Below are 288,358 nucleotides of genomic sequence, written 5' to 3'. Positions count from 1 at the left end.
TACACATGCACCAAAATTAATTTACTTTATTAACATTTAAAAATTGTCATAAAAGTTTTAAGAGTGATAAAATTGTTATAAAAAATTTAAGGGTGATATCATATGGTTAAGCAATAGTAACCACAGTCAAAACCAAGTGGGAAATGGGCAAAAGATTAATCAGATGCTTTCTCAAAAAAAAAGGTACAAACATCCAATAGGCACATTAAAATCACTACTAGATAGTGAGGAAATAAAGACCAGAGAAAACAAAATTTCTAGATATTTACAAAGATGGCCAGAGTGAAACAAAGGAAAATTAAAGTGTTGGTGGAGATGCAAAAAGATCCACATTTTTGCTGGTGAGAATTAAAATGATATATAGTCATGGTAGAAAGTAATTCTTTTGTTGTTTTGAAAAATTAATCACAGTTATGATAAGATCCCAGTCCTGGGATAACACAAAAGATTAAAAATCAGAGTCTCAAAAAATACAGAGTACCCCTTCATCCATAACAGCCTTCTTCATAATAACCTAAGTGTGGCAGTGGTCCAAGTGTTCCTTTATTGATGAGTAAATTATGCATTGTACAAATGGAATACATGTAAGCATTATGTACATGCATTAAAATATTATTTATCCTATAAGAGAAGGGAATCCTGCAACACTCAACAATATGTCTAAATCTTGAGGACACTAAGAACAGTTCAGTCACAGTATGTGCAGCTGTAGGGTTCTATGTATGGGAGAGAGCCAGAATGTTCTAATTCAGAGAGTGGAAAAGTACAATGGTAGTTTCTAGGGCCTGGCAGTGGGGGACTGGGACTTAGGGTTTGACTGGGACAGAGTTTCAACCTTGCAAAATGAACAGAGCTCCAGAGGTGGATGGAGATGATGGTTGCACAATACATGGCTCAACACAACTGTGCGCGCTTGAACTCTTAAACATGCGGCATTTTCCTTTCCAAGACTGAAAAGGAAAAGCTGATAACTCCACAGCTTCTATGCTAAGCTTGGACATTAGTATCTGGCTTTCAAGGCTGGGAGACATAATTCCTCTCCATCCTTTGGAGGTCTAGTTATATCACCGGGAGCACTTCAAAGACACATGGCAGAATCAATCAGTAGGCTTTTAACTGATAGTGTCTGTGTTTTGCTCCTCAGTAATGTAGGTATTTCCCCACTACATGTAAATAAATACACATTGAAAGAATACAGGGGAGTATTTGTTAGTGGTTTTTTTTTTTTTTTAAAGTGGCAAAACTCACAGTGAAAATGGTGTAAGGAGGGCACTGAGCTCAATGGCAGGGTACTTCCCCTAGCGGATGTGATGCCCTTGGTACAATGCCCAGCACTGAATAGAAAGCAGAACTGTTAGGTGAGTGAGTTGAAACAACAACGGATGTTTGACCTTCAGGCTCAGCTGTATGCTCCTGGTCCAACTGGAACTGGGTTAGGAGTCTATCGCTCGCCTTTTTGCAGTTGCAACTTTTGGAAGGCCAATCTTTGCACTTAGCAGATAAAGCATCTAAAACACAGTACATTGTTCCCAATAGCTCCAGAATAACTTAGATGACTGACTTTTTTTTTTTTTTTTTAGCCTGGTTTGGGCCATATGCTCATTCCTGAAGCCGTAAGGTAAAACTTTTAGATTACCTAGGTTCAAGTTTATTTGGAGACTTTGAGCCAGAGACTTCTCCCCTCAAACTTCCTGGTGGATTAATTAGAAACCAGTGTGGTGAGCAAGAAAAAGGGTTGAGACAAAGGAAGAGGAGAGAGGGAGGGACATCTCAGAACTTGCTCCTCCAAAGAAAGTGCAGAGCTCTCTCACAACTGGAAACATTGAGCAGACCAAAGCTTCATCTGACACTCTCCCCCTACACAACCAGTCTGGCCTACTTACAAGATGTTTCTGCCTATCACGTAGCCACGTCAGATAGAGATTCAAGTGTATCTTGCCCTGTGTAAAGAGAAACTATCCAGCTTCCTGTACCCAGAGTGTTTCTAACTGTAAGAACCAAATCTTCCCATGGTCTTTAGTTATCTTAGCCAGGTCTTAAGTATCCGTTCCCACATCTGTGGGTGAAGGACATTTTTTTTTTTTTTTTTTGGTCTCTACTTAAAGCATCTAGTGTCTTGTGTCAAAGATCAGTAAAACCATTTGGAAGTGTAAGAGATGGAGCCAAAATGCAAAGCTTAGCAGTGACTATCATAGCAGTACATAAATATTATGTGTGAATAGTAAGGAATCTGACCTAACAATGGAGTAGGGTCTTGCTAGATTTGCTGTTTGACCCCTATTCTGGTCTCTGAGAGCATTTCCCGTCACAGATTCCCCTACTTGCCTGGTCTTGAAAGGATCATTGCTGTTTACCCCTCTGGGGACAGCACCATTTCAGCAACTCCCTTCCTGTAGATATGAGCTCAATGGCTTGGGGACTGTCCTGAGGGTTGGAAAATCACACATTTCTTTGGGACCATGCTCAGAGTTTCTCACGCAATGCAAATGTCTTAACTTCCATTCTGTAGGTAGCTTTTTACTGTTCATTTTAGGTCTCTAAAAACAAGAAACAAATAAGGGCTTACCTGACACCAAAGCTTCATTTTATAAAAGTACATATATCATAGTGTATCATAGAGAGCTACTATGAAACAAACATCTGCCTTCTTGCTCTAGTATCCCTTGTCCTCTGGTCTTGAGATGGTTGATAAACCTCCAGCTATCACATCTGTGTTTCAGGCAGAAGAATGGGGAAAGGAGGAAAAAAGCATATTTCTTCCCTCTAACGACATTTCACAGAAGATCTGTCAATACTATTGCCTATATTTTATGGAGCAGAAAATAGAAACATCAGCATGATTCAAACTAAGCAAGTTAAACTTTGGAATGTGACATAATTTTTTCTTCCAAATGACAATATGAATAAACACTAACTGGGTTTCTGTTAGTCAAAAAAAAAAAAGAGAGAGAGAGAGAGAGAAAAGAGCTATTGAGAAAAACAAAGTTTAAGTGTGCGTGAATTTCTGTGCATGCTCTCTCTCTCTCTCTCTCTCTCTCTCTCTCTCTCTCACACACACACACACACACACACACACACACATACACACACACACAAAGTCATATTCCACTCTCCTAGGTGGTCAAAGTAGAGGTGCTAGAAGTCATGTCCTTGGATTGCCACCATATCTAACCAGCAACGGGCCTTAAAGGAAAAGTTGACCTGGTTTCTCACTTACAGAATTCTATTGGTTGTTGTATATTGTTCATTACAAACTTCCATTACAGCAGGGAAAGATAGGTGTTGCAATATATGAGCCCTCCTTTTGGCTTTCTTTTGTTGTTAACACCAGGTTTTGCTCTGTAGCCTGGACTGACACCCAGGAACTTTCCATCTCAACCTTTTGAATGCTGAGATTACAGGCATTTGCCAACACAGCAATCATTATGACACCTTGTTTGTTTGTTTGTTTGTTTGTTTGTTTGTTTGTTTCAGGGCCTAGGCAACTGTTCATAGCCATTAAGTTTTCTTCCCCTGAAAGCTTCACAATGTGCTTCTAACTCATTAGAAATTGTTGAGAATTGCATAAGGGGCCCTTCAGCCCAGATGTGCTTTCTTACCCCTGCCTTTCACATCTGCTCATTTCAGCCACAGTTTTCCCCCTTTGGGGTAGGTGATGAGTAAAGCTGCAAGGTGTGAACAACAGGCCTGCCTGTCCTAAAGTAAATGAAAACTCTGCTGCTCTTGACATAGTAGGCCTTCATCCTTCAGTTTGCAGCCACAAGCTGGACCTCTAGGCATTCTAAGTATGTCCTGGGCAAAAAGAATGAAGCAAGAAAAGGATTCCAAGATAAGTCAACTCCATTTGGCCACTTTAAAAACATATCTTGGGGCTAGAGAGATGGCCCCATAGTTAAGAGCACATTCTGCTCTTGCAGAGGACCTGGGTTCAGATTCGAGAACCATGTAATGGGGCCATACCTTACACTGCCTTGAGTTCCAGGAGATCTGATAATCTCTCTGACTTTCTTGGGCACCAGGCACAAATGTGGTACAGACACAAGCAGGTAAAAACATTCACACATATAGAATAAAATAAACCTATTTTTAAGAAAAATATTAGGCTATGGAAGAAGCTTACTTAGTAGAACACTTCCACGTGTTTAACCACAGATTTCATCCTCAGCACATCCATCCATAACGCAGGCATGGTGGTGTGTGATTGTACTCCTAAGACCTGGGAAACAGAATCAAGAAGTTTCAAAGTTATCCATGGGTATGCAGCAAGTTTGAGGTTAGTCAAAGCTGTGTGAAATCACAACTCAAAGAAACAAAAGACAAAACAAAAAAATTTCCCAGCAAGATTTGGGGGCATATATCTTTAATTCAAGTATCCAACATTGGGAAAGTGATGATGGAAAATCATGAATTTGGAGTCAGTCTGGCATACGTAATAAAACTCTTGTCAAAAACCAAGGGACAGAAGATAGGAATCCGCTGTTAAGAGTACTTGCTGTTCTTCCAGAGGACCTGGGTCCTAGGCCCAGCATCCATATAGTGGCTCATGACCACCTTTAATGCCACTTCTAGAGGAACTGATGTCTTTTCTGGCCTCCTTAGGTACCAGACATGCATGGTTTACAAACATATGTGTAGGCAAAACAGTAAGATATGTAAAATAATAAAATAGTAGTGAAATACTTAAAATAAAACTGTTATTGAAAAATACTTCAGTAAAAACAAGCAAACAAAGAACCACATTTCCCAGGTTCTCCAACCAGTGAGTAACACGGGCAGCTAGAATTTACCATTTCTGGGAACCAACATTGACTCACAGCTCTTTGCTTCTCAATGCCAAAGAGAAAGCATAGCATTAGCCTCTCCCAATAATAACTTTCGCTCTGGACTGGTCTGTCATATCCAAAAAAATATTGTGACCTATTGTGATATTTTTTGCATAAGTTTTGACCATGTGAATATTTACAATGTAAATCAAGTATTTTTTTAATTAATTAATTAATTTATTTATTCTTTAATATTCTCTACAGTCCAGACTTTATCTCCCTCCTGGTCCACCCTCTTACTATTCCACATCCCACACCTCCACCCACTACAACCTCTACCTCCATCTCCAAGAGGATGTCTCTACCCTATCCCCACCCCACCAGACCTCCCCACTCCCTGGGGCCCCAAGTCTCTTGAGGGTTAGGTGCATCTTCTTTCACTGAGTCCAGACCCAGAAGACCTCTGCTGTATATTTGTTGGGGGTCTCATATCAGCTGGTTGGTGGTTAAGTGTTTGAGAGATCCCTGGGTTCCAGGTTAGTAGAGACTGCTGGTCTTCCTACAGGGTCACCCTCCTCTCCAGTTTCTTCCAGCTTTTCCCTAATTCAACCACAGTGGTCAGCAGCTTCTGTGCACTGGTTGAGTGTAAATATCTGCATCTGACTCAGCTGCAAGTTAGGCCTTTCAGAGAGCAGTCATGCTAGGTCCCTTTTTGTGAATGGTCCATAGCCTCAGTAATAGTGTCAGGCCTTGGGTCCTACCCTTGAGCTGGATCCCAGTTTGGGCCTGTCCCTGGACTTCTTTTCCTCAGTCCCTTCTCCATTTTTGTTACTGAAGTTCTTTCAGACAGGAACAACTCTGAGTCAGAGTTTTTGACTGTGGGATGGCAACCCTATCCCTCCAGTAAGTCAAGTCTTTAAAGGCAATATTTTGATAGCTCATCAATAGCATTTATTTTGTTTTATTCACTTTATATCCTGCTCACTACCCCCTCCCAGTCACCCCTTCCCACAACCATTTCCTCATCCCCCCCTCCCATTAACCTCTGAGAGGGTGTGCCCCCCCAGGCTATTTTCCCAACCTGGGACATTAAGTCTCTGTGGGGATAGGCACATCTTCTCCCACTAAGATAAAACTGCTGAGGTCAGCTATAAGAACATATCTCATATACCGGCAACAATTTCAGGATAGTCCCCACTCCAGTTGTTTGGAACCCTCATGAAGACCAAGCTGCACATCTGCTACATGTGTGTGGGGAGGCCTAGGTCCAGCCTGTATATGCTCTTTGGTTGGTGGTTCAGTCTCTGAGAGCTCTAAGGGTCCAGGTTAGTTGACTCTGTTGGTCTTCCAGTGGAGTTCCTATGCCCCTACTCTTCCATAAGAATCCCAGAGCTCCATCCACTGTTTGGCTCTGAGTGTCTGCATCCATCTGAGTCATCTGCTAGGTAGAGCCTCTCAGAGGATAGCTATGCTAGACTCCTGTCTAAAAACATAACAGAGTATCATTGATAGTGTCAGGGGTTGGTGCTTGCCCATGGGATGGGCCTCAACTTGGACCAGTTATCAGTTGACCATTCCCTCAGTCTTTGTTCCATCCCCTGGCCCTACCTTTCTTGTATACAGAATAAATTTGGGTCAAAGTTTTGTGGGTGGGTTGGTGTCCCTATTGCTCCACTGGGTTACTGCCTGGCTATGGGAGGTGGTCTCTTCAGGTTCCATATCTCCAAGGTTGTGAGTCACAGCTAAGATCACCTGCATTGAATCTTGGATGTCCCCTTATCCCTGGTCTGTGTCCAGTCCTGGAGATACCTACCCCCACATTCCCACCCCCATCCGTTGCAGATTTCCATTCATTCCCATGGCCATCTGGCCATCTCACCTGGCCCATTCGACACCTGACCCCTGAACGACCCCCAACATATTCCCCTTCCCTTCCCCTCTCCCACCCAATTCCCTCCATCCATATGTTAAAGGCAATTATTTAAGAGCTGCTGCTGCTAACTTTTTGCCATGATTCTCCGTGAATGAATGCATCCTAAGGTTGGTTTCCTTAAAAGCACGTGCCATGTTTGGTTTACCTGGATGCTCCTATTTCCTTTTCCACTTCTCTGACATCTACTACCAGAAACCAAGGGAATACTCATGCAGTGTTCTTGAACTAAATAAACATCTCCTTAAACTTCTCTTCAGCCTAAGTGACAGACGTGGCACCTAGAATCTAGTTAGTCTCCTAAGGTTGACCTCAAATTTATTACCAGTGGGGGTTGACTAAGGCACTGACTCCAGTACTTTACTTTCCCAGCAGCTATAAGTCCTTCTTAAAGCTTGCCAGAAGCTTTGCCCCTCTGTGTGCTCTAAGGGTAACTATACCCCTCCCCTTCTCTAAGATTCCAGAGAGTCACATGCTGGGAAGATAGAATTTTCCTAACATTCTAGTGACCCCCAAACGTAAAATTGTTTTTGTTGCTACTTAACTGTAATTTTGCTGCTGTTATAAATTAATGGAAGTATCTGATGTGTAGAATATCTGCTATGAGACCCCTGAGAAAAGATTGTTCAATGCTCCCAAAGGGGTCACAAGCCACAGGTTGAGAACCACTGCTCTAATTCAAGTGATTACAATCAAGTTCTAACTCTGGTTCTTATTCTATATTCTAATTTCATTGGAACTGGCTGGGATTCCTTCACTTTGTAGAAAGCAGTATACTTCTGGAAGTTCTACATAAAGTGTTCCATAGTTTTCTCCCTCTATCTCTCTCAAACTTAGCTTGGTCTTACTCAGGTTTTAGGTGCCATCATAAAGTTTGCTTTCTCAGGAGGAACTCTGATGATCTTCCAAAGTGGGCCAGTGTCCCTAAAAAATTAGGTACTCCTGTTATTGAATTCCATGCTGTTATCATGATTAGGTCGAATCACAATTACTTCCTTCACATTGTTTCTCTTTGGATAAAATACAACCGTAGGATAGTCTTTTGCTATGAGATTGTGTCCCCTAGTAACATCAGAAGCTGTACCCATGAAGTCTCACCAACAAGACCATGAAGACTGAACAAAGATGGTGCCAATGACCATAAAGTACTGGACTGAAAAAAGCTTGCAAATTGTCAACCCTACACAAATAGGCAAGTGAAGAAGGCTGGGAACACAAGAGCTGTTCTTCCTCAGAGAAGAACATACCAATTACTTGTTCAGTGCCAGACAGTCCACCCTGAAAACATGCATACAGGTAACATTATATGGAGTTAACAAGTTATATTTAGGAATGTGTGTATATGGAAATATATCCATGCATTGCTGAAATGAAGGCAATTATGTTGAAGGACAGGCTTGGGGTGTTTGGGAGAGTTTGAAGGGGAAATATAATATAATTAAATTATAGTCTCAAAACTAAGCAAATTTCAACTTTCATGCCTATGCTGCATATTCCCTGTTCTCAGTGGCCAGCATCAAATAATGAACACATGCTGAAAAGGGAGCTAAGTGACACAAGAAGCTCATGCTACAGAGTCAGCCATGCCTTTATACAACAGCTCTTATGGTTGGCCCCTTTGGAAAGCATGTGAGCCCTTCCTCTTGTTTTGCCCTGAGCTAAAAAACAAACAAAAAACTACTATCATTAGAAGGCTCATTTAAACATAGACCATCTCCAACAAAAGGCAGGGAAGGGAACAGTTTCTGGGGCGATAGAAGGCTGCCACAAGGTTGAAGAGACCACGTCATTGATGATCCCAAGTTGAGATCAATAACACACACCCCCTCCAAAGTACTTAGAGAAAATATAAAGGCTGGGACATGGCTTATGTGATCCCATACGCAGGCCTAACTATCCTACGCAGGCCTAACCGTCCATGTCCTCTTCACATCCTGTAACAGAAGGACCACTTTCTCAGTTAAGATATCAGAGTTTGTCTAAAGACAAGAACAAACATAACCAGAGCATGGGCGGCAGAACTAGAGTAATGAGGCGAGACATTTAAAAGGAGCACAAAAAGCATAAAATCTAGACTTTGCTTTCTTGACATTATCCCGGAATTGTTATGACATGCTAGATAGGCAGAGAAGACAGTTATAAACATATAAATCTTGTGAAATTAAATGGCAGAAAAAGTGCTGCCATGGTGCTTTGACAAGGAGTTCAGACTCTCCAAAAGCAGGTCTCACAAGTGGCTAATGTATGACATCAACATTATTTCTTCTAAAATATAGAAATTACTTCTTGTTAATGTTGGGTGATATTCTGCTTCTTCCTGTTTGTGGTCACTTAGATTATCTTGTGAATTATGGAGAATTTCCTCAGGTGTGCATCAGTGAAACTCCTCCCACATGTGACCATGTTCTCTACCCTTCTTGTGTTCATAAACTTAAATGGTGTGAAGGTGAGAGACTCTACAAATGTCTGCACTGTACATACAGTGTGGATGGACCCACATACTCATTTTTTCCCAAGTTGAAAAATATATATATCAACTTATTCTTGGATTTGAAAAAAAATGTGGAAGGATCTGGAGAGACGCTTCAGCAGTTAAGAGCATTCGCTGCCCTTAGAGGACCCGGGTTAAGTTCCCAGCGCTCACATGGAGGCTCACAACCATCTGAAATTTAAGGTCTTGGGAATCTTATCTGCTCTTCAGACCTCTTAGGGCACCAAGCTTGCGCATAGCATATTGCATATAAACATGCCTGCAGACGAACATTAGCTCTAATAATAAATAAATAAATTTAAAACTGTGAGAAAAATTCCTGAACTCAATTCAATAATTATGAAAGAATGAAAGCCCACACTTGGAAGGCAAGGATAAGAAAATACATCTCTTAATACTCTTATGTTCTCGATTTGTTTATGACTTGAATCTTATGCTGTTTCCCAATATGTATGCTGGAAATCAGCAGCAGCTATTTTCTAATTGCCCAACAACTACATCAGAATGCAGTCCATCTCAGCTTAATCAATGGAACTACAACACAGCTCAAATCTCATGCTCCTCATCCCCTACTCAGTCCTGGGCCTGGGCATGGGACCCAGGCCAGCGCAAATGGGCACAGTAGTAATTTCAAAGGTAAGCTGATTACACAAACTGCACCAATGTACGGCAAGCCTGAGATTTCTGGTGAAATTATCAGAAAAGAAGTGGTCCTGTTTTTCTATAGGAATCATTAAGGCAGGAGACTGTAAGTCTGGTAATCTTGGCCATCCTATGGGAACAGGCTACATAATAATGAAAGGAATATGAAGGAAACCAGAGGATACATGCCAATGCCTTAGTGCTAATTAATTTCTATTACCTGCCCAGTATTTTCTGTTATCTGGACATCCTATTCAATCACACCTTTTGTCATTGTCTTCTAATTGATTTATTCATTTAGCAAATATTTGTATAACTGCTCAATATTTAGGGATCTACTGAGGGACTACTGAGGTTGGGGGAATGGTCCCAGAATTAGCATTTTAAAAGAGAACTTGGGAACTGGAGAGGTGACTCAGTGGTTAAGAGTACTTCCTGTTCCTGCAGAGAACCCTATAAGACTTTGCTTCCTTGGGGTGACCTGGTGACTCACAACCTTTGGGTACCTTATTTCTTCGGTGATCCTTTGCCCTCTTCAGGACCCAAAGGCACTGCATGAATGTGGCACACTTCCATACAAGTAGGCAAAATATGTAATAGCAAGAAAAATATGAAAAATAACAGGAAATCTTTGACCTGCAAGATGACTTTCTGTACATTTCTGTTGAAGTAAGTTTGATTCCTAGAATTGTCTTAAAGGTAGAGAGAGAGAACTGACTCTACAATGTTATCTTCTGAACTACACAAACAGACATACACAGACACACATAGAGGGTAGAAGGAGGGGAGAGGGATGGAAATGGACACAGAGAAAGATAGAGACAGACACAAAGAGAATAAAGTTCTTTAAGAAGAAGAGGAAATCTTGGGATAATTTCAAGGGTCCACAGCGGGTATAAAAATATAGCAGAAGAAAAAGATATAAAAGTCTTTGTAGGAACCTAATTTTAAAACCTATTTTAGAAATTCAATGATAGTAGGAACAGTCAAAGGGCACGAATGAGAAAACACATCTTACATAGCTCTAAGCAAACTGCCCTTGGTCTATTTCTATAGACCATTTACTTTTATTTGTCCTGTTAGAAGACATCACAGAACCCATTCAAATGCATCTATAGATTTTTAGGGTCTATGACAGTTGAAAATTGTTTATCATTGTAATCCATTTCCTCCTTTGGGTTTCAGTACTGCTGTGTCATGCTTAATGAGAAGCAACGTGAGAGTATCCTTGTGGCAAGCCTTTCAAACTCCAGTAAGACAGAAAGGAAGCAGGGTTCCAGTCTCCCTTGCTTTATGACTGTTTAGAGTTTTTGATCTACTTATGTAGTGATTATATATATATATATATATATATATATATATATATATATATATAATTACTTGAAGGTCTTAACAGCAAGTCTAACACAGTCTCACAGAACAAAAGTTGTCCTTGAACACTGAACATTAAAGAGGAGTCAAGGAACCAAGGGTTTTAGGACATTGAATTAGAAGAAAACAGTAAGAGGAATTCAATTTGCAACAAGCGCCCTTTTTAAGTTGCTGAAAAACATTTTAGGGTTAAGCTACATGAATCGGTACTTCCTATGTGATAAGTACATTCAATTGAGTTAGTAGGCATTTAGATACTTAAGAACTACCTGCCTGTGGAATATGATCAAAGAGTCAACAGGAACCATTGATTACCACTCAATGGCTGTCAATCCAATTGTGGGGACTTTTTTTCTTTGTGGTACTATGGATTGGACCCAGGGATCTGTGCACACTAAGCAAACTCTTCATCAAGGACTACACCTACAACCCATATGTTACTTCTTTCATGTCTCAGAGAGATATAGATTTTCATTTGGTCTCTGGTCTTCTGGACTATTTTCTTAGCATTAACTTGATTCTCCCATTTCGAGCTTAGGTTTTCCAGTCTCCCATTCACAAAACAGGAGGAGGGAGACTGGGTGATAGTTCACTCACCTATTTGCTCAGAAGCAAGGCTAGAGAAGAAATATACTTGCTATGAAGACTGTGGTGTTTCTCTACTATTCCATTAAACTTCAGCCCCAAGGATTGCTTTATACAATGATGCTGGATTCAGAAGAGGCTAATTCATCATGCACTCACTCTTGCTCCATCCATCAGTTGTAAATTGTAGTCTGGGCTATTAGTTCTTGGGATGCCAAGATGAGTTGGGGGCACCGTTTATTCTAATGTGTCCACAGGGTGCTGGGCTAGAGTGCAGAAAAGACTTGGGCTTTTTCCTAGCTTCTCTGTCATTCATCCTCTCAAAGGGCCAGATTTCACTATGATGGAAACAAAAGAACCACTTTTTCCAAGAAGACCTTTAATGTGTTTATAAGCAGTCTGCTGCTGTATGTGTCACTGGTGGCGGCATTTTAAGGAGAGAAAAAACATTGAAGTAGTGTTGATGACAGTAATTTTATTTACTTTCTCCCCCTTGTTTGGCTTTAAAATATGAATCGAATACATTCTCTAAGTACAAGAAAATGATAATAATGCTCTTGAGAGCAAATTTTACCACTATGGTAACTGTAAAAACACATTGATAATAGATTTTAAAACCAATTTTAGGGGTATATTGGGATTGTGTTTTAGTGCTGTGACTAAAACTCTGGGAAAAAGCTAATCAAAATGCAGTTGTCAGCAGTTTTGTATGGCAAGATATGAACAGATCAAAGGATGGGTCAAAGCATTCTGGCTTTAGCTGATGGCCATACATTGAGGTTTAGGAATGGCTGGGTACTTGAGAAAGCGACAAAGACCCAAGCGATAATCTCTGACAGGCACACTAAACAGGAAGACGCATGTCAAAGAAAAACCATGGAAAGCAAAAGGACCAGGATTAAGAACAGGCAAGATCTCAGTCTGTAGGATTTCTCCAGTCACAGAAGAGGCAGGAAGAGATGGTCACTGAATTCTTACTGTCATATGGAGGCTCAAATAGTACTCGCTACTGGGGCACTACTTCTCAGTTAGGGATTTTGGCTTCTTGGGAGATAGTGTGGCTGTGTCTGAACACGTTTTTAGTTGGTACTAGTACAGGAATGTGAGTGGTATGGATTGAATAGAAGCCAGGCAGGTACTCTATCTCATACAATGTACAGGGCAGCTCTCTAAACAAGGAATAATATGGACCAAGAAGTGCATAGTGCCAAATTTGAGAGCCCCTTCTCTGATGAGTCAGTTTATCAATCTGCAGTGTTTCCTTATTTCGTGTTTCACATGGGCCATTTATGTTTCATAGGCAACAGCCACTGTTCCTTCTGGAGCCTGCTGCCACATCAAAATTACAATACCATTGGGAGGTATTGTTTCCAGGCCGTGTGGACTGACTCAAGCTGGCCCTCTCAGTGTTCTTCATGATAGTATCACTAAGGTGTGTATGTGTGTGTGTCTTGTGAAGTTTCATCCATGGTTTTTGAGATGACCTATCCAAAAAGTTGTTCTTTTCTGAGACAAAGTTGGATATCATCAATATTCATGTTCTCCAAAAAACATAGTGCCTAACTTTTCAGAGAAATGAAACTCAACTTCCAAATTTCATTTTACAAGCCATACTTCCTACATACTCTTTCCTTGACAATCTCTGTTGAAAGCATAGATTCTGGTGGATTTTCCCCGTGAATTTATTTATTTAATGTATATAGGTGTTTTGTCTGCAAGTCTGCCTTTATATGACTCACACGCCTTGTGCCCTTGGAGATCAGGAAAGGGCATTGGATCTTCTGGAAGTACAGTTACAGAAAGTTGTGAGCTGCAGTATGAGTGCTGGGAATTGAACTGAGGTCCCCTAGAAGAGCCACCAGTGCTCTTAACCACTGAAAACATCTCCAGATTCAAGTCCTGTGTATCTTCATTTCTCCTCTCTCCTCTGCTTTTGTAATTATCTGAGGGCTAAACTGCTGACATCCAGAAGGATCATTGGCTGTTGCCTATGAAACATAAATGGCCCATGTGAACAAATGTCACAGTTCAGCTGTGAAAATTTAGCTTCTTCTATGATTTGAAAGTTTATGTTCCTCAATGTAGCAGCATCATACGGTGGGGACCTCTAGAAAGTGATTTGGCTCCACCCTTATGGAGAGCATTAGTGTCCTTATAAAAATCCATCTACCACATAAGCACAAAGTATCTATCTCCTTTCCATTCCAACAAACAAGGACACAGGGAGAAGGTGCACATACAGCAAGCACTTGAAGGGTACCAAATATTCCAGCATCTTTTTTTCTGGAATTCCATCTTTCTAAACTGTAGCAGATATTTTTGTTTGCAAATTAACCATTACGCAGTCTATTGATGGAGCAGTAAGACACAGACTCTCCTGTGGTAAACCACAGGACATGAAGCATTTCAATTAAGGGATCCTGGTGTTAGGCAATGCTGAAGATTGAATCTAGTGCTCCGTGAATACTAAACAATCATTCTACCAATTGGGCTATATCCTAAGCCCCAGCCTATGAGAGTTAATATGATGCAGAGAGAAGAAACCAGAATTCAGGTATACACACTCCTTTCGATCACAACACATGAATCCAAATCCCATGTGTCTGTCAGTTGCAAGTTGACAGGCATGAATGCTAATCATGTCATTAATTCATGTCAGAACCCAATCAAAAGATTCAAGCAGTCACCTGGGTAATGAGACAAAAACTAGCATCTGAGTTGGATTAGTTAGCTTATCCAACAGATTCATTCCAACCTCAGACAACATGCCAGCTTGAGAATTTCCCTGTAGACTTGGTTTGCAGATGTCAGTAGGGAAGCTCTGCAGAAACTATGGTAGGCAACTGTGCATGCTATTTCTAGTGATGCGTGAGACATTTTTCTATTAGGCTCAGCAAGGGGATGGGTCAATGTCAGGGATCACCAAGGCTTAGGCGTGCATTCCTGCTTGCTTTGAACCTTAGTGGTGAGGCTATTTGGCAGTTCTAAGTTGGTTGTTTTTTATGATAGATCCGTCAGAGAAAGATAAGATAGTCTAGTTTTATGCCTTCAAATATTTGCTGAATATTAGTATGTGCCAGACCCTGAGATCAGGATGGTTTATGTTGGGAGTAAAAAGGATATAAACAAAACATAATCCCTGGTTTCCAGGAGTTTACACAAGACAGTGGGGGCCACTAGGGATTTGAAGTAGAAAGTGCTAAGAATGCATCTTATTCCTCCCTTATCTTCCCGCTATTACTACATCTTCTGGGAATCTTCTTTACTGAGATTCCCTCAAACATTAAATGTCCCTCTACTGTTCTCACACGACGTGGTTGACATGCTCCTGGCACAGCATGATCAGAGCATTTAGTCTCCATCACAAGAAAACATTTCTAAAGAGAAGAAATGCCTTCTTGTTGTATTCTCAAGGCCCACTGCAGCGCCTGGAACCTACAGAATGCTCAGTATATGATAACTTACTTTTTAAATGAGGGGATTTATGAAGTATGGAGAAGAAAAGAAAGGCAAATTGTCTCAACTGAGAGCTCTGGGAATGCTTGCATCAAGGAGATAGCACAGATTGAAACTTAGCTATGCATGGTACTGCATACATACAGTTTTCAGCACTCAGAAGGCAGAGGCAGGAGGATCAGAACTTCAAGATCAGCCTGGCTTACATGGTGATCATATCTAAAAAAAATATAGTACTGAAAGCACATATTTGGTTTTTAAAAATATAGGTATGACTTGGACATCAGCAATATCTCAGAGACCAGAAAAATGAGGTCAGAATGTGCTTTTCAAATAACTGTTCGAACTTTTACACAGCTAAAGGGTTGAGCAATTGACTAACATGGGTGAGGCCTTGGGTTTGATTACCAATGCTACAAACAAAAAGGAATTTGAAAAATTATACTTTGAAAGAGCTACTGCCTCACTTGTGGAGTAATTAGTATTAAGTTTATTGGTCCATCATATACACTTTGAAACCAGTACAAAATATGCCTGTAAAGGTATTTTTGAAGCATAAGCTTTTGCTGCATGAGCAATGTAAGTGGGTGGCAGCATACTCTGTAAGCAGAGGCAAGCAGATCCTTGCGCATCTAAGTCCAGATTGTTCTTCACAATCAATTCTAGGCCAGCCAGAAATACGTAGTAAAGCTTTGCATTAAAATAAAAAGAAGAAAGAAAGAAAGAAAAAGAAACAAAAAACAAACAAACAAAAAGACAAAGAAACAAACAAATGGAAAAGAGTGGTCCCTAATTCCTTTCCCATGTGTAAGGAGAAATAACTCTTGTAAACAAAGCATAGAAAACATAATGAATGTAGAAAACATTGCTTGGGAGGCTAAGAGCTAAGTGGAATCTATTGCTATAGCATAAGAAAGGAGGGAAAGGTGTATGAAAAGATATTTAAGACAGGTAAGATGGCTCAGAGAGCAAAAGTACTTGACATCAGGCCTGGCAACTTGAATTTGACCACTGAGCACCACATAATCAGAATCAACTTCTGAAAGGTGTCTTCTGACCTACACACACACACACACACACTCACATACAGCATGGCATGCTCACATTCATGAGCACAACAAATAAACAAAATTATATTTTAAAATGCATGTAGGGGAATCTTGAGTCTCTTGCTACATACTAAGACATATTCATGTATGTGGGGAAATTCCATGTGGTGAGAAATAGAAAACCACAACAGTATCGTGAGAAGAAAATCCTACAGAGGTCACATAGTGATAAAAGCATCCCATCCACACGGAGCAGACAGAATTTGCTGGAGATGCAGGAAATTCAGCAGAGAACTAAGAAAGAGGACATTTTTGTGGCAGAAGAACCCTGGGAAATTCTATAACAAAAATAAATAAATAAAAGGCAGACAATGCCTTGCAATTAATGGCTAGGTTATAACCCCTTTCCTGTTGAATCCTAATGTTCAGGAAGGAAGATAACTGAAGTCCAGACACTTGAAAAGGTACAAACTACCTTAGAGTGAGTAAACATGCAAAGTACTAGGAAAATGGATGGCAAATTAGGAGAAAAGTCAGACAATGAAAATAGAGCAAGAAATGACAGCTGGTCCCTTAACCCACAATGACTTGGTACTGTCAATGTGCTCAGAAAAAATATAGGAGCATAAGGAAGGAAGAAATGACAAATAGATACAAAAATACAAGTTCAAGTTCTTAAAAATAGGGTCCGGAGAGATGGGTTGACACTTGTGTTTCTTTCAAAGGATCTGGGTTTAGTTTCCAACATTCGCATCTGCTCATAATCATTACTGTGATTCCAGTTCCAGGGAATCTATTGACCTCTTTTGACCTCTGAAGGCACTACATGCACAGGGTGCAAGTCAGCATGTAGTTCTTAAAACTGAAAAATACAAACTCTGATGTGAAAAGTAATGTGAAATAGAAGCAAGCTGTTCAGAGTCTTGTGTTCTGACAGCTCACTAGGTACTGCAGAAGAAAAGGCTTGTGCTTTGACAACATAGCAAGGGTATCCATGATGAAAAATAATAATAATTAATAATAATAATAATTGATGATGATGATGCCAGTAAAACAAAGAATATAGATCCATAATGACAAGGTCAAGGCATCTAACACATGTAAATGAAAGTCTCAACAAGAAGCAGCAAGAAAAATTAGAAAATGTATTTTAAGACAATTCCAGCCATTTATAAAAAATATATTTGAAAGAATTTTCACCCAAAGAACTTTGGATGGCTGAGAAGCATCTTAAAAAATGCTCAACTTCATTAGTCATTAGGGAAATGCAAATCAAAACAACCCTGAGATTTCACCTTACACCAGTCAGAATGGCTAAGATTAAAAATTCAGGAGACAGCAGGTGTTGGAGAGGGTGTGGAGAAAGAGGAACACTCCTCCACTGCTGGTGGGGTTGCAAGATGGTACAACCACTTTGGAAATCAGTCTGGCGGTTCCTCAGAAAACTGGACACCTCACTTCCAGAAGATCCTGCTATACCACTCCTGGGCATATACCCAGAGTATTCCCCACCATGTAATAAGGATACATGCTCTACTATGTTCATAGCAGCCCTATTTATAATTGCCAGATGCTGGAAAGAACCCAGGTATCCCTCAACAGAAGAGTGGATGCAAAAAATGTGGTATATCTACACAATGGAGTACTATTCAGCCATTAGAAACAATGAATTCATGAAATTCTTAGGCAAATGGATGGAGCTGGAGAACATCATACTAAGTGAGGTAACCCAGACTCAAAAGATGAATCATGGTATGCACTCACTAATAAGTGGATATTAACCTAGAAAACTGGGATACCCAAAACATAATCCACACATCAAATGATGTACAAGAAGAATGGAGGAGTGGCCCCTTGTTCTGGAAAGACTCAGTGTAGCAGTATAGGGCAAAACCAGAACAGGGAAGTGGGAAGGGGTGGAGGGGAGAACAGGGGGAGGGAAGGGGGCTTATGGGACTTTCGGGGAGTGGGGGGCCAGAAAAGGGGAAATCATTTGAAATGTAAATAAAAAATATATCGAATAAAAATATTTTAAAATTATATATATATATATATATTTGAAGAAAATTATAAACCCACACATCCAAGAATCCCAGTAAGCCAACATGGGGCAAACATTATGCAAACAGCATAAAGACACACCATATAAAAATTACTGAAAATCCATAATTAAAGTATTGTGAAGTAAACCCACCAGATACCACCACACAGACACTCTTAAGACCAAAAAGAAAATCTTTATTGCTGGCCAGTCACTGCACAGGGATCTTGCCCTGAGCCTTACAGCCCTTTGTCTGTTATGGACAAAATCACGTCTTGGTAGTCACGCTCCAGGTGACAAGAAGCAGAACTACCAAAGCCAAAAAGCAAGCTTAGTTCATTTAACGATTTTCCTGGAACTGTGGACTAGATTTTAATGGGTTAGGTCTTTGTTCTCATTTTGGGGTCTACATACTGGGTTTTAAGGTCACACTAGCACCTCTAACCTGATATCAGTTGCGCTAAGGTCTAGGGGCTTGTTACAAAAGGGGGAAATTTCAGTATTATCTGGGAGAGGATAAGGGGAGAAATACATACTGCATAGAAGATCAAAGATGAGAATGACTACAAACTTCTCAACATAAACAGTCCAAGCCAGAAGGCGACTAGCTTTAAGTTTCCAAAAAAATTTTCAAGAAGAAGAGAAAAATAAAGACTATTTCCTAACGAACCAAAAGTAAGACATTTCTTTCTTGTGGGAAGATTCAAAAGAGTTTTAAAGGAAACCCTTCTACCTAAAGAAGAGTGACAACAGGTAGAAATTCAAATCAAAACAACCCTGAGATTTCACCTTACACCAGTCAGAATGACTAAGATTAAAAATTCAGGAGACAGCAGGTGTTGGTGAGGATGTGAAGAAAGAGGAACACTCCTCCACTGCTGGTGGGGTTGCAAATTGGTACAACCACTATGGAAATTAGTCTGGCAGTTCCTCAGAAAACTGGGCACTTCACTTCCAGAAGATCCTGCTATACCACTCCTGGGCATATACCCAGAGGATTCCCCAGCATGTAATAAGGATACATGCTCCACTATGTTCATAGCAGCCCTATTTATAATTGCTAGAAGCTGGAAAGAACCCAGGTATCCCTCAACAGAAGAGTGGATGCAAAAAATGTGGCATATATATATATACACAATGGAGTACTATTCAGCCATTAGAAACAATGAATTCATGAAATTCTTAGGAAAATGGATGGAGCTGGAGAACATCATACTAAGTGAGATAACCCAGACTCAAAAGGTGAATCATGGTATGCACTCACTAATAAGTGGATATTAACCTAGAAAGCTGGAATACCCAAAACATAATCCACATATCAAATGATGTACAAGAAGAACGGAGGAATGGCCCCTTGTTCTGGAAAGACTCAGTGTAGCAATATAGGGCAAAACCAGAACAGGGAAGTGGGAAGGGATGGGTGGCAGAACAGGGGGAGGGAAGGGGGCTGATGGGACTTTTGGGGAGTGGGGGGTCTAGAAAAGGGGAAATAATTTGAAATGTATATAAAAATATATTGAATAAAAAAAGAAAAAAAAAGAAATTCAAATTTCAATGAGAGAATGAAATGGTCCACAATAGTAAATATTTGGGTAGAAATTTAAAGTTTTCCTCCTTTTTTTTTTTTTTTTTTTAGAAAAGACAATTGACTTTTAACCCTAAATAGGAACTATGTATTATGTGTTTTATAAAAATGCAAATGCAAACTGTCTGCTGGTCATAGTGTAAATGATAAGAGGGGGAAACAGGCTTATAGCACTAAGGCCCTTGTAGATGTATCAAAGTATTATGTGAAAGATACATAGAGTAAACCACACTGCAACCCTAAAATGAAAATTAAACAGGTATAAGTAAACTGTGTGGAACCCAGGATCAGATCCCTGAACAGATCAGGGCTCAGTGGTGTTTAGGCTTGTGGAGTTAGAGTAACTTCACCACCCAGTCTCTTTAGAGTCCCCATGGATGACAATTTTCCTGGCAATATTAAATCTTTAGCAAGTCTTTAATGCAGCATTCTATAAAAGGTGAGTCTTCATTAGAAATCAAATGAAAAATAAACTTGCATCAATCCCTGGCACCAGAAGACCTCCCAATATTTATTTACCCAGCCTAGACCTCTCCCCTTCCTTTTTAGATTCATGGACTCCGAGCTTTCTATTTGACCTTCAGACTTTAAAAAGTTCCAAGCTCAGCTTTTTATCAAACAAGAGGTAGCATACACGGTTTCTCTCTTGGGTGTTCCAACTAGACTGGAACGATGATTACAAAAGCCCAGGAATCTATTAAAAACAAATCCCCTCGCCCTTGGGAGGAAGTAGGAGAGAGGCTGAGCGCTGAAGGCCAGCCTCAACTATGTAGCAAGTTTAAAACCGGCATGAGCTACTCCCATAGACCTTGCCTCGGAAAAACAAATATGAAGAATAAAGGACCATTGAATTGTCCATCTACAGAGATGGCCTTTGTGGGCCGTGCCTGGATTTTTCACTTAGTATGGTAAAAGGTTTCTCCATGTCGGGCCACTTACCAATACTGGATTGCTCTCTACAGTGCCACATCCTCAATTCTATATAGACACATTTTCCTTCAACCATTTGGAAGCTACTGGACATTTTGGTTATTTCTGACTTTTGGCTATATGGATAATATTTAAGGAAGAGAAAAAGCAGGGCCCACTTTAGGTTAATCTGTATCATATGAAGTTACAGCTTTTAGGCTGTACTTAGCCTGGAATTGATCCACTTCATAAAGTATAAGCAACAAGAAAGAATGACAATTCATCTTGTTGTATACAAATAAATAACTACCACCTGCCAGTGCTCTAGTGGCCAAAAACTAATCTTTTACTGTATGTCAGTAAAAGACAACAACGCTTGCTTATATATTAAATCCCATCAGAAATACCAGACACAAGAGTTTATCAATAACACTAGATCCTACTTCCTTATCTGCTACTATAAGGGAAAGAAAAAATTGACTGAGTCACTTGACATGACTCTTATCCAGGAAAATTGCCACAGTGAAGAACTTTGGAGTCTGTTCCTAGGTTTTAGCTTGAGAATAGTTTTTTTTTTTCTGCCTGTGACATTCAGTCCACTTCAAACTCACATTTGAGATAGCCTGCCATTAAGGAAAGCCATAATATTTTTTCAATCTACATTGGAAAAGTTTGTGTGTCTGAAGAGCTAGCTGTCAGCTGACAGACAGTTCACAACTGTTCTTCTAGAGACTTGTCAGCCTTTTCAACATTTTCCTAGGCATTCTGCACACACACACACACACACACACACACACACACGCACGCACGCACGCACACACACACACACACACGCACACGCACACGCATGCACACGCACACAATTGTGAAGTGTGATCTACAGGTAAGATTGGAATGAAAGACCCTGATTGTCAATGGTTACCTACCAAGTGAAATTAGGATTGCTGTCAATGAAACTGGTTTCTCGTAGTCAATGAATTCTGCACTCCTAGAGAAACAGATGCATTTATCTGGGTTTCTGACACGGCATGTTCTTGTCAGAGTAAAATCCAGCCGCCAAGGTGCTATCTTTTTTTTTAAACTATTTTCCTAGCTGAGTCATCTTTGCTCACTTCCCTACAGTCACATTGACTCCTTTTTGTTTTCCAAGCTTGCTTGTTTCTACCCCAGGACTTTTACATTTGTTACTTCCTGTCCTCAGAAACAAAAAAGCATTTCCTCAAATGTCCTCTTAACTAGTGTGTGTGTGTGTGTGTGTGTGTGTGTGTGTGTGTGTGTTTCAATATTATGGCTTTTCTTGATGTCAGAATTGATTGAATAACAATACACTTACAAAACATGGCAGTCTCAGTGACAGCAGCTTTTATCCAATATTAAATTATAAATATAAACTCTCAGATCCTACTTTGCATGTCACATAGTACATTTATCTTTCTGCCTGCCTGCCTGCCCGCCTGTTGCTTCAAAGAGGCCTGAGAATCCCAAGCCAGGGAATCTGATAAGGGTAAGAATGTCTCTTTTGATAAGATAAGATCCTGTGAAGAAGCTGTAGAGGCAGCGGCAGCTATGTCACAGGTTGTGAAACAAAGCTCCAGAGTCCAGCTGCAGAGGTAAGAGGGCGGGGCCACGTCCAGGCAGGAACCGGGAAGGCAGGTGGTCAGCAGCTTCAGACAGGCGAATACATTAACTGGCAGATCACAGTTGATTAGGCCGCAGCAGTAGTGGCAATCAAGATGAGCGGGACCCCCGGGGGACACTCCACAAAGCTGAGCGGAACCCTGGGGAGGGGACATTCCAACATTCTCTACCTATCAGTCCTTAACACACAGATGCACCAGGTGCTTGAATGACAGGATGATGGGTGCCATTACTATCATAGGAATTGAGGTCCGCCTCTTTACAATGTCCAATCGACGGAGTTGCCTTTTCCTTGGTCTAGTATGTCCAGTAAGTTCTTGGGCCTGTTTTTATAAATAAACCCTTTATTTGGACCTACAGTCTCAATGTGCCCTGATAAATTTATAGTATGGTATCACTTCTACTCCCAGGAATAAGTCAGTTGCCACTCTGCATCGGCAGTGACAGACAGATGTGGCTATGCAGGTGAATTTGAGGTCATCCTGGGCCACATAGCACAAGTGCTTACCTACAGAAAGTCCTAATAGTAAACTAGCAAGAAGATAGTACTTAGCATCTTCACAACTATACTACCCAAGGTGCTCTGCCCAAGAAGGCTCTGTCAGAAAGCAGCAGGTTTTTACATATTTTTCTCTAAGTAAATTTGGCAAATACTAATCATTAAAGGTACTATTATTGACACGGAAGGAAGTGGTGGCATTGTATAGTAGTTCTCTACAGCTGTATGGATAATGCTAAACTCAAATGCCACATCTTTCCACACACTAATGGAATGTATCCATTTATACTAGTTTTCTTTCTGGTACTGCGATTAAAAACAAGGACCAAGAGCAAATTGGGTAGGAAAGAGTTTATTTTCACTTATATGACCAACTTTCTATCCATCACCAAAAGGAAGTCAGAACAGGAAATTACGCAAGAACTGGAAAACAGAAGCCATGGCGAAATGATGCATGCTGTTATGAGGGCGGACTCGAGCTTAATTGGTTTTCTTATACAGTTCTGGATCCCCAGCCTCGGGATGCTACCTCTCATAGTGGCCCAGGACCCTCTTTATCAATTAACAATCAAGAAAATGCCCCACGGAATTAAGTGCCTACTACCAATCTGATCAAGGTCACTCACCAATTGATAGTCTCTCAGAAAACTCTGAGCTGTGTCAACTTGACATCTGAAACTTAAATAAAAGACCATTCCATCATTTTAGAGCAGGGAAAATTGAGACTTGGGAATTAGAAAAAGCTTGTTCAAGGTCACACAATAAAATGATACAGAGTTTAGGCTGGTGAGACCATTGGGTAAAAGTCCTTGTAACCCACATGATAGAAGGTAAGAACTGCTTCAAGCAAAAATCTAAGAATATTTGGTGACTAGAGAGGTAGCTTAGCTAAGAACACTGTCTTTTCTTTGAAAAGACCCACGTTTAATTCTCTAAAACAGAGCATAACAAATTCTAGATCAATATCAATATCCTAAATATATAGCATCCAGTATAAAATTATTAATGTGAAAATGGTGAGAGAATATTCTCCACAAAGGAGAATGATACACTTCATATAAACGGTCTTGGAAATGACTAGGAATAGAGGATGGCTTTTAGACAGGTATTCTAAAAACTGAGAGAAAATCATGACCGTGAAGAGGAGAAGGACCAGGCCTTGTCGGTGCATGCCTTTAAGCCCAACACTCAAGAAGCACAAGCAAGCAGATGTTCAAGGCCGGCCTGGACTACAGAGTGAGTTACAGGATAGCCAGGGCTACAGCGAGAAACTTTGCCTTGAAAAACAAAATAAAAAAAAAAAAAAAAAGAGGAGGAGGAAAAAGTGAAGAGATGAGGAGATAAAACAGAGTGGTATAAGCTAAGCAAGGAGGGAAAGTAGGAATCTCGGGCTCCCCTTGCCCTTCACGAACACACTGATGCAGTGCTAATCCACACAAGAGTTCTGCTTACTCGAAATCCAGAAAGTAAATGAAAGCCCCCCTCCCCCCCTGCCCCCGGAGCCCAGGTGACTGCAAAACCAGCCTCAGTGGAGCCCTCACACTGAAATCACCGTCCCTGGAAGAAGACACAACATCTGGTAGGCCTGGTAGGCTCACAGTGAGCCATTCTTAGTCTCTGGCCCTTTACTTAGTAAAGGACCCAAGAAGATACTAGTTTTGAATAGGGGCCCTGAAGATTGGAAATAACCACAAACTATCTGCACTGCTGCTCTGTCAGCTACTATACCCCTTGGGTCCTTATGATTCAGCAGATTTCATGAAACTTGGATTGTCAGTGACAGATATGGATATTGTTTGGAGCCCCTGGTCCCCATAGGTAAGCCATAATACAGTCATATGTCCACACTCAGAGATGAATGCAGGTCTCAGCCATCTGCAGAAATGCTTCTTTGTACAGTGAACAGTGGTTACTGCAAAGACTCACAGCTGGTCAAAGTGTAGAGAGTGGATTTCTGTGGAAAGAGAAGCCAGGAGGGAGCAGGTTTGCTCGGCCTCGAACATGGCTGGCCACGCTGCTTGGGCACTGGCGTGCTCTTAACAAGGTGAAGGGCTCTTGGGCTGTTCGTCTGATCAGCCCATGCTTTTAAAGAGCCTCTTTATTTGGAGGCCTCTTTCATTAGCATAAGGTCATACTCACTTCCTATACAAGTTTCTCAGCTGACAAGAGCTCTCCAAACCTTCTGGAAGGCCCTTAGGACAAAGAGCTGTGGGATGCAGAGTCCAAGTACTCTGAAGGCCATGAGTGAGGAGAGGAGAAACAATGTGACTGAACGGGGCTTTGACTCAGCAAACAGTCTTCTGGCCTTGGTTGTGGATCCAGGGACTATATGCAGTAGAAATAAGTGCTGGCCTATTTTTTCAGTTCAACTCTATCTCTTGTCTGAAGGGTCAAGAATAATGGAGGCAAATGAGACAGATGTGAAGAGGCCGCTTCCCAGGGCCTCAAGTGCAGTGGAGAGGTTCACTGAAAATGCAACTCTGGCAGATTGCAAGCATTTCGAAGGCTCTGCGAGCCTGATACTTAAGTCTGCCTAGTAACAGAGTCTTCTCTGTGCCTTTTCATTGACTCTCACAATAGTAACAATTCTTGAATTTCCCATTTCTCAGCTGCTCCATCTCCATTTTTGAACCCCTCCCCCAGGGCTGTTTCATCTTGAAACCATGGTTACCCAGCAGCCTCTGTCATTTTCTCATATTAGCAATTTTCTTACACTCTCCTATACCTTTCCCCTTCCTCTAATATTCTATTCTCAAAACTAATGGCTCAGATATGACGTTCTGAGTGTCTAAATTTTTATGTGCCTTTGGTAAAGTTACTGGTCCTTTCTTTGCCTCAGTTTCCCGACATATAAATGATCATTTTGGACTCTGAATTCTCTTCAGGCTCTGATGACACATGAATCTATAAGACCATCCTGAAAATAAGGAAAATGGATCAACTTGGCTTAGGGACAACAGAGAAAATCAATTTTCATTAAATATAAAACCAGCGAGAGCAAGATTGCTCAGTGGGTAACATCACTGAGGTAACATCACTGAGGTAATACCAGTCAAGCTGGTGACCTGAGTTTGATTCTTGGAATCCACATGGTAGAAAGACAGAGTGGGCCCTGCAAATTGTCCTCAGACCTCCCCGTGTACACCATGGCATATGCGTCCCTCCCACCAAATAAAAAATAATAGTAAATTTAAAAAGAATGTAAATAAAACCTTACAACAGTCTAAAATCAAAATAACAAATTGAAGTGCCCTTGGCTTTGCAGGCAAGCTCTCATCACGACTAACAATGTTCTCAGATACTGCCACCTAGTGGCCATTCGTATTCACTGGCGGGGCAACTGAGAGTCTGAGGAGTGGCCAGCCTTCTACAGAAACTTGGCCCAACAAAAGGATAAAATATCAAATTTCTGCAGGGTAGGCGCATCCTCTCTCTGACCCGGGGGAGAGGGGGCGCTCCACCCTCTCAGGGAAGGAGAAGGGGGATTGGGGAAGAGACTGCATAAGGGGAGGACTGAGAGGAGGGGGCGGTGATCAGGATGTAAAATGAATGAATGAGTAAACAAACAAATTTTCCATCAAGGAAAAAAAAGTCAAAAATTGCACTTCGGAAAAATGAAAATTCCTCTTGACAGAAAGCTCGATGTAGAAACTTTTTTTTAAAAAAAAAGAAAATTGAAGCCAACGGCAAGGCTAAAGTAAATAACACAATGACCTAAGCTTCTCGTGATGATAATGAAACCTTTCACTAAAAAACGGGGGAAGGTTCTTGAGAGATGGCTCCGCCTCCAGCAGTCCTCGGCTTCTGAAAGTCCTGAGTTCAACTTCCAGCAACCACACAGTGCTAAAAAGGGATCCAGTGCCCTCTTCTGGTATGCAGGAGCACAAGCATACAAAGCCAAGAAAAAAAAAAAAAGATCAGGCTTGATCAGTACATCCAACACAGTTTTAGAACAGGGGTTCTTAACCTGTGGGTCGCCACCCCTTTGAGATTGAATGACCTTTTACAGGGGTTGCATATTAGATATCCTGCATATCAGATACTTACATTACAATTTATAGCAGTAGCAAAATTACAATTATGAGGTAACAACAAAAGTAATTTTATGGTGGGGCATGAGCACAGCACGAAGATCTGTAGAAAAGGATCTATGGTATTAGGAAGTTAGAGACCTACTGCTTAGAGGGTGGTGATGGAAGAAGCTACTGGTGTGGATCCTAGATTTTTTAATTTATTTTGGTCTCAACTTCTTTCATGCTTTCCTCTAATCAGCGTGTTCCTCCTCCTATTACATCACTATATCTAATTTCCGTGAAACAAAAAAAAAATGAAATTCAGAGGAGGGAGAAAGAGAAAGAAAGGGAAAAGGCATAACAACCACCCTTCTCAGGATTGCTAAATAAATATTAAGAACAATGAGGATCAAGCCTATCTTTTGAAAGGAGTAATAGTGATGTGATGTCCCCAGGCTCCTGAACGTAGCTATATAAATGTATTCATGGGAAAGGTCTTCCACAACCTTTTTTTTACTCCCAAGCATCAGGCTAACATTCTCCATGAGCTGTATGAAGTTTTCATAATAAAACTTTCTAAAGCAGGCCTCTCTCTCCTTAACCCGTCTTTCTTTTTTTTTCTTTTTTCTTTTTTTACTTTTTTTAATTAATATTTTTATTTTCTATATTCTTTGTTTACATTCCAAATGATTTCCCCTTTCCCGGATCCCCCCTCCCCATATGTCCCATAAACCTTCTTCTCTCCATCCATTCTCCTATTACCTCCCTCCTTTTCTTCTCTGTCCTTATATTCCCCTCCAATGCTAGATCGATCCTTTCCAGGATCAGGACCCTCTCCATACTTCTTCATGGGAATCATTTGTTATGTGATTTGTGCCTTGGGTATTCAGAGCTTCTGAACTAATTAATATCCACTTATCCGAGATTGCATTCCATGTGCATTCTTTTGTGTCTGGGTTACCTCACTTAGGATGATATTTTCCAGATCAAACCATTTGCCTAAAAATTTTGTGAATTCATTGTTTCTAATTGCTGAGTAGTATTCCATTGTGTAAATATACCACATTTTCTGTATCCAATCCTCCTTTGAGGGACATCTGGGTTCTTTCCAGCTTTTGGCTATTATAAAAAAAAAGCTGCTATGAACATAATGGAGCATGTGTCTTTGTTGCATGCCGTGGAATCCTCTGGGTATATGCCCAGGAGAGGTATAGCAGGGTTCTCTGGAAGTCTCATGTCCAGTTTTCTGAGGAACCGCCAGACAGATTTCCAAAGTGGTTGTAACAGCTTGCAATCCCACCAGCAGTGGAGGAGTGTTCCTCTTTCTCCACATCCTCGCCAACACCTGCTGTCTCCTGAGTTTTTGACCTTAGCCATTCTGACTGGTATAAGGTGAAATCTCAGGGTTGTTTTGATTTGCATTTCCCTAATGACTAATGATGTTGAGTACTTCTTAAGGTGCTTCCCAGCAATCCGAATTTCTTCAGGTGAGAATTCTTTGTTTAGATATGTACCCCCATTTTTTAATAGGGTTATTTGGTTCCCTGGGGTCCAACTTCTTGAGTTCTTTGTATATATTGGATATTAGCCCTCTATCAGATGTAGGGTTGGTGAATATCCTTTCCCAATTTGATGGTTGCCGTTTTGTCCGTTTAACAGTGTCCTATGCCTTACAGAAACTTTGTAATTTTATGAGGTCCCATTTGTCAATTCTTGATCTTAAAGCATAAGCTATTGGTGATCTGTTCAGGAACTTTTCCCCTCTGCCCATGTCCTCAAGGGTCTTCCCCAGTTTCTTTTCTATTAGTTTCAGTGTGTCTAGTTTTACATGGAGGTCCTTGATCCACTTGGAGTGAAGTTTAGTACACGGAGATAAGAATGGATCAATTCGCATTCTTCGGCATGCTGACCTCCAATTGAACCAGCACCATTTGTTGAAAAGTCTATCTTTTTTCCACTGGATGTTTTTGGCCCCTTTGACAAAGATCAAGTGAGCATTGGTGTGTGGATTCATTTCTGAATCTTCAATTCTATTCCATTGGTCCACTTGTCTGTCACTGTGCCAATACCATGCAGTTTTTAATACTATTGTTCTGTAGTATTGCTTGAAGTCAGGGATACTGATTCCCCCAGAATTTCTTTTGCTGTTGAGAATAGTTTTAGTTATCCTGGGTTTTTTGTTATTCCAGATGAATTTGAGAATGGCTTTTTCTAACTCTGTGAAGAACTGAGTTGGGATTTTGATGGTGATTGCATTGAATCTGTAGATTGCTTTTGGAAAGATGGCCATTTTAACTATATTAATCCTGCCGATCCATGAGCATGGCAGATTTTTCCATTTTCTGAGGTCTTCTTCGATTTCCTTCTTCAGAGATCTGAAGTTCTTGTCATATAGATCTTTTATTTGCTTGGTTTGAGTCACACCAAGATACTTTATATTGTTTGTGGCTATTGTGAAGGGTGTCATTTCCCTAACTTCTTTCTCAGCCTGCTCATCCTTTGAGTATAGGAAGGCAACTGATTTGCTTGAGTTGATTTTATAACCAGCCACTTTGCTGAAGTTGTTTATCAACTGTAGGAGTTCTCTGGTGGAGGTTTTCGGGTCACTTAAGTAGACTATCATGTCATCTGCAAATAGTGATAATTTCACTTCTTCCTTTCCAATTTGTATCCCCTTGACCTCCTTATGTTGTCTAATTGCTCTAGCTAGAACTTCAAGTACTACATTGAAAAGATATGGAGAGAGAGGACAGCCTTGTCTAGTCCCTGATTTTAGTGGGATTGCTTCAAGTTTCTCTCCATTTAGTTTGATGTTGGCTACCGGTTTGCTGTATATTGCTTTAATGATGTTTAGGTATGGGCCTTGAATTCCTGTTCTTTCCAAGACTTATAGCATGAAAGGATGCTGAATTTTGTCAAATGCTTTTTCTTCATCTAATGAGATGATCATATGGTTTTTTTTCTTTGAGTTTGTTAATGTAGTGGATAGCATTGATGGATTTCCTTATATTGAACCATCCCTGCATCCCTGGGATGAAGCCTACTTGATCATGGTGGATGATCATTTTGATGTGTTCTTGGATTCGGTTGGCAAGAATTTTATTAAGTATTTTTGCATCATTATTCATAAGAGAAATTGGCCTGAAGTTCTCTTTCTTTGTTGGATCTTTGTGTGGTTTTGGTATCATCGTAATTGTGGCTTCATAGAACAAGTTGGGTAGAGTTCCTTCTGTTTCTATTTTGTGGAATAGTTTGAAGAGTATTGGTGTTAGGTCTTCTATGAAGGTCTGATAGAATTCTGCACTGAAGTCATCTGGTCCCGTGCTTTTTTTGGTTGGGAGATTTTCTATGACCCTTTTTATTTCTTCAGGTGTTATGGGACTGTTTAGTTGATCTATTTGATCCTAATTTAGTTTTGGTGTCGGATATCTGTCTAGGAAACTGTCCACTTCCTCCAGATTCTCCAGTTGTGTTGAGTATAAGCTTTTGTAGTAGGATCTAATGATCTTTTGAATTTCCTCAGTTTCTGTTGTTATATCTCCCTTTTCATTTCTAAGTTTGTTAATCTGGATACTGTCTCTGTGCCCTTTGGTTAATCTGGCTAAGGGTTTATCTATCTTGTTGATTTTCTCAAAGAACCAGCTCCTGGTTTTTGTTGATTCTTTGTATGGTTCTCTTTGTTTCTACTTGATTGATTTCGGCCCTGAGTTTGAAGATTTCCTGCCTTCCACTCCTCCTGGGTGAAATAGCTTCTTTTTGTTCCAGGGCTTTCAGGTGTGTCATTAAGATGGTAATGTATGCTCTCTCCATTTTCTTTTTGGAGGCACTCAGGGCTATGAGTTTTCCTCTTAGCACTGCTTTCATTGTGTCCCATAGATTTGGGTATGTTGTGTCTTCATTTTCATTAAGTTCTAAAAAGTCTTTAATTTCTTTCTTTATTTCTTCCTTGATCAAGGTATCATTGAGTAGAATATTGTTCAGTTTCAACGTGTATGTGGGTTTTCTGCTGGTTTTGTTGCTATTGAAGACCACTTTTACTCCATAGTGATCTGATGTAACCCATCTTTCTTTATTATCACATAAGGTTATACATATGTAGTTAGTTATACAAGGTGAAAGTTAAATATGTATTTATGTAACGGTGAATATTGTGTTATTCTTGAAAGAATCCAACGAGATCAACAAAGCAACTTAGTCACCATCTCAAACATTTGCCATCTCCTGCATGGAGAATAGTTACTATCAGATCTCCCAGCGGCATTGAAGAACACATTATTTCACTATTAAATATATTCACTACACTATGCAACAACTCTGAAAATAAGCATATTCCTCCCACTTTACTGAGATTCTGTTTCCTGATGAGTCCATCCTCAGCCCCTGCTAACCACACTTCCAGCTATCTATTTTTACTAGATGTAATAATAGAATTCTCTCTAATTGTATCCACATCATTGCAGATGACAGAACATTTTCTGAATGGCTGAATAGTATCCCCTTGTGTAAAATTAACACATTTTCTTTATCCATTCATTTGTTGTTGGACACTTGGGTTTTTTCCACTTTTTGGCTCAGGTAACCAGTGCTAAAATAAACTCGAGGGCAGATGTCTCTTTCCTCAGACTGATTTCATTTCCTTTGGATATATAACCAGTTACAGGATTACTGAGACCTGGTAACTGTAACACATTGGTTCTATATGTAATATTTTTTGAAGAGCATCTATGCCATTTTCATTCATGACTGTACTTAGAAACATTTCCCTCAATTGCATGCAAAGAGTAGTATTTGTCACAGCATCAGCAACACTTCTTATCTCTTGCCTTTTTGATAATAGCCATCGTAAGGGGTGTGAGGTGAGATAGTCCTGATGTTTTCATTTGCAGTCCCTAGTAACTAAGGGTGTCAAGCATTTTCCTCTTGTGTGTGTTAGCTATTATATGTCTTCTTTTCAGAAACATCTATTTCATATCTTTGCCCTTCTCTTAGTCAGATTGTTTACTTCCTGTAGAATTATTTGGATGTTTAATAATTGTTAGATGTCAGACTTGTAAACACTCTTCTGGCTATAGCTTGTCTCTTCACTGTTGCTTCTTTGTTGTACAGAAACTTCACAGTTTGATATAATCCCATTTAACTATTCTTTGCATACTGAAGCAACCTTCAAAAATGAAGGTGAAATATAGATGATATTTTAGAATAAAGACTAAGCATCCCTTGCTAGTAGTACTGCAGGATAAGAAATAGTAAAGGATCTTATTAAGGAGGAAGGAAATGATGGCTGACTGACAGCCACAGGAATATCAGTGAGCACCAGAAAGAGCAGCTTAAGATAAAAGACCTCACACATATATTTTTCTAATTTCTTCTCTCCCTTCCAAAAGACATAAGATTTATAAAGTAATAATTGAAGCATATAAGCAATAGAACAATAAAATCACAATGAATTGGAATAGAGTGAGGAACTGGAGCTCTATTCCAGAAAATATTTTTCCAGAATTAAATTATATTAATCAGAAGTAGACTTGCTGGGTTAAAATGATAATTATACTTCCTAAAGGGAATAGTCAGAAACTAAAATACATGGTTAAAACCAATAGGCAATCTACACTAGTACACTTAAAATTAAACATAGGAAAGGTCATTAGGAAAGAAAGGAGAAATATAAAACTGACAAAATGAATCAAAACAAACATCAATAAGGCAAATATAACTTTGACCATAGGACTAATTACATCAACTGGAAATGATGTGAGCAGGATGTCTCCAGAGTGGAGATATGTCAGAGTGGATGCAGTGCCAGAAACCTCTGGATGCTGGCAACAGAAAAATGTGTTAGAGTGAAAGACAGATGATGCTAAAGAAAAAAATGGTGACAGAAGATATACCAAGCAAAGAGCGAACATCCAAGAACTGAAGCAATGGTATCCGCACAAAACAGACTTCAAACCAGAACATACTACTCCAGCAAAAGAAAGGCATTTAATAATGACAGGATAATTAGCAGGAATTAGATGTATGCATGACTAACAACAGTGTCAAAATTCAAGAATCAAAAGTGACAGATTTAAAAAGAGAAATAGACAATGTATAAACAGTAGCTAGAGATTGTAATACACTATTCTTAATAATCATTAAAAACCAGGCAGAAAATTACCAATAACATAGACAAGTTGAAAAATAGCATCACATGGCCTCCTCCCTAACAATCAATGGATACATTCTGTAGTATAAAGAGTATAAACTGTATTCTTGGCTATGAAGTGCTTTAGTGAATTCAAAACAACGGAACCTCTACGAAGTATGCTCAGTAAACCAAATGCAATAAAGACTGGCAGTATGGGTGCACAAAGTACCTGCCACCAAGCCTGATGACCTGAGTTACCTTGTCAAGATGCACATCTTGTTCTCTGACTTCCATGAGCACTCTGAGCACCTGGCTCATCCCCTATCATATATGCACACACAGTAAAAGGGTGCCACAGGAATATTTCATTTGCGTATTTATCCATTTATTCACTTCACATCTCTGTCACAGCCCCCCTCCTCCTCTCCTCAAAAGTGACATAGTATTTAAAAATTTTAAAAACTGGATACATCTCCAAATATTAGAAAATTAAACTGTATACTCATATATAACTTGTAAGCCAAAGAAAGAAGCATGAGAGTGTGCAGTCCAAAGGATGCTCCAATTCCTTAACATCCAAAGGGCAGCCCAATGAGTTTAACCTGGAGTGGCACAAGGAATCATTTCCTTTACTGTTGGCAGAAGAAAGAAATGATTTTCTGTGGTGTTACCCCCACATCAAAGCTCATGCTGGCTGGCATCCAGGGTCCATCACTATGACAAGTACCTGTTCAACATTTCAAACCCTGTGCTGGCTAACATCCTAGCCCTTTTCATCTGTTCCTCTACCCTAAATTCCCCCCAGCTTCAGTTCATCGTTCTCCTTATAACCTTGCTACTCCTAATATGTCGGAGCTCTCTCCCTCTCTCCCAGCCTCTGCCCTCACTTTATTTTCTCTACGCTCTCCCCTACTGTTCTCTTCTCCCTCTCTCGCAGATAGCCCAGGCTAGCTTCAGCCAGCTGGCCATGTTCACTGTACTTTGTTCCCTGCTCTGAACTCTTCCAGAGCCTCTGTCTATTCTCTTTCATGTGTACCATAAAAGCCTTCCTATTGACTGGAAGATGGAGTGGTCATGTCCTCAGTGAAACTAGACTTTTTGTGGAACTAAAAGTTGATGAAAATGTAACCTCTCTTTTTCACCTTCAATTCTTTTCAGCTCTCCCTAGCTATGGTATTACAGATGCATACCACTTGGCCCTACATTTTAGGGACCGAATTTAGGTCCACCTACTAGCTTAGCAAGTAAGCAAACATGTGTGTGTGTGTGTGTGTATGTGTGAGCGCGCACGCACGCGCGCACGCGCGCGTGTAGGTCTGTACGCGCATGCACGCACCTGTGAATGAAGTTGTCCAAACTCAGACTTTAAGCATTCAAAACTCTGACATAAGCAAGTATTTTTAAAATAAAATGCTCAAACTCAGGTATATTGATACAGTAACAAAGTGCACTCATAGGCTGACTCAACACAGCTGAGAGACTCTTTCTATGCATACTGATGTCACTAAACAAATGCCACTCTATTGTAAATATTTATGGTTTTTCTAATTACACAGATTAGTTTAACTGTGGTTGAGACTTTGTACTTGTATAGTCTTCATCTATAAAGGCTAGGTAGCCTTAGCTTTATCTAATACTGTGATGGTTTGCGGAAAATATGGAACAAATTATAACCTACAGTAAATGAAACTGCAATTCTAGAACTAACTTGTTACTCTATAAAGGAATTCTGACTCAGAAAAATTACAAAGAAACCCCTACCTGATTTTCCTGCTTGCTGATTACCTGTCCTGTGGATTTTTTTCTTTTAAATCACATTTGTTTGTTTGGTGTGTGTGTGTGTGAGTGTGTGTGTGTGCATGTACTGCACTATATATGTGGAAGTCAAAAGACAAACTGCAGAAATCAGTTCCCTCCTCCCACTTTTTGGGTCCAAGATCAAATCCAAGTCATGAGGCTGGCAGTGAAAACCTTTATTCACCAGACCCATCTCACTGGTGCTGTCTTAGAGATTTTCCATTGTCAACCTTTACAACCAAGTTAACCAATTTTTGACACACAATTTATCAAACACACACACACATACACACACACACACATCTGTTCTTTTTTTTTTAATTTTTTTTATTCGATATAATTTATTTACATTTCAAATGATTTCCCCTTTTCTAGCCCCCCCCACTCCCCGAAAGTCCCGTAAGCCCCCTTCTCTTCCCCTGTCCTCCCTCCCACCCCTTCCCAGTTCCCCGTTGTGTTTTTGCCGAATACTGTTTCACTGAGTCTTTCCAGAACCAGGGACCGCTCCTCCTTTCTTCTTGTATCTCATTTGATGTGTGGATTATGTTTTGGGTATTCCAGTTTTCTAGGTTAATAACCACTTATTAGTGAGTGCATACCATGATTCACCTTTTGAGTCTGGGTTACCTCACTTAGTTCTTAAACACATCTGTTCTTAAAAGAACTCTTACACTACACTCAGCAGGTGGATAAACAGTTCAAGGGAAAATGTGAAATCCGTCTATTTCACAACTTTTGTCCAGAGACTTCTCCCATGAGTGTCTCATCATCTCTCCCTTTTTAAATTTAAAGCAGGCACACCATTGGCCAGTAAGGCCTAATTTGACAATATATACTTTGGATTTAATGTACACAGTCAGTGGACTGTAACATAGAGGCTGGCAGCAGGTTCTGACTTTTGTGTCCCTTTAGTGGCAGAACAGCTTTATCTTCTTCTGTTTTACCACCAGACCAGATGCACTGAGAAACTACTATCACGGGCTGGGTGTGGTTCTCATTAGAAACCAAACAGCTCCAAGAAGATAGAGGAGTTTTGAGGAGCAATAATTTATCAGCAAATACATGCCTGAGGCAAACGCAGCAAGTTTTGCCACTTCCAAGTTTGAGCTGCTTTGCCTCAACTTGAGGGCCTTTCCAATGACCAGGCTTCTCAGCAGCACACAGCAAGGAAGTGAGGCAACATGCTTTGCAGGCCCCACCCACATCTGCAGACAAGATGGGCGCAAAAAGTCGAGCTTGTGCTGTGATAATTAGAGAAAATCTAGAAAACAAGGGAAAGCTGTTCTTTCTTAAAGGATCTGTGGAGAGAGAAAGTAAAGGAAGGAAGAAAGGAAAGTCATGTCAATGGAGTGTTTGTTTTTCATCTTCTAAACATCATTTATTTATTTACCGCTTCAGAGCGAAGACGAGTAAGTTTCATAGACGACACTAATCAACTCTGGTTACTCCAAATGGCTGGTGTGTTCTCTCTGTGCATACTAAGTGTCAAATACTCTGCCAGCACCAGATGTTTCTAGGAGTGGCTAGCTCCAAAGCTCACTTGACATCATCCTGTGGCATTCCTTTCGCTGATGTTTAACAGAGGACTCAAAGTCTGACTCACACCTTGGCCAGAGACCACATTGATTGGGGCGGCCTGTGAGGGATCACGTGTGCCCCTCCTTAATTGACGCCAGCTTTATGCACTGACAGTTGCCAATAGGAGAAAAAAAGTTCTCCTGTCTGGGATTCGGCTCCTTCTATGATTTTGGAGACAGAGGATACCCCAAATGGAGAGCAGGAAAAAATTGGCCTGACACTTCAGAGAAGCACAAATACACTGTGTGACTGACCTGGAAGTTGATACCCTGTCCCAGACCACTGAATTAATGACAAAACCTAGTGTTGGTCTCTTTTGACTGGGCTTAGAAACAGCAAGCCTTCAGCTGTTACCCGAGCATCTGGACTTTGGACTACACTTGTGTACAAGGTTATAAGGCATGCAGTAAGCCTGAAAACTAGACTCATACTTGTAGTGTGAGTGAGCTGAGTCTTATCAGCTGTGTGGAAATGTTTGGACTATCCCCCTCTTGTACTTTGTACTCTGTGTGTTCCCAAAGTTCATTCTCTACTGATGGGATCAGTACCACGTGGGCAGAAGAAAATAGTAGGGACATTTGGAGAAGAATGGGATAGTCATTTGCAGCTGCAAGCAGGAGCTCCAACACTTCACACAGGACAGAGATTTTCAGTTGGCTCTCGGAAAGTGAGTATTACCCATGGTGAGGGCTTGATGTATCTGTGAAGTGAAGGCACAGGGTAGAAACTGCGAAGCCCATTCAGGGAACAGTACACACAATTCCATTTGGCAGCCCTTCTGTGTCTTTGCCCCGTGGAGGACGGTTAGGAGCTGGGGCTAAGGTGTAATGCAAGAACACCATTTATGAAAATGGATGTGTCAAAGAGACAAGATGGAGACTGGGTTCAGCAGAAATGAGGGTGAGGGCAGGCAGGCACACAGGTGAGAATCGGGAGCTGAATGAACCAGCCTGTGGAAATGGTGTGGAAGAGCAGAAAAGAGAACGGCAGAACTGATTCCTGAGCTCTTCAGCTGGGACTGGAGAGATAATACGACAGTCCCAGATGAAATACGCATAGGAGGAGAGGTGAAGGAGAAACAATTGAATTGGAGGTATTTTTGTATATTCAGGAGGAGATGCATAGGCAGAGCCACACACCATTAGAGTTGAGAGAGAGGTTGCGACCAGAGATAGGAAATTTGCAGTCGGCAAGCTACAGATGCTGGCTGAAAGCCTTGCAGTCTCCTCCTGACCCCAGCATAATATTCCCTGCTGTGCTCACCATGCCTCCCAGCTCTGCAGGTTCTGAAACTCCCTTGGGTTCAGACATTGCAATTGAGAGGCTGTCAGAAAAGGAAGGCAGTTTGGGAGGCAAATCTCACAGGGAGATCTTGAGATAGCTAAGAAATTAGGGCATCTTTGGATCTGGCATGCCTCCTGTCAATGTGGAGAGGGCCTCTTATTTAATGTGTGCAATCTGATAGGTCAGTTACAAATAGAGGACTCAAGACCTTGCACGCAAATTGTCTATCAAATACCATCAAGAGTCCTGGGTCAGCTCTCCTCAGTCAGTTACACATGCTCTCGACATATATATGTTCAGTGCATGCAAGCTAATTCCAGTATTAGCCTAAGCAAAACTGTAATTGGTAACACCTGCTGCTGGTGCTGCTGCCGCCGCAGGAAAAACTATAATATATTCCCCCAAACAAATCCAAATGAACTTTCTCCCAGCACTTTCAATTATTTATACTACTCTTCCCTCCCAGTAACTGAGATGATGGAGTTGGCTGTATGTATAAGATAGAGATATACACCCTCGATGTGACAATGCAAGCATTGCGCCATTCTTCATCTTCTCGGGTGATATGCCATCAACTACTTCCAAAACACACTCAGAAGTTATCATATCTGCAAATTTATGTTTTCCCCAGGCCTGTTGAAGTAGGATTTGTGTCAAAGCGGCACAAATAAGCAGATAATATCAGGAGTAAATATGTCTCCAACATTTGCAGCACAATGGGCCATGTGAAGTAATATGTAATCTGAATTCATTCTGATGTAAACTTCAAGGTGACAGCATGTATTTGTATGTGACAGTTTCTGAGTGAAACCAGAACTTGGAAGAGTAGGTGGTGCCGGCTACAGTGCTTGACAGTTATCAGCCCCAGAACGGGCAGGCGCAGAGCAGGAGGAAGCCACCTGTCCGAATGTTTACTTGTGAATCATCCGAAGTGCTTCTCTGCCTGCTTTGGGATTTCTGAAATGTGAGGATGTGGGTCTGAAGCCTTTTGTTAACAACTGAAGAGATGGGGGAATATAGTTACATAAGATTGGTGCGGTAGCATTCTGTCCTCCAAGCACAGTGGCCCTTACCATCCGCAGCAGAGCCAGTGTGACTACTCGCAAGGGGCACCCAAGATCAGGCTCCTATATCCCCTCAGCAGAGACAAAAGGGAGGGAGAGCTATGAGGGTTAATAGACTCTCTTTTGAGAATCTAAGTACTCCTTCCTCCACCTTTCTTTGAAATTTGTATCTGTATTTGTGCCTAAGCTGCATCTGGCCTTATGGACCAGAAAGATTCTAGAGTATATAGGGGTGAAAGGTTAACTGAAGGGAAACTCCAGTTGTGTGGTTGTGGGAAACATGCTGGGGTGAGGCTTTTCATTAGTTGTAGCTGCTTTGGGGGTCACTCATACTCCTGTAAATAACCCACTACCTGTGCTCGTTAATTAGGTCCAAAAATTTCATTGTTTCACCAAGTCAGATTTCAGTGGGATCGTTGCTTTGGTTGGTCATTGGTACCTTATCTGGGTCAAGTAGATGTTTGTTTATATCTCCCAAGGAAAATGTCATGCAATAATGGGTGATTTGTTCCAGAACGCCCAGAAGATAACAAAATGTGCAGATGGTCAGATCTCTCATAGAACGTTTTCATATATACCCTATATACATCCTCTTATATACTTTAAGTCATCTCTAGGTTATAGTAACTATTGTCATGTAAACTATTGCCATGCTTACACATTTGTTGTATTCTGTTGTTTAGAGAAAAACATCATGGTGAATCCGGCTGCAACCGAACCCATACTTTTGATTTTTAACTAGATAAATCTATGAGTGTGGAATCCAAAGATTCAGAGATTCATTCATCTCTGAGATGGCCAACTCTCTTTCCCTTTCCATGTACTCTTGGGATCTCTCCCCTCTATATGAACACGCTGAACTACATAGCAAGACGCTAGCTCAAAAATGGCCCTCTGTATCAGTAGTAATTAAGGAAATGCATATAAATACTACATTGAGATGATGGCTCATATACAAATGCAGCTAGCACAAGAAAAATATAAATGACAGGATGTAAAAAAAAGGGATCCTTTATGCACTGTTAGGTGGAACACAGATTAATCTCACCACTTCAGGAAATAGAATGGGGATGTCCTTGAAATACTAAAAATAGAACTCATATGATGCAGCAATCCTACTTCCTGTCACAGACTCAAAGGAAATGAAATCAAGATACAAAAAAGATGCTCATGTTTATTGTGGCACTGTTAACAATAGACAAAAGCTAGACCATCCTAGGTTCCTCTGAACAGATGAGTGGGTAACGAAATTAATCCATATATATTGAATAGGGTATGACTGAAGAATAAAAAATAGTAAATCTTTTCCTTTACAAGCATGTTGATGAAACTGGTGGATGCCATGTTAAGTGGGATTGAAAGGATAAAAAATAATACAGCCTAACTCCAGCCTTCTAAAGAGCCCCAAACCCTTCATATTCCAGAGCTTGCTCTTTGTGCTTTTTGTTAGAAACTAGGTAAAAGGTTACAGTCCAGAGCCCGCCCTTTAAGAGCTAGACAAAAAGGCCTTGAATAGGTGATCCTGGCCCCACAAGGTAACTGGAAATGAGCTAAGCTTATCTTGCTTCTATAAACTGCTTACGCCATTACCCCTATCCAGGAGTTCATGCAGCTATAGACTCCAATAGGAAACTAATTGCTCCACTGAGCGCGGGCTTCGATAATTTAAACTGATTGGTCTAAAAATTATAGAGTGGTACAAATTGATTGGTCCGCACTGCATGGGCTCTTGATGCTAAGGAATAATTGGTTTGTGATTTGCAGGCTTAGTTGTAAACTTATAAAAGCTGTCGCAATTCTGCTCTTGGGATCCACAGTCCTCTAGCCCTGCATGGTGTACGGCTGTGGAACCCAGAATTCTGGAATAAAAGAAATCCTCATGCTATTGCATCGAGACTCTTTTTTGCGAGTGATTTGGATGTCGCTTTCCAAGCCGTGGGGTGCTGGGGCGCCCTGGGTTTTTTGGGGTCTTACAGGATAAGTCAGACACAGAAAGGCAACTATCATGCTTCTTGTCTCTGTGGAACTAAAATAAAATTTGAACTTGATTATGAAAAAGTGGAAAGGATGGAAAGGATGCTGGGGTAGAGGAATGGGGGTAGAGAGATGGAGGGATATTACCAAAACATGTTGTATGCACTATGAAAATATCACATGAGTTCCCTTTAATCTGTATAATTAACATATATCAATATTAATAAGCCATGATAATATTGTTTACATACTTCTTTGAACTTTTCCCTCATTTTCTGTGAGTCCTTCTGTTTTGACACTTGGATGTGTCCTCTCATTTAGGAATCCACTCTTCCAGAATCTATAATCTTCCACCAAACCTGTATATTGAGTGTTTAAATTGCTTCAATTCTAACATTTGAATTTGATAATTATAGAATCCAATTACAGAGGTAAAGTTCCCCCTTTTTGTATAGTTCATCCATGTTTCCTCTATTATTGAAATTTTAATTAGACATTTCTTTTTGATGGCATATATACTCAATATATCTTATATTTATATAACCTTTCTCCCTGCATGCCTTAATTTTTCAACCACATGGCCTTGTCTCTTGTAATTCCTCAAAAGTTCTGAATGAAACTTACCACTAGGATCACCCTGATACCCAAATCAGATGACACAACAAAACCGTGTCTAAATAATTATGAAGATTCTAAGTGATTTTATTATTGCTTAGATGAAAATGACAGGATTTCCTTCTTCTCTAAGGTTGAAAAATAGTTCATTGTATGTCTGTTTATGACAATTTTTCTCTTAAAGAACACTTAGGTGATTCCTTATATTGGCAACATGGGAATACAGAAATCTTGTCAGTATACTGCTTTGATTTCTTGAGTTCTGTTTTAAACATTTACTTACTTCCTTAACTTATTCACTTCTTTTTGTATGGAGTGGAATGGGGCATGTGTTCTAGAGAATAGATATGGAGATCAGAGGACAATGTTCAGAAGTTGGCTCTCTTATTCTTCCTTGAATGTTCTGAGGATGAAGCTCAGCTCCAGGCTTGGTGTGGACTGCCTGCATTCTTGTAGAACCAAGGATCTCCATCCCAGGGGTGGCACCACACAATGGACTGGGAACTCTCCCTTCAGTCACTAATTAAGAAATGCCCTCCAGACTTGTGTACAGCCCAATCTTATGGAAACATTTTCTCAATTGTGGTTTCTTCCTTTCAGATGGCTGTAGCTTTGGCAAGTTGATATAAAACTAGCCAGTACAACTATAATCATCTCATTTTAGCATAATTGCTACTTTAAGGTCACTGTCTCTAGATACAGTCATGTTCTGAGAATAATAGGGGCTGGAACTTCAATGTAAGAAAAAGAATTTTTTTGAGGAAGAGGGAGTATGGGTGCAATCCAGAGTCTCCCACAGAAAGTTCAGAGACTTTTGAAAAGACTCTTAGGTATCCATCACCAGGAAAAGCAAACTGGAAATATTTTTGCCTCTTTTGTTTTTGCATGTATTTAATTATGTTTGCACACATATATGTAGGAATGGTATAGTATCTGTGTGGAGGTCAAAAAACAACTCTTGGGGAGTTACTTTCTCTCTTTCCATTGTCTGGGTTCCAAAGACTGGACTCAGGTTGTCAGGCTTTGGTTCAACTGTCTGTGCCCTCTGATTCATCTTGCCAGCCCATGCTGTAACTCTAACTGGCTGAGTTTCCTCCTCAATCTGACTTCAAAGAGCTCCCCTCCAAAAATTGCCTGTTCCCATATATTAGAAAGCCAAATGACACAAGGTAGAGACTTTTATTTTTCTTTAACTGTCCATTCTTTTATTTCCTTGAACAATATGAGGAGTCCCTTGGATTCCTCATGGAAGCTGACTCTTCAGAACACAAACACCATTTCCCAACATCCTTCGCAGCTTGAAGCTATGTGTAGTCATGTGGATAACGTGATTCTGATAGCTGGAACTTACAACTTACTTCCTTCTTGCTTCTGCCCTTCCTAGAGGCTAATGTACTATGTAGTATGATGTGTCATCTCCATTATATGGGGCAAGGACTGGACTTTTAGAGGATGCTGTAACCACAAGATACAAGGTATAGGTCTTTTTTAAAGATGTTACATACTCTCCATTTGATTTGTTGCTCAAGAAACAGAGAAACTTCTATGCTGGGGTAGGCCAACTTAAATCCCTAGATCTGGACCTGGGTAGTAGCTGATTTAGTTAGTCTGACAGTTCGTTTATACTCACACCAAGGTGACAGGGCAACTTTCCCATGCTGCCCAGGCAAGAGGCAGGGCCCCGCCCCTGAATGTTGTAGTTGGTGAAGAGTGGGCCAGCTCATTAGCTCTCATGCTCTTGGGATAGGTCAGCTCTGCACAGCCCTTTGACATCAGCATGGCCCCAGGTGGCAGCCCAGACCAGGAACATCTGCATGGCCTTTGATAGTAACGTGGGCCATGGACATGATGCAGACCCTTACCCCCACCACTGCTGCAGGACCATGGACCCAGACATGGCCCTTGGCAGCTGCCTGGGGCAGGACCTCACCATGGCCTCAGATGGCATCACAGACTATTCACATCTGACTGACTTTCCAGTTCTGCCTCTCTTCACTGTGCACACATCCTTCTGTTTCTATTCCTCTTCCATCTCTCCACCACTTACTTGCTCATCTTAGTGGTGTCCAGGGCCTCTTGGTATCTTCCAGGCGGTGCCAGTCAGAGTCATCTAGAGTGTGCTATGTTCCACCTCACCACACTGGTCATCAGCCACAACGTGGGCGGTGGGAAAAACACCCTATGCTCTTAACTGCTGAGCCATCTCTTTAGTCCTTCAGTTCATTTATTTTTATTTTTATTTTTTAAATAGTCTCTTGAACATCTACTACCCTTCCCTCTCTACCTCATGACTACTGAGACTGTAGGAAGGTCCCTACATGCCTAGAGTACTAGGGTTGGAAACCAGGGCTTTCTGTATATTAGGTAGGCACTATATCAATTGAACTATAGCCCTGGACAGTACTATGTTTGCGTTGCCAAGGCTGGCCCTAACAATGGGGACATTCCAAGAGTGATCCTTTGAAGAACTATGAAGCAAAGTCCACATCATTTATCTCTCTGCCTTACCCAGATGAGCTCCTCCCAGTATTCCCACAGTGAGGAAGCTTCCCAGGCTGCTCCTAGCTTGGCAGGACTTCTTAAGGTGCTGATTTGGACATTGGTCTGGATGGCATCCAGCCCAGCAGATGTCTGGTTGGGGCAATTAGAGAAGATCTGATGGGACTGACACCAGGCACATGTTTTGCTTCCCTCCTGGGAAGGCTGATAAACTGTGTAGAGTGTTACCCTCCTACTGTGGAGGTCTTTGCAATGGCCACACCCTGTGTTTGGGTTAGTGTATCTTATGTCCTGAGGACCAGCAGTGCCAAGACTCAGTTCTGGGAATCTTATCAAATGAGCATGTTGGGAACCAAAACGTGATTTCCCTCTCTCTGTCTGCCTCATCTCGTATTTCCTGGTGACCCTTTCTACGTTGGCCTTTATTTTGTTCATAGAAAGAAGAATGATAGAGGTCAGGACAGGTTGGTGGTGGGCTTTTGAAAGAGCAGAAATGGAGGCCAGGCATGCAGGTGTGCACCTAATACTTAGGAGGAAAATAGAGGCCAGGAGATCATTGTGAGTTTGAGACCTGAACTACGTAGCATGAGCCTGTCTCCAAATTAAAAAATATAATGAATGAGTAAATAGACAAACCAGAGAGGAAAAGCAGGAGGAGGAGGAAGAGGAGGAGGAGGAGCAACAGCAAAGTGTATGCAGCAGGAGTTTGTTAGGCAACTGCTTGTGCCCAGAATAGAGTGACCCACAAAAATCCTGTGAATTACACCACATAGTCCTTAATCATTTTTCCATTGTTGGATACATATACACAATGAACTTTTATTTTAGCCATAAGGAATGAAGTTATGTCATTTCTAAGAAAATGAATGTAATCAGAGCCAATATATTAAGTGAATTAATCCAATTGCAGAAAGATGAATACTGTATGTTTTTCTTTTCATACCTGTGACTCCTAGACTATACATAATATATATTATATATGTACATATTATGTATGTATCTATGGCATGAAAGTTGGAGAAAGTTGCCTAGGGAGAAGCCTTGGTCACAGCCAGAGGAAGAATTTTTTTTAAGATTTCCCATCTGACAACTTGTCAGTCTACCTCGCAGGAAAAATCCAAGACAATGATGTGTCAATGATATGTTGAGATGAGATCTTGAGCAGACTGATTATTTATGCACGTTTGGCCTGCTATTTAAACCTGAATCTCATGTCAGGACTCTGAAGATAGACTTTAGGACAGCTTGTCCCTTTGTTTATTCCTCTTCTTCATAAGATCACACTGAGTAGATCTCTTCTTTCTGATTTTAACTAGTATTTATCTCAATGTAAAAATAGTTTTATATCAATTTATTGTATTATATATATATGTGTGTGTGTGTGTGTGTGTGTGTGTGTGTGTGTGTATGTGTGTGTACTATTCCTTCACCTGTATGTATATGATATTAATCATCATTTAGGAAATTGTTCTCAGAGGCTAAAAAGAGATCTTGTAACCCATGAAACTAGAGTTATGCATGGCTCTGAATCACCATATAGGCACCAGGAATAAGACCTAGGTCTTCTACAAGAGCAATATATGTATGACTCCTAAACTCTGATTCATCTCACTAACCCCTCCTACCTGTCTGCTTTTAATCTTTGTGGTGTGTGTGTGTGTGTGTGTGTGTGTGTGTGTGTATGTGTGTGATAGCACTCATGTGCCATGGTATGTGTGGAGGACAGCCATAGGTATCAGTCCTCACCTTCCTCCTTGAAATAGCCTCTCTTGTTATGCCCCATTATATGTACCATTATATGCACTAGGTTTGCCGGCCCTTGAGCTCCCAGGGATATTGCTATCTCTACCTTTCTCAATTCACAGTAGGAGTGCAGTGATAACACTCGTATGCATCTATATTTACTTTAGCTCTGGATATTTGAACTCCATTGAGTGGCAACTAGTTTCCTCACTGAGTCATTTTCCAGCTGCCCCTTACATGTCTCTGTTAATGGGAAGGTTGGGAATGGGTAGCTGTGTTGGCTACTTTTATATTAGCTTGGAATAAGATAGAACCATCTTGGAAGAGGGAAATGCCTTCAGCAGACTGTGCGCAAGTCTGTGGCACATTTTCTTGAAAGATGACTAATTTCACTGGACGTAGTACCACCCCTGTGATGATGTCCTGGGTGCTATAATAAAAGCAGGTTGAGCAAGGCATGACGAGCAATCCAGTAAACAACAATCTTCCATGGCCTCAATATCAGCTACTGCCTCCAAGCTCCTTCCTTGAGTCCTTGCCCTAACTTCCCTCAGTGACAGAATATGAGGTAAAATAAACCCTTTCCCTCACCAAGTTGCTTTTGATCATGGTGTTTGATCACAGCAATAGAAACCTTAACTAAGGCAATAGCCAAGCCTATCCTGTTGGGAATGTTTGTTTATACTTACCCTTAAAAACTCCACTCATGTGCAGTGGTAACAAAGCTAGGGTCTCTCAAGTCAGTCCCAGATCCTAGTGGTTGCCCCATCTTTATCCACACATTAGCTAGATGAACATGCCTCTCAGGATTCAAACAAGACAATCCTTTTTGAAAGTCCTTTATGAATGAAATACCTCTTTTTGTTTTGGTTCCTCAACTGGGATGTACATGAGAGTTTTCCAAAGTGCCTTGCATCCAGCCATCTATGCAACTGAACTTTGTCCTGATCATGATTTGAGCTAATACTTGTATATTCATGTTCAGAATTACTCCTTGCTCAGAATTATCCCACTCCACAATCTTGTTTTAAAACTTTGAAAGTTATACTCCAGAAATTCAAATAACCCTATTAAAAATGGGATACAGAGCTAAACAAAGAATTATCAACTGAGGAATACCGAATGGCCAAGAAGCGTCTAAAGGAATGTTCAGCATCCTTAGTCATCAGGCAAAAGCAAATCAAACCAACCCTGAGATTCCACCTCACACCAGTCAGAACGGCTAAGATCAAAACCTCAGGTGACAGCAGCTGCTGGTGAGGATGTGGAGAAAAAGGAACACTCATCCATTGCTGGTGGGGTTGCAAGCTTGGTACAAGCACTCTGGAAATCAGTCTGGCGGTTCCTCAGAAAATTGGACATAGTATTACCTGAGGACCCAGCTATACCACTCCTGGCTATATACCTAGAAGATTCTCCAACATATAACAAGGACACATGCTCCACTATGTTCATAGAAGCCTTATTTTAAGAGTCAGAAACTGGAAGGAACCCACTGATAAGTGGATATTAGCCCCAAAGCTCAGAATACCCAAGATACAATTCACAGTCCACATGAAGCTCAAGAAGAAGGAAGACAAAAGTGTGGATGCTTCAGTCCTTCTTAGAAAGGAGAACAAAATACTCACAGGAAGAAATATGGAGACAAAGTTTAGAGCAGACACTGAAGGAAAGGCCACCCAGGGATCCATCTTGTATACAGTCACCAAACACAGACACTATTGCAGATGCCAAGAAGTGCTTGTTAACAGGAGTCTGATATAGCTATCTCCTGAGAGGCTCTGCTAGTACCTGACAAATACAGAGGGGTATGCTCGCAGGCAACCATTGCACTGAGCACCGGACCCCCAAAGGAGGAGTTAGAGAAAGGACTGAAGGAGCTGAAGGGGTTTGCAGCCCCATAGGAAGAACAATAATATCAACCTACCAGATCCCCCAGAGCTCCCAGGGACTAAGCTACCAACAAAGGAGTACACATGGAGAGACCCATGACTCTGGCTGCATATGTAGCAGAGGATGGCCTTGTTGGGCATGAATGGGAGGAGAGGCCCTTGGTCCTGTGAAGGCTTGATGCCCCAGTGTAGGGGAATTCAAGGGTGGGGAGGTGGGAGGGGTGGGTGGGGATGTGGGAGGGGTGGGTGGGGAATAGAAGCAGGGGGAGGGGGAACATGATAGGGGTTTTGGGGGGACCAGGAAAGGGGTGTAAATAAAGAAATGTAAATAAACTATCCAATAAAAATAACTGTAAAACTTTGTAAAGCCACTATGGAAATCTGTATGGAGCTTCCTCAAAAAATGAAAAATGGACTATCATATGACCCAGCTTTATCACTCCTGGGCATATACCCAAAGGACTCTAAATCTGTCAACAAAGATACGTACAATCCCATATTTATTGTTTCACATTTTTCACAATAGCCAAGGTGTGGATCAGATTAGATATCAGAAGGTGAGTGGATAAAGAAAATATGTTCCACAAATATGAAGAAAAATGAAACCAGAATATCCTAATAGAACAGAAAATTATTGCAATAAGTGAGGAATACCAGTTTCAGAAGAAAAAATGAGATGTTTTCTCTCATTTATTTGCTACAATGTATTCTTATTTATGTGTACATATGTAAAGGTATGTGTATAGGTCATAGAATGGAAGTCTATGCCTATGAAGAGAAGAATAGAGGTATTAAATGGTGGGTGGGGGGGACAAATAAAGATAAAAGGTTACATGTGACCTGAAAGCTATTAGTATAATGAGGAAAGGAAACTAACAAGAGGAAGGCAGGGTGATTGGGAGAGTGAAAAAAAAATGTTCAACAATAAATAACAAAGTAAGCCTCGGAGTATCACACCCAAACCTTTTATTTTGTATAAAAAAATAAAAACCTTAAAATAAAGTTCAAAAAAGAAGAAATCTTTAATCAATTTAAATTGTCCAAAACAAATACAACTATAGATTTTTATCTCCCAGGATTATTCATCAGATAGACAAACTGTTAACTACCTAGAATCTCAACACAAAGAGCTCTTGATACTCTTTCTTCTCCAGTTACTGCTGAAGGAAACCACTTGATGTCTAGAAGCATGCAAGTTCAGAAAATGGGGTGAAAAGTTGTCTTACATTTTATCTTATGTTAAGCTACTATCTTAGTTTGCTTTCCATAGCTATGGTAAACGCCATAATCAAAAGCAATCTGGAAAGGAAAGGGTTTATTTCAGCTTATATCTTGCAATCCATCATGAAGGAAAAATCAGTACAAGAACTCACAGCAGGAACCTAGAGGTAAGAAATAAAACAAAGGCCAGAGGGAAATGGGATTTACTGACTTGTTTCCATGGCTTGCTCTGCCTGCTTTTTTAAATACCACTCAGAAACAGCTTCCCAGGAGTGGGACCATCTACAGTGGGATGGGCCCTTCCCAACCAATTAATAAAAAGAAAATGGCTCCTCAAACTTGCCAACATGAAATGGAAATTTCTGATTTCTTTGGAGACTCAGTTGTGTCATGTCATATTTTTCTAGAAACTGTCTTATGAGAGGATGCTTTTTGCTGAAGCAGACATGTGGGAGGATGTTTTGCTGAGAACAGACATGTGGTGTTTTTCTGGAAGCAGCCTGGAAAAAAGGTCATGTGATGTTTTGCTAGAGCAGATATTTGAAATAACACATGATGTTTGGAAAAGGTATAAATATAACCCAACAGAGAGTAGACAACAACGGTTTGTGGTATTGGTTCACCTTGCCACTCTTTGCTGGTTATCATTTGTTGTGACTTCACAGAGAAAAATGCTACTGAAGAACTTCTGGTGGTGTTCTGGTGGCTTCTGGCCAAAGACTTGGGCCAATTGGCAGAGCTTCATGGTTTCTTTTGTGAATGGTGTTTGCAAATGAGTTGAGCTACCACTGCTGATTCCTATGAACTGAACTGCTAATATCCTGACAATGCAGATTGGATTTGCTACAACAAACTGTTTCTAAACAGGTCCAAATCCTCCTTTGCCCTATTAGCCTTTCCTTTTCACTATTTCTGGTGGGTGATGAGCTACAAGGGAGCTTAAGGCACTTAAGTACCTTTATTAAAAGTAGGTTTTAAAATATATAAGCTTATACCTACAGGACAATTGTATGGAGGCATTTTCTCAATTGAAATGTACTCTTCCCAGATGGCTCTAGCTTGTATGTAGTTGACCAAAAAAAAAAAAATTAACCATCACTGCCACCATTGACTATTTTTCTAAGTAGTTCTGGTGTGTATGTGTGTGTGTGTGTGTGTGTGTGTGTGTGTGTGTGTGTGTGTGTGTGTGTTATAGTGTGCAGGTGCATATTCCCATGCATAAAGACTAGTGGGGGATGTCAGAGCACTTCCTCTATTACACTCTACCTTATTCCCTGAAAACAGTCTCTCACTAAAGCTAGAGCTATGCTGGCAGCCAGCAAGGTGCAGTGATCCTTCTAACACCTTCTACCTCCCAAAGTGATGAGATTATAGACATGCATGCAACCACACCTCGCTTTTTAACATAAGTTCTAGCTCAGGTCTTCTTGCTTGTAGTGCAAGTACCTTTCCCCCACTGAGCCATCTCCTCTGCCAATAGTCCTTGTTTTTTTACAAAAGTAATAGATGTTACATTGCAATATTATGTCACTTTTTCTAACGAACAAATCTCCTGTTCTTCCTCTGTCCACATATATGCCACATTTAACTTTTAATTTTTTTCTCATGGCAAATTGTTTGATGTCAGATAATTGACAAATTCCTTGCTGTCTCTGTAACCAGTGGACCATGTTTCTTCTGACAAAAGCAATAGTCAGTCAAAATCAGCTTGGTAAAGTTTTCTTTCTTTACCCCTTGTCTGAGGATGCATCTTGACTTCCATTAATCCAGAGCAGTCGTCCCAGAGATGATTTCAATCATCTCCTTCATGATGACAACTTGGCAGGTGTGGTTGACCATCAACATCAATTTGATAATCATATCAGAAACACTCTTGCCTGGCATTGTTCACAGACATCATCCTGGCAGAATGCTCACTGCGGCAGATTCCTTCAGGTAGCAGTAGATATCATTGTTCAGATTGTATTTCTGGTAATTCTGCAGCACATCAGCATCCATGTCATCATAAATGTTCACACTCTCAGCAGTTGCAGTGGTATTGATTGATAAATGGGCTTCTTTCTCTTCCATCTCATAGAGATAACAGACTTGAACTGCTTAAAAATTATAAAACCTTCATCAAACACATATCCAGAATTTAACAATCCAAGGACAATGACTGATGAGTCTCTGAAAGTAGGGGCTTTTGTCCCCACATCTTTGAATGATACCCAATACTGGTCAGAATAAGTCCTGTAAAATATGCCCCTAATTTTTTCAACAATCTAACAAGCATAACTTCTTTTCCAGAAACTGTGGGGGTAGCCACCGAAAATTGGATAGTACCACAAAGCCCTGGATCTGAGGACATATTAATAAAGAATTGTGTATTTCTTCTTATGCTTATGTTCCTTACTATCAACCTACTTTATCATACAGAATCAAGGAACTTGTTTCATACACTTCAGCCAACTCCATCTCCCATTCAGCATGAATATACTTCTCAGCTAGCACAGTCATCACAGACTTGGTAATTTTATGAATGTTTCTGATGCACTTCAGTCTCCTGATAATATCTTTCTAAGTTCCAATGTTTCAAACTTAGATCTGTTGCAGTTGTAAGGCACAGGGCAACAATCCTGCAATGCTCCCTATGAGAACATGGTGGAAACTTAAAGGTCAGGCAAAAGGGCCTCATTACACATGCGCAGAAGTTCCCAGCTCATTGACCCTCTTAGCTTGTGTACCTAACTTTTAATTTTTAATTGTTTCCATGTTTCTAAATAACACACACAGTTATTGTTTCATTCGTTAACATTGGCCTATTGCCATCTTATGGTAGAAGATGAGGATTTATTCTACTTACAACCTCATCCATACAACATTCGAGTTATACCACAATGCAAAGCTATCATCTTGAGATAATGGAAACACATTCACCACTGACCCAAGGAGGTATGCTATGATTACATTTCCCTTAGTGTTCAATGACATTTTTCAACGAATTTGAAGTTATGTAATTCTTTTTCTTCCTTTGTATACTGTGACCAATCTAATATCTTTTAATCATCTTGCCTCCAGCAACATATGATCACTCGGTTCCTAAGCCCTTCTGACCCAATAATGATTGGTGCCCACAAGCATAATACTAAAATAGAGTGTGAACAGTGCTTTTTAAGCAGTTAATTTTCTATGGCTGCCACAGCAGAGTACTATCATATGAACTTTGAATCTTCTTATACAACACATGTTTTTACAGGTTTATTTCTTTTTATATTATGCATATGAGTGTTTTCCTTGCATGTGTATATGTGCATCACCTGTATACAGTACCTGTAGAGACCAGAATAAAACATAGATCTCATGGAATGAGCCTTAGAGAGAGTTGTGAGCCATCATGTGGGTGCTAAGGACCAAACCTAGCTCCTCTGTAAGAATGGTTAGAGCTCTAAACTACTGAATCATCTCTTCAGGTCCAGAAAATCCATTTATCATCTCACTGTTCTGTAGGTGTGAAATCAATCTGGAAACAGTGTGGCTTTGATGGTTTCTATGCTTTGAGTGTCACAATGTCTATGATATGATAACTGCATTTATTTCTGGGGCTCGGGGATGGATTTGCTTTCATGCCTGTTCAGTTGTTCAAGAAATTCACTCGCTTACCTTTATAGGACAGAGGTCTTCATTTCCTCACTGGTTGCTAGCCGGAGGGCAATCTTTGCTCCTGAAGTCCGCCCTCATTCCTTCTCACAATTTTTATATCACCTCTCCCTCCAGCAAAAGGGGGTGTAATGGCTGGGACTTGCTCTCACATTTCACGGCTGACATTTCTTTTTTATTTTCCTCTTTTTTTCTCTACAGCCAAGAAAAATTCTCTGATTCCAGTTGGCCTGCTCATATTGCTCATGATCAGCCTGCCTGTCTTGAGGTCTATAAACTGTTGAATTTTCGAAAGTCCTCCTTGCTACCCAGCAGCACGTTTACAGAATTCAAAGACTATGGCCAGAATATCTTTAGTGGATATTTTGTCTCCAAAAGATGCATCCCAGAAAAATCTAGAAGGATGGGAAAACATGAAATTCTGGACAGTTCACAATGATGATGGTGTGTATGAAAATTAGTTTGGAGTGGTAGGCATTGGACCAGGTAATAATGGATGCTCACTATTTCAACTTTCCCATTTTTCTGGCTTTACTTGTTCCTTTTGGGTTCCTTTGGGTACACTATAGTAGAATGTTGCGTCACAGCCTTGTCATAAGCTGGTTATTAAGTAAGTGTCCTTCCAATCTGATTCCTTCTGTTAAGTCCTCTTCTCCAACATGGCCTGTTTTGCTGCCAGGCTTCAGCCTTTCCCTTTACAGTTATCTCACTGCTCATTGTACTGGAAAGGAAGAATCTTTGCAACTAGAGGGTTTGCCATCTGGATTGCCATATGTAATCCCATAAATCCTACTCTAATTGTCCCACAGCACTGCTTTATTTATGTTGTTATGCTGTTCAATGGATCCTATTGCCTTTCCTTTGACTATGGAACTCAAGTCAAATGTGTATGGACATGTACACACACACACACACACACCTCCATGTGCATATGGAAGTCAGAGGAAGGCATCATTCAATGAGCCATCTCCACACAAACACCTCAAATCACATTATTTTCCCGCTCTCCCTCTTCTCTCTATTTCATTTTTCTTCCTCCTCCTCCTCTTCCTCCTCCTTCTATTTTGAGAAAGGGTCTCACTATATAGCTTTGCCTGACCTGGAACTCACTAAGTAGACCAGGCTGACCTCAAACTCACAGAGATTATTGCCTCCTAAGTGAGGGGATTAAAGGCTTAGGGGCTACCACACCCAGTAACAAATCAAATTCTTAAGTTCATGCCAAAAAGACCAAGTGTAAATCCAACAGACCATGACAACCTTCTCTCATACTCTGCCCTAGGCAACTGTGTCTCTTCTTTGCCTTTCTGCCTATCTTCTGTTTTGTTTCCTTCCTCCTTTGTCAATAAAAATGCCCATTCTCTTTCATTTCGTAGGTTCAAACTGTCAAGCTTTCAGTCACAGGCTTCCTCGGGATCCCAAATCATTACATTTCTTTGTTCCATTCTATGTTATTTTAAAAAAAAAGTAGAAAATCTTTCCTATTCATAAGGCAAAGTCTTTCTGTGTGCCCAGGTTTTCTGTGTGTCACCATTCTCCTGTCATAGCCTCCTCAGTGGTGGACTTACTGTTGCATGCCTCCACAGCAGGCCTTTGTCCCATTTTTTCTTTCCATAGCTTAAAATACAGGTCTTTAATACAATTAACTTCAACTTCCTCCTCTCCCTCATCTTCCCCTTTTTTTCCTCCTCCTCTTTCTTCCTTTATAAGTGACAGAAAGTGATATCTTTATCAGTCTCTTTGTTATTATCTCATATATTACATATGTCTCTCCCACTCACCTCCCTCCACCTCTCCTCAGAAAAGAGTAGACCTGCCAGATACATCACCTAAACACACCATAACAAGGTACAGTAAAATCAGGTATGTATTCTCACATCAAGGACAAGGCAACCAGCAGGAGGAAAGGGTCCCAGAAACAAGCAAAAGGGTCAGAGACAGTCCCCACTCCCACTGCTAGGATTCCCACAAGAATACCAAGGTACACATTCATAACATTTATGCAGAGGACATAGGTCAGACACCTATAGGCTCCCTGATCTCTGGGGGCCATGTTCTCCTGATGTGTCTTTGATCCCTGAGGGTCAGATCCTTCCTCTGCCTCCTCCCCAGGACTCCCAGGGCTCTGTCTTATGTTTGGCTGTGGTACTCTGTATCTGCTCCACTCTGTTGGTAGATGATTCTGTTGGTCTCTCTGATGATTATTATGTTGGGCTTTGATCCCAGCATACATGGCAAACAAGACAAACTACAAACCTGACATTTTGTGACTGGGTTGGTGTTCCATTTTTCTCCACTTGAGGCCTTGTCTGGTTACAGAATATGGCCAGTTCAGGATCCATTTTTCCCATTGCTTGTGTTACTCTAGTACATTCCACTGGGTTTCCACCTCACACCTGAAAGGCCTCCCAATTCATCATATCTCACAGTATTTTCTCCATTCCTCCCCACTACACCTGGTCCCTCCTGTTCCCTGGGACACAGTAACTTCTATCTACTTCTCTTGCCACCATGACCTCTTTTTTAGTTTATTAACAGCTCCACTTTTATCTTTACACCTGCATTATACGTTATTTGAAGACAGACCACATGTCCTACTACATATTTGATACGGTTTTCGACTTCTATCCACGTGTCAAATATTCAATTTCTGAAGGAGAGAAATATAAAAGATGCATGTATATTTCTGTTCCACCCACAAATCAGTAATCTGAGCTGAAAATAAAGCATGGAGAACTCTCCTGTGCCATCATTTTGGTGCAGGGTTTTAAAATATTAATCTGTGGCTTGTAAATTTTTACCAATCCCTTCATATATATATATGAATGAATATATCTACTTATCCTAACTTTTTCTAGATTTTCCCCCAGGCCAAAGTTTTGTCACTTGACCAAACATACAGATGTTCTGAGCAGTGGTGTTGTTACATTGAACTCTTGCATACTTTTCACAGGACAATGGGAGAAGAAACCCATCCTTTGACAAATCTGCCAAACTCTTCCCTACAACATTTTACAAATAAGAAACTGAATTTATTTCATAGCTCATTTTGTTGAAAGAGTTTAGGTCCAAATCATGGTCTCTTTAAGGTTCTAACTAGAGGGCTTTGGAGACTCTAAAACCTGAGTCTTTCTTTGATTCTAAGCAGAAAACTATTACTGGAAATGCTGACAGTTGATAAGTTTGAGACGTATGGTCCTATTCTATTTCTCCAAAGTGAGAATGGTAGTTTTAGAAGAAAATTGATAGTGTAAGTAAATCTAACACTTGAAAGAATTTAATTAAATTCCCTCATCTTTAGTGTAAACACCGGACAGAGTCTATCCTTCTGGTAAAGACAGGTAATGGAATTCCCCCATGGCAAATGGCTGTTGCACTGGACCAACTACTGTGGAAAAGGCAGGAGTGATGTCCATGCAAGATAGCCTGTAGTCAACAACAGATAAAGACTCTCCAATTCTGAGTGGGAAATTTATCACAACAGGACACTAACATGTCAGCCTCTTAGGTGGGCTGAGCATCCATCCCTATAATCTGGAACACAGTAGACCATAAGCTCCACAGTGAAAGGGAAAGGCCTCGGCCTCCCTAGACTAGCAAACAATGTCAGTATGGAAAGTACAGAATTTACTTTCAAAACATATCCCAACAATACTAACATTTAGTGGTCTAGCTACTGATTCAGGGCTCTAAAAGCCTGGTTGGTAAATTGAATATTCTTCCTAACACCATTTTTTCTAACAACTAAAGTTCACACTGAAATCTTTACCAATAGACAATAAATGGCACAGTCCTTGAAATCCAGTTGCAACATTTAGCATCATGGCTTTCTTTCTTTTTTTTTTTTTAATCTTTTCTGCCTTTATTTGTTTTTTTTTAAATTTTATTCGATGTATTTTTTATTTACATTTCAAATGATTTCCCCTTTTCTGGTTCCCCACTCCCCGAAAGTCACATAAGCCCCCTTCCCTCCCCCTGTTCTCCCACCCATCCCTTCCCACTTCCCTGTTCTGGTTTTGTCTTATACTGCTACACTGGATCTTTCCAGAACTAGGGGCCACTCCTCCGTTCTTCTTGTACCTCATTTGAAGTATGGATTATGTTTTGCATATTCCAGTTTTCCAAGCTAATACATGGCTTTCACATAGAAAATATTTGTAAACAGTTTTAGAAACCCAAGTGTAAGGGACAGCATTTCCAACTGAGAATGGATTGAAATGGATGGGATTTTATGAAGCAGGTGGCAAGGCAGAAGGAAAGGTGCTTTGCATCTAGACAAAGATATGACGAGGAGGAGAATGATCCCATCACATACTCTGCACCTCTTCCTGAGAAGACTAGGCTAATTCCATGACAGGCTTCACATCAGCAGTTAAGGAGACTAGGCCAAAATCTGTTTCCAAGAACTGAGCAATCCCAAGCAACCATAGGACTCAGAAGCTTCCCCACCACCTGGCCCAAGGCAAGGGCAATGGGTCAGCAGTAGTTTCCAGACTTCCTCAGCTACTTCCTCAGCAAGTTACCAGACCACTCCAGCAAGTTTTCATCCCTCACACGCAGTAATGGACTGTCCATAGAGATGGACTAAAAAGATTAACATAGAGGATACCTGCCCCAGAATTCCCTAATGTGCTTTAAATCAGGCCTCCAAGCTCACTTGGGTGTCTCTCTATCTTGTAATGGGAGACCTCATCATGCTCGACTTATGCAGAATAAAAAACTCTTTGCAATTATATACTATTTGAGTTCGGAATATCATTCTTTGGCAACTGCCCTTCCCACAATTCATGCCTGTAATACCACATGCAGCTATGTAACGTTGGCTGCATCCTCTAACTTCATTGCTTCTGTGTTATATCTATGACCTTCCCTCTGTTGGAAATAACCATTACCTCCTTGCTTCCTGTTAGACGTAGAGTCTTCCCTGTCTCTCACTACTGTTGTGATTCCTATGAACTTTTGAAGGGAAGGTCTTGGATTGAAAGCACATTGAGACAGTTTGTTATGGGATATGGAGTTTAATAAAAGAGTTTTCGACTTTCTGTCTGGTAACTGTTTGAAACAGGACTGGCCAGAAGTGTACAAGGCACAGGAACAGAGGAGCAGCTGGGACAGGGTCCTTCTAGTCGTCACCTGCACCCTGGAGCTAAGGCTGTTCCACAGCCCTCTGTGCAGATGTTCTGCCAAGAGAGAACTTACCTCATAGGAGTGCTCTCACTCCTGGACTCAGAGGTGAGATCTCCACATTCTCTCCAGAAACTATCTGAGGCAGGACCAGAGAAGAGTGCACATGGCACAGGAACAGTGAAGAAGCTGGAACAGGATCCTTTCAGTCTCCATCTGCACCCGGGAGCTCGGGCTTTTCCACAGCCCTCTCTACACAAGTCCTGACAGAAGAGAGCTGGTCTCCCAGTAGTGCTGACACAGGCTTACAGGACCACAGGAGGGACAAAGCTCTACCTAGAGACAGAAAGACCAACTAACACCAGAGATAACCAGTTGGCAAAAGGCAAACACAAGAACCTTACCAACAGAAACCAAAACTAATTGACATCATCAGAACCCAGTTCTCCCACCACAGCAAGCCTTAGATACACCAACACATAGGAAAAGCAAGATTTGGATTTAAAATCACGTCTCATGATGCTGACAGAGGACTTTAAGAAGGACATGAATAATTCCCTTAAAGAAACATGGAAGAACACAGGTAAACAGGTAGAAGACCTTAAAGAGGAAACACAAAATTCCCTGAATTACAGGAAAAGACAACCAAACATGTAAAGGAGTTGAACAAAACCATCCAGGATCTAAAAATGGAAGTAAAGAAAAATAAAGAAATCACAAAAGGAGGCAACTCTGGAGACAGAAAACCTAGGAAAGAGACCAGGAGTCATAGATGCAAGCATCAACAACAGAGTACAAAAGATAGAAGAGAGAATCTCAGGTGCAGAAGATACCATAGAAAACATTGAAACAACAGTCAAAAAATGTAAAATGCAAAAAGCTCCTAACCCTAAACATCCAGGAAATCCAGGACATAATGAGAAGACCAAACCTAAGGATTATAGGTATAGAAGAGAGTGAAGATTTCCCACTTAAAGGGCCAGTAAATATCTTCAACAAAATTATAGAAGTAAACATTCCTAATTTAAAGAAAGAGATGCCCATGGACATACAAGAAGCCTACATAACTCTGAATAGATTGGACCAGAAAAGAAATTCCTCTCTTCACATAATAATCATAATAATCAAAACACCAAATGCACAAAACAAAGCAAGTGAAAGATCTGTATGACAAGAACTTCAAGGCTCTGAAGAAAGAAATCAAAGAAGATCTCAGAAGATGAAAATAGCTCCAATACTCATAGATTGGCAAGATTAATATAATAAAATGGCCATCCTGCCAAAAGCAAACTACAGATTCAATGCAATCCCCATCAAAATTCCAACTTAATTCTTCATATATTTAGAAAGAGCAATTTGCAAATTCAATTGATCTGAAATAACAAAACCCCAGGATAGTGAAAATTATCTTCAACAATAAAAGAACCTGACCTCAAGCTGTACTACAGAGCAATAGTAATAAAAACTGCATGGTATTGGTAGTGACAAGCAAATAGATCAATGGAATAGAATTGAAGACCAAGAAATAAAGCCACACACCTATGGTCACTTGATCTTTGACAACTGAGCTGAAACCATCCAGTGGAAAAAAGATAACCTTTGCTATGTTGGTTAGCATGCAGAAGAATTCAAATCAACCCATTCTTATCTGCAGTAGGTAGCCTTGGGCTTGTATTTTGATGCTAATTCCACTTCTGGGAGGGGCTGCAGACAAGAAGTTGCCTTGTGAACCTTCTCCCTATCTTAGCTTTTCAAGTAAAGGCTAGAGCCAATGATTGAGCAGGAGGAAGTGGGAGGAGCTGAAGAGTTTGGGGGAGGAGAAAAGGATCAATAGGAAGGGGGAGGAGCAACGGAGGAGCCACAGAGAGGATGGGGAAAAGCTCTTGCTCTGGAAAAACCACAAATTATATGGGATAACATAGATGGGAATAGAGTAGTGTAGTAGGAGATCTGTCCAATTTAGGCATATAGTTTGTATTGTTATTGATTGAGTTGAGATTTCTTTTACCTGGTAATTGGGTTGGGAAAATATAGCAACACTTATCTCCTTGTGCAAAGCTCAAGTCCAAGTGGATCAAGAACCTCCACATAAAACCAGACACACTGAAACTAATAGAAAAGAAAGTGGGGAAGAGCCTCAAGCACATGGGCACAGGGGAAAAATTCCTGAACAGAACACCAATAGCTTATGCTCTAAGATCAAGATTTGACAAATGGAACCCTCATAAAATTACAAATCTTCTTTAAGGCAAAGGACTCTGTCAATAGGACAAAATGGCAACCAACAGATTGGGAAAAGATCTTTAGCAATCCTAGATCCAATAAAGGGCTAATATCCAATATATACAAGGAACTCAAGTTTAATTCCATAGAACCAAATAACCCTATTAAAAATGGGGTACAGAACTAAACAGAGAATTCTCAACTGAAGAATATCGAATGGCTAAGAAGCACCTAAAGAAATGTTCAACATCTTTAGTCATCAGGGAAATGCAAATCAAAACAAACTTGAGATTCCATCTCACACCAGTCAGAATGGCTAAGATCAAAACTCAGGTGACAGCAGATGCTGGCAAGGATGTGGAGAAAGAGGAACACTTCTCCATTGTTTGTGGGATTGCAAGCCGGTAAAACTACTCTGGAAATCATTTTGGCAGTTCCTCAGAAAACTGGAGCTAGTATTACCTGAGGACCCAGCTATACCACTCCTGGGCATATACACAGAAGATGTTCCAACATGTAATAAGGACACATGCCCCACTATGTTCATAGCAGCATTATTTATAATAGCCAGAAGCTGGAAAGAACCCAGATGTCCCTCAACAGAGGAATGGATACAGAAAATATTGTACATTTATACAATGGAGTACTACTCAACTATTAAAAACAACAGATTCATGAAATTCACAGGCAAATGGATGGAACTAGAAATTATCATCCTAAGTGAGGTAACCCAGTCACAAAAGAACACACATGGTATACACTCACTGATAAGTGGATATTAGCCCAACAGCTTGGAATACCCAAGATAGAATTCACAGACTACATGAAGCTCAAGAATAAGGAAGACCAAAGTGTGGGTGCTTTGGTCCTTCTTAGGAGGGGGATCAAAATACCCATGGGAGGAGATACAAAGTGTTGATTAGAGACTCTAGGAAAGGCCATCCAGAGACTGACCCACCTGGGGATCCATCCCATATAGTTACCAAACCCAGATACTATTGTGGATGCCAACAAGTGCTTGCTGACAGGAGCCTGATATAGCTGTCTCTGCTAGTGCCTGACAAATACAAAAGGGGATGCTTGCAGCCTACCATTGGACTGAGCATTGGGTCTCCAATGGAGGAGTTAGAGAAAGGCCTGAAGGTGCTGAGAGGTTTTGTAATCCCATAGGAAAAACAACAATATCAACCAACCGGTACCCCCTAGAGCTCGCAGGGACTAAACCCCCAACCAAAGAGTATACATGAATGGACCCATGGCTCCAGCCACATATGTAGCAGAGGATGGCCTTGGACATCAAACAGAGGAGAGGCCCTTGGTCCTGGAAAGAGTCATTGCCCCAGTGTAGGGGAATGCCAGGACAGGGAAGAGGGAGTGGGTGAGTTTGTGACCAGGGTGAGGGGGGATGGGATAGGGGGTTTTCAGAGGAGAATATCTAATAAATAAATCTAATAAATAAATAAATAAGAATAAAAACAAGAGTTTTCAGTGTCGTGGAGAGATAGACAATAACATGTTAAAGGCCTTTAGACTCTCCACTGAAAACCATCTAGCGTCCATAATTACAACTTGTACTTTGGGATCACATTCATATATGTTTGTTTCTCCTCCAGAGAGACATTTTCCTGATAGCAGAAACACATTTTATTTCCTTATTTATCTCTATCTCTTAGCTCAGGGAACGACACATAATGGTTGTCCCATAAATCTTCACTAAGTGAAAGAAATAATTCAGTATCTTTAGTTCAAGGTTCAAAATGAGTGTGATAAAAATCTGTGTTCCTGAAAGTGATTGCTTTATAATTCTATTTCAGCCCAATAGCTGCAAACTTGATTTGCCTTTTGAAACAGTATGCTTGCCTCTGTTTTCCCTACCATGACCCATGATTCTTTCTTTCCATCCTTCTTAGAAAGTTTTGCTTTGGTAGTAGTGCCACTTGTATTTAAACCTAGTACCTGGGAGGTGGAGGCAGGTGAATCTCTGAATTTCAGGACAGCCTGGTCTACAAGTTGCAGAACAGTCAGGACTATACAGAGGAATCTTGTCTCAAAACAAAAACAAAAGCAAACAAGAAGTAAAAGGAGAGAAAGGAAGGAAGGAAGGAAGGAAGGAAGGAAGGAAGGAAGGAAGGAAGGAAGACCAGTTTCTTAAATGAAAACTTCTGACTCATTTTATTTAGTATTGTGGAGAGAGGCATGCCTGTCACATGCTTGTAGAGGTCAGATGATAACCAGTCTCATGATTTTCTACTTCACAGTTCTTATTTATATGTATTCTATCCTTTCTCTGCTGATTAACTGTTTCTCTCTGTGTTTGTCTCTCTGTCTCTCTCTGTCTCTCTGTCTCTGTCTCTCTGTGTGTGTGTCTGTGTTTGTGTCTGTGTGATGTTGTGTTATGTGGGTGGTATGTGCTTCTGCAAATTCAGGCACAAGAGCATGTAGAGACCAAAGTAGACTTGAGATGTCTCTCCTTGATCACCCTCTGCTTTACTTTTTGAGACTAGTTCTTTTCATTAACTTGTAACTTATGATTTTGCTAGACTGGCTGGGGCTGGCCAAGGAGCTTCAGGGATGTATCTACCTCCCCTAAACCCCTCCTATCTGGCATTATAGGTATGTGATTCTTTCTTGGCTTTTTATATTGGGCATTTTGTGTGAGTCCTATTGCGTGGATTCTGAGGATTTGAACTTGGCTTCTTGTGCTTGATGGAGCAGGCACTTTGGCCAACTGAACCACCCACCTCCCTATCCCCATGACTACCCTTTTCTTAAGGACAGGTAAATGGCAAGCATGAGTTTTCTTTGTGTGCATTATACACAGTAGGCAATCAATAAGCATATAATGAGTTAATACCTTGTGTATGGCTCTTTACAACTGCTAAAGCATCTTCAGTGTGACAAGAAAACCCAGTGTTATTTCTTCTGTCCATTCTGTTCTTTAGTTAAAGAAAACAAATAATCAGAAAGCTGAAGGCTTAGCTTATTATCAAACAATGGGCAAGAAACAGGGCTGAATGCTCTGGGGGGGGGGGCCCTGCTTCTAATGCTGAGAGTGTTTACTTCTTCCCTTTGTTTCTCTTTCGTTGGCCAATCAGCTTCTCCCTGCAGGGAGCTCCTTCTTGAAGAAAGTCCCCACTGGGGTCATTGATATAAACCACCTCATGGAATGCTTCAGACAAGGAGCAGTAACAGCTGCCTGACTTGATTAGCCAAAGGAAATTCTTCTGAGCCGGGCCTTCAGTAAAGTGTGGGTGACTCCTTTCTGCTTTTCTGAGTTAACATAGAGAGTAAGCTCTCTCTGGAGTCAGCTCAGAGCCCAGATCAAATTACACACATCTGAATCCATGTCGCCTACATGTTAGTCAATCACATAATCGCTGGGGAAAAAAATCCTGGGCATTTTGGAGCATATATTGTGCTTCTTCAATGTCCATTCAAATACATTACCACATTCAGATCATCCATCAGTGCCCCCAAGGGCAGCAAGAGGCAATTTTATTCCCAGGTGCCAGAAGGAAAACATGTTTGGAGTGATTAAACACATTACCCAGGGTTAGATAGTTACCATTTTCTTGGCTGTGATTGTTTTTTTTTTTATTTTTTGAAGCCTGGAGCCTAAGTAGTCCAGACTTAAAAGAACAAAGAACATTTATTAGTAGTCAAGATGAATATGTACTGTGGGTCAAGAAGACTTGACGCTTAATAAATCACATCAACCATGCAACAAAGAGGGAAACCCTTCCATAGACAACTGACAAAGGAAGTTGTATGCTTCATTTATTTGGTCAATACATAAAACTCATTTTTTATCACATTAGTCTCTGGCAGGCTCCTATGACAGGCATGTTACACTCTAGTCAGTTAAAAAGGCACTATAACCCTGAAAATGAGTAAGTCTATTGTACCAATGATGCATTGTTAACCACTGAGCAAGAACTACTCACATATACCACAAAGAAGTTCACTTTAGCAGCTTGTGTTTTTTTTTTTTTTCAAATATCGAGGAAGATTTTGATGTTCATTGACACAGCATTTAATTTTCCTGGATCTTGGTTTCAACACTAAGCAGGATACATGCTATCAACTTCTCAGAGTGGCTATGGGTGTTAATCTTGTACAATATGTAAATAAACATCTGAAAGGAGGGGAAATTGAATATTGCTTTCAAATACTGTCGTGCTGAAATAAAACATGTTCCATGCTCCCAAACCATAACAATGAGGATAAATCGGCTATAATTCAAAACTCTTTCAGGTCTCACTATGTAGCTGAAATAGGCCTGAACTCTATATCACAGGCTTTCTTCAAATTTGTGAATCTCCTGCTTCAGCCTCCTAAGTGCTAGTCTGATTGATGTATGCCAACATTCACAACTTGATAATGCTTATTAACCAAGTAATTCAAATTCAACAATACTGTAAGTCATAAATAATGCCAAATAAGTACTGTTGCCTTCCCAAGACCCTTGGGAGATGCTGTATTTAGACTTGTCATACTTAAAAACATCTCCAGAAATAGAATTTCTTTTTAGAACCAATTACAAAACCCTCAAAAAACAATCTTATGTCTTAATGATCATACTTCAGTTTTAATTCAAAATTTATGGACCAGCCCAACCACTCATTTGTTTCACTAGGCTTTAAATGTATTACCAAACACCTAGTCTACTCTGATATAAAGCCAGTCCAAATAAATACATCTGAGCCAGGCCATGGAAGTAAGAATGATCTGTTTCTTACTTCAAAGACTACACACATGGCTGGGTTATTGAATAGAAATTGTTAAGTCAATATACTATGTTTTAAACATTTTATTTTTATTAATGCTTTTAGTATATGAGATTATAATTTTCAATATGGCATTTCTATGCTTATATCATTATATTTTGTCCTATTTTAGGGTTTTTTGCTTATGTATGTATTTGGTGTGCAAGATAGATGTACATACGTGTATGTGTGTGAAGGTCAGAGATTGACATTGCGTGTTGTCTTCAATTATATGCCACTTTATTTTTTGAGACAAGGGCTCTCCCTGAACCCAGAACTGTCCAGTCCCAGCTATTATAGCTAGCTAGTTTGTCCTAGGGATTCCTTGTCTATCCTTCTGTGGTGGGGGGAGATTATAGGTAGCTGCTAAGCCTTTTTAATTTTTACGTGGGTTCTATGGATCTAAATTCTGGCTTTCCCACTTCTATAACTAGCATTTTCTTTTTTAATTTTTTAAATATGTTTTATTTTTCTCTTTTTCTTCTTATTGATCATTCCATTCATTTACATCTCAAATGATATCCCGCTTCCCAGTTACCCCCTCCACCAACCCTGTTTTCCATGATATCCACTTCCTGGTTACCCCTCCACCAACCCCCAATCCCACTTCTGCCCCCCTTCCCTTTGCCTGTATGAGAGTGCTCCCCCACTCATCCACACCATCTACATTCTCCTGCTCTACCGCTCCAGCATCCCCCTATCTAGGGCATCCAATCTCCCCAGGACCAAGGGCATCCCTCCAGTTGCTATCAGGCAAAGTCATCTGCTGCTACATATGTATCAGGAGCCTGGATCCCTCCAGGTACACTCCTTGGTTAGTGCTCTAGACTCTGGGAGAACTGGGTGGTCAGGCCAGCCAATGTTGTTCTTCCAATGGAAGTACAATCTCTTCCACTCCTCCAGTCCTTCTGCCAGCTCCCCCTCCACTTTAATCTGATGGTTGGCTCCAAGCATCTGCATCTGCATTGGTCGGTTGCTGGCTAGAAGCTGGAACCACCACACTAGGTTCCTGTCTGCAAGCACCTCTTGACCAAGGCCACAGTGTTGGGTTTGGTGTCTGCACAATGAAGTATCCCCAGGTGAGGCAGTCCCTGGTTGGCAATGTATTTGTATTTTATTCTTATTCATTCCACTCCCCCAATGTGCTCCCCCAACCTCCCTAATCCAGTTCCTCCAGACAAGTACTTGTGCCTTCTGCTAGTTTCGTTTACTTTGTACTACCCCTTCCCTCTTCAGTTAAGATCTCTTCCTCCCCTCTTTTGTTACTGTTATTATACTGTAATGACCTCTATGCACATGAACAGATACACAAGCACACAGATGTATTAATATACATAGATTAAAGTGAAATCTAGATTTTGCAGGTATAAGAGACAACATTGTATTTCTAATTTCAATCTGGCTTATTTCACTTAATATAATAATCTCTAGTGCTATCTTTCCTGTAAATGTCATGCTTTCATTTTTCTTCGTAGCTGGATATAGCTCAATTGTGTATATGTACAATGTTCTATTCATCCATTCATCTGTCGATGGACAACTAGGCTGGTTCCATTTCCTGGCTCTTGTGAATACTGCTGCAATAAACATGTACCAGTGAGGTGTGCTGACATAGTCCTTCAGGTAAATATGTGACGATATTTTCAGGGATGATTTTTAAGGAACCCCCACAGTGGCTGTGCTAGTTAACATTTCCTTGCTCTTTACTTGGTCTTTTGTCCTCATTTGTCTTTTGATGACAGATATTCTGATTGTGGTGAGATGAAATCTCAAAGGAGTTTAAATGTACATTCACCTAATGGTGAAAGATGTTGAATACTTTTTCATATATTTATTGAATATTTTCATTATTTTGATAATTGTCTATTCAGCTCAGTGCCCCATTTGCTGATGAAATGATTTTGGTTTGTCATCAAAACTTTGTAGCTCTTTGTATATTATTAATATTCCATGTCTAATATATAATTGGCAATGGTTTTTCCCATTCTGTAAACTATCTCTTCATTCTGCTGATCTATTTACCTTTTTTTTGTGAGGAACCGTTTTTATTTTTACGGGATTGCATTGGTAATTCCTGGTATCAGTTCTCGAGATGCAGTCCCATTGAAGGAGTCCTTGCTTATTCCTAGATCTTGAATCTTTACCTTCATTTTCCTCCAGCAGGTTCAGAGTTGCAGATCTTACCTTAATATCATTGACCCATTGTGGAGTGATTTTTTTTCCACAGATGGAGAACTATCAATCTAGTTTCCCTCACATCATTTGTGGAAGAAATGATCTTTAATATATGTTTTTGGGCATTTTTGTTAAAAATACAATATTCATTGAAAGTCATTTGTTTTAGTCCACTGATATGTATATGTGATTTTGTTACTATGGATCCAGAGTATAATTGGAGGTCAAGTATTACAATGCCTCAGGTTGCTTTGACTATTTAGGAATCTTTTCTTTTGTTTTGTTTTTTGTTTTGTTTTGTTTTGCTTCCATATGAATTTTAGAACTACCTTCTCTAATTTTATGAAGGATGCCTTTATGGAGATATAATGAATTTGTAATTTCTTTCAGTAACAGCAATTTTTCAATATTAATTGCTTTATTAGCATGAAAGATCCCTTTCATTTTCTACTGTTTTCTTCAATTTTATGAATATTTAAAATTTTTCATTGTAGATGTACGTTCATTTCACTTCTTTGGGATTCTTTTTAAGTATCTTATTTTTTAACTGATGCTAGATCAGGAACTGACAAGTGGAACCTCGGAAAATTGCAAAGTTTCTGTAAGGCAGAGGACACTGTTAATAGAACAAAACGGCAACCAACAGATTGGGAAATACCAATCCTAATCCAATAAAGGGTTAATATCTAATATATACAAAGGACTCAAGAAGTTAAACTTCAGAGAACCAAATAACCCTATTAAAAATGGAGTACAGAGCTAAACAAAAAATTCTCAACTGAGGACTATCGGAATATGGCTGAGAAGCACCTAATCTTTAGTCATAGGGAAATGCAAATCAAAACAAACCTGATATTCCACCTCATACCAGTCAGAATGGCTAAGATCAAAAATCAAGTGACAGCAGATACTGGCTAGGATGTGGAGAAAGAGGAACACTCCTCTACTGCTGGTGGGATTGCAAGGTGTTAAAACCACTCTGAAAATCACTTTGTAGGTTCCTCAGAAAATTGGTACTACCATAGTACTAAATGAGGACCTAGCTATACCACTCCCGGACATATACCCAGAAGATGTTCAAACATGTAATAAGGACGCATGCTCCACTATGTTCATAGCAGCCTTATTTATAATAGCCAGAAGCTGGAAATAACTCAGGTGTTCCTCAACAGAGGAATGGATACAGAAAATGTTATATATTTATACAATGGAATATTACTCAGTTATTAAAAACATTGACTTCAAGAAATTCTTAGGCAAATGGGTGGAACTAGAAAATATCATCCTGAGTGAGGTAAATCAGTCACAAAAGAACACACATACTGTGTACTCATAATAAGTGGATATTAGTCCAAAAGCTCTGAATACTCAAGATATAATTTACAGACCACATGAAGTTCAAGAAGAAGGAAGACAAAAGTGTGGGTGCTTTGGCCCTTCTTAGAAGGGGTACAAAATGCCCATTGGAGGAAATAGAGACAAAGTGTGGAGCAGAGTCTGAGGGAAAGACCATCCAGAGACTGCCCCACCTGCAGATCCATCCCATATACAGTTACCAAACCCAGACACTATTGTGGATGACAACTAGTGCTAGCTGACAGGAGCCTGATATAGCTGTCTCCTGAGAGGCTCTGCCAGTGCCTGACAAATACAGAGGTGGGTGCTCTCAGCCAACCAATGGTCTAAGCACAGGTCCCCAATTGAGAAGCTAGATAAAGGACCAAGGAGGTGAAGGAGTTTGCAGCCCCATAGGAGGAACAACAATATGAACTACCCAGTACCCCCAGAGCTCCCAGGAACTTAGCCACCAACCAAAGAGTACACATGGAGGACCCATGGCTCCAGCTACATAGGTAGCAGAGGATGGCCTGGTCAAACATCAATCAATGAGAGGAGAGACCCTTGGACCTGTGAAGGCTCGATGCCCCAGTGTAGGGGAATGCTAGGTCAAGGAAGCAGGAGTTGGTGGGTTGGTGAGCAGTGGGAGGAGGGATGGGATAGGGAGTTGTTGGAGGGGAAACATTGAAAGGGAATAACATTTGAAATGTACAAAAAGAAAATAACCTACTAAAAAAGATTTTCTTTACTCATTTTTCCCTAATGAATTTGTTATTGATACATAGCAAGGCTACTAATTTTGTGAGTCAGTTTTGTATCCTGCTAGTAGGCTGATGGTATATATCATCAGGTTTAAGAGATGCGCAGTGTGGAGACACCACAATTTCTTACTTTGGATTTGGGTCCCTTTTGTTTTGTTTTTCCTTTAGTAAAGAATTTAAGCACTATATTGAATACTATTGTAGATAAGTTGCACAATTGTCCCATTCTAAGTTTTAGATAACATTCTTTCAGTTTATCCACATTTAATATAATGTTGCCTATGAGTTTAGAATATATGCCTTTATTTTGTCGACATAGGTTCCCTTCTAATTCTACGTTCTTCCACCATGAAGGGATGTTTAACTTTGTCAAAGTCTTTGTCTATGTCTATTGAGATGATTCCATGGTTTCTGTGTTTAATTTTCTTTGTGATTTCGGTTACATTGATTGCTTTGTGTATTTTAAACCAACCTTGCATATCTGAGGTGACAAAAAAACTTAGTCATGGTGCATGAGATGCATGAGTTCTTGAACTCAATTTGCATGTATTTTATTGAGAATTTTTTTCTGTTATGTTCTTCTGAGAAATTAATCTATATTTTTTCTTGTGTCCTTATCTGGTTTAGGAATTGTAGAATAAATTTATTGGTATTTCTTCTCTTTCTACTTTGAGGAATAGTAAGAGGAATTTTGGTGTTAGCCCTTCCTTGAAGGTTTTGTAGAATCAAGGGAGTATGTCTAATCCTGACATTTATGTGTGGGGGAAAACAGACATTTACTATTGTTTCAATCTCATTGCTTATTACAGATCTGTATAAGTTACCTTAATTTCATTTCAGAAGTCTTACACATCTAAGAATTTATTCACTTTTATTCAGGTTTTAAAATAGACGTTTTCAAAATATTTTCTAATGATCCACTTGATTTCGCTGGAATCTATTATGACAAAATCCTCTTTTTCATCTCTCTATTTATTAATTTGGGCCTTCTCTTTTTTGCTTAGCCTGTCTAGGAGTTTTTCAGTCTTGTTTAAAAGAATTAGTTTTGTCTTGATTGACTCTATGTGTTGTTCTATCAATCTCTAATTCACAAAATTATGCTCTGATTTTTATTATTTCTTGCTGTATACTGTTTGGGGGGGTTAAATTTTTTCTTCTAAGTTTTTGAGGTATATCATTAGGATATGTAATTGAGATAGCTTGGGTTTTTAATGCAAACTGTTATAGGTATAAATTTTCCTCTTAAAATTGGGTTAGTTCTATTCAAAAGAGTCTGGTAAGTTGTAGTCTCATTTTCATTTGAGTCTAGGAACTTTTGAAACACCCTTACTATATTTTTCAATGACCAATCTGTCAAGACCATAATGGTCATTCTCTATATATTTGTGTAGTTTCTATCTTTTTTTTTCAACAGTTTGAATGTCTTTATCTCAATTTAATGCTTATGTTGAAAGTTAATTCCAAAGCAATGGTGTTTGGAGGAGGAGCCAAATAGGAGGTGATAATGTTTTGAATGCTCAACCACCCTATTATTATTTTGCTATAATACTATGCCTTACCTATATCACTTCAAAGGCATGTAGAAATATCTGTTTGGTATATTCTAAAAGAATTGCTCCTTCAAAGAGTGTGTAATATAATCATGATAGAAATTGTCAAATATGCTTAGAAACTCACAGTTTTGTGTCTCACTATCAAAGTCTGATCATGTTCATTTCCTAATACCCTTGTCACTGAAGCATATTGTTAAACCTTTGTTCCTTGAAAATCTGATGTTAGAAAAGGTTCTTCAGTGTGGTTTTGATCTATATCTTTCTCATTACATAGTGAAGTCAAACACCTTTTGTCCTGTTTCAAGTACATCTCCATTTTCATCAAATGGTTATTTTTAAAAGGGAAGTCAGGATACATTGTAGGAGTCAGTTTTTCCCTTCTACCATGTGGATTCAGGGTCTAGAACTCATGTCATGCTCAGTAAGCAACATCTTTATCTCTGAGTCATATCACTAGCTCTCAATTTCTTTTCAGTGAGGAAGTATACAAAACCTTTCTCTAATGTATTATATGTGAGTTGGGTCTGCAAGTAGGAATGAATACATGAGTACATGTCTCCTTCTACCCACTCTGTATGTGTCTGTGTGTGTGTGAGGGGGGGGGAATTACGTTACTATCAAATTTACAGAAATAGAAAGACTATAAAGGAATACAATGTGCAATAAATTGTTTGCCAATAAATAACTTAGGTGAGACATTCTAATTTCTAGAAAGACATGAACTACCAAAACTGACTCAAGGAAAAGAATAAGTAACCTCAAGAGATCTAAAGACGAAAAGAGTTTGACTTATTTAAAAGCAAAAAAGGAAACTAGTCACAAAGAAAAATGTTGAGCCAAGTGGCTTCAATTATTAATTCTACCAAATACTTAAAGATAGGTTAGTAATATGTCTTCACAAACTATTCAAAACTAGAGTAGGAAGGAAATCTCATGATGCAGTCTATATTACTTGTTTGCCTTTATACTTAAAAGGTAAAGTAACATATAAAGGCAGAACTATCAGAATTACACCAGACTTCTCACCAGAAACTATGAAAGCCAGAAGATCCTGGGCAGATGTCATACAGCCCCTAAGGGAACACAAATGCCAACCCAGGCTGCCTTTATATGTTACTTGCCCTTTTCCCCTTACTGCTTTTAATATTCTTTCTTTGTTTAGTGCATTTGGCATTTTAATTATTATGTGACCAGAGAAATTTCTTTTCTGGCCAAATCTGTTCGGAGTTCTGTACACTTCTTGTAGGCTTCTTCATGGGCATCTCTTTTTTTTTTCTTTTTTTTTTATTCGATATAATTTTTTATTTACATTTCAAATGATTTCCCCTTTTCTAGCCCCCCACTCCCCGAAAGTCCCATAAGCCCCCTTCCCTTCCCCTGTCCTCCCACCCACCCCTTCCCACTTCCCCGTTCTGGTTTCGCCGAATACTGCTTCACTGAGTCTTTCCAGAACAAGGGGCCACTCCTCCTTTCTTCTTCTACCTCATTTGATATGTGGATTATGTTTTGGGTATTCCAGTTTTCTAGGTTAATATCCACTTATTAGTGAGTGCATACCATGATTCACCTTTTGAGACTGGGTTACCTCACTTAGTATGATGTTCTCTAGCTCCATCCATTTGCCTAAGAATTTCATGAATTCATTGTTTCTAATGGCTGAATAGTACTCCATTGTGTAGATATACCACATTTTTTTGCATCCACTCTTCTGTTGAGGGATACCTGGGTTCTTTCCAGCATCTTGCAATTATAAATAGGGCTGCTATGAACATAGTAGAGCATGTATCCTTATTACATGGTGGGGAATCCTCTGGGTATATGCCCAGGAGTGGTATAGCAGGATCTTCTGGAAGTGAGGTGCCCAGTTTTCGGAGGAACCGCCAGACTGCTTTCCAGAGTGGTTGTACCAATTTGCAACCCCACCAGCAGTGGAGGAGTGTTCCTCTTTCTCCACACCCTCTCCAACATCTGCTGTCTCCTGAATTTTTAATCTTAGCCATTCTGACTGGTATAAGATGAAATCTCAGGGTTGTTTTGATTTGCATTTCCCTAGTGACTAGTGAAGTTGAGCATTTTTTAAGATGCTTCTCCGCCATCCGAAGTTCTTCAGGTGAGAATTCTTTGTTTAAGTCTGTACCCCATTTTAATAGGGTTGTTTGGTTTTCTGGAGTCTAACTTCTTGAGTTCTTTATATATATTGGATATTAGCCCTCTATCTGATGTAGGATTGGTGAAGATCTTTTCCCAATTTGTTGGTTGCCGATTTGTCCTCTTGATGGTGTCCTTTGCCTTACAGAAACTTTGTAATTTTATGAGGTCCCATTTGTCAATTCTTGATCTTAGAGCATACACTATTGGTATTCTGTTCAGAAACTTTCTCCCTGTACCGATGTCCTCAAGATTCTGAAGAAAGAAATGGAAGAAGACTTCAAAAAATGGGAAAACCTCCCATGCTCATGGATCGATAGAATCAATATAGTTAAAATGGCCATTTTGCCAAAAGCAATATACAGATTCAATGCAATACCCATCAAAATCCCAACTCAATTCTTCACAGAGTTAGAAAGAGCACCTATCAAATTCATCCGGAAAAACAAAAAACCCAGGATAGCTAAAACTATTCTCAGCAACAAAAGAAAGTCTGGGGGAATCAGTATCCCTGACCTCAAGCAATACTACAGAGCAATAGTGTTTAAAACTGCATGGTATTGGTAGAGTGACAGGCAGGAGGATCAATGGAACAGGATTGAAGATCCAGAAATGAACCCACATACCTATGGCCACTTGATCCTCGACAAAGAGGCTGAAAACATCCAATGGAAAAAAGATAGCCTTTTCAACAAATGGTGCTGGTTCAACTGGAGGTCAGCATGCAGAAAAATGCGAATTGATCCATCCTTGTCTCCTTGTACTAAGCTCAAATCCAAATGGATCAAGGACCTCCAAATAAAGCCAGACACTCTGAAGCTAATAGAAAAGAAACTGGCAAGACCAGTTTCTAATAGCAAAAGTTCTAAATAGTAAAATAGTTCTAAAACTAATAGCAAGACCCCTGAGGGCATCTCTTTCTTTAGGTTAGGGAAGTTTTCTTCTATAATTTTGTTGAAGACATTTACTGGCCCTTTAAGTTGGAAATCTTCACTCTCTCCTATACCTATAATCCTTAGGTTTGGTCTTCTCATTTTGTCCTGGATTTCCTGAATGTTTTGGGTTAGGTAATTTTTTCATTTTTCATTTTCTTTGACTATTGTTTCAATGCTTTCTCTGGTATCTTCTGCATCTGAGATTCTCTCTTCTATCTCTTATATTCTGTTGTTGATGCTTGTGTCCATGACTCCTGACTTCTTTTCTAGGTTTTCTATGTCCAGAGTTGTTTCCCTTTGTGATTTCTTTATTGTTTCTACCTCCATTTTTATATCCTGGATGGTTTTGTTCAATTTCTTCATCTGTTTTGTTGTGTTTTCCTGTAGCTCTTTAATGGCTTCTCCCTGTTTACTCTTGTTCTCCTGTATTTCAGAGAGTTATTTATGTCCTTCTTGAAGCCCTCTATCAGCATCATGAGCTGTGATTTTAAATCCAAATCTTACTTTTCTGGTGTGTTGGGGTATATCCAGGACTTGCCATTTGGGAGAATTGGGTTCGGATGGTGCCATGTTGCCTTAATTTCTGTTAGTAACGTTCCTATGTTTGCCTTTTGCCATCTGTTTTTCTATGGTGTTAGTTGGTCCTCCTGTCTCTGGCTGGTGCTTGGCCCTCTTCTGGTCCTGCAAGCCTGTCTCAGCACCCCTGGGTGACTGACTCTCCCCGGCACAGAGTGCTATGGCACTGCTCAATTCCTGGGTGCAGGTGGAGTCCGGACTGACTGTCCCAGCTGCCCTGCTGCTCCTGTTCCTACCTGCTCAATCCCTGGAGAGAAGATGGCAGTGGCCTCACCTCCAAAGTCAGGAGTCAAATAACTCCCTGCAGAGCTGTTCTCTCCTGGCAGGATTGGTGGACTGTCACAAAAATAAATCTTATTTTTGTTTTTGCTTGTTTGTATGTTTGGTTTTGTGTTGTTTTTTCAAAACAGGGTTTTGCAGTGTCGCCCTGACTATCCTGGAACTCTCTTTATATACAAGGCCAGCCTGAAACTCAGAAATCCACCTGTCTCTGTTTCCCAAGTGCTAAGATTAAAAGGTATGTGCCAGCGTGCCAGGCTTATTTTTGAGTTTAAATACGTTTTGAATACAGGAAATCGTAATTTTCCATATATGTATTTAGATTTAAGTAATCAATTTCCAGTATGGAATAACAAATAAAAAGCCCAGTTCTATCAATGGGATATATTGTTTGGAGTTGTTGGCACGTGAGATCTCAGAAATCCACAGACACTACATGCTATTGCCATTGCCCTTGCTTACCTTCCAAAACTTGACAGTAATACTCTACTGCTAAGACCCCCACATACTTGAGTCTTAGAAGATGAAGAAAACAAGCTAGTATTAACTTGGAAATTTCATCCCTACCATAAAGTGCTAGGCAAGCTACTGAGGAGAAAAAAATATCAACCATAGCCACATGTGAAGCCTGCAGCATACCTCAGTGCACGTTGTGCACCAATACAATAGCAATAGTGGCACGAATACCATAGGAGTAAACAAAATCTTTCCCAATAGACTTGAGTCCAGATCCAGAAGGTAATACCAGGACCTTGTACCATTATTGGTCCAACAACCTATGGCTAGATAGATAATTAGGCTCTAGAAGAGAACCTACTACTATTGTATGCCAAATGGAAACAGAGTTATGCCAACTCCCACTGACTTATCATTACACCCATAGATCAATGAATCTCTCAGTTCTCCTTGGTGAAGGTTCTATTTTCAGTAGAGGGTGGTTAACATGGGGAAGGTTGGTGGATGTCAGAAAAGTTGGGATGTCGTGAATGTGATCAATATATATCACACAAAACTATTAAAGAACTAAATTAGTATGTCAACTTGAGAAAATGAATATGAAATAGTAATATTTCCAGATTTTAAAATTTAGTAATCTGTAATAGTCAAGATAATACATTTTACATTGCTTAGGATTATTTATAACATATTGCTGTGGTGGTAAACAATGAATATTTGTTAAACTATAGCAAACAGTTTTATACCTCTTATGTGTTATATAAAATATTAGATTTTAAACAAATTAACCTTTTTTAAAACATCTCTTAAACATTCTCATTTATTTTAATATGCTAATGTTTACTTTTTCATATTTAATATTTTTATGTTCTTAGCTTTTCCTTGTTCTTTGTAGTCAGGGTTATATTAGGCACAATATGCATAATGTATCTTCTCATGTTTTTGATCTCAATAATATGTTACTTAAAATTGGTCATTATCACTTTCGTGAGTTTAGGATATGAAAGCCTAAAAATGCAAAAGCAGAAAGATTGTTTGGAAGGTAGAAAAGGTCAGAATATTTAGAAAACAGACCTTATCGGCCTGAGGAAATGGCTTAGTGGGTTTTTAAGGTGCTCGGCACTCAAGAATGAGAACTTGAGTTCAGATCCACTGCACCCCTCATACAGCCTGGGCACAGCAGCACACATTTTTAATCCCAACACATGGGGGCAGGACTGAGATGCATACATACTTGGAGATCCTAGACTACGCTATCTAGGCCAATTGCCTAACTGTAGGCTCAGTGAGAGAGCCTGTATCAAAACACAAGATTTAAAAATGCACCAAATATCAACCTCTGGCCTCCACACACGTGTACACTTGAATGTGTTGAATTTTGACAAAGCACAGTAGAAAGCCAACAGAAAGATCCACATGCGGGTTCACAACCATCTGTAATGGGATCTGAGGCCCTCTTTTGGTGTCCATGAAGACAGCTACAGTGTGCTCCTACACATAAAATAAATCAATCAATAAACAGAATAGGCTTTCTTCATGAAAGCTTAAAGAAAGATTGGAGACATCCAAGCCATTTAGGGGGGACTATTGTAATTTCTTCTTTTTTATTACCCATTTTCTTTATTTACATTTCAAATGTTATCTCCTTTCCTGGTTTCCCCTCCAAAAATACCCTATCCCATACCCTCCTCCCTGTGCTCACCAATCTACCCACTCCAGCTTCCCTGTCCTGGCATTCCCCAATGCCATGGCATCAAGCCTTCTCGGGACCAAGGGCCTCTCCTCCCTTTGATGTCCAATAAGGCCATCCTCTGCTGCATATGCAGCTGAAGCCATGGATACATCCTTGTGTACTCTTTAGTTGGTGGTTTAGTCCCTGGGAGCTCTGAGGGTACTGGTTGATTCATTTTGTTGTTCTTCCTATGGGGCTGCAAACTCCTTCAGCTCCTAGAATCCTTTCTCTAGTCCCTCCATTGGGTACCCTGTGCTCAGTCCAATGGTTGGCTGAGAGTGTCCACCTCTGTGTTTGTCAGGCACTGGCAGAGACTCTCAGGAGACAGCTATAGCAGGCTCCTGTCAGCAAGTGCTGGGTGAATGTTACAGAAGCGTTTTTGGAAATATATATATATACACTATGGCACACATACAATGAGAAGAATTGAGAAATAGAGAGGAAATGATTTGCAAGACTTAATAGTCCTTTATTATGGGGACTGAGGATGAAGACAGCCTTGAAGGTGCTATCCTAAATTTTATTTTCATTTTTTTAACATGTACTCTTTTTTTTAATTGACTATAATCTTCATTACATTTCAAATGGCAAAACCTTTCCCGGTCCCCCCCCCCCCACTCCACTGAAAAGCCCCAATCCCTCCTCCTACTCCCTGCCTCTAAGCATATACCCCTCCACCCAATGCACTCCCACCTCCACCCCCACTCGATTTTCCTTTGTTGAGACATCTATTGAGCCTTCACCTGAACAAGGACCACTCCTCCCACTGATGTCCAACAAGGCGTCTGGGTGGCCAACATTGTTGTTATTCCCATGGGGATGTAGACCCCTTCAGCTCCTCTGGACCACCCTCCAGCTCCTCCATTGGGGACCCCATGCCCAGACCAATGGTTGGCTGCTAGCATCTGCCTCTGCATGTGTAAGGCTCTGGCAGGGAACCTCCGGAGACAACCATGGCATGATCCTTTTGGTATAGACTTCTCGTTGTCGTCTATAATAGTGTCAGGGTGACTGTTTATAGGATGAGTCCCCAGGTACGGAAGTCTCTGGGTGGCCTTTACTTCAGTCTCTACTCCACACTTTGTCACCTTTATTGCTCCTGGGAATATTTTGTTCCCTTTCTCAGAGAAACTAAAGCACCCTCTTTTCAGTCCTCCTTCTTGAGCTTCCTGTGTTCTGTGAATTGTAACTTGTTTATTTTGAGCTTTTGGGCTAGCATCCACTTAGCAATGAGTGCATACTATGTGTGTTCTTTTGTTATTAGGTTGCCTTGCTCAGGATGACACTTTCTAGTTCCATCCATTTGCCTAAGAATTTCATGAATTCATTGTTTTTAAATCAGTTTGGCGATTCCTCAGAAAATTAGATATAGTACTACCTGAGGACCTTGGGCATATACCCAGAGGACTCCCCGGCATGCAATAAGGACACATGCTCCACTATGTTCACAGCTGACTTATTTATAATAGCCAGAAACTGGAAAGAACCCAGATGCCCTTCAACAGAGAAATGGATACAGAAACTGTGGTATATATACACAATGAAGTACTAAGTTCTATTTTCAATACATGGAAGGGAACATAAAAATGGAATGGTGAAGACTGTGGACAGTAAAAGAAAAATCTAAATATATAAGTATTCAGAATGAGTATCTCTTTTGTGAAATACTTGGAACCAGAAGTACTTCAGACTGCTGAGTATCTTTGGACTTTGGGATATTTATACAGCTATAGTAAGACATCTGGGAGGCAGTGTCCAACTCCAGACAGGAAATTTATTTGTTTCATATACATCTTCTACATAGAACCTGAAGGGAAATTCATATATTTTTAGTGTACCTGCATTTTGACGACAACTCTAGCATGGGGCCAGGTATTGACTCTTCCATTTGTGGTATGCTGACACTGAAAAGGGTCTGGCTTGTGAGTGTTTCAGAATTTCAATATGCTCAACTTGTAGCAAGTTTGAGGCATCCTTGGGTTCAACAAAGACAAGTGGTTCTCAAAGCAGTCTTCTTTATTTTATTCATGTTGTCCATGTTGGAAGAAATTGTAGCAGTTAATCCACACAAGCACTATAATTAGTGTGAATATTATATGACCGAGTATAAGATAATCAGATGTTTATGCTCTAGACTCTTCATAAATGAGATCATATGTAATTTAAAATTCCTTAAGCCATAGCAACCTCCCTAAGATACCTATACCGAAAGACAGCAATCCAACCTTATTCACATCGATATCATTCTTGCCACAAGCAAGTATGCTGTGTCTGTGTTACAAAATCCAAGAAATGTATTATATTTTTATTGTTGTAAGTACTTTGAAAAATATAGAAAATAAAACTAAAAAACAAAAACAAAAGTAGGTATTTTTATTTTAATCTTCTGCTGACACCTAGTGCCAGATTTCTGCATATTCGTCTAAATGCCCCACACAAAGGTGGGCAACTATAAGGCTTTTAAAGTTGCCATTAATATGAAATTAAAACAATGATGGACTAGTGAGATGGCTCAGCGGTTAAGAGCACTGACTCTTCTTCCTGAGGTCCTGAGTTCAAATCCCAGCAACCACACGGTGGCTCACAACCATCCACAATGAGATCCGACGCCCTCTTCTGGTGTGTGTGAAGACAGCTACAGTGTACTTACATAACACAATAGATAAATCTTTGTGCCAGACCAAGTGGGGCTGGAGTGAGCAGTGGTCCTGAGTTCAATTCCCAGCATCCACACGATGTTTCACAACCATCTGTACAGCTACAGTATACTCATATACATAAAATAAATAAATAAATCTTTAAAAAAAATAATAACAAAAACAAAAACCCCACAATGATATATTTTATTGACTAATCCTGTCTGGAGCTGGCTACATGGCTGCGAGGGATAAAGGCATTTGGTTGTCCAGCCTAATGACTTGAGGTCCATCCTCCATGTAAAACTTAAATGGGGTAGTGAACATCTGTACTCTTAGAATTCTTAAATCAGGATGGCAGAGGCAGAGGAGAATCCATCAAAAGCTCATTAGTCAGCTAGCCTGGAGTACACAGCACAGTACCAACAGCAAGAGAGGCCTTGTATCAAGACCAAGATTTATGGAGACCTAATTTCTTGATGTTGTCCTCCACACAAGTGCTATGCTGTGCATGCACCCACACAACACACATATACCACCCCCCCACACACACACCATTTTTAAACAGCCTTACTATTATACTCCCATACCTTTATGTCAGTTTTCTAATATCATTCCTCATCTTAAATACAATAAAAGCAATTAGACATACATCTTTTTTTTCATTTTTTTGGGGGGGTTGGTGTTTTGTTTTTTTGGGTTTTTTGGTTTTTTGGATTTGGTTTTTTCGAGACAGGGTTTCTCTGTATAGCCCTGGCTATCCTGGAACTCACTCTGTAGACCAGGCTGGCCTCGAACTCAGAAATCCACCTGCCTCTGCCTCCCAGAGTGCTGGGATTACAGGCATGTGCCACCACCGCCTGGCTGACATACATCTTTTTGAATCTCCAAGAATTCAAACTTCAGAATAATTTCTATTCTTAGTTTGGTTACCTGCTATGGACATTCTTCTGAGTTCATAGAGTCCTAAATTACAATTACATCATGCAAGTTTTGAAGCAGTTAAAGGTTAAAATCTCCTTGAAAGTTATGTTATCTGGTACTGGAGTCCACACCACTTCTACAACCATAATTTTCAACCTTTGAAGAACCCTCAAACTCATAGTAAGTGCTTGTACTAAACAACAACAATTTAGTCTTCCATGTAATTATCATAAATCTAGACTAACAAGGAAGAAGGATTATGTAGATGGGGGAGGGGCAGACAACTTCTAAAGAATGAGGCTCATCTGTATATACAATATGGAAATAGTGTTTGAAAGATGTAGTAATTAAACCACATAGTCAGTAGAAACATTCAAGAGGATTATATTTGTAATTGGTAATCTTATAGTCATAGAGGCAAAAAGAGAAATTAATACTCTAAGGTAGTAGTTCTTCACCTTCCTAATGTTGCGACATTATTACAGTTCCTCATGTTGTGGTGACCCCCCCCCACCATAACATTATTTTCATTGCTTCTTCATGACTGTAATTTTACTACTGTTATCAATCGTAATGTAAATATTTTTGGAGATAGAGGCTTGCCAATGGGGTCACAGACCACAGGTTGAGAACCAGTGCTCTAAGGTTCATAAAATGAGTGTGCCAGGTCTTGGCTCCACCTTAACTGCTTGTTCTGTTTCCTCATCTCTAACATGGAGACAATGATAATATTAATTGCCTTGTGATGCTGCTGAAGGGACCAAAATGTTCCACAAAACTTTACATGGCTAGAGCCCAATAAACCTAACTACCATTTGCAACAATAGTATTGAAAATAATGAAGCCCATCCCTGCTTCCACCCATTTGCCCTACAGGCAAATGCTGTCGCTGTAGTAAGAGGAGGTTTTTTTTTTTGGGTTTTTTTTTTTTTTTTTTTTTTTTGGTTTTTTTTTTTCTGGAAAAGCTCCAAAGACCTTTGGAAGGTAAATGTAACCATTACCAGCATCTTAGCACAAGGTGCCACAGACCCAAGGTCAAGTGTCCTGTGGCAGGGTCCTGGTGGCAAGTTCCCTGAAGGGCGTAAGAAATCCTTCCAAATAACTAACCTTGCTCAGGGTCACAAAAATAGAATAAGAAAATACAAATTATTTGTTATTGTTTCACTCGAACTTCGGTCTTGTTCTCCACTGAAGCAGAACCGTGGAATGAGGTGGGGAATGAATATAGTGTGGGTTCTAGGTTCTGAGTTGCAATGCAGGCTCCACCCAGGACAAATTCAACTTTATACATGCAAAGTGCTTTGAGCACTCCTTGGTTCACAAAGTTGGGAGTTCTGGGAGTATATACCTCTTAGGGACACGACAAGAATTAAATAAAATCTGTGTCAATCACTTTACCAAATGCCTAGTATCTCATCTGTAATCAAGAGATGATTTTCATTATATCACTAAATCATGCTACTTGCTGCCACATCCAATCTGGCCTTTATTATTTGAAGTATCCTGCAGTGCCCAATGAGTTATAATAATCATTTTTTGAGTATGCTTGTGTTGTATGTTTGTAGTTCATATACCTATGTGTGTGTGAGAAGGCCATAGGAAGAGATTTGCTGTGCTGCTCTATTGCCCTTTGCCTTATTGCCCAGAAACAGGGTCTCTCACTGAACATGGAAGAGGCTTGTGGCCAGCAAGTCAGGGTAGCTTTCTGTCCCCTCCCCAAGCAGTACTGGTATATGGATAGAGATGCCCACAAAGCTACACCCTGCCTTTCATATGGGTTGGGGATTCGGATTCAGGTTCTCCTACTTATACAGCCAGTGTTGTTAACACTTTGGTCAGATCCTGAGCCCTAAATTATACAAGTCTTGGATGTCTTGAATTTTAGAATGCTCAAACCTGCCCATTATCACCATGTGTTAAACACCTACCAAATGCCAGATGTTTGGAGGGAGGGTGCCGTTTGACCTTTACACTTAGAGAAATGGAAACTCAGAGAAGGTAAGTAATTTCTTCTCAAGCAACGCCATGAAATGTTGATCCTGGGCCCACCAGCCTACTGCTTAATGTAATATATTCCCTGACCTTTGAAAAGATGTCATTTATGACTTCCTACAGTATCCAGGGGAAAGGTCAAAGCCTTATTACACAAGGTATTTTTCTTTTTGTCTGTCTCTAGTTCCGATTAACCTTTCTGGTCTTCCTTACTTGTGGTCCAAAGAAACTCTTCTAGAGCTCTCTGGCCATATCCCCATCATAGGATTTGACTTGCCAGGTTGTTCTGTACATGTTGAATTTATTCTGTCTTCCTAACAATGCAAACAAAATGCTGGACACAGGGTAGGGACTCAGTGGATACATGTATGGTGAATTAATGAATATTAACTAGGGAGGGTCCAGATTTAAAAGTTCCACCTTATCCTAGACCAAAAAAAGTTCAGGTTGTATTAGGTACATCTGTGTTTAATGATAGCCTGAGTCCTGAGGAATTAATTTTGCAACTTGGCAAACAATGTCTGTGTTGATATATGAATATTTGTCTGACCAGGCTGGGATTGTGAATATGTGCTAATTAGTCTCTTTCACGAAATCCCAGTGGATGGGTGAAGAATTTCAGGTAGGCAGTGTTGAATGGGATTAAATAGCAGTTCTGGTTGTAGGAAAGAAGGCCTACTTGGGTCATATGAAGGAAGTATTTTTAGTGTTTTGTACACACATTGTATTTCAGTAAACCAAAAATGTCCTCTAAAAAGATTATAATTTCATTCTTTGTCAAACATTGTGTGTGTGTGTGTGTGTGTTTTCATGGGTGTGGATGGTACATCATCATTAAAATTATTTACACAGAAACAATTTGCAAACTGATGGTAAACTATTAAGGATGATTTTTTTTTTGTTAATAATGGGACTTACACATTTATCTCATCTATTGCAAAGAGTATTAATCTTTATCATGAGAAAAAGATAAGAAAATATAGACCAATGAGTAAGACCAGTAAGCAGGATTTAAAAGGGAAGACCTGGCAATTTGAGAAGCTAGTGGGAGCTACAACGACCTTTGGACAATCTAAATGGTCTGGCAGGGTGGAGCTGCTGAAGCCCTGAGGTGAATGAGGCTGTAGGTGAATAAGGAGACACTGCTGACTCATTCAGCCTAGGATCTCAGCAATTGAGGCCAGAAGGAAGATAGGCCTTGGGACAAGGCTTTTGCTCTGGACCTTGACGTCAGTTATTTCTCACAGGTAAAAGCTGTAAGGACATCAGCTGACAGAGGTGTGGACCTGAAAGAACAGGAGAGTGAACGGATGTGAGCTGTTAATGCCTCAAGCACACTGTTGAGGACTTTAAACATCTGCCGGGATGATTTCAAAAAAACTGAAAATATTTACCTGTGATTTACGTATTCGACAAACAATGCATAATACTGTGATTAAATAAAAGTTTGTGCTATTGAGAATGAGACCTGTGTAGTAGCGGCATGGGAGAGGAGATGTGTATAGTAGTAAAAAAAAACTTCTAAATCTCAAGGCATGGATTTTGATGTCCTCCAATGGAGATGAAGTGTATGATTAGAGCAGTTTACTTCCTTTGACCAGTTACTGCCTGCAGGACTAAGTGAGGAGGAGCTTATTCTAGGACTTAGATTACTATGATCAATTTTAGAAATAAAGGAATGAACGTGTCCCTGGCTTTCTAATTCTGAAGCTCAAATTCCTTCTAGAATACTACTCTGCATATTTCAATCATATAGATACTCTACAACATGTAACAATATCCATAAAATGCTAAACTTAGTAATACGTGATTGCAAAGGCAGTAACGTGCGTGGCCATACTTCTCTGGTGAGAATGCACGTGCTAGTGTGCCTGTGAATCTACTTTTTACACATGTTAGATTTTAATTAAATAAATAGTTACACTATTCTTCCCCTTGATTCCACACAGAATTGTGGAAGAACAACTTGGCAATATTTCCCCAGAGAATTTGATGTACAAAGACCCTTTGTTGCCATTCTTGAACATCTAGAAAATCACCCTGAAGATTAACTAGCAATGACATTTACCTGAGCCATTCAGTGCGCGGAACTGGAAACAAAGATTCCCACCTTCAGTGGGAAGGTGGTTTATTTGATACAGCAACAGAGTAAACAAGAAACTTAAAGGAAAAAAGAAACTTACATGCTCTGAAAAGGGAAAAAACATCAAGGTGTTTTAAGTGCAAAATATTAAGGTGCAGAATAGTATAAATATTAATTTAATTAAAAATACATGTGTAAGAAGTGAATTCACAGATACACTAGCATGTAAAAAAATTGTTTTACCCTGAAGCAAAACACAAGAAGCTTTTAGCCTTATACATCAGAGAATTGTTTAATCGCTACTTCGTCAAAAACCAATCACCCAGCTATTTAGGGATTGGTCTGTCCAATTTAAAGAAACTCCAGCCTCCTGCCTGCCTCTCTGGACAGCTCTACACTTACTTGTGTGTCATTTGGACACATTAGGCCCTTTATGTTTTCTTCCCTAACATTTTTTTCACTTTTTATTTTATTAGCATTTTTTAAATGGTGTCTTGTGTGTTCGGAAGCTGGCTTCAAACTCAACTATGTAGCTCAAGATGACCTTGAGCTTCTGATTCCTGGGCTTCCGCTTCCCAAGTATTGGCATTACAGACTTGGGCCACTATGTCTGGTTGGTATGGGGTGCTGCTGATCAAATCAGGCTTTTATGTATGCCAGGCAATGTCTTTACCACCTGAGCCACAGCCACAGTTAAATTGTTATACAAACATCAAACGTATGTGTTGAAGCTTTGTAATGTTCAAGGGGAATGTGTGCTGTCTGTTACCTCTAATACTCCACTTCATTCCCATGTCAAACTCTTATCTCCCTTCACAGGTGAGATGCTCCAGGCTCAGAGCCCAAACCCTCTCAAGGTTGTACAGCCAGATGGCTGCAGAGCTACGGTTTGAACATACCATTCAGAGCACAGACTCTCAACTGCCAGGCCAAACCCTTTCAAATGGTCTTTATACCCTCCCTGCCTATTGAGACTGTGGCTGGTGAACAACTGGGGCCTCATCAGATAAAGCATGCGAAATACTTTTCTAAGTATAGAGCTGTCCAGAGAGGCAGGCAGGAGGCTGGAGCTTGTTTAAATTGGACAGACCAGTCTCTTAATGGTTGGGAGATTGTTTTTTGATGAAGTGGTGATCAACAATCTTATTTAGTTCCTTCTTTCAAAACATGATAAACATTAGGGCCTGAAAGATGGCTCAGGGGGAAGGACATTAGCTGACAAGTCTGGCAATAAGAATTTGATCTCAAGAATCCAAGATAGAAGAAGAGAAGTGATTTTCCTGAGGTCCTCTGACCTCCATTCACACACACACACACACACACACACACACACAATGCATGCATAACTACACAATAATAATAATAATATAAAAATTAAGAGATTATGATTACTTTCTTATTTACAATCATTTCAAATTGTTTTAAAAAAAATAAGATCATTTGGAAAATGAGAGTCTACTCAAAATAATCTGAACCCATAATTAATTGCTTTGTGTCCAAGTTGAAAGCTGTATCACACTCATATATTTCACAAAATGAAAGCAACTGTGTATTTGTTCACCATTGTTCTCTTTCAGCCCTCCATAGGCCAACTTTTCAAACCAACATATAAAAAATGTTCTCTTGGGCCTATAAATTACACAGTATTCTGTTTTAAAGCGTATCCATCTCTTAAAAATTACCTGAAATAAATTGGAGTTGAAGTAGTTTCCAAGACTAACTTCCTAATGAGTGGTGGAATTAATTAGCCAATACCCTTCCTGACAAGATTTGAAAGTATCTGCAGGCCTAACATTCATCCATCCAGTAGTGCTGAGTGACTCAGTAGGACTCTACTGTTTGGAAGAGGATGTTTCAATACACATAAAAGCAAAGAACTTTCTCTTCTTGAACGAGGCCAAAACAGACATATTAAAGTTGTCAACAGGTGAGATGGCCTCAAAAAAAAAGCAATGCTTTGAACGTTTGGTGAGAGAGCACAGCCTTGATTTGACTGCTCACCGCTAACTGGATCAGAAGAGGAATTTCCACACTCAAGTTATAAGCATGGCTGGCGAAGGGCTGTGGATTCCACCAGACAGTCTGGAGACAGCCAGACTGGGAGGTGAGCAGCAGAGCTCCAAATCTGGCAACAGCATGTGTGGAAGGAACAGTGACCTATGGGGAGACTCAGACCTCACAGGCCAAAGCTCTTCCAGCAGAGGGCAGTGCCTTGCATAGCAGGCAGGACCTAGGCTAGCTGGAGACAGACACTTCGCTGGAGAGACTGCACCAGCTTGAGACCGAGGAGGAAATTGAACTAAACTGTCCTTTGACTACTGTAAGTGGCATTGGGGGACTACTGACCAGGGACAGTGGGATTCACACTTCTGTGATTCGCTTAGCTTTTAATGCCTAACACTTTGGATTGGGAAATACATCTCTTTATCCAGCCTGATCATTACGGCTTGCCAATAAGGAAATGTGAAGTCACTATAACTAAGCTGGCCAGAGATTCTCTCAGGTTTCTGAGTGAGCTTGAATAAGGGTGTGTGTGTGTGTGAAAAGCCCCACATACGGCCCGGCCGTGTGGCTCCATGAATGTGACATGAAGTTTTCAAATAGATAGTTAGCAGTAACAATTTTCTCTAAATACAGATCTTAGTTTAACACTAGAGTTATTGCTTTTGAATTTCAAGGCTATGAACGATGGCCTTTAAAAGAAAGCTTCACTGTGGAACAGCCAGGTGGGCAGTTTGTTAAGCGTTGCAGATGATAAAAAGATTAAATGAAATTATTCCACAGGCCTAACCATTCGCAATCACCTTTCAATATTGGTTACCATTTCTGCTGTATAATAGTTGGAAATAGTTGGAAGAAAATTGAAGAGTCCACCATAAAGTCTACTTGTAATGTTGATCCCTTGCAGCCTTGTAATTTTTTAAAAAAGAGTTTCGTATTTGCTGAGGGAGGCAAGGCAGATGTGCCAATTGATAAAGTACAGAGTGTCATACATGACTAAAACAGCACCTTCAAAAATCAAGAGCCCAAACCTACTCGAAAGGGTCGTTTGCATACGTTGCTTCGGAAAATTTCAAGTGGAAAGAAATGATAGCAGAGAATCAACTTCCTAAACTGTTTTATTTTCCTAGTAACTTCCAGCCTAGGGATGTTTAGTGTTCACTCAGCAGCTAGATAATTGGCTGGCGGCCTTGGGCCAAGGAGGGAATCAGGTCCTCGGAAAGCAGCTGCCGGACACCTAGAAGCCGAGGGACTTGGGCAGGCCCGGGGTCGAGCAAAATGGCCAGCCGCTCCCGGTGTGAAGGCTGGAGTTGTAGGTTTCCCCCGAAGCGCCCTTTCTCAAGGCCATTGCCCCGACCTGTAACCCGGCCAAGCCGCCTGGCTCGCTCGGCAGGGCGCGGCCCTAGCGCCACCCGGCTCGCCCTGAAGAAGAGGTGGGACTTTCCCCACCGGAAGTGAACGCGTCCAGTCTCGGGGAATTGGGGCACCTCAGCCAGTGTGTCAGGGAAACCCTTCCGGGTTTCTACCGGGGGTGGGGGGTGGGGGGTGGGTGAGGAAAAAAAAAAAGAGGTGGGTTCAACTGGAGTCCCTGCGGCCGCCGCCGCCGCTGCCGCCGCCGGACGGCCCCCGCCCCTTCCCCGTCCGTCCGCTTGCAGCAAGGCCCGGGCGGCCCAGTAGCAATGGCCTTGGCTTGACAGAGCCTCCCGGGCGGCTGGGAGCGTGTGGACTGCAGGGTAAGCGGCGGCAGCGGCTACAGGGAAGGTGGCGGCTTCGGGCGCCGGCCGGCGCGGAGGTCGGGCTACTTCTAATGCGCGCCCCTTCTACCCCTCCCCTCGTTACAGGCCAGACGAGCCCCGCGGGAACCCGGGGAACCAGAGACCCCGCCCCGGCGGCAGTGAGCGCGGCGGGGCCCCGAGGCCTCGGGCCGGCTCAGCAGCGGCGCCAGCAGGAAGCGGGGACCCCGGGCCCCTTTGTGTGCAGGGCGGGGGAGGGGTGGCGGGCAGCCCCCAGCCGCGAGGCCCCCGCCCCTTCCCGCGTGGGGGTGCGCGGCAGCTCTCCACCCTCGCTCGGCCGCTCGCCGGTGCTCCCTCCTCCCCACGCCCCCCGGGCCGCCTTGGGTTCCTATAGGAAGGGCACCAGCATCCCATCCCCACCCACCCGACACTTGGCTCTTTTCCCCTCCCCCTCCTGTAACTTCCTCCTCTTCCCCGGTTGGGCCCTCCGCCTCTCCGCACTCTCCTCCCCAGTTCGCACATTTCCGCCCACCTTCCGCCTGGCCTTGCGGCAGCGCAGCTAGCGGGGTATTATTTTTCCCCCCCTTGGGTAGGAGTTGGTGAAGGTGAGACTCATGAGGGAATACAAGGTTGTGGTGTTAGGGAGCGGAGGGGTTGGCAAATCTGCCCTCACTGTGCAGTTTGTCACTGGGACTTTCATTGAGAAATATGACCCCACCATTGAAGATTTCTACCGCAAAGAGATCGAAGTGGACTCTTCCCCGTCAGTACTGGAAATTCTGGACACCGCCGGAACTGAGCAGTTTGCCTCCATGAGAGATCTGTACATCAAAAACGGCCAAGGTTTCATCCTGGTGTATAGTTTGGTTAATCAACAGTCTTTTCAGGTAATCAAACCAAGTCTTGTAATTTCTTTGAAGGGGGTGTGGTAATCCGACATGTACTTCTGATTTGCTTGAACTGTGCGTTAATGATTGTGTTTGGCTTTTGAAAGTTTGGCATGGTGTGGAAAAGCACTGGATTGTTTCTGTAGAGAGTGCTAAAGTAAGAGACATCGACAAATATTTTAAAGTTATTTTTAAGGAAAAGAAAAGTGAAAACAAAATAGGTCAGCCTGAGTATTTTTAGCCCTATGGTATAACCTGAAGTTGCTTATTCACTTGGATAAGTATTGATTAACGTGTTCAACAAAACCTTTCATAGATAATCTCAAGTGTAGAGCAGGAGGGAAGAAATTGTTTCAAGTCATTATCTCTTACACAGAACTAAAACCTGTGTGCCTGCTCCTCCCCCCACCCCCTTCTCTCCTAGCTCCTAAGTTCCTCAGTTTGAATCCTAAATCTCAGTGGTTCAAAATACCTGCGAGTCCTGCTTTCTTAGCATTTTTTTTTCTTGGGGGAATGCAGCTGAAAGGGAAGTTACTACTCTAAAAGACTTGTACCTAGGATTCATAACCAACAGAAAGGAAGGATGACTCTCCTTTTCTCCTGTCGATTTCTGCCATTGTAGCCTATACTTAGAGAAAATATGTGGGACTGGGAACTCGGAGAGCATGCAGATTTCTTAGCCCAGTGGGGTAGCCAACCTGGATCTGCTCCAGTTGCTTCAGAAAATCCCTCCATCTTTCACTGGGAAACAGACTGAAGTTAACTTTATTTTAAGAGATGCACTAATTGTTGCTATTTATTCCTTGAAAATAAATGACCTTATATTGACCCGTTATATTGACCTCCATTGATTTAGGAAACGGATATTTTTTTCTGCATTTAAAGGTATGCACTTAATGTTGCTTACTTAAGAAATCTTAAGTGCCTTAGCCAGAGTAATGTGCTAGTTTCACATTCTTTGGGAGTTGAAGTTAAAGTGCTATGTATGAATTTTTCTGGTAACCTTATACAACAACTTCAAGAACTTATTTGTAAAGAGTATAAGTTCTGGGCAAATAACTCTAAAGAACATTTTAGGTAGAATCACATTCCAAACAAAAGTACCATAAAAGCATTTCCCCCAGAAAGTGCTAAGGGTATCCATTGACGGGTATTTTCTTTCTAAGGGATCCTCGAAAGATTTGTTTTTCTATCAGCAGACTCTTCTGGTCTTTTCAAAGGTGTTTCATAAAATTTCCACTGTATCCTCTTCTGTTATAGACATAAATATGGAGTATGGAACTGTGGCATTATTTCAGCAGAGACTCCGATTCCTTTGAGACTAAAGGGTATTCTTAGTTAAATTTGTTGTTCCATAAGGAAACCCAGAAAAGCAGCTTAACAATTCAGAGAAGATTGAATTGGTGTATTTGACCTGTGTGTGAATGTTCTTTACTGTAATTAGTCAAATACATATTTATATTTAAGGCAACTCATTTAAGGTACAGAACACAAAAAATTCGGCAATACTGGCCTAGCTCTATAATATTCCTATATCAAAACCATTCTCTCCAGAAATTGATGTTACTGAAAAATAGCTAATGCTGTGATCTTTAGTAATTAGCTACAGTTATTTCCATGCAGTGTGTGTGTGAACAAATCAGAAGGGAAGCAAACATGGAAGGAGATATGTATGCCTTCTCACCTAGACTCCAGATGCATTGGCCTTCTTGGGCCGAGTTCACTGTTACACATGGTTGTTTACTGTTAGAAGGCTAAACACTTAATAACCAATGTAAAATGAAAAAATGTATGTCTATGAATCTTAAAACTGGGGTTCTAAGCACTGAGTGGTGTCTGTCTGTCTCTCTGTCTCTTTCTGTCTCTGTCTGTCTCCCTCTCCCTCCCTCTCCTCCTCTCCCCTTGTCTTTAAAATACTTTCCCTTAAGCCCTCTTGCTAAATGACTAGGAGTTACATACATGCTGCAGCCCTATGCTGGGATGACATGTGTTACAAGGAATGATGACAACTAGGCAGGTTTAGGGAGCTGGCCAAACATGTGTATGTTCGAATGGATTATCCGTATTTGGGAACATGATTCTTTAATCAAAGTAGACTGAAGGTGGGGGTGGGGTGATAGGGGTTTTAAGGTTAGTGTACAACTTAAGTTATATATTCCTGATGCAAAAGGCATAGCTAGTGACAGTGCAAACCATCTAGTTCTCACATCACCAGGGGAAAATGCTATTGCCGTCTTTATTTTGGGATGTGACTAGCTTTATATAATCAGCAAGGAGTGATTTTTCTGATTTTTGTAAGGCGTCAGCTGTGGTAATGCAAAAGTCTAATTTTGTTCTTTCCCTTTGTGATTGCTTGACTAGGATATCAAGCCAATGAGAGATCAGATTGTGAGAGTGAAGAGATACGAGAAAGTTCCACTAATCCTAGTAGGAAACAAAGTGGATCTGGAACCAGAAAGAGAGGTGATGTCTTCTGAAGGCAGAGCCCTGGCTCAAGAATGGGGCTGTCCTTTCATGGAAACATCAGCAAAAAGTAAATCAATGGTGGATGAACTTTTTGCTGAGATCGTCAGGCAAATGAACTATTCATCCCTGCCCGAGAAGCAAGATCAGTGCTGTACAACTTGTGTTGTCCAGTAAAAAAGAAAACCTCAAACATGGCCATACCGAGCAGGTTAGTTGGTGGAATTGTATGGACCAGGGGGTCTTTTGGTTTTGATCAAGTATAAAATTAAGAAGCTGGTTGATGGTAATGCACTCATACATTTGATATCACCTTAAATGTCTGTATTTTTAGAATAACATTTTTCCTCAGCATAAAACCATCTCAGTTCAATGCTGTTAAGCAGAACAAAGGTAAGAAATTGTGTGTGTGTTGACATTGATGAGACATTTTAAAGGAGTGCCTCTCTAGTTTTTCTCTTCAGCCTTACTTGCTAACATTTGGAGGGATGATTCATAGTGCATCTTTCCCCTGCTTAGCACTCTTAGCGTCCAAGACACACAGGAGAGTGTTCAAAAATAATTTCACAAGACTATGAATGATTTTCTGGTACATTTTAGTATTTTTATATTCTGGGCAAGAGAGCCACTATAATTGAAACCACCAATTTTCTAATCACTCAAGTACTTGATTTAACAGAATGATTATTTAATCAAGTTCATCTGTACCTGGCACTCATGGAACTTAAGTGACCTCTGGTAATAACAAAGTACCTTCACTTCCTTCTGAATACCTGATGAAGTGAAAATCTGTTTAAATCATCTGTGATGTGTCTGAAGACACCATCCTGAGCACAGAGATCTTTTCTACTTGGCTTAATAAATAATGGAATTAAGAACAACAACCAGCTTTCACACCTTACATTAAATGATAGTATGTTTTTTTAAAATGACCTTTCAAGAAACTAAGGTTATGTAAAACTTTGAGCTATTGAGCATTTATCATGAGATGATTGTATGCATATCTTGATCTTTTCAGCTGATTTGGAATCGGACCGTAGTCTCAGAGAATAGCACTTAGATAAGAATAGAAACAACCAATACTGTGCAAGGCTTGATCTAGCATTGTAGGGGAGTACCAGGACAGAGAAAAAGGAGAGAGGTGATTGGAGAATGGGTGGAGAGAAGAAGGTTTATGGGACATACAGGGAGGGGGGAACTGGGAAAGGGGAAATCATTGGGAATGTAAACAAAGACTATAGAAAATAAAAATATATAATAAAAAAATTGAAAAAAAAGAAAGAAAACCACAGTCAATGGCAGACTACCAAGCCAGTGTCAGGATGAAAGTGAGCCTGTGAGCCAGGGCCTTACCTCCAGGCAAGAAACAGCTTTGCAAATGGCAACAGGCATTTCAGATCATAGACAGGATCCTAACCAAAGGGCTGGCTTTATTCATGCTGCCTAGAGAAAAGACTCAGGGTCCCTCATTTATCTTTTTGGACAAGGACTCTTGTCAGGTAGTGTCATCTTTGAAAATGAAAGACGACAACAGTGCTTTATTTAAAATGTTTTCTCTCATCATCCTTTACCATCCGAGAACATTGATGAAAACTCATTTTTTATGTCTAGCTACATCTGTCGTTTTATAAAGTCAACATTGGGACTGTGGTTTAGCTTATATATTGCTGATAGTGTCACCCATGCAGTGTAGTTTCTGAGGAGGGAATAGACTTAAGGTGATATGTAGGTGACAATTGAGTCCTACTTTCTTGATTCCATAATCTGGCTTTTAAATCATAAACCAACTTCAGGTTTGAACAAGTTCTGTGTGCTGATAGCATCTTTACCATTAAGTTCTGCTTCTCTCACACCGGTAATTGAGCAGATGACATAAATATATGTACTTGGAGTTTTATCATCCTTATACAAATTAACCAAATCCCATAAAATGTTTCTTCCTGTCATTAATATAGGAAAGGAAGGTAAAAGAAAAATTAGTCTCATACACATAAAGGGTCAGTTGTTACCCTTGTTGGGAATTGGATCATTTCTACAGCTATCTTTAAATAGTTTTCATTATAAATGGTGCCTAGAGTTTGTTTCTCCTTGTAAACTCTCAGGATCTCAGTTTTTCCACTACTTACAGGGATATATGTATACATGGGATAGATTAAATATATCAAGCCAACTATGTTCATGCTTCTAGTTTATTAACATACTAAACTCATATGTTATTAATATCAGTAATTACATATTTTTGTTATGTGACTTTGTAGAATGTGTAGCTTTCTGCTTGATTTTTTTTTGTTTTTGTTATTGTTCTTGTAAGCCAAGCACCAGGCTGAAGGTGTAGTAGATTTCTGAAATATCTTTTAGAACACTGCACCATATACAGGATTTTTTTTTCTAACCCCAAATCAGATAGAAGTGATAGGTATGCGGGTCTGTAACCTGAGGCTAGTGGAGTTTGTGCTCATCCTTCCTCACTGTCACCTGAACAAGTACGTGATGGATTGTGAGTCTCTGTGAGTCACAGAGCCCTGAAGGCTGTCAGTTCCAGATCTAAACTGACGATCGAACGTCAACTACTAAAGGTGATTTGAGAAGGGTTTGGCCGGCATCTTAGAACTTTGTGTGAAGTTAGAAATAATAGTACTTAAGACAGAAAGACCATGGTTGCTGCTGAAAATTGGCTGTGTTTAACTGAGGGGGACCATTTATTAGTGTTCTGAAAATGGCTCCTGATAATTTCTCACATTTATTTCCTAACACTCTTTAATTTGGGTCACCAATCTGTTGCCCAACACCTGCTTCAGGGCCTGGCTCTCCAGATTGTTCCTTCCCCTTTTACCCTCCCACTGGCAGTCATTTTATTGTAAATTAGGAAGTGTGGCAGATTCTTTAGAGCCAGCCACCATCCTGATTTCCTTAGTGAACAGAAGTGGCTTCTAGCAAGTGCTTTGTAGAACTGTCACTGGGCAGCCATAGTTTCATAAAAATCTAGCTCCATGTTCTACCCCTTGCCTTAGTCCCCAAGTCCGTAGCTCCTACATCTGGTGTCCGTTATTTCACTCGACAGTGTACTTTTTGAGTGTAATGATGGTGAGAAGGATGGCTGTTTTCTTAATAATCTACTATAAAAGAAGAAAATCAGCAGCATGGGGATTGGGAGGAAGTCAAAAGCAGAAATTCTCAGTACTCTGGGCTTTTGTTGTTGAGAGCTGTCCTCTGTTTAGGACCTCAAATATTGAGCAAAATATGTGGTAGCTAGCCAGGAATTTGATATTATATTCCGATCCTCCACTTTTGAGAAAATATATTATCTCTAGAAGTTGCCAGAAATCCCCATAGGCATGGGGGTGGAATGGCCCTTGGTTTAGGACCAGTGAGTTTAAGTAGCTTGGGAACAGTGGGTAGCATTGGAGTCAGGCCTTGAAACATGGCTGTGGCTGGTGCAGAGGCAGGGGAGGTAGGGGGCTAGGTTTGGGTTTTTTTCTAAACAGAAGGAATTTGAAGATGAGTCATAATAAAACCCTTAAATGTTCTATCCATTTCTCCAAAAGAAGGAAGATATGCATTAACATTATCCCTTATGTGATAATTAGGTCTAACCCTTTCACAAGTAGAGTTTTTAAAAATGATGCTTGAGGCGGTCCTATGTGTCAGTCTGAGTTTAATGAATGCCACAAAGGAAAAAAATTTACAAAAGAAACAACAGTGTCCTGTGCTATGGCCTGAAGGTCTGTAAAATTTTCTAATGTTTTCTTCAACACATTATGGATGGAACAGGTTCTCCCAAGTAGAGTAAATGGTTCATAGGAGTACCAAACACCAGGAAGCAAAATGAAAGAACAAAGATCATTATTTATGTCAGCCCCAGTTCATTATATTTGTCAGCCTGAAGAAAAAGGAGAGATTCTTGATTCAAGACTACCACATCATTTCAAGTGGCGGCAGAACGCCCAGGATGGTAACAAAGGCTCCTGGAAGGCTAAAACATCTATGACTGGGATTTGATTCTAGCTGCACTTACTATTTCTTAGATGGAGGAGGGTGGATTGAAATTTTCAAGGCTTTTTTTTAATACAAATGTTGATCAAGGACAGTTTCTTAATCTCTTTTTCCTGTTTTTTTCCACTAAATATGATAGTTCAGAAAATGTGCAATGAAAATCCTCAAGATCAAATCACATTATGTACCATAAAATGCTGGCATTTTCATATCTAACTTAACCATTACTGTATGAGGTGCATCTGTCTTTCCTCCTGCCTTAGTGAGTATGCACTTTAAGTGAAGACACAGTCCCCTATTTATCATTGTGTGCCAGAGAGGAGAGGAGGATCTGAACTGGGAGAAGCAAGCTTTGGAGTGGAGAACCCTGAGGATCTATAGCCAGTGATGGACAGAGCTGCTTGCCTTTCCTACCACCCTTGATTCTCATCAGCTCTTCTCTATCCCCTACAAGGTTGTCAGTTTGACACTTCAGAGTAGATGGGGGGACTAATTAGACCTGCACTGGGTGTGGGCATGTCTCAGTAGAAAGACTCCCTCCTTGTATTTTTTCTCTCTTTAATTGTTTCCTCCAACCTCAAGATTGGGCTTTTATTGTAGAATGCAATGTATGTGAGCTGATCAGTTTTACTCCATTACCTTCTGGCTTAGAATGAACCATCAGAATTAACAAAAAATGCATCATAGAGCTGGAGAACTGCCACTGAGGAAGCGTTCTAGCCTTACTACTGGAACAATTCTCCTCATGGGATTGCTTCTCAGTGGAGTTGTACAAGTCAGAAGATAATGTAACTAAGAAAAATTGAAGTTTTGTCAGTTGTTGGAAAATGTATCCAATCAAAACCATATGCACAAATGCCTTGGATTAGCCACAGTATTGAGAATACCAGTTCCCGAAAGTACTACTTACAGTTGTGGGGAACAGTATTTTACTTGCTCTGATTCAAAGTTAGCAATTAGTATCACATCATTGGCCACACACTATTACCATGTCACTGGACATGGTGACAGTATTGAGATGTTAGAATTGAATTCATCATGGTAAACATTTGCCAATATTAGCTCTAGGCCATAAGAGAAATATCTAAGCCCTTCCTTCTGACTCTGGGCTCATCATATACATTGAGTACGTCTGCTTCCCTTCCAGCATGGTTCTACCTCCATGAAGACATTTCTGACATGGATTCATCTTTGGCTATCTGTGTTTAATTGGAGAGAATGAGTACTTTTAATGATTTAGTCATCCTATTCCAGTGCCTTTAATAAGCTTCATACAAATTAGAGTAAGGAAATGAAGCAATACAGGTAACAACATCACCAACAAAATACCCTACCTTTTCATATAATAGAGCTTCAATAATACTAATATGTAGCTCAAATATGAAAATGTCAAGTAAAAATATAAGGAGAATTCATCTTTTAGACTTGCTCCTTGCTTAAATCTCCAGAATTTCATATATCTGAAACTAGAAAAAAAGAAAAACAAAGGAAAAGAGTAACTGTGGTCGCACATCTATATTTTCTAAAAAGTTAAAAATTATGATAGTAAGTACTATAGTGTTTACGATTATAAAAGCTATTAAAGCTGAAAAAGACAATTGTAAACTGCTAAACCCCTCACAGTTCTTGGTTAACATCCCAGGCATTCTGCTGCCTCGTGAAATGATGTGTTTTGTCCTGGATCAAGAATATCCCATTTTCTGCAGACTGACATAAATGTTGATCTTTGTTCTTTTAGGTCTATGTTTGGTACTTCTGTGTACCAGTACTTGGGAGATCCTTTTTCATTTACTGAGAGAAAGTTTGTTTCTAATTTTTACTCTCATAATTTTATTAGAAAAATATTAAAAAACCAAACACTTTAGTTCAAATTTGAGTAGAAGCTGCCAGGATTAAGATGTGGTAGCTGGCTGACAGTGTAAGGATTAGCTCATGATGTGTACGGCGGGAAAGCAGCAAGTCCCGGCTTTGCAACAAGCGCATCTCAGGTTGATAGCCTGAGAATGAATTTGTGCTTAGCTGACTGACTGCCTTTAAAGATTCTGGAGTGGTTTTCTTTGAAATGAATGAAGGTGTTAATAAACTGAACATTTTGCTGTCACTGTAGAGCAAAGACATCTACACATTCCATCTTGAATATTACTAATATGAGATACTGTCCTTTTCGATTAATGAAAGAATTCATTCATGATTCATTGCTGCAGAGGATTTTAATTTATTGCTGTCTTAAAATGTGACCCTTATTATTTTGTTTAAAGGTATGATCAATGTTAATATTGTTTTGTTGAGTGTGACTCAGAATTTATTGGAGTACCGTCTTCAGGCATGTGGACACCTGAAATGGTACTCAGGGTTTTTGGGGTAGAAAGTGATGGATATGTAACTTTATTTAATGTAGAATGTGATTAATAAGCTGGTTTATAGTATGTAAGTACTGTATCACCTTGATGTTACAGTAAGCCATCACATTTTATAAATTCAATAGGATGTTATAATCATACCTGAAAATTCAAGCTCTTGTATATTTATTTTGGAAATTGCTAATTAGAATTTATAGCTTGCTGTTTAAAATTAATTGGGGAAGTCTAATCTAATATGAGTTAGTGAAATTCTAGTATTATAGATATAAATAACAAAATACTGTTTTGGTTTAATGGTATATAAATGCTAAGCCTGAAAAGTCCCTACATATGGAGTATTCTTAGTGTGGATATTAAAGAATTGATGATATAATCCTAGTGGCCTAAAAATCATTAAGTAGGGAAATGAAAGCAATTTGTGACATTATATACTCATTTATGAAGTACTTTCACACAATGTCTTATATAATAGAGCTAGCATATCAGTGAGGGAAGCGATTTTCTTGCTATTTTAATGATAAGGAAACTGGTCTTGTTTGGACTTAACCCATGTTCTAATCTAATACTTAGCTTTCCACATTTTAGACTTAGTTTTAACTAGACAAAAACAGTATGATAGTTTTTAAAGAGGAAGATTTTTGTAATATGTTTAGGTGGCAGGATTTCAGTAATGATTAGAGGGAAGTTCTTTCAAAGCAATCATGTTTATGCTACAGCTAATGAGAACACACTCTCTCAGGCTCTTAGAATACGAGTAGAAGTGTAGTGTCCAATGAAATTAAAATGATGTGTTTATAGACATTGCTAGAGCTTATTGAGATCTTACACTGGCTTCACTTGGCACTCTTTCACAGTTGCTTTTCTTTTGTTTCTGGCTATATGATAACATTTTTTTTATCTTCTATATTAAACAACAAACACAATTTTATTCCTCTAGAAGCCAATTTGTGACTCAGCACAGCTGAGGAACATGATGTTTGTCTGAATGATAAGATTTTTCTCCCCCACTATTAGATAGAAGGCAGAAATCTGTCAGCTGTAAGGATAGAAACTGAGAAGTCTATAACAGGAGAAGTTCTTGTGATTGAGAGGATGCCCATAAAAAGGAGCAGATTAGCATAGGGCACTGCAGTGTCTACACTGTGGATAATTCTGCATTCCCACAAAACTAAACTCTGGAAAATCTCATAGTGAGATTGAAGTTACAATAGGATTTCCAGTTATAATAGAAACAGATCCAGTTCAAAGTGAAACACCATTTTCCCCAACTTCTGTATCATAAGATCACTTTAATCAGTATGAATGTTTTTAATATCACATATGTGTAAATGGGAAGTATCATAGTATTATAACACAAGTAATAACAGAGACATAGTGTATTCCTTCCAGTTCAGCCTTACTACCCTTCTGCTTTTTGGCTACTTTTCTGGACCTGTGCAGTAAATTACTTTTTTACCGAAACTGATGGAAAGAACACAGTGAAATTCCACTGAGATCCCCTGATCACACACTAGTGACCTGCAGTATGCATCTATTCATCTATTATCTGTCTGTTGTCCATCTATACATCTACCATCCATCTATCTGTATCCATCTATCCATCCATCCATATGTATGTATATATGTATGTGTGTGTGTGTGTGTGTGTGTGTATGCATGCATACATTTGGATTATTTCTTAATGTTCTACTGTTTATTTTTAGGATTTCATGAAATGTCTTTGATCTATCTTGCAGATAAAAACTCAGAGGAAATTTGCACAGATGCTGCTTTGGAGAACTTTACAACCTGGGTTGCAGAACTGAGCCTTGGTAAACCTGTCTCTATCACAGCATGTTGCCATACATCTAATGAAGTGCATAAGGTCTTTGGCCCTCAAGATCCACGGACCTTAACAGTAATGCTTAGCACGTTTACCATACATTAAAAATCTGTTCTTTATCAATCCGTCCTTTTATAGCTTTTTAAGTTCTTATTGATGGCTAATATGAAAGGGTTAATTTTAATATGTTAGTTGATTTCGTTAATCAGTTTCTCAACTTGTATTTATTACTCAAACTCAGTATTACCTACTCAATGCCTTTTAAAAGAAAGATATAATGGAGAAAAAATTGAGCCTTAAACAAATGGTTACTTCTGTATATTACCTCGTACCAATGCTTCATCCTATTTGTAAAATCTTTCTCCTTTAAATGGTTGGTTAATACTTTGAGACTTAGTTTACGTGTGGCAGTGTTGTAAAAGAAACTAAAGATCACATTTTACCTGTATGGATGGAATATCCCTTTTCTTCAAGTGCAGTTTTTGTAATCAGCGAGTTGGGAAGGTTACAAGTGATACAGGAGATTGACTGACTGTCCAGCCTTTACTTGAAGTGGAAGAGTTAAGTATTTGATTCCATTAGGCCTTCACATGTGTCAATCTCATTTACAGCATTGAATTGCAGCAGTAACATTTTTCTTTCTGTGAAGTTCTAAACTTAGTTATGACCTACATAGCAATGCCTTTGAAAAGGGATATTGTGTCCATGGTAAATTAATTGTATACCTAAACAGAGACAGCTCAGCTTTGCCGTCAGCTTGTCGTTGACATCTGGTAGACTTCTGCACATGTAAAATTGAATTCAGATAAAACCGTGTACAATTCCTAGTTCTTAATATTTGTCTTTCTGAATAATAGTTTAAAGCAATATTTGTTAATGTTTTCTTGCACTATCACAACTGCTTTTTAGTTACTTTTCAAGAAGCATGTTCGTAGTAGAGACAGAAATCTGTGTAACAGGAGGGAAAATAGCGCCAAGTCTCTGGCTGGCTGTGTTTTATTTTTGCAAACGTGCTTTCTAATAGCCATTGCCGTCCATGTTGTTTACCTAATCAGCACATTTTGTCTGAATACTTGAACATTTTACCAATAACGCAGGTATAGAAGAGAAAAAATACTTACAATGAGTAATCTTTTGGTTCAGTTTTAACATCATGATGACGAGTGCTTTTTCTAGTAATTATTTTTCAATTGTGAAAGTTTGACAGTATTTTGTTTTGAGGTTTTTATTTGGTTTTATTTGTGTGCTTTTAATTTGCAGAAGTTAGTAACTGCAGCTCACCTACTGCACCAAAGGTCTCGATTTTAGGAGCCCAGCTTTAGTCATTTGAACATGCTTCTAAATAAAACAAAACCAAAACTATGCTTTTGATCTATAATAATAGCTCAATAACTTTGTCAAGAAAAGCTCTATTATATGCAGTGATGGTTTGTGGAAGGGTGTGGCAAGTTTAAATTTGTATTGTGTGTGGTGTTCAAATAAAGTGATATCTACATTCATGTGACTTATTGGTCAGCATGGCCATTAATTAATGAGTAGAAAAATGATTAAACTTTGATTTCCTTTTTTTAAATCGTGTTGCATTTGATTCCTGATCAGCTTCCCTCAAAGCGAGCTCGTGTTCTTACATTTGGGGTTTGATGGTGAGAGGCAACTGAAATGTTTGTTCTTTATTTACAAACTGCGTGAAATTAATACTTAATTTGAGTTTGCACTTTAAAACCAAATACTCATATCAGAGTAGCATAAGTGGTTGTGGCTCATCAATATTAGCTCTGTGAAATTCTAAAGGAATCAAATAATTCATGATGGCTTCAGTTTTGTGCAGGTTGATTTTTTTATACAGTGTTTCTTTCCTATGGATATCCTTCTGTCCTTCCCTTCTTCGCCTTCTGTCACCTCTCTCTCTATCACAGTGTTCATTGTCATTGACCTCAGCAGCAAATTTCACTCGGATTCACTTAGGATCACAGGAATCAGGGGAAAGTGATTTGAAAGGTGGTTTCTCCAGCACATTTTAAGAAAAGGGACCAAAAGTTATTTTAGCTTCCTCAATAGATTGCATGTTGCTTATTAGGATAAGAAATGAATATTAAATGCAATATATGTCTTGTCTTTATTATGGCATCTGTTTAGGAGTTGTTCAAATCACTGCAGTAGGGCTCTGCAAATAAAATCATGTAACCTATTATCATGGATCTAATGTACTGTAACTTTATCAGTGAACAGTAAAATCTCAAATAACAAGTACAAACATTGAACAATTACCTATGAAGATTTGTAAAAGTAAATTTTTCCAATAGATTTCATTCTTGTCATTTTGTAAGATGACCCTGCAGTCCACCTGTTTGTAACTTTTTTAATAAAATAGATATCTGTATTATGGAGGCTTGTCTCTTTAATTATTTAATTATTGGCATATTGCATCTTGTTCTAGATTTGCTAACTTGAATTTTTAAGCAGGAACTCATTAAATACATGATTATATATTATAGTACACAAATAGAAGTTAAAAATTCATTCACCTGATTTCTTAGTTGCTATTTTGACATTGTATGGGGAATACTAAAGAATGCCCTAAATTAAAATGCTTAGTCAATTGGAGTAACTCAGAAATGAATACTAATTAGTTTAAAATGCATATAACTTAGTCCATATGCAGAAAATGGCCAAAATACAAAATTTGTTGACTGGAAACTGTGTATTAATAATTTTGGACAATAGGAAATGTTGACATATCAAATTAAGAAATTTCAAACAAATTATCATTTTGCTTTTGATTTACAATGCTTTGAATTGAACCTAGAGCCTTGTGCATGCTGGTTACCACATTGTCTTATCCATTTGAAGGTTTTGCTAGTTGGTTAATTCATTGTCCAGCCCAGTGCTTTTAACTTGAACCAAGCAGGTATTTTAACCTTAGGTCTTAAACTTAAGATAAACTTTTTAAAATGGACAGGCCTGTGGACTCCATTTGGAAACTTTGGAAGAAATTACAGATGTGTATTCCCGTGTTGAAACATGCAGGAAATATCTTGTCTATTACTGTCACTCCCCAGTCTTGTGTTGGGGTCCAGCCATCCCATATACGATGTATTAGATATGGTCCTGCAGTCTTTCAGGGTTGTCCAACTTTCTCTGCCCAAAGCAATAGAATCCCTTCATCCAGTAAGGCCCACATTTCTAACCTTAGCAACAGAAAGAGGATGGGGTGGTACAAGAAAAAGCTACGGAAAAGTAGCCAGATGAGCCGGAAGTAGCATCAGGTATCAAAAGGGGACTATATCCCAGGTCATCTTTACCTCCTCCATAAGGTTCGGAGACATCAGTCTTTCGTAAGAAGAAGATTTCATCTAATATTTATGTTCCTTAGAGATATAACATATTAAGGGCGAGAGCTAAAACTGTAACATTTAGGATTGAAGTGAGGACAGTTTTAGAGTTGATGAAACTAAGGTTTAGAAATGTCACGACTTAACTGCATAAAGGAAAAACTAAATACCAACAAACTTGATTCTTTTTGACACAAATTCATCATTGAGTAGAGTCAAACCAGTACTATTAAAATTATAAATCTTGTGGGGACTAGAGAGATGTGTCAGCAGTTAAAGGGTACTTCACTGGGGAAGGCTTCAGTCTGAGGGAATACTACACCCTCTTCTGTTGTTTGTAGGCACCAGAAGTCTACATACATTCAGGCAAGCATTCACACACACACATTAACGTTTTCTTCTTCTTTTTAAAAGAAACTTTGAGGAAGCAAGATGAATAAAAAATGGCAGTTTTAACTCTGTGACAGTCCATGTGCAATAAAGTACTATGGGTCTCATTTAATGTGTATATGATATTGCTAAGAGTTTATGTAAGACACAAGCTATTTTCATTATAGCTATTTTTCATTGGAAAGGCAATGTCTTAAATCAAGGATTTGGCAGCCCTTGACTGCCAGGCAGAATCCAGCCCTGTTAGTGCCAAAAGAACTGAAGTTTGATTTAGCAACAGTACCCAGAATCCATAGCAAAGCCCAGCTGCAACCCCCACCCCTATTGTGTGCTTAAAGTTACAGTTTGCATGGAAAATCAGACGTGCAGCTGATCGTAGTCACATCCTTCTTCAGCAAAGAGCCCCACTTCATGGTTTTCACAGACTTTTAATAGCCCAGGTTGCCCTACTCAGAAATACCATCATTTAACCTTTGAATTTTAATTTAAGCTGTTTCCTTGGAGTGTGAGCTCTGGAGACTTTAACTAAGTCACATGTTTATCCTTGGTACTTAGCCCTAGTTTGTGATGAATATCCAATAAATGTTTTAAAAATCTGTATGTACATAGATGTGTGCCTCTTAGGACTCCCCTTTCCTAGCTTCCGTACCTCACCAGTTGGGTATAACAGGAAATGGTTTTTCTTCATCTTTGGTAGTGCTGGATTTTTTTGTTTGTTTTGCTTTGGGGTTCTGTTTCTAATAGTGATTTCTAAAATCACTTCCAAGGGAGCAGTACAGCAGAAGCAGATGAAAGTTAGACACCATGTGAATGTATTTAAAAGCCTGAAGTCCATGATCAAATCTTCTGATTCAAGGGACAGAATTATAATCAGTGGATTTAAGGCACCACAGAACAAGATAAATGTCTGGCACTGTAAATCTGGCTACGAACCCATTTTTAGAGAGCTCACAGGCCCCATGGGGACCCTACTACTATATTCTTATACATTATAATAATATATATTATTCTGCTAAATAAGTGGGCATAGTATCAAACTTTCCTCCAAATTTGCATCTCTCTATTGTAGATTAGTGAGCTCTCAGACCTCATCAGAGACATTTCTTTGTTCAGAGGAAAGTGGTTAGCATAAAAGCCTGAAAACTGGTCAAAGTACAAAAAATAGGGACCAATGGAGTGCTCAGCCACAGTGGGTGGGGCTTTATTCCACCGCAGGAAGCATCTCAGAAGAGGGGGTGGACAAAACGCCAGGAGCAGAAGGTAGGTGAGGATCAGACTCAAACCTGGCATTAAGGCACAGAAGCTGCGGCTGAACAAATTCAAGCCAAGCAACATTCTAGTATGGAGTGGAAGGGAAGGGGGAGGTCACAAACTACCTTTCCTAAGGAGTTCTTGACAGTTTAGGCTTCTGGAGGAGGGAAAGTCAGTTTGGTTTAAGGGTATGGATCTAGGCTGACCAGTCTCCAGTGGTTGGCCCTATACTCGTGATTGTATGGGCAGCACAAATTGGCATTGACGTGTTTTTTTTTTTTTTTTTTTTTTTTAAGGTGGCAGAGAGGTAGCTGTAGATCTGGAAGGAGTTGGAGATGGGAATGGGGAGTAAATGTTATGTGAGGACGAAATACATTATATGAAATTCTCAGTTGTTTCTTGAAAAAAATGTATAATCATGAAAGCATTTGTTGCCCATCCTTGGGGTTCCTTTCCAATAAATCCCAAAGAAGCCTCTCTGCACCTGACTTGCACTCGTTTCTTAGGCAAGTCTGAGAAAAATTCACATTGAGAGCTACAAATTGTCAAATAATAATAATCGTTCCCTTACAATGAGGCAACAATTTCTACATTCCCTCTAAAACATAAACCGATTTCCCACCTAGACGGCCACCTTCACCTCCTTTGTCTTTTCCCTTGTCCCTGCCTCCGTGTTCTCCTTGTGTTTGTCAACTAGCTTGACCTTCATTTAACTGAACAACTCAGCGCTCCACTGACACCAGCCCCTCCCTCTTCTGTATGAATCAGTTTAATGAGTAATGTAGTTTCTGGAAGCAAGATTTGTTTTTCCTTTGCCTGATGCAGGCCCTGACTAACACTCTATCTCCAACTCCTTTGACAGCAATAGTTTTTGAAAGTTTGATGCTTGTCGCTTGTCCTTCAAGCAGCCTATGGCTGTCTGGGAATATAAGTATATGTTCCAATATTGATGATTTGTGCAGTCTGCCATCTAAACAGTCTCCCAGATGTCCAGAAAGTCCTCCAGGAACTGCTCACTGAGCTTCCAGGTACCTCTTACTAGTGCAGCGAACACCCCAGAATGTCCTGGGTTTAGTTTAAAGCCCCTGCAATCTGTGATAGTGTTTAAAAGTTGGGGGTGGTGGGGTGCAAGGATATAAGCTCAGATTAAACTTCTCAGGACCTAAAAGTGGGCAGATGTAATTGTATTATTATCTTGAAAAATAAATTTTAAAAATATTTGAGGTTGGAATTGGAAATTTCCTCTTTGCATGAAGGCCTTCTGAGAAATACTAATGGAAGACCTAGTAACTAAAGAAATTCATAATTATGATTCTGAGTAAAATCATATGGGCACTTGATTTTTTTAAAGGTGAGCAGATGTGAATTCCACAGATGAGAAATAGAAATATTCCTGACAGTTTGAATCCTTTATTGGATGGGGGGAGTATAGTTCCCCATTGTCTTTCTTTTGGACAGGCTGGCTCTCTTTAGAAAAATATCCCAACTTTAAGTATTGAAGATCATTCCCTAAAATCTCTCTAAGCATGTTTTTAGTACTTTGTTCCAGTTCTAAAACATACAGAAGTCACAGGGAGGGGATTTAAAATTCATACTGGGCTTTATATTCTAATTGTTGGCCAGTTGATATGTGCTTGAGTCTCTCTGGTGGCTGTGGCCCAGCCATTGCCAACTCTTGAGCCACAGATCTATAATATCTCCAGTTGGCTAAAGATAACAGTTACCTTCACCTAAGCATGGGAACCTGGCCCAGAGAAGTGATTTGCTTGTTACTGTGGAGTTGCTGGGTATAGACTTGAGCTACTTTAGACAAATAGAGACCTATAAGATCAGTGCCTTTACCATTCATTGAGCTTCAAAGAATGGGAAACATGGTGGTATAAGTTGAGGTTGAATGGCACATGATATGGCTGCATGTTCTGATAGAGCTTACATTCAAGCCTGGAATTCCAAAGGGGCTTCCAAACAACCATCTTGGGAAGACAATGTGATGTACCAGATGCCAGGGAGTCCAGGGAAAGGATTTGATTTGCTTTTGTGTATGGAGGGGGCGGGGAGAGCTGAGGGCAAGGGAAGGTCAAAGGAACTTTGCACTGTGAGTTGTTTCTTCAAGGGTAAGAGCAGTTTATGAAACTGGGAATTTCCATAGGCATGCCCAGTGGCTTTGAGTGAAGAGGTGAGCAAAGATGCCCCGAGAATCTCTGGGAGGCTCGGGGGAGCGACAGTAGATATCAGCTCTGGCTGCAAAGTGCAACAGGATAGAAGAGGACGTTACAAGGCTTCAAGAGTCTGGACTAGAGCCTGCTACAATCCTGTAGACAACATTGAGCAAGTGCTTTAACTGGACGCCATTTGAGAAGATGGCGGTGAAACACTGAAGTGGCCTAAGTCATCGACTCGAGCACCAATTCTGTCCCTATCTCTTTCTCCAGCTTAGCTGTGGTTCGTATTTCTGGAATCCAGCTTTTACATTTCAGAATGACCCATCCCACCCAGCTCAACTTCCATGACTTCTCTCAGGACCAAAGCCTGGGTGGCACCTTAGCTACTTCTCCTGTCCTCACATAAGCTATCCCTGTATCATGCAATACCCTCTCCGCAGCTTCTTTCCTGAAGAGTACTTTTGGCTAGTACACAGTGAGTACTTACTACAGTATTTCATATTTACCCGAGTACACCTCAGGCAGCTCCACAAGGCCATCAGCTTCTCTGAGACAAGAAAGGGGTCCTTTTTTTTAAAACCTAGCATGGCATTAGATAAGGACTTAACGATTTAATAAGTGCTGAATGATTAAATACATTTCAGATGGAGACAATACAAAACCCGGTATAATGGTTGATGATGGCCTGCAATGATGTGTTAGTTTCTTTGTTGTGACAGAACAACTTAAAGAAGGAAGAGCTTATGTTTGCTCACAGTGTCCTCATGATGGGGAGGCTGGCAGTGGGCATGGCAGACAGGGCTCACACTGTGTCCACAATAAGAAAGCAGGGATAGGGCAGTGCAAGGACTCAGTTTAATTTCTCTTTTCCATGTTCTGAACCCCAGCTCCTAGGCTAGCGCTGCCTGCATTCAGGGTTGGTGGGGGGGGGGGCTTCTGTGCTTAATTAAAGCTCTTTGGAAATGCCCTGTAGACACACCCTCCCAGGTGTGTTTCTGTGGTGAATCTAAATCCAGTCAAGCTGACAATACTTGCCATCCCAAGGTTGAAGGAGAAAGCTGTGGCTTTTAGTCTGTGCATTGACCCTAGATTGTTTGGTTCCTCTAGAGGTACCTTTGCTTGGTCTCTGCTTCTTTTGAAAAAGGTGGGTAGAGGGGCTCGTCATGGAGTCCAGGTTAGCTGCGAACCCTACGTCCTTCTCTCTCAGCTAGACCAATACTGGAATTTAAGCCATGAGCCACCTCTTATACCCCTTCACCTGCAAGCACCCTTGCTTTCCCTCTTGATATGTTGTAATCCTTTCTGTGAGGCAACCAGACTAATCTTTTACAAATGTACATACAACTCTGGCCTGATTTCCCCAGGTCAAGAGCTCCCTGGAGGCTGCTTGCTTATCAGTATCAAATTTGGTTCAAACTTCCTGGCAGGATCTGTCCTCTGCTGATTTGTCCATTTTCTACCCCTCTACCCTTGATGCCCTGTCCCACCAATAGCAAATGGCTTTATAGCTTCTTGAATACTTGCTCTCTGTCCTCAAAGTCTTTTCCCCGTCTTTGCTGGTCTCTTATTTAGACACTGAATTTACTTGCTTAGCTGCCTTTGATACACTGTAGGGCTATGTCTCATGGAAGAGCAACCTATTGGAGTAAGCACCGGATTAATATCAACTAGCAGACAATGAGAATAGGACTTTTGTACAGAACAAGGAAGCTACTGGCCTAGGTGGGAGTAGGGGTGTGTGTTGTAATTTTGACCTAGGGCATGTTGAACTCTTGACAAGTGGGGAGGTCTAGGACCCTCTCTAGGCTCAAGCTTCTGTCTTCCATCCCTCCATGGATTGACACTCGTAAAGCAGAGCCAACCACTATTTTCAGTCCAGCAAGATATCTGTCAGCCTCCCAGTACGCATCAGTGCAAATCTAGCTGCACATGGCAGTGCACACTAGCAGTTTCAGACAATTAGATGGCCGAGACAGAAAGAGCTTGAACCCAGGACAGCACAGGCACTGTGTCAAGTAGTAACTCTACCAACTATGCAAATGCACACCCAGTGGAGAAAAGAAAGTCAGCCAAGCTCAATTTCTAGTCTCTGCTTCTAGCCCTGTGCCTAGAGATGTGAACTGAGCTAGGGCAAAATAGATATGTTTTCCTCTATCACCCTGAAGTGCAGAAGTTGTAGCCCAAGGGAAGGGAAGCTAGTATAGGCTTCCCCAACCCTGCAACCCACATAGAAAAAAAGAGGATGAATTCTAGTCCTCCTCACCTTCCTCCCAGCCCAATCTCTATGTGCCTTAATCTGGTCCCGAGCAAAGGAATACTCTTATGTTTTCCTTTAGGTGTGTATGTCAAGGAAGAAACTACCTTTTATTGATAGAAGTAGAGTTAAAGACTTCAGAACGGGGAAGTGGGAAGGGGTGGGTGGGAGGACAGGGGAAGAGAAGGGGGCTTACGGGACTTTCGGGGAGTGGGGGGCTAAAAAAGGGGAAATCATTTGAAATGTAAATAAATTATATCGAATAAAAAAAATTAAAAAAAAAAGACTTCCTTTTTCTTTGGAGGCTTTCTTGGGAGCATTAGAAACCAACACATCCATTCTCTTTAGCAAATCTATTTCTGATATGGTTTTTTATTTGCCACTTTTTAATACTGAGAGGTACAATGGACTAGAAGCAGAGATCACTCACCCTATAGAGGACAGTCTGTTTATAGTATTCATCTGTACCTATATACAAAAATGTTCATTCTGTTGGGTATTGCTTCAGCATAAATAAATAAAGGTCCCTTCCTTCCTTCCTTCCTTCCTTCCTTCCTTCCTTCCTTCCTTCCTTTCTTCCTTCCTTCCTTCCTTCTTTCTTTCTTTCCTTCCCTCCTTCCTTCCATTTCTTTCTTTCTTCTTCCTTTTATGTTTTCAAGATTTTTTTTGTCCCTCAGTGCTGGAAATGGAACCAAGTGAATCACTTCCTCTTACTAAGGAAGGGCCCTTGCACAACTACACCCCCCAGGCTAAAACGGCTTTCTTTCCTTCAAGAAGACTCACAGAGGTCATGTACATCGGGAGGAATACACATGTGACATGCAAACAGAAGGGTGACTGACCAGTAAGGAGGGAGAAGGTGATAAGAACAAAGTATAATGTCTCTAAAAATGTCATAGTGGCTGGGCGGTGGTGGCGCAAGCCTGTAATCCCAGCATTTGGGAGGCAGAAGCAGGCAGATTTCTGAGTTCGAGGCCAGCCTAGTCTACAGAGTGAGTTCCAGGACAGCCAGGGCTACACAGAGAAACCCTGTCTTGAAAAACAAAACAAAACAAAAATGTCATAGTGAAAATGACTAGTTTGTATGCTAACCTAAAAGTGGAATTCTGCAGCTCTGGAGAGGTGGCTCAGTAGTCCCGGATGGCTGCAACTCATGCAGGGCAGCCACATTGGGTTCCCTGCACCCATGCCTGATGGAAGCCCCGGTCTAGGATCTGAAATCCTCTTCTGAATTCTGTGGACACATACCTACCTCACAGACATGTACAAATGCTCATAATTTAAAACAATAAAAATGAATCTACCAATTTAATTTTCGGGCCCACAGACATGGTTCAGTGGGCAAAGGCACTCGTTACTGAGCTTAACTACCTAAGTCCAAACCTCAAATGGTGGAAGGAGAGAACCAACTCCCAGGGTCTGTCCTCTGACCTCCACACATGAGCCATGGAACCCTCCCATGCATACACTCTCACACACGAGTGAATGAGCAAAAATTTAAATTATTTAAAAAGGAACAAAAAGCCAACAAGATGGCTCATCAGATACAGGCACTGCCACTAAGATGGTTGACCTGAATTTTATCCCTGGAACCTTAAAGCCATGGCTTCAAGTTGTTCTATGAACTCCACACATGCATCATAGACTTCACATACAAATATACACACATATACACTAAATAAATACATTAAATAAATAAATGTTATACAATCTAAAAAGATTATCTCTATGTGTGCATATATATTAATAATTATATAGTATATGCAGTTTTATATGTAAACATATATGTGATTATATATGCTTTATGTAGCAATTTAAATTGTTTTCTTGGGTAGGAACTGTTTAAATATGTATGTATGTACTGTCTGAAATGAAAACATCCTTTTGATAACTAAATTAACAAAAATAGTTGAAAGGCAATCCTCGCTGTTAGTAGGTATGTACTGAAAACAGTATTCATATTTTCCTGGTAGGACTATATACTGAATGGAACTTAGTCCAACAATAAAGGACTATTTAATAATATGGGTCTGAAAAAATGTTTAAATTTTTACATGCTTTTTCTAACTATGCTTTTGAAAAATATTTTATTAGTGTATATTTGTTGTATAAAGCAATAGAATTTATGACTTTTTGTTCAAGTATATTATGTATTTTGACTAAATTCACTCCCCATCACCCTCTTCTGTTTCCTTCCCCTTCTACTTCCTGAACACTATCCCTTCTACTTTGAAGGCATATAGGGAGGAGTGTTTATTATTTGTATAGGGTAAATGAACATATATGGATATATGTGCACATATATGCTCTAGATTGTGCATACAACAAAAAATCCATCTGACTTATTTCCTAATCAGAGCAAATGATGTTAAAAAAAAAAAAACACTATTAGGGATAACAGTGACTTCTTAGAACAATACTTAACTGGTGGGTGGATTAGTTACTTTTCTGGTGCTGTGATTAAACACCCTGACCAAGGCTACCTATGGAAGAAAGACTTTATTTTGGCTCGCAATTCCAGAAGAGTGAGAGTATATGATGGCAGAAGGCATAGCACCAAGCAGCAGGCATGGGAGCAACAACAGAAAGCCAGCAACTCACAGCTTGAAGTACAACAAGGAAGTGGAGCCAGCAAACTGGAAATGGCATGAGTCCTTTAATCTCCAAGTGTACCCACCCATGCTTCCTCCAACAAGCTGCATTCCCTCCCCTGGAAATGACACCAACTGGTGACCAAGTGGTCAACTGCTGGAGATGCTAATTGGGGGACATTTTTCATTCAAGCCACTCCAGTAGGCCGAAGGCACATACATTGAGGGCAAGTCCCAAGATTGTAGATTTCAATATACTCTTCTGTTGCAATTCAGTACCACTGGGAATCCTGGGGGCCTAATTTCGATGATCCAACTAATATACCAGAAAGCCCTTTCTGCCTAGCATAAAACAACAGATTTTCTTTTACTCGTGTTAGAACACAAACAAGCACCTCCTGCCCGTGAAGAACCTAAGAAGTTCTGTCTCCACATGCTGGATTTGCCCCTTCCTATGAAATGTGGAGAGGAGCCCTGGGACATGCATGCCATTCTTCTGTGGATGTGCAATGCTTTGTTGGCCCTTTGCTTCCTCTCGGCTCACTGAAGGGAGACTCCCAGCAGGAACTTTTTTTCTGGACGCTTTTAGGGGTAATCTCATGTGTGCTCATGAATAAATACTGACAATTCGTTTGTACATTGCTTTTGTGTCTTCTCTTTTTCCTATTCTTCTGGTCCAGCTTATGTCCTCTGAGGGCTGTTGTGTGATCTAAGCATAGCTATATTTCCCGGACATAGCTGACACTTGTATAATGCTGCATTTGGAAAAGATTGTGCTACATTGAGAATCAGCTGCTTCTACTGGCTTCTGTAGTTCACAGTGGAGATCACAGCCACTCCTATGCTCCTGGTAATAGCTTTTTTCTAGATATGATAAAAGAAGGTTGGTTATTGTGAACTAACCTGTGCTCAGAGAAAATACGCCTTGAAGCCTTGCAGCCTGTAGCCGAGGACAATTGTCAAGGGTACACAATGCACAAGACAAAGTTAGCTGAGAAAATAATGAAACTGAAATCCAGCCAGGGTTTCTTTGCCGTGTAGTATACATGCAATGTTGAATCTGTCCCAGAGGAAGTGATGGCTGCTCATTTTAAGTTCCCCTACCTTAAAGGCATTGCCCCAGCTAAGCTTTGGGGATACCTAGAACAGGTATCATAGGTACCATTTAGATTAGCATTGACTCTGCCTCTTTAGTGTGATGCCCTGAAACAATGTGACCCTTTTAAAATCCACACCACAATGGGAGTTCCATCACTTTACTCTTGGTAGTCTCCCTAGCCCCTAGCATAGAATCTCCAACAACGCAGGGCTGGGGATTTGTTGACAGAAAATTATGAGGCTCAAAACAGACATGTATATGCTTATGCAGCAAAAAAGCCCTCTTTTCCATTAACAACTTCTTTTGGACCCATAAGGCCAAGATACCGAACCTATGAGACTATTTCAAGAGAGAAATTCAAGGGAAAAACACACTAGCCTCTGCTCAGCAAGGCCTCTCCTTCCTGTAGTGACAAAACCTTTCTTCCTGGGCCAAGTGTGTATACCTGTCTCTTTCTCCCTTTAGGATAAATTATCTCCCAGGAGCTCCTGAAAACTTCAATACAAATACCCTTCTGCCAGGCTTGCCTAACCTGTTTCTAGCCATGCCTGGGCATGTGTGAATGCCAGCACTGACCCAGCTTCCTCTCTAGTAAAGCCCCTCCCTCCCCCAACGACACATGCGCACACAGCTACATTGACTACTTCCCTAACCAGGGCCAGACGCACACATGTCTGTTCACGCAGAGCTACAACCACCCACTTCTCCATTCATGTACATGACATCTCACAGAGCTCCAGGAGCAAGCATGCAGATGCATGTTCACAGACATGCCAAGCACATGCCCACGCAGCAACACTTGCCCAGAACACCTTTCTAACACACTCAGAATCAGATGTAGTCCTTTGCCAAGGAACCGGATTTCATTGTTCAGTCCTGTACTTTGGGCTGAACTCTCTCCCAAACTAAATTCACACACAGGACCACGGGAGGGTGGGGCATTCTAATCCACTTGAGTTATCTGGGAGTGTGTGTATCTATGCTTGGGCCTCTCCCTCCTCTCATACCCACTCTCTTCCCTGGCTAATAGTGTGTGTGTGTTTCCAAGGATCTCTGCTTTCTGGTTGAAGTTGCAGTCAGGAATTTGTGGTTAAATCTCAAGTATCTCTCAGCCAAGGCATACAGATGCGCCCTGGCCTTGGTGATAAATGAAATCAGAAAGCAGCAGCAAGACAAGGACAAGGGATGTTGAGCTTGCCGAAAGCCAGAAAATGGTGCTTCTCCACTTCTGGGAGCGAGCTGCTGAAAGCAGTTCCACCACCTGAAACTAGGCCTTGAAGGATGTAGGGGTGTGGCTCTGCCAGGCTGAAGGTAGTAAATTCCAGAAAGGAAGGAGGTTCACGGAAGTTCAAGTTTGGATGGAGGCATGAATACAGAAACTGTAGTGATTCAGATGTTTGCAGTAGGGGGCTTTAAGCATGATAGGATTGTGGAAGGTCATGTCACCCTGTTAAGAATTGGTCTTTTGTTTTCGAAAATTGGGAAAGCAAAATAGGCGTTGTGGGACTTCAGGTAAGACTGCAAACTAGAAGCTGCTTCTGTGAGAGAGTGAAGATGTCCGAGAGAAAACAGCCTTTGTCCCCGAAAGAAGAAAAGGAAGATCTGTGGAAATTCTCCAAGAAAGCAAACAGAGAGAACTGCTTTGTGAGAAGTACATTGACAGAGGAAATGGCGGAAGCCAGGGAGACCTGTTAGCAGCTTGGGCACGAGCCTTGGCAGCAAGCAATGACATAGTGGGTGGGGCGCATGGAGCCCGAAAGAGAAAGCACTGATATTCCAAGGGTGTGTAGGAGGCAGGCAGCAGCTAGAGACAAGGCTGGAGGGGAAGACCCAGGGTGGACACGGCGAGGTCTAGGGAAGCCCTGGAAGGCATTTGTATAAGACAGCTGGCATGACGTTGGCTTTTCCCCAAGATGCCTGTGACTGCAGTGTAGGAGAGAAGGTTGGGAGGGGACGAAGAGAGGCAGGGCATGAAGATGTTGCAATCATTATGCAAGATGCGCTAGAGGACTGGCCCAGGTAGTGCCCATGGAAATTGATGCAAGAGATTCTGTACAGTACATTTGCATGGCATTTGATGGCAAGTCCATTGTGAAAGGTAAGGGGGTGCTAGTCAGTGTCACTGAGAGCTAGTGGGTGCTTTTCTATCAGGCTCAATGGGATGGGGGTGAAGGTATCATATTCCCTCAGTGAACAATGATCTTGTTCCTTACTCATAGGAAGAACATGAAAAGACTGAAACATGGTTGTCTGAGCAGAGGACATCGAATGTCCACTGGGTTAATGTTTCTCCTCATCCTTTCCATTGCTAACATCACTGCCTTCCCAGTACAGTGAAATCCACTGCCTGCTAAAAACAAGCTTAGGGCTCAGAAGAAACGCTATGACGACAAAAATACTTTCCTTTGCTTTCAAGACCAAAACCCCTCTCCAAGTGGGTGAGAAACCAGTTATTTTCCCCAATGGAAAAAAAAAATGAGGCGCAGCATGCCTCGGCTGGGTCACTTGATGGCCTGGTCATCTGATTCAGACAAGGTCACTTCAAGTGCATGCTCTATCGACTCGATTAGTGTGGCTCTGCGACTCAGCTGCGCGCTCTAATCATGTGGTGAGTGGTCACTCTTTTAACACAGCTTGACTGAGATATGATTCACACCATACAATTTTCCCATTTAAACTGTCTAGTTTCGGGACACTCTTATATTCCGCGGATTGGTAGAGCCATCACCACAGTCCATGTCAGAGTAGTTCACCTCCTCCAAAAGGAGTACTAACTAGCTCTCACTACACTAGCAACACCCTCTCCCAGCCCACTCTCAGCACCCTCTCAGTAGTTAAATTCCTGCCTGCAAGAAATGAGCAAGAAGACAGCAGTGCCTCAGGACCCATTCACCAACTAAGCCATCTCTGCCGATGACACACGCTTCTGAGAAAAGAAGGTCTGACTAGAACTTTCAAGACTTGGAGCTCCCTTTATGATAGTCACAACCCGAAACCAAGATGACAAAGAGATTGTCAGTGCCTTCCAAAGGGGCCGCTTCCACACACTATCACATTTCCTAGAATGATGCCATTAAAGTTTTCTTCACCGGAATCTGGTCAGACTCTGGGTGTTAAAGAGTTCCTTCTGCAAAGGCAAAGCTTTGTGGTAGAGAGGAAGTTGACAGGCGGAGAGAACCAGGTGGAGAGGCAACTTGGGGTTTGGCAAAATGTGTAAGGAGGGGAAATTGGCAGGGAGAAGTGTTTGCTTCTTTCAGCTCCTTTGTGCCCTCAGGCAGTTCCTCCACTTTCCTGCATTGCTGGAGAGTGAGGTATGTTCTGCCTCCGCTGGTAGTAGATTCTGGGAGTGGAGACAGGAGGTGGGGGTGGAGGAGGGTGATGAGGGAGGTCAAAAAGACACATCCTGGATTTCATCATCCCACCCCAGGAGAACCCTCTATGTTTGGCAGGACTCAGTGCCTGGAGTTTTACAGCTGAGGATGTTAAGGATGTTGCCAGGAGTATGTTCACAGCAAAACCACACTAAATCCATTGCTAATCATGAATTCTCCATCCACTTCATTTTGCTTACAGGCTGTTTCTCTGGTGACTAGTCTTGTCAGTGTACTTTAAAATAACTGCCACACCTTTGAAATTTCAGCCATTGAATTTTCAACACGTGCTTTGTAGTTTAAATATGAGTGCACAGAGTGGATTTGTATATACACATTACAATTTTCACCTTGAACTGTGTTGGAGATATTATTTTCTCTAGTTATATATGAGGAAACAATGGTGGCTGGATGGTTTGTCTGGACACATATCACTGGTTTGCAGCATAAGAAAGTACCAGAACTGGGGTCTTCTGAAGATATACTTTTTTTCTGAGATTAATGTCCACCATATTCTGCAATGCATCTATTTTGTGATTAGATTTATTTTCAAATGCAAGTATTAACAAGGATAAAGAGCAGAACATATTAGCAAAACTCAGAAACACGTTGAGCTAAAAAATACATTTGCAAATGTTGTTCATAAACCCTATTTTAAAAAAAAACCTATCTTATCAACCTCCAGTTCCCCCATTCAACTCCTCCTGGATCTTCAATGTGAACCCTACCATATATATGTCTAGTTAAAAACATTACCAATGAGTCCAGTTAGGGCTTCCCAGAAGCACATTCTGTAGTGCTAGCCTCTGTAACATGGTCACCCTATAAGTGGCAACAACCATAAAGAAAATTAATTCTCCATCCTTAAGCAGTCACCAACTGCCATGCGCTCCTCAGCTAAGGGCCCTGCTATTCCCTCCCATGTCCATTCTGGACTTTTTAACTGGCTTACACTTGTGCAGGTCTTATGCAGACAATAAACATTGCTGGGAGTTCATACAATAACCATGCTATGCTCAGAAGACAGAATTTCTCAATATTACATGGCATCATCCTCTGGCTCTTACTTTTTTTCCAACCCTCTTCTGAGTTGTTCTGTAAGCAATGGGAGCTGAGCACGCAGTCATTTATTCTCATTATTTTAAGCAGTTTTGAGTCACTTTATTGTTATCCATTGGGAAAAATGGCTTCTCTGACCAGAGTTGAGAGTAGCACAAATCTATGAGTATTAATATAAATATTTAAGAAGACAGTTTGACAACATTACCATTTAACGAGGCAATAGTGGGTCCACTCCTAGTGCCTATGATCTCTCCAGCCATGGGGTTTTGATCAGGTTAACAGTACCAAGCATAAATTTCTTCCTTGGAACAGCCCTCAAACCACCAGAAAGCAGAAATTCTTTTACCCTCAGAATAGTCATGAACCTATTACACCAGTGAACACACTGGCAGGTCAGTATTGTAGCATGCACTACCCAGTCCTTGGTTAGACTACTGTACTGATGTTTTCTCATTCCCCTCCTACCTCCTCCCCATATCCTCCTGCCTAGCACCTTCTAGCACTATGAAAGTTAGCCTTCAGGGAAGAATTTCTTGGTCAGTTCCACTTTTTCATGTTTTATAACCAACATCTGCAGTATCTTACCACTTTGATATAGCAAGCAACCAAGAGCAATGGTAATAGCCTTCATTGTTTATGGTCTTGAGGGACCAATACATTTTAGGTATATGTCCCATGTCTGTGATTTGTTTTTATTACCCCTTGTCTTCTGGAAGCATCAATATCCCACCATCACAGAACACATCTATTCAAATTCCTATTTATTTACTTACATATTTACTTATTTATTATCTAACTCCATTCTTAAACATTTTAATTAATTTACGAAGTAGTGGCTCTCCATTGGGATTTTTCTTGCGTCCTTAGTTTGTGTTAATCTAGAACTTCCTCCCTGCCAGCTCCCTACCCCAACCTCCACTTAAACCTTTAATCCCTAGTATCACCCCTTTCATCATTATATCTTTTCCCTCAATACGGCTCCTCCCCCTCCCCCTTTCATAGACACTGGCTTCCTGATTTCTACACACACACAGGTTCAACATACAAATCTAAGAATTTGAAGCTAGGATCCATGCATGAAAAAAGAGCACTTAATATTTTATCTTTCTGGCCTGCTTATCTCAGTATAATATTTTCTGGTCCCATCCATTTTCCTGAAAAGTTTAAAATCATAATTTTCTTTACAACTGAATGCATTTTACTGTGTATATACATTTTGATTATCCATCACTCAGTTGATAGATACCTAGAATGATTCTATACCCTGGCTGTTGTTAATAGAAAAGCCATGTACACAAATGTGCAAATGTCTCTGGAGTTGAGATACAGAGTCCTTTGTAGATATGTCCAGGAATATCTTGGTTACATGATTGTGGCTATTCTAATTTATAGTCCCAACCATATTGGATAAAATTTCTCCTTTTTGGACATCCTTGCCTACATTTCTTGTTGTCTGTCTTCCTGATAATAGCTATTCTGACTGGGATGAGGTGGAATCTCTAAGTAGTTTTAATGTGAGTTTTCATGGTGGTTAGTGATGTTCAGTAGTTTTTAAAATGCTTATTAGATAGATATTTGCACTTCTTCTTTTTAGAATTCTCCTTTCAGGTACATAGCCTAGTTTTGATTAGGTTTTCTTCTTATTCAGTTTCTTAAGTTCAATTGATGTGAAGAATTGCATTGGAGTTTTGATGGTGATTGTATTAAGCTAGCAAATTAGTTTTAGGCATGCTGTTAATCCTACCAATCTATCAGTATGAGAGGTCTTTCCATCTTTGGTTACCCTCTTTGATTTCTTTCTTCAGTGGCTTAATCTTTCTATTTCTTTTTTTGCTATTGTCTGTTTGATGTCCTAATCACCCCTTGTTTCTGGATTCGCATCTATTTTCCTAGGGCTGGGAAATTCTGTTATCATTTCTTCAATTTCCATGCCCATCAGATGAAATTATCCACTTTTATTTCTGTAATGTGTCAATTTTGCTTTCATGAGGTATTCTACAATCATCAGATTCTGTTCATCTTCCTTCTATTGGTTTAGTTCAGGCTAAGGGAAAGGGTTGAAAAATGTGGCATAAAGACATGACAGGTAAGCAGATATTTGAAAAGGTGAAGCATTATGATGACATCAATGGTACCCAGGTGAGAGTAATGGTGGCTTCAGGCTCTAGGAATATCAGTGTGTCTTTTTCCTTCCATTTCTGAATAACTGTATACCTATGTCATCAGTGGTAAGGAGTGAGGGCCATGGAAGGCAACACAGAGAACTGAGCCAGTGTTGGAAAACTCTGAGAGGGACTCAGACAGCAAGCAGATACAGGGGATTAGAATCTGAGGATTGGCAGGGGAGTGGTCCTGTGTGGGCTTGTAGAAGCTGCAGAAGGTGAAAATCTTGTCCATACTTGAGTGAGGGAAGCATTCATGAACAACAGCCTGTTTTGATATGAGAATCCAAGCAGAGGAAGGGATGAAGTGGAAATTTCTGGTTTCTTCTGGAGACACAGTTGTGTCATGTGATGTTTTTCTAGAAGCTGCCTTATGAGAGAATGTTTTGCTGAAGCAGACATGTGAGAGGGTGTTTTGCTGAGGCAGACACTTGAGATGACATGTGATGTTTGGAAAAAGTCTAAGTAGAACCCAATAGACAGTAAACAATACTCTTGCATTGGTTTGTCTTGTAATGCTTTGCAGGTCTTCACTGATCTTCATCGTGCCTTCATAGAGAAAAAAGTGCCAAGGAACTTCTGGTGGTATTCTGGCTGCTTTTTGCCACTTCTGTGGACTCATGCTGATTAGACGGTGCCTCGTGGTTTCCTCTGGATTCAACTACTGCTACTGATTCATGTTCAGTGTTTGCTGATTGGACTGGACTGCAGCTACTGATCCGTGTTTGGCCTCTCCCTAAAGAATGACTTCTAAACAGTTCCACATACTCCTTGTCCTATTAACCATCCTCTTCCACTACCTCTGGTCAGTGGGCACTTGGGAGGTTGAAGTATTTGGGAGATGGAAAGAGACCACCTTTAGTAGATAGATATGGCCCCCATTTAAGGCATGGGGCCACCCACCCATCTTCAAAATTTTTGATTCAGAATAGTTCCTGTCTAAAGGGAATGCAGGGGCAAAAATGGAGCAGAGACTGAAGGAAAGGCTGCCCAGTGACTGGTCCATTTTGGATTCCATCTTATGCATAGGCACCAAACCCTGGCAATATTGCTGATGCTGTGTTGTGCTTGCAGACAGGAACCTAGCATGGCTGTCCTCTGAGACAAATGCAGATTCTTACAGTCAACCATTGGAGTCAGCTGGGGGACCCCTGTGGAAGAGTTAAGGGAAGAACTGAAGAAATTAAAGGGGGTGACAACCCCCCAGGAAGAACAAGTGTCAACTAACCTGGACCCCTGGGATCTCCCAGAGACTAAACCACCAGCCAAAGAGCATAGGCTGGCTGATTTGTGGCCCCTGGCATATATGTAGCAAAGAACTGCCTTGTCTGGCTTCAGAAGGTGAAAGGGTACCTAATCTTGTAGAAACTTGATGCTCCAGAGAAGGGGGATACTGGTGGGTGTGAGGTGGGGGGATGGGTGGTTGGGTGGGAGAACACCCTCTCATAAGCAAAGGGGAGGGAGAGGAGAACTCAGAGAGGAAGGTCCAGGAAGGGGGATAACATTTGGAATGTAAATAAATAAAATAGATTCATTTTTTAAAAAAGAACCTGAATTAAAGTAGGTTTTGAAAAATCTAAGCCTATGAGTGGCACCCAAAAGGGAGTCCACAGAATACTTATTACAAAAAAGAACAAAAGGGAAACTCTGGGGTATAGAGGACTGGCAGATACACCTTAAATAGTCTATAAGGGGCATGTAACTGATAGAATACACTGAAGTCACATGATCCCAGGCTGGATGCAGCAATGAAGCCAGAGGTTCTATGGTAACCATGAGAAAAGTGTCTCACCTGGACTGGGTGAAGAGGAAGTGACCCAAAATGAGAAATTCTATGTAATGACTGAATGCCTTACACACATCAAATGTACCTGACATCCATAATAAACTAGAATTTTCATGCTTGGAAAAGCATGAACAAACACAACACACAAAGAGTTAATATTGCTACTATCTAGAAATGCATCCAAATGCAGAAGAAACGAGAGCTTCGGAAAAGCAACTGAAGAGCAGAAAGATGGCAGGAGCTGGAGGCCAAGTAAGCCATCTCCGTGACGGGATCTCCTAGGCATGACAGGAAAGCTGCACCTATAAGATCTCAACAGTCTGGCTGCCTGCTTAAACAAGACCAGAACAATGGCAATAGTTGAAAGGGAGAAAGCTCCTGGTGTCCCACCCCTAGAAAAAGAGCAATAAGCAACTACTGACAACTGAGAGAGGGACAGTCAGCCTCTCCCAGGGAAGAGCCCCCTAATTGGTTTTCCCATTCAAAGTGGTTGACCTTGAAACAATATACACAAACAACAAAAAACTATTTCAAAAAGAAAGGAATGAAGGGAGGGAGGGAGAAAGGGAGGGAGGAAGGAGGTAAGAAAGGAAGAACGAAGGAAGGAAAGAAAGAAAAGCAATTGAGCTGTATGCTTTTGAAGGATTTCATTCTTCCCACGTAATAAAAGCCTGGTTCCTCCACAGAACCCTGCAGTCTTCCATCATTGTTTGTTATCATTCATAATTGTCATTAATTAAATATTTGTTGTTTCTATTTAATGTCTGTAGGCTGAAATGGGCAGGATTATTATCAATGTCTTTTTTCTGCTTGTTTGGCTGATTGCATTTAATAGAGTGCCCAATATATAGTTCTCAATAAACAAATATTGGTTAATTGCATAAATGGAAGGGGAGGAGGAGATGGAGGAGGTAGTAAAAATTGGGAAGGAGGGAGGTAGAAGGAGAGAGCATGCAAGCTACATCTTCTGGGGGGGGGGACTGAGACTGGCCATGAGCCAGTGGTGATGAGAACTGTCTTGGCCACCCACCTGTTTGAGTCTGGCCCTAAGACAGGACCTAGAACCTCATCAGAATCCCTTTCAGTGCTGGCACCCAGAGCAGGGGAAACTGGAAGTCTGCCACCAAGGAAAGCCAACCTGAGAACTTGGCAGCACTGTAGCCTCTCTTGGAACTAACATGCTTCTGGAAGAGTCCATGACCGCAGCAATTGCCTTCACTCTACAGCTCTTGGCAGTGAGGGAGATTCTGGAACTTCCCCTGGGGTGTAAACTGTCATTGAGATGCATCTCTCTCATCATACATTCGGAGTGGAGGTCATGACTAGGCCTTTAGACTCACTGGGGATGAGGACAATGTGTAGAGAAGCACTCCAGGTAGCAAGAAAAGGTTAAGTAAATACTGTCCCCCTCCATATTGAACATTGGGGGCTTCTAAGTAGTTTGATATTGTAGCAGGTAGAGCATCCCAGAAGACTGAAGTTGAAAATGCAAAAGACTCCCTGTTGATTAAGGGATGTAGATCTCACCATGAGGCAACTGAGAACAACTACAACCACCATTTTTCTATGGTGGCATTCTCCCTCTGAGTGCATTAGGAAATGGTATGGAGCAGGAAGTAGACCACATGGAAAGATTTTTAAAAAGTCTTAGAATTACAAGGGCTCCAGTTAGTGATTATCGAGAGACAAGGGCAGGTAAGATGCAGAGCTGTGGACTAGATATAAGGAGTGGGAAGGGCAGGCACATCTGGCAGATGGTCCTTTCATTGAGCTGGGCGTTAAGTGGGATTTGTTTGGACAGGTTACATTTGATACATCCGCACATCACCCTGGTAGAACTTCTAGTTAGTAACCAGATACTGGCTGTGGAGTTCAAAAAAGAGGCAAAATTGTAGACAGACTTGGAAATCATTAGCCTGTAGTGGAAGCCATGATAGTAAATGGGATCATCCACAGCTGGTGGAAATCTCCAAAGCTTAAAGGATGGCCATGGGATGTTGAAGAAAGTAGCTCAGCTGTTCTCTTAAATCAAGGAAGGGCAGAATTTTTACTTACAGCCATGGTACACTGTATTGACTAACCTTGTGAAGAGCCTTGTGAAAGGCCTTGTGAAGGGCTTAAAACTTAGTAGACTACATGGGTTGAGGCAATTGAGAGCTTTTGTCTTGCTGCTGGTTATTGACCCCACAGCATCCTACATGCTAGGCAAGTGCACTGAGCAACACCCTCGTCCCACATGGAGTGCCTTTCTGGGAATCTGAGGATTCTCAGAAAGCAGAAGCAGTTGAAACCACAAGATTCCAGAGATTTCAACAATCTAAAGTTATTCTTCCATAAATATGTAAAGCCTTCAGAATTTGATGGTGAAATGGTTTCTTGTTTCAGAGTCTAGGTCTTTCTAGGGATGTGTCAATCATAAGGAGGCCCTGCTGCAGAATGAGGGCCCAAATTGTCCATAATGAAGTCTTTATTCTGTTTCTTGTACTGTGTCCCCTAGAAAGATATATTGAAGACCTAGCCCCCAAGTGTCTCAGAGTATGATCTAAATTGTAGATGAGGTTGTTATAGAAGAAACCAAGTCAGAATATGGTTGTAATAGAGTGAACCACTAAAGCCTATGTGGTAGTGTCCTTGTTAGAAGCAAAGAGAGACACAGAGAAAGGGGAAGTAAAATGTGCAAGCCAAGATTGGGATAATGCAGGGGCTTTAGGCCAAGGAATACCGAAGACTAGCAGGCATCATCAGAAGCCAAGCAGAGGCTAGGAAGAAATCTACCAGTCTGAATACATCTGTTGTTTTAAGCCACCCATCTTGTGAAACAGTTCATCTTCTGTATCTACAGTACTATGTAGATACAATTCTACCACACAGTTGAACATCTCAAAAAATAATTGCTTCTGAACTAAATGGAGACAGACATTTTCTATTATAGGTATTGTCAAAATGGTGCAGCATAAAGTTATTTAAAATGCATGCATATTGTGTTGTGGTTTAGAAATCACCTACAGATGAAGAATCTGGTGTTTTGAGTGAGAAATGTCCCCTATAGGCTCTTGTAGTTGATCATAGAGTTTCATTGGTGGTATGAAACTTTTGGGAAATGTGGGTTTGCGAGAGGAAGCATGTCACTGGACTTTAAAGCCTTTTCCCATTTTCAATTAGCTCGCTTTACTTTGTGCTTGTGGTTGAGATGTGATTCCTCAGCCTTCTGCTCCAGAGGCCATATCTTTCTTTTGGGATTGACTATTGTCCTTTTGGAAGCCCGAGCCAAAATAAGTACCCTCTTCCGTAGGTTGCCTTCCAGTTGGTGCTTTATTAGAGCAACATAAAATTGACCAATACAGAGGAATTTAGGTATATGGATATGCACAGCTTATACTATGTTATTTTACACAAGGTGCTTTAGCATTCACAGATGTGGGTATCCAAGGAGCATGCCAGAACAAACCTGTGCACACCTCGAGACTATCATTTCTTATAGTCCATGCTAGGCAATTTCTACAGTTGTCAAATATAAAACAGGAGCATTGCTCCAACTCCCACCAATAGATTTAAGTGTCACAAAGATGGCTACTGTGAAGATCTCATTCAAGCACAAATATCTGGCCCCTGCACAGAACTGACAAGCTGAGAAGTGACGAAAGTGTGGGTCATGCCCTGAAGATCTTAGGCAATCTTTGTTCTTTGATTTAAACTACTCGAGAATGTATTTCTTTAAAATTTGAACTAGAAATCAAAATTTATATCTTTTATTTAAAAAAATCAAATCAAAACCAGATTTTCAGCCTAGATACTACTCTTGCAGAGACAATAAATAGCACCAACCACAAAATAATTAGAGGGAAAAAGAAGTGGGGGTTGTGGCTTTTCCCTTTATTCTTTTTTTCATGAATAGATTTTTTTTTTTTGCAGCAATTCTAGGTTTGCAGAAAATCTGAGTATAAAGTCAGCTTACAAGATCACAATATCTACTCTGCCAGTCCCTTTTTGGGCACAATCTCTTATACATGCACAAATGTATGTGTAGGTGTGCGAGTCTCTGCACATATGGAAGCCTTACTCCCTTGAGACAGATTCTCTCACTGAATTTGGAGCTAAACTGGCAGCCAGCACATGTCAACCATTCTGTTCCCTGCCAGCCATCACGCTGCTAGGATTACAAGTGCACATATGACCATTCGAGGCTTTTCACATGGGTTCAGGGAATTTGAACTCAGGGCCTCCTGCTCACACAGGATGTGCTCTTATATGCTGAGTCATCATCTCCTCAGCCTGCTTGGTCTATTAGTAACACCATGCGTTAGTACAGCGCATGGTTTACAACTGACGAATCAATATTGATACATTATCACTAAGCAGTCAATTGGCATTAGTGTTCACTTTGTGTGGTGCAGATCCATGAGATTTCCTGTATATACCGTGTCATGCACAAAGGACTTCAGAATCATTAAGAATAGATTCATTGCATTACTCATTCTTCTTCCCTCCCCCTTCTCAGGGTCCCTGATAACCACTTGTCATTTACAGCCTGCATCTTTTTTTGTTGTCTAGAGTGCCACAAGGCTGCAATAGTCTCTATCCTTTCAGGAACTGACCCTTTCCACTTTCCAATATTCATGCAAGGTATCCATGTCTTCCTGGAGACTTATCATCTTCTCCTTCTCATCGCTGAAGAGTATTCTACTGTTCCATGTGCCAAAGTATATCACTTATCTATTAAAGGGCATCTTGGTTACTAGTGAATTTTAGAAACTATGAATATAGCCTCTGTAAATATTTGCTTGTGTGTTATGTGTAAGCAAAATGTTTCAGTTTACTGGAGTAAATACTAAGCAGCATTCTTACCGGATTGTGTGGTAGGCGCCTGTTCAGCTGTGTAGAATCTGCTATTCTTTCAAAGCAACTGTAACATTTTACACTTCTACCAGTTTTGAATGTGGATTCACACTTTCCAACATGTGGGGTTAGCTGTGTTTTGTATTTTAGATATTCTTATAGGAGCATAGTCATTTCTTCTTTTAGAAAATACACTTTTCAGGAATGAAGAGCTTAAAGCTAGAAATTGACATCTCCATTATTCTAAACATTTCCACATGCGACGATTTTCCTTCATAAATATGTAAAGCCTTCAGAATGTTACAAATAAGGGTGGTTTAAAAAATAAAGTTTCAGTTTGAGAAGAAATGTGCAAGGATATTTGGGGCAGAAAGTGATGGGGGCTAGAATACTACAGAGCTAGTCATTGTCCCGTTTCCTGAGATCAAACCATTGCCTTGATAGGCTTGTGCAATTTCCACATTGTCTTATCTCTATTTACTCTCCCCTCTCCCCACCTCCAGTCTTCTACAACTTCAAGATATAGAATTCTCTCAGTCTCTTATTCCTTGTCTCTGTCCATGTTTTTTTTTAATTTAATTTAATTTAATTTTTTATTCGATATATTTTTTATTTACATTTCAAATGATTTCCCCTTTTCTGGCCTCCTACTCCCTGAAAGTCACATAAGCCCTCTTCCCTCCCCCTGTTCTCCCATCCGCCCCGTCCCACTTCCCTGTTCTGGTTTTGCCGAATACTGCTTCACTGAGTCTTTCCAGAACCAAGGGCCACTCCTCCATTCTTCTTGTACCTCATTTGATGTGTGGATTATGTTCTGGGTATTCCAGTTTTCTAGGTTAGTATCCACTTATCAGAGAGTGCATACCATGATTGATCTTTTCAGACTGGGTTACCTCACTTAGTATGATGCTCTCCAGTTACATCCATTTGTCTAAGAATTTCATGAATTCATTGTTTCTAATAGCCGAATAGTACTCCATTGTGTATATATACGACATCTTTTGCATCCATTCTTCCATTGAAGGACACCTGGGTTCTTTCCAGCTTCTGGCTATTATAAATAAGGCTGCTATGAACATAGTGGAGCATGTATCCTTATTACATGCTGGGGAATCCTCTAGGTATATGCCCAGGAGTGGTATAGCAGGGTCCCCTGGAAGTAACATGCCCAGTTTTGGGAGGAACCATCAGACTGATTTCCAGAGTGGTTGTACCAATTTGCAACCCCACCAGCAGTGGAGGAGTGTTCCTCTTTCTCCACATCCTCGCCAACACCTGCTGTCTCCAGAATTTTTAATCTTAGCCATTCTGACTGGTGTAAGGTGAAATCTCAGGGTTGTTTTGATTTGCATTTCCCTAATGACTAATGAAGTTGAGCATTTTTTAAGATTCTTGTCAGCCATCTGAAGTTCTTCAGGTAAAAATTCTTTGTTTAGCTCTGTGCCCCATTTTTAATAGGGTTATTTGGTTTTCTGGAGTCTAACTTCTTGAGTTCTTTGTATATATTGGATATTAGCCCTCTATCTGATGTAGGGTTGGTGAAGATCTTTTCCCAATTTGTTGGTTGCCGATTTGTCCTTTTGATGGTGTCCTTTGCCTTACAGAAACATTGTAATTTTATGAGGTCCCATTTGTCAATTCTTGATCTTAGAGCATACACTATTGATGTTCTGTTCAGGAACTTTCCTCCTGTACCGATGTCCTCAAGGGTCTTCCCCAGTTTCTTTTCTATTAGCTTCAGAGTGTCTGGATTTATGTGGAGGTCCTTAATCCATTTGGAGTTGAGCTTAGTACAAGGAGATAAGGATGGATCAATTCGCATTCTTCTGCATGCTGACTTCCAGTTGAACCAGCACCATTTGTTGAAAAGGCTAACTTTTTTCCATTGGATGTTTTCAGCCCCTTTGTCAAGGATCAAATAGCCATAGGTGTCGAGAATCAAGTGGCCATAGGTGTGTGGGTTCATTTCTGGATCTTCAATTCTATTCCATTGATCCTCCTGCCAGTCACTGTACCAATACCATGCAGTTTTTAACACTATTGCTCTGTAGTATTGCTTGAGGTCAGGAATACTGATTCCCCCAGAATTTCTGACAAAATAGATAATCTAAACAGTCCCATAACCCCCCAAAAATACAAGGGGGTCATAGAAAGTCTCCCAACCAAAAAAAGCACAGGACCAGATGGTTTCAGTGCAGAATTCTATCAGACCTTCAAAGAAGACCTAACACCAATACTCTTCAAACTATTCCACAAAATATAAACAGAAGGAACACTACCCAATTCCTTCTACGAAGCCACAATTACGCTGATGCCAAAACCACACAAAGATCCAACAAAGAAAGAGAACTTCAGACCAATTTCCCTTATAAACATCGATGCAAAAATACTCAATAAAATTCTTGCCAACTGAATCCAAGAACACATAAAAATAATCATCCACCATGATCAAATAGGCTTTATCCCAGGGATGCAGGGTTGGTTCAATATACGGAAATCCATCAATGCAATCCACTACATAAACAAACTCAAAGAAAAAAACCCCATGGTCATTTCATTGGATGCTGAAAAAGCATTTGACAAAATTCAGCATCCTTTCATGCTTAAAGTCTTGGAAAGAACAGGAATTCAAGGCCCATACCTAAACATAGTAACAGCAATATACAGCAAACCGGTAGCCAGCATCAAACTAAATGGAGAGAAACTTGAAGCAATCCCACTGAAATCAGGGACTAGACAAGGTTGCCCCCTTTCTCCTTATCTTTTCAATATTGTACTTGAGGTACTAGCTCGGGCAATTCGACAACATAAGGAGGTCAAAGGGATACAAATTGGAAAGGAAGAAGTCAAGCTATCATTATTTGCAGATGATACGATAGTCTACCTAAATGACCCAAAAAAAACTCCAGTAGAGAACTCCTACAGCTGATAAACAACTTCAGCAAAGTGGCAGGTTATAAAATCAACTCAAGCAAATCAGTAGCCTTCCTATCCTCAAAGGATAAGCAGGCTGAGAAAGAAATTAGGAAAATTACACCTTTCATAATAGCCACAAACAGTATAAAGTACGTTGGGGTGACTCGTACCAAACATGTGAAAGATCTGTATGACAAGAACTTCAAGACTATAAAGAAGGAAATGGAAGAAGACCTCAGAAAATGGAAAAATCTCCCATGCTCATGGATTGGCAGGATTAATATAGTTAAAATGGTCATTTTGCCAAAAGCAATCTACAGATTCAACGCAATACCCATCAAAATCCCAACTCAGTTCTTCATAGAGTTAGAAAGAGCAATTCTCAAATTCATCTGGAATTACAAAAAACCCAGGATAGCTAAAACTATTCTGTCCATGTTTTAAAATCTGTATGTTTGCTGGGAATGTTGGCTCACACCCATGATTGTAGCCCTTCGGAGGCTGAGGCAGGAGGATCAGTATGAGTTTGAGGACAACATGAGATACATAGTATGTTCCATGCCAACTTGGACTAAAAAGTGAGAACCTATCTAAAACAAATAAAGCAAAGTAATCCCACCCCATCCAAACAAGATGGAACTCCAACAATCTGCTTCCATCTTTCCTAGAGTCTTGATGGTTCTATCCTCTATTCCACAATCCCTCACTACCATGCCTCACTTCTATTTTCATCATCTGAACATGAAATCTATACCAAATGAAAGAAACCAGGCAAAAGACACAGTGTATATGGTACTATCTATGTATTTTAAATATGCATTTTCATTGAAGCATATACACTTTCTATCTTATGTTCATATACATTATAGTTTATGTTTTCATTTATAAACTATAAAAATTCAGATCAGCAGAACAGTTTTTAATGTATGAAATTATATTGCAGGTGAGTATGGTGATGCATGCTGGATATTCAGTGTTTGGAGGGCTAAGGCTGGAGGATTACTTTAAGTTTGAGGTCAGCCTGGGATTTATAGTGAGTTCCAAATCATCCTAGACTGCAGAGTGAGACCTTGTCACAAAGTGACAATATCTAAAATTGTATTCTCTTTTCTTCCTGAAAATGTGCAACCCACTATGAGGGTCTGTTAGTCTGGTTCTTTACTCTGCAATAGTTGACCAAGGAGCATGTGTGACTGAAGCTGTATCTGGTCCACATCCTCTACCAGGAAGGAGTTAGTATCTGGCAACCCTTGACTGCATGCTTGATATCTGAGGTCTAGCCAGAGTGAGGCTTACACTAAGTCAAAAGGTAGTCATGGGTTAGTTAGGAACAGAGGCCAATCGGTAGGGTGCTTGCTTAACATGCACAAAGCCCTGGACTGGATCCCTAACATCACATAAACTTAGCATGCTGGTGCAAGCCTGAAATTCCACCTCTGGGAAAGTGGAAGCAAGAGAACGAGGAGGCCATAGATACCCTCTACTACCCAGATAATTCAAGCTACCTACGGATCTGCCTTACAAATTTTTAAAATAAAAAATTTTAAAGAATTCATGTGGCTAGAGAGATGCATTGATGCTTAAGAGCACATACTGCTCTTGCAGAGGGCCATAAGTATGGTTCCCATAAATCAGGTCAGAAGACCCACAACTCAAGTGCCAGGTGACCCCATGCTTCTGGCCTCCAAGGGGAATGCTTTCACGTGTACTTCCCCATACATACACATAATTAAAAGAAAATCATTTTAAATAATCATTTAAAAATAATTGCATTGCTTTGAGCAGGATATATGCTATAGTTGGTATGTCAGCCTAGGATGCACAAAGCCCTGGGCTGCCTCTGTCACCATCTTAAACTGAGTGTGGTGGAAGATGCCTGTTGATTAAGCATGCAGGAAATGGAGGCCAGAGGATCGGAAGCTCCATTCATGCTGTTGGAGGCCAGCCTGGGATACATGAGAATTTCTGTCAAGAAGCAAAGCAAACCCAAACAGAGAGACAAGTTTCACATGTTTTCTCTCTTTTGTGGATCCTAGATTTTATATTGATATATCAAATCATATATGTATATGTGATCTGATAATAGAAGAGAACTGTCTAGGGGAACAAAATGGGCTAAGTAATGGGGGAAGGAGATATGGAGGACCATGTTGAAAGCACACCATATACTTTATGAAAATGAAAGTGAATGCATGTACAATGAGCATATGCTGAGTAAACATTTGAAAATGGCAGTCTGCTGACCAGGAGGGGAAAAGAAGTTAGTGAACCAGCTTCTACTTTCTAGTTTCCAAGACTTAGCAGGCATCTGAAATTGTCTCTCTTGAAATCCCAGGTATCGTTTCAGTGTTCTCTAAGAGGATATTGTATCCTTCCAAAGACTGATCATTAGTGTCAGATGTTGAATCTTCTGAAATGGTCCCTGTCCCGACAAATGGGATTAAAGGGAATTTTGCAAGTCCCATTGCTCTGGTTTCCTGTGGGTCCAAGGACAGCCAGTGCTCTGGTTAGAAGTTAATGGCAGAAGTGTTGGGTTTTTCTCTGTGGAGATAGATTTTTGTCTTTAATATAATTCAGTCACGCCGGGCAGTGGTGGCGCACACCTTTAATCCCAGCACTTGGAAGGCAGAGGCAGGCAGATTTCTTATTTTGAGGCCAGCCTGGTCTACAGAGTGAGTTCCAGGACAGCCAGGGCTACACAGAGAAACCCTGTCTCGAAAAACCAATATATATTTAATAAAAGGAGCTGAGGGAGTGATATTTATTTGACTTACATTATCCTGGTGGACAGGACATGATGGTACCAGTGTTAGGCAGCTGCTCAGATTGCATCCAGTCAGGAAAGAGAGATTAATGTTTGTACTCAGAAGCCTTTCTCCTTTTAAAAGTATTTTTATTTTTTCTTCTCTAATATATTGTTTTCATACCTCAGTTTTCCCTCCTTCCCCTTCCCACAGTGAACACCTCACCTCTCCCCCAGACCCACCCTCATTCTTCCTCCCCTCTGAAAAGAACGGGTAGCTTTCTTCTTTTTTCCCCTCTAGGAAACTAACCCATGGAACAGTGTAGGGAGCATCTTCCTGCCCCAGTTAATGCTTTCTGGAAACATCCTTATAGACATACATAGTGCTGTGTTTCCATGTAGAGTCTAAATACACTCAAGTTCATAAGGAAGATGAATCATCCTGTGGCCCTTCTTGTTTTAGCATCCAATGCTTTTCTCTATGCGAGCATGTCTGAATCCACCCCATGGCCATACCACATACTCAAAGGATGACCTACAATCAACACCTCAGCTTCGTTGTCATCCGCTTACACATTTTCCTTGCACTTTCCTTTTTCCCTGCCTTGACTGCATTTCCCCAACACTTCCCATAATAGTCAACCTCGTGGTGACTCAACCCTGCTGAACAGATTTCATAGTTGCCTTTGAGGATCCTGTCTTAGTTTCATCTTCTTGAAAGTAACCTTCCTTCTCTCTGTACTTGAAACTCACCCATTTCCACTGCCCTTGTCCATTTTGCAATCTCACTCCTTTAAAGCAGTAGTTCTCAAACTGTGGGTCATGACCCACTGAGGGTCAAAGGAGTCTTTCATAGGGGTCACCTACGACCATAAAAACACAGATCTTTAAGATTCATAACAGTTGCAAAATTACAGTTATGAAGTAGCAACAAAATAATTTTATGGTTGGGGGTCACCACAACACAAGGAACTATAGTAAAAAGGAATTAGGCATCAGGAAGACTAAGAACTATTGATTTAGAGGCTTCTTCTGTATCAATTATGACACTTTCAGGTACATATGTGTATTTTAGCCTTTTGTCTTGGGCTTCTCATTCTCATTCTCAAGGGTTTTTTGTTTGTTTGTTTTGTTTCTTTGTTTGTTCTCTTTTGAGTATACATCCTCATGTAGACATCCTAAAAGCTCCTAAGACTCAAGAAACCTCACATTGAACCCACTGCCTCCCTCATCTGGGCTTGCCCCTTGAGTAGTTAATAGCCTTACTGTCTTCTCTGTGCCAGCCTGCCCATATTTTTCTTTTTGCAGTGAGCATTTGCTTCCATACCTCCTCTGCTCAAAAATAAGTTGTTGCTGTAGTAACAGTCACAATGCTCTGCACCAAAGTCTTCAGTTCCTCCCATTCGACCAGCCAATCTAATATAAGCTCTGCTCTGACATCTATGTCTTTCCTCTAAGTGACTCTAGCCTGCTGTCATTGCCTTTCTTGTTACTTACTGCTTGCCAACTTGTACTCAAGAACCTAAGAAGGCAACACATTTGTCTTAGAGTTTCTATTTCTGACCAGGACCATGGCAATTCTTATAAAGGAAAGCATTTAATTGGGGCTGCCTTACAGGTTCAGAGGTTCAGTCCATTATCTCTGTTGTAGGAAGTATGCTGGCAAGCTGACAGATAGATACTGGAGAAAAAGTCTAGAGTTCTACATTTGAATACTCAGGTAACAGGAAGAGAGAGTGACACCGGGCCTACCTTCAGCTTCTGAGACTTCAAAGCCCACCCTCAGTGCCTCCAACAAGACCACACCTACTCCAGCAAGGCCATACCTCCTAATAGTGCTACTCCCTAGGAACCTATGGGGAACGTTTTCATTCAAACCACCACATTTGTTCTATATAGGGTTTTTTGTTTGCTTGTCAACTTGAAACAAACTAGAGTCATCTGAGAAGAAGGTTGAGGAAAAGATTATACAACAGGGACTCACGGTCAAGCATATGAAGCAATTTTTAAGGGTGATTCATGTGGGAGGACCCAGTGCATTGTGGCTGGTGCCACTCCTCTGGAAGTGGGCCTGGGATATATAAGAAAGCAGGGGAGCAGGCCAGTATGGACAGCAGTCCTCCATGGCCTTTGCTTCCTGCCTTGACTCTCTCCTCATTGATGATGTATTGTGACCTGACCCAGAAAGAAATCCTCATCTCCCTGTGTGCTGCTAAGAGTCCTAACACTCCACAAGTTGCTTTCGGTTGTAGCATTTTATCACAGCAGCAGAAAGCCTAAGAAAACAGCACTCTGTTCATTTCAGTCTCCATGCCTCCTTCCTTGCTTTCTCCCTCTACCGGAAAGGCCCCTTTAGGCAGGGTGGTGTTGTAGTATGCACCTATGATCACCAGCATTCAAGAAACTGAGGCACAAGAATTGAGAGCTCTAGACTAGCCTGGGCTAGATAATGAGACATTTTTTTTTTAATCTAATGAAGCAAAACCAATCTAAACAACAACAACAATAATAAAACCTTGTCTGCCACAGCAGAATAACTTCCATGCTTCCAAACCTACTGTGATTACCTACTCCCTTATGGGTTTTTTTCTTAATCTTTTAACCAAATATGTCTTTTGCACATTTGGAATTTTGGGGAAGTTTCCTTATATCAGAACTATCGTATTTATATCTGAGAGTACATGTTGTTCTACAATACTAGCATTCCCCCTTTTGCCTTAATACCGATGATTTTTAAGCTAGGCACATGACTACCTTAAATTGTCTATAGTTTCTTACATGTCCTGGGGGTATTGACTCTGCAAGTTCTAACCAATTGGGCTATTAGCAAAAGTTCATGTGTTTAACTTCAGGGAAGTCTCCTTAAAGGTAAAGGGGCACACACTTTGTTCTTCATTCCTGATGGCCAGAAGAGGAGCATGTGGCTGGAGCACTAAGTATCATCTTTGACAAATGGTGACATTGAAAATAAATGGTGTGCAGGGCAAAATCACCACAGAGAGGGCCGGGTGGAATGGTTGCTCAGCACTGAAGAGTGACCGATGCTTTTACAGCATGAGGGAGTTTGGTTCCCAGCGCCCATGTCAGGCAGCTCACAAGTATCTAGAACTCTAGCTTCAGGGAACCTGAATTCCTCTTCTGGGCTCAGAGAGCACATCTGTTACATATGAGCTCACACCCTCACACATAAATAAAATCACTTTAAACCCTGTTCATCTATTTATGAAAATAAAGGAGGTTGATCAGTAACATACAGATAGTTGATTACTACCTAGATGATGAGATTATTTGTTCTCCATAGCTAGCTCTGGATTCATCCATGAGCCAAAGGCATTTATTTTTTGACTCTGGATGCACATCTTCATACACTGCCCCAGTCACTATAAAGTGCCATCGTCCCTGTTATGTTTTTAAGAATTATCGAAGGTGAAACAGAAATAAAGTTCTGTTGTCTGGGAATATTCTACTACTGATAGTGAGCATAACTTTATCTCACAGAATCCCATATAGCTCAACCCTTTCTACCTCTTCTCTCTTATAGTAGTTTATTTTTCATTTATTATTTATTTATTTGCATTATTTGAGACAGACTTGTACTCTATAATGCACATTTCCCTTGAACTCAAGTATGTAGATCTCACTGTTTGTGTACTTGAAACCATCGGCCTTGCCTCTGCCTCCTAAATTAGGTGATCACTGGTCAGAGCTCCCCAAGTACTCTTGCAGCTGAAGTCTTGTCTCAAGCTCAAAAGCAGTAAGAAGGCAAAAGCCATAGGTTTTGAAAATTGATAAATTAATACATACAACCCAGGAAAACAATACCTGGTGCCTAACAGTACTCCTTAGTAGCGAAACTTCAAGTTGTTCATTTTATTACTTCCTGGGAAGCAAATGGAACACCGTCCTGGTAGGTGCTACAATCTAATTTGGAGGACAGACACAAATCCATAAATGTGAAGGACGACATCTATCCTAGTTCAGGGAATCAGGTTAGACAGTCATACAGCAGTGACGCTTACACAGAGGCACGGAGGTTGAGTAAACTTGCCTGGGGGAGAGCACCGGACAAATGGGAGGAGGGTGAAAAAGCCCAGGTGTTCTGGTGGTCTCTGGCAGGGTTGAGATGCTCAGCCGGTCAGACAACATTCCTTGCAGACATTGCAGCTGCCTCCAGGGAAGAACAGCATGTGCTTGTCAACTGATAAAGAAAGGCCTGGAAAACCAGGGACAGGAAAATACCAAGGGCTTGGCCTTTGGAAATAAGTCTTCTAATCCCCCGGGGAAATTGCAGGGCAGAGTGGTACTGACCAGAGTGAAATTGACCCCCACAAGTTACATTATGTCAAGGCAAGTTAAGGCATCCGGGGTGGCATTCTGGCAAGAAAAAGCCAAGCAAGGAGCACGGAGAACTGGCCAAATTGCTTTTGCAGCTACATTTTCCAAAGGCCCTTGAATACTTGAGAATTCATATTTGCTGTGATATGTGAAGGGCTGAGTTAAGAGGCCTCAACTGCTCCAGTGTATTCCTGGCATGTGCAACCTTAAATTAGAGGGGCTAAATAAAGCTGTGGTCTGCCCTTGCTGAAAGTTTGCCAGCCACTGATACAGATCACGTAGGACATGGGGCCTCATCTGCTCTCATCTTGGACACACACTCAGACTTGCTTTCTGGCTCAAATCTCTGACATTAGCCCTACATTTTAGTCATGTATCTCATTTTCGAAGCCATAAAGGTCCAGGGCCCTTCAGGGAGCATGGATTTGGTCCTCAGCATGCCAAGGGGTTTCTCAAGTCGAGAACGAATTATTGATTCTTCTTTCCACACAGTCTGCACCACACTGTTCTTTTCTATTGCATAGCCCGGTAATTTTCATGGCTTGTAAAGGTGCCCTTTGACTCTTGAACAACATCTGAAGCCTTCCTTGAGTTTAGCATCAGTAAACACTGCAGACCTCCCAGGCAGCTCCAAGTCATGCTCCACATCACCTTGTTTGGAAACATCACCATCTGCTGGATTTCTGTGCTTGTGCTCTCAAAGACCTGCCTGTGTTCTGCCAATTGAGGGCATCCAGGACTTTCTATTTCTGCTGTGCACTAACTTGGAGGTGGGTATTTGAGGAAACCAGAGCTGCAGGGTGGGTGGGCAAATAGGATGGAATCGGCTATGCCTGGAGCTCCTGAGATGAAATGGCACACAGACAGCCAACTTCACAGTCAGTTGGCTGCTGCCAGCAGCACACTGTGCTCCCCTACATTTCTTCACCTAATGTTATCAAACTTGGGGGTCATAGCCTGTGCCTCAAGTCAGGTCTGGCCACACATCTTCAAGAAGCCAATTAAAAGTACCAAATTGTGGGAGAAAGGCAGGAAGAGGAGAGTTATTCGATGTGGTGCTTTCACTGAGAAGACTGACAAAGGGATCCGGCAACCCCCCCTCTACCCTCATGCCCATCTTTAGGATCCTGTAGTAAAGTTAAAGTTCACACATCTGGCAATCTCAGTCAAGATCTACATGCGGTCCTGCCAGCCCATCATTCTCCCGGCTTCAGCTTCGTCCTCTAAGCTGATCTGACAGGTTGTTAAACACGTATGAAAGCCTTTTCCAGGAGACAAGCTCCCCCTTAGCTGGGGTCGTTTCCTTCTCCCAGCCTGGAATTCCAAAGGAAATTCCCTTTCTTTGGAGTCCATTATTTTCAATATTATGATAGTCATATTAAGAGATCCAAGTGTACTTTTAGACTATTTTCATTTCTGTCAGAACCATAATACTAAGAGTCTCATTGCGCTACTGAGAACCTGGGTTACTTCTGCAGGACCATGGGAAACTTTCAAAGGGTAGAGAGGAACTAATAAATTGCAACTCTTTCCTTCACAGGAAATTGAAATTCAATCTCTGATAGCTGGGAAGAGGCCATGATGTCTTCTAAGTAGGCTCCATCTCTGGAACGTCTCTCAGGTGGAGGAACTGAGTGGACAGCACAGCTGTGGATCCTTTTGCCCTTACATTAGCAAAGGCATTGCTTAAATCCTACCTTTGTTAGTGGCAGCATAAGGGGCCTAAACACAACATATTCTGAGTGAGAGCAAAACATCTGGGCTTCAATCCCTGCCTTGCCTGGGTTGCCTTGAGTAACCCAGGTTCTCAGTAGCGCAATGACCACACCTCGACTTCAGCACAGCATGTCTCTGACATTCCGTCTCCTGAGCTTACACAATGGGATAGTCATAAGACCTAATTCCTAGAGCAATGACATAAGAAGGCACTTTCTCATGTGACAATAAACCCTTACTACTTTTAAAAGATGGGTTTTCAATTTATTTGGAGGCTTGGCTACATTTTTGATTTTGAGAGTGAGTCTCATGTAGTACAGATGGGTCTCAAACTTAACTTGCTACATAGCTGAATGTGACTTTTAATATTTGATCCTCCTGCCTCTGCCTCCTGAGTGCTGGGGTTATATATGATCTACTACTCCCTATGGAGTGGTATGCTGTGTTGGGTATTAAACTCAGGGCTTTGTGCAAGTTAGATATATGCTTAGTAGCGACTGAACTATAGGCGTAGCCCCAGCCCTATTTTTAAAATGTATTTACATTTCAAATGTTATCCCCTTACCAGGTTTCGCCCCCTCCTGAAAAGCCCCCTCTCCTATCCCCCCTCCTCCTGCTTCTATGAGGGTGTTCCTCCACCCACCCACCCCACTCCCACCTCCCTGGCCTCGATTCCCCCACCCCGGGGCATCTATCAAGCCTTCATAGGACCAAGGGCCTCCCTTCCCATTGATGCCCAACAAGGCATCCATCATCTGTTACATATGTGGCTGGAGCCATGGGTCCTTCCATGTGTACTCTCTTGTTGGTGGTTTAGTCCCTGGGAGCTCTGGTTTTGGTTGGTTGATATTGTTGTTTCTCCTATGGCACTGCAAACCCCTTCATCTCCTTCAATCCTTTCTCTCACTCCTCCATTGGGGTCCTGTGCTCAGTCCAATGGTTATCCAGCTATGTTTTTTAATTGGCAATTTCAAACAGGTATACAAAGCATTCTGATTTTTCTCCCTCATCTAACTTCTTTTTATCTCTCTCCTATCTTTATCAGCTCCTGCTCCTTATCACCCGACCCTTTCCATGACTTATGATTATTGGTTTAGTTTTGTGATCCATTTATTTTAACCAAGGCCAAGCATCTGACTATTGGATTGGAATTATCCATGGGAGCCTCGTGGGGTGGGCCACCCACGAGTGCACAAATGAAGGCAATGACTCCACACACTCTGAATCTGTCAGTGCCCAATGTCTAGTAGAAAAGGGTGGGCCTCCCTAGGTACCTTCATCCATGCCTTCAAGTTAGCAGGCTTGTTTTCTGCAGACCCAGTGTAGGCATCTGCAGCTGCTGTGAGTTCTTGATTACAGTTCTGTGTCTTTCCCTGGAGATGATGTTTTGTGCCACTTCTCCTTATTCTCCAAGCCTTACCTTTTTTTCTGTCCCATCTTTTGCAGCATCCTTAGATAGAGTGTTGGGGATGTCTTGTATAGGTTGGGATTTCAAGCATCATTTATTCTCAGCATCTTGGGCATCTATGATTCTTGCATCCACTACAATTCACTTCAAAGAAAGGCTTCTCTGATTAAGGTTGAGATCTAAACATAGAGGTTTTAGAGTTAATTTAAATAAACAACAGTAGTAAGTTTCCCACCGGGACCTATGACCTCTCTGTCACATGGTTAATTTTTTTTCTTTTTTTTTATTCGATATAATTTATTTACATTTCAAATGATTTCCCCTTTTCTAGCCCCCCCACTCCCCGAAAGTCCCGTAAGCCCCCTTCTCTTCCCCTGTCCTCCCACCCACCCCTTCCCACTTCCCCGTTCTGGTTTTGCTGAATACTGTTTCACTGAGTCTTTCCAGAACCAGGGGCCACTCCTAATTGTTTTATGTGCATGGTTGGTTTGCCTGTGTGTGTGTTTGTGTGTGTGTGTGTGTAAATGTAGTGCCTATAGGAGCCAGAAGACACTGTTGGATCCCCCTGGACAATGTTGGCTGTTAGCCATCATGATGTTTTGCTACCCTTCCCCTATCCAGGTACTTTTGACTGACACTACAGTACTATACATAGGTACTGGCCCATGGAGTGGGCCTCATATTCAACTAGAACATACTCTTATGATGGTTGGTATTGGAATTCATAGGGTTCACAGCTGGGTCAAACCACTGATGTATTTTCTCTTTGCATCTATATAGCACCTTCTAGCAGGACAAAAGAAAGACAGCAGGGAGGATAATTGCAGCTTAGTTCTGGCATGTTTTCTCTGTATCTTGCAACCAAGGCACGTGCTATCATTAACAATGAGGTCTTATCTTATAGTTATGATAGGCAACCAGAAGAAATTCCAAAAGCCTGCATTGTTTTGGGGTCACTGGGCGTTCCCTCACAAATAACTCATAAATAAGGTGATGCCTCATTCAAAGCATGATTTTTTGGTTTGTTTAATAAACCACAGCTTCTGAGAAAGCCTTTTCCAGCCATGCAGAGTATTTGCTTCAAATTCTTTTTATCATGAATTCTAGTTTTTAAAATGTGGTTACAAGATAGTGGATTTCCTTATGTTTCCCCCTCATTTTTCTTAACCCCTCCCCTGCCTGCTAATATCTCCCTTTGTCCATGCCCTCCTTGCAATCCACTCCCAGGATTCTCTCAGTCTACTTTTATATTACCTACTCTCTAGTATCCTTCTTCCCACAAGACAGCCTCCTCCCAACGGTGCCTTTCTAATTTTTGACTTCAACAGGAACCCCAAGTTGAATACACAGCATTAGATTTGAGGCTAGGATCCACGCCTGATGGGGAAGATGTGACACTGGTTTTTCTGGGGAGAGGACATTAGACATTTTATAAAGAGTTCAAGGATTTAACTTATTGTCTTAGCCAAAAATCTCTCCTTAACACTGACCCATGCTTAGAATAAACACTTAAAGCATCTATGTAACACCCAACAAAATGAATGTTTTTTAGGAGTCAAAAGGTGTTATATCTAAATTATGGACCTCTGTGTTAGATTTTACTAATTTCTTTATTGGACTTTCTCCAACTTGAGCATCTTCTAGGTTGAAAAGACATAATTATAATCTCAGAAACTAAAAGAAATGATTGTTTAAAATATAGAAAAATAGAAGGAGGATTATTAGGGACTAGGAAGGGGACTAGTAGAATGAGAGTCAGGAGTCACATATGTATGCGTAAAACATCACAAAAATCAGTAGTTTGCATGATTAACTTATACTGATAAAAAAAAAAGATAAATTGTCCGATATAGAAGCTTCAAAGCAATGATCAAGGATGTTCTCGGTATTCTGCACAACCTCAGGGACTTGAGTGCAGGGGCAAATATTAGCATTGAGCAGAGGCATGTTTTTAATGATGTTATTCTGATTCACACAGTGGGGGATGAAAGAAGGAGCAGATTAGGCCCGTGGAATTCCTGGGTAGTGGGTGAAAAGGGAGAGATAGCAGAGTGCAGAGGTCAGAGTGACAGTGAAGTACTGCACCTGTGGTCCCAACTAAAAAATTTCAGCCCTGCCACTAACTGGTACTTTATCTCAATGTCTATTTCCTCACTAGTAAAATGGAATCATAAGAATTCCTGTGTCATAAGACTGTAGTGAAGAGGGAATGTAATGCTGCATTCAAAGCTCTTGACTATAAAGAGTTCAGTGTAATAATAGGACGATTATTAGTGTCCATAGGATTAGTGGTGCCTGCACAGACAGAGTTAGAAGCAGTAGAAGATCCTTCAACTCTCAGTGGGAAGAGAGAGATTCACTTTGAGCTAAGTGGTTCCACATGTGTCTTGAAAGTCAGTAGTATGAAGACCCCACTCTTCAAGCAGGAAGCAGGAGGAAGGTCACTGGAGAGCCCAAGGTTTAGCAAGGATCACAGCTTCTACTGTCTTGACTTATCTGGAAAACAGTGTGTGAGGTAAGCGGGTAGCCATCACATGTTAGCCCGGATGTCCCACTATAAGCAGACCCTGAGATCAAGATTTGAGTGTACATGATTTGCTATCCAATTCTCCTGAAAGAACTAGGGAAGGCCATGTATACAGTAGGTAAGATCGTGGACAGGAGAAGAAAGGAATTTGGGAGTCCCAGCCTCCTCTGTATCCTCCAAGAATGCTGACATATGTAGATTACACATGAGAGTGGAGGCTTCACTATTCCTGCAGGATTGGCTAAGGACTTCCCTCAAGGGACTTAAACTTACTTACTGTTCTGCTTTCCTGTGCTTTCATGAATGAGGCTCTAATCACTCAAGGGTAGACTTCCTAAAAGAGCCCCAACTACTAGCCATTAACAGAAAATAACAACAAAACAACCACACTGGAGAACAACTTAGCAGTTTCTTACTAAAGAAAATAAATCTTTTCCTTAGAATTCTACCACTCCACTTGTTGTTACTATCCAAGGGCATTGTAAATGTATCAAACACACACACACACACACACACACACACACACACACACACACACACACACCTCCCTTTTGTTTTAAATCTCATTATACCAGCTAAAGCCTCAAGAGCAATGTTGAATAGAAATGGTGAAGAGGAGACATTTTTGTCTTTTTCCTGACATTGCAAATCAAGGTATCACTAACAGTTACTCTGAAGTTACAGAAGAATCCAATTCTCATCCATGATAATAAAATCAAAGTAGCCAAAAACCAAAAGATGTTTCTCACCTTAAGTCAAGGTGTCTATTAAAACACAGTTAATAATGATCGTTATAAGAATTTTGGGTTTGTATAATTTATTTTTATGTGTATGAGTATTTTGTTTGCATATATCTCTATGTGCCTGCTCCTGTTGAGGATCTGAAGAGGGCATCTGGATTTCCTAGAATGGAATTACAGATGTTTACAAAACACTTTGTTGGTGAGAATGGATCCTGGGTTCTCCACAAGAGCAACAAGTGTTCTTAACCACTGAGAAATCCATCTCCACAGCTCCAATAGTCCTACCTTCCTGCTTTCTTCTTTATGGTTATGATAAAGCACAGGCTAGAACTGCAAGTAGAATTTTTCCTTTCTCACATTGTATATTTCTGTATTGCTGCTGCAACAACGAACCATAAACCTAGTGCCTTGAAACAGAACAAGGTAATTGTGTTGTAATTCTGCACTTTAGGTGCCCTACATAGGTCTCATAAGACTGTAACCATGGTGTCAGCAAGGTTGTTATTTTTTCCAAGGCTTTGCCTTTGGAAACCTTGGGGGTGGGGGAAACCTGTGTGCCTTGGTGTGTGATCTCCTACATCCTTACTCCATCTTCAGAGCCTGCAATGGGAGGTACAGCCCTCTAACATGGCATCTTTCTGGCTCTTTCCTTTCCTTTCCTTTCCTTTCCTTTCCTTTCCTTTCCTTTCCTTTCCTTTCCTTTCCTTTCCTTTCCTTTCCTTTCCTTTCCTTTTCTTTTTTTCTTCTCTTCTCTTCTCTTTTCTTTTTGTCTTCCTTTTCCGTTTAAGGATGCTTATGACTATGGTGGACCAACTTGAATAATATATCTAGTCCATATTTTAAGAGTTGCTGATCATCACCTGTAATTACATCTGCAGCTTTAATTTTTTCTTGATTTGTAGCATATGGGGATAAGAAGATGGACGCTCTGATGGGACCATAGCTGGGCTGTTTACAGTATGCTCTCAAAGGCTTGTATTGCATAGAAAATGCATTCCTCCCACCTCAAGGTTCCAACTGTTTCATTCAATTATAGTAGTATCTAAAAAGAATCAGCATAATCCAAAGTTTATCAGTTCCAAAATCTCACTTTTCATCATTCAAAGTAACTGTGGATGAGGTGCTAGGTATAGTGTCTTTGAGAGAGAGAGAGAGAGAGAGAGAGAGAGAGAGAGAGAGAGAGAGAGAGATTAGGCATCATTCCCTCCCTGTTGACCAGCAGCAGCTACACACTACACACTCTGGGTTCATGCTCCCCTCTTGTCACCCTTTGCTGTCTGTGAAAGGCACTACATATTTCCAGGTTATTATTTCATCCGCATTTGGATGCTTCCTGCATGTTCATGTTCGGTGCTCAGACAGGCTCTTTTCCTTATAATAATAACCTGTGTCCTATATAGAGGGGGGCAGCTTGTATAGAATTGTCGAGAACTGTTGTGCCTCCCACATTCATCACAGATCCTTTCGTGCAAGACACTCCTTCAAAGATCTTTCTGAAGTGATACTATATTTTTTTTCAAGATGCCATGCTAGCTGACTTTCCATACTGGCCCTGGATTAGCAGACTCCAAGCAATCAGTAGTTAGCGATGACATAGTACAGCTATGATGGGTGATGGGTACACATTAACTAAATGGGTCCCTTCTCCCCTTCTCTCAACACCCTAAATGTCACACATTTATTCCTCTCAATATAAAGTCCTCTTCACTCCCCTGCCACCTGGGAATTATAGAGAGCCTAATTACCAGTGTGTACCATGGCCTGCTCATCAAGTGCCTAGCATGGGATCACTTCCCTTCCTCTGAAATGGATAAAAAAAAAAGGACTCCCCATCTCCCTAGGGTGCCTGAGCACCCATGGGGCCTCTACCCTGATGCCTCTCCATGGTGTTAATAATATCTCTTCTAATGAATCTCTTACTCCAAAGACATCCACCTCAGTATCCTGCCTTGAGCTCTAGGACCCTCCCAAAATCTTTGACATCTGCAGAAAGGACCAGGTGGATCTGAGTAACAGCGAAGAACCTTCCCTGTATCCGCATACATTTTTCTCCCTTTGTTTGTCACAGCTGCCATTCAATACCCTCAATGGATGCCAGATGCAGTAGAGAGTGCCAAGCCCTATAAGAAGGTCTGCCTTCTTTCACATGCTAGAGGCCAGAAAAGATGCAGATTTTGGTGTTTGGAATACTTACATGTGTATGATGAATTGTCACCAGAATGAGACTCTAGTCTAAGCAAAGATTAGGTTCTATTTTATATAAAGCTTATCACATAGCCTGAAGTGAAAGTTGTAACCAGAACAAAGCTTTGCAGCATGCATGGTTTTCACATGAGTGTGTTGGTTTTGGATTGTGGAGTATTTGGGGTTTTCACTTTTTTTTAATTCGATATATTTTTTATTTACATTTCAAATGATTTCCCATCTTCTAGACCCCCACTCCCTGAAAGTCCCATCAGCCCCCTTCCCTCCCCCTGTTTTCCCACCCAACCCTTCCCACTTCCCTGTTCTGGTTTTGCCTTATATTACTTCACTGAGTCTTTCCAGAACAAGGGGCCACTCTTCCATTCTTCTTCTACCTCATTTGAAGTGTGGATTATGTTTTGTGTATTCCAGTTTTCTAGGTTAATATCCACTAATTAGTGAGTGCATACCATGATTCATCTTTTGAGTCTGGGTTACCTCACTTAGTATGATGTTCTCCAGCTCCATCCATTTGCCTAAGAATTTCATGAATTCATTGTTTCTAATGGCTGAATAGTACTCCATTGTGTAAATATACCACATTTTTTGCATCCACTCTTCTGTTGAGGGATACCTGGGTTCTTTCCAGCATCTGGCAATTATAAATAGGGCTGCTATGAACATAGTAGAGCATGTATCCTTATTACATGGTGGGGAATCCTCTGGGTATATGCCCAGGAGTGGTATAGCAGGATCTTCTGGAAGTGAGGTGCCCAGTTTTCTGAGGAACCGCCAGACTGATTTCCAGAGTGGTTGTACCAGTGTGCAACCCCACCAGCAGTGGAGGAGTGTTCCTCTTTCTCCACATCCTTGCCAACATCTGCTGTCTCCTGAATTTTTAATCTTAGCCATTCTGACTGGTGTAAGGTGAAATCTCAGGGTTGTTTTGATTTGCATTTCCCTAATGACTAATGAAGTTGAGCATTTTTTAAGATGCTTCTCTGCCATCCGAAGTTCTTCAGGTGAAAATTCTTTGTTTAACTCTGTACTCCATTTTTTAATAGGGTTATTTGGTTTTCCAGAGTCTAACTTCTTGAGTTCTTTATATATATTGGATATTAGCCTTCTGTCTGATGTAGGGTTGGTGAAGATCTTTTCCCAATTTGTTGGTTGCCGATTTGTCCTTTTGATGGTGTCCTTTGCCTTACAGAAACTTGATGCAATCCCACTAAAATCAGGGACTAGACAGGGCTGCCCCCTTTCTCCTTATCTTTTCAATATTGTACTTGAGGTAGCAGCTCGGGCAATTAGACAACATAAGGAGGTCAAAGGAATACAAATTGGAAAGGAAGAAGTCAAACTATCATTATTTGCAGATGATATGATATCATCTAAGTGACCCAAAAAACTCCACTAGAGAACTCCTACAGCTGATAACTTCAGCAAAGTGGCAGGTTATAAAATCAACTCAAGCAAATCAGTAGCCTTCCTATACTCAAAGGATAAGCAGGCTGAGAAAAAAAAATTAGGGAAATGTCCCCCTTCACAATAGCCACAAATAGTATAAAGTGCCTTGGGGTGACTCTTACCAAACATGTGAAAGATCTGTATGACACGAACTTCAAGACTCTGAAGAAGGAAATGGAAGAAGACCTCAAAAAATGGAAAAACCTCCCATGCTCATGGATCGGCAGGATTAATATAATTAAAATGGCCATTTTGCCAAAAGCAATATACAGATTCAACACAATACTCATCAAAATCCCAACTCAATTCTTCATAGAATTAGAAAGAGCAATTCTCAAATTCATCCGGAATAACAAAAAAACCCAGGATAGCTAAAAGTATTCTCAACAATAAAAGAAAGTCTGGAGAAATCAGTATCCCTGACCTCAAGCAATACTACAGAGCAATAGTGTTAAAAACTGCATGGTATTGGTACAGTGACAGGCAGGAGGATCAATGGAACAGGACTGAAGATCCAGAAATGAACCCACACACCTATGGTCACTTGATCCTCGACAAAGAGGCTGAAAACATCCAATGGAAAAAAGATAGCCTTTTCAACAAATGGTACTGGTTCAACTGGAGATCAACATGCAGAAGAATGCGAATTGATCCATCCTTGTCTCCTTGTACTAAGCTCAAATCCAAATGGATCAAGGACCTCCACATAAAGCCAGACACTCTGAAGCTAATAGAAAAGAAACTGGGGAAGACCCTTGAGGACATCGGTACAGGGGGAAAGTTCCTGAATAGAACACCAATAGCGTATGCTCTAAGATCAAGAATTGACAAATGGGACCTCATAAAATTACAAAGTTTCTGTAAGGCAAAGGTTTTCACTTTTCAAATGAGGGTTACTTAACATGTACTTTTTATCCCTTCTATATAACCACACTTCTCAGAAAATTTCATTTATAAATTAGGTACAGTACAGGATTATTGAGATCAGGCTGTACTGTACTCTAACTCATTCTGTGTTGTGTAAAAAAGGGGGGATTTCTTTTCATGCATTGCCTTATGGTAAGAGTTTTCCATTTTATAAGGAGTCTTAGAAGCCATTTTGAGGGTGGGTAATGATTGTATGCCTGGGTACACCACTCATGTAGCACATGACTGACTCAAAGATCTAAAAAATACGAATCATCATCTCAGATTTCACAGTAACAAAAAAATATTTCTGTATAAATCAGATGTCTTGTTACTGGGGTAAAGCTAGCACATGCGCAGACCTGTGTTCCTTTTTATAGGCTCTATGAGAGAATCCATTTCATGCCATTGGATCGCTCCTTGACCATCTGTAAAATTTGGTTTACAACTCCCTATTTTGAAAACTACCAATGGCAGGTCTAATCTTTGTTATGGTGCTTCACTCTATTTCTTCCTCTGCCTCGCCCCTTTTGCGTTTCTAAGGATTCTTTTGATTACATTGGGCATACCTAGATAATCCAGTGAAATCTCACTATTGTGGCTAGCTGATTAGCAATTTTAATACCATCTATAACCTTAATTTCCCTTGGCCATGTACTGTCACGTATTCATAGTTTTTGTGAATTAGAGCATGGATATATTGGAGAGCCATTATTCTGCCAGCCACATGCATCACATTAATTGAGTTTAAATGTTAAACCAACATTGCGTTCCTTGGATAAATAACATTCGACCAGGTTGCATAATCTGTTTCATACATTGTTGGTTTCTGTTTGTTCTCCTTCAGAAAGGAGATTTTTTTTCACCCTCTGTGGTGACATTGATTTATTTCTGAATCAGGATTCTTCTGACTTTTTTCTTCATCTAGTAGCTTCCTCCTCCTCCTCCTCCCCTGCCCCACTCTTCTTTTTCTCTTCCTTCATTCTTTAAGACTGAGGATGGATTTCAAAACACTCTGTAGCCTAGGATGTCCTAGAACTTCTGATTCTCCTGCTTCTATGCCAACAGAGCAATGGGTGTGGCAGTCCCTACACTGTTTTCTGAACGTATTTGTGAAGGGTTGGTTTCATTTCATCCCTGAATGTTAGATTTGCCAAATAACTACCCTAGCCTGGGCTTTTCTTTATAGGAAGATTTTGAGTCTATGATTAAGATTTTAAAACAGGGCAAGAAGATTTAGAGTTCAAAGTCTACCAATGGCTACATAGTAAGTTATGTAGTCCAACCTGGGCTACATAACTCTGCCTCAAAACAAAACGAAAAGCAAAACAACAATAAAAAAAAAACCACAATACAGGAAACAAACAAAAACATGCACTCATTTGAGATACAGCAGCAGGCTGATCTCTGTTAGTTCCAGGTCAGCCTGGTCTGCATTGTGAATTCCAGGCCAGCCAGGGCTACACAGTGAGACTGTGTAGAGCGTCTTGCTTTGACATCAATGTTATTTAAAAGTATCTAGTTCAATTTTTCAAAATTTGGATATTCTCAGACAACTATCTGATACAAATCTTTGATTTAATTAAGGTCATATAATGTAATTTAGTGACTTGAGTCCTTTCGCTTTTATTGTGACTTCATGCATGGTTCAAGAAATCTAGAAAATATTTTGCATCTAATTATTAAAACGTGTTTTTTGTAATCATTGGGTAGAAAAATGGATAAGGGTAGGTGAAGTTACTTAACAGAGACATGCAAGTCTGTACATTCTTGCTTCCTTATTGTAAGTCATGGAAGTGGAGTATTAAGATGCCCAATCATTTTGAATGATTCAACTATTGCTCATTTCATTCTGGAAATGTTTTAGTTCATGTTCTCTGGGGTTCTCCTGTTGAGGACAAATTACAATTAGTTTATTCTCCTAAGGGTGTGGGACTTCTGTCACATATGTGCTCTCCTTTTGTTCCAAGAAACATCTATTATCTCAAAACCATTTTCTCTTGTGTCAATACACCCGATGTCTTTCTTAAGTGTTTGATATGTAGATGGGCTATATGGCTCATTACTTGACACACTTTCATCCCGTGAGTGTGTTTGCCCCTGAGGTATGTGTCTCTTGCTTATTTAGTCTGATGATTTTGACCTTTGAGTGGGGTGTTTATGTTCCATCATTTAATAGACTTATTGATAGGGTTGAGTTTGTGTCATCATTTTGTCACATTTTTATTTTTTATTTTTTATTGAATATCATCTTCATTTACATTGCCAATGATAAAACCTTTCCCAATTCTCCCCTCCCCAATTCCCCCTCTCCAAAGACCTCCAACCCCTCCTCCCACCCCCTGCCTCCATGTATATGCCCCTCCACCCGACCCACTCCCACCTCCCCCACCTCGATTTCCCTTTGTTGGGACCTCTATTGAGCCTTTTTACCTGATCAAGGATCACTCCTCCCACTGATGCCCAACAAGGCATTCCTCTGCCACATTTTTGGCTGGAACCATGCGTACCACTTGGCTGATGGTTTAGTCCCTGGGAGTCTTGGGGCTTCTGGGTGGCCAAGATCATTATTCTTACCATGGTACTTTAAACCCCTTCAGCTCCTCCGGACTACCCTTGAGCTCCTTCATTGGGGACCCCATGCCCAGGCCAATGTTTGACTGCTAGTGTCTGCCTCTGTATTTGTAAGGCTCTGGCAGGGCCCCTCCGGAGACAACCATGTCATGTTCCTTTTGGCATACACTTCTTGTCATCCATAGTAGTGTCAGGGTTTTGGTGACTATGGGATGAATCCACAGGTAGGGCAGTCTCTGGGTGGCCTTTACTTCAGTCTCTGCTCCACACATTTTCTCCCTTATTGCTCATGTGAGTATTTTGTTCCCTTTCTCAGAGGAACCAAAGCACCCTCACTTAAGTCCTCCTTCTTCTTGAACTTCTTGTGCTGGGTGCATTGTAACTTGTTTATTTTGAGCTTTTGGGCTAACATCTGCTTATTAGTGAGTGCACACCATGTGTGTTCTTTTGTGATTGGGTTACCTCATTCAGGATGACACTTTCTAGTTCTGTTCATTTTCCTAAGAATTTCATGTTTTTAATAGCTGAATAGTACTCCATTGTGTATATATACCACAGTTTCTGTATCCATTCTTCTGTTGAAGGGCGTCTGGATTCTTTCCAGTTTCTGGCTTTAAAAATAAGGCAGCTATGAACATACTGGAACATGTGTTCTTATTACATATAGAAGCATCTTCTGGGTATATGCCCAGGAGTGGTATAACTGGGTCCTCAGGTAGTACTATGTCTAATTTTCTAGGAATCGCCAAACTGATTTTCAGAGAGGTTTTACCAGCTTGCAATCCCACCAACAATGAAGAAGTGTTCCTTTTTCACCACATCCTCTCCAGCATCTGCTGTCCCCTGAGTTTTTCATCTTAGCCATTCTGACTGGTGTAAGGTAGAATCTCAGTGTTGTTTTTGCATTTTCCTGATAACTAAGGATGCTGAACATTTCTTTAGATGATTTAGAGCCATTCAAGTTTCCTCAGCTGAGAATTCCCTGTTTAGCTCTGTACCCCATTTTTTAATAGGGTTATTTGATTTTCTGGAGACTAACTTCTTGAGATCTTTGTATATATTGGATATTAGCCCTCTATCTGATGTAGGGCTAATAAAGATCTTTTCCCAATTTGTTGGTTGTCATTTTGTCCTATTGACTGTGTCCTTTGCCTTACAGAAGCTTTGCAGTTTTATGAGGCCCCATTTATTGATTCTTGTTCTTAGAGCATAAGCCATTGGTGTTCTGTTTAGGAACTTTCCCCCTGTGCCCATGTGTTCAAGATTCATCCCCACTTTCTACTCTATAAGCTTCAGTGTGTCTGGTTTTATGTGTAAATCCTTGATCCACTTGGACTTGATCTTTGTACAAGGAGATAAGAATGGATTGATTTGCATTCTTCTGGATGCTAGCTGCCAGTTGATCCAGCACCATTTTTTAAAAATGCTTTTTTTTCCACTGGATGTTTTTAGTTCCTTTGTCAAATATCAAATCATATGTGTGTGGTTTTTTTTTCTTCTGGGTCTTCAATTCTATTCCATTGATCTTCCTGCCTGTGTGCATACCAATACCAAACATATTGCTCTGTAGTAGAGCTTGAGGTCAGGGATGGTGATTCCCCAGAAGATCTTTTGTTGTGGAGAACAGTTTTTGCTATCCTGGGTTTTTTGTTATTCAATACATTTAAGAATTGCTCTTTCTAGATCTATGAAGAATTGATTTGGAATTTTGATGGGGATTGCATTGAATTTGTAGATTGCTTTTGGCAAGATGGCCATTTTTACTATATTGATCCTGCCCATCCATGAACATGGGAGATCTTTCCATCTTCTGAGACTTTCTTCGATTTCTTTCTTCAGAGACTTAAAGTTCTTGTCAACATCTTTCACTTGCTTTGTCAAGGTCACACCTAGGTATGACATATTATTTTGGACTATAGTGATGGGTGTCATTTCACTGATTTCTTTCTCATCTTGTTTATCCTTTGAGTAGAGGAAGGCTACTGATTTGCTTGAGTTAATTTTATGTCCAGCCACTTTGCTGAAGTTGTTTATCAGCTTTAGGAGTTCTCTGGTGGAAGTCTTGGGGTCGCTTAAGTAAACTATCATATCATCTGCAAATAGTGATATTTTGACTTCTTCCTTTCCAATTTGTATACATTTGACTTCCTTTTGTTGCCTGATTGCTCTGGCTAGGACTTCAAGTACTATATTGACTAGATAGGGAGAAAGTGGGCAGCCTTGTCTGGTCCCCAATTTTAGTGGAATTGTTTCAAGTTTCTCTCCATTTAACTTGATGTTGGCTACCTGTTTGCAATATATTGCGTTCACTAAGTTTAGGTATGGGCCTTGGATTCCCGAAATCTCCAAGACTTTTATCATGAAGGGATGCTGAATTTTGTCAAAAGCCTTTTCAGCATCTAATGAAATGACCGTGTAGTTTTTCGCCTTGAGTTTGTTAATGTAGTGGATTACATTGACGGATTTCTGTATGAACCATCCCTGCATCACTGGGATGAAGCCTACCTGATCGTGGTGAATTATAGTTTTGATGCATTCTTGGATTTGGTTGGCCAGGATTTTGTTCAGTATTTTGGCATCAATGTTCTTGAGGGAGATTGGTCTGAAGTTCTTCCTTGTTTGGTCTTTGTTTGGTTTAGATATAAGCATTATTGTGGCTTCATAGAATGAGTTGGTTAGTGTTCCTTGAATTTCTATTTCATAGAATAGTTTGAAGAGTATTGGTATTAACTCTTCTTTGAAGATCTGATTGAATTTCCCACTAAACCCATCTGGTCCTGGGCTTTTTTGTTGTTGTTGTTGATGGGAGACTATTAATGACTGCTTCTATTTCCTCAGGATTTATGGGACTATTTAGATGGTTTATCTGATCCTGTTTTAACATTGGCACCTGGTATGTATCTAGAAAGTTGTCCATTTCATCCAGATTTTCAATATTTGTTGAGTATAAACTCTTGAAGTAGGATCTGATGATTTTTTGAATTTCCACAGTTTCTATTGCTATGTCTCCCTTTTCATTTCTGATTTTATTAATTTGGATACTTTCTCTGTGTCCTCTGGTTAGTCTGTCTAAGGGTTTGTCTATCTTGTTGATTTTTTCAAATAACCAGCTCCATGTTTTGTTGATTCTTTGGATAGTTCTTTTTGTTTCTGTTTGATTGATTTCAGCCCTGAGCTTGATTATTTCCTGTTGTCTACCTCTCTTGGGTGTAATTGCTTCTTTTTGTTCTAGAGCTTTCAAGTGCACTGTCAAGCCGTTAGTGTAAGTTCTCTCCATTCTCTTTTTGGAGGCACTCAGAGCTATGAGTTTTCCTCTTAGCACTGCTTTCATTGTGTCCCATAAATTTAGGTATGATATGTCTTCATTTTCATTAAATTCTAAAAAGTCTTTAATTTCTTTCTTTATTTCTTCCTTGACCAAGCTATCATTGAGAAGAGCATTGTTCAAAGTCCACGTGTATGTTTGTTTTCCATGGTTTTTGTTTGAGCTTAAGACCAGCCTTAGGCCGTGGTGATCTGATAAGGTACATGAAATAATTTCAATATTTCTGTATCTGTTGAGGCCCATCTTGTGACCAATTATATGGTCAATGTTGGAGAAGTTACCATGAGGTGCTGCGAAGAAGATATATTCCTTTGCTTTAGAGTGGAATGTTTTATAAATATGTGTTAGATCCATTTGGTCCATAACTTAAGTTAGTTTCACTGTATCTCTGTTTAGTTTCTGATTCTATGATTTGTCCATTTTTGAGAGTGGGGTGTTGAAGTCTCCCACTATTATTCTGTAGGGTGCAATGTGTGCTTTGAGCTTTCATAAAGTTTCTTTTATGAATGTTGTCACGTTTTTATTGTTCTCCTTGTATTTATGTGTGTGATGCTAAACCCATTTAACCATATAATTGTTTTTCCACTATTAATTCACTTTAAACTACTTCCTCTCAGTTTTTTCTTAATGCCATTTCTAGAGTTTACAATAATTAGCTTAACTTATTACAATCTAGTTCAAAATCACAGTCACAATTTCATAGAACATGAAGAACATTCCTCCGTTGCCTGTCCTCTCCTTTGTCACCCTGCTTGCCTATAAGTTACAAGCACAACAATATAGTACTAGATTTTCTGGTTGTACAGCTATATGGTTTTGTTAACTTTTCTTCATTTATACTTCAACTGTTCTTCAAATTAGACATTCTCTGTACTATTTTCAAGTTCATTGATTGGTTTCTTCATTTAAATTGAGCCCCCTAGCATAAATTGTTTTATTCTATTATTTTCTAATTTCCAGATTTATAGGTAGCTTTTCTGTGTATGACTTATGTGTGTGAGAGTTGCTCTTCTTTCTGTCATTTTCATCAGACTTCCTTTTAATTCTTTATAAGCCAATGTTTCCTTAGTTTTTAAAGGCATATTCATGATGTTTGCCTCCAAGATTTCTCTATCAAATTCGTCATCTGGAAATACTCAAGAAAAGTTGCTGTTAACTGATTCTCCTCATCTCCCTAAATTCTACCTTCTATTTTTGCGTGAATCTCTTACAACATTTTGTTGAGTGTTATATGTTTCGAGTAATATAATACAGCATTTCTGGATCCTGACTCTTCCACCAACGTGGGCTGCTGATTGGTTTGGTTTTGCTTGATTGGTTAGTAGCCCAACTAGAGTAATTACGATAAATTATTAAAGACCATGACTGGGCCTTTATAGCTTAGTTGTCAACCAAATATTGGTCAGGGGTTGTATTAAAAAATGTTGTATCTTGAATGCATCATGTGATGGTGGCTCTGTGTGCAAGGGAAACTATGGGTTGTTTTCAAGATGTTTCAAGACTTTGTTTCTTGCAAGGCTTTCTTAGAACACCTTTGCAGGTCTATGCTAGCTCTACAGCATGGGAATAAGTGTAGAGTAGGAGACAGTTTGGAGTATTACATTCTCCCCTTCCAACATGTGGGCCCAGGTAATTGAACTTAGGTGTTCAGACTTGGCAGAAAGCAGCATTACACTCTGAGCTATCATGCTGGCCTTCAAACTTATTATATCTTATATGTGTCTTTTTTAAACTTTTTATGATATTAAACTTCTTAGTTCTGAGGAACAAAGGGTAGGGTCACTATATTTGCCACATGTTCTAGCTATCTGACTTCTGAATATACATCCAAGAGGAATAAATGTAACATATCAAAAAAAGCCACATACACATGTGCACTCATTCTCAAAAGTTAACATGGAAATTGTTGAGATGTTCACCAGCCAATGGTGGGTAAGGAAAATGTATGTATACACAACGGTGATTTATTTTGCTACAAAACTCCTATTATTTGGGGGAAAGTGTATATAGCTGGAGGAAATTATACTAAATGAAATAAGTCAAACACAGAAAGAAAGGTGGGGTACATCTGTTGTGTGTGTGTATGTGTGTGTGTGTGTGTGTGTGAGAGAGAGAGAGAGAGAGCTTTAATAAACAAGCTGAGTTCACTGGGTGTGTTGTACATGCTTGTAATGGCAGCACAAGGGAGGCAGCATCAGAAGGATCAGCAAAAGATTTGACAAATGGGATCTCATAAAATTACAAAGTTTCTGTAAGGCAAAGGGAACCATCAAAAGAAAAAAAATGGCAACCAACAAATTGGGAAAAGATCTTCACCAATCCTACATCCTGTACAAGGCTAATATCCAATATATACAAAGAACCCAAGAAGTTAGACCCCAGGGAACCAAATAACCCTATTAAAAATGGGGTACAGATCTAAACAAAGAATTCTCACCTGAAGAAATTCGGATGGCCGAGAAGCACCTTAAGAAATGCTCAACATCATTAGCCATTAGGGAAATGCAAATCAAAACAACCCTGAGATTTCACCTCACACCAGTCAGAATGGCTAAGGTTAAAAACTCAGGAGACAGCAGGTGTTGGTGAGGATGTGGAGAAAGAGGAACACTCCTCCACTACTGGTGGGATTGTAAGATGGTACAACCACTATGTAAATCAGTCTGGTGGTTCCTAAGAAAACTGGGCATGACACTTCCTGAGGACCCTGCTATACCTCTCCTGGGCATATACCCAGAGGATTCCCCAGCATGTAATAAGGACACACGCTCCATTATGTTCATAGCAGCCTTATTTATAATAGCCAGAAGCTTGAAAAAACCCAGATATTCCTCAATTGAGGAATGGATACAGAAAATGTGGTATATTTACAGCAATTAAAAACAATGAATTCATGAAATTTTTAGGCAAATGGTTGGATCTGGAAAATATCATCCTAAGTGAGGTAACCCAATCACAAAAGAATACACATGGAATGCAATCTCTGATGAGTGGATATTAATTAGCTCAGAAGCTCTGAATACCCAAGGCACAATTAGCATAACAAATGATTCCTGTGAAGAAGTAAGGAGAGGGCCCTGATCCTTGAAAGGTTGCTCAAGCATTGTAGAGGAGTATCAGGACAGAGAAAAAGGAGGGAGGTGATTGGAGAATGGGTGGAGAGAAGAAGGTTTATGGGACATATGGGGAGGGGGGAACTGGGAAAGGGGAAATCACTTGGAATGTAAACAAAGACTATAGAAAATAAAAAAAAATCTATATATTTTTAAAACCGTTTGAGGTCAGGTGAGTAACACTGAATGCTAGATCATAGGGCTAGGGTATGAGAACCTAGCTCAAAAAACCCCACAAACCCCCCATGGATGTGCAGAATTGTGATTAGAAAATAGAAAGGGTAAGGAGAAAGGAGACAGAGCGATGTTGTATAAAGGGCAGAAGAGAGCAGTTAGGCTGACTTGTCAAGTTTTAGTTTCTCTCTCTTTTTTTTTCTACTCACATCCCTTTTTCTCCTGAGGAATTCTTATGTGAGCCTGAGTATGCCACCCAAACATTTATTGATAATAAGCCATAAAGACATGTATTTTAAAGCAATTCTTTCTTCCTGTCTTACTTACTATTCTTATAGTTGTGACCAAATGCTTGTGAAGGATAACTGATTGGTTTCTGGTTTGAGGACATGCAGTCCATTGTTGGGGTTGTGGGTAGGGGGTGGCGATGCCACTGGTCATCTTTCGTTCCCACTCAGGAAACACAAGAGGTCCCTTTTTATTTAGCCTGAGATCCCAGTCTGTGTGTTTTTGTTTCCTTCTCTGTTAAAATGCTCTGGAAATATGCTGACAGCTAAACCAAGAAACATACTACCTGGGTCATTCCAAATCCAGCCATGCTGATACTGAAGATTAGCCTCACACGCATACCTAGAATTTTTAGTATTCTTTTAAACATTAAAGTAAATGAGACACATGTACCTGTTCAATTTTACATAAATAATTAAAATTTGGAAGATAATGGATAATGCAGGCTATAGAGCATATTCCATATCTTTTAGAGTTCATTGATATTTTGATTTTATAATCAGCAATGCCGAGAATGCTGCTTTGCATAAATATATATATTACAATTTTGAAGAAGCATGGTCAAGACCATTTCAAACACTGTTGGAAATTCTGTGTGAATCCCAAGGCAAAATTCTCTTAAAAACCTTTTTAAACTGAAGTCAGCAAACCAAACAGCAGGTTTTTTAAAATTAAACATTCAAATATCATAACTTAATATAATAAAATAATACAAATGCATGCTAATTTGATACTTGTATACTGAGTAATAATAGGATGAAAGTATTAAAGTTTACTTTAAATAATTATGAGAAAATTAAACAATAAGAGCAGAAATTTTATGTGCAGAGTACAAAAAAGCAATAAAATTCAGTCAGTGAGATAGCTAAGTGATTAGATGTGCTCTTTACATAGGCCTGACCATCTGTTTCATCCCTGGAACTCTTGTCAATATGGGAGAGAAAAATGAACACTACAAAATTGTGCACTGACCTCCGCACTGATATGATAAGCATGTGGTCCACACCAATATCATAGTACATGGACCATACATATATATCGTGTATAATCACACACTAATAACAAATTTAAAATATATTTAGAAACAATATGACTAGACCAACAAAATGGCTCAGCAGGTAAAGCAGGTGGTACTCTAACCATGGCACACATGTGCTCTCTCTCATAAATAAACAACCATAATTAAAACATTTTAACACTACCATTCATGATACACAGTAGTAAGAGCTGACGTGTTTCATGCACTTGTTAGTACTGTGCCAAGTGCACCTCTGTGTTCAGAACCACAGTGGAGCAACACCGTAGGACCAGTGGTAAATTTTCCACAACTTCAGCATTTACCTATGGAACTATACACATTGTACATAATATGTTCTGTGTTGTGTTTTGATATATATACAAATATATACAAATATATATCAAAACAACACAGAACATATTATGTACAATGTGTATAGTTATTACATCAATTAAAATATTTTTGTGTCAGACATCTAAATATACAGAATATAAATCTGTTATAGAACATCTGACTAGTATATTCAAGGACCTAGGATACATGTTTGGTACCAGAAAGTAATAATAAGTCAAATTTGTTCCAATAGAAGGGAATGGTAGAAAGATTTAGAGCCTCTTCATTAACGCTCTCGGCCTGTTTCCCAAACCCTGGAGACACTTCTACAGACATGGAAAAGTTCCAAAAATGGAACATGCGAGAAGAGCACAGGGCACGTGACATCAATGTATATATATTATATATAAAACATAGAAGTTTGTATAACGGTTTTAAACATGTATATGTAAGGTATGTGGATGCAAGAGGGCAGACCCCTTTCAATCCAGCTTCTTAGTCTCGTTGATGAAGGAATTTATAGAAAGATAAAGTGAGTCAGCAAGCAGAAGGTTTATGTGAGGAAGAAAAACACTTGTGCTAGGAAGGCATATGGATAACAATGAGAACCAGGATGGGGAAGGCTGGGATGTTTCTTTTATTTGTTACTAATATGTGTATGGATGGGTTGGGCACACTAAAATTGTTGGTGTATGCGTAGCAAATTACTAATTAAACAAATCTATTACTAGTAGTGAGATAGCCATATACCTGTAGGAAAGGTATTTGAGGACTTAAGCACTCGCATTTCAATGCAATTGGTCACACAGTAGCTAATCTTGGTTGCCATCTTGATAAGCCTTGGAAGAGAGAACATCAATTGATGAGCTGACTCTATCAGATTAACCTTCAGACATATCTGTGAGACATTTTCTCAGTTGCTAATTGAAAGGCCAGACCATTGTGAGCAGAACCAACCCTAGGCAGGCTTGCCTGGGCTCTGTGGAATATGAGCCTGGCAGCGAGATAGTAAACAGAATTTGTCTGGTTACTGCTTCAATCTCTGGCCCTGACTGTTTTTCTTGGCTTCTCTCAATGATGGACTGTAAATTGAAAGCTGAAATAAACACATTTCTTCCCAAGTTGCTTTGGTCATGGTGTTTATCACTGAGCTGACAGTGATTTTTAAAGAGACAGCCAAAGACTCTGGAGGGCTGGATCCTCCTTTTTTTTTTCTTCTAGTTTTGATTGACAAGAATGGAACAATTGATCTTTACTAAGAGAAAATCAAGGAGGGGAGAGTTTAATGAGGCCATTGTCCCTGATCTTTGAACTCTGCCTAATGACACTTTCTTCTGTGTTGTGGGTAGGATATGTCTATGAATTAATGGAGATTATCTCGGCCTGCTTGAATTAATTTCAGGTGTCTAAATTCCTTCTTTGTATTTTTCTTTTTTTCTTGGTTTATTTTTACTTTTATGCTGAGGAATGACTCCAGGACCACTCCTGCTTGGTAGCTAGATAAGCACTCTACTAATGAGCTGCACTTGTACCCTTTCTTTGAGGGTTTTTGTTGCTGATGCTATTGTCCAACTCCTGTTTTGTTTTGTTAAGCCTGGGGCTTACTGTGTGGCCCTGACTGGCCTGCAATTTTGTTTAAAGGCCAGGTGCCCATGAAATCACAGACATTGTGTGTGTGTGTGTGTGTGTGTGTGTGTGTGTCTGTCTGTCTGTCTGTGTCTGAGTCTGTGTCTGTATATAGAGATAGAGTATGCACACACATATATACATATGTAGAGACAGAAAGAGCAAGAAGTTGAGATGTGTGTGTGCATGTGTGTGTGTGTGTCTGTCTGTCTGTCTGTCTGTGTCTGAATCTATGTCTGTATATAGAGATAGAGATATAGTATGCACACACATATATACATATGTAGAGAGAGAAAGAGAAAGAGATTGAGATGTGTGTGTGTGTGTGTGTGTGACAAACAAGATTCTTGGACATATATATTTCCAAGACTTGCATGGATGAATTGGTGATCTGCCTATGCTTCCCAAATTCTGGCATTATAGTCATACACACTATGGTGGTTTGAATGAGGATGGCCCCATAGGTTCAGATTATTTGAGCAATTGGTCTCCAGTTGATGGCCCTCCTTGGGGAGGTTGTGGAACTTGGGGGAGGTAGAACTCTGTCACAAGAAGTGTCAGAAGCTTCTCAATTCAAAGATTTATACTCACTTTCTACTTTTCATTTGCTTGCTCTGAGCTACTATGCCTGCCACTTCTGCTACACTTCTCCACCATGATAGACTCTCATCCTTCTGGTAACATAAAATCAAACAAACCCTTCCTTCTATAAATTGCCTTGACAGAAAAGTAACAAATGCAACCACCATGTCCAATCCAAAGCAACTGTGTTTTATGTAACCAGGAAAAAAGCTGTTGGGTTGTGGCACATTAAATGAACAACAAAATACACACGAAAAAACACTGGTAAAGTTTTGATATTCTATTAAATATATAAGTAGGAAAACTGACTGCCTTCAAGAACATCAGCACTTTAATATGGAATACTTAATCCCACAGGAATAAGGTCCTAATGATGAGATGCCAAGAAGTGCCCTAACTCTGGCATCAGCTCTTCAATTGTTCAAGTAGCATGGCAGATCACTCTTGGAATATTAGGATTTTTTTTAAGCAGTTGTATTTTGCTTTGTTGTTGAAGTTCTTGTTTGTTTTCAAATAATAATCATAAGCTCTGTGTTGACAGACTAATTCGATCCACTTTGCTAAGGCGGGAATCCATGGCCGCTCTTTCCTCTGCTTCGTGTCTGGCTGCCTGCCCAGCTCTCCCTCTCCACCACACTGCATATAGAGAGACTAAGTAAGGACAGACTGGCCAGGCTCATGTTTCCAAGGGTGAGCTCAACTTTGGATTTTTACTCTAAAGCAGAAGAAAGAAGTTTCCTTGAGAAGGGTTTCCTGTTTTGGATCACAGTTTATTTCCCCCCAAAATAAATTCCAGTACAACTAGAAGGATCAAGCTCAGACAGAGAAAGAAGGGAAGAAGGAACATACTATTTCTTGATCATTTTAACTTCAGCCCCAAAAGATCATGTATTACATTTCTTATCTAGGCATTCACCTATTCAACAAAAGATTCTTGAGTTGTTTTTTGTACGCAGCCACTGCATGCATCTCCATCAGCCCTCTTAACAAACGTATGAATGTGAATTGCATCCTTACTTTATCATTTAGGAACCTCTGAGGCTCAGAGCTAACATGACCAGGTCACTTTGCTGGTTAAGATTCAAAATAGACGTTTCAGTCAGCAGAACTACTGCTCTTGCTACCAGTCCTGCAGCTGCCTTTCCAGTGGCAGTTGTTGTGGAGACGGTGCTGTGAGCTGTCAAAATATTAACAGAGGTATGCACTCTTGTCCATCAGAGGACAACATTTCATTGGTCTAATTTTACCAGCCTATTTATTTAGTGACATAGAATAAGTCGGTTCACTGTAGACAAAGGGTGGTGCCTTTGGCTTCTTGCCTAATCTGGCTAAATGTACTTTTGAAGATGTCTCTTTCCAAAGCCACTGTTTTACTTACTGAGGAAACACTGAAAGATTTCTCACGCAAGTCAGGAGAGGAAAACAAGAAGCTTGCTATTGTCATTGTTGTTAACATCTCATTGGGACATTGGCCAGACCAATTAGACAAAAGAAAGAAAAAAAAACTAGTGTTACAAGCGTTAGAAAGGAAAAGATAAAACATTTCTACTTAAAATAATAATAATAGAATTGTATTTGGTCTGAAAATACTTGGATCAAATAAAGAACTACTACAAACCCCAACATGAATGGGCAAATTAAATTCCTTTCACATATACAAACAACTACTAATCAGAAGATATAATAACAAAAGAAGACTGTCAAGTCACAATGCAACCAAGAGATGGCATGCCTAGGTGTGATGTATAATAATAATTATTATTTTATTTTATTTATTATAAATTAATATGTCATCCCCAGACTATGTAACTCCCTATATCATACCTTCTTTTTCTTAAAAAAAATTAAGACATACAAATAAATGTATAAATAGAATCTGCTGAGCATACTTACTTGTATGGTATTAGGGCAAACCAATTGGTATTGGTGACTAAGTGTATCAACCTTGGAGAAGACTAATTCTTTTCTCTTCTTTATTTTTACAAATATGTATTAGATATAACAACATTTTAGGATTTTGACTGGCAGGTAGTCCTATTAAAATAAAGGATTAAAATAAAGTAATAATACTCAGTTATTATGTCATTAAAGCTTACTAAATTAATAACAAAAGAAAAAAGTTGCCTTTTAAATATAGATTTGATTTAATAAACACTCTGTAGGAGCCTAAAAAAGAAAAAAAAAAAACCTGGTGATCTGGGCTGGTGAGATGGCTCAGTGGTTAAGAACAATGACTGTTCTTTCAGAGGTCTTGAGTTCAATTCCTATCCACCACATGGTGGCTCACAACCATCCGTAATGAGATCTGATGCCCTCTTCTGGTGTGTCTGAAGACAGCCACAGTGTATTTACATATAATAATAAATAAATCTTTAAAAAATTAAACATTGAGAATACAACATGTAAAAAAACAAAAACAAAAACAAAAACGTGGTGATCTGAGTTCAATTCCCTGAACCTACAATGGAAGGAGAAAACTCCCTGCTGGAATTTGTCCTGTGAGCTCAACATGTGTGCTCATACAACACAACAATCAACACATAATGATTTAAACAGTAGTCCAGAACAAATGGAAAAACATAGCCAGTCACCATCAACAGGATATCGATCATCCTTAGGCAGAATCATAATTATAACATGACATACAATGTTAATTGCCTGAAACTGGACAAGGTTATAGTGTAAGTGAAGAAGAACAAAATGGAAGAATTGTGGAAAAGAAAGTAATGGAGCATGCCATAACGTCACTAGATATTAAAACATATTCTAGAGCCTCAAAAGCTAAACTGTTATTTGTGCAGATGGAAGAGAATAAAATTCTTCAAATAGAACAAAGTACATACTTTTGTATTTGGTAAATGCAACTTTGGGTAGTTGATTGGAAAGTGATTAAGTTGAATTCATACCTAATACCATACATCAGGACAAAACCCAAATAGTAAGCTAAAAAGAAACCACTTACATAGCAAAATGGCAAAATCAAACTTTGAGGTGAAGAAAGTCATTTAAACAATTACTAATGATCCAGAGACTAGGGCCAATGAAATGGTTTGATGCATAAAAGTGATTGTCATCAAACACAGTGACCCGAGTTTGATCTCCAAACTGCTGGTCCTCTGACCTTCACACACTATCTCTTACACGCATGCACGCACACACACACACACACACACACACACACACACACACACACACTCATATCAATAAATAAATAATTGATAATTTTTTACATTGTTAATTTAAAATCTTTTTATTAATTTGTTTATTTAGAATTCCAAATACTCCCCCCGCATCCCCCCCCCCCCCCGTGTCATGTCATAGAGACCCTCCTCCCTTCCCCTCTCCTCTGAGAAGGCAGGGCTCATCCACACCCTGATGCATCAACTTTTTGCCAGAGCAGGAACATACTTTCCCACTGAGACAGCCCTGTTGGGGAATGGATGTGTCAGTCAGCTTTAGGAGACTCTCCACTCAAAGAGGAACACTCCTCCACTGCTGGTGGGGTTGCAAATTGGTACAACCACTCTGGAAAGCAGTCTGGTGGTTCCTCCGAAAACTGGGCACCTCACTTCCAGAAGATCCTGCTATACCACTCCTGGGCATATACCCAGAAGACTCCACACCATGTAATAAGGATACATGCTCTACTATGTTCATAGCAGCCCTATTTATAATTGCCAGATGCTGGAAAGAACCCAGGTATCCCTCAACAGAAGAGTGGATGCAAAAAATGTGGTATATCTACACAATGGAGTACTATTCAGCCATTAGAAACAATGAATTCATGAAATTCTTAGGCAAATGGATAGAGCTAGGGAACATCATACCAAGTGAGGCAACCGAGACTCAAAAGGTGAATCATGGTATGCACTCACTAATAAGTGGATATTAACCTAGAAAACTGGAATACCCAAAACATAATCCACACATCAAATGAGATACAAGAAGAAAGGAGGAGTGGCCCCTGGTTCTGGAAAGACTCAGTGAAACAGTATTCGGCAAAACCAGAATGGGGAAGTGGGAAGGGGTGGGTGGGAGGACAGGGGAAGAGAAGGGGGCTTACGGGACTTTCGGGGAGTGGGGGGGCTAGAAAAGGGAAATCATTTGAAATGTAAATAAATTATATCGAATAATAAAAAATTATCTACTCCAATGTAAAAAAATAAGATAATAATTTTGTGAGTGTAGAATACATGTGCATTTTTAAAATAAGTTTCATCATTACCTATTTGCCAAAAGACCATGTTTTTGGACAATCTTTGTTTATAGTTGTAATGCCATTTAAATACAAATACTGTCAACATCAAAAAAAAAAAAAGGAGACTCTCCACTCAAGTTGCTGGAAGGTCCACATGGAGACCAAGCTGCATGTCTGTTACATATGTGTCAGGGGCCTAGGTTCAGCCTGTATGGGTTCTTTGGTTGGTGGCTCAGTCTCTGAGAGCTCCCACAGGTACAGGATAGTTGACTCTGTTGGTCTTCCTGTGGAGTTCCCATCTCCTTCAGCACCTTCAATCCTTCTCCCATCTCGTCCATAAAAATCCTGACTTCTGTCCAGTGTTTGGCTGTGGATGCCTGTTTCAGTCAGCTGCTGGTAGAGTCCTCTGAGAGGCATAACATAATAAATCCTCCAACATAACAGAGTATGATTGGTGCTTACAACCATGGGATGGGTCTAAAGTTGGGCCAGTTATTAGTTGGCTTTTCCTTCTGTTTCTGCTCCATCTTTGTCCCTACATTTCTATTAGACAGGACAAATTTGGTGTCAGATATTTTGAGGGTAGGTTGGTGTCCTTATCCCTCCACTGGGGGTCCTGCCTGGCTATAGGGGGTGGCCTGTTCAGGTTTCATGTCCCCAGTGTTATGTATTTCCGCCAAGGTCACCAGCATTGACTCATATGAGCCTCCCCCATCTCAGGTCTCTGGAACTTCCAAAACATTCACACTGCCCTAGCCCACACCAGGCCACTGCAGATTTCCATTCATTTTTCTAGCTCTGGGTCTCTCTCCTGTCTAGCTAAAAGCATCCAGTGGAAAAAAGATAGCCCTTTCAATAAATGGTGCTGGCTCAACTGGAGGCTAGCATGCAGAAGAATGAAAATCAATCCATTCTTATCTCCTTGTACTAAGGTCAAGTCCAAGTGTATCAAGGACCTCCACATAAAACCAGACACACTAAAACTAATAGAAAAGAAACTGGGGAAGGCCCTTGAGCACATGGGCACAGGGGAAAATTTCCTGAAGAGAACACCAATAGCCTATGCTCTAAGATTAAAAATTGATAAATGGGACCTCATAAAATTACAAAGTTTCTGTAAGGCAAAGGACAGTGTCAATAGAACAAAACAGCAACCAACAAATAGGGAAAAGATCTTTAACAACCCTACATCCAACATAGGGCTAATATCCAATATATACAAAGAATTCAAGAAGTTAGACTCCAGAGAACCAAATGACCCTATTAAAAATGGGGTACAGAGCTAAACAAAGAATTTTCACCTGAGAAATATCAAATGGCTGAGAAACTCATAAAGAAATGTTCAACATCCTTAGTCATCAGGAAAATGCAAAATCAAAACAACCCTGAGATTTCACCTCACACAGGTCAGAATGGCTAAGCCAAAACCTCAGGAGACAGCAGGTGCTGGCGAGGATGTGGAGAAAGAGGAACACTCCTCCACTGCTGGTGGGATTGCAAGCTGGTACAACCACTGTGGAAATCAGTTTGGAGGTTCCTCAGAAAAGTGGGCATAATACTATCAGAGGACCCTGCTATACCTCTCCTGCTCATATACCCAGAGGATTCCCCGGCATGCAATAAGGACACATGATCCACTATGTTCATAGCAGCCTTATTTATAATAGCCAGAAGCTGGAAAGAACCCTGATATTCCTCAATGGAGGAATGGATACACAAAATGTGGTATATATACACAATGGAATACTACTCAGCTATTAAAAACAATGAATTCATGAAATTCTTAGATAAATGGTTGGAACTGGAAAATGTCATTCTGAATGAGGTAACCCAATCACAAAAGAACACACATGGTATGCACTCACTGATAAGTGGATATTAGCCCTAAGACACATTTCACATATCAAATGATGCCCAAGAAGGAAGAAGAACAAAGTATGGATACTCTGGTCCTTTGTAGAAGTGGGAACAAAATACCCACAGAAGGAGATACAGAGACAAAGTATGGAGCAGAGTCTGAGGGAAAGACCATCCAGAGACTGCCCCACCTAGTGATCCATCCCATAAACAGTTACAAAATCTAGACACTATTAATGATGCCCACAAGTGCTTGCTGACCAAAGCCGGATCACCTGGGAGGCTCTGCTAGTGCATGAGAAATAGAGGGGAACACTCTCAGCCAGCCATTGAACTGAGCACAGGGTCCCCAATGGAGGAGCTAGAGAAAGGACCCAAGGAGCTGAAGGGGTTTGCAGTCCCATAGGAGCAACAACAATGTGAGCCACTCAGTACTTTGTCCAGAGCTCCCAGGGACAAAACCATCAACCAAAGAGTACACATGGAGTTACCCATGGCTCCAGACACATAGGCAGCAGAGAATGGCCTTGTTAGACACCAAAGGGAGGAGAGGCACTTGGTCCTGGAAAGACTTGATGCCATAGTGTAGAGGAATACCAGGACAGGGAAGCGAGGATGGGTTGATTAGAGAAGCAGAGATAGCTTATGGGATTTTTGGGGGAGGGAGGAACCGAGAAAGGGGACAACATTTGAAATGTAAATAAAAAATATAACTAATTGCCAGGCGGTGGTGGTGCATGCCTGTAATCCCAGCACTCTGGGAGGCAGAGGCAAGCGGATTTCTGAGTTTGAGGCCAGCCTGGTCTACAGAGTGAGTTCCAGGACAGCCAGGGCTACACAGAGAAACCCTGTCTTAAAAAAAAAAAAAAGAATATACCTAATTTTAAAAAGTGAAAAAATGGTCCTAACCCACCCCCATTTCTGTCCCTTTCCCTTTTACGAACCATTCCCTCCCTCCATCTGCCTCCTATGACTATTTTGTTCCCCCTTCTAGGTGGGGTTCAAACATACTTAATTGAGTCTTCCTTCATGTTTAACTTCTTTGGGCCTGTGGGATGTATTCTGGGTATTCTGTACTTTATGGCTAATATCCACTTATCAGTGAGTGCATACCATGCATGTCCTTTTGGGTCTGGGTTACTTTACTCAGGATGATATTTTCTAGTTCTATCCATTTGCCTGCAAAACTCAGGATATCCTTGTTTTTAATAGCTGAATAGTATTCCATTGTGCAAATGAACCACATTTTCTGTATTCATTCTTCAGCTGAGGGACATCTGGGTTGTTTCTAGTTTCTGGCTATTACAAATATAAAGCTGCTATGAACATAGGGAAGCATGTGTCCTTGCGGGATGATGGAGCTTCTTTGGGGTTTATGCCCAGGAGTGGTATAGCTGGGTCTTCAGGTACAACTACTTCCAATTTTTTGAGAAACTGCCAAATTGCTTTACAGAGTGGTTGTACCAGTCTGCAATCCCACCAGCATGGAGGAGTGTTCCTCTTTCTCCACATCCTTGCCAGCCTGTGCTGTCATTTGAGTTTTTGATCTTAGCCATTCTGATGGGTATAAGGTAGAATTTCAAGTTTGTTTTGATTTGCATTTCCCTGATGCTGAACATTTCTTTAAGTGCTTGTCAGCCATTTGAGATTCCTCTGTTGAGAATTCTCTGTTTAGCTCTGTACTCCATTTTTAATTGGGTTGTCTGGTTTGTTGGAGTCTGACTTCTTGAGATCTTTATATATTTCAGATAAATTTTATTACACAAAAATACAAAGTTTCTCATGAGACATGCAACAAAAGCAAATTTGCCAGCTAGAGAACAAATGGATGAAAGTGCATTTGATGCCAACAAAATATGCCAAATGTTTGTGGTTTTATTTATTGATTTATTTACTTATTTGTCCATTTGTTTATTTTTTCATTTATTTATTTTGCTGTACAAAGGATCAAACCCAGAAGTTCATGTATGTTAGACAGGCGCTCTATAACCAGGCCACATTCTTTTTAACTTTAAAAGAAATGTTCCCAGAATTAGAGGAGAAAAGATAATAGACAAGTATTTTATCGGGAGATTGTTTACATCCCTAAAAGAACTTGACATGCTCTTTAAACATTACCATGTAAACCAATGGAAGTTTAGGGCTATGATGGAATGTCTTTTCTTGTCACCTTCTAGTTTGAACACTGCACATTTTTGAGGAAAAACTACGGCATTGTCCTCCACGGCTCTGGGGACTGCAATCTTCCATGCGTTGCCTTGTTTGCTGTGTTTCCAGAACAAAACCCTATAAACTGGGTGGATATGAACAGCAGATTCCTTTTCCCATAATACCAGGCATAAATGTCTAAGTTCAATGTGTTTATATGACTTGTGAGGTCACTTCCCAAGGCTTCTAAGTATCTGTCTTCTCCTCCCCAGATCTTTACATTCTTGGTGTATTGTCTATTCTCCCTGTGTCTGGGTCTGAATTTTCTTTTTTTCTGTAGACACTAGTCAGATTGGGTAAAAACTTACCTCAATGATCTTGTTTGAATTTAATGACCTCATTCAGACCAATGCCATCCCCAAATTTCTGTAACTATTTGTGTTTTTACTGGGTGCAAAATTCAACATGTTGAATTTTGGGCAACAACTCAACAATAGCAGCCCTTATGAAGAGAAACAGAAATGTTGAGCAAAATTAACATGGCATTACTTTTAACCAGCAACTCCACTTCTGGAGATCTGGTGGAAAGTCAGACCTGCAATCACAAATGGCATTAATTGTTTCACCATTGTTGAGGCAGAAAGAGTGATTTCGGAGCAATCAAGTACACTGTGGTTTGTCTACACAATACAAAACGCCTCTGTGTGAAGAAAGGAGGAAGCTCTCTATGCACTGCTGTCAGGGATCTACTTGCAGTATGAGGGTAAGAAAGGCAAGGAGCGAACATCATGATAATAGCCTGTTGTCTACATAGGGAAAATACATTTGGATTGGCTTGCACAGTATTTGTATAAGCACTGGAGGGAAAACAAGTACAAGAAAAAGAAATGGATCAATTTGATTATTGATAAGGGCATGTGCCATACATAGAACAAAGCAGGCAGGGGTGGAAATGAAGCTTTCTGTATTTTCTTTTCTAAATTATAGAGCTTTAAAACAATTGAAAGCATATAATATATATATTATATATATATATTATATATTATATGAAGGATATATAAGAAAAAAAGGATATAAGTGTTCATTTGTAAATCAGGTGAATTCAAAATAATTAAGAGATATATTTTAAAGTGTAAAGTATAGCTTATGTGGCTCATTTCTCAGCCTTGGGATCTCTAGTGTAAAATGAGACTAAGTTTCATCTTTTGGCTTCTGAGAATGGCTATTCTTAGCTTCTCCAAGTTTAATCAAGGGTTTCCAAATTGCTCTCTTTTGAAGAAAAGAGAGTCATGACTGTTTCCTCCCTGTTTTCCTTTTCTTTTCAGAAAGGCAGTGCGTTCAAAGTCCAGTTGGATTTTACGTGGACCAAAGAGGCGGCTGCCCTGATGCTATTGATCCCCAGCGCTCAGCAGTGCAAACGCCCTTGGGTGTGCTTTACTTCAAGCAAATAGAAGTGGGCCTCGCAGAAAGTAGGGATGCCTGGCTGGGGGTGGGGGGGGACACCAGTGCTCAGCCTCCAGCTGAGAGTGAGATTACTGGAGAAAGCCCCCTTCCTGTCACAGCTCCCACAGCATTCTGAATCTGCTCGCAGCCCAACCGCCTCACCGAGGATGCTCCATTTAAAAGTGCAGTTTTTGGATGATTCCCAGAAGATTTTTGTGGTTGATGTAAGTGGAAATCACGTCGCTATTATTCTTTTATTATTCATTTCAATAATGGTCATTTGTGGACAGCCCATTAGCCAGCACTGTTATATCTTCTTTATAACCGAATGAAAGAGGACTGTGGTTTTTAGATTTGGAAAAGAACTCTGTATTTAATGTCACAATGTGGTTCATGTTTTCCCATTAACCTTTCTTCTAGAACAGGCTCTCTTTTCTCCAGGGACATTGAAAACAGATTTGAAAAATAGGCTAAATATTTGTGAAAAGGCAACAACAACTTTGTTCTACTGCCCAATAAGGCGTTATTGTTCAGATAAAATTATTTATCTGGGAGTCTCACTCCCTAAGGTTCTGAGGGAAATGAGGGGAAAGCTGCCTCCCTTTCCTCAGAAAAATCTACGGGTTATCGGGAGCAGAGTTATAGCTCTAATGAGAACTTGAGGAAGCAATGCCACGAAGAAAGGAGAAAGGACAATTTAGTTTGATTTAGCACTTATACTGCAGAGTTCTTAATATAATTCCTAGCTACAGGATGATGGCATACAATTATACCTCATCTCTTCAAGAAAGAACAAATGTATTAAGCACATCACCTAGTGCTCAAAGCTCCAACATCTTAAGAGATGTGCAATTTGATGTCAGGATTTATGCATGAGCATTTTGAAACGTTCTACTTTTTATTGGAAGCCAAACTGCTCTTTCCTGTGACATTTACATTAGCTTCTAACAAGGAACAAACAGTTCATTTTCCATGAAATTCATACAAAAATGCTGTGCGTTCTTTTTTTTCCCCCTTTACACATAAACTGAAAACTACTCTAAGCTCAGCTGTGAGGTAGGGTGTGAGGGTAGCCCATTTTTCCAATGATGATTTTATTTTGATTTGAATTGTGTTTTGTTTGTGATGACTTTCTGGCTTCAGCTGCTATTTTTCTGTCTCTTCCTTTGAGTTTTGTGTGCAAAAGGCATTTCTAGTTCCATGGACCTGAATGATTTGTTTTTTGTAGCAAATGGATTCCATTAGAGTTATGGGGTATTTCCTATTCTTTCTTGGAAGTGTATGTGAGGGTGGAAAATGTCTTTTGAGTAATTTGTCCATTTGCAAGCTGGTGGTGGACTGGTCCAGTGCTCCAGAACCCAAATTACTGAGCTGGGTATTCAAAAGACACTGCTTTAGGCTAAGTTTTTTAATAGATACTTCAGGCAACTCAAAGAGAAATCTTTGACAAAAAGTGACAGAAGAGTTTTATAAATGTGCAGTTCTAATTCAGATCCAATTATATGGGGAGTGGGGAGCACAGTGCTGTAGCACCACAGAATTCACCTCCCCAGCAGCCAATTCCAGCAGCATGAAGCCAGCTTGACTTGGCTTCAAGTCAGATTGTTTCGTTCCAGCTGCAACACATTGTGTTCCTTAGAAAGATAATGAGAGAGATTTGATACCCAGCAATTCGAGTGTCAAAGCATCTGATGCCTTTTACTCAGTGTAAGGTTGCACCATGAGTAGCAATCATGGTGCCTTTCTGAGTGGTAATAGCATAGCATGGGCTACAGTGCTAGAAGCACCTATGTTGTGAGGACACAGAACTTGATTTAGCATCTGGCCATTTAACATGACAGTATCTTCTTACCAATCACAGGCATAAAAATAATGATGGTGGTGGTTGTGGTGGTGGTTATATATCAAGTTATATATAAAGATGCAATCTCACTTTAGAATGTAGAGGATCTATCAGATTTATTCTTTGAGGTAGGTTAAATATCAATGATAGATGAAACTAGAGAGAGGGATTTCTTTTTAAGTGGTGGTAAGAGTATGGTGGGGGAGGGGGTGCAGGACCACGGGATAGCTTGTACACTATCATTGTGTAGTGTGTAGGTACACAGTGAGGGTTTTGAATCCAGAACTCTCCCCTACACTCTTCCTTCCACAAGGGGATCCAGAAAACTCATCAGAGGTTAGTTGCCAAGGCCTGAAACATTGCTCACAAAGGTGATTTTGTATTGCCCCCAAAGGATATATAATTTAGCATACAATGGACAATTGTGGCCTTTGTAAACCATCAGCATGTCCTTATTTTCCTTACCCATGGAAGAAGTATTGTGCAAGGTAGTCACTAGAGGTCAGGGGCACCATACTGGAACTTTGTTTACTGATTTCAGTGCAGATGTATAAGAGCAACTGAAGGATGCATTCCTATGACCCCTCCATTTCCAAAGTGCTGGGAATACAGATCAGCATCAGCTACATAGTGAGTTTGAGGCCAGACTCAGCTATGAGAGACTCTGGCTCAAAACGACAAACAAAATAATAAGCTGGAAAAAATTCTCTATATTATCACTAATATTTTAAACAGGTTAGAGTAATGCATGGGCTTACAATGGAGCGAGGTCATTGTAGCTGAAGAAAGCCATGTGATGTGCTTTTTGGCAGCATACTGAAGTCTGAAGAGGCAAGGGAGATTGTCCTTTAAAGATAAGATTCAAGAAAGTAATTTATTGCACAAGCTAAAATAGTGGACAGGTAGTCATACATGTTGATTTTATAGCAAGTACAGAGAAATATAAAAAGGACATATTATCAGATAGAATATTGTTATCTAAGAAATGTAATTCCACATTCAGAACCCTTTATTAAAATTCCAGTGACATTATCTTTATGAGATTCTTAATATTCAAGATTCAGACCTATAGATTGAGACATTTTATTTGTCAAAACTCCACAAGGAACGTAAGTCAAAGACTGATTATAAATTCACATGCCAAGGTCACCATTTACAGTAGAATTAGGTACACTGAGGTCTCCTCATTAATCATGAGAAGGCCACATGATGTCAGAAAATCAGATCTAAGAAACAGATATATACTTCCAATATTTAACAGATTGGTAAGGCAAAAGCTGCCAAAGCCCTATTATTGATATTAATTAATTAATTCAACTAAGAAGTATTATTGAGGATCTCATAAGTCCAGGTCCTGTTTTGTATGCAACCAATGCTAGAACAGGGATTTATTCAATAAATTCAAGCCTGATCTTGAACTTATTGAGAATTTGAGATTATTGAGAATTACTGAAATAATTAAGATATTGAGAATATAATGAAGTTCTTTTCAGAAAGGACTATTTTAGCCTAAGCAGGTAGCTGGACATTAACTTGGCCTGGGTGACTCTTTTTCCTCTTGCTAAATTGTTGATGTGAGTAGCGTGCATTTGCCCCATTCTGTCTTTAACTTGTAATCCCTTTAGTTAGATTATTAGGAGAAACATCTGGCTCTAGAGACATCCTGTTTGTTTGAAGTTTCTTTGCTCTAAGGCAATGTGTGTTGATTTTATAGATGAAGCATCTGAAACTGTTGGTCAACGTTTTCCGCAGTGATTTTTTTTAAAAGTGTTAAGGAAGTGTGTGCAAGGCAGAGGACTTCAGCACTGTCAGAATGTGCCTGCTATAGTATAATCAATCCTCGGAAGAAGACAGAGGAAGAACCTCATCTTGCTTTTCAAGTCCTCATACATATGTTATAAAGCTGATCATTGTTACACTCTGGCATCATCCTTAGGGCTACTGTTCATATCCTTAGAAGATCAAGGGTGGCCTTTTGGATAACGAGGAGCATGAGTGGACAGAGTAGATATAGAGGAATATTATATGGCTCAAAAAGTGAGTACAAGTTTTAGTGGAAATTCAAGTTTGCTTCTTCAACAAAAATGCCAGAGAATGAAGAAAGCATATAACCAAAGCTAAACCTTCCTGGACTGTCAGAGGTTTTTATATTAACTACAAATCTCTAATACACTTCCCATATATACACCAGTAGGAGTGAAAGTGTGTCTCTGTACTTCAACTTCCTTGTAACTAGAGATGATGCTCCCTTTAGCTTTAGATGGAGAGAGTTATAAAATAGTTCCTGATGCAGTTTGGTCTGACATCTACCCACTCAACCCCTCTGCTGCTTTCTTGTCTTTCCTTGTCTTCATTAAAGCTCTTCTTTCTAGATTTTCAAAACTCATTTCACTTGATAGTTTCTTTTTTCTTTTCTTTTCTTTTCTTTTTTTTTTTTTTTTTTGGTTTTGGTTTTGGGTTTTTTTTTTTTTTTTTTTTGGTTTTTTTTGTTTGTTTGTTTTTTGTTTTGGTTTTTTGAGACAGGGTTTCTCTGTGTAGCCCTGGCAGTCCTGGAACTCACTCTGTAGACTAGGCTGGCCTCGAACTCAGAAATCCCCCTGCCTCTGCCTCCCAAATGCTGGGATTAAAGGCATATGCCACCACTGCCTGGCCCCCACTTGATAGTTTCTAGACACTAAAGTCAAAACAGGAGGTTGAAAAATGTCTGCACTTAACGTCTATACGATTGCTAGGTGATTTCCGACTATCCAGTGAATACCCAGAAAAGCACACAGTGAATCAACTGATACCATCAGGAGCCCACAATAAAGGCCACTAGGTCTCATTTGCTAACAAAGACAAAGGGTAGGAAGTGTCAAGACTGAGCATTACCTAAGCCAAAAGGAATCTGAGGCAGAATTTGCTTTACAGAAGCTTGTTCAGGAATTTCTTTTTCAGTTTGTAGTTATGAGAGAACTTTTGTAATTTGGTTACAAATTGTAAACCTCTTATCCACATTACAAGGCTATGTTTTCCCAACTGCAGCGACGGGGACTGCTCTGGTATATTAAAAATGCACCTGGATTCCAGGCTACAAACCCAATAATCTTAGACGAGTCACATATCCTCTTTGTTCCTTGAGCTGTTGTAAGGGAGGAGCAATGGAAAAGTGATAATGTTTATCTGAAGCTGATAAACCAGAATAAACTGGAATCTGTACTTACAAGCTGTGGGGCCTTGAGGAGCTTATCTGAGTCTCAGCTGAATCACAACTCTCAAAATTCAGACTTAACAAAAAAAAAAAAAACCCAAAAAACAAAAACAAAACAAAACAAAACAAACAAACAAACAAAAAAAAAACAGGAAAATTCCCCAAAGAGTAAGCTATTTAGGCTGTTGAGTAGGAGGGAACCCAGAGAGGAAAAAGTGGGAGCTAGAATGAGAAATCAGCAAAAGAAAACATGAAGATCAATATGTCAAAAAGAACAGAATATGGGCCTTTCACAGAAGGAAAATATCAGCTTGGTAGGTCAAGTTAAAAAGAAGATAGCACTGTCTAAAAGAACTACAGGGACAAAAATGGAGCAGAGACTGAAGGAAAGGCAGTCCAATGGCTGTTCCAACTTGGGATCCATTTCTTGGGTGGGGGGGACCAAGGCCTGACACTATTACTGATGTTATGATGTGCTTATAGATGGGAGCCTGTCATAGCAGGCCTCCAAGAGGCTCTACCAGCCGCTGACTGAGACAGAGGCAGATACTTAACACCCAACCACAGGAATGAAGTTAGGGACCCCTAAGATTGAATTAGGGGAAGGATTGAAGAAGCTGAACGGGAGGGAGACCCCATAGGAAGACCAGCAGTCTTAAGTAACCTGGACCCTTGGGACCTCCCAGAGACTGAGCCACCAACCAGGAAGCATACACATCCAAACTCAAAACAAGCCAGGCTGGACTATTGATTATTTCAAACTGAAATCATTTGAGGACATGTAACTTTGAGAAGGGCCATATGACCTGTGTTTTTGACATGCAGTGACTTATAATGGTTCTTTCAGGAGAGATGGCCCTTACATACCAAAGGTGGGAAAGCCTTTGTAAGGGATGGCCTTAGTCACAAGAGACTGGTTATTAAGGCTGAAGTGACCTTGAATAAACAAACTCTTTGACGTAACCCTAATCTTCTAATGGTATCTACATCCAACCACCAGGTATCTCCGTATTGATAGCCCAAGAATTTACCACCTTAGTCCAGATACCAAACTGTCGCATTATTTCCCAGATTCTTTGTTCTTTGTCTAAAGAGTAAGGATATTCTGTGCTTTGATTATCTCTTCAGTATTCACTGTTGTGAAGAGCACCAAGTACACATAAGATTAGCAAAAGTATTATGTATTGTGTCGTTAATCAGCTAGTGTAGTAGTTATATTTCAAGATCCTTCCAAAGAACCCACACAAGAACTGAGGGCGGAACAGGGCTCCCGACACCCTTTTCCCTCTCTCCAGTAAAGTAGGAGAAGAAAGATAATGGATACAAGAGAGGCTTAGGGAGCAGAATTTTTTTTTACAACCACTTTACAACCTGTTTGGATATGGAAGGAAAGAGATAAGGGATGAAGTGAGAAGGAATGCAAATAGTCTTCCTGTTTCTGGCTGAGGTGTTTGAGCACTGAGATTGAGAACAGAGCGGCCAGAGTTCACTGAGGAGAGACAAAGATGTTTGCTTTTTGGATTTAAAGATGGAATTATGGGGGGAAATGTATGTGGAGTCGCTTGGAACTTCATTCTAGTCTCAGCTCTTCCAGTTTTGGGTGGGCCTTCAGGAAGGGCACGAGTCCTCTTTGAGCATGTGTTTTTATCGGTACTAATAGTCATATCACCTGGCTTGGGACCGCATTGGGAAAATAAAAGGGATAGCAGTCATGAGGGTCTTGGCACTGGATAGAAACTCAAAGCTTTTTTTTAACCTCTAACTCCTTGCTCATAGTACCATCATTTTTCGGCTTTACAAAGCAACAGAGAATAACAATAGACTTTGACTTACAAACTGGAATTTCTTTTCAGAAGCTTTGAGCCTGTCAATCACCTTCATTGAGCAAAGCTGTGCCGCCCTAGCCCTCACTTTCTCTGGAGCTTTGGGGCTTTGCATGATGCTTACTGAGCAGCCCAGGGGATATCTCCCCTCCCTGGGAGGGCCAAGAATCACTATCTAGTATTCCCTAAATTAATACAGTTTCCTTTGAGGAAATAGATGGAAATAACCAAAACCTTTGTGTTTGCCCACTTTGTAAGTTACTTCACGGTCACAACTTATAGTAATGCTAACCCACTCAATAATAGCAACAAGAATTGTCGTAGATAAAGCTTATCAACACTGTATCCTGGATATGTTTTGCCATACATCGTTCTCCCAGACTCCCAGAAATCAAACAAGTGTTATAAGAGTAGTTCTATAACTTCTCTGTGACTCAAGTCTTGTCTCATCTATAAAAGGGGATATTTATTATTAGTACTCACTCCACAGAGCTGTTCCAAATTAATGTATGTAAGAAAGCCAAGCCAGTAAGTATACACTGAGGTCCAATGAATGGGACTCTGCGTATAATTTATTATTACATTTTTACTTACTACTTTTATGTGGTATGACACACACACGTCATGATATATGTGTAGTGGTTAGATGATGGCGGTGTCTGTCAGTTTTCTCTTTACACTACTGAGCCATTTCACTGGCTCACCCAACTTTAAATGTTGAACAGACATCCTGAGACTTCTGTTTTAGATGCCAGTAGCCCAAGCTGTCAAGGTCAGAAATAGTAGGTTCCTGTCCATTTGGACAGGCATGGAAACGGATGCACAGTAGGAGATTGCGTTTTCTAAGAGCCCACAACAACTTAATAGATAAACTAGGATTCAAGTCAGACTATCTAGCTTCAGACTCTTAGATTATCTGTGTATTTGGGCAGGGGGCCTTTTCTGCTGTCACGTTGTGTTTAGTGAAGTTTCCTGAGTTTTCAGGAATTTGTAATCTGCCCTGTAGATCCATGTAGACTTCCACATATTGGATCCTCAAAATGAAGGTTTTGCTGATACACAAGGGCTGGATCAGTTCCCTACCTCCCCCAGCTGTGCAAAGAAGGCCAAAGGAAGGACCTTAGAAGTCAGGTCCGAAAGAAAAGAAAGAAAGAAAGAAAGAAAGAAAGAAAGAAAGAAAGAAAGAAAGAAAGAAAGAAAGAAAGAAAGAAAGAAAGAAAGAAAGAAAGAAGGAAGGAAGGAAGGAAGGAAGGAAGGAAGGAAGGAAGGAAGGAAGGAAGGAAGGAAGGAAGGAAAGAAAGAAAGAAAGAAAGAAAGAAAGAAAGAAAGAAAGAAAGAAAGAAAGAAAGAAAGAAAGAAAGGAAGGAAGGAAGGAAGAAAGAAAGGAAGAAAGAAAGAAAGAAAACTCAGCAGGGAACCATAAAGTTCCAGCATAGCCAATATTAGCAGTGCCTTTGCCAGGGATTTATTTGTCATCATTGGGGGCCAGTGCTGCCTGGTGAATGCTTTTGTTTGAACTGAGTTTTTTCTGTCCCTCATAGCCTAAGGTTTGTTGATTTGGAAAATAAATTGTACTGAAAAAAAGAAAGAAAATGCTTGTGTTCTGTCTGTCAAGCAGCCAACAGAACAAATGCGGCTGGGTGTTGCCCATTCCCACCCCATCCCCATCCCCCACAAGGAGGCTCCTCATCTACTGTCACCTGGCTGCCAGGCTCCTTTCTTGGCAGCTTTCAGAGGAGAGGCCTGGCCTGCATCAGGCCCCTCCCCACTCTCCTCACTCTCCACAGCTGAAGGAAGGAGGGACCAGTCCCCAGAAGACCTGAATGGAGCTTTGTGGGGAGAAGACTGGGGAACTGACTTTGGATTCAGGTGTGTGATGGCTGACTGCTTATTAAAGTCTGCACTCTCGTGGGAAGCTCAGGAAAGAGTTTTAGCTGGTTGAGGCCTTGTGGCTTTCACCATAGCTCAAGGCCCCTGCCTGCTGTTCTGGTGCCATTCTGTTGCTGAGGAGTCCTAGCTGAGAGACTCACTGGGCACTCCATTGCTAGAGAGAAAGATTTCAGTGAATTCTATACACATTTTTTTTTTTTTTTTGCTTCTCCAGGGACAGAGCTCCTGTATTTGTGCCATTGTCTGACCTGTCAGGAACACAAATAGCTCACAGTTGCAAGAACTTAGTTTTAACTTGTGCTTTAAGACAATGAAGTTGACAACTACAATAAATAGAGAGGATTTTTTTTTCAAAGTGCTTGCAGGGAGTCTAATGTCTTAGGGTCAAAGGGGCATAGCCCTTGGGGCAGAAGCAACTTGGGGGGTGGTGCCAGGCACGGCCCAGCTATTTCCTATAAGGGCCTGAGGCCTCCCAGCCAAGTGTCAGAGAGCACTGCCAGCCTTTGTGCCACTCAACAGCTCTGTGCTGACTGACAACTGGGAAACACTTGCTTAGAGCATGTAACCACTGAGAGACCCAGCCTTCAGAGGGCATCTGCATAGGAGGTAGGTAGTACAGGGTTGGTTCATGGGGCACTAGGGCAAAGCACTCTTCCTAAGATCTGCTGAAATCTATAGCACTGAGGATGATGGGAAGTGACAGACATTAAAGGAGCCAGCTGTGAAACTGGCTGGCTGGGTAGCTTGTCTGATTCTTAATAGATCAGCTTTGTAAAGCTCCCCCTCCCCACAGGCCACCAGCGTCTTTATTCCCTCTTTTCTTCTCTCCCCAGCCTCCTCCCCCACTTCTGGGTCCAAGGTGTGTGGGGCCAGAAGATGGAGGTCTGTCTAGAGTGAGCTGACCCCAGGCCCTGGAAGCATTTAAGCTTGGCGCCTCACTGCTAATCTTGGGGCTTAGTTGTCTTAAACAAGCAGTCCTTTGTCCTCAGAGATTCCTTTCATGATGAAGAAATTCACCTTTCAGCAGACCTAGAGAAAGACAAAGGTTTCCCAGAACTTCACACTGGGGATGTTTGAAGTCTCTGTCACACAGTTACTGTCAACAGCTTTTGAAGCTATGAGATACCATTTCCTGACTTACCTCTGTCCCCGGGAGGTCCTGCTTGTTTCACACAATCACTTACTCAGGAAATTTGGGAGACAGGTATGATTGTGCTCCTTCATTGATTTAACTAGAAGTTAGTGGTCCTTACTATGTCCAGGCACCACGCTGGCCTCAAAGGAGTCCATAGGCTGGTGGAAGAATTATAAATGTACACGGTGTGGAATCTGCACGAGACATTTACTATAATAGGATTTTTCCCATGGCACCATGGAGATGGTCACGTGGAGCTCTCTAAAGGAAACTGTGTCTGACCTGAGCCCTAAGTGACCAGTGCTAATTATTTAGGAATGTGCTGGGGAGTTGGGGACAGCAGGCTGGGAGTTGAAGTTGCTCTAGAGAAACTGGGGGAAACCAGGGGAGGCTTCCAGATGAGACTTATTCAATGATTGGATCTCAGTGTTGAGGGAAGAGGATGCTGGGAGCTCCGAGAATGGACAAAAGAAGAAGCAAGAGAACCAAGGAGAGAGTTTCAGATGCAAAATTAATGTTCAGCAAGGTTACATGTGAGCCCAAGCTCATACAATTACAAGCAAAGACAAGTCAGGAACTACTGGTAATATGCTGACTGCAGAGATCGCCCAGTTTGGAGTCAGAAAATCCTGGCCTTGATTCATGAGGAGCAAAGCCGTTGACTAGCATGCCTCCTCTTTACAACTGGAATTTGGAGTTCATCATTTAAAATATATTTTTAAAATGTGTCAATTTTATTTAGGTGTATGCCTCAAGCAATTCTAAAACACCCAACAACAACAATGGCCCTTCCTGAGCTGGAAGAACTAAGTATCTAGAAAAGAACTGTGTCCAATGGAAATGGTTAAGGTTGTGTCTATTGATGTGTGAACTTCTTTCTATGCAAAGATATTTCTCTTAATTTTGTTTGCAATTGCTAAGAGGAGAAGACAGATTACATGGCCAACAAGCTGGTTTCCAATGGCATTTATGCTATAATACTAACCTTTGAAACAGTTTGTCATTGAATATTTAAGTAACATATACATTGAGAATTATTTTAAAAGCTTTACTATAAGGTCCTTAGATTAGTTGACTCAGATGAGATTAAGAGTACATAATTTCTTCTTTTTTTCCCTCACTTCTTTTTGAGACAGGGTCACATCTAGCCCAGGATACCTCTAAGCTCAACAAATTTACTATATAGTGGAGACTGGTCTTATATTCTAGATGTTCCTGCATCCAAGTACTGGGACTCTAGATGCGTGTGAGCATATATGGCTCATTCCAGACCAATTTGTTTATTCATTTGTTTTTGAGATAGTATCTTACCGATGCCAGAGCTGATCTGGAACCCTCAGACTCAGGTGAGTGTCCCTAAATAGTTGAGACTAAAAGTTTGTACCACCATGCACTATCATGCCTGATACCCGGATTTTTTAATAAGAGCATATTACTTTGGAATAAAGCCAGAACCAAAACAAGGAAAACTTCATTTTAAAAAGCTGTCCCAATGATAAATATGTGAGGCAATACATACGTTAATTAGCCCAAGTTAATCATTCCACAGTATATACATATTTTTAAATGTCATGCTGTGCATGATAAATATGTATAATTTTTACCTGTTCATTTACAAATAATAAATTTAAAACAGTTGCAATTTAAGTACTGTTTCTGCATAAGCCTCAAAATCGGAGTTCCTCCTAAATTGGTAAAAGCCCTTATGCTAGGCATGTGCCCTGTAGACATTCCAGGCACCTACCCCTAAATATAAACCTATTGGCCACTAGCCCTCAATGACACCCAACCCCTTTCTCAACCTAAATTGTAATGAGAATAGCTAGTATACGTTCAAAGAATGTTTGTGTTCCAGATGGTAGGCTAGGAATTCTGCACACATTCTCTCATTGAAATTCACAATAAAGTCGGTGATAGCAACACTTGTACTTAATGGCTGAGTGCCGGGGAGAAGAGCAGAAGCAACATGTTCAAGGTTGCCAGATAGTCTTGCCTTTCATACCGGCTACTTGGGGTGTGGGGGACTCAGGAAGAAAAGGAACATGTTCAAGGGCTGCCTGGGAACACAGAGCCAATTCAAGGGCAGCCTAGGCAAATTAGCAAGATCTTGTCTAAAACTCAAATTTAAAAGTACTGGGAACATAGCTCAATGACAGCATACTTGACAGCCTTGTGTAAGACCCTGTGTTCAGTCCCTAGCACTAAAAGTGTCTCTAACTAGCTAAATAGTAGAAAGAAGCTTTGAATGCAGTGATATGGGTGAAGGTCTTATAGGTATGGCCCTTTACCATTTTGGTTTGGTTTTGGAGACAAGGTTTCTGTGTTGCCCTGGCTGTCCCGAAACTCACTCTGTAGACCAGGCTGAGCTCAAACTCAGAGATCTACCTTCCTCTGTCTCCTGGGTGCTGTGATTACAGGTGTGCACTACCATACCCAACTACACTTTACCAATTCTAAAGCTTGTTCTTTTAAAGTCACTGTGTTGGAGTTCGCTGTCATGGGCACAAGGAATGGTGACAGGGAAATAAGTTTAAGAAGCAGGCTCTGGGATCTCCTATGGAGCTGTCACAGGGTGAACAATAAAAATAGTTCAGAGAGAGAGAGAGATCAGAAAGATGTGAGCCTCCAAGCATTAGATGAGGACACAAAAAGGTGGTCTTGTGTGTATGTGTGTGTTCTCAGTGTGTAGGATTAAGTACAGACACAGTGATGTCTGTTAATTATTCTGTGAAGGCAAAGTATGTATGTTGAATTATTAGTTCTTAATCTGGGACACAGTAGATGTTCAATAAATAAAAAATTTATGAGAAAATTCGTGCTCTCAGCTGCTAAGCAGCAAGTCCCAGTTCAAATGGATTAGTTAGCTAATCAAATGCCAACTTGTTGATTTTAGAAGGCAAAATTGTCTGGCAGGAAAGATGAGGTACACTTAGCATACCTCACAAAGTAGAGTAACATTTTTTTTCTATGCAGATGCGCTATTGTGTGGTTTCAGTAAGCCTTCAATGACTCTTTGAAATGGAGATACCAGAAATGATAAGCACCCTGCCTCAGGCACTTGTAAAGAACAATAAAGGGGAGCGGCTATCCTACTCTTGACAATCCACAAAGGCCCCTGAAGTCTGTGTGGATGCTCCCCAGAACACGTTCCTGCTTCAGAAACAAAGCAGAGGAGCGAATGTCAAATTTAACATTCAGAAAGGAGGAGTGTCTTTGGCTTTGATTTATAAATAGCAATGAGTCATCTTAACCAGATCCTTCTACACAAAAAAATCCACCTAAGCAAACAATCCGAAGGAAAGGTATCATAAAGCGTGCATTGGGAATGGCTAACTAATTTTAAGACCCAAAGGTTAGTATCTATTGGAATCAAGTTTCCCACCGAACATTGTTCATGACATAAATTCTTCTCACCTTCCCCACAATTTCACATTTTGCAAGTTAAATAACGCCTTCTCTTTCTTGTGCATTAGAAGTTTTTTTGGATGGGTAGTATTTAAAGGAAATGTATGAATTAAAAATGCTCTGGACATGACTATGCTTGTACCTGGATATGATTAAAGAATTCTAGACAGCAGTTTTGAGTTATGATACACACCCTCACAGGGGAGCTGCCGTATCTAAATAGTCTTGAGGTGGGCAGTGGCAAAGGTCAGCTGTAATGGGACCAAAGCCAGACTAAGAAGAATGTCTAACCCCTAGGCTTGGGTTGTAGAGTCTGGATTACTTCAAGACTCCTGAATATTTGAGTCCTGACTCGGGTGGTTACATGTCAGTGTGGGTTACAAGGAAAGGTCCAGGAAGTTGCAGACAGGCCTTCAAGTGAAAGCGTACTGCCCTGCCTCAAGTTTATCTGATCCTTATAAAAAAAAAATAATCAAAGCACTTATTGTGTGCACAACATTTCCGGCACCCAGTCGAGAAGCAAGTAGAGCTAACTGTATTCTAAGTAGCTGTTATATTAGGTCCAAGTCAGTGCCAAACAGTCAAATGCATAGGAAGACACTAGATGTGCTGGGGTCAAGAACTCAAGCGCATGGATCATAGGGCAAAAGAAGGGAACTGACAGGCCTTAAGGGACTTTTGTGGGTGTGGTGCTTGGAAAGAGTCCAAGTGAGGCAGAGTTTAAGCCCCCTGTCAGCAGGGGCTCCCAGTTCCAGGATAGAGCTGGTCCCCTTACTGTGCTCCTCAGCTGTCAATATGCAAACAAACCTGGCTAATGAGAGGGTGTGGAAAGAATGAATGAGAACCACTGTCACAGAAAGAGAGTAATCGTTCATCTGATCTGTCGCTACATCACTCAGAATCCCCTGGAGGGGATTTTTTTTTAATGAAAAGAATTTCATATCCAGTTTCCAGAAATGATACAACCTAAGCTAATTTAAAAAAAAAATGTTTCCAAACGTTGAGTAAGTGCAAAACACAAAAAATTCAACCATGATCCCTTCATCCAGATTCTACTGCTTTTGTGAGTTCAAGGCCAGCCTGGACTATTCATCCAAAGTCCAGAAATACATTCATTCATTCATTCATTCATTCATTCTCTCTGTCTCACAGAAATACACACTGACAGAGAGAAAGAGAAAGAGAAAGAGAAAGAAAGAGAAAGAGAGAGACAGAGACAGAGAGGAGAGAGAGAGAGAGAGAGAGAGAGAGAGAGAGAGAGAGAGAGAGAGAGAGAGAGAGAGAGAAGAGATAAGAGATTTTCCTTAGTGCCTATAACATGTTAGGGATAGGGATCTTCTGGAAGTCACAGTTTTCCAGTGATATTTAAAGACAGTTTGGTGACACAACATGAGCACATTACTGGAGGCCAGAAGTGCTGGGTTGCATTTCTAGGTGGGCTACTCACTGACAGCCCTGAGGCAAGTCTCTTACTTGGGCTTCCGCCTTTGTACAGTGAGGGTTTGGAGTGTGGGGCTCAAATGACTTCAGTTGGGCCCTGTTGTATCGTAGAACTTGACGGAGAATTGATTTTCAAGTTTAGAAGAAAACTCCCAACAACCGTTGGGAATCTGGTTGTGCCTCATGCACAGTGGATGGATTTAGTGCTAAGCTCTTCATGGAAACAAACAATTATAATTGTTTTAATTACCCAGAGTAGCTAGTAATTTCGAGACGACTCGGAGCTCAGTCTTGAGAATGCTGTTATTACCCTGTCACTTTGCAACAGACTTTCTAGTACAGGCATGATAATTTCAATGTCCCAGGAGTGGGGGCATGGATGCTATTAGAGTGGTAATCTTGTGGGTTATTTTTTCCCCTTTTTTTTCTCCTCTTAGCATAAAGGGGTGACTGAGAGGTGAGATCCAGCTTGACTCCGAGAAACGACTCTAGCAAAGTGAGTCAGAAGCACCCAGCTCAGGTCACAGGCAGGCCTCGGTAAAGCCCCAGGCAGGGGAGCATTCTCATTCCCTTGTAGCTTTCAAAAGTTGTCTGCCAGAAAGTATCACCTATCAGACCCTACACAACGCAGTTCCAGAGTTCTCTTTGCAATTGGCTTTCCCTCGGCATCAGTATGGCCAAGGGCAAAGGGGTGATAGGATGCTGCTCAATTGAGTTCCCAGGACACCCCCAGGACAGTGAAAGTCACATGGCCGGAACTCCCCCAGAGCAGTTAACCCCAAGCCATTTGAGGGCTCCCATCTTTCACACATACAGGACTTTGAACAGATTTGAGTTTTTCCAAAGCCAAATGAACAGCGGTTGTAATTTGGTGTGAATTTCACACATGCACAAGCAATCTAACGGCTGGCCTCTCTGCTTCCTCCCATGAGGACATCTTAAGTATCCAGTTAAACTGCTTCCCTCCAGGGTTTATGGCTGAGTCCAGTGGGTTCTGGGGAAAGGCCTCTGTTCACTTCCTATGGAGGAGGTCTTTGTTGTTTTATGTGCAACTGCATCTCGTTCCCCCACCAAATGCTAAAAGACAAGATTGCCTGCTAAGGAGAGTTCCATTTTAGAAGGAGCTGCTGCTTGCTGCCTGCTAATTAGCCTCTCCAGGCTCTGGTAGTTTTCTTCTTACCAGGAGTTAACCCTCAGAAGGGTGATGCTTTCCTGTCCTGCCCTGAAAAAGGCCCCTTGCCTATATCTCCGACAGCTTCTCCGGGGTGAATTCTCCTTCCTTTCTCATGTACTTCTTAGAAAACAGGTTGCATTTGATGGTAGTTGTGAGGAAGATGCATGCAACACTTTGGGCAGCTTTTAGAATATTGTTTTTTATCTCTAGCTGGCCACTCCTCCTCTCCAGACACTTGAAACATTATTTATTCATTTATTAACTAATTTATTTCTTTAGTGTGTGCGAGAGAGAGGAAAGGCAGGAGGGAGCATGCATTAGGTACACAACTACTCAAGGGAGTCTGTTCCTCATCTCGCCTGTTGGTCCCAGATATGAGCCCAGGTCATCAGGGTTTGGTAGCAAATGCCTTTACCAGCTCGGCCATCTTGTTGGGCCCAGAGTATCTGCATTTTTGATGAAATGTAAAACTAGTGCCAGAGTTTAATCTGTTCAAGGACTCCTTGGATTTTTGGGTCAGTAGAGGCTAAGAAATAAAAAAGATTTCTTGTTAGTGGGGGGCCCAGCCAGTGAGGATGAAATGCCTGTCACTGCCGTTTCAGCACTGCTTTACCCAGAAGCGCACCAAACCGGACCAAATGCAGAAATACCCATAAGCCTTCCGTTCTACTTAGAGCATGTCCCATCCTCTACCCGGAGTTCTCTGCTTGGTTCTTGGTTCCAAAGATATACTTTGATTTCAAAGTATATGGCACTGTTTCTCAACCTGTGGGTCGCCACCCTTTCGGGGGTTGCATATCAGATATTTACGTTATGATTCATAACAGTAGCAAAATTATAGCTATGAAGGAGCAGTGAACTAACATTGCAGTTTGGGGTCACCGCTTCATGAGAAACTATTAAAGGGTCGCAGCGTTAGGAAGGTTTAGAACCACTACCACATGGAGCTCAGGGCTGAAGGGGTTCGAGAAACCAGAAAGCAGCAAGCAGAGTATCCAGAAGAAAGTCTGTCACAACATAAGTCTCCATAAGGATACAATGTGATTATTCTGCTTTGGAGTTCTGTAGCAACTGGTTCAGAGCAGTTCCGGAGAGGCGGATGGGGGTTATCTGAAGAAGAGATACAGAACAAAGCTCTGGAGTCCACCCCAGGAAGCAGGAAAGAAAAGGCCAGGTGGAGTTAGTTAAATTTACAGCAGAACTTCTGAGCTGATATCCACTTATCAGTGACTGCATTCCGTGTGTGTTCTTTTGTGAATGAGTTACCTCACTTAGTAAAATATTTTCCAGTTTCAACAATTTGCCTATGAATTTCATGAGTTCATTGTTCTTAATTGCTGAGTGGTATTCCATTCTGTAAATATACCACATTTTCAGTATCTGTTCCTCAGTTGAGGGACATCTGGGTTCTTTCCAGCTTCTGGCTATTATAAATAGGGCTGCTATGAACAAAGTGGAGCATGTGTCCTTATTACATGCTGGGGAATCCTCTGGGTATATGCCCAGGAGTGGTATAGCAGGATCCTCCAGAAGTGTCATGTTCAGTTTTCTGAGGAACCACCAGACTTACTTCCAGAGTGGTTGTACCAGCTTGCAACCCCACCAGCAGTGGAGGAGTGTTCCTCTTTCTCCACATCCTCGCCAACACCTGCTGTCTCCTGAGTTTAGCTCAGAAGCTCAGAATACCCAAAGCACAACCCACATACCAAATCATTCCCAAGAAGGAAGGAGAGGACCCAGGTCCTGGAAAGGCTTGATGCAACATTGTAGGGGATTGCCAGGACAGAGGAGTGGGAGGGGGTTGATTGGGGAACTGGCGGAGGGAAGAGGACTTATGGGACTTAGGGGAAGAGGGGAACCGGGAAAGGGAAAATCATTTGGAATATAAACAAAGAATTTATATATGTATATATAAAAATTTACAGCAGAGGCGATTGAGAGCTTTGGCTGTTCTGTCACTCTGCCAGCAGAGGGCGTAAGATACGACAAAGGTGGCTTTCTTGCAGGGCTTGTGAATTTAGGGAGTGTCAAAGGAAAGACTTGGATACAGGCATTTATGCATCACATACAAACACCACACACACACACGCACACGCACACGAACATTCTTTACTAAGCAGTTTCAAAAATGAAAAGAAAACCGCAGCAGACCAGTTTAGTGGTGGTGTCTGCACACCCTTATCCTTGTAGGAGGGGCGGCAGTTATAGACTCTGCTCCTTCAGCTCTCTTGTGCCCACTGTGGTGCTAAGTCTCTCACCTGGATTTTCTCTATTGTCGTGTTTACTGCCTTACTTCACATCTAGCAGCAGCATTTCTTCCGCCCTGTCCCCCACCTCCCAGTCTTCCGACTTCAGTCTCTGGCAGCTCCTGCTGAATCAAGGTGTGTGTTTGAACGAGATGCCCACGGGAGTCACGTGGACTTCATAGTTTGGGGCAGTGCGCTCTACTTTCTACCTTGTATTTCTAAAACAAGACTTTACACCAATCTTGTTTAAAGTCCTTTATGTCTTTCCCTCCCTCCCTGGGGCCCACATTTTGGGGGCTTGGCTTCATATGCTTGGAAACACGCTCTCTGGAGGGTTTGGTTCCTGCCCAACCTTCTACCTAATGAATCTTGCTTTATTTCCTAATAACAGCAAACTGCTTGGTGGGTCCTTGTCTGGATAAGGATTTCAAGTATTTTCCACTTCTGAGATTTTTTTTTTAAAGCCAGTTATTGCCCTGTGCCCGATTGGGCACCCCCTTTGCCAGGAGTCTCTTGTGCTACCGGTTGCTCCATTTTTTGCACAGGTAGGTGTGCTTGGTCTCATATTGACTGGGCTCACATTCCGACCCCAAGGCACTTGGCCTTTCATTCAGCTGTAATTCAGTAACAGTGTGCCTATATCACCTGTGAGCCTGCTTCCCTTCGTGGCAATGCCTGTATGTTGCTCCTGTCAGTCTCACTGCAGAGTAGGAAAGCGCCTTGCACAGAACCTGGTCTCAACACTATGTATTGAACTGAAAGGAAGATAGAAAGGAGCACAGTAGTTAAGGTTATATACAGAATGACAAAGGCAAAGGAATCAAAAATAAACTTCCTGTCTAAGCATGAAGAGAAAGTAAACAAAAAGAACTCAGAGGACAGAGTAAATAACAGAGGAGGGTGAACTCTGGTAATCAGTCTGGCGGTTCCTCCGAAAACTGGGCACCTCACTTCCAGAAGATCCTGCTATACCACTCCTGGGCATATACCCAGAAGACTCCCCACCATGTAATAAGGATACATGCTCTACTATGTTCATAGCAGCCCTATTTATAATTGCCAGATGCTGGAAAGAACCCAGGTAGCCCTCAACAGAAGAGTGGATGCAAAAAATGTGGTATATCTACACAATGGAGTACTATTCAGCCATTAGAAACAATGAATTCATGAAATTCTTAGGCAAATGGATGGAGCTAGAGAACATCATACTAAGTGAGGTAACCCAGACTCAAAAGGTGAATCATGGTATGCACTCACTAATAAGTGGATATTAACCTAGAAACCTGGATTACCCAAAACATAATCCACACATCAAATGAGGTACAAGGAGAAAGGAGGAGTGGCCCCTGGTTCTGGAAAGACTCAGTGAAACAGTATTCGGCAAAACCAGAACAGGGAAGTGGGAAGGGGTGGGTGGGAGGACAGGGGGAGAGAAGGGGACTTTTTGGGAGTGGGGGGGGCTAGGAAAGGGGAAATCATTTGAAATGTAAATAAAAAATATACCGAATAAAAAAATTAAAAAAACAAAAACAAACAAACAAACAAAAAACAAAAAACAGAGGAGGGTGAGATGGGTGTTTGGAGTGCAGAGTTAAGTGTAAGGACAAGGAAAGACCGGCAAAGCACTTCTCTGTTCTCACCATCTCAGGCTTTATGGATGGAAATGGAATCACAGGATGAAATGACCACAGAGATCATTCATTCAATTGCCAGTGCAGAAATGAGCAGCAGGCATTCATTACCATTAGGAGAAACTTAATGATCGTGCATGGGGGCCCCAGTGATGCAGATTTTTATAACATAAAGAAATACCACCTCTGTGCAAAAGCAGAGCTTGTAAGGGATCCAAATGTTAAGTGCTAGGCGACCACACACCGAAGTTTGTCCAGGACAGTCTGGATTATGCCTGTTGTGAAACCATAGTTATTATTAGTGACCCCTGTCAACCTTAAAAGTATCCAAGCATGGTTGATAAATTATGTGGCCACTGTACAAATAGTCAGCACTTATAGCAAATACCATGTAAAGTACTTGTTTCAGGGACCATATAAAATACTTCAGGAAAATATTCTAAAATGAAGTACTCATTCTTCTTGAAGGTGGGATATAATTCAAATGCTATAAATTTCCTAATTTTAAAGTATACAAATAAATGGTCTATAACAGTTCTCTATGTTGGACAGTCATTGAATCCTATGTAGTCTTTGGACGTTTTAATCACTGTGAAAAGAAATTTTATATAAACTAAGAGTCACTGCTCATTCAGCCCCCCTGACCCCAAGCCCCTGAAAATAATGAATTTGTTTTCTGTCATTTTAGATTTGCTGATGTGAGATATTTCAAATTGATGGATTTATTTATAATAGCTGGTCATTTGTGTCTGGTATTTGATTGTATTGTTTTCCAGTGAAGGAAACTGAAGCTCAGGAGAGACAAAGTAGCTTAGATCAGCCCTCTCTCAGGAGGAGAGTCAAAACTAGACTCTGGTGTGTCTGTGATGCAAAACCTATGTTCTATTATTATTATTAGTAGTAGTAGTAGTAGTAACCATTCCATTCATTTACTTCTCAAATGATATCCCACTTCCGGGTTACCCCCTCCACCAACCCTCCCCATCCTGCATCTGCCTTCCTTCCTCCCTTTTGCCTGTATGAGGGCGCTTCTCCACCCACCTACCCTCTCCTGCCCCACCATTCCAGCATTCCTCTACACTGGGGCATCCCCTGGACCAGTGGCCTCCCGTACCATTGCTGTTGGGCAAGGCCATCCTCTGCTACAGATGTATCTGGAGCCATGGGTCCCTCCACGTATACTCTTTGGTTGGTGAAAACCTACATTCTTACTCACCATGACATACTGCCCGCCCCTATGCCTGTGGATACTCATCAATTGCTTATAACTCCTCTTGGTTCCTCTGTACATGCATTCTTTTCAAAATACTCACAAGTTCTCATTGTTTGAGAGTTCATTGAACCTTTGGAAAAAGTAAAGAGTCTGAAACTTGGTGCACTGGCACACATCTGTAATTCCAGCCAGCACCTCCATAGACTGAGTCCGAAGATTGTGACTTGAAGACCTACCTGGGCTACATGGGTAGACAATTTCCCCAAACAAGCCAAAATGACAAAAAACAGATATGGTAACTTGGTGGGACAGTGCGATGGCTCAGTGGGCGAAAGTGCTTGCCATGTTAGCCTGGCAATCTGTTCCCCATCCCCAGAAGCTATATAAACATGAGAAGACAGAACCAACTCCACAAACATTGTTTTTCCATCTCCATACCCACCACACACATTATATGTATGCACTGGGGTACACACACACATACACACATAATAATAAAAGTGGATTATCAAGCTGTATCATAGCTATCAATTGATTTGTATCCTTGCAGAATTCATATGTTGAAACTCTCATCCATGATGTGGCTACGTTAGAAGACAGAGCTTTTAGAAGATACGGTTGAGATTTTAAGTGTGAGGCCTCTTCTCCAATATGGTTATGAGCATAGAAGAGAAAACTCCACCCCCTTCTTCTTCCCTATTTCTCTACATGTGAAGACTTGGTGAAAAGGTTCTCTTACCATAATTTGATCATGCCAGCACCTTCATGTTACAGTGTCAGGTTCTAGAACTGTGAGAATGTTCATTTCTATGATATTTTGTCACATGCAACACAACACACAGAAGACAGTCATACTTTGGACTAAAAGGTGGTTGTTAACATAAAATAGGGTGAAGTAATTATCACTTATGATATCAAGAACAATTTCCTATGGAGAGTATAAGAAATACTTTGTATGCTAGAGCCAACAGTAGAAATGGAAAATAACTATGAAATACTTAATGTAATATTATGCATTTTAATTTTTATTACATCTATTGAAATCTCTAGAAAATATGACAAAAGGCAAAAGTGAAAATAATCTATTATACTCTGTTAAAGTTATATTTTATTCCAATGTATCCTTTTCTGTAAGAGGAAGCATAATTAAACAGTCTATATGTAATTAAATTATTAAAGTACACGCTCCATGGGAATATGTGGGAATCCTTTTCTTAATCTTTTCTAAAGCGCTTGTTACCCTGTTAACTGACAAAATTTGCTAAAACAGAGATCAGAAATAAATTATATACATATATGTACCAATAACTTAAATGTATTTTAATAATGTAAATTATACATTTATATATTATCATATATTTTATCTTATATAATATATAGTTTATATATTCATATATTATATGCATATATTTATGACAACAATTTCCCATTGGTCAAAGCCTTTTTGGTAGGTATGGACTTCAGATTATGCTCTTCTTTGTCCTTTTCCCTCCAATCACATAAATCTACCATTTCCAATATTGCTTTATTTAATATAGCAATAAACTGTAGATGTTTGGGAAACAACACTGAGGACAGAGACCTCTCATATTTCACTGCTTTCATATTTAAAACACATTTTACCGCACATGGGAATGCTTCTTATGTAATCTTTATAGGGGTAGCTTTAACTTTCATGGAAATGAGTCCTTACTGTTCAGAATTACTATATGCATATAATTTAGTTACGTTCATTAATTATAGTAACAAGTCAAACTGCCCAAATTATGGTAAAGAATATAGTTACTGATAAGCGTGGAACTTGATTGCTCTATGGCAGTATTCACACTCATATTGGAGTGTCCTACTAGCTGTCACCTTTTCTTATAGTGTGACAGGTGTCGTTGTTTTAAAGAGGGAAAGGAAAACATGGTCTGCATTGTGGAATTAGGTCAAGAGAAATTGTACTGGTCTTGCCTATTTAAAAATATTCATCCATCTACAGAGCAAACATTGAAGGACTTGTCCCCCTCACCCCAAAGCCTACTCCCTCTGCAAGTATAATGATTCTGTTAAAGTTTAGGTTGTACCATTCCAGACTCATTTGACTGTATTTTTCCATAGTTTATCCACACCTTCTTTTCATACTTACATGCTTGTGTGTTCTGTTGTGCTAGGCACTAGACTAAGATCTAATTGTGAATTGTCTTGCTTAGTCCTCATAATTGTCCTCTGAGATAATTTGTTATCATTTCCACTTCATAGGCTAGTAAAGTGAGGCTCAAAAAGGTTCACTTATTTCCTAAAGCTCATACAATGTTTGTTTTCCTTGTTAGAGGGTTATCTTACTAATGTACAGCAATCTGGTTAAATATTTGGGTCAACTAATCTATGTACTCAGTAAACACTGAATGTCCATCTTTTCAGACATAGTGCTCAAAGCTTGATATTCAAACCCATGGACTTTGTCTTCAGGTTCTTGGAATGGGTAGCTAAATCTATGGGCTACATGGCTTGCCCCAGTTCATCTAGTCAGAAAGCAAGTAGAGAATAACAACATTTCAGATGTATTTAAAAAGCTGTTTATGACAGCTCTAGGAGCACAGGATATTGAGGAACTTGGATTAAGAACTAAGCGTTAAAAATATTGTTGCCTCCATGAAATGATGAGTTTGGAGTTCCCGGGAATCAGTGCCAGTGGTTACGATGCAGTAATTTGGGCATTATATAACTAAGTCCTGAGACATTTGCTTAAAATAATACAAGGACTAGGGTAGAGCACTTACCTAATATGTGTAACACCCTAGGTTTGGCCTCTGATCCATCAAAATTAAAAGTGCTATTTAGAAGTCAGGCAGTGCTGTACTGCTACCCAAAGGAGAAAAGAACAAGACAAGAAACAGGACTGGAGCATCAATCTCTGGAGTAAGGGGACTGAATGATGGCAAAGACTTTATCTCTACAAAGGAGGTTGGTTAGAATGCTATAATGTGCCAATTGAAACAGGAGCAGGCAGGCCCATGGAAGTCCTAAAGGAGAAAATGGGAAAGTCATATTGTGAGGAAGAAATCAGAATGCAAATTTTGGAGAATTGGATCATAATGGTAGAAAAAAAGTTAAAGCTTCATGTTGAGACAGAATCAAAAATCCTACCTATTATGTAACACATTCCACAAGGCTGGCCAATTTCAACGTACACTAGGAAGGGAAATGCCTGTCCGAGATGGGGGTGGAGTGTTTGAACCACAGGAGCGCCCAGATTCCAACTGCAAAAATGTCAAAGACTTCAAAAACCATTTGGCAACATTTTCAGGGATGGAAGCACCAGTGGACTATAGTAATAAACATCTGAAGGAAGGACTGAAAAGAAAGCCTGATTTGTAAATCTTCCATGAATGGCTTTATATGTTTTTTTATGACTACAGAAGCATTTAAGTATGTGAACACATGTATACAAAATGTGTTACAAAGTGTGGTAGCGTTGGTAGAATGATAGGGAGTAAGTACCCTAATGGAAAATCAGAATAAACATGGGGGGGGCAGAGGGAGGGCAGGGGAGAGAGAGAAGGAAATGGAGGGAGGGAGAGAGAGGAAGGAAGGAGGGGAGAGAAAGAGAAGGAGCAAGGAGGATGGACATAGAAGCAGAGAGAGAGAGAGAGAGAGAGAGAGAGAGAGAGAGAGAGAGAGAGAGAGAGAGAGACTATCTCAAGCTTTAAAAATTGTTTGCAAAGAAACTGGATGGAGTCTATGACAGAATTTAGTCCTTATGTCAGAAATGTTTCGTTAGTGTTGGAAAAAGTACTGCTGTCATAATCTCCCTTTAGAAATTCTTTTTTTTTTTCCTCTTCATAATAAAAATCCCGTGGCAGCTCCTGGACTGGAGGACTTTAAAAATAGGAGCGATTTCATCTGTCTGGAATGGTGTGTGTCAGCACTTGCCCTAGGCAAGGTTGCCACATAGGCACAAAACACCCCATTCCCATTCCCTGGCCAGCGCTCTCCCCTCCCATCAGACCCCCCCCATGCCCTTTGCACCCCCACATCCAGCTCCAGGCCTGCCACCCTTTTCTTGGACCATAGCTTTAACACAATCTCCCACATCAAATCAAACTTGACTTCCCTCAGCCCAGCAGACTTTTCTCCAGGTGCGAGGGGGTGCAATCTGTTTTGCCCTTTGTGGCCTATTTGTGTTTAAAAATAGGACCCTGGTTAACCCAAATGAATCTTAAATGGGAGGTCTGTGCAATGTAACCAAGTGGAGGGAAGGGCAGGAGGAGAGGGGCATATTTTTGGTCAGTGAGGGAAGTGGTGGGGAGGTGGGTTGCCTTCCTGGAAACTATTAAATCGCAGATGTAGGCTCTGCTCAATGTGTCACTGCCTCAGGGTGACCTTTGCCCTCTCATGGTAACTGCTAATTCTACGGCTCCCTGACTCCCAGTTCCCTTCTGTGCACCCACACCTGGCTTCTCTCTCAGCACCCTGGGCACCCTGTGACTTCGCTTTAACTAGAGGTTTTCAGCAGCATGTCTTTGTGCCTATCAGCCGGGGCTCAATTTTCCCATCAGGCAGTTTCCCTGCAACAGTGACACTTGCATTCAGGGATGGTGGCCATTAAAGCCACACTGAGCTCAAAGAGATTTGCACAGAGCCTTCTTCAAAGTGCTTGTTCCCAGGAAAGCCTAAGAAAGGCACCACTTTGTGCTCACAGCGTGTGTGGGCTTTATGAAGAAAAATATGTTCAGCTTATGTGAACAGAATATGCTGTATGCAGGCAAAGCTACAAAATGAAGTTTACCCAAAGAACTCCTCTGATGAATTTGGTCAACTTCCTGTTATAACAACAAACACTCAAGAGCCTCGACTGTTCATCAAGCTCTGCTTAGACTTGGGAAGAAACAAGGAAAAGAGGCTGGTCCTTGCTATGAAAGAATTTTTTCATAAGGGAGAAGGTAGACAAGCAGGGTTAGCTGTGTCCCTGGTGGAGGTAAGGCAGGATGATTGGGAACTTAGGCTCTACTCTCGGTTTAACCTGCTGCAGATGGATGGCATCAGGAAAGCTTCTCCCAGGGCAGTGGCATCTGAGCCTGAATGGGAGTAATCCAAGCCAAAGAACTTGGGAAGGAGGCAGGCTATGGATAAGGAATACTGTGAGCAGAGGCGCAGAGGCGCAGAGGTGTGGAGCTACTTTGACATGTTGGGGATGGTGCGGGGACTGCAAACGGGTAGAGATTAGAAGAGAGCAATGTGTCAGAGAAAGAGTTCAAGCATTGCAGCTGGAGAGGCAAGCAGGTAGAGTGAGAGGAGAGGGCCACCAGCCTCCCTTGCTAGGCAATGAAGCTTTACCCAAAGGACAACCCCCGAAGGCTTTGAAGCAGGACTGTGGTAGCGTCAGATTTACAGCTTGATTAAACCATCTTGTCAGTTTGCAAGCTGTCTGGGATAAATGAATTAAGGACTTTTATGAGACAGATAAATGTGCAGATCTAGCCATAATTATGTGCAAGGCTATCCTTTCCAAGAAGGCTAGCCATTCATCTGAGGAGTTTGTAGCGATGTGGCTAAAACCATCTGTAGGTAGATTTGTGTCTGTGTCTGTTACACTCTCAGCATCTTTAGGGGTGTGCAGGTCTTCTAAATGGTGGGGACTTGAAGAAAGGCATTGCTTCTGTGCTTTATCATGCTTTACATGCTAGGAACTAACTGGGCCATAATCTCTTTGTTTAGCAAAAATCATCTGGAAAGGCGCTCTTCAACCTGAGCTGCAGCCATCTCAATCTTGCTGAAAAGGAATATTTTGGATTAGAATTCTGTAGCCATTCTGGAAATAATGTAAGTGGCTTTCATTACAGGGCTCTGTGTGTCTAGAAATGCTTCCAAATGCAATTTGCACTGAGGTATGTAGGGCTCAATCCCAGATTAAAAATACAATACTTGTTTATCTCTTACAAAATTCTTGTGTTTAAAACTGTCTTCTCTTCCCCTGCCTTGTGAATTGAGTTATCTTGGTTTGCCAAACAAATTCTTCTGCCTCATGATCCTTTTCTGTTACTCTTTGACCAACTATCAAAGTTTTATCTACTTCAACCTGTTGGACCTCAACCCCCAGAGTTAAGACTCTTGACCTCATAAGTATTTACAGAGATCTCATTCCCTGTGTCTCGGGCCTTAACTTCCACAAGGTTCTTCTGCTACGTCCTGCCTTGGCATATCTGTAATCTGGCACCTTCCCAGAATGGCTCATTACTAAGTGGGCATTGGCAGGAGCAGAGGTAAGGGTAGTGGGAATGTGAAACCAAATGCCTTTAGGACTCTTTGTATCCATTCATGAGCCTTGCCCTGACACTTCTAGCATCTTCTAGCAAGGAAGCAGTGATTGAAATGTCAACAACACAGTTTATAGATCAATAGCATACACTGTTACAGAGATACTATGAGGGGGCTGACTGGGAATGGCGAAGGTACATCATCTTTTTGATATGGCTGTTCATTTTCAACTATCTTTAGAAATCTAAATAGTCCTGGTGTTTGTTCACTTGACGCTGACCTTTATGTGGTACCAAAAAAGCAAGAAAAACCACCGTGCTCATTGCTGCTGTGTTTCACTGATGCTATTACAGGTTTGGTTGGAACTTCTGAAGCCCATAACGAAGCAAGTCAAAAGTAAGTATGGAAGATTTCTCAAAGGATGTAGTCCTCGGTTCATGCTATACTCCTATAGACCCTTGCAATTCTTCGCCTTACTAAAAGAGGGAAAGGGGGGGGGGTGGATAGATTACATCAGCCCTTCCTCTGTCCAGTAAGTTTAGCAATAGAAAAAATTGTCAGAGTTTTGTCTGAAATGAAGAAAGAAGCTCATACTGCTGGATCTTGGAGTACTTCTGAAGAGTTCTGGTAATTATGTCACCAGCAGATTGCATGTGTCCCACTCTCTGACACTGTGAATTTTCAAGCACCCTTAATGTCAATCTCCAATAATGTTCACCTTCTGCCTGAAGACTCTTTCCTCTCATGCCATCAAAAGCCTTGCCATTTGCTTCAGTTCCTGTATCTCAAACTCTGGAACGTGGCTTCTCACATTTCCATGTGTATTAAGGTTCATCTGGATTTTCTGTTAAAATGTAGACAGATCCTTGGACCTCATTCCTGGGGCAAGGGTCCAGGAACATTCACATTTAACTAATTCTACAGGTATTTTTTTTTTGAAAATAGGTCTTAATTAACACTTTGGGAGACCTGGCTTCAGTGTTTCTTCCTAGTTCCTTGCTCTAATCTGCCCTTCAAAAGTTGACGCATGTGTGACTCTGCATCTCCCAGCTCTGTGATTATATCACATAATTCTGTTAGCTTCTGAACTGATTTTCTCCAATTAAGCATCTATATTACTCTCCAAGGGACTGAGTGAAATATACAACCCAGACCACATCTCTCTCCTGCTTAAAATACATCCATGGCTCCCTAATTACCTTTAAAGTTCAGCCTTATTAGCATGGTGTGCAAAGCTCTGGACTCTATCTTAAGTGCTTTGTCCCTTCCTCTAACCATTTCAACTCCTGTCCCTGGTAACCTACTTAGCTGTCAATCCCTTGAGGAAGACTTCCTCAGCCTAGGCTCTGTGGTACTCAAATTTGTCTGTTTAATTGTCTCTCTGATGAAATTGGGAGCACTTGAGTACCTTTTAGCTTCCACTATTGGCTTAGGACAATATCTGGCACATGAAAGGCAACCAGAAAAGATGTGATGAATAAATAACACTGTTGCTACTTGTGTGTGATTACTTTTGATCTAACAAACTTTTTGTTTTTTGCTGGTGTTGGGGATACAACCCAGGACCTTGTGCATGCTAGCAAAATATTCTACTATTGAGCTCCACTCTCAGCCTGATTTTTCTCATTTTTCAAATGCAAGCAGGTGTGAGAATATGTAGATGTGTTGTTTTCAGGGATATATTTTAAGATCAATAGAGACATTGGTCCATATTTTTTCTCATTCCCTTTATTTTAACTTTAATTTTTTTAAAACGTATTTTGAATGATGATTCTTAAATGATTTAACCTTCTATTTAGCCCACCACGCTCCAAAAGTAGTAGGGAAAAAAAGTATATTGGGGGAAGTGGACCTGTTTAGAAAGGGTTCTTTGGCGCAAATCCTATCTGTGTTGTCAGGAACTCAGCAGTTCAGTTTAGTTTGGCAGAGTCTAGTTTGGTAGAGTTGGGATAGCAAACCCCAATCAGCAATGGTGGCACTACCTAGCAGAGATAGCCAGGCCTCAGCCTCTGCAGGAGGGACCCAGAGCGACTCAAGGAGAAGGTCTCTGCTGTGCCTCCCTCAGCGAAGGGAAGATAGTGAAGATGCAAGACCAGCAAGTGCTGCACATCTAGCTCTATAAACAAGCCTAGCTCAGCCTCTGTCGCCGCCATCCATCAAGTCCTTTATGTACTCCTTCTGAACATCACATTTTCACAGGGGTCACGTAAGACCATTGGAAAACACAGGTATTTACATTGCAATTCACAGTGGTTGCAAGATTACAGTTATGAAGTATCAATGGAAATAATTTTGTGGCTGGGGGAGGTCACCACAACATGAGGAATTATGTGCTCTGCTGGACTTGCCTCAGCACGTGCGTTTCTCAGCTGACCTCACTCTGCCAATCAGCCCAAGTCCGAGGAAACTGCAGCACATCACCAGAAGGTTTTTGTTTTATTCATTTATTTTTTAGCATGTTTCGCTCTCTGGAGTCCTGACAAATGGAGCTCAACTACACAACATAAGATGGTGTCAACGACAAATCCTTCATCACGTGTTCTTTCACGTGCTTGCTTTAGCAGAACATCCGCTCTCCTGTGCCTGCATCAGCCAAAGGTTCCTTTAGAAGCCTGCCTTAGCCTTTCAACTGTGCCCACTTCAGGAAAACACTCCTTCACGTGTTTGCCCCACCAAAACACCACCCAACATGACTGACTCCCCAAAGAACCCTTAAGTTTCCATTTCATTTTATGAAATCTTTAAGGCATCCATTCATGCTCTTAGGCTGCAGCTGGGCTCTTAACGCAGGCAGGATTGAACAGTCACAGGCAGCCAGTTGTAAATAATCTTTCTGAACCTCTCACTTCTTAAGAAAGGACAGAATGGGCCTGACACGGACACATCTTTACAAAAGAAACTCAATGGGAGAAAGGATGTGAAAGAGAGAGAGTTGGAAGACTTTCTGAATTGCTCTACACATAGCATCACAGTCCAGAAATAACAACAGTAAACATGTGAAAAACTGAAATGTAAAATAAGTCTATGGGAAGGAGTAATGGAGATGGGAGGGAAGCAGAACACTCTTTTTTTGTGTGTGTGTGTGTGTGTGTGTGTGTACATGTGTTTGTGTGCATGCATGTTGTGTGTGTGAGAGTGTGTGTATATGAGATTATTTTAACTGTTGTAATGATGATTTAAATAAAACTTATGGAGATAATTGTGTTTTAAGATCCTAAGGAGGTTGTTTTCAAATTTATGGTGAAATTTTTCCCAGTGGACCCTGGACATCTTCGGGAAGAACTCACAAGGTAAAGTGTTTCACTGTGTGCAGAATGATGTTACTAGAGAATCCCTGTTCTCCAGCTATTGATGAAAGAAGGGCTCTGAGACTCTTTTACATGACTTAGGTTTAAGTTACTCTCTGGTACAAGGTGTGAGGGCCTAAACAACTGTTCTCAACCTCTGAATCATAACCCCTTTGGGGGCAAAGGACCTTTTCACAAGGGTCATGTAAGACCATTGGAAAACACAGGTATTTACCTTGCAATTTACAATGGTTGCATGATTACAGTTATGAAGTATAAATGGAAATAATTTTGTGGCTGGGGGGTCACCACAACATGAGGAATTATGTTAAGGGTCACAGAATTAGGAAGGTGGAGACCCACTGGGCTAGAAAGAAGGAGAAGCTGGTTGCACTCTTCAAATAAAATTTTCCAAATTTCAGAACTAAGAAGGGGTGACATTCTCTATAGAATTGGTGGCGTAATCCATTAACTGCCACAACAGCACCCTTGTTCTGTTTCATAACATCTGGGATTCAATCAGCATAGAGTTGAGGACAGACACTGCTTGTGACCATTGAAAATGAATGTCCGTATGGATGTATCCCATAAGTAGACAGGGCAAATCTGTAATGGCAATATATATTAATACTACGGAAGAGTGGCCTTGTTGTTGTGACATTCCCCCCAAAACTTATTCTGCTTTCTAGATTGATACTGATACACATAAAACAGGCCTAGGGAATATTCTTTTTTTTTAAATATTTACTTATTTATGCATATGAGTGAGCATACTATAGCTGTCCTCAGACACACCAGAAGAGGGCATCAGATCCCATCACAGATGGTTGTGTGCCACCATGTGGTTGCTGGGAATTGAACTCAGGACCTCTGCAAGAGCAGTCAGTGCTTTTAACCACTGAGCCATCTCTCCTGCCCCCAAGGAAATATTCTTGTCTAGCTCTTTTAGATTACAGATGAGGAACACGTCTTTCAAGCTAAAGTTGCCTGAGTTAAAAAACCACAGTGGTCGGGAGTCACTCTCTCTGGCCTCTGGCCCTTCTTGTGGAGAGCATTGACTTACTCCTTTGGTGTGGGGTCTTTGCACAAGTTGTCTTCCTCCCCTCCCCTAAGTCTCTCAAAATCTGTTTGTTGTCCTCCACTTGCCTAGATTTAAGCTTGCTATGTAGATAACTGCATTTTAGTAGCCCGGCATCAACAACTAAACAGAATAATACTTACCTATTGAAGACAATAAGGCCTTGTTTGTGGCCCATGCAGGAAGTTCTGAGAATGTTATATAACAACAACCATTTTTTTATTCGATATAATTTATTTACATTTCAAATGATTTCCCCTTTTCTAGCCCCCCCCCACTCCCCGAAAGTCCCGTAAGCCCCCTTCTCTTCCCCTGTCCTCCCTCCCACCCCTTCCCACTTCCATTTTAACTGAATTATTTCTAATGCATTAGAGGCACATGCAATTTGAAAGGACATAATACTTAAAAGTTTTCATGAACTGAATAATTGCTTGACATGTTTCTTCAGACAAAATTTTTATTTATCACTTGCAACTAGCTATCTTTTACTACATTCATTGCCTTCAGGGCATTAGCTATGGAAAAATCCACCTAGAATTTAATCTAGAAAATTATATTTTATATAGGGAAACAGTCATAGTACATAATGTATGTTTTTGCACATATAAAAGAAAATACTGGAACTGGTTTTTGCTTTGGACAAGAAAGCAGATAATATAGAGTTTTCCTTATATACTTATTCACCAAAAAGTGGGCTCTGGGACTGAAGAGGTAGTTTGGTGGAAAAGTACTTATCACACAAGTGAGACGCCCTGAGTTCAAATCTCTGCAATCCACATAAAGGTGGGAATAGGGCACATCTGTTATCTACAGTGAACTGAGAGGTATCATTAGAAGCTTGGAAGCCAGCTAAATTGATGTATATAGAGACAAATGACAAAGAAATCCTATTTCACATTGTCCCCTAATCTTTGTACACACACATGAGGATGTACACACACACACACACACACACACACACATGAATTCCTCACTAAGGCCTTAAATGTGGCAAATGTTCAATTTGTCAGAGCCCTAAAATCAAACCTGCATTTATTTTTGTTCCATGATGAAGGTTCTGCATCACTGAGTGAATCAACCATCAGTTTCATAGCTATTGTTTGTAAAATACTAATTTGGACTTTGGTTGATAGTTATATGGAGATCCAGGCTGGGAAATATGATGGTTTGATATCCATGCATGGTTTGATGGCCTTAATTTTTGAAATATGCTCTTTGGGTAGCGATGCTAGACTCAATGGCATACATTAGGGTCTAGGCATTTTTTATTATCTTAGAGTGATAGCATCTGGTCAGAATGGCTTGGCCCCTGTCTTGGTATCATTATAAAATGCAGTGATTGTTCTTGCTCCACTAGCCTCTAGAATTGTCGTGGCTCTGCCTACTTGCTAGTTCATTGTGTCCCCCCGAGTCCGCTCACACTTGCTGAGGCTCCCATTTCTCTAGCTCAGGATGTGGTTGTCTCCTTGGCAGAAATTACTAGAAGAGGATTGGCCAAGTCTCTTGAGCTGGCGGCAAGCTCCAGCCAGGGCAATTTCTAAAAGTTGCAGAACCTGCCAATGTGCTGGGTCAGCTGAGTTGTGGTCTGGGGTTGGGGTGTGTCTGAAGCTATGTATGATTCGCCACCCTGAAAAGGTCTCTCAGTGACTGGATGCTGTTCCTTCCTTGAATTATCTTAGGTCTGGGAGAAAGAAAAGTTTTCTTCTGTATTCCTTCTTCTGTTTCAAGATCTTTTCCTCGCATCCTTTGCAGGTATCTTTTTACTCTTCAAATAAAGAAGGATTTGGCTGTGGGAAGGCTTCCATGCAGTGACAACTGTGCCGCTTTAATGGTGTCACACATCTTACAATGTAAGTACCAAACCTCTACTTCTTAGCCCATTCACCAGGGATAGAGCCAATTGAAGGGGGCAAGCACCTCCAATTCGCCTGCCTAGCATTGTATTCAGCCTTAAGAGGAGAGAGGGCCTAGTTCAGCTACAGTGAAGTGGTTCTTAATTGCATTCATTGAGATCTGAATCATGTCTTACTGCCTCACCGTTACTGTAAGGCAAATCCCTTTATTTCTTAGTCTGAATGTCCTTGCATTTAAAATGATGACAAGAATACCGTCTTGTGGAGGTACTTCTGATGATACCTCAGCCTACCTACCCTGCTGTCACTGTCTTTTGACTTGCTTTCTAGGAACTGGCTTGAATAATTTTTGTCATGAATTTGACCAAGTAGTCCCCACTCCCTCTGCTTGTTCTAGGATATCCCTCAGTCCCATATTTCTTGCAGCACGGCTCCAGAGAATAAATCAATGGATGGAGAAGGTGGGAAGAGGCTATAAGAATAAAAAGTAGCAGGCATATATTAGTGTTCCCCAAGGGTTGGCAGCCAAGTGGTTTGACTAGAAGGAACACTGAAGGTAGACTGGAGGGGCCCTGGGGAATAGTGGAGCCTCTCTAGGAGGGAGTTGCATGGAGCAGACCATGCTGTTCCTACAGCCTGCAGAGTAGGGTCTAGGCAGCAGGAGATAACATCTCTTCTAAGGCCAGCTGGACTTTCTCATTTTGGAGAGGCTTCCCAAGAATACCCTGTTCCTTGATAATCCTGCACAATCATAACTTCAGTTTTTTGTTAATTTCATAAGTTCATTTTTGATCTTTGTTCATTACCTTTCCACAAGCCCATAAATGGTAGATTTCAGATTTCACTGAGAAAAACACAATGGAGTGCTTGGACAGGGACCATATCCTAGGCAGTGTATCAAGTGACTACCACCCGGCACAATAGAGCTCCAGGTTCTCAGAAAGGCAGAGGATAGAAAACGCTGTAAGAATCCAGGAGAGATGATGGAGGAGGTGGCTATTGAACTGGAGCTTAAAGGGATACATGGGAATTGGATGCGATGGTAGGCAGAGGACGCATCAAAACTGTGGCAGCACAAAAAGCAGCATACACAGGGAATGAAGAATGACCACACACGGCTCAAGAATAGTGTCTACCTCAGAGACATGGTAGCAAATGAAGCATCAGTTTGAAAGGTCTTGAGTTCCAAGACCATTGGCCATGTGCCCATTTTCATACTTGGCACTGAGATGTGGGGCATGGAGGAGAGCAGGTAGGAGGATCATCCTTCTCCACTGGTTACCTCTTCAGGTAGCAGTGGAGAGGGTGGGGCTCCAGGTGACCTCTTTGTATCAATTTTATTCTTAACATCTGACTTATGGAGTTGGGCATTGCCTAGTGGCCATTTCAGGAATAGCACGGAATACCTCTGTTTTTCAGGAAGATGTGTGGTCAACAGAAGCTTATTTTATGGAGAAAAAAAATGTGGTTCTAGTGAGTTAGTGTTTCACAATCAATTCCAGTGAGACAAAAAGTCACGTGCAGAATCACAGTCCAATTGATCATTTATTTGTCCGTTCACTCACCTGTTCAACAGTTGCTGAGTGCCTGCTGCAGGCTAGACACTCAGGAACCTGAGCATTCTGGCCCTGTCATTTAATTACTTATACCTCTCTTAAGCACCACTAGCTAGCCAGTGCCTAATAAATGTGATTTGCATAATTCAAATGAATATTCCTTCTTAGAAACTCATAGTATAATCTCTTTGTCATTCATTAAACAACAAAAAATGTCAAGTAAGCACCACTGTGTTAGAGTCTGTTGTATGCATTGAGAGCAAAGTACTGAGCCATATGACAAATCCTTGTTTTCACAGAGCTAGTGTTTTGACAGTGCAGGCAAGTCAGAGAATGACCAAAATAAGAATCGATAAATCTATGTATATCTATATCTATATCTATATCTATGTCTATGTCTATGTCTATGTCTATGTCTATATCTATCTATATCATCTATATCTATGTCTACATCTACATCTACATCTATATCTATATCTATATCTATATCTATCTATCTATATGTATATCAGTGTGTGTGTGTGTGTGTGATGAATGTTAGGAGGTGATAAGAGCAAGAGAGAAAAGTAGAGCATAGAAGTGGGAGGGAGGGTCCTCGGTGTGGGTACTGAGTATTTCACTAATGTGATGAGGGCAAGTAAATTGGAAAGGTGACAGTTGATGGGAGGTTTGAAGGAGGCAGGGAAGAAACGCAAGGAGCAAAGAGAGGTCCATATACCTGGAATAGTCAGTGATAAAGGCCAGAGCAGAGAAAGAACATGCCTGGGGCATTTGAGAAACATCAAGAAGCCTTTGTGGCTGGCTGGAGCCTTACTGAGAAACAAGGGAGGAGTTAAACGCACATTCAAGACCTAGAACATGGCCCTAAATGAGATGGGGAGACATAGAGACAGAAAACTGAGGTATGAAAGAAAGAGAATTTTATTTTTAATCATCAGAAGCATCTCCTTAGAAAGGAATTCTTGGCCTCTATTTTAAATTTAAGAACAGTATCTGAATTAGGTTTTAAGAGAACCATATTGGCTGCTTTGGTAAAATATAACTTAGAAGATAATGGTGGTGTTAGGTAGAACAATTAGAGATTCTAAGAATGCTGATGGGAGTTGGACCAAAAAGGCTACTGTTTGCACATAGCAATTGTCATCTTCTGTTACTAGTGGTACCAATTATCTTGCTAAATTATCATAGTAGTACTTGGAGAGGAAATTAAGATAATCTCATGTATTCTTACATTTTCCTTATGGTTGTTTCAGGGTTTTGTTCTTTTTTTTTTTTTTTTTTTAAGATTTATTTATTGTGTACACAGTGTTCGGCCTGCATGTATGCCTATATGCCAGAAGAGGGCATCGGATCTCATTGCAGATGACTGTGAGCTGGGAAGTGAACTCAGGTTCAATTGTAGTTGCTAGGATTTGAACTCAGGACTTCTGGAAGAACAGCCAATGTTCTCAACCTCTGAGCCATTTCACCAGCCCCTAGGGTTTTGCTCTTAAGAAATCAAAAAGATGCATACACATGTTGCATGCACACAGTTGTAGGAGTTGTATTTTTTTAAAATGGCTCTATTGAGGTATAATTTACATGTTGTAAAATTTACCTATTTAAAATGCATAAACCAGTAGTATTTTAGTAAATTAATGTCCATCCAGCTGTGGCTACAGTCCAGTTTTAGAACATTAATATAATGTCGATAGAAAGTTCTCAGGGCTCTGGGTGGGACTTGGTTGGTAGCTTGCTTGGCTACTTGCCAGAAGCCCTGGGTTTGATCCTCAGCACCACATAAAATTGAGCACGATAGTGTATGCCTGTGATCCTAGCACATGACAGGTAGAGACAGGAGGATCATGAATTTAAGGCTATTTACAGCTAAGTAATGACTTCCAGGCTGCCTTGGGCTAGATAAGAACCTGTCTCAAAAAACAAAGCTGAGGGTGGTGGGCACTTCCCCCAAATCCCATCACTTGAGAGACAAAGGTAGGCAGATCTCTGTGAGTTCAATTTTCATGCAAGCCTTCTTTCTCTACACAAGTTCCAGGCCTGCCTCAAAAAAGAAACTGAGAAAGAAAGACGGAGAGGGAGAGAGGGATGACGGGAGGGAGGAAAGGAGGGAGGGAGGGAGGGAGGGAGGAGGGAGGGGAGAAGATGGGCTTTGCTATGCTCTTCTCTCCTCCTCATATTCAGGAAATTACTGATTACATTTCTGTTTCTGTACTTTTGTTTGATTTTTGGGACATTTCATAGAAGTGGATCGATTATAAGTGTGACCTTTTGCATCTGGCTTCTCCATTCAATACAGTGCTTGTTTTGTTTTGTTTTGTTTTGTTTTTTCCCAGACAGGCTTTCTCTGTGTAGCCCTGGCTATCCCTGGAACTCACTCTGTAGACCAGGCTGGCTTCAAACTCAGAAATCCGCCTGCCTCTGCCTCCCAAGTGCAAACATTAAAGGCATGCGCTACCACTGCCTAGCTACAGTGCTTTTGAAATCGCTGCATATCCCAGTTTATTCATTTCTGCCTGTGAATAACATTCCATTTTATGGATTTATTATACTTTGTTCATCTAGTCACTTTATAATGGATAGTTAGGCAAATTTCTAGTTTAGATATTAAGAATAATAGTATACATGTCAACACACATGTTTTTGTATTGATATATGCTTTTTTTTCCTTTTGTGTAGGTTCTTAGAAAGGCAATTGGCTCGTTATGTGATACATTTCTCCTGAATATTTTTATAATTATAATTATCAATGACAATTAACTCAACAAATTAATATATTTCACTGTGCTATTTCCAAGTATGCATTTATCATTCTTTGATCAATAATGTACGAAACTTCTAACTTCCCCCACCTTCCCTAATACTTGGTATTATCTTATGGCTATCCTAGTAGGTATAAAGAGATATCTTATTACTTGTGTAACTATCATTTTTCTTTATTATTATTATTTTTTGTTATTTTTTATATATATACAATGAAACACAGTCATACCCTACTGATTTCTAACTCCAATTTTCTCTGTATTTTCAAAAATATCGCCCCCAACTTCATGTCTTCTCTTCTTGTTTTGATTTCTTTTTGGTAACTCAATTTTTGAAAAATCCAGTTAGTACGGCCCCGATGAGCATGAATATGGGGTCATCCATTAGAACTTGGGAAACCTACCAGTGGCCACACTTTCAAAGAAGAATGAGTCTCCCTTCTTCAGCAGTTATCAACTCCCAGTAGCTACCCCAATAAAGCCTGGGTCCCATAGACCCTACCAATACCAAACTTTTGGCTCGTTTGATCTTGTGCAGGCAATCATAGATGCTGCAAGTTCAGTGTGCTAGCTTTGTCCTGTCCAGAAGTCAGCATCCCATCCTTCAGTCCTTTTATTCTCTCTGCCTCCTTGCTTCCTATTCTTCTATGTTCCCTGAACTATGGTGGTGGTGGGATGAGCACCCCATCTCTTCTTTACAGCACTTTGACAAATTACTAGTCTCTGCATTGGCAGCTGCCCAATGCAAAAGGAAGCATCTCTGACCAAAGTTGAGAACAGGTGTGTGGGTATGAATATTCCTTTTTTAAAGATTTATTTATTTATTTATTTATTTATTTATTTATTTATTTATTTAATGTATGTGGGTGTACTGTCACTCTCTTCAGACACACCAGAAGAGGTTTGGATCCCATTACAGATGGCTGTGAGTCACCATATAGTTACTGGGAATTGAACTCTGGACCCCTGGAAGAGCAGCAGCCAGTGCTCTTTACCTCTGAGCTATCTCTCCATCCCCTAAATAAAATTTTAAACTAGTATTATTCTCACAACCAAACAATGATTTTTTGTCAATGCCCTCAAATTCTTACCATTAGATTTTAAAATAGTTTTTTAAAAATAAATTCTGATAGCCACAAGACATTCTTCCCTTTAGCTTTATGTCTCTGATCCATTTTGAGTTCATTTTTGATATGCTTGTGTGGTGGGCTTCACAAGGTCACAGGTAAACTGCTAGCTATTTGGACAAGACAGAAGGATTTGTGTACTAGGGATTCTGGTAGAATTGCTGGCTACTTGCACAGAATCTCAATGTACAGATTGATGCTTTGACTGTAACTGGATTGCATTGTAGTATTTTTTTTTCTCAAAGATTTCCATTTGTCCTGGAACACTTCATTGAAAAGATGTTTATTTTTTCATTGCACTATCTTGGCTCCTTTGTCAAAAAACAATTCTGAGAGTTTGTTTTTCTACCTTTCATGCTGCACTGTTCTCATAGGTTTCTTGAAATTTTGAAAATATCAGATCTTTGTGTCTCTGAGGAAACAGTTTATCTTTTACTTTACACTACAAAACTTTTAGGTATCTTTTTCTGGTCAGATTGCAGTTACTACACCCTCAAGTACAATGTTTTGTGATATGGCAAACACAGGAGTGTTTATCATATTCCTGAATTTAAGGAAAATTCTTGACTCTCTTACCATGTTATATGATTATATGTCAGCCACAGGCTTTTCATAGATAATGTATATCAGGGTGAACATGGTTCCTCCAGTTCCTTATTTATAGTGTTTTTAACATTGTACACATATTTTGCTCAATATGAGAGCACCTCAGGATTTCACAGAGTATAATACTCTTAAAGACTACATATCTACTGTGTGTGTGTGTGTGTGTGTGTGTGTGTGTGTGTGTGTGCGTGTGTAATAAGAACTGATGAGAAAGGTGGCCATGAATTTGAAGGAAAGTGGAAAAAGGTAATTGAGAGTTGAAATAGAAGGGAGAAATGTTCTAATTATGTTATGATCTGAAACAAAAAGAATGTATATGGAAAGCAGGTGTGGCTATACCTCTTCTTACCCATGTTGTCATAGACTAAACACCACAATGGAGGACAAAGTGTTCTAAACTTTGACTTTAGGAGAAATAAATCATCAGAAGGTAATGCATGTGAATTTTAGACCCACGGTAGAAAGAAAAATTACAAGGAAAACAAAAGTCAAAGAAGTCTAAGGCCATTTACAGAATTGGGAGCCCAGTCTAAGTTCGCAGCAGCTGCACAGGTTTAATCGCGTAATGGTTGTCTCTTACAAGAAACGGAAGACATGTAAAACAAATAAATTAGGTTCATAGATAAATTGAAGGCTACTTTCAAGGATTATTTGTCAATTGAGGATTTAAACTCTTGGGGATTTAAAAAATTCCCAGACTACAGAGTGGCGACTTGACTGTAGCTGGCTTGCAAAATAGTTGAAGATTTATTCTTGATAATGGACAATCACAGTAGAAATGGGTTTGGGGCTATATTAGGTTTTACTAGGCTTGTCATAGGAAAATTCCAGAAACTGGGTGGTTTAAAAGAAAAACAAAACAAAACAAAATAACAATAAAAAACAATTTCCCACCATTCTGGGTGAGAAAATCCAACATCAAGGTGTTGGCAGGTTTGCTAAATTCCAAAGCCTCCTTCTTCAGCTGGATGAAGGCAGTCTTCTTACTCTGTCTGCACATCACCATGTGTACTCATACCTAGAGTTCCTGCATGCCTGGTTTTCATGTTTTTCAATGGATATTACTTAGTTTGTCCTACAGCCCTCTGCTTAAGTTCTCAATATCAATAGAAGTCCTCAATAAAGTCGCATATGGTGGCACTAGGGGATAGGATTTCAACTTACAAATTTGGGAAAGATAAAATCTAGTCTGTAATAAGGGCTAGTTGAAAGTAGGCAAAAGAAAAAGAAGAAAAAAAAGAAAAAAAAGGCAAGATCTAATAAAATATACAACTGTGATTTGGAAGCGTTTAAGGTCTCTTGTAGGTGTATTTCCATGATACAGGCTGAGACTTCCCAGAAACCCACCACTATGGTTTGAGAACGAGTGGGTTAGTGTTCCCCTGGACAAACACAAATATATACCCAGCACAACGTGGGGACTGGGGCATAGGGAGACACCAGCCGTGGAGAAACGGTTATTTTGTGGAGGTTTCTTGACCTGTGCATTGTTTAATTCCTCAATGGAAATGTGGAAAAAATGTCACTTTTCTATTGTACAGCAGAATTAGGGGACTTCCATGAAGAAACCGTTAGGAAGCATTTGGTGCAAACCCAGTACTCACCAAGCCAAGCCTGTTTAGAGAGCAAGATCATGCAGTTTCATCAGCAGCATGTGTAAGTACTATTCCTGCCACCTGCTTTCCCAGTGGAGGACACTAATGTTAGTGCAGTTGCTTAAAAGCAAGCCTTCCTTCAGTCTCAAGAAATCACTCAGCTCCTTGTGTGTATGTGGGGTCTCATTTATTTGGCTCATTAATCCTTTCCCACTGCAGGGGCCGGAGTCCAGCTGAATCAGACATTCTGCTACTGGACATAGCAAGGAAGCTGGATATGTATGGCATCAGACCGCAGCCCGCCAGTGATGGAGAAGGGATGCAGATTCAACTGGCTGTTGCTCACATGGGAGTATTGGTGTTACGGGTAACAACTCTTTCCATGAGTGCTCTTCAGTGTGCTGGGTGGTTAGTGTGGCTTCAACTTGAATATAGGTTCCCCAGATAAGGCTTTGCCTTACCACCAACCACAAGGGAAGTAGGTGGTAGTTGTAAACACCGTGCGCAAACCCTCTCCTTACAACATGCTTTGCCTCTCTGTGCAGTCAGTAATGTATTGTCTGGATTTTGAGGCCATGACACTTTGAATCAGGCCAGCATGGTAAAGTGATAAAGTAGCTCTTAGAAACTGTAGCTTAAGATATCCAAAAACCAGAGGTTCTAGTGCTTTGTAGATTGTTAAGAGTCGTCTTCAATGATTCAAACTATGATACACCCTTACTCATTATTCTTTACATTGTAAGTGATCAGTGCTAGCTGGTAGGGAATTAATGCTGGATCCTGCCGTCAACTTTTGCTGGTTACCAGCTCATTTCTTTTCTGGGATTTTGTACTTCAAGGTAGAAATCAACAAGAGGTACCATTATCTTCTATCATCACACCCACCCCACCCCCAGCTCCTCTAAGCAATTCTGATTTCCCTGGTCTGCTTAAATAAAAACTGTTTAGAGGACCTAGAAATAGAATGGGTTGCCATCAGACTCTTGTAGGGTGTGTGCTATCATCACTGGTAAGGTGGTGATGCAGAAGGCATTGGGAGCTGGGGGAGACGGAGGTGAGCACAGGAGTGAAGGTACATACTGAGACTGAAGTTTGGACCAAAGAGAAGTAGGAGAGATGGTTGTATATTGACCAGCAAAAGCCAAGCCTGATTTGATGGTGCGGGAGCTACTGGAGGTGCTTGGGTAAATGAGGCAGCAGAATAAATGGGCATTTCCTTTTAGTACTTACGGGTGAAAACAGGGAGGGGTGAGATTTTAGAATCTATTACAACATTCCATTCTACTATAGACTGACTGGACTGACTTAAAAGTGCTCACCATGCTCCTTCTTGCTTATATTCTGGAGGAACTGCAATGCTTGAGTGCAGCCTCTCCCTACTTTCCCAGGATCTCTCTGGGCAAAGGAGAGCCTCACATGAGCTTCTTCATGAAGAGTATTTCCCATTATACCTCAACTGTGGTACGGCCAAAATTATGTTGACATGTTCTGAAACCGACTATGTGTTTCCTTATAGGGAAACACAAAGATTAATACTTTCAACTGGGCTAAGATTCTAACTGTGGTACGGCCAAAATTATGTTGATATGTTCTGAAACCGACTATGTGTTTCCTTATAGGGAAACACAAAGATTAATACTTTCAACTGGGCTAAGATTCGCAAGTTGAGTTTTAAGAGAAAACATTTTCTCATCAAACTTCATGCTAATATTTTGGTGAGTACATTTCTAATAAGTAAGATTTCTGGTCCCTTGGAATTTTGTAATTACTCTAGAAATGGTTTGAATACAAATGGTGAAAGGTTCTTGGCCCTCAGGGTTGATGGTACCACTCTTTGTCTTCTATATAAACTGAGGAGACATTTAATGATGCTTTAACTAAAGGCAAAACACTATGACATCTGATTTGTATTTCAGAATAAATGATACTATAGGAAAATGAGGCAGCTAGGCTGAAAGGCCAGTCTCAGTGGATACCATTTTTTTTTTAAGAATCTGATGAGTCAAATGGGGTTACCAGATCTAGGACTATAGAAATAATGATTCGATGGTCTCTTTTCTATTTTAGAAAGTATCACCACTTACTTCCCTTAAGTAGAAACTATTGACTATCACCTACTGTTTAGGCTGGACAGAATGTGAAGTATGTGTTCATACATGAAAAAATAAGTAATTCTTTGGTGACTTTTCACTGCATGAGGTAAGAAAAAAGGTGTTAGAAAGGATGTTTTAATGACTGACCATGAAGGGGGAAACTACAGATGTATCAATAATTTGAGCCTCTAGAAGATCCAGTTTGGATTCTATTGCTTGGATCTTAGTACTATGTAAAGGTGTTCATTTGAATCATTCATGGGACCAGATCTACCGTGAACCTTGTGGGTAGCCTCAGGGGCTATATGCAGGAACCTGGAAATGGGTGAGAGAAGGGGGCAGTCAGCTCAGAGAGCTAGTAGGGCTGTTGCAAAGTAGTCTGGGAACATGCCAAAGAGCCTTGGGCCAGTGAGGGTATGTGGTGACTTAGGGTGGGAAAGGCTTGTACTATAGAACTGGAAACCTATGTTCCCTTAGGACATATTAAAATAGGGACTACGACAAAAGAGAAAACCAAAGCACTGTAGAGTGAGAGAGCATCTAGAGGAAGGTGTATTTCTACCTGGGACACTGAAAAGACTTGTACATGCAATCATCCTTACAGAGGAAAGGAAACCTCTCCCTTTCCTTTCCTGTTCATTATTTATAATTTCTTCTTCTCTTGGAAAGAAGCCCTTTGATAGTCATTTTAGCCTAACTTACAACTTCATGAAATGTTTCTGGAAGCAAAGAGGCAAGGCAGAAAAGCCTGTAAGGTACAGCGAGTATGTAAAACAAGTCTGGCTTCTTAGATAAGGCTCGCATGAGTGGTGGCTGTGTTGAGCTTTGGAAGGTTGCCAATCATTTGGTTTCAGTGGCTGTGAACTGATGGGGAGCCAAATGGAAAATCAGATGCTGCATGGGCTACTGGATGGACAGTTTTGAAGGCATTGAGATCAGAAGGTCTTTGGTCTTCTTGCAGGATGTTATGCTTGATAGAAAGTAATTTTTACAGGTGTTGTGCAAAGACACTTTGGAGTTCACCATGGCCAGCCGAGATGCGTGCAAGGCTTTCTGGAAGACCTGTGTGGAGTACCATGCTTTCTTCAGGCTCTCTGAAGAGCCCAAATCAAAGCCCAAAACATTACTCTGTAGCAAGGGTTCCAGTTTCCGCTACAGGTAATTATACACCATATGGAGGAAGACCATGCATGTTGCTTCTTTTCGATAATGTGGGAAGCAGCAGGAGGAGTCTGAATTCCAGGAATAATAAAGAACCCGTTTAAATCACTTGAAAGATTATAAATATTCCTTACTGTTTATTTTTGGTACATTGCATTAAGTTGGTATTTACTAACCAAAAGGGTTGGATCAGAATCATATCGAGAGTGTAGGGTAGCAGAGAGTGTTTGAAAAAAATGTATTCAAGAAAATTACTGCCTTCCTTAAAGGCAGCTCATATGCAGGTCATGGAAGAGAAGCTCAACAGCCTCCATCAATGGCATTTAGGAAAAAGGTAGAGTGAGAAAACACCAGAGGGAACCAAGGGATTAAAAAGATGGAACAATCCTGAACTTCTCAATACAGCTTACAGGTTAGAGGAATTGAGGTGAGGTAGAATTAAGAGCTTGTTCATATTTGAAGTAACCTTGAAATCCACTGAAAGAAGCTTACAAACCTCTAGTGAATACAAAAAGAATTCTAATCAAATGGTTCCACTTTAGGGACTTTTCAGACTGTGGAAACCTGTCCTTGTAAGAATAGATATTTTTAAAAATCGCACACATATTTTTGATGGAATCTTTCCAAAGTGTACTCTAAAACTTCCTGTCTTCTTAAACAGATGATATTGAGCGTATTTTGCTCTTTACTAATGACCTGAGTTCTCATAAACAGCCCTATTATCCTTTTCAGGCAGCTGCAGTAGGGCAGTGGCCTTAGAGGAACGGAGGCATGTCAGGCCTTGTACTTTGGTTGAATGGCTTAGACTCTGGGAATTTTATTATTATCATTGTGATTTCATTTCTGCCTTTTGTGTTTCTCCCAATGGTGAGCTCATACAAGCCTAACTGCAGCAATCTTTCTGTACTGGCTTGTTAGCTACATTGGGGTCTACCTTGGGTTGGGAATCCAAATAAACAGCCTCATTAGAACTAGCATATAAATAAGGGTCAGTGGTATTTTACAGGCTTTTAAGTCTAGGATTTGAATAGTTGTTTTATTCTTAGTGTCCACATAAGTGGGTTGAGATAGCATCAATATGATAGGGGGTTTCAATGCATAACATTCAACCAGATACTTGAGGTTTCCAACCAAGGTGATGCGTTGAGGTTTAGGAGCATATAGGCTTATGATAGAATTAATGATGTTTGTCTCTTCTTTATGATAGTGGAAGAACTCAAAGGCAACTTTTGGAATATGGGAAAAAGGGGAGATTAAAGAGCCTGCCATTTGAAAGGTGCATATTTTTCCTCCTCTCTTCTCATGTGAATTGGAAGTTGAATTTAGAGATTTCTATGCATTCTATTTGCATAATGGGCATTTCAATGACTTGTATGTTTTGGGGATTTCAGGAAACAGTACCCCTCTCAATATCATGAACGGCAGTGCAGATCATCACCAGACATTCTCTCTGATGTGTCAAAACAAGTAAGGTTTCTGAAAAGCCCGACATCTTTAGATAAGTATAAGTCTCCAATTGCTTCCAAGACTTGATTTTGGCAGAACCTCCCAGTGTGTCTCAAGATCACTCCATGTGAGGTTAGCTTCTTGGAGAGGCCTTTTGGCACAGTCATTCCTGCTAATAGACCATTTAGTAAACTATAACTAATGTGTACTATGCACCACGGAAACCCCTGGTTTACCTTCAAATTGCAATCTGTATTATTAACATCATGAAAAACAAATCAGACACTAATACATTTCTTTGGCTTCATTAATAGAAACGCTAAGGCTTCAAAAAAGCTGTGTGGTGTAGTTGCTATTTGTGTAACATGATTTCAGGATACTCTCTCGTGCCCCCAGCACTGTAAGATGATGACCACATTTGAGACTTTGATCAGGGAAACTTGTTGATCACTTACTTTTCTTTGGCACTCTCATAAAAGTTACATGTAAGTGTCATAAATTCCCATGCCTTTACTCAAATCGAATGATTTGTATCCAAAAGGCATCAGAAGGAACATCTTGATTATGAATCTCTGAGGCATCCTTTCAAATGGTAAATATGGAGGAGGTGGATGGAGTAGGAACATTAGACTGCTGTCCAAGGTCCACACAGCTAGTCAAAGGAAGACAAGGGCAGGATTCCTACTTTATTGATACAGCTACTAAACTGAACTGCTTGAAATATAGTGGTACCTGAAGGACACATAAAATATGGAGTAGGAGATTAACTTTCAGATCCTTCCTAAGTTCAGCTAAATAGCATTTTTCACATGACATCAATGTGTGTTCTTTTTCAAGGTGGAAGATCTGAGACTTACATATGGCAGCAGCTACTACCGAAATGTGAATGGGGTGCACGCATCGGAGCCTCTGCTAGACAGTAGGAGGAGGAACTCTGCGGTTGAAGTGACATTTGCAGCAGAGCTGGAGCATTCCAAACCAGAGGCAGAGGCCACCTTGCTCCATCCATCTCAAAGCAGTTCCTCCTTCACTTTTATTTATGCAGATCCTGTCTTTAATACTGACCCTGAGCCCATAGATTTCTTTGAGGAACGGAATCCTCTAAGCTCCTTCCAAACAAACTCCAAGTTTTCGGACAGTCACACAAGCAAAGTGAGTCCAGCAAGGCAGCTAACATATACCGATGTGCCCTATATTCCTTGTACTAGTCAGAAGGTTGATATTATGCCTCCCCAAGTCTTTTTTTATGTGGACAAGCCACCCCAGGTACCCAGGCGGTCTCTGATCATGGCAGAGGAAAGTATGAGACCAGACAGCTACATAGATTACAGTGCAATAAGGCCAGTCAAAAGGAGCCCAAGGAATATGAGGATAAAAAGCTTACAGCAAGACCTCCAAGAACTTCAAGAAGCTATGGCTTCAACTAGTGGTAGAAGCAATAGCAATGTAGAGCCAGAGGAAGAAGATCCACATTTAGATGATGCATTTGCATATAACCTTCAAGAGCAAACTCCTAAACGATCTCAAAGCCAATCAGACATGAAAACTATCCGTTTTCCTTTTGGGTCAGAATTTAGACCTTTAGGGCCGTGTCCTGCTCTGACTCGTAAAACAGATCTGTTCACATGTACGTTTGCAGAGCAGGAGTTTCCAACAGTTCTAATGGATCAGAGCTCAGCAGAAAGGTATGTAGCTAGTGAGTCCAGTGACTCAGAATCAGAGATTCTTAAAACAGACTACTACTCTTTGTATGGCAAAGGAACAAAGTCACCCAGGGCCCGAATCCGCTTGTCTTCTGGTAGTCTGCAGCTAGAAGAAGAGGATGAAACTATTTCTTTTGCCACACCAGGTGCTGAAGATAGGACTTTGCTAAAGCCATGCAATTATTTCTTAGCTTAAAAGAGTGACTCTGTGAATGTTCCTGGCCCACTTCCATGTTACCACCTTAAGTAAGACATAAGAAGCCTTTTTGACCCATCATTTCCTTAGTCATCTTAATTGATGGTAAGATGGTGTGAAAGATCAAGCTGTAGCCTCTTTCCATGAGCTTTCTTTTACTTCCTCCAAAAAGATTCGGGAACACACCTTCTTCTCCCCAGTACTATGATAGTGCAATGGCAGTGTATGTCATACCATTATACATTTCTTTGAGCAGCCATTATTAGTGAAGATCCATTCTTCACTGTTGAAGAATGATGATGTGGGTTAGTTCATGGGACTGGCTTCTAAAACCAATTTGTGATTTAGTAGTCCATGACTATGTTGGTTCCATTTGTGATTAGGGAACACTAAACAATGGTTTCTCTCTTCATGACTTGTTTGAGACCCAGTGAATAGTCTTGTTATATTCTAAGAACGTCAATTTTTATAACATATACATGGGTGAGTGGCATAGATCCTCTCAGCACAACATCTTTAGAATCAATAGAGGATTTAACAGATTTCTTGATGCAGGAAATTCATGGATCAGGCCCATTTCTTAAGCGAAATGTGGGCCTGATGAGGATATTATGGTGTTTGACTTCCAATTTCTCTTAGTTACTTATTATATAAGGTGTGATCAACGTTAACAGGACAGCTTGTTTATTAATTTCTCCTGCCAGAATTTATTTTTTGCCATAACTTTGTTGCATGTATGTAGGCAATGATATGAGGTGTTATTTTAATAAAGAGTAGTGGAAAAGAAGTAGTTGGTTCGGCCCTATATTTAACAAGACAGAGAATGGAAAAAGGACAGAGTCAAGGGGGGAAAAGGTATGGGCAGGGTGAAGAAGTGGGAATAGGCATGGCTGGTATGAAAAGTGGCAGCAGCGACATCAGGCTCAGAAAGAGAACCAAAATTCTTTTGTGCGGTTGTTGTCTTTGATTTTTACCAGGAGCCAAGGCTGGGCTCCAACTCACGATCTTCTTACTTCAGCCTCCTGTGTGCTGGGGGTTCTGGTGATGAACCACAGTGTTAAACTTGAGTCTCTTAAAAAAATGTTAAGTGCATGAATATTTAACTGAATGCATGTATAGACACCATGTGCATGTATGCTGTCCATAGAAGCTAGAAGATGGGGTGGGATTCCCTGGAATGAGAGTTAACAGGCAGCTGTGAACTGCCATGTTGACATTAGGAACCCGACCTAGGTCTTCGGCTGATATGGCCAGTGGTCTTAAGCACTGAGCAATCTCTTAGCCCTCAAAATTCCATTCTTGACCTATTAAATATTTATATATCAGTCCTCCTGGAAGGCTACTGAAGAACCTTGTTGATAATCTTAAGTCAATGTATTTTGAAGACCTTGTTAAGTGTAAATGTCAGAGAAGTGAACTGATTACATAACAAGCAATTTTATGTGTGATTTGATAAGAAAATGTAGATTATACAATTCTTTTGTCTCAATATTAGTAAAAAAAACCTATTAATATACCTTATTCCACTCCTTTTTTATCTTCTTGGACACAGTCACTAAGACACAAGTGTAGAGGAGTTATTTAAAACTAAGAATACACGGAAGCTTGACTACTTATACATAATTTCTGTATATTCTTACTTTCTTAAAAAAATGTTACCTGTAATCTTTTCCCCAGGAGAAACTCAAAATCTATTTCTCATCTCATTTTCATTTGAAAACTTTTGCTAAATGTATATTTTCCTTAAGAACTATAAAGTTCAAATCTGTATGTGACCTTTTATTAAAATAATAATTAGGGGGATCATTAAATTAGCTGTCTGAAGACATTTTTAAAGGTACTATTAATAGTTTTGTTAAGGTAGGAGGAAGAAATCAGGATATATGTCTTCAGCTATAAATAGAGCTAATTCTTAGTAACTTTTAGTTTCAATGAAAGCTTTGGTTATGTTCCAATAATAAAACAGAACTATTTTAAATTAATTAGAATAATATACCAGACACACCTTCAAGAAAACAAACATCAAGGATCATAAAATTTAAATATTTATTTTTAAAATCCCCCAAACAGTGACATATGCTTCACTTAGAAACAGGTCTACACAACTAATGCTATAATGAGTAAGCAATACTAACTGTATTTGGGATGCAGTTGTGTGCCACAATTTTCGATAATCAATTTATGAACTTGTTTTTATTTTCACAAAAATATGAATGTCACCCATTATTCAAGTCACACAATTATTTGTAGAGCACTATGGAGAACAAAGTGTAATTGAGTTTCAGTTACAACATGGATGAGAAAAACTAACCAAATCATTACCTTAAGGTATAGTCAACTCAAAGCAACAGTTACAGTATAGGCACCAATGAAAGTAATTTTCTTGGCATACGACATTCTGCCTTTCAAATGTTTGTATTTCTTTTTTAAAAGAAGGGATGTAATTGACATTTAAATGAACAATTGCATTGGCTACTTGTATAACATCTTTTTCACATTTGGCAGTTACTCAGATCTTTTAAAATGTTTTGTGCTAAAATCAAATGTGAAGATACAAACGTTAAAATCATAACTGTTGAAATTAATCAGTACCAACAATTCTACAGCTACAAAACTATAGCCCTAGTTCAGCACTTAGGCAAACATAATATATATATATATATGGCTAAAAAAAAGGCTATTGCTCACTTAACAATACCCTAAATTGAACTGAAAATTAACTGCACAGTCTCTCTTACTTTTTTGATGAGAAATGATCCTGCCCTACAGTCTTTTCATATGAGCTGGACAATGTTTATTTAAATACCCCTTCAGAAATGAACACACTATACTTATGTGTGGATAATTATAAAGAAAAATGTATAAATAATTGCTACGAAAATGCATTACCATGACAAAAAATGCTGGTATAAAGTTATGCTCATACCTATTGATTAGGTATTTAATCACAAGGCAAAACAGTTGTTAAAAGTTTTCTAAATCCAAGCATGTAATATGTGATTTGAGCTGAAGATTTAAAGACTGAAGCCAGACTAACTCCACCATTCTATCCAAACCCCCGTTCTTGGCTAAATGAGATTACTTTAAATGTCTAACCATATTAAATAAAGACTAATTGCTTTTCCATACAAAAGAGAAGATAAATACACCAAGAGGTACCTCCGCTGCTACATGTTGCATGGAAATGCTTCAAACACAAGGTTTTCCAAGGTGCTAGATATGGAGCCGCCTGGATTTAGAACAATTTTCTAGGAAAGACAATACTTTCCTAGATGCTTTTTTTCCCTAAGAGCTTCTTATTAACACTTGTTTTAAGACGTATTACTTATTTCTACCTCACTGCAAATAGTTGTTTTTAGAATATACTTGTGTGTGGGGGGAGGGTGGAGAATGCTTTTTGCAGCTTTATGATTTATAAACATTCGCTAATTAGGATGACTTTGAAAGACCTGTGTGTTTGTGAGTGTACAGTTAACTAAAGATTCCAAACCAAAGAGTATTCATTCCATGAACATAAGAAATAATGGTACCTAAAATAAAAAAAAAAAAAACAACTGTATCTCAACATTTGCTACAATACAGGCAAAACAATAGTATTAAAATTATTCCTTACAAAATAATCTCTTTAAAATACAAAATGATAGCCGCCGTCAAGAATAGCTTCCTCTAAATCTTCAATGTGGCAAAGATCCAAAAGGCACATGGAGCTCATGAGTTAAGCATTATTAAGGTTGACATAGCTTTGGTGGGTTTCTCCTGGTCCACATGAAACAGAAGCCAAAAATAATGACAACAAATTTCTTAAGGGGATTCATCCGCAGAACACCTACAAAATTAAGACAAGTATAATTCAATACATAATTTTAAAAGTTGTCTATATTTCTTACTCATGAACTGTACAATGAATGAAGAAGCCAAATTATTTCCATTAAATCTTCCGTAGATAGATGTGTTAAAAGATGTAAAGGAATGGTCAAAAATTCCCTGGTGTCTCTTTTCACAACTTGCAATGGATTTGTTTGCAAATAAGCAGAGAAATGGGGGGATTTTAAGCATGGTTTAGCTCCAGAGTCCTGAGTAGGCTTTACTGGATGGAAAGGTAATTAAGAGGGATTTTACAGGTCATGTATTTAGTTTCACCTTGAGCTTAGTTGGCCAGGTAAATCAAAAGATGGGACAAGAAGAGATATAATGGGCTTAGAGAAAAATGCTGCACAGCCATGTTCAAACTAGCTGAAGCTAATGATTATAAATACATACATAGAAAAGTGTTGTTTAAGAAAAGAAATTTCAAGGAGAGGGGGTTTCTGGGAGAGAAGGAAACCAGGTAAGGGGATAACACTTGAAATGTAAATAAATTAAAATTAAAAAATAGAAATACAATTCAAATGTAAGAATTTTATGAGCCAAATTGAAGTAATAGGAAACAAGACAGAAACTAAACACAATCAAATGGCTTTATTATTGTCTTGACTGCTTTCTCTAAATCTTTTAATCAGCATTTCAGAAGGGTTAAAATGAAGAAACTTTGCTACTGGCAATGATCAGAATAGTGGTGTTTCTACAAAGGCTAAGAGTACCACCAAGAGTGAAAATGTGTGTAATGTTTCATGTGCACAAATAAGAACACATTCGGTGCCATTTTCTCTCTTTTCATCCTAACAGGGAAAGACAGGGCAAAGCCTGGGCTTTTGGGTTCAGTAGAAAACTACCTTCCCATATCTAAATATAATCATTGCAGAAGCTAACACTGGACTGGGAAGGTGGTTCCGTGGGGGAAGTCCTTCAAACAGGAGCACAAGAGCCTGAGTTCAAATCTCTAGCACCCATGCTCTGGTCAGGTGTGACTGAGCTCACAGAACTTCAGCACTGGAGGGCAGAGAAGAATGTTCTGGGGAATTCACGAAACAGGGTGGGCTCCAGGTTTAATGAGAAGCCCTGCCTCAAAAAATAACTGGACAGAAATAGAGGAACAATCCCAGTGCTGACGTCATCTTTCCTACCCCGGCCCACGTGACAGATAATTCACCCATGTATCTCTCTCCCTCTCCCTCCCCCCCCCCCCCGTGTGTGTGTGTGTGTGTGTGTGTGTGTATGTGTGTGTGTGTGTCAAAGAAGATGTTTAAATTTGGCAAGTAGGAAATGGCTGCATCAAAGTAACTGTATTGCATCAGAAACTAACATCCAAAACGCCAACAGAATTTTGAAAATGACACTTCAAACTTACTTTTGAAATTTTTCAATTAGTTTCTTCACCATTTTATCCGTGATACCAGGACAGGCAGCCTCAGCCACAGCAATACTTTTCTCAAGTTCTTCAATTGCCTGGTTTCTGCTTGCATTATTCTCGTCCTGCTGTTTAAGCTGAAACAGAGTGATGGCTATAGCATTTAAAATACCCTGCCACCTGAGACAGATATCGGATACTAAATAACCCACACTTACTTCAGCAAATGCAGGTGTGATTATCATAGACAAACAGCTCAAGGTTTGCACAAGATCTTGCTCCTTTGAAGAAATGATACAGATTACACACATGAAATTAAAATAATCCTTCATGGCTTTCCTTAGTTATGTGATAGCAAATGTGAATCAATTTGAATTCCTCCTTCGAAAGACTGAAGATAAAGCCAGTCCCTATGTTTTCTTTCTGTCACAAACTGTCATCCATCAGTGCAAGTCCCCTAACGTCTAGGACTGAAATAGCTATCTGATTCCATGGGTTTACATATCTCTATATGGAATGAATTTGAAATAACAATAGCCATTTCAATGACTTTTATGACTTAATTAGGTCACAATTAATGATAAACAAAACATTATATATATAGTGAGGCAGACATGTATGCAGGGGAGTTAAATTCTCATAGTTTTGCATGTCACAATATCATAACACCATTTTTTAAAGGTCTATCAGGAGACCATCATCAAAGGAGAGCATACTATAATGGCATGTATATGGAGATGATATGAGGAAGTTCATTACTTTGTATGCTAAATAAATACGTATATAAATAGATAAGTAAATAAGTAAGTATATAAACAGATAAGCAAATAAGTACGTAAATAAATATGTAAATAAATAAATAAATAAACAAATAAATAAAGTGATTAGCTCCATACACATACTTCTCCATTCTGCAGTTTCTTTGGATCAGGCTTCTTACGCACAGTGGTGAAACTCCATTCAGGGTGAGTATTACTTTCCCTGCTGCTGGATTCCCTAAAGAAATGCCAAAGATGCTTATGTGATTCATCACAGAAAAAAGAAAAGAAAAAAATAAGAGCAAAAACAAAATCAAAAAATCAGTGCAAACACAGTCTCCAACAGACCGTCTGACCTCAGTTTCAGGTGGCTACACTAATTTCCTCCTCAAGAACAGCAGTGTTTCTCAGCCCTAAATGGTCACTGAAATCCTATGTGTGTCTCTACTGCCATTCCCTCAAGCCCGAATCACGATCTCTAGTAGCATGCCTTGTGTTTTTAAAATTTCATCAAGGAGTTTTCATGGGCAGTTAAGGTTAACAAGCCTTGGGTTGGGCACAAACTATCAAGTTGGTTTATTCATTTCAAATGTTGAGCAGTTCCTCACAGCAGGTGACTAAAAACACTGTGTGAAGAACAGGAGTGCAGTCTAGGTGAACTACTGAAACACTAAATCCTGGTGCAGCCCTTGGACTCTCCTATTCAAATTAAGATAAACACACAGAAGCAGAACTATGAACATAAATACTGCCTTTTTTTTTTTAAATAATGAGATCAACTTTTCCACAGGGTAAAACCATACATAAGTAAATCAGTGAGGCGGTTCACAGTTGAGTCTGATCACAGTTTGGGCCATGGCCAGGAAGTAGGAAAGGCCTTGAGTTCTCCAAAGGGTCCCACAGTTTGCCATCAAAATATGAGAAAACAGAGTTTTATTGCTTCTCATGAATTAGTAGAACTCCTATGGTCAAACCTTATTCCAAAATTTTGTAATATACTCAAGTATCCACTAGGGGTTAGACCAAGACCATTTAAAAGCAGCGCTTTCCCCTTCCAAAGCTTGTTTCCAAATTCATTGTATTCCACAGACTGTAAAGAACTTCACATTGCCCAAAGTAACTGCTCAAAACATTATTAATCTTAGTCTAAAGCGAGCATCCCAGGTCACTGCAACACCATATGCAAATGGACCAGCTTTATAAAAACTGCAGTAATTTGTACATACGAGTCAGAGCCCTCAGAATCAGATTCCTCATCACTATGGCCTTCTGCCTTCCATCTCTTAAATCGATCGATGAGTTCAGTCAGATAAGAAGTCTTCTTTGAATTTTTAACGATGAACTTATGCTTCAAAAGTTCTTTAGCTGTAGGACGCTAAGGCACGGACACAGCACAAATAAAGGATGCATGACTATGCTGAGGAACTTCAGGATTAAGACAGGTGATAAAATGCCAGTTGAATTATTAAACTGAAATCTATAAAAATCATGTTTATATACATGAAGACAATTACAATGTAAGAGAAGAGCAGGCAATTCTGTTTTCTTGAAGTGGCTCAAGGTAACCGCATCACATTCAGCATTTCAGCTACCTAATTTGTTAAAGCACAGTAGACAGAAGCTAGGATACACACTAGCATACCAGGAGCAAAGCCTTCTCAGAAATAGTAGGACTTAGAAAGTAAACATCTAAAAAACGTCAAAACAATTTAAGACACTTTTATCTTATTGACTGTAATTTTTCAAAATTCATGCAAATGAGCAAAATTGCTGTAATTTTGTTATCATCTGCACTTCTCATGAAACCTTAATTTTGCCATTGTCTGCCCATATCTCAGTGTATGCTTTTCTAACAAACATTAATTTTTATTTATATAAATGCAAACACCAAGTGCTGTGGAGAATATGCTCCTTTCAGTATTTCATTAATAGTAGACTATTTACTGTCAACATAAAAATAGTTATATCAATCTTAGGCACTGCTGGTGCAATTTGTAGTCACCAGGAATGAAAAGCAATTTTAATTTTAACATTCAAACAACTATAATACAATTAGTTCTGTTGCTAACAGGTACATATGTACTTTAATAAGTAAGTAATAAAACATGAACTATTTCCCCCAATTGTCTCCTTGAAATAGGAAAACATCAGATATTTGGGGACTAAAAAGATGATGTAAGGGAGAAGAAAAAAAAGGACAAAGATCTGGTTAAGAACAGAGTAGAATTGGCAATACAGAAGAAAAGAAAACAAGCTTCGTGCATGGTCCACAGATGTTTTTCTCCACCACAGGAAAAACCACCTTTGTTAGAAGTAGATGGAACAATAGAAACCCAACAGTGGTAATAACAATGTATACTCACAAATGACGGGTCTTTATTCAGGCAAGCATCAATAAACTCCTTGAAAGACTTAGTAAAGTCTCCAACAAGAGTTGGAGGATTGTTTTTTGGAATAAGAAACAGAACTCTCATTGGATGCATGTCAGAATTCGGAGGCTCTCCCTTGGCAAGTTCAATAGCAGTAATTCCCAAAGACCATATGTCAGCCTGAAAAGGAATGGAAAACAAACACTGTTCATCACCTTGAAACTCCATTCTAGGATGCGGGCCCCCAAAACCCTGTATCTCAAGGAATGTAGTGGATTATAATAATTTTAATTAGTGGAACTCATGAATTAAAAATTTAAATCCCATGCTTCATAACAACACTACTTGAGCGCTCAATAAACCAGACAAAAGTCTTTGCTGTCATCATGCTCCAAGAGGGACAGATAAATGAATGACATGATACCATAGGGAGAGAATGCCTATAGAGAGCTCACTGGGGCCAAAACTATTCCAGACACAGGGGAAAGCAAGAGAAAGGTCCTGAGGTCAAAATGAGGCCACACAGATTGATACAAAGAGAATACAGATGGCAGTGGTAGAAGATAAGTTTGCATAGGCAGATCATATGGAGCCCTATATTCTGTCACTGTAAGGGTTCCAGATTTCATTCCAAGTAGAATTAAAAGTCATTGAAATACATAAGAGTTCAAATATTAACAACACTAATGGGATTTACCGTCAAGAAACAAAGTATGACATAACTCTTCTTTTAGAAGTACTTGTAAGGGAAGGGAAAATTAAAAAGCTTATTAATGAGGCGATATCTAATTAATTAATTCTACCTATATATAGGGAATACTTTACTTTAGAGTCATAAGCTGACTGTTGAATAACTTCAGGAGCCATCCAAAACGGAGTTCCCACAAAGGTGTTTCTTTTGATTTGTGTATCTGTCAGCTGGCCAGCAACTCCAAAGTCAGCCAGTTTAACATCACCTTGTTCTGAAAGCAAGACGTTGGCAGCTAGGGGGCAAAGAAAAACAAAATGAGTGTCTCTCAGTCTCCCAAAGCCTATCTGTTTTTCTGAGGTTTCTGTTTGACTTTTGTATACCTTTAATGTCTCGGTGAATTTTCTTTTCAGAATGTAGATAGTCCAGACCTTTCAAAATCTCCTTGAGCATGGTTGCAATCTGGAACTCATCAAATGGACCAGCACGAAGCTTAAGGACAAAAGACATGAATATTCAGACACTTTTTAAAATTTGGAAAAAAATAAAATTCAAAATTGGTATTTTTGAAACATAGGGATCATTTAGTTACCTGAAGAAGCCTATTAAACCAACATTTTAACATATGAGGGAAAAAAAGCTTAAAAGGGAAAAAGAAAATAACAGAGTCATGTCAAATAGCTGTACAGGATTTTAATGATCATTTGTGGTCTGGGGATACAGCTCAGCTGGTGGAGTTCATCTGTAACATGAACAAAACCCTGAGTTATATCAACACCCATAAACTGGGTGCGGAGGCACATGCCTGTAATTCCAGCACTTAGGAGATGGATGCAGGAAAGTCATCTCTGGCTATGTAGACAGTCTGAAGCTACCTTGGGCTACAGGAGAATCTGGGCTATATGAGATCTATCTAAAAACAAGCCACCCACATATACACAAATAAATACTTTATCTTCAAAGATCAGATAAGCACGTTTTACCTAGATACAAGCTACAAATTCTGGTGGTTGTGAGATTTACATCCCAGATTTAATAAGTAGGAATGATATTAGAATGGCTAGCACATGGCAAAAAGGGAATCTGCTACTTAAGGGGTAAAACTGTCCAGCAGAGTGATGGTGACAATCGGGAAGACTCAAGAGCAGTGAGTTAGGGGTAAGGGAGGGAATACACTGAATGTATAATATATGTGTGTGTGGTGGCTCCTCTGCGTCACACCATACTATGCATGAAAACTGTGTAAAATAAGAATGCCACAACACAAAGAAATCAGCTATTTAAATTCTGCAATTGCTTTTAAACACTCACTACATATTAATACTGAACTGGTTTTTCAATCAGACACTCCTCATTTAAATTCAGCCAGGAATATAATAACTAAACTATTCAGACTCTCATTGTAAAAAAAAAATTAAGTCACGGAGGAATAATATTTTTTCAAATCAATGTAACACACTTCCCTTTCTTTCCCCACCCCTGTAGCAAAGGCAGTCATCCCAAGTGGAAGACAAGGAAAGCAATCATTAGGTTTCAGGAGAACTTGTAATGGAATACCCAAAAATCTCTCTTTAAAATAAATGGTCATTTTAAAATTCTGGTACCTCATAAAGCACAAACAGTGGGCTGTACAGTATTATTACAGGAAAGGGTGGGAAGCAGGCGGCAGAGGCGAGGTAGAGTTCTGGTTGCTGGAAGGAGGGAGGAGGAGGTACAAATCAAACATTGCCTATTCTGCCTCACACTGGGAGGGATTCACAGCTCTTTGGCACCTTGTGTATTTCATCTTTCCATGAATGCCATATTTATACTGAATAAAGGGCACTTTCATGTCAAAATTTAACAGCTTAAAATAGACCTGGTACTTTGGTTTCACCATTCGCTATTAAGAGTAGTCTGGGTATACCGTATACTCCAGGGATGTCTTGTAATTCAATAGATCCCTTTGCTAGGTAACATTATCTATTTACTTTCAAATCTATTAGCTTCCACCTCAATTTTTTTTAATTTAAAGGTTAGTAATTAACGTGATTCTAAAGGTCAAAATGAGACACCATTTTATTTAAGGCCTGCAAAGAAATTCTGTGGGAAAAAACCCAGAAGGATTTAGTACATGATCATAAAACATTAGCAGGGCCAGAGGCATAATCTTCATTATTTAAGAAACTGGACAATGACAATTTAAGAGAACTCACTATCATTTTGAAGGATTTTTAAGTGTGGAATAGATAGTTCAATTCATAGCCTAATATAGAAAATTTAAAACATTTCAGTAAGAACAACCAAAAGTGTCTTAAAGATTCATTACCATATCTGATATATTTAAAGATTAGATGATCATTCAAAGTAAAATTTCAACTGTCATCTGAAAGGGGATGGGGGAAGATTATGAGGAAATGGAGATGGGATGGTCAATGCGGTTGGGTTGGATTTTTCTGAACCATCACCATACAAAAAAATGACCTCAAATCCATGGTGCACATGCATCATAAGGTGTGTTGGTAGTCATGAGAAAAGGAGAATGAAGTTAGTTGGAAACAGCAGGAATGTCACATAGACTATAAGAGGGACACTTTGTTTGTTTTGCATAGTTTTGCTTTTTCAAATTTTAAATACAACCTTGGGAGAGATTATGCCAAGGTCTTGGACTACTTTCCTTGGAATGTTTAGCTGAAACTTCTCTGCTGTGTTCTAAGTCTCTGCCCCACAGCAACATACCTGCTTTGTATAATCTGCCTGGGTTTAAGAGTAAGGATATGCAAAAGAGGGACAATTGCTCCTTTAACGACCCTGCACTTGTGGGTTTATAGATTTTACCTGCATTCCCTTCACTTCCTGCCAGCCTCTGAGGCAGTATGCTATAGTGTACAGGGTTTTATAACTAGCATACTGTCCCCAACTTTCCATGGTGTATATGTTTCAGCCTATTTACACCATCATATGTCTTTGTGCAAGATACTGTAAATGTTTTAGAAAGAAGCAGTAAGTAATAAATTCAGTAAAATCACATATAATATGGTCAAAGTCTATTTGTCTATAACGAATTAGATGTACACTGTATAAGCACAACATGCAATGCGATTCATAGTCTTATCTTGTTCTACTAGTTGGGCGCCAGTTTGAATTGAGAAACACTGCTTAGCAACCATCTGGTTTACTCTTGCTACTTTACAACCAATTCTTAGATTCCTAAAATGATTGCATTCATCTATCTATGAATATACATGGAAAAGGAACATGTTTTCCCAGTGACTCCATAAATCACAGTATTGTTAACATTTTCAGCTAGTAAAGCAGAACTAGAAATCTCTAACCTGTCTTCTTCATTTGACATTTGAGGAAATTAAGTCATAGAGTGGCAAATGTGCTCAGTATAAGGCAGCCATTTAGTAGACCTGGAATTAGGTCACTAGACTTTAAACCAATATGGTACTGACAACATTTTAATTCACTAAGTATATATTAATTGCCATTTGTATAATTATTATATAGAGGTAGACAGCAACATGAGATAGAGAAAATATGTTTCTTTCACTTGGACAAAACATTAAACCAAGCAAACTATTAGTACTGGATATAGGTTAGGGTTGCTAGTTGGGATTGCACCAGCAGTCCACAAGTAACATTACTATTACAGATTATAGCTTTCCTAATGCTAATTTTCCTAATGCTAGCTTTCCTAATAGGTGAAAGACACAGTGACTATCTTAGGGGACCCAATAAAGTAAGCAGTGGATTACTAAAGGGCTATCAATATTTAAGAACTACAAGCAGGGACTTGCGAGCAGTGACTGCTCTTCCAGAGGTGCTGAGTTCACTTCCCAGCAAACACATGGTGGCTCACAACCGTCTGTAATGGGGGTCTGATGCCTTCTTCTGTTACACAGGTGTGCACGCAGATACAATACTCATACATAAAATGAAAAGAAAGAGAGAAAAAAAAGGAAATGCAGACAGTAGAGTAGCACAACTGTAAGACCTTGTGCTGCAGAAATGTGATCATTTAACTTCAGGAAGAGAATGCATAAAAGATTTTCTTTCTATAAGAAAATGCCTCACTGGAGAGGAGACAGAAATAAAGAGTAGACTCAGATATAAGATAAAAGTCAAGGAAGGATTACCAGATTGGGGAACTGCATAAGCTACCACGAATTCTTAGGAGGTAAGGCTCTCCATCGAGTTTCATTATTATTCCTTTGGAACAATTGAACTATGGATCACCTCCCTTCACACCACAAAAAATCTCTTAGACACATTTCTAGTTATTAAATGATCTAAAGTTTGAAGTTGTTGGCAGTCAGGTCTAAGACCTTTTATTTATTTTTTTATTTTATGTGCCCTGGTATTTTCCCTGCACTCATGTCTGTGTGAGGGTGTTGGATCCCCTGGAACTGGAGTTACAGGCAGGTATGACCTGCCATGTGGGTGCTGGGAATTGAACCCAGATCTTCTAGAAAAAGATACAATGCTCCTAACCACTGAGACATCTTTCTAGCCTATAACTTTCGAGTCAGGATATAAATGTAATATACAAAAATCAATACCCAATATACAAACCAATAGCAAAAACGCTGAGAAATAAAACCAGGGAACTAATTTCATTTACTATTGTCTCAAAGATGTAAAATACATGGGCATTTAAATTCCTAACCTAGGAAGTGAAAGAATTCTACAATTCAATTTTTAAATATTGAAGAAATTGAAAATGGTAGTAGCTGGCAATTATATTTAGTAATACATGTGTATATATATGTAAATATAGGTACATATATGCATATAACAACAATTAATGACAAAAGAGGCCATGAGCTGGAAGAGAGTAAGAATGGGTATATGGGAGGGTTTGGAGATCCTGCCTCAAAACTAAGTGGAACACTCTGGAGGCTGAGGCAGAAAAATTATGAGTTACAGGTTATCTGGGACTCAAAAAATTAAAAATAAATAAAAATAAACAAATATGTCACATAGTATTAAAGATGGAAAATAACTTAGAAATAATTTAGTATAAGTTCTTTGTGTTGCAGGATCTATAGGATCAAAGCCCAAAGAGTCCATGTGTCTGGTTCAAAGACACAGACATTGAGAAGTAGGGATGGTTGCAGAACCTCAAACAGCTATTTTTCCATTCAAGAGTCAATCTGTAGCATGTTGACGATGATAGCCTATGCCAAATTTTAAATATAATTGCATGTTAATAATTTTTCAATGGAGGAATCTGTTTTGGTGCCATCACAACAACTTAGGAAAAAACTGTTTTTCTTAAGAGACATTTCCCATGTGAACACGTTTTCATTTTCCTGCACACCACCAGATTTTAGCACTGTAAACTTCTGTCTAGGAAAAATAGGCTAGCAGCTAGTTCAGTGAGTAAAGGCCCTTGCCACCAAGCCCAATGACCTAAGGTGGATTCCCAGAACCCACATGGTAGAAGAAGAGCATTCTTGCATAAATTGTCCTCTGACATTCCTAAGGCCCCGTGGACTGTGCACATCCCTTCTCCACCCATACAATAGCTAGCTACTGTACAAAGTAAAAATCACAATGATAATAAGACATTTCAGTTATTTTAACCCCCCCCCCCAAAAAACAACCCCATATACAAATGACCTACTGAGAGGAAGAAAAATAGAAAGTCTATAGAAAGCCATTTCTACAGGCCAACAGGATTAAAACCCTCATGTCATCTTGGTCACCTCAGGCTGCTCTAATAAACCATCATAGGCTGAATTAAACAGCAAGCACTCATTTCCCAGTTCTGTGTGCTAGAGAACCTAAGCAGATGGGTATCTCTGGGAAGACACTTCCTGTGTTTACAGATGGTTCTTGTCATTGTATCTACATATAATAATAAAAGCAGAGGTAGAATATACTCCTGATATCCTTTTGATAGATACACTATTGTCATTCCTGAACGCTCCATTCTCATGGTTTAATTATATTTCCTAATAACATCATGTTGGGGCAGGGTAAGGGTATTGACTCATAAATTTTCAAAGACTGAAACATTAGGTTTATGATGACTGTTAGATAGTTATCTTGGTGTATTTTAAAGTTTTTCTTTTTTATATTATTTTATATGTATACTTATTTTGTCTGCATATTGATCTGTGGACCATTTATGTGCCTGGTGTCTGTGGAGTCCAGAAAAAGGCATTGGATCTCCTGGAAATGGAATTATAGACAGTTATGAGCTGTTATGTGGGTGTTGGGAATCAAACTTGGGTCCTTTGGAAGAACAGCTAGTGCACTGAACCAGTGAGTCATCTCTCCATCCCATATGTGTATTTTTTTTTAAATCCAAATATACTCAGTTTTAAGGAAAGTGTAAAAGTGTCAGACTAACATTGGTACACAATTAATAGAATTAATGGGCTTTATTTTATTGAGATATTTGTACTTCTTATATAGAGTAAGACTGTCAGCAGCGTGATCTAACCTGTACTAACTTTGTACACATAGAGTAGAAGTCCCCTCCAAGCAGAGTTAAAATTGAACATCTTATCCTAATAAGTTAGCTTGCCCAAAAGCTACCGCTTACATAATTACAGAGTTAAATATCTTTATGTATGTGTGATGTGTTACATATAATTATTTTAAAGTACTCACAAGATCCAATGCTGAACCTCCACCTAGGTATTCCATTATTATCCATAGTTTTGAACCCTGTAAACACATAAAACAATTTAATGGTTACATGCCTGGTCCATAATAACATACTAGAATTAGGTAGATCTTACATAGTAACCAGTGTACTGGTTATAAAATACAGACTTTAACATGGTTGTTTGGAACCTAGAACATATATTGTCTTTCCTTAGAAAATTACAAAGTGAAACATCAAATTCTAAGCCTATACCTTCTTCAAATCTATCTAAACAATACAGCTAACCATACACAGGTAGTACGCATCATTATTTAACTATTAATAAGTTTTATAAAATTCAGAAAATGAACAATCACCACAAGTCATTATCTTGAATAATATTGAAGGGAAACCATGGGCTGGAGAAGTGGCTCAGCGGTTAAGAGTGCTGGCTGATCTTCCAGAGGTCCTGAGTTCCATTCCCAGGAACCATCTATAATGAGATCTTGTGCCCTTTTCTGGCCTACAGGCATGTCTGCAGACAAAATACTGTATACATAATAAATAAATCTTTAAATAAAAAAAATCAAAAAGCAAGATGGGAAAGTATAATTACATTAAAATGGATATGGGTGGAAATTTTTGAATGTTTTCTGTGTAATTTTAGAGTTGGAAGACTCTAGGCATTTTGCATTGTTCCATTTGTTTTAGTACATTTTAAAACGTTTACCAGCCCTCATAGATACTTTTGCATATACATGAAATCCAGAAAAAAACTACTCCCCCCAAAAGAGAGTGTGTAGTTTAATATGAGCACTACAGATAAAATTAACTTCATTGTAAGCTGAACAAGAAAAAAAGATTATAGAGGAGATATAAAGAAATGTGCTATAAAACAAATGCACGCACACATGCATACATGCATGTGCACATGTGTACACACCTTCTCAGTCTCTTAGATGAGTAGGAAAACAGCTCATTAGCGAGTGCTTGCGTAGACCTCATGAACCACTGGGTTTGAGCTCTAGCACCAAACACCTTTCCCCAAATAAAACTTTTTAAATAAATCACCAACTTCCTCTTTCTTTCAGATATAACTTGAACTGCTCCTTTCTTTATAGTACTTCATGAATGGTATTCACTGAAACTTTGTGAGACCACAGAACTGACCATAGGTGGCAAGGCTGGATTAACTAAGCTGACAGCAGTCACGCTGTGAATGAATTGTGTTCTGTGAACCCATTTCCAAGTAAAATATTTAGGTTTTGAAGCGTGCATTTCCTCATTAAAATAACATCTATATTCCGGGGGAGAGAAGGGGTGGTCCTTCCAAAGGCAATTTTAACATAAAGGTATTGATACTAAGATAGCGTGAATGGCTTCAGAGACATTAACCATTTCTGTAGGGAGAAATAAAGTTACTGCTGTGCTTCAGCTTATGACACAAGGACTTTTTTAATCATTTAAAAGCTCTATATGTAGGAGCAACATTCTCGCACCCATACTGCTAGCCTTAATACTCTACAGCAGAGGACTGCAGGGTTTGGACTCAGTCAGAGAAGATGCACCTAACCCTTAAGAGAGGCCCAGGAAGTGGGGAGGTCTGGTGGGGTAGGGGGTGGAGGGTGGAGACATCTTTGTGAAGACAGGGGGCAGGGAAGAGGTGTGGAATGTGGAACAGTCAGAGGGTGGACCGGGAGGGGGGATATAATCTGTACTATAAAAACAGATTAGATTAAAAAAATAATGAGAAAAATAATAATGAAACTGGATCACTAGGTAGTTTTTCAAGAGTTCAGTTTAAAATGTGCAGCATTCCCATGAGACTGGGACTTACTTTATCAAGGCAGGGAATGGACTCTCAGAGAAAAGAATACTCACAAGATGAGGAAGGGCGGAAGATCATATAATGCCTATGTCCATGTGTCTGGGAACACATGACTGTGTATGTGCAGATACTGAATATAGAGACTGAAGAGGATACTGGACGGCTTCCTGCATTGCTTCCCACCATATACACAGGTTTCTTAGCTTGTTTCTACTGAACTCTGAGCTTCCCATTTGGCTCAGTCAGCTCAGTCAGCTCAGTCAGCTTGCTCCAGGGGTTCTGTCTCTCCTCCTTGTAGATTGAGATTATAGGCCAGAAGCACTTACCCATCTTATACTATGGGGATCTGAACTCTGGCCCTGATGCTTGCACATCAAGCATTTTACTTGCTGAGCCATCTTCCCAACCCCATCAATCCTTTTCTTGATGCTGCTTCTATATGTGATATACGAGAAAGCATTTCTCCCATCCTTTTTACCCCCTCCAGTGACTTCCATTCTGTTCTGTTTGCACTGAGAAAACAAAGCACTGAAAGTCCTATGCCTACATTAGGAAAGAAGTGAAGGCCCACAGTAGTGGGGGCGGGGAGGAAGCGGAGTGTTAGGAGTGACTCATGTAACTTGAATTTATGTATAGCAATTGGGTACTGAGAACCTGACAGCTGCAAATGGGATACATCTTTATGTGTTTTCAAGAGGAAGAAAAATTCTTATAATGACTTATAAATTAAGATTTGTTCATTTGCCACAAACATGTTTCTAATAACTAACTATTCTATCATGTGAACTCAGAATGCTTCCTGTGTGCCTGACATTTAAAAAAAAAAATCCTTGTAAAATATGCTTCTATTTTGCTGTTCTGCATGAACGAAAGCACCTGTTTTTCAAGTTAAAAAACAACGCATGACATTTTGTTTGTACCAGTTCAAAAATGGAAGCTTTCCAACTGTCACCAAAATGGATGCAGAGAAACTTTAAGCTGTGACCTTAGAGATGAGGATATATGGCTGAGTTTGCTCAAGTCACAACTAACTTGTACATCTGAAAACAGGACTTCCTACCAAGAAACAAGCCATTCACTGGAACTTTGAGACAACGAAGAGACTTGACAGATTTTTATGGCTACCTTCTTTAGGTCACTCCATTTCTAGAAATGAGCTTCATGGGAGGATGCTCTGGACACCCAGATTCTTGATAAGCAGGCCTAACCCAGGGCAAGGGGTGGGGCCTGAGGGAGCACAGCAGAAAAAGAAATACCAAGGAAGCTTATCCCTTTGCTAGCCCTTGATGTTTGCGGACTCCAACTATTTGCTACTAAATAGACACTTGGGCAAAGTGGGGAGAAATGCTGCTGCAAAGTTAGAATTCGCTCATATAAAAAGTATACCTATTACACATGCGTGTACACACACACATACACACACACACACATGAGGATTATTTGTACTATATACAAGTTGACATGACTGGGTGGTCTATTAGTCCAATAGCCTATTACACTGACAACATAAGCTTGAATGTATAACTGTCAAAAGGTAGTTATGGAAAGGGTAAATTTTGTATGATTCCATTGTACCTAGAGAGGTCAAGATCATAGAGAAAGGTCCAAGGATAGTGATCGCCAAGGAATCGAGTAATAGGGGGGAATTGCTGTATGTTGGTACAAAGTTTCAGTTGATAAAGAAATACTGGCAATGATAGCGAATGATGGTTGAGCAACAATGTAAAAATGGTGCACTTAAAATGGGTGCTGAGTATATCAACTACCCTCCAGGGCAGAGGCCACGCTCAGGAATAACCAACACAAACTAGACTCCAAGCTTTGTCTTTATTTTTAAGAGAAAGAATATGAAAATGGGCAAGGATAGTGAGGAAAGGAGGGGAAAGGAAAAATATATTAATTTCTCAACTAATAAAACCATTGTTAGAAATGAATACAGAAAAACAGCTAAAATGGTAAGTTTGTGTTATTTTTAATCATGATTTTAAAGTGTAGCATGAATGATGTTCTAGAATGACAGGGGACAGAAGAGATAGTCATATGAAGAAGGGGACCCAAAACTTTATCTTTATCCCCTCTACACAATTTTGTTCCAGTTGGGAATGCCTCCTCTATAACCCAAGCCCCACAAAGTCATATGCCAATTAGTTCAAATGTTACTTGCCCAGGGTTAGAGTTACTGCACTTGATATAGTCAAACATAAGTAGGTAACAGGAGAAAAATTTGAAACACATTCCTGGGGTTGAGGAGGGAGGCTGAATTGTGAAGTTGTCAGAATAAAGTGAATGAGAAGAATACCCATAGTAGGACATTCAATAAATATATGTCTGTTGAAATATGGGGCTTCTTAGAGATGGATTATGTTAAGCCTAAAGCCATTTTTATTTTGAGAAAAGAACATTCTACAATGGAGGAAGAAATGCCCATCAAGCTTTATCAGAAAACACCACATGCAATTTCAAATAAGACAATATTCCAGAGGCACTGAACACATTCTAGATGTAATCACACATGAAGTTTTGGTAGAAAAAATAACAAAGGACCATACAACTATAAGTTTTACTCTGAAATATTTCACTTCATTCATTCATTCTTTTTTTTTAAATACTGGTTGTAATATACATGGATCTGTGGGTGGGGCCATATTCCCTCTACATAAAGGCAATTTCAGCAGCAAATACAGGCTTGATTCAAATTCTATTCAGCGCGTGAATGAGCTTCATTTTAAAATTTACACCAAACTAACAAACTATTTGAAGATGATGATAGATTGTTCAATTAGTCTGCAGTCAGAAGGAAAGGGCTGGCAGACTGTAGAACTCTTCATAAAGACTAACTTTCTCAAGACAAGCTGCAGTGAACGAAGAGGAAAGGAAACCATTGTGGTCACACTGATGTATTCCTCTGGTTTTTAACTCTTGTTTTTAAAGATGGAGTTCTACAGTGAGCTCAGTCAAAATGAATACTTAGTAAATGTTTGCATGTCTGAAGGAGATCACTACAACTGCACACAGTTTTAGAGAACATATAATTTTCTCTCAAATGCAGTTACTTTTACTCTAGCTTACAGTGAAGCCCTGGTTATGTATGATATCCTGTGTAAATCCCATATGATCAATTACGTTGACTCACTAACTCCACGGCCATCTGAAATGAACGGACAGGCCCCAGTACATAGCTAAGTCAGTTGACAGAGCCATTCCCTCATGGTACTAACAGGATGTGGTCTTAAGTAATGCTGACTGCATTACACAGAACCTTATTATATTTGATGTGGTTTTAGTTTACAATAAAAATGCATGCCTATGCAATCACAGTATGACAGTATAAATGGGAAATAATGAGTTGGTTAATTTCAGTGAAGTACTTAGCCCTCTAGGGTGGTTCACAATGGTAATCAAAAAACTGCACAGGGTCAGAGCAGAAGAATTGCAAGTTCAAGGCCAGCCTGGACTAAACTTTAAGGAATAGGATTTAGCTTAGTGGTAAGTGCAACACTCTGGATCTCATCCGTACACACTCACACACGTGACTCAAAAAGAAAGTAATTTAAAATCAGAGAAGAGTTCTAAGTTTTGCATGTATGTCCACTTACCTCTAACAGCATTTATACAGTTTTATCATGAAGAAAAGGGTTCTCCAAACAACCTTTACAAGACTTCCATAAATAAATAGTAAAAGGTCATCCAAAAATTCAGTTTTAGCCTTTAGCAAACTAGTTTTCTGTCATGGGCTCTGAATACATTTTATCATTGGCATTCGGGGGGGGGAAATCAAGCATTAGTTTGCACTTATGAAGAGATGAAGTCATTATTAGATGACTGCTGTGTGGATACTCCTAGGCTGGGCTATGATCTTTTACAAATAAAACTCATTCTGCTGCAGCACATCTGTTTATGAGAGAACTATGAATAAACAAAGGCTTTAAGTAACAACTAAAATCTTTGCCACCATGACACTGCTGACTTAAAATAAAATATACAAAAAAAACCCTGATTTTTAAATAGGGTTTATTTAATATTTTAAGCCAACCACCAAAAAATAGCTTATCTGATCTAAGTGTCTAAAAATAGGAAGGGTTCAGGTTTGCTCCAGAGAGAGTCTAGAATGACCAGGATTCAATCCACAAAGAGCAAGCCAGAAAGAGCAAGAACACATATGACCGGAACATTCCCAGGGCTTCCTACAACCAGGCCCATTGTGAGAACTGGGGGAGAACCCAAAGGTCCTGAGCTTGAGGAATAACACTAAAGAGTCCCATAAAAAAATAGGACTCGCTAAGTTAGATGTCTTAGGAGTGAATAAGAAAGCAAACATCATGCTACAAAGAACCAGAATTATTCGTATGTAGTAAAACATGATAACAGCTAACACTTGGGAGGATATGCTGAAATTAGATAAAATTTTCCTTCGTTATCACCTCTTATGTGAGGTCATTTCTTCATGTTATTGATGAGATGGACACAAGCAACCACTTGAGTACTTGTGCTTATTCATGTGTCACTTTTGATTGGTTTTGTTTATTGCAGTCTTGTGAATGGAACACAATCAGACAAGCATGCTAGTCTAGCTGCCTGTCTATGAGGTATACTTGTGCCCATTTCATCCGTAACCTTGTATATAGACTTTTACCATAAAATCTGTACATTTTTTTTTTAAAAAAATCTGTACTTTTAATGTAATACTGGACTGGGTGCTCTGTAGTTATAGGGAGGAGTGTGTTGGTCATGTTCTATCTCCACACCTTGTACTTTGTAGGACACAGGCTCTAGCTGTTGCATAACCCACTCTACATCGAATTCATTCTCTGTTTAAACTAATGTCTATAATAGTAGAATATCACAGGCTTTGCAAAAAGTCAGTAAAATTGATGATTTTTTTCTTTGCCAGCATAAACTAATATAAATATATAAAGATCAAGAAAACAATGAAATCTAGGACACCAAGATGAAGGCATAGAAGATACTAGTCCCCCCCCCCCACATACACACACGGTAGGGTGGAAAAAGAGGGAGGGAGGGAGGGAAGGAGACAGACAGAGTGAGAGAGAGAGAGAGAGAGAGAGAGAGAGAGAGAGAGAGAGAGAGAATACACACAACCAAAAACAGCTCACTAGCCCTAAGTGTAGCAACACAGGAGACTCAAAGGCAGGAGAGTCACTCCACAGTAAGGGTCACTGATGAACTGATGAACCTGGCATACCAGTGTGGCTAAGAGATGGCTAGGAACTAAGGAGAAAGGTGAAGGATATCAGCATTGTCAAGCAGTAGGACTGCTCCAGAAGATACGAACATCATTACTGATGAAGGGATCAACAGCCAGTCTTCCCAGTGAACTCCAGAGAGGGCAGGCACAGCAATGCAATGCTTGCTCATGAAGCAGATACCATCGAGGCACCAGAAAAAGGAGCTCTAGTCTCCAAAAGCATGCTAGTTCCTCCTCCTTGGGCTAATGGCTGCCCTATGAGGTTCTATAGCTGTACTGCATCTACCCACATCACCACCAAGCCTTGGACTGCTAGCTCACACTCAGGTGGATCTAAAGATTTGCTGTTTAAAAAAGGAAAAAAAGCCGGGCAGTGGTGGCATACTCCTTTAATCCCAGCACTTGGGAGGCAGAAGCAGGCGGATTTCTGAGTTCGAGACCAGCCTGGTCTACAGAGTGAGTTCCAGGACAGCCAGGGCTACACAGAGAAACACTGTCTCGAAAAACAAACAAAAAATAAAATAAATAAATAAATAAATAAATAAAATAAAAGATTTGTTGTGTGTGCCTGTGCTGCACACACTAACTAGCCTGGGGGCCACTAGGGAAAGCAAGCATTCCAGAGCCTATTGTACTGATGGCTGCTATATTGTATCCACCATACCAGAGCAAGACTTCCATACAGAGCAGAAAACCTTTTTGCGCATGCCTGTGCTCCAGATATGAACTCCTGCCTCTAGGATAAAGCTTTGCAGAGGTGGTAAAGCTATGAAGATCTAGATGGTAAAGCTATGCAGTGAACCCACTCTTCCATGGTAATATATCCACCCATATGCCACTGCCATAGCAATCTGGCTCATACTGGATTGGAAATAAAGGCACTTCCCTTCCCTCCCCTTCCCTCCCCTCCCTTCTCTTCCTTTCTTTCCTTCCTTTCTGGTTTTTGTTATTATTTTAAAAACAGGAAAATGATTTATTTATTAAAGACTCTACCTGTGAGTCACTGGATAAATCACCACACTTGACATATCACTTTGGGGTAGAACACATAATTCCAGGTGGACTGGGAGAGCTCTGCAGATATTCCACCATTTTGTGTGAATAAAGGACTTAATCAGATAAATGTTAGTGTTGTAGAGGAAGAAAGCAAGAACCTGCAGATGGTGCAGGTAAATTATATCATGTCTTTACTATGAGTCAATGGCTGTGCTAAGAGATAAAAAAACAAACAAACCTCGAACTAGTCAAGCTAAACTAGTTGTCATCCATGAACTCACAACCTGGTGAGAGAAAACATGCATAGATAACCACTATAACTCAATATATTAAGGGATAGTCTTATGTCCTCCTATCAGTTCTGAGATTGAGACAGATTAAGCTATTAAGAACAGGGTGTGGAAACCCAGACGTACAGCTTTTATCCGGCAAAGTGGCCTTAAAGATCACTACTGTTTCTCTTCTACCATATGAAAAGGTCAGGGATGGAAGAGGACAGTGAACACTGGTGTACTTTCCAGAAGTGGCTGTTCACTCTAACAATAGCTTAGTTGACAGCATAAGTGGTGCTGGATTCTACCCAGAGGATATAGACTGACAATCCCTATTTTTAAGATACTGCCTTTTACAGGAGGATCAATGGAACAGGATTGAAGATCCAGAAATGAACCCACACACCTATGGCCACTTGATCCTCGACAAAGAGGCTGAAAACATCCAATGGAAAAAAGATTGCCTTTTCAACAAATGGTGCTGGTTCAACTGGAGGTCAGCATTCAGAAGAATGTGAATTGATCCATCCTTGTCTCCTTGTACTGAGCTCAACTCCAAATGGATCAAGGACCTCCACATAAAGCCAGACACTCTGAAGCTAACAGAAAAGAAACTGGGGAAGACCCTTGAGGACATCGGTACAGGGAGAAAGTTTCTGAACAGAACACCAATAGCGTATGCCCTAAGATCAAGAATTGACAAATGGGACCTCATAAAATTACAGAGTTTCTGTAAGGCAAAGGACACCATCAAGAGGACAAATTGGCAACCAACAAATTGGGAAAAGATCTTCACCAATCCTACATCAGATAGAGGGCTAATATCCAATATATATAAAGAACTCAAGAAGTTAGACTCCAGAAAACCAAACAACCCTATTAAAAAATGGGGTACAGAGTTAAACAATTCTCACCTGAAGAACTTCGGATGGCGGAGAAGCATCTTAAAAAATGCTCAACTTCATTAGTCATTAGGGAAATGCAAATCAAAACAACCCTGAGATTTCACCTTATACCAGTCAGAATGGCTAAGATTAAAAATTCAGGAGACAGCAGGTGTTGGAGAGGGTGTGGAGAAAGAGGAACACTCCTCTACTGCTGGTGGGGTTGCAAATTGGTACAACCACTCTGGAAATCAGTCTGGCGGTTCCTCAGAAAACTGGGCACCTCACTTCCAGAAGATCCTGCTATACCACTCCTGGGCATATACCCAGAGGATTCTCCCCCATGTAATAAGGATACATGCTCGACTATGCTCATAGCAGCCCTATTTATAATTGCCAGATGCTGGAAAGAACCCAGGTATCCCTCAACAGAAGAGTGGATGCAAAAAATGTGGTATATTTACACAATGGAGTACTATTCAGCCATTAGAAACAATGAATTCATGAAATTCTTAGGCAAATGGATGGAGCTAGAGAACATCATACTAAGTGAGGTAACCCAAACTCAAAAGATGAATCATGGTATGCACTCACTAATAAGTGGATATTAACCTAGAAACCTGCAATACCCAAAACATAATCTACACATCAAATGAGGTATAAGAAGAAAGGAAGAGTGGCCCCTTGTTCTGGAAAGACTCAGTGAAGCAGTATTTAGCAAAACCAGAACGGGGAAGTGGGAAGGGGTGGGTGGGAGGACAGGGGGAGAGAAGGGGACTTACGGGACTTTCGGGGAGTGAGCGGGGGGGGGGGGGCTAGGAAAGGGGAAATTATTTGAAATGTAAATAAAAAATATATCGAATAAAAAAAAAAGAAAAAAAAAAGATACTGCCTTTTAGCTAAGCCTGGTGGTGCACACCTTTATTCCTAGTAGGTGGATGCCTATGAGATCAAGGTCAGCCTGGTCTACATAGTGAGTCCTGGGAGAGTCAGGGCTACATAGACTATATCTCAAAAGCAAACAAGATCTCAGTCTTTCTCCATGGGTGAGATGAGCCACCTAGCTCTGACAGCACATCCTAATGATGTCTGTGGAGTGGAAAGCCTCTGATGGTGCAAGGACAAGATTCTGGGAACATGAAGCATAATGAAAAAGAAGACTGGGAAGGAGAATGTAGGGCTGGCTTCAAGGCCTAGAAACATATCCTTCTCTTTACTTCTTCTAATAAATACTCACTTTGTTTCGTGTAAACAGATTCACTGAAGTAGATTTGACATATAAACACCTACATGTATTTAATATTTAAAGTTAAGTATTAATGTTGGATGTTTTCAAATATCCACTAGTGTTGCCATTGACAAGGAAGGTGAAGGATCTACCTGACACCTCCTTGCATTTGGCTCCCTGTGGTAAGTGGGCACATTTCTATCAATTAGTGTAAAGTAAGTATAGGGCAGCACCCATGTAGTCCCAAACTGCTGAAGAAGATAAAGGCAAGTACACTGTCTGTGATGACCTTGAGAAAGGTGTGGCTCATAGAGTAAGGCTCTCTATCCAAATAATGGTGATGATAAGAAAAATAATTAATAGAACGGAGGAGTGGCCCCTGGTTCTGGAAAGGCTCAGTGCAGAGGTGTAGGGCAATACCAGAACAGGGAAGTGGGAAGGGGTGGATGGGGGAATAGGGCAGGGAAGAGAGCTTATGGGACTTTTGAGGAGTGGGGAGCCAGGAAAGGGGAAATCATTTGAAATGTAAATAAAGAATATATCGAAAAAAAAAAGAAAAAAAGAAAAATAATTAATAACAAAATTTACAAAGGAAGCTTAATAACATATCTGCTTTTTTAAAATATTAAAGATATAGTACGTTAAACAGATATTGCCTTTCAAAAACATAATGAAAACAACTTATGAAATAATATAGCATGCACATTACCTTTAAGTAGGACCCATAGTATTTTGTCACATATGAGCTGTCGCACTGACTCAAAACAGTTATTTCTTGTTGGATGTCTTCTATTTCATCCTCGGCTTCCTCAAGGTCAATGATTTTAATTGCAACCACCTGCTGAGTACGGTTATCAATTCCTTTGAAAACTTCTCCAAAGGAGCCTTTTCCAATGCGCTCTAATTTTGTGAAGAGTTCTTCTGGATCCGCTATATTATTCTAAGGGGAAGAAAGAAAAAATGGTGAAAACCTAAATTGTCTACATCTGTTTTGTCTTTATGGGTTTGTTTGTATGTGTGCTTATTTTTAATGGCCTACATACATGTAAATGCAACTATACCACATGTGTGTCTGGTACCTGTGGAGGCCCAAAGGAAGCATTGGTTTCCCTATAACTGGAGTACCAGACTGTCGTGAGCTGTCAGGTGGGTGATGGGAGCTGAACTTGTGTCCTCAGCAAAAGCAGCTCTTATAGTGCTCTGAATCCCTGAGGCATCTCTCCAGACCCATGAATCAAACTTTTCAAATAGAGGAAAACAAATCAGATTAACACTATAGAATATTTCATATAAGTTTCATTTTCTATCCCTTCACCAAATATATCAAATATTGTTAAGGATGTAGACAAAAGGTAATTGTTATATACTGTTAGTGGGAATGTGAATTAGCATAACTACTATAGAGTCTTCCAAAAACCCAAAATAGAAATCTACCATTTGATCCAAGTATCACACACTGGAGTTTATCTTTTGAGGAAATGAAGGAACCTTACCAGAGACATATACCCTCATGCCTGTTGCTGTACTATTCACAATAGCCAAGATATGAAATTAGTCTACATGCCATCAAAAGATAAGAAAACTGTGATGTATACACACATATACACAAATAGAATATTATTCAGCTATCAAAAATGATGTACTATACAGCAAAATAGATGGGAGGATAGGATATTACAGAAAGTAAGGCATGTGCAAAAAGTCAAATTCTGCATACTCTTACCTGAGTATGTTTTAAGAAGGCAATCGGAATATATAATAATGATTGTTAAAGGCTGGGAAGAGTGGGGGAGGAGGGCATAGGAGAAGTTGGATGATGGGTATCCAAACATAGCAGAGACAAGTTTATAAGTTCTAGGGTAAAGTCTGTGGGCGTAGGGGGCTATGGTTTACAATAAGCTAATGTTTTATGAATAACAAAAACTCAATCACAAGGTCTCCAAACAGAGATAAAGAGATAGGAATGTTAATCACTCTGAAATGCTCTGCATGTACAGTACACAGACATGGAGATATTATGACATATCACATAAAAATGTACAACTGTTATGTGTCCTCATTTCTTACATTTCAGGAGGTATCAATATTAACTACCCTGTTTCGACTGTTACATACTATTATGTGTGTACCATATTATCACCTAACACCCAATCATGTGTATAATTATAATATTTTTAAAAATATAAAAGATATCCCAAGTTACCTTACAGAAGGGAACTAGAATTAGACAATAGAAAAAATCTAGAATTAAACATAAATATGTGCATTGCCATAACTTATAGTGTATAAATGTACCGACTTTCATAATAGAGACAGATTTTGCCTTAAGAGATGTCTTTCATAAGATAACTTTTTATATTCTCATTAATATTGCTAAAGAAATGATACGTTGCTGATCAGAACCTTCCAAAGAGAACATTATTAAAGTATACTTGAGGGCTCTGCTAGGCTAATACTTTACTTTGAGTTTCTTTAAAACATAAAAGAATGCTGTCAATCAAATTTGTCGACTAAACCTAAAGTTCATTTATTGTAATTTCCCCAAGTTTTGTATTAACCCGAATCTCAGGAGACAAATGACAGAGTCTACACATGCTTTGTGTTTCCCCTCAGTAGGCAAAGTAGCTGCTAATGTTTGTCTATCAAGTTCTTTACCAGCAATTGAAGAAGTTTTTTCGTAGATTTCTCTTTCTGATCTTACCTACAATAAAGTTAAAACATGATCAATTTTTTATAGGACCCTCGCCTAGTCTCCTTGGTTGAGCTTAATTTTCTTTTCTTGAAGATTCATTTTCTTTATTTTTTTTATTCGATATAATTTTTTATTTATATTTCAAATGATTTCCCCTTTTCTGGCCCCCCACTCCCCGAAAGTCCCATCAGCCCCCTTCCCTCCCCCTGTTCTCCCACTCACCCCTTCCCACTTCCCTGTTCTGGTTTTGCCCTATACTGAGTCTTTCCAGAACAAGGGGCCACTCCTCCATTCTTGTACCTCATTTGATGTATGGATTATGTTTTGGGTATTCCAGTTTTCCAGGCTAATATCCACTTATTAGTGAGTGCATACCATGATTGATCTTTTGATACTGGGTTACCTCACTTAGTAAGATGTTCTCCAGCTCCATCCATTTGCCTAAGAATTTCATGAATTCATTGTTTCTAATGGCTGAATAGTACTCCATTGTGTAGATATACCACATTTTTTGCATCCACTCTTCTGTTGAGGGATACCTGGGTTCTTTCCAGCATCTGGCTATTATAAATAGGGCTGCTATGAACATAGTGGAGCATATATCCTTATTACATGCTGGGGAATCCTCTGGGTATATGCCCAGGAGTGGTATAGCAGGATTTTTCAGAAGGGACATGCCGAGTTTTCTGAGGAACGGCCAGACTGAATTCCAGAGTGGTTGTACCAATTTGCAACCCCACCAGCAGTGGAGGAGTGTTCCTCTTTCTCCACATCCTCACCAACACCTGCTGTCTCCTGACTCCTTAGCCATTCTGACTGGTATAAGGTGAAATCTCAGGGTTGTTTTTATTTGCATTTCCCTGATGACTAATGAAGTTGAACATTTTTTAAGATGCTTCTCAGCCATCCGAAGTTCTTTAGGTGAAAATTCTTTGTTTAACTCTGTACTCCATTTTTTAATAGGGTTATTTGGCTTTCTGGAGTCTAACTTCGTGAGTTCTTTGTATATATTGGATATTAGCCCTCTATCTGATGTAGGGTTGGTGAAAATCTTTTCCCAATTTGTTGGTTGAGGATTTGTTCTTTTTTTTACAGAAACTTTGTAATTTTATGAGGTCCCATTTGTCAATTCTTGATCTTAGAGCATACACTATTGGTGTTCTGTTCAGGAACTTTCCCCCTGTACCGATGTCCTCAAGGGTCTTCCCCAGTTACTTTTCTATTAGCTTCAGAGTGTCTGGCTTTATGTGGAGGTCCTTGATCCATTTGGAGTTGAGCTTAGTACAAGGAGACAGGAATGGATCAATTCACATTCTTCTGCATGCTGACCTCCAGGTGAACCAGCACCATTTGTTGAAAAGGCTATCTTTTTCCATTGGATGTTTTCAGCCCCTTTGTCGAGGATAAAGTGGCCATAGGTGTGTGGGTTCATTTCTGGATCTTCAATCCTATTCCATTGATCCACCTGCCTGTCAGTGTACCAATGCCATGCAGTTTTTAACACTATTGCTCTGTAGTATTGCTTGAGGTCAGGGACACTGATTCCCCCAGAATTTCTTTTGTTGTTGAGAATAGTTTTAGCTATCCTGGGTTTTTTGTTATTCCAGATGAATTTGAGAATTGCTCTTTCTAACTCTATGAAGAATTGAGTTGGGATTTTGATGGGTATTGCGTTGAATCTGTAGATTGCTTTTGGCAAATGGCCATTTTAACTATATTAATCCTGCCGATCCATGAGCATGGGAGGTTTTCCCATTTTTTGAGGTCTTCTTCTATTTCCTTCTTCAGAGTCTTGAAGTTCTTGTCATACAGATCTTTCACATGTTTGGTAAGAGTCACCCTAAGATACTTTATATGTTTGTGGCTATTGTGAAGGGTGTCATTTCCCTAATTTCTTTCTCAGCCTGCTTATTGTTTGAGTACAGGAAGACTACTGATTTGCTTGAGTTGATTTTATAACCTGCTACTTTGCTGAAGTTATCAGCTGTAGGAGTTCTTTAGTGGAGTTTTTTTGGGTCACTTAGGTAGACTATCATATCATCTGCAAATAATGATAGTTGGATTTCTTCCTTTTCAATTTGTATCACTTTGACCTCCTTGTGTTGTCTAATTGCCCGAGCTAGTACCTCAAGTACAATATTGAAAAGATAAGGAGAAAGTGGGCAGCCCTGTCTAGTCCCTGATTTTAGTGGGATTGCTTCAATTTTCTCTCCATTTAGTTTGTTGCTGGCTACCGGTTTGCTGTATATTGCTTTTACTATGTTTAGGTATGGGCCTTGAATTCCTGTTCTTTCCAAGACTTTAAGCATGAAAGGATGCTGAATTTTGTCGGATGCTTTTTCAGCATCCAATGAAATGACCATGTGGTTTTTTTCTTTGAGTTTGTTTATGTAGTGGATCATATTGATGGCTTTCCGTATATTGATCCAACCCTGCATTCCCGGGATAAAGCTTACTTGATCATGGTGGATGATCATTTTTATGTGTTCTTGAATGCAGTTGGCAATAATTTTATTGAGTATTTTTGCATCAATGTTCATAAGGGAAATTGGTCTGAAGTTCTCTTTCTTTGTTGGATCTTTGTGTGGTTTTGGTATCAGCATAATTGTGGTTTCGTAGAAGGAATTGGGTAGTGTTCCTTCTGTTTCTATTTTGTGGAATAGTTTGAAGAGTATTGGTGTTAGGTCTTCTTTGAAGGTCTGATAGAATTCTGCACTGAAGTCATCTGGTCCTGTGCTTCTTTTGGTTGGGAGACTTTCTATGACTCCTTCTATTTCTTTAGGGCTTATGCAACTGTTTAGATGATCTATTTGGTCCTGATTTAATTTTGGTGTTTGGTATCTGTCTAGGAAATTGTCCATTTCCTCCAGATTCTCCAGTTGTGTTGAATATAGGCTTTTGTAGTAGCATCTGATGATTCTTTGAATTTCCTCAGTTTCTGTTGTTATATCTCCCTTCTCATTTCTAATTTTGTTTTTTTTTGTTTTTTTTATTCGATATAATTTATTTACATTTCAAATGATTTCCCTTTTCTAGCCCCCCAACTCCCCGAAAGTCCCGTAAGCCCCCTTCTCTTCCCCTGTCCTCCCACCCACCCCTTCCCACTTCCTCGTTCTGGTTTTGCCGAATACTGTTTCACTGAGTCTTTCCAGAACCAGGGGCCACTCCTCCTTTCTTCTTGTACCTCATTTGATGTGTGGATTATGTTTTGGGTATTCCAGTTTTCTAGGTTAATATCCACTTATTAGTGAGTGCATTTTCTAATTTTGTTAATGTGGATACTTTCTCTGTGCCCTTTGGTCAGTCTGGCTAAGGGTTTCATCTATCTTGTTTATTTTCTCAAAGAACAAGCTCCTGGATTCGTTGATTCTTTGTATGGTGGAGATACACTTTCTATTTCAGTCTTTTTCTCTAGTTCTAGATTTGCGTGCATCCCTACCCAGCTTCGGGTGCCATCTCCAGGCTGCCAGTACACCTAGATATTCCTATAGGGCTTCCCAAAAGAGTTGCAACAGGTGGCTAGTAGGTTTTATATAAGTGACTCAAAGCTTACATTTTGTTAGTATTTTTCTCAAAAACTACCTATTTTTTGAAGCACTGTTGTTTGGTTGTTGTTTTGGTTGTTTTGGTTTGTTGATGTTTTGGGGACATGGTCCCATTTCAATGGCCAGGCTGCCCTGAAGTTTGTAAGCCCTCTTGAGGGCGAGGATTATAGATGTTAACAACCTGGCACAGCTGCCAACCCTGTCCTGTGATTACTATCATATAGATGGTGGCTAACCCACAGTTACCTCTTCCTACCTCATGTGAAAATTTTTTCTCTTTGTAGTAGCTTGTGGTGAAAATAGTCATGAAACAATATGGTTGTTAGTCCACCTCTCTGTAACTGCCTAACTGAAGAGGACTTGGGAAAAATTCAATGTCAAACTTTTGTTTTCTTTCTTTTCGAGTGTGTAGGTATGCATGTATGTGGATGGGTGTGCTTACCTTTGAGTACAGGTACATATGCATGTGTGTCTACTTACATGTGGAAGCAAGAGGGAAACGTAGGGTGCATTCTTCAGGAGCTTCCTAACTTAATTTGTGTTTTAAGTTTGAAAAACCGCCACCACCAGCACCACCACCACCATCACCACCACCACCACCACCACCACCACCACCACCATCATCATCATCATCATCATCAGGTGTGATATATGTACCACAGTGTATGTGTGGAAGTCAGAAAACAACATTTGTAGAGTACTCTTTTCATTTTTATGTGGCTTCCAAGGACAAGCTCAGGTCACCAGCCTTATGTGGCAGGCATTTAATCTGTTGAACTAACTTGCTGGTTCCCTAACTTGTTTTTTTAAAGACATGGTCTCTCACTGAGACACAAGGTACACCTAGTAGGTTAGGCTAGGAAGTCTGGCCAGCAGAACCCCAAAGATCTGTCTCCCTATCTCCACCTCACCAACACAAAGATTACAAACATGCATCCAGCCCGCTCAGCTTTTACTTGGGTTCTTCAGATCAATCTCAGGTTCTCATGCTTGCAGAGTTAGCCCTGCACCAACGAAGCTACCGGCCCAGCCCCTCAGTCTTTTGTGATATACCTATACAATTTCTAAAGTTTGGAAATACAAACTTGATAAGGAATACATATTTGATGTACTTTCTAATAATACAGTCTAAGGAGTATACTATTAGCTAACTTACTAATAAGAATCTTGTTAAGGAACAGAAATTAAATTCTACTCTTCTTAATTGGTGTTTTAAAAGGCTTTAACTGAAGCTATTAACCCTAGGGAGGACACAGCTGCTCCCTGCTTTCTGTAATAAATAGGCTTCTGCAAATATGTAAATCATAGATTTAAAAAGCAAGTCACATTTTAAGGAAACTATGAAGTGAATCCTAACTTATTAATATAGTTAAGGAATTTAAATTGAGGAACAAGTTAGAGACAAAAAAGACACATCATTTACATGGTTATATTTCAGCTATAATCCTGGGCTTTAAACTTCTGCAAAAGACCAACTTCAGAGTGGAAGAAATCTTAAAGCATCGCTTCTCGGCCTTTTGGCTAAGATCAAGTGTAGAAATCTTAAAGCAAGGGTTTTTTTCCTACCATAACCTCACTCTCTGACCATTTTCCCACCACCAATTCCAGAATCCCTGATAAAAACCACCAGGTTCATAATTTCCACTTTAACATCTTACACCAAAGCATCCTCAACAAAGACAGACTTCTTCCAGGCTGTTTACTTAGTTTTGTTTTGCTGTACCATCATTGTCCTTCCTTCCCTCCCTCGCTTGCTCCCTCCATTTGTCCGTCCCCCACCCTCTTTTTCTTTCTTTCTTTGCTAGATGTTTGCCATGCTGCCTTAACCAACATGGGAATCTTTATGTCTCCCAAGATGCCCTCCAATTTAGCCTGCTGAGTGTTGAGACTGTGGGAGTATGCTACCATGCACAATTTTCTTGTCTTTAAAAAAGGGGGCAGAGTTTAAATAAATGAATGGTAAGTATTTAAAGGCAAGCAGTGAAAACCTACCTGCCTGGGGCCACGCCGAAGAAAGGGGCTTTGTGGATTCTCAAACTATAGGAGTGGAACACTAGTAGAATTGTGAGAGGTTCTTGCAATGTGTTCAATCTTGGTTGTACATCATGCTCAGCACTACAGCCTTAAAGATGCAAACGCCCAGGACACACCAAAGACTTGATTCAAAATGCTCAAGACTGGGATCTTGATTACACCCCCCACCACACACACACACCCACATCTTTCTTTGAATATGACATAGCCTAGTAAGATCGTTGTTACTGTGGGACAAAGAGCGAAATCAGATCGTAGTAAGTTTAAGAGGTAGACTTCTCAGAGTTCCTGGGCTAGGAAGGGCTGAGCTTGGTGTTCTAAAGAGTCTCCAATAATCAAGAATCAGGTTGAGTAAGGCTGACTTCTAAGGCAATGGTTCTCAACCTGTGAATTTCGACCCACACAGGGGTCGCATATCAAGTATCTTGTATATCAGACACTTTGCATTATAATTAATAACAGTAGCAAACTTATACTTGAAGTAGCAATGAAATAATTTTATGGCTGGGAGTCACCACAACACAGGGAACTGTATTAAAGGGTCACAACATTAGGACGGTTGAGAGTTTCTGTCCCAAGATTTGGCATTGGCTTTCTGACCATGACGATAAGACACCTTTTATTTTTCTAGGAATCCTTAAGAGGTATGCCAACAAACACAGAAAGTCTGTGTTCACAGTGCCTTACAAGCCAAGCATGCACATAGTCAACAGACCATCTCTCATGAGATAGAAAAATAGGCTTTTCTAGATTATTCTCATGTCTATAATAGCTACTAACAAGTATACTGTACATAAATGAAAAAGATTCTCCAGAGGCTATGTGAGCCAAATCACTGTTCCCTCATGTTAAAATGTTTTATTTTTTCTGTTACTGTTGTGAAAACAATAAAAAGGTTGTAGTGGATTTCCTGTACAAGTTATTGACATAAACTGGTTGAAAACGAACAGGTATAGGCAGGTAGTACCACAGAGTTCAAGATCACAGGACACTATCTTTTGCAAGGACTGGACATACACAAGCACAACTGATTCCGGCTTCAGTCACTGGCTTTTTGAGCAGGCAGGAAATGCAAAGGTCACAGAACCCCATCTCTTATCATCACTATCAACGATATGGAACTGCTGTGTGTCTGCTGTCTCCTAACGTATTCTCGCCCAATCAAACAGTGAAATCTAAGGCCATTTGTGTCAAAATAGTGGCAGATATAGAGAGAGGCCAAAGGCTCCTCAAAAATCTCAGGGTTAAAAAAATAACAGGACCTGTGAGATAAATAGGAAGCTAGCAAAACTTCCTTTCCAAAACCCTCTATATACTAAATATATCATATAAATGTATTTCTCATAGCTAACTAAAATTTCAGGTCCTTTTACAAACTATTTAACACTGCATTGCAAGGCCTGGAGGGTATTAGTGAAATAAGCTAAGGACAAAAGGGCAAAAATATTTCATTCATATTTGTGGAACGTAAAAAATATAAGATCTCACAGTCTCTGTGTATAGAAGAATGGTTACCGGGGGCTAGGGCCATGGCTGAGAGTGGAGGTAGGCATCAAGGAGATATTTTTAATAATATTATTCCTTATAATTATCTTTAAACTAATCTGCAGTAGTCTGACCCCTGTGCATGTATACAACTACCATATATTTCCATTTAGAATCTTGACTGACTTTGTGCCAAGGTTACTGCAATTGGTTGCTTTTTCCCATGGCAATAATGAATCTGGAAGCAGCTAACCTCTCAAAGCAGTGATATTCTATCTCATGATTCCCATAGGATCCAATGTCAGCATGCCAACAGCTCTGATCAGTGATTTATTGCAGATTTCAGTTCAGTTCATACACAATCCCCTCATATTGATGGATTAATCGAAGATTAAAAATATTTATTATTAATTATTAACCTTGTGCTAAGTACTGTGTAGGTCTAGAATGATTCTGATGGTTGTGTGAGTTTTCAGGCTACTTCACTAATGAGAAGGATTAAACAAATGTCCCATAAATTTTGCTAAAGTCTTGAAGAATGTGCTGTGAGTGGAACATTTCTCTACTGTGCACAACCTCAGGATCGTATTACAGGGATCTGATAAAATTTTATGGAAACCTTAAGAGACTCCTATGATTTATATTTCTGGAGTAAAATACTCAGCCTGACTATATTTTACATATGACAGAATAAGAACTGAGATCAAAATTAAGTATGTTTCTAATTAAACATAAGGAATTTGGCTTGAGGTCAGATTCCTTTAGGTAGCCAGTTGCTTCAGTCTGCGTTTCCACATTTATAAGACTTCAAAATATTTATGTAGGTGTATAAAGAAAATGTTCTTCGTTTATCTATTTTTATAGTGTACTTAGATTTTTATGTCTCTCTCAAAGATTATTAAACTTGCCTCTGCAAAATAAAGCAGGGCTCCAGCTGCCCTCTTCCACGGGTGTGCGAGGAGATAAATGGAATGCAGTCCGAAATGCAGTTACGACGACTCTGAGCTTCCCTGTGGTCATTAGAAAGCATTTAATCACTCACAGTCCAGTCCCTTTCTTTATACACCCACTTAAAAGCCAGTTTAAAGATGGATGGGACCAGCAAGGCAGCCTTGGTCTTAGTGGCAATGTGTGGAGTCAAAGGTCTTGAGTAGCATTGTCTTGTACCCTTAAGGCAACTGTTTAAACTTTCAGCAATTCTGTGCATAGCAACAAGAAAAATGTGTTCATAAGGCAGAAATACAATTAAATTCTTAAGTACTTTTTCATCTCCCCTTTATTTTATTATTCCTATTTTTAAGTGCATCTCATTAGCACATACTGAAAGCATAAATATATATTTGTAAAAGATAACTTGATTAAAATTATTACCAATGGTTTTGACATAGCTGCATATATATAACATAGCAGTTAGAGGAGTTTCCCTTGATTAGTAATTGTGAGTCTACTTTTTTTAAGAACAAAAGAATAATTGATAATATTCCCTCATCTTAATTCCGCCCACTCAAGAGAGCATTGGAGAGAGAAGAGCTTCTTCTACTCTTGTCTTGCTATCTGCTCTTTCCCCAGGGCTCAGATCACAAAAAAATGAAAATGGAGCAAAGTGGAATACAGTCAGGGATGGGAAGAACGAAGTTCTTTACATATGTTTGTGAGACAGTTCAATTTGCAAAGCAGGGGGGCGGGGGAAGAGAATGAAACCTTTCTTCCAGTCTCCCGTCACCTTTGCACATGTTTTTAAAGAAAGATGAAATACAGAAATAATGAGCAGCACTTTACCATACTTATCCCACCTTTGAGATGCTCAAGCAGGAAGCAGCACTTTTCCTAGCTCTGTTTCCTAGCTAGAGAGGCCTCTACCTCCCTGTGATTCTAACTGACACTTGTCCAGCCAAGGAAATCATCCTTGGGCCTAAGTGCTTCTAAATGAAAGGAAATAACTAATTTTGTCTTTTTGACTAACTGTGGAATCTAAAGTTCCTTAAACCTTTAATTATAGCCACGGGTAGGGGAAAAGAGGGATCCTGCAAACAATCACATTCTTCTCTCGATAAACCAAAAGTCAAGGCTATCATCACAAGAAACGCTGGATGCAAATTCCATTGTATCATTTAGCTCATTTCTCTCTGACCTTACATCCAGTCCGGAGGAAAAAGGAGGCCTGCTGTCTCCTAGCATTACAGAGGTAGAGAGCAGAGAGGTCAGGCAAAATTGGCTTAATTTTGCTTATCCTGAAAATTACAAGACTTCCAAGATTAAATGTCAGCTTCACCATCTGTCTGATGGGGGAAGAGTGGGTGGATACAATGATCTTTAAATTCCTTATTGCTCAGATGCTGAGGGCCTGTGAAGTATTAGCAGCCAAGTCCCTTTGTTCTCCCTTTCTCACTCACAGTAGCCAACCCTGCTTTCTAAACATAAAGAGATGAATTGGCAATGACCACATAGTCAGCTCACAGCAGTATACAGTGAGTGAAATGAAAAGCATGCACTACCATGTGCCAACCAAAAATCAACATCACTAGCACACTGTGATCCCCTAGCCAAAGAGCAGTACAGTCAACTGTGCATACATCTTTGCCCTTTATATAAAGGTGTGTGTGTGTGTGTGTGTGTGAGTGAGTGAATGACTGTCCCCAAAGAAGTCAAGACAGCCAGGACTGGAACAAATATAGAACCTAAGTGTAACTTCTCTCTTAATTGTGAAGGATATCCACCCAGAAAGTATTCATAAAGGTAACACAATTATACTGAGCATTAATAGAACAGCCAACAAAACCAAGCACCCAAGGAGAAAATTCCAGGGATAGTTTACCATATCTCAAGTCCAGTGTTTCCCTCAGATAGTAGCTTAGAAATACAAATTTTAATACAATGCTCCAGTGGCCTATGATTCTCCTTTCTTATTTTTGAGCCTTTGAATGATGAAGTTTTCTCAATAAATGATATCCTGCCTTTCTTTCATCTCTGGATATCCCGCAACTTTAATAAAGACAACAACACTTTGCACCTCAATTAGAGCATGCATTGTATTATGTTTGCATTCTTTTTCATCACCACAACCTTTTGATGACTCCTTTCTCTTCAGCCTCAGGTATGATTCACATGGACCTAGCACAGTATTTTATACACTGTAGTCTTTGAATTTCACAAAGTATTTACTTTAGGGACCACCTAGGCATCAGGTTACCCTCTTATTTACCACTGGGTTTCTGGCTTTTGCTATAAGGGAGGTTACATTCAATAAGCTAAAGAGTGTTAAAATACATATGACATTTTCAGGTAACCGCTGTGCTCATATATGATTAACTTTCCCTAAAAGTTGAGGTTTTCCTCAACAGGGGACATCATTCTCGCTGGAAAACAGCAGTTTGGGAAATCGTATGAATCTACAGCCAAAGAAGAGCTGGGAGCTGCAACAAACACAAAGATTCCTATCAGTGGAATGTGAAAATCTGATTGTGGGAGCCCATCTGCCTCAGCAATTAGGGAAAGCTCAGGACTCCTGCATGTCCCGGGGCTGTCTTGCATTTTATACTCTAATGTAAAGATTAGAGGCTTCAAGAGCTAGGACTTGCACTATCACTGTGCTGTACATCTCTTAATTTAGCTGGGCTAAACACATATAAAAATACACAATTCAGCCAGGGTCAGGCTTAACTGTGAGCATTAATGTTAAAACGAGAGGGATTATTACTGACTAGACAGGATGTTACATAAATACAGCCTGGGACTGATAATAAGCCCTAACTATAAAATATTCATTCAAAAAGGAGGAAAAGGCCACACAGTGAAACGAAGACAGGGATTCTGTTAATATATAAATGGTAAAAAGGGTAGCCTAATTTATTCAGGCTATTATTTCATCAAACCCACACAAGGCACTTTCAAGTGATGGACAATGAGAGGCTCATTCTGCCATCTGTATGAGAGTTGAATAAAAGGATGTCGTTTGAGTACTTCCAGAACCAGGCACCTTGGCTTACCATCTAGGGCAGCAGCAGCCAGTTAGAGCAGATATCGAGCCATCTCGGGTAACATTATGATGAATCTTTAGCACACTTATTAAAATGCACTGAATTAAAACAAAATTGATTTGCTCATGCCCTGGCTTCCTTTTAGATACAGAACTCCAATTAAAATCAATAGGTTTGAAGCTTGTAAGCACAGCACTAAATTATTAACACCATGAGTTCTTTTAGAAAATTAACACTGATTGAAAAAGTGGAATTTTACGTTGTCTTACCTTTTCATTCTTAATGAGAAAGTGGCTGCAGAATAATTCCCCTTCACCATTTTCTCCCTTAATCAAATCTATCCTCAGAATGAATTTAATCAAACAGTATTTGCAAGGAGTTGCCCAAAGGAATCTTAGGACTCAGGAAAATGATCTCTTGGGTCCTGCTGGTTTTAACGTTCTATGATCACACGAAAATGATGCTGGTGGCATGGGGACATTGATAACAAATGCTTTAATTGTGGAAAATACCACAGATGAAGGCAAAGGGAGAGCATTTTAGCATTTTAAACTTAAAAAAAAAGTTTTCCAGTGTGACAGACAATTCATTTTCATTTCCCTAAAGTAAAACATACCATTGGAGTCTCAGTCTCTCCCCCTTCTCTCTTCCAGTGTGTGTGTGTGTGTGTGTGTGTGTGTGTGTGCGCGCGCGCGCGCGCGCGTGCGCGCGTGTTTCTTGATATTTTATGCTCTTAAAAAATATTTGGAAAAACCCATTATTCAAAAAGAACACACTGAATAATTGAACTTTGTAGAAGTATGTAGATATATAAATATAACAATAATAATTATAGAGGAAGATGGCATGATTCGAGGAGGGCATGAGGGGACTGTGCAGGAGCTGGAGTTGGTGAGGAGGTATATGATAAAGATACATTGTACTCATGTATGAAATTCCCAAAATATAACAACAAAAATGTTTTTGAAAAGGAATATACTCAGAAACCAAGTAAACTAGAATAGCTATGCCTGAAATACTTGGCTAAAAACTATTACAACTGAGCTAATACTGCACCCAGTGGAGACTGCAGCTCTTGGATAGACGCTGCTGAAAACATGTTAGTGACTTTGAATCAGACATCAAGATTATGTTGGGAAGAACAGTATATGAACTGATTGAGGAACTTTATCATCTGAGATCAACCTGGAATTGTTTAGTACAGCCCACTACACCATCCTGTCACCTAGAGATCTACTACCCAGTCAAAAGGGCAAGTGCTTTTCAAGGCTCTGGGCTCTGCACTTCAGACAGGCACCTTGTATAAGTACCTCCCTTAAAGGGGACAGAGCAGGCTGGATTTCAGCATCCTTTTTAATGATGACTTTATTATTGTCATTTCCTTACCACATAGAATGGCATTCATTATGAAAAGCTGCAAAGCAACGGAGCTGAGAAAAATCTTGTATTTTTTTCTTTTAAATTAATCTCCTTTGGAAGTTTGTCAATGTTTTCTGAACCAAAAAATTTCAAACCTATTTTCATCCTTCTCAAAAACCCCACTGTTATCCCAACTGTCATTAGCATTTTGGACATCAATTATCCCACTCTACAGATACAGATTTATCAGTGTTTATACCTATTCATTTTACTGATATTACCAAAATTGGTACCAAGCACAATTTAAACCTTTGGATAGATTAAATGTCAAAATAAAGGGAAAATACCACTGAGTAATGAGTTACATAATAATGAGCTAATTTTTAAATTTTTAACAAATATTTTAAGCAAGGAGTTACTTTCATGTTTTCTCTATAAATGTGACTCATCTGTAGTAATGTAGCAAACCATTTTCTTTTTTGAAACTTACAGAGTCTTTCTCTATTTAACACTCAATGCAACAAAACTGTCATTCTCCAAATAGAATAAACAATAACACATATCAATGTTTTATATACATAGAATAAAAAAAACCTTCCTTCAGTTAATGCCATATGGTCTATTTATGGAATTTGAAAAATGGTTAAGATTTTAGCTCAGACGTGAGCCTTGAAAAGGCTCAGTGCAGCAGTACAGGGCAATACCAGAACAGGGGAGTGGGAAGGGGTGGATGGGGGAACAGGGAGGGAAGAGGGCTTATGGGACTTTCGGGGAGTGGGGAGCCAGGAAAGGGGAAATCATTTGAAATGTAAATAAAAAAAATCTATCGAATAAAAAAAAAAAGAAAGAAAGAAAAAAAGCCACTTGCCCTTTTGACTGGGTAGTAGATTTCTAGGTGACAGGATGGTGTAGTGGGCTGTACCAAACAATTCCAGGTTGATCACAAATGATAAAATCCTTCAATCAGTTCGTATACCGCTCTTCCCAACATAATCTTGATGTCTGATTTAAAGTCACTAACAAGTATTTAGCAGTGTCTAACCAAGATCAGCAGTCTCCAATTTGAGCTGAATTCTAGCCTTTCTCGTTAGAGCTTTTGCCAGAAAGTCACTAAGGAACTTTTTAACAGCCCACTTCAAAAAACAAAAACAAAAACAAAAAACAAACAAACAAAACCAACTGAAAATCAAAAGCAAGAAACCATTTAAAAACACAATGGAGGAAGTCTCTTTGCTCTTCCTTGTCTTAGGTAAATTCTCTCTCTCTCTCTCTCTCTCTCTCTCTCTCTCTCTCTCTCTCTCTCCTCATTCTTCCCTTCTTCACACACAGTTACCCTTTCCCAATCATTTCTATAGCTTGGCCTGACTTATTCTTGCTCAGAATTTCCGATCAGGCTGGTAGGGAGCCACTGACAGTTTTCGGCAGATGAGGGATAAAATAAATGTTGTATTTCAGGTAATTCCATCATGTCTGCACACAGCCTTGAGTCGAATTACTGACAAAAGCCAGAATGGCGTGATAAAAAGCAAGAAGGATATCTGACACTTTCCAGTGTGTGTGTGGGTGGGTGGGGGGATGCTGATAGAGACTCATGATTAAGGAAATGCACAGAGAACAGAAACCTGCTACTCTCCATCATTTTGTGATTTGCCAATACATGCTTTATGGCTGATGTCACCTCGCCTACAAAATCAACTGTTTAAGTGGTTTTTGGTAGAGCCTGATTATTTCAAATGCCATGATCTAATAATTTGAATGCATTTTTGATTAAGTATTATTCTCCTTACTGCTGACGCGGTACCTGGTATGTTAATTGTAGGGGGAGGGAGACACTTATTCAGTACAAGGAAGAAACAAATGTGATTATATCTGACACTTAACACTCATTGTTTAATTTCCTCCTCAAATAGATATAGCTGTTGAAATTCAAATAGTAATAAAAGCAATTAGTGCCCTCTTCTGCCTTCACTCTATTCTGCTCTCCAATACATTCCCCTATTTTCTGTGTTAAAAATTGAGAAATTTATTAAAATACATCCATAAAAACACAAATGCTTAGCTTTCACTATTATTATCAATTCAATGTTCTATACAGTTTAGTGGCTAAAATTTATCTTTAAGAAGCAAAGAAAAACATGTTTACATTTACTATAAGCTGAGGCCTTTCTTTTGGGTCAGCATTTTAATAATAGGACTGCATATAAATCAGTTGTCTTGCAAAGACTATACACCTAACCACAGAGGAAACAATATAAAACAGTTTCAGAAAAGGGGCTTTGTGAGTCAGATGAAGTCTGCAGTCTCAGAATGTCATATTTTTAAAAACAATTCTCAAAAAACATCAACATTTTTCCTCCTTTTCTACCTTCAAGCGGGGCTTGGGGATAAAGTATACTTCCCCAGTATGTGCTGGGTTCCATTATTAGCCTGGTAAGAATCATTTGTTATTATGGTGATGATGATGATGATTGTTGTTGTTGTTACTAGTATTAGCATTATTGTAACATGCAAGCCACATAAGCAGGCTATAGGCAGAATTTGGTCCTTGACTACAGTATGCAAAGTGTTAACATCAGGAACTCAGTGTATGTTAAACAGAGGCAGACAGACAGGCATGTGCTCACGCACAAACACACACACACACACACACACACACACACACAATCATTACTGCTTTAGAATACAAATACTATTAGCCTTAGTCCTTCCAAGAGAAATAGGGACCTTTTTTGTTTCACAGTTCAGATAACAAACTCCTACTTGAGAAAGTTCAAAAAGTGCCTCGTAGGGTGAATGATAAATATTTTAACAATACAAAAAGTCAAGGACTGGGACATAGCAGGACACTCAGGAGGAGTAGACCGGGGGACTGGGAATGAGACCTTGCCTCAAGACAAATGGAAAAAACAAGCAAAAGCCCCCCAAAACAAAAACAAAATACACAAGAAAAATCACAGCCATTCATAAATACTTACCAAGGGAGAATGTAAAAAAAAAAAAGGTCAAATTTCAAGCCCCTTTCCTTTGTCTAAATTGCAAGCCAAACATCACAACCTTAACACTCAGAAGAAAATGATTTTGCAGTCAAAAATTAATGGTACATTAATGCCTTCACAGAAAATACATCAACGTGTATTAGAATGGGTATTCAGACTCTTCAATATATAAATACTTACATATGCCCTTGATATACAAATAATATCTAACCCAGATATGGTGCATCAGGCATGTAAATCCAGCTGAGGCAGGAGAATTGCTATAAATCCTGGTTCACCCTGAGATTTATGTTTTAAGATTCTGTGTCAAAACAAAATTAGCTAAAGCTAAGCAAAAGCAAACAAAACCCAGTAACAAACAACAACAACAACAACAACAGCAGCAGCAGCAGCAGCAGCAGCAGCAGCAGCAGCAGCAGCGCCCGGGTCCTGAGTCCTAATCAGTGTCCCCCAAACTCATAGCTTAAGTGTTACTGGTGCAGTCTCCTTCTATCACAGCCGGGAAGATGCTGTAGTACAGTGAAGAGAGTGCACTGTATCTTTCATCCTCACAGTTAAGAGGAAACCATTTAGTGCCCTCCTAGGGTTAAAAAAATCCAGTCCTCAAGCTTCAGAAATACTTGGTTATATTAACCAAGAATATTCTTTCACAATCAACACATCTCTTCAGCTAACAGTATTTTAGCAAATCTAAAACTGTCTTATCTATCAGCCAGAATCTTGTGTGACACCGTAATTGGATGTCAAACTGTCATAAAAAAAAAAATGCACACCAGAGCAATCAGATTAAAATGCTTCTTGTTATCCAGATGGAGTGAGGCAGGCAGGTGAGCAATAGGAGGGACTGAGACCCCTGGAAAAACAAGTGAGTCCAGTCTTGTTTCCTTGTTTGTTTTTCATTTCTGCAAAGTATAAAGGCATTTATGCCTTTTAAACTACTGCAGACTTAAAGTCTGTAACAGAAATCTTACGATATTTATTATCTGTTAGGCATTCCTAGAAAAACAAAGAAACAAACCGGATGGCTACAGTCTGAACTCTTTTCTCAGTCAAAACACAAATAAAATAGGCATTCAACTTATTTCAAAGTAAATCAGAGATGCTCTTCAGCCCGGACATACTGCAGAGAACTAACTATCCTACTCCTGCCTCCAGGGAGACCTTAAATGCCAGGACCCGTTGAAAATGTAGCCAAACATTATATTGCTTCAAACAAAGTATGCCTTTAGCTACACACGGGAAGAAGACCCCCTAAAATGATTACAAGTGTCTAGAAACAATTAATTCGATCGGTATGCATACGGCCACAATTGCACGTCTCAAATAGAGAAGCAGCTAAAAAAATCACCACACGCTGTCATTACTTATCCCCCCTGTCATTCATAAGCTTTCTCCTAAGCAAAAACAAAACAAAACACACGGAACCCTTCTTACAGTCAATTTCTTGGCATTCCAAATCAATTATGCAAATATAACTTTCATCACAGAAGTCATAAGCAACAAGGAAAGACAGAATTACTATTACCTCCTCAGTCTCCTTTTCTGTTAGCTTTTTCTCCACTCTGCAGAAAGCAGGGAAATTTCCCATTCTTAAAAAATAGACAAAATTTTCAGTCTTTGAAGCAAAAAACTAGTATCCCCTTCCTTGGAAATACTGTCTTTCTGTGCTTCCTGAGTCCTGCACAGTTTTCTTTCACCTACATTTTCTGGTGCTCACGAGGCAGCAGTAATCCCCTGGCATTAGGAAGTGCTACCTGTCCCAAGTAGGGGTTCCAAAACCGATGCCTGAGCCTCAGAAGATAGACAACCCACAACAATAAAGGTAATAGTTTTCTCCTTGCTATTGCCAGAGATCACAGTCTGAAGAGACAACCATGGATGTGCCACCTATGCTAAATTCTCAAAACTGAGTCATTCTTAGCTACTCGAATCACACGTTTTCATTTTATGTGCCCTTTGGAAAGCTGGTGACAGAGTAAAAAAAAAAAAGATCTTTCAGTGACAGTCACCATTTTTCATAAAGAAATAAACAGAAGAAAAATCAGCTTCCTGGTACAAGATTTTGTTTGTGAGTGAGTCATACTCCAATATCTGGTTCCCTCCATTCCCTATCACCTTCAGCTCCATAGTGTGAAACATCCTCAATACATTTAGCTTCAGAATTAGCTTGGACAATGATAACAAGTTTCTGTTAATTACCACTCATTTGCATACTGCCAATATCTCTGATTTTGCTAACAGTGGAACAGATTTGTGTTTATCAAAGGCAGCTCCTTTGATGCAATGATTCTGTGTAAGACTGTTCTATGGGAGAAATTACCCAGAATATTGGATATCTTGATAAATGTAATCCTACGTAATGTTCAATTCTAATTCACTAAAACTGCTTAACACTGGCATCGAATTTCATTAAAAGTCAATGCTCATGATCTGTACACTGTATGGAACAGCCTGCTGTGAGCTTGATGTCTTTAAGAATCACAGGGATTTAAGTAACAAGAAAGCAAAACCAGAAAGACCCAGCCACGATCAAAGTGTAACTAAAATGTGTTGCAATAAAGTGCCTAGAATTTTAGCGCAGGTATGCATACACATTCACCTTATAGTGAACATTCAAATGACAGTCTACATGCTCTGGGATGCCACAGTCTTTCGACAAACTTTACTCACTTCCATTATGTGCAGAGCTTCTTAAATGTCATTGTCAGGTCACACCTGTCTGTTTCTTGAACTTAGTGACCATGTCATCTTTTGTCCAAATTACTCTGAGGACTCATTAGTCTTGTGTTTTAAAACGAGCAACATCTTGATATGCAAATAATGAGCCTTATTTTCAAATAAAGTGTTATCAAAAGACATTTACTGTGTAATATATATACATGCATAAAGTATGTATGTATGTATGTAATATACATACATGCATACATTCACCCAACTATCAATCATTTTCACCAACACAAATGTAACTGAACAATCTTTCCTCTAGTTAATGGATGTTCAGTAATGCATGGGGCATAGGGTAAACATAGATTTTTACACCTTAACAAACTATATTCTCTCATGGGAAAGCAGGTCATCTGGTGATCATGTGGGTTTACTCTAATGATGAATAAACACAGATCAAGCATTTTAAGAGAAATTCCTGTATGTGCTTTTGGGGGGATCATTATCAGTGATCAATTTTTATTTCTGAGCAGTGGATTCTGTTTGCTGTTGTTGCTAACCTGTGTTCATTTAGAAATTGAAAAATGATCTAACACAAGACTGGTCCCTAAGTGGGTCATCAAGTTTGTTCACATTGTTTGGAGTTGGCAAACTCATTAAATATTTGCTTCTTTTGTTTTTCAGTTCTAATCGTTTGTTTGAACTTGACTCTAGGTTTTCCTACATGGTACCTGTTGGCAAGTGCTCATCCTAAGCCGACAGGTATAGGGAAGGTGGTACTGAGCAAAAAGGCCATTTAGGAAGTGCTTTGATATTTCCTTAATGAGTCAGAATTAACTTCCTCTCCCTTCCAGAAATTTGCAAATTAATCACAAGTTGGCTTCAGAATGGCATGATTATGAATAAACAGTTTTTCTAATAGCAGCCTAGATATATTGGATTCAGTTTGTTTGACTGAGGGGGCTCTGTGGGCGGAGTGGTGCACAGTGGCAAGCCGGAGGAGGAGTCTGAATAATGAAAGTTGATGCTGTTTATGAGACTTGCAAAGGGGCTTAAAATTCTCCAAGTTAGGGGAAAACGTTGCCATTTACTGACATTTAAAATAATGCCATTCTACCCCATTTTCATCAGATTTTATGTTCTTAATAAGTGCCTGCATCCCAAGTAAGAGAATCTGCTGAGCTGTTAACGGCAGAAAACATAGACCCAGGCTGGGCACAGTGTCAGAATTCCACAGAAAACATCCATTTGTAAGAATTTCTCACCTAAGAAATCTTACCTAGGGTGACAAAGCTTTGTAGTATGTCACCATTGAAGCCAATTAGGTTGATACCAGGCTGAATGAAAATGTCACTCAGTGAAATTTTTCCCAGATAGAAGTAAATATATATACATATATAAAAATATATATAACAAAATTTAAGTTATAAATTCATATGTGAAAACAGAAGTTCTTTACTTACAGTACATATGAGTCAATGGTGAATAAAATGAACAACGGGCATGTTCTAAGATGCAAACATACCTCGATAAAGGAAACAAATCACAGAAGAGAAAGAGCATCTTTTTCAAGCTGTAGAACTTGGACACAGCGTTCCCATCCTTGGAGGGATAACTGGAAATCTTGCTATTTTCATTTCTCACACCTTCTATCAGTTCCCTCCCGGCTTCCATTTTCTCTCCTGAACAAAACCAGCTACTAATTGCTTCTGCTTGGCTCTGTGTGAACCAGCACTTCAGATTTGGCCTTGTGCTGAAGCTCTTCAAGACTCAGCTGTATCTCTCATTCTTGACCCTCTCATCACGCTTCTCCAATTCCCACATTCAATTAGTCACCAAGGTCTGTAAATACCTTGAGTGGTGCTCAGAGGAGTCTCCAAACCAACAGAGCAGCTGTGAACTTATTAGACATGCAAATTCCCAGACTCCACCTCAGGCCTGAAGAATAAGAAATGGAATGGCTGGGACCAGCCTTGGGTGTTTTTAAACCTCCCACCAGGTGGTTTCTTAGAAAGCTGGAGTTTTCCTTTTACTGCCCTAGGCCAATGATTCTTAACCTTTGTGTCAAGACCCATAGGAGAGTCACCTAAGACATAGATATTTGCATTACGATTTATAACAATAGAAAATTTACAGTTATGAAGTAGCAACCTTAAAATAATTTTAAGGTTGGGGAGGGGGTCACCACAGCATGAGTAACTATATTAAAGGGTGGCAGCATTAGGAACTTTGAGAAGCACTGCTCTCGGGTCAAACACTTACGCATACACTTCCTAGCTCCATCCAACCTGCTGGGGCTTTGAAGTTTTAAGCTAGTCCAAAGACATGCTCATCTAGCTAAATAACTTCTGATAAGAGACTACAAATAAACCAAGTAAATAAAGGTCTTCGATTGACATTCAAGGCTTTGTACTATATGTGCAAACAGTTCGCTCTAATTGGTACGTGCCTCATGCATTTCTTCTCTCATGAACTTCTTTTTATAAATGATAGTATTCTATCTTAATCCCTCTCCTATGGAATGCTTTTGTATCAGATTCTATCTCATTTAGGATTCTTTGGTTTCAGTCTCAACGTGGGGATGGCCAGTCATTCTGGTCTATAAACTTAACTTGAATCGGAGAATCTCTTATAAGTTTGCTATCTCAAAAGATGAGCACAAAGTCCTATTCACCCCCCCCACCCCCTCACCCCTGCAAAAAAAAAAAAAAAAAAAAAAAAAAAAAAAAAAAAAAAAAAAGCTTTGGAAAAAGTTGATGACTCCTTACTACCTGAAGTCAGAACCAGTTATTTCTTGAAGATTGTGAACATAAAAACATTAAACCCAAGTCAGCCCAGCCCAGTATGGGAAATCTGATATATTTCCATGTATTTGGGTGGCACACAGAAAGGCTCTGAGCTAATTTCAAACAAACAGTCTGGATGTAAGGTGGAGAAGTAAATAGGACTGAGTTAATGAGTTTGCTAACCTGTTTCCCCATGGGGTCAGTGGCATTTAAAAGCATACATTTGAAAAAAAAATGTTTCTTTCCCCAGGGAGGCTAGACACTCTGACTATAGACTCTGTAAACCACAAGAGGTCAAAGTTCTATTTTCTGTCTCCATACTTAGTAGCATGTGTGCATGCTTTCCTGGTTGGCCTTGTGTGTGTGCTTCTCTCTCTCTCTCTCTCTCTCTCTCTCTCTCTCTCTCTCTCTGTGTGTGTGTGTGTGTGTGTGCACACACGCGCGTGCACGCTTCTGCTTAAAGTTAAGGAAGGCAGCAGGAAATTGAGACAGGAATCTAAAACCTTTCTCAGCTCTGGTAGGCAGAAAGTTTGGGAAGAAATGCTGGCTTTATGGTTTCTATTGGCTCAGCTTTTCCCAATTTCCTTGCATTAACAACAACCTACACCCAACCTGATTATCTATGTTGATCACCCCTCCTCCATCACCTGTTGCTCTGTTATTCAAACACTACTCCACTACTCCAGCAAACAGCTAAGCCTAGCTTAATATACATGCTGTAAAGTGATATGCTCCAAATCCATCGGTTTAATGGAAATCTGGGGGAGGGGATTTTTTTTTAAAAAATTGCTGAAACAGAGTGGCTCAAAAATGCATTTTCAAAGAAAACTCTGGATGCTTCTAGATGTCCTTGAAGCATTTCCTCCACCTGCCAAAAATTCTCTCCTAGGATTATGTTACCAGGCACTATTGAAATCTGGTAGAGTAATTCACCAGCATACTTAGAAATGTCTGAACCCATCTAGTGCGGTATACATTTCAAATCCCCTGAAACTTCATTAAGTTGATACTAGGAAGCTGCTCCGATAATCCACAGCAACTGTTATTATTTGGCTAGACACCCTATTGCTCTTTAATAAACAAAAAATTTAAATCATCATGGTTGATTTCAACTTCCCTTGCTTCACTGTTTTGAATTTTATGTCATGAAGGCCTTACAGATTTCCCCCCAACTTTCTCCTCAACAGGTTAAGAGTACAGAGGGAGTATACCACCAACACATAATCCCTGGTACAAGGACCACAGAGAAAGGTTTAAAGAGTTGTTTTGTTTCATTTCTGTAAACATTGTCTATGACGAAAGCACAAAGACATGGTTTCTCAGCAACACATTAGGAAAGTGACGGAGATTCAGCACTTAAAATAAAATCAGAGGCTGGGAATGCAGTTATGTGGTAAAACCCTTACCTAGCATGTACTGGGCATAACTGCTGATGACTGGGGTTGGGGAGGAGGAGAGGAGGAAAGGAATGAGCAAGAAAGAATATTTTCAAATCTTTCATCTCTTTCATCTAAGTTTTGTTTGTTTTCCTGAGCCCCCTCCAAGGCTCAGGAACTATGAACCACAATTGTGTTCTAATTTTGCCCGAGTTTCCAAAAGTCTGCCATTCTAATGGCTAATCTGATGATGTTTGGGGATATGAATCATTTACATCCATGATCTTATGATAAATGAAGGAGAAGAGAAGCCAGTCAGCTTCTGTCAGGGGACCGCTGGAATAAGTCCAAACCAGGCTAAGGAGAGTTCTTGGCAGCGCCCTGCAGCGCTCTCTATCCCCAGTAGGGATGTGTTGGTGAGGTGTTAGGAAGAGGCAGGCAGAAAGAGAAGACAGGATTTGCTGTGGAAAATAAGCCTCCCCATCTTTTTGAACATGTAGATTAGGTGATTTGCCTGTCGTAATGAAGTTTAGGTGGTGGCCAATAAGGAGGATCATGAGTAAAGGTAGCCAGGGTTATGACAGCCTTCTTATTTTTAAATTTCATTTTGAAGACATTTTTTTCTTCAGACAATCACTCTTCTTATTTCTGATCATGTTGAAGGCAGTTTGATGTTATCTTAAAGAAATGTCTGATGTCTATAAGCATTAATTAAGATATGTAACCGCTACCACACAACATCCTATGTAAAGCAGCAGATGACCAAGTGAGAATCATATGTAACATGGGCTTAGCGTTGAGTATTTTATTGGTTATTGTTTTTTTTTTTTTTTAAGGAAGAGCTGACAATGGCCCAAAGCTAGAGCACTTGCTTAACACAGGGAAGCCCAAAGGGTCTAGCACTGGCACTGTAGAAATTAAATGAATAAACAAATAGTAAAGTGACTTAATTCATGGCATTCCTGCAAAGACACTGTTTTATATACACACGCTGTAGCAAGTCTTTGCGTCTTCATTATGAGACATGAAAAGGAGTTTGGTGTCTCACACTTAATAATGATGGTTTTCATTTTCCTAATTCCATTTTCTAGCACCAAACAGACACGGTTATATCACTACTCTTTCTGAAGACACAACTCAATCAAAAAATTGTATCAAGATGTCTAAAATTCTATATCTTTCCACTTACCCAAGACACAAACAAGTTCCTGTGAAATATGATCACTCAACTATCAGTCAAAAAATACCATACTACAGGTAGAAGAAATGCTCATTTGCTACGCTTGCAGAGGACCCAGGTTAGGTTTCCAATACCCTAACTCAGGGCATCTGCCATCTCTGGCGGCACCAGGAACATATATGGTGCCCATGCATCCATGCAGGCAAACACTTATACACATAAAAGAGACATGTTCTAAAAATATATTGATATGAATGAAATTATCAGATTCCAATGGATAGCCGGGATAAGAAATTAAAGGACCCTCAAAAAATAGTTTAGGCAAACAGAGAACCAAACAAAACATAAAAACCAACAAACGGGTAGGTCCAAATCACAAGGCAAACAATCCAACAGGAGCAATGAAAACTGCAACTCCAATGAAAAACAAGTGGAAGAGATGAGGACAGAGGAAGCCATTTTTTCCAAAGAAAAATGTTTGCCTGAAATCAGTTCTACTCTGAAGGAAAGCCATGAGACTCCTTTCATTTCAAAGACCTGGGAAGTCAGTTGGGAGCGAGTGTCAGAGTTGGGACGGCTGACTAGTTCTGAAGTATATCATGCCTGACAAAGTATTATGCATTAAAATCATTTAAAGAAGTAGAAAGTGTCTATTGTACACATTCAAATTAGTCTTTAGCCTACACAACATAAGCATTCCACAATATAATTAAAGAAACAGTCAGACATTAAAAGGTGGGGAAAGTCTATATTTTCATTGGTTCATTAGCCAACCCTGTGTATAAAGATTCATAGATGTATTTTAATATCTATTATTATATTTATTATTTTATCTATGTAAAGGCTCATAGATATCAACATGAAAAAGAAAATGCATGGCTGTCCAGAACTTCAAAAACTTACAGTCTAGTTTTAGAGACATACATGGCTTAATTCTTTCTTCATTTTTATATGTATGTGCACCCCGAACACTAATCACATTACAGACAGACCATCACACACACTAGGTATTTATGCAGTGCTAGTATATGAACTCAAGTCCTCTGGTGACAAAGATTTTACCCATTTAAGTCATTTCTCCAGCCCAAATAAACATATTTAAAGAAAATTGAAGGCAAAAAAAAGTAAGCACTGTATGGGTCCCTGACAGCAGATACAAATTATGTAGAAATGGAAGGTCCTATAGCTTGGCACATTTTCAGAAAGTCCTTGAACAAAGTAAAATGTGACCTAAAAAATCAGGTAAGATTTGGCCAAGTGGTGATTACTGATTTGGAAATGACACAGTAGATCAAACTGGATTTCTTGGTTGGAAATCAGATTAAATCTACAGAGAAACTGAGCACAGGGCTTTGGATCTGTTTGGGGAAGTAGGGTAGTCAGGATTTGGTTTCAATAAAAAAAATGTGGGTTATTAAGCAGAAGAGAGATGAGATGATGTGGTGTTTGCAGTATGAACTGCCCACAGGAGCTCCAAATATACTCCATAAAGATACTTCATTCATCATAATAACCTTTCGTTGAGGCAAAGGAAATGCAGCTTTTACTATTCCCAATTTTGTAGACAATTTGTCCAAGGTCACCGAATAAATGAAAGGCAGAATAAAAACAACATAGCAGTGCAATGCTCACTGGATCCTGAGCACCAGGCAAATTACAAGCTCTCATTTTCTATGGCTTTAGAAGTGGAAGGACATGATGGGCCTTTTTCATTCAAGGACCATATCTAGCCCTCCTTACCATTTGATTCACATGCCATATTCTGCCCAGTTCCTTTACTTTCCCCAATAGACCCCAGCCTACGGGCCCTACATTTAAGCCTCCAAACTACAACTACAACTACACCTCCTTCTCCGCTATACCAGGTGGTTTGGTTCCACCTATTATCATTATATATTTAATGATTCACCTTCAACCATTTAATACAGGGGTCCTATGTTCTAGACAATGCTTTCAATCTCTTGCTACCTCACACAACCAATCTGATCATTGAGAAAGAAAGGAGGAAACAGTAACTCTACACAATGGAATCTGTTTCCTGGAGACAGTTAATAAAGAATTTGCCCCAGATGATAACTTCCTCTTTAGCTTAGCATATATTCTCATCTTCTCATGCATTTTAACTTACAAGCCATGTTTCCTACCCCACGAGGGCCTTTGCTTCTGCATATTCTCATTGATGTTATGAACCTCTCCCATCTTGATGGTTCTCCATCTCTTAAAGTGCTGGGTTATACAGTAGTCGCTGGTTAAACAACAAACTAGCTAAGGCTCCAATTCTACATCTCCAAACTAAATTGGACATTCTCATGGTGTCATCCATTGCCACCTGAAAATCCACAACTGTGAAGCAGAAATCATTTGCTTCCCGTCAGGTCTAGTTCTTCCGAGTTACATTCTTACTTCCTTACTTCCTTCAGATGTACTGTAGTCCTCACTTGCTCTTCTGCAACTAGCAAATTATTAAATCAAGTGATGCCTTTTTCTTTACAGCACCCAGGAAACATGGAAGGCCCCCTGCTATTCTCAGATCCACTGCATAGCTATGATTGCCCTACTGAAGTAGGCTCTGTAGATGAAACTGTCTTAAATATTATACCTCTCCAGTTCCTTCATTCATCCAATATGGAGTTTTCTCTTCCTATACAGGACTTTGTTTATTTCATACCATTTTACCGAAAGGTTCAATGGCTACTTCAAAGGCTAAAATCTTTCCCTAGCATTCAAAGGCCAACTCTAGCATCTGGCCCACTTAGTTTTCTAAAGTTACCACTTGTGATTTCTCTCATGGAATACTTCATAATTCCTCAAATGATTTTATTGTTTTCAAAGACTGTGTATGTGCATGCACATGGATGTGTGCTTAAACATGCAGGCAGGCTCTTGTCTGCATAGGTAAGGTACATCTTAGCTAAGGGAGTTTCTGTACTTGGAAATGCCTACCCCAGATCCTAACAATACTTTTGGATGAGCTTCTTGAAGCCTTCAACTCTTCTAATCAGAAACTTTTACATACTTATAGAGAGAGACTCTTGATAATTACAGAGCTAAGATCACAAACTTGATAGTTGTTTAAGCACAATATAGAAACCATAGATTTCTATATTGGTCCTTCCTGGAAGCCGCTACTAAGTTCACCAACATCAGGTGATGTTTTTACTCCTTAGCTAAAAGTCTTCAATGAAGTGGGGTTTTTTTGTTGGTGGTGGTGGGTTTTTTGGGGGGAGGGGCAGGGGGTTGGATTTGTTTTTTTCGAGACAGGGTTTCTCTGTGTAGCCCTGGCTGTCCTGGAACTCACTCTGGAGACCAGGCTGGCCTCGAACTCAGATATCTGCCTGCCTCTGCCTCCCAGAGTGCTGGGATTACATGCGTGTGCCACCACCGCCCAGCGAGGTGTTTATTAATACTAAAACTTCACTTACACTGAGATCTCAAACAACCATTGCTAAGCTGTACCATCCCTTTCACAGTTAAAGGTATATAAGAGCTAATTTTAGAATTCTGTAAGTAAGAAATGTTTCTTTACTAAGAGACACAGCATAAAGTATAACAAACATAATAACATTTTATATTTGGTTGAACATGTAACTTTATTCTCTTACCTAAATGTTATGAAAGACTGAAAACTAATTTTACGTATTTGTTTAGAAACTCTAACGTAAGCTTTAAGGAAAATATCTTAAACTTTCAAATGTGATTTTTTTTTAACTGACATCTTCAAATTCAAAAACAGATTTTAAATCACTAAAGAGTAAATATTTGGGTGGAAAGAAACAGGCTTATTGGTTTATTATTTTTTAAGGTTGTATTTTAAATGTGGTTCAAGAGTAAAGCTCCTGGAGTGGAAAATTCCTTTAATTATAAACATAAATTACGCACAAATTAAATACAAAAGATCATGTCCTCGACATTGAGCATAATAGGGCAAAAATGTTCAGTACTAAAGCATTGAGAAATATCAACAATATAAGTTTTGAGGAACTAATTTCACAAGGATGAGTTTGAATTGGACCAAATCCTGAGGTTTCTTCCTTCCCTCCAACTTTCTTTTACATTTTAAACTAGTAGCAACAGAAATGTCTTTGTTTGAAAGTTAGCAATGCAGAAGACAGAAGACTAAGTGACAGAGCAGGTAGCTCGGCCTCTGCTCGACAACTCTGCTCAGAGGGAGAAAAACATTGTGGAGAAAGTAATTTTGCTTTTAATTTCTGGAAAACTCATTTTTCCCATCAATCTTCATAACTCTCCAACATAAACAGTTAAGAATGAACGGACTGCTCAATCACTCCACCCGGATTTGGGGAAATATTACACATTAATTTAAAGAACACATGGCAAATTCAAGTTTTCTTGCTACTTAAACAACCTAAAAGTTGCTTGCTCCTAACTCTAACAAAACTCTAGGAAGACTATTATGATCCCAGAATATGTTTCTACGCTATAGTTTTTGGAAAAGAAAACAAAACTTTTCTAGGCTAAAGGGTCATGCTGTGTGCTGTGAATGTGTTTTAAGACCATGTATAATTTTAAATATGGAAAGGCTGTATTTTTTTTTAAATGTTACAGCAAGTATTTAAGAACTACATCCAGAAATAAAAATGAAACTAATTGAAGAATGTAGTATTTCATTTAGATGGAAATTGATGGAGCAATAATCAATAATCTTTGCTAAATGTGAGATGAACGCTCTGTACAGCTAAGGCTTAGCAAATCAACAACTTGGGGAAGGCATACCACTCAAGGCAAAGTTGATCCTTCCAAATATGTGATTCTCATTTCAACCCACCTTAATGAAGATCTAAAAATCCAAGAGATAGCCAGTTCATGTAATTAAACAAAGCACGGAGCAATGCGACAATGCTCAACAGTGTGCAGTTAGCAAACCATCTCAATCAAATAAAGACTGCGCAAATGAAATAAAGACCAGAAACCACACAAATCAAATAAAGTCAAGGCCAATGAAATAAAGACCAGAAACCCTTTTCTCCTGAGCACATAGAGTTCCCCAGAATCATACAAACTTGATGGAGGAGATGCACCGGTGTGACCGCATGCAGGCAGGCGCCTGCTCACAATGGGGGGAGAAGCATGGAGCCTCTGGGCAGCAACCGTATGTATGTAAAGTTCTACGTCTCCACATAATAGAAAGCTGCGCAGGAAAGGAAAAGTTCCCACATTGGTCCAGATCAGACAGAGCAAAGCTAGTTCCTATTGCAAACTACTTGTCCAGATACAACCAAAACTAGAACTCAATGAATGAGGTGTGGGGCAGAGTATTTAGGGAAAAGAGAACCAGAGAATGAGAATGTATGAGGGGAAAAAAAGTTTGGGGCACTAGGAAAAATTTAAATGGATTAATACCATAAAAAGCCCCACTCTATTTCACATTTTTTCCCTCCCCTTCCTGAGTCTCAACCCAGACATACCCTTAAATCCAGGATAAATGTATGTCCTATATAAATAGCTCCTTTGAGGTGATTTTAAAAACCACCTTTGTTATCATGAATAAAATGAGACCAATGTCCAAGACAAACGGCAAAATCCATGCATGGGGCAGTAGACAGAGATTCCAATCCACAAAGTTTGTATTCCTAATAGAAGCATAGGCTATGCAGAGTTCTCCACACTTCATAAGTTGAAATAATTTGTTTGACTTAGCATAGTTAGAAGATCCTAAGGAACCCAGTTTCAGTGTTTTTAGTCTCTGACTTATTACTCATAAAGGGTTATTTAGGTTACCATGGGGGGAGTACGCCAAATGTAAGTGCTTTATAATGTTGAGTGGTTAAAAAAACAAGATGTGTAAGACATTTGTTGACGTAACTTTTCTTTAATAAAATGGTAATATAATGGGAGGGGAACGGTCCCACACGTTTTTTTTTCCCCTTTGCACTAGACAAAAGCTTAAGTACATGTGCCAGCCACCTTAGCAGACAGACAAGGAGAAGGCCTGTGGCATCATCACCTAGGCCCTCAGAACAGGATCCTGCATTCCTCAGAGCACTACCCACGGGGCTTGGTAGGGGTACGAGATAGAAGATTGCTTGTAAGTGGCATCAAAAGAGAAAAGAATCATGTGGCTCTTCTCTCTTTGTACACAGGAAGAACCTAATTCAACGCTACCAGCACTCCTGGCCTCGCTCCGCCCCAGCTTCTGTGTTTGTACCTTGTGGAGGGGTACCGCTTGGGTGTTTTAGCCCACACATTCCAGGGTGCCTCCATCTCATCTAGCTTAAGTCCTGGGACTCCCCCACCCTGAGTCCTCAACTGTGCCACGATTAAACAAGCCAACAAGTACAGGTGCCTAAGGTTCTGGCCTATTTTTATACGTGTACGCCCCCCCCTCGACCCCGTGCGCCAACCCCAACCCCCATTTACTGTTGCTCCCCAGTCGCCCCAATCTCTCCAGTGCAAAACACCTTCTAGCCTGGACGCCAGAAAACACCTCGAGCTTTACTTCGGGGTCACCTGGTGAGAGATCCGGCCCTGCCTTCAGGGTTGCCTAGTGGCTGCCCCTGGTCCCCTATGCCTGGTGCCCAAAGCTGGGCTCCGGAGCAGTCACGTGGGCGGCAGGGGAGGCCTGGGCTTCCTCACCTGCATCCCGGGCACTTGAACAGCCACCGGTGAGTGGGCCATGGAGGCGACTGCTACTTCGCGCTGCTTCTGCGGTGGTGGCGCCTTGGGCTGAGACTGGCTCCTCCTACGGGGGTAGCTCTGCAGTTCTCCCAGGCTTTTCGATCGGGGCCTGGAAGGAAGCAGCGAAGTGGAGTTAGTGGGCTGGTGGCTTGCAGCCTCCACTCCCCCACTCCGCCCCCCTTGCAGGGAGGTAAGCGGTTCGCGGCGCTGCTCTCCCGGACTCAGTTTACCTCTCTGAAGCTCGCTCGCCTAGCTTTTGGCCAACTGCGGTGCTGCTCCTCTTCCTGAATGCAGGGCTGTGTGTGAGGTGGTGGCTGGGACCTGAGCTCCAGTGATGCCGCTCTGCTGCGCCTCGCCGCTTTAGGAAGAGGAGGTGGAGGCGCCCCAGCAACCCGCCCGTACGCCTAGGCTGGGAGGCGGTTGGGGGCGGTTCCGCGGTTGGCCCTGCCTCCACCCCGCTGCCGGGCGGTGTCAGGGGAGCTGAGGCTTCGAGCTGTAAACCGGGTTGGCTAAAGTAGCCAGAGTTGGCGAAGCATGGGGCTCTCAGGGGTTGCGGAGAGCAGCAGAAGGCCGGGATCGAAAAACCTGGAACATGACTGGGCCTGGAGAAAGAACAGAAGAGTTTGCGGGAGCAGGAGTGGGGTAGGGGAGATGAGGGCGACCCGGATGAACGCAGCCACGTTGCAGACAGGCTTGTGAGGCTCCGTGCTTGTAGCCGCCCAGAGGTCTGGAGTTGCAAAAGTTTTGCTTGGCTCCCCCACCTGGCCGAGGGTGGGGCCATCGAGCCAGACACCTGCTCCTTCATGCCTAACTTCCTTCCCTCTCGCAATTTTCAGCTTCCTTGCCCCTAGATATGCCTCAAGTCGCTTTAACCTGAGTCTGTCCTTACCTTAGGCTCTCAGCTGAGGAATGGCCTGGCTGAAATTGCTCACAATTTCTGCGCATGTAAAAAAAGAAGCAAATTGGAAAACGGATCATATATTGGCAGAAAACTTAACAACGATAACAGAGGCAAGGAGCATGAGATGAAATCTTTTGTAGTATAGATATTTGAATTTAACATACAGTGCAGTGACTTCTGCAACTCCCTGCCTTCTTCCAATATAAGTTCAACTCCAGGAGTGAGGCAGACCCTTTCTGGAAAACCCAATAACACAACAATGACGGCAATAATAATCACAGTCACAGGAATTTCAGGGAAACATCTATGTGAACACACAGGGGCTGTTAAGGTTACAGGATAAATTCACATCAAGGTGAATGTTTAAAATGAGAACTCACCTTGAAGTTTGTTAGAAGCCTGTGCAACCAAAGGCCAGTCAACAAATGCTATTCTTCTTTTATAATTTTTTTCCAAGAAAAGTATCTGGTTATTATCAATGTGATTATTATTAATAGATTTCATTTTCGTTTGTGTCAGAGACACCAAAATTTATGCTCTGTGTTTTTGTAATGAGTTATTATGACAATAGATTACCTGGGTCACATTGCCTTCTCCCCACTGAGCAAATAGAGCTAAAGGCTCAGCCAATTAAATATTTGACTCCAATATTGCAATTAAAAAGCAATACAATCGAGAAGTCCAATCTGGGTCCCTCTGACACTTGCTACCTTCTATTATATGGTAGAAAGATAGTAAATATGGCATTGACCTTAGCTTATTCATAGTGCCCCAAGTCTCAGCGTTCTCTCTATTCTACCCAACGGTAGGCCCCGATCTAGGGACTATTTCTCACTAGCTCAAGTCATTTTATGCGCTAGCCTACCCAGAAACACACAGTGCCACTTAACTGTATGTCCACAGAGATCTCAAAGGAGTTTGCTTGTTTATTTACCTACTTTGTTTGTTCGTTTGAGACATGGTCTTGCTATGTAGCCCTGCCTAGACTGGAACTCATTATGTAGAAAAGACTGGCCACAAACTGACAAGAGATCTGCCTCCCTTTGCCCTCTGAGCACTGGGATTGAAGGCATGCGCCATCACACTGGAATCAAAGGATCTTTTAGGAACTGAAGATTTTGAAGCTGCAATCTTGGGTGAGGTGGATGGTAATTCTAAGTTGTTTTTGTTTGTTTGTTTGACTTAGTAGGATGTGAATCAAGTTCCATTATTAAAGACCCAGCTCAAGTAGGTCTATTGAATGTTCTCAGACCCACCATCCAATTTACATAGCTGCCCTGTGCTCACTTTCAAAATTGGACTGTGTGTATGTGGAAACACTTACACAGTCACTCTGCCTTTGGATTTGGGGCATTGTGTGTCATTTATTTGCCCACTGACCTTACTAGGTGCTTAAAGCCAGGGATCCAGCATCTCTTCTATGAGAATTATTCCGGAAGAATGATGTCTTTCTAAGGGCAATGGTTTTTGTTAGGGTTATTCCCAGGGCCTAGAATTTTCTGTGGTACAGAGTAGGTGATGTTAGGTATATGTTGGGGATATTATATTTCAGTGTATTGTTGTCAGGCTAAACTCATAGGCACTGCTCTTGGTTAACCTTATTTATGTTATTCAATTCATTTTTGGCCTGCTGGGTTCTTCCCAGTTTTAATTTCATAACTACCTAAGAGAATGCTGTGTGATTTTAGTAATCAAAGAACTCTAAACATAGTGAAGAAATGGCTTCCCTGACTTCATACTGGCCTAGAGTGATGGAGTATTTGAGATCTAGACAGCTGAGACACTTTCAGAATGATACTGAGGAGTGCATTTATTTTAGGTATGCTGATCTTGAATAAACCCTTTGTTGTTGTTGTTGTTTGTTATTATTGATAAAGACCCTTTGGAGACTTCCATGGGGTTCCTTAAGATTCTGCTTATGTTTTTTGATATTACATGTGTGCTATATGTGAACATATGCAAACAACCTTTGTGAAGGTGTACATGTTTGAAAACAACCCAAATACCATGACTACCAGGACAACCCATACACACACACACACACACACACACACACACACACATACACAGCAGTGTTTCTTATGGTTTTGATTAAAGTAAAATGGCAAATTAAATAATTATAGTATGCTTTTGATATCACACATCTACATGTATGCTCGTGTGCATCTGTGTGTGTATGTACAATGGTATCATAAACAACCATTTCCAAAAGAGTAAATATAATGACAAGGAAAACAACTGTTGCCGACCCCAGTTCCCACACAGAAGACTTGTGTATTTTATTTCAATGTAATACCAGACAGAAATATTTATGAAAAATATTGGTTTGCTTAAGGCACAGTCACTAAGCATGTTCTAATGTGCGAGGCATTACCTAGGAGCTTTCAAATCCAATAATTTATCAAGGCAGATGTGAGCCTTTCCTCCCCAAAGTTTAAAGAAAGGGACTTATGGTATTTACTTTCACATTCTAAGCCTAATGTCTCTGTTGAAATACATAAAATGTGCAAAGTGTAATGGTAAAGTGATGCGATTCTCAGGATTTTATTCAATTGTTGGAATATATTAAACCAGAGGAGATTACCTGGGTTATGCTTGAAGCTTACCATCTAGTGAGGACTATTTGGATTAATGCTATAAGGAACTGAAGGGATACTTGAAAGTAAAATATTCAAGGATCCTTTCATTTTGCTGTTCTTATTGTTATTTGTTTGTTTGTTTTAGAGCTAGAATCTCATGGCATATACCCGACTGGCCTGGAATTCACTGTGCAAACTAGGCTGACCTCAAATTCACAAAGATCTGCCTGCCCATGCCCCTCAAGTGTGAGATTAAAGGCCTATGTTACCATGCCCAGCAGTTTGTTCCTTTGTTATCTAGTAAAAGAATGTGGGAAAACTCCAACCGTCTCTTTGCTTTCTGTGGGTATCAGGTTGGAAATGCATGATACAATAGCTCTTACCTTTGTACTAACCAAGATCTCAAACAACAACCTATGGAATCCAGTCTTAGTCAGAGAAGGGTAAGCCTGTGTAAATTCTGATTTCTCCAGAATGACCTTGTACCTTTTGGGGATTGCACAACAGTCTACCACAGTATCATTTGTAATAGAAGTATGTAAAACTCTAAGTAGCAGAACCTTGTCAGTAGCATTACTTCTGTTACTTCCTGATGCTACCGAGGGGACTAAGGCAACAGACAAAGCGGGTGTAAGCAGATGCTGCTTAAGCAGCTTCCTGCTTGTAGCATTCCTTCACATGTGTACTGACACTCTTTGAAATGCTTGCACTTGGGTGCTTAAAGAAACGAGCTCATCGCCTGCATCAGTTAATTCCAGAGCTGTGGTCTGGAGCATTTGATGCATATATGCCTAAATCCAAAGGTGGAATGGCTCCTTCCCTGGTTCCAATTTGGCTACCCCTCCCTCTTAGGTGCCAGAATCATGCTGTAGAGTTGCAGATTCCTGTACAGGAGTCCTCACAGCTCTCCTTGTGCCAAGAGAAACACTGGCTGCTCCATGGGTAACTCCATAATGACAGTTTTGTCTTGCCACAAGGGTAGTGGAGAGACTCCTGTGGGAGAACATTGAAGGGCATTTCTTGAGAGAATTAATTTGGGAAACTGAGGTCTTTGTATTAAGATCAGGTAGCCTCTCTGTGCTCCTGAGGTGGCAGACTTTAGTCACAGGAGAGCCTTTTCATGTGTCCCTGAAGTGATGCTCCACTGACATTCCAGGTGATATTTTCCCTCTGGGTTGACGTTTTAAAGTATACTGAATTGGCTACTTGTTCTTTCATTCATAAGCTCCTCATGTGAACTGTTCTAGTCAAAGGTGGCAGTTAAAAACAGAAAAAAAAAACTGGCAGTTGAGACCAAATAGGAAGTGACTATGCCACCAGCTCACACTGCAGAACAGGAAGTTGTCGCCAGAACCTCTAAGAAAGGCAGTTGTGTAAAATTACCAACCTTCCACCAGCTTAGCTGAGTTCTGTCACACTGTGGCAGAAAAAAACTTTCATGGTTTTGTTACAGCTATACTTACAAGATCATGAACAGAGTACAGTAATGACGGGCAACTCATTGCAGGGCTATTATCAGAGATACCAAGAAGTATCTGAGGGACAGAAACTCAACACCGAAAAAAAACTAAATCTCCTATTCTACAACTTTTTCCTCAAGTCCACTTGGATTTTTTAAGAGTCCTTGTGCTATGTGGTGACATCTGGATAACATGGAGTTGTTACTAAGAAGCAGACAGCATGCCTATTTGTGCTTTCACTTTGGCTCTAGATTCTGTCCAAGTTCACACAACTTTGCCTGTTTTCTTCACTTTGCTCTCCTAACATATCTCTTGAACACCAAGCCGGGGGCTGCATTAACCACTGAGAATATTAAGACATATAAGAAGTTTGTTTTCTCCCAGGAGAATGCCAAAAGCAGGCACATTCAAGAGGATAGTTAATTTTAATAGCAGTCCACCTAAAAATACTATAATCTAGACATAGTTCTACGGGCCTATAACATCATTTGGGAGGCTGAGGCAGGAGGATCAGCACAAATTTGAGGCCAGTGTGGACCACATAGTGAGATTATGTCTTAGTGGAAACAAAACAAAATGAATGTAGCCAACAGGCCAACAAGCAATTGATTTTACCTTCCCAGTCCTGGAAAGATTGACAGAGGAAACACATGAGCTAAGTCTTGAAAAATGAGCAGTAAGTTACTAAGGAGAGAACTGGGGAACAAGAGTAGAGCAAAGAAGGCATTCCAGACAGAAGGAAAGGAGTGAATAAACACATGGGAAGGCACGCATACTCCCTTGTCACCTAGGTAATAGAAAGTATGCCACCATTAATACAGATTGTGAATCTGTAAGTCTCAAATAGAGAAAGAGCACCTTTTTTTGAGGTTCTGTTAAAATGTACTCTGTTAAGAACAGCTAGCTTAGAGAAATTTCACACTATCCTTGTGGTCTAGCTGTGGATTTACTTTTGGACAGGCAGAAACAGACTCTATGAGGCATCCCAGCATTAGGGCTGGGATATGTTAGGGGCAGACTGTGGGCTCCATATGACTTTCTGCACAGTTTAGACTTGATCCAATAGGCTCTTAGAAGGTCTGAACTGTTTTAAGGGAGAGAGGGATTTGAGCCAAATTTTTAAAAAAGAAAAGAAAAGAAAAAGAAAAGAAAGCTCTTTGCATATCAAGGGCAGATTGGATATGGAAGAAAGTTAAAGCGGGGGAACCTATTAAGAGACCATTACGTGGCCATCCTAAAAGCGCAGAGAGGGCATGAACTAAATTAATGGCTAAAAGAATAGAGAGGCGGGTATAGTTTCCAGAAGCAATTTGGAGATGAAATAAGCTGCATTCAATTGATTCGCCATGGACCTTACCAGGGGAAGAGAAGTAAGATGCGAGCGGCATAGAGCTTAAGGGGCTGGGTAAGTGATACCTGAAAACATTAAAGGAGCACCAAGATTGGAGAAAAGATAAAGGGATCCAGAATTTGAGGTGCCTGTGGTAAGATCCAGAGAGCTGCTGAAAATACCAAGAAATCAAATTGTAAATATAGGTTTGACATTTGCAGAGACCAATCCTGTATAACCCCATGGCAAAGTGTCAATAAAAGGCATAAAAAAATAGAAACAAAATTCACTTCCCATTTAGAAAACCACTTCTTAAAAATTTGACTTATGCTTGAGTCAGTAAAAAGCTGTCTGTGCCTACTGACATCGTATCTGTACATCATCATAGCTGTAGAAAGCCTTGTTTTTCTTCAAAGTAGCAATCGTTAAAAATCATGTATATAAGGAACTGTTACTAAATGTATTTGCCATGTGCTTGCATACATAAATTGCCTCTGAGTGCATGGTATTGACAATAAAGAAACAAGGGGAGTAACAGAGAAATGATGTGAAGAAGTCTAAATGCTGTGTTGCCAGGATTTCTGGGATGGTTCTCTTGTGTGCAACTGTAAAATAGATTATTGTACACCAGAACAGTTTGTATTATATTTCCCCTCCTACACTCAAAAGAAAATGAGGTGGGAGATGACATGTGTGCCTGGTTTCATGGAGCCAAGTTAGTGTCTTCTACAATGGAAAGAAAAACAGGAACAATTCTTAGCAATCTAAAGCACAGATTACTGGTAAAATCACGATATTTGTTTGCTGTGAAAGTGTGCAGTGACTTGTTCGTGTTGTTTCAGTATTTTCACAGTTGGTCATAGTCTTCTGACTCTTTCTTTCTCTGCTATTGACCTTATATGAGACTTCACACATCTCCATGGTTTACAATATGGGAAGGTAAGCATTCAGATGGCTGGTGGCCAGCTTGAAATTAACATAGATAAATCATGCTTCCATATAAATTGTGAAAATAGTAGTATACATTTACAAAATGAGATCATGAAAGCAGAAACAAATAGACTATATTTTAACTGTTTTGTATACCACATTTTATTATGTGTTTGGGCTTTCTCTCCATGTTACAAGACACTCAAGCATACCAGCTCTTAGATTTAACATTTCTTTTGCATCTGACAACACACAGATTCCTGCCATGCAAATAGAGAGAAATAGATGCTTATAAAGGATGGATATAGTGGAGGAAGTATATGGATTTTTAAAAGAAAAAATTTCCAGACTCTGAAAACATAAAAGATTATTGCTGTATGGAAAGGTCATTTATATGGACCAATAGCAGAAAAAACTGTGTCTGGATTGTAAAAGGCTGGGTTAGGGAATATATTTCCCAGCAAAATGTAAGCCATCCAAAGTGCATGTGCATAACCAAATGTTACATGCTCAATCTTCTGCTTTGGTTCTGCACATAGCCAGTGAGATGTAGAGTAATTCCTTCACTGTCCATAAAGCAGAACCCAAGGCAAGCTTGAATTAATGTAACCAGAGGAATTAATTATAATAGATGCTACTGCTGCACTGATTACTCTGTGTCAGACAGGACTACAATTTATATACAACCCTGCTTAATCCTCAGCAGCACCATGAGTTAGGCACTGTTAGTAATTTAGCATTCCCAGTTTATAGATGAAGAAAGTCGAGGAGAGATAGATTAAATAATGTCTCTAAGACAAATGTAGAATGCCAATTCAACTTGAATTTTGCATCAATGATACATAATCCCGAATGATCCACATTTATACTGAAACACAAAATATTCTTATTTGCAATAATCAGACAATCTTGTAAACCATGGTCAAATGGTTATTAAGACGTGAAGCAAGAATTAGAGCCAAGGAGTAAGACATCAGAATTCAGGCTTTCTCCCACTATCCTAGAAGGGAGAGTGCCACATTTCCTATATCTGGAGTGCAGAAAACAATTGTTACTAGTAGATAAGTCTCAAAGGTTCATGGATTTAAAATAACTTTGACTTTGTTAGAATTTACTATAATTATTCCATCATCTACTAATAATGTTTTACTGTAAATTTTTGTTTCTAAAGTGTTAAGGTCTATAATATTTTAACTTTTGTTTTCCTTTTGTGTTCTCTGGCAGAAAGACTAGAGGAGGAGGTGTGATTCACCTTCATGATTCACTGTAATGAACAGAAGTAGCTGATTAGTACTTTTGTTCGAAGCACCTTGTACTTCTAACACAATGTAGCTTTGTGCTGTCTATAAAAAGTACAGCACCACCAGGCAGTGCTGGTGCACAACTTTAATCCCAGCACGTGGGAGGCAAAGGCAGGTGGATTTATGAGTTCGAGGCCATCCTGGTCTACAGAGTGAGTTCCAGGACAGCCAGGGCTATACAGAGAAACCCTGTCTTGAAAAACCAAACCAAACCAAACCAAACCAAAACAAACCAAACCAAAACAAAACAAACCAAAACAAACAAACAAACAAACAAAAAAAAAAACTCTGGCACCGTGTTCCTCTCTTCTGATATTCCTACCCTAAAACTGACACCACCACGCACTTGGTGAAAGGTTGCACAATTTAACAAAGGGGTGGGGGAAGCATCCTTGGACAACCTGATAGACCATACTAGCTGTTTGAACTTAATGTCTAAGCCGTTTTCTTCTTGTGCAATGTGAAGATGATTAATAGCCACATTAAAGGGCGGTGGTGGGATGTAATTGGGATAACTGACATGATCTGCTGTAACATATCTGATAGAGAACTGAAAATCCACAAAAGTAGTATTTTTTCTTTTCTGTCCACTTGTCCCTTCTTCTGAGCCTCCACTACTCTTAGCTAGCACACAGGAGTCTTTGAGAGGCTGACCTTTGTTTACCAAGGTTTGTGTGACTCAGAATCACATAAAAGGCAAGGGACAAATTAAACTAAGTAGATTCCACCTTGTGTGGTGTGAATTCGTATCGTATGAGTGCTAGAAAAGACACTAGAACACAGTTTCTGCTCTTAGGGACAGATTGAGAGGATTTTCAGAGTGATTTCCATAGAGAATATTCTTAGAGTTGCAGTTTAGGGGTTTCATAGTTTATTTTCTTTTAATGGACAGCAAGGAAGATGGCAAGGTCAGGGAACTGAAGTCATTATAGTATTCCCCCTTTTCATTTTGTTTCATTTTGACAAGTGATGATAGATGATGAGGGATTATGCAGAAATAGATTCAGTTAAGAGCCAGAAAGAAAAAAAAAGGTTATCACAGGACTAGCTACCGAATAGCTGCTACAAAGAAATGAATCAATTCTGACAGGAGGTATATATGATACTAACTTAGAACAAAGAGTCTGGAACCAGACTACTAAGGGCCAAATCTTAGTTTAGTCTACATGGACATATGTGGTCTTCAGCAAAGTATTTTTTTAAACCTGTACAAGTTTTATCATTTTTCAAAAAAAAAAAAGTAAACAAAGATACTCAAAACTGATTTGAAGTTAATGAAGGATTTTTTTTCTTTAAACATTCATTAAACTATGCTATGTCTACAGAAAGCTGCACACATCTGAAAGGTTCAATAGCTCATTGAATTTTCACAAAGTCATTTAATCCATGAAGTTATTCTTAATCTCAACAGAAAGCATTATACCTGTACCCAGATGCTATCTCTATCACAACACTGCCACCTTAGCCCAAAGTTGTCCTCTTCTTTGTCTTCAGAGTTTGTAAATCCACACTTGAGTTTTTCTACAATAAAAGGCTGAGAACAGAGTCTGGTGCATGGTGAATACTAAATTAAGTTGGCAGCTAGATTTTCACAACAAGAAGAAAATTCATATAGTTTAGAGATAGAATATATGCAAAGAATAATAAAACAAACGGAAACTTTTGAGGTGAAAGCAATGTAACTTATGTGACAAGTTAAATACAGGAAGCCTATCTGGAAAGCTGGAGTTTTCAAACTTCCTTCCATAAATAATATCTACTGTTTGTTTCATGAGAAAAACACACCCATTGTATCTGACAATACAGTTCAGTACGATCCAGTTAAAGACTTTTCTGAAATTGTTGACTGGCTAATCAATGAAAAGTAAGCTTAGCAAATGTCTCAGTTTCCTTACTGAACATGAAAGAGATTTCGGCTGTCTTGACTGTGATTTACAACACTGACTTTTTCTTAAATGTATTTTTCATTTTCGAGATGTTTCATGTGAAACCATATTGGACCATGTGTACCATATTGACATTATTTCTAGCCCTCCCCTTCCTCCCTCCAACTCCTTTCATGCCCCTCCACTACCTCTCCAATTTACAGCCTCTTCTTCATTATTATTGTTACACATACACACACACCCAGTTGTGGTCCATTTAGTAATGCTCCAGTGTATACGTGTTTAAGGATGACCCTTGTGATTGGATAATCTATTATGGAATCCATCCTGGGAGCAGACTTTTTCCCACTTTCAGCAGTCATTGATTGTCTTTAGCTCTTCATCTAGAGGTGGGGGTCTTGTGAGATTTCCTTCAGACATGTCAGCATATCAGCTGGTGTTGTCCCCATGCAGGTCTTGTGTAGGCTACCATATTAGTGAGATTTCATGTGCCAACAGTGACATTTAATGGATCTATGGAAGTATTTCTTTCTCATATTAATTAATACTTAATTTTGTGTGTTCATGCCTGCTCATGAGTGTATTTGTGTGTTTGCATATGTTGGCATTTATGTGAAGGTCAAAGGACAACTTACAGATATTGGTTCTCTCTTTCCCCCATTTGGATCCTGGAGCTCAAGTTCGGTTCATCAGGCTTAGAAGCAACCACCTTTCCCCTCTGAGCAGTCTTGCTGCCGCCTGAAAACATTTCTTTAAAAACAAAGAGCAGAATCTGAAAAAGAATTATTTTACAGCTGATCAGTAAATCTGGAGTAGCAGTTAAACATGGCTTTTTCCAAATGAAGAGGATTTCTGTGAGAAGAAATCATGTCAGACCAATCCAGCAGTACTCCGTAGGAAAGCAAGTACAGGAGAGGCCCGAGAAAACAAGGGACAGAATGTATAGAGTTTTTTGTAAGCCCTTGACAAGATTCCCTTTTGTTAAAATTTTTGTTCTTTGTAAATGAGTCCCTGTGGGGTTTGGAGGAAGAGAAGCTAACTGGCAGAATCAACCAAAGGACAGGGAAACATGGGTGCTTCTCAGGCTAAGGGCATGTTAGCATTGAGATTCCCTCAAGCCCGTGTTTGTTCAGTATTATAAATGGAGTAAGGTGCAGTCCGCACAGTGGTATTTCTGTGTCTGTATACTCACCTCTTCTTAGCAATGAAATGTCAAGCTGATGTAGGGAGAATAACAAAACAATGTCTCAAAGTAGGGGCAGTGGGGAAAATGTTATCTCAGTATGATAAAATGCTGTTTGAGCAGGGGCATCCCTGTGCAGCCAGGGTGACCTTAAACTTGGGTCCTTCTTGCAATCCTCCTCTGGCTAGGGTTACAAATATGTGACCTATATTCAACTAAGGTAAAGCATTTACAAAAGAAAACCCCACATAATGGTGATAAGTAAATGTATTGTTATCTATGAATCTGGAGAGTAATCTAGGAACTGAAAGGTCTTTCTGGATTGATTTCAGCTCACTAGGCTGTTTTGGCCAGAAAGCCCAAGAAAACTTTGTGCAACGATAAAAAATAAGCTGGAAAAATGCAAGTTATCCAATTTTTGAAAAAAAAATTAAAACTTTGTTGCAGCCATATCTGGAACACGATGTTTGGTTCAAGGAGTCACAAATAAAGAAAAAGGCAAAATGCTGTAGGAAGGGCTGATTAGATGAACGGGGGAATGGCATACTAAGAAACTATGCAGAGACACAGTCGAAGCATTGCTATTCATTGACAAAGTTAGAAATAAAAGAGATGCCAAAGTTAATGTGGATGCTAGAACCGCTAGTAACATATTTAGGACAAATGCCGTGGGCTCCACATGTCTAACTAAGCACAGTACAGGCACTGGATCATTCAGTATCTATTTACTTTCTAAAGTAGATTCTGCAGCTTACCTCATTATAAAGGTGTCATGAAGGATGTGGACAGAGTAAATAATGATCAAAACTATTTACAGGCAAGAGCTCAGCACAGACCTTTAAACTCCGAAGAGTCAAATCCAAGACAAACAAAAGGAAGCTAGATTTTATGCAGTGGGCAGTAAAACCTGTGGGGCTCACCACATCCCCTGACAATACAAATTGTATAGATTGAAACTCAAGGATTTAGACTACCTTTTAAAAGGTGCAACGCAGGACAAGTTAACGAGAAGACCTTGTTAATTGTTTTCAACCTGAGAGA

General features: G+C 40.1%; 3 protein-coding genes, 1 long non-coding RNA gene and 1 pseudogene across 5 annotated transcripts; 3 read left to right on the top strand and 2 right to left on the bottom strand.

Annotated features, from left to right (window-relative positions):
• Window positions 1–50,527: 50,527 nt before the first annotated feature.
• On the bottom strand, window positions 50,528–54,747 carry LOC127674682 (ATP synthase subunit gamma, mitochondrial-like; annotated as a pseudogene).
• A 31,588-nt stretch (window positions 54,748–86,335) lies between these two features.
• Rap2c (RAP2C, member of RAS oncogene family) lies at window positions 86,336–91,401 on the top strand. Of its 2 annotated transcripts, none has more exons than XM_052170993.1 (3): window positions 86,336–86,426; window positions 87,949–88,727; window positions 91,089–91,401. In XM_052170993.1, exons 2-3 carry the CDS (start codon window positions 88,455–88,457, stop codon window positions 91,365–91,367), a joined length of 552 nt encoding a protein of 183 aa, XP_052026953.1. In that variant the 5' UTR covers window positions 86,336–86,426; window positions 87,949–88,454; the 3' UTR covers window positions 91,368–91,401. The 2 variants fall into 2 exon arrangements, with proteins under 2 accessions (XP_052026953.1, XP_052026952.1); XM_052170992.1 differs by lacking the exon at window positions 86,336–86,426 and adding an exon at window positions 87,655–87,840.
• A 27,555-nt stretch (window positions 91,402–118,956) lies between these two features.
• Window positions 118,957–217,163, top strand: Frmd7 (FERM domain containing 7). Its single transcript, XM_052170335.1, has 15 exons — window positions 118,957–119,016; window positions 169,168–169,269; window positions 169,405–169,509; window positions 195,026–195,238; window positions 195,979–196,083; window positions 196,872–196,914; window positions 199,730–199,808; window positions 202,636–202,733; window positions 210,326–210,440; window positions 210,599–210,746; window positions 211,999–212,094; window positions 213,467–213,630; window positions 214,841–214,909; window positions 215,025–215,100; window positions 215,917–217,163. The coding sequence occupies exons 1-15, from the start codon at window positions 118,957–118,959 to the stop codon at window positions 216,976–216,978; spliced, it is 2,535 nt and encodes an 844-aa protein (XP_052026295.1). The 3' UTR covers window positions 216,979–217,163.
• A 1,847-nt stretch (window positions 217,164–219,010) lies between these two features.
• On the bottom strand, window positions 219,011–276,461 carry Stk26 (serine/threonine kinase 26). The gene is made up of 12 exons (XM_052171011.1): window positions 275,978–276,461; window positions 275,706–275,856; window positions 243,727–243,957; window positions 232,627–232,683; window positions 226,404–226,512; window positions 226,158–226,315; window positions 225,327–225,512; window positions 224,190–224,338; window positions 223,108–223,201; window positions 222,424–222,486; window positions 222,206–222,342; window positions 219,011–220,804 (listed from the first exon to the last, which is right to left on the bottom strand). The coding sequence occupies exons 2-12, from the start codon at window positions 275,745–275,747 to the stop codon at window positions 220,780–220,782; spliced, it is 1,251 nt and encodes a 416-aa protein (XP_052026971.1). The 5' UTR covers window positions 275,748–275,856; window positions 275,978–276,461; the 3' UTR covers window positions 219,011–220,779.
• A 699-nt stretch (window positions 276,462–277,160) lies between these two features.
• On the top strand, window positions 277,161–279,510 carry LOC127675242 (uncharacterized). Its single transcript, XR_007975456.1, has 3 exons — window positions 277,161–277,784; window positions 278,337–278,467; window positions 279,373–279,510. It is a non-coding gene; the product is annotated as an uncharacterized LOC127675242 (long non-coding RNA).
• Window positions 279,511–288,358: the final 8,848 nt, after the last annotated feature.

The sequence above is a fragment of the Apodemus sylvaticus genome, chromosome X, assembly GCF_947179515.1.
Source record: "Apodemus sylvaticus chromosome X, mApoSyl1.1, whole genome shotgun sequence".
NCBI lineage: Eukaryota > Metazoa > Chordata > Mammalia > Rodentia > Muridae > Apodemus > Apodemus sylvaticus.
This window is presented reverse-complemented; position numbering and strand designations above follow the sequence as displayed.

Bases quoted from the DNA above. Each gene is read 5' to 3' on its own strand.
- Rap2c (XM_052170993.1), top strand. From the start codon at position 88,455: ATGAGGGAATACAAGGTTGTGGTGTTAGGGAGCGGAGGGGTTGGCAAA. The intron at 88,728-91,088 runs GTAATCAAACCA...TTGCTTGACTAG, and splicing joins TTAATCAACAGTCTTTTCAG to GATATCAAGCCAATGAGAGA.
- Frmd7 (XM_052170335.1), top strand. From the start codon at position 118,957: ATGACAGGTAAGCAGATATTTGAAAAGGTGAAGCATTATGATGACATC. The intron at 169,510-195,025 runs GTAAGTGGAAAT...TGCTGTATGCAG, and splicing joins AGAAGATTTTTGTGGTTGAT to GCAAAGCTACAAAATGAAGT. The intron at 202,734-210,325 runs GTAAGTACCAAA...TCTATTGTACAG, and splicing joins GGTGTCACACATCTTACAAT to CAGAATTAGGGGACTTCCAT.
- Stk26 (XM_052171011.1), bottom strand. From the start codon at position 275,747: ATGGCCCACTCACCGGTGGCTGTTCAAGTGCCCGGGATGCAG. The intron at 225,513-226,157 runs GTAAAGTATTCC...ATTCCTTTTCAG, and splicing joins AGTCAGCTTATGACTCTAAA to GCTGACATATGGTCTTTGGG. The intron at 222,487-223,107 runs GTATGTGTATGG...ATTTCTTCAAAG, and splicing joins AGAAACTGCAGAATGGAGAA to GAGCAAGATCTTGTGCAAAC.